The sequence below is a fragment of the Phocoena sinus genome, chromosome 16, assembly GCF_008692025.1.
Source record: "Phocoena sinus isolate mPhoSin1 chromosome 16, mPhoSin1.pri, whole genome shotgun sequence".
In the NCBI taxonomy this organism is placed as follows: domain Eukaryota; kingdom Metazoa; phylum Chordata; class Mammalia; order Artiodactyla; family Phocoenidae; genus Phocoena; species Phocoena sinus.
In genome coordinates, this window is record NC_045778.1 from 29,278,324 (window position 1) to 29,566,681 (window position 288,358).

At 48.0% G+C, this 288,358-nt stretch overlaps 3 protein-coding genes and 1 pseudogene across 13 annotated transcripts; 2 read left to right on the forward strand and 2 right to left on the reverse strand.

Annotated features, from left to right (window-relative positions):
- Positions 1-351: 351 nt before the first annotated feature.
- LOC116741280 lies at positions 352-30,954 on the forward strand (annotated as a pseudogene).
- Positions 30,955-48,789: 17,835 nt separating this feature from the next.
- Positions 48,790-169,866, reverse strand: DLG5 (discs large MAGUK scaffold protein 5). Of its 6 annotated transcripts, none has more exons than XM_032608298.1 (32): positions 169,237-169,864; positions 123,578-123,646; positions 111,120-111,282; positions 109,175-109,318; positions 108,352-108,535; positions 89,684-89,943; positions 88,146-88,458; positions 84,056-84,240; positions 82,267-82,392; positions 79,767-79,899; positions 79,413-79,540; positions 78,241-78,416; positions 77,787-77,890; positions 76,035-76,127; positions 73,651-74,670; positions 72,696-72,819; positions 72,217-72,442; positions 70,800-70,912; positions 70,059-70,148; positions 69,665-69,815; positions 66,568-66,730; positions 66,271-66,404; positions 65,430-65,576; positions 63,854-64,037; positions 63,116-63,264; positions 62,040-62,210; positions 60,934-61,130; positions 54,596-54,739; positions 54,207-54,334; positions 52,819-52,928; positions 52,013-52,118; positions 48,790-50,530 (listed from the first exon to the last, which is right to left on the reverse strand). In XM_032608298.1, exons 1-32 carry the CDS (start codon positions 169,538-169,540, stop codon positions 50,333-50,335), a joined length of 5,937 nt encoding a protein of 1,978 aa, XP_032464189.1. In that variant the 5' UTR covers positions 169,541-169,864; the 3' UTR covers positions 48,790-50,332. The 6 variants fall into 6 exon arrangements, with proteins under 6 accessions (XP_032464189.1, XP_032464190.1, XP_032464187.1 ...); XM_032608299.1 differs by having other exon boundaries at positions 72,217-72,361; positions 169,237-169,862; XM_032608302.1 differs by having other exon boundaries at positions 50,427-50,530; positions 52,009-52,118; positions 72,217-72,361.
- Positions 169,867-206,144: 36,278 nt separating this feature from the next.
- On the reverse strand, positions 206,145-253,814 carry POLR3A (RNA polymerase III subunit A). Its single transcript, XM_032608624.1, is given in 32 exon segments — positions 206,145-206,780; positions 208,657-208,789; positions 210,395-210,526; positions 210,703-210,867; positions 211,371-211,535; positions 212,181-212,273; positions 212,468-212,561; positions 213,678-213,848; positions 214,758-214,840; positions 214,927-215,013; positions 219,559-219,672; positions 220,591-220,761; positions 222,585-222,722; positions 224,268-224,386; positions 225,380-225,491; positions 233,174-233,346; positions 236,061-236,105; positions 236,108-236,224; positions 237,798-237,936; positions 238,133-238,260; positions 238,660-238,729; positions 239,567-239,707; positions 242,170-242,311; positions 243,129-243,232; positions 244,348-244,484; positions 244,661-244,823; positions 245,142-245,381; positions 249,215-249,369; positions 249,503-249,674; positions 250,212-250,349; positions 250,616-250,751; positions 253,638-253,814. Coding segments are annotated over 32 exon segments (4,170 nt in total). The 5' UTR covers positions 253,682-253,814; the 3' UTR covers positions 206,145-206,631.
- A 1,699-nt stretch (positions 253,815-255,513) lies between these two features.
- Positions 255,514-262,105, forward strand: RPS24 (ribosomal protein S24). Of its 6 annotated transcripts, XM_032608562.1 has the most exons (8): positions 255,514-255,658; positions 257,188-257,253; positions 257,343-257,552; positions 259,089-259,199; positions 259,326-259,328; positions 259,841-259,858; positions 261,632-261,654; positions 262,018-262,103. In XM_032608562.1, exons 1-6 carry the CDS (start codon positions 255,656-255,658, stop codon positions 259,844-259,846), a joined length of 399 nt encoding a protein of 132 aa, XP_032464453.1. In that variant the 5' UTR covers positions 255,514-255,655; the 3' UTR covers positions 259,847-259,858; positions 261,632-261,654; positions 262,018-262,103. The 6 variants fall into 6 exon arrangements, with proteins under 6 accessions (XP_032464453.1, XP_032464455.1, XP_032464456.1 ...); XM_032608564.1 differs by lacking the exon at positions 259,841-259,858; XM_032608565.1 differs by lacking the exon at positions 259,326-259,328.
- Positions 262,106-288,358: the final 26,253 nt, after the last annotated feature.

Below are 288,358 nucleotides of genomic sequence, written 5' to 3' on the forward strand. Positions count from 1 at the left end.
CGGGTGATGTGTCCCGTTCATCAACACTTCCTAACCTGGTGCCGTGCCTGTCACTGAGGGACACCAGCAGATAAGATATGATCTCTGCCATCAATGAATTCGCAGACTCCTGGAAGCACTGAGTGCAAACAACAGTGAAAATGTAACACAGTGAGTGGTACTGCAGAAGGGTCCAAATGCTTTGGTTATAGAAAGAAGGAGAACCTGCTCTTGCGACAGCGGCAGGAAAAGAAGCTGAGGAGACTGGGGTGTCATTGCACACAATTCAACAGTCTGGACAGTCTCAGAGGAGGTGAGCAGACACTGGAAGCCTCGAGAGGGGCGTACAGTTTAGAAAGACCACCCTTCTGGATGTGTGGAGGGGAGAAGGGCCAGGAGGAGGAAAACCAGTTAGGAGATGACTACAGCGTCCAGGTGAGAGAGGAGGGTTACACTAAGGCAGAAGCACTGAAGATGGAATAGAAACAATGGATCAAGGAAAAAAAAAATCAGAGGTGATATAAACGGGGCTTTTTTTCTTCTGTGTGGTTCACTTCAGCTTCAGGTTCATTTGCCATTAAAATAGCTTTGGATCTGACTCCAATCATGCCTGAAGAATCACAGAGACCTGGTGTTTAGGGTAGGTAATTTCAAGCTTTCAGGAAACACAGGTCAGGTCAGAGGACCAGAGTTCCATCAAATCATGCGACAGGCTCTTGAACAAGTCACTTTCGTTCTCTGAGCGTCAGCTGCATCATCTGCGAAGCGAGGATCAAGGCTTCTGCCTCTGAGCTTGTTACGGCGTCAGCTCATCTCTTTGTATCTCTCCTAACAACAATATCATCAGCCTGCACAATTTCCTGAGCACTCACGACGTGCCAGGCACTATTCTAGCATTAGTTAAATGCACTAACTCATTTAACCCTCACAGCAACCTCAGGAGACAGGTACTATTATCATCCTCGTTCTGCGGATAAAGAAACTGTGGCAGAAAGAGATGCAGTAACTGGCCAACTCCTCACAGAGGCAGAACTAGGATGTGGACCCAGTATACCACCGGCCATAACTGCCTAAGCACCCGCCTACCCTTCTCTACCGGAAGTCCAGGCTCTCCCTCTGGAGCCCTCCCTCCTCCCCTGCACTAAGAATCCTACTCCTTGGGTGCTGCTTCCTGGCACTTAGGTGGACAAGGAAAAAAGCTCAGCTCTCTGCTGTCATTGCTAGAGGCCGCCACAAGGTGTCGCTATTGAAAGTCAATCCTACAAGGTTGGGTCCGCTGGTGGCATTACTGGCTCTGAGACTTCACTTCTGTAGTTCTCAGCCACGCACTTAGCTATCATTCATCAAATCACTCTGGGGGTGGGGGCCTCTGAATCCAACAGGGCTTCCAGACTCCCCTTTCCTTTCTGGCTGGTCTCTTTTTGGATCCCTTGGGGTTCTTCCCTACCAGAATGCCGTGGGCAGGGCCGTGTCATTTGACCTCACCAGCTCCCCCTAACTTCAAGTTTCAGGGAGCCACTGAACTTAAGGTCTAAATACCCTACACACAGGAGCCCCACCACCCCCCGCCTACCCCGGGGCAGCTTGTACAATTTGGTCTACCCCCTCTGCGATTTACTACTAGAGGGAAAAGAAGCATTTTCTAAACACGCACACACACACTCAAAAACAAAGCAAAACAAACAACATGCCCTGTTGTACCCTTTTCCTGGGGTAATGGGCATCAGCTCCCCTTACCTACTCATAGCTAACGGGTTCCGGGGACTGCTGTCTGAACAAAAGCCTACTCCATAGCACATGTTCTGTTCACTGGCAGGCAGAAGTGCTAGAAGATTCTTTCTCTGTGTCTAAAGAGGGGATTGCATACCTTATGGCCATTAGGAACCCTCTCCTCCACCAAGTAAAAGCTTCCCACAACAGACATTAGGACAAGCCAAGGGGCCACCAAGACCTCATGGAGTGTGTTGAAAGTTTCTTTGTGGACTGATTTCAGAAGGCTGATGAATGTAGTTTTCTGTCCTGGGCAGAGAGAATCTGAAGCTAAAACTTATTATAAACACAAACCTCTTCAGAAAACAGAGAGTCCCAACACCAGTCCTCGGTAAGAGCAGGGGAATGCCACAGAAAATCAGGTTTTATCCTGAAGTATAACTATGATAAGTGCAGCCAGATCTAGCAAATAAAAATACAAAATATCCAGTTAAATTTGAATTTCAGATAAACAACCAATAATTTTTAGGATAAGCATGTCACCTGCAATACATGGGACTTACTTTCTCTAAAAAATTATTGGCTGTTTATTTGAAATTCAAATTGAACTGAGCATCTTATAGTTTATCCATCAACCCTAGTTTTCAAGTATAACCATGATCAGAAGTAAATCCAAGTCCTAAGAAAGCAAAGATCAAAGGTACTTAACAGGTCAACAGCTAAAATTCATTGGCTACTAGACACTGACCAAACATTTTAAAATTTTAGAACAGTGGTCCTTTAAGCCTGGCTACACATTGGAATTAGCTGAGAATTTTTTTTTTTTGCGGTATGTGGGCCTCTCACTGTTGTGGCCTCTCCCGTTGTGGAGCACAAGCTCCGGACGCGCAGGCTCTGCGGCCATGGCTCACGGACCCAGCCTCTCCGCAGTATGTGGGATCTTCCCGGACCGGGGCATGAACCCGTGTCCCCTGCATCGGCAGGTGAATTCCCAACCACTGCGCCACCAGGGAAGCCCAGCTGAGAATTTTTTAAAATATAGATATATAGATGCCCATGACTGTCCCTGAGGATTCATATTAAACTGAACTCATATTAATTCACATTAAAACATTCATGTATTAAGAATTAATCATATTCCTATGAAATAGGCAATGCTGATGTGCAAAGGGAGTCGAGGACCATTGTCTTAAAGTGTTGTCTGTACCTGCCTACTAAGTTGAAGACTTTTCTGAAGTGGTAAAGGAAATAAGACGGATACACTTTATTTGCAATTATAAGCTTCCTTAAACTTATAACGCACAGTGAGTTCAGACTGACATTAGCCCTGACTGTACTGAGGAAAAATTGGCAAAGAGATAGATCAGCTTACTAGTAGTTCCTGTTGTTGTAACATAACATTTCTAATCATATTCTTTGTCCTTAGTAATTCCACTTTAGAGTATAAATCCTAGGAAAATATCCAGCAGTCCAGACAAATAAGTATATGCAAAGATGCTAATCATACTATAATAATGAGGAAAAATTGTGCTTCCTGTAAAAATCATTTCCCTTTAGCCTGAGAACTTCATGATTTCTTGTAATAAAAGTCTACTACAGCCAAGTTCTCTCAGCTTTTTTATGTGGGAAAATGTCTTTAACTGTTTTTTCATTTTGTTTCTTTTTTTTTTTTTTTTTTTTTTTTTTTGCGGTACGTAGGCCTCTCACTGCTGTGGCCTCTCCCGTTGCGGAGCACAGGCTCTGGACGCGCAGGCTCAGTGGCCATGGCTCACGGGCCTAGCCGCTCCATGGTATGTGGGATCTTCCTGCACCGGGGCACGAACCCGTGTCCCCTGCATCAGCAGGCGGACTCTCAACCACTGCACCACCAGGGAAGCCCTGTTTTCTCATTTTTGAAGTATGCGTTTTGAATGATTTTTTTCTTTCAGCATTTTAAAAAGCCATTCCAATGTCTTCTGGATTCTACTTTTTTTTTATTAGATGTCAGCCATCATTCTTATTATTGGATTCTTAAATGTATGTGTTCTTTTTCTCTGACTGTGCTTAAGATATTCTCTTTAATTTTGGTTTTCAGCAGTTTGACTATGATGAGCCTTGGTGTGGTTTTCCTTATACTTATTTTTTTTAATTAATTAATTAATTTTATTTTTGGCTGCGTTGGGTCTTCGTTGCTGCGCGCGGGCTTTCTCTAGTTGCGGCTGAGCGGGGGTTACTCTTCGTTGCCATGCACGGGCTTCTCCTTACGGTGGCTTCTCTTGTTGTGGAGCATGGGCTCTAGGCACGTGGGCTCAGTAGTTGTGGCGTGAGGGCTCAGTAGCTGTGGCTCGTGGGTTCTAGAGCGCAGACTCAGTAGTTGTGGTGCACAGGCTGAGTTGCTCCGTGGCACATGGGATCTTCCTGGACCTGTGTCCCCTGCATTGGCAGGCAGATTCTTAACCACTGAGCCACCGGGGAAGTCCCTCCTTATATTTATTCTACTTGGGTGTTCATGGGCTTCTAAAATCTGCAAATTAATATATTAGTATTTCTCATTAATTTTTAAAAATTCTCAAGCACAATCCCTTCAGATATTCACTCTGCCCCGTTTTCTCTCTTCTCTCTTTGAAGGACTCCAAATATGTATATACTGTAGTGTTTTATGTTGTCCTATTGTTCTCTGAAACTCTGCTGTAACTTAAAATTTAATTCAATTTACTTTTTCTCTTCTTATGCATTAGTTTGGATAAATTTTATTAACCTGTCTTCAAGTTTCTGATCTTTTCTTCTGCTGTATCTAGTCTGATGGCAAGACCTTCAATTAAAATTTTCATTTCAGTTCTAGAATTTCCATTTCATTCTTTTATAGGGCTTCAGATTCTCTGTGGAAACTTCCCATTTTTTCATTCATTTTGCCCATCTTTTCCAGTAAATACTTCAACACAGTTATAATACTTAAAGATTTTGTCTGCTGATTCCAACATCTGGGTCATTCCTGGTTCTGTTGCAATTGGCTATTTTTTCCTCTTGATTATGGGTCACATCTTCCTGCTTTTTCACATGTCTTCTACCTTCGACTGTGCTCACTGGTAAAGAATTGGTGGGTATGTGTGCCTTGAGGGGTTTTCCCCCTATCTTCCTTCCTGTTCCTGCTTTTGTTTTGTACTCAGTGAAGACTTAGAAGGAAACAATAGGTGAGGGCTCCAAAAGAAATCTCTGTCCACCCTCATTTCCTGTCCCTCACCTTTACCAGGCCACGGTCATGCAGTTAGTGAAGCCCTACAGATAAGAACTGGCAGATAGATGCCATTTAGCATCTAAGTTTGGGGGTGGGATTTTAATACATCATGCCAGCTCATGGAAATTTTAGCTTGTTCAGCTAGTTTCTCAATGCACATTCAAAAATCCCCTGTCTACGGTAGGTCTGCTCTTCTATCCGTCATACTGCTTTGATGAAAGCAGCCTCATGTCTCACTCTCCCAGCAAGGGCTCTTTCCACTCTGGAATTTAGTTCATTTTAAATTCTGGTGGATTTTTAACAACTAAGACTTTGCAGTTCATCCAGATTACTTGCATTGTCACAAAGAGAGTAATGATCTCTTGCAAATTTCTATATCCTGGAAATGGAAGCCCAAACGTTTTTCAGAAAGACTTATAAACTGAAAATACAGAGAGAAAGGGTGAGAAGGAAGCCTCTGACATCTGTAGACTATAAGATTATCCATTTCCTCTCCATATTTAATTGCTAAATTGACTCAGGGGAAACACCCCCAGGTCACTTGGCGAGGTTTGTATCCCAGCTGAGCAAGTCCAGGAAGTCTAATGTATCAAATGCCCATTGCCACAAAAACATCTGTCTTTAAAAGGCCACCTGTTTTAAAATGGGATGTGGGGGAAATGGAGTAGAAACTAATTTGCCCTTATTTCACCAAATAGGATTTCTGATATCATTTAAAATGCCCTTTATCCTCATTTCAATATATGTCCACTTCTTAATCCTGCTGAATTGGAACCAAATCCAGAAGCCCACTTCTCTAACAAAACTCATGAGTATGAAGAGATAGTTTCCTTAATGCACACCAAAAAACTTGGGTACAGCTAGAGTTTATGCTATTTCACATGAAGAAAACTAGAAGAGAAAAAGGAGGCTGATATGAGAGGCCCTTTTTAGCAACAACTTTTCTGATGCAGGAGAGAGAAGACAAAATCTGAAACACAAACCTTCTTCCTCCAGAACAGTCAGTCAACTGCTCTAGGTCTTATTATGTAGAAGGATACAATTGGTAGATTCAGTAAGAAATTACCTAAAAATCCACACTCAATTGGTTTTAAATAGTCCAAAACTTTATGGTCACAAAACCCTTTTTAACATCTGATGAAGAGACACAATGGAGGGGGCTACAGCTGCTCAGGTTTTGAAATGCCTTAGTGCCCTCCCAGGAAGAGACACAAGTAGGACAGCAAAAGAAAAAGAAGTTGTAGAATAGGTGAAGCAGTGCTTAGAAGGAAGAAGGTCTAAAAGCAATCATCTACGCTTCCATAGTAAGAAAGTAGAAAGGAATGAGCAGCTTAAGCCCAAAATAAATAAAGTAGAAAACGAAGGCAAGAATAAGAATAATGAAATAGAAAATCCACAATCAGTAGCATAAACCAATTAAACCAAAAGCTGTCTTTAAAAAATGTGATAGGGTTTCCCTGGTGGCGCAGTGGTTGAGAGTCCGCCTGCCTATGCAGGGGACATGGGTTTCTGCCCCGGTCCGGGAGGATCCCACTTGCCGCAGAGCGGCTGGGCCCGTAAGCCATGGCCGCTGAGCCTGCACATCCGGAGCCTGCGCTCTGCAGTGGGAGAGACCACAACAGTGAGAGGCCCGCGTACCGCAAAAAAAAAAAAAAAAAGTGATAAAATTGATAAACCTCTAGACTTACCAAGGAAAAACCCAAAATCAGAAGTTAAAGAGGAGTCAAAACTACAGGTCCTACAAACATTAGCATGATAAAAATGAATAATATAAACAAATTTATGCCCCCCAAATTCATCAACATAATGAAATTACCTATTCCTTCAAAGGGGCAAATTATAAAAACTGACTTAAGAGAGATCATCTAAATGATACTTTGTCTACAAAAAAATTGAATTCTTTTGAAAAAGGAAAAGAAAAAAATAGCCCAGATAGCTTCCCTGGTGAAATCTATCAAACATTTAAGGAAATAACACCAATCTTACACTATCACTTTCATAAAAGAGGTGAAGGGAGTACTTCCCACATCCATTTTATGATGCCAACATTATCCTGATAAGAAAAAAAGTTATTATAAGAAAAGTAAACTCCAGGCTAATATCTCACATGACCATAAATCCTTAACAAAACATTAGCAAATTGAATCCAGCAAAATATAACAAGGATACTACATGTGACTTAGTGGGGTTTATCTCAGGAATCCAGAGTTGGCTTAACATTTGAAAAAAAAAAAATCAGTGTAATTAACAGAATAAAACAGAATAACAGAATAAAGGAGAAAAACAGAATGAAAGAGAAAAATTAACAGAATAAAAGAGAAATTAACAGAATAAAAGACAAAAATCATGATTACCAACAGAGACATGAACAAAACTTAACAAAATTAAACAACTGCTTATGATTTAAAAAATCACTCTCAGCAAAATATTGGAATAGAAGGAAACTTTCTCAATCTATTAAAAAAAAACAAAACCCTATAGCTCCTGCATGTCAACAGAAAAATAAGCTGAGGGAGGAGAAAGAGTTGCCTAAAAAAGAATAGAACATTCCCCAAAAAAGTATTTCTATTCCCACAGAAGACAAAAAAATTCATGATCACAGGCTTCCCTGGTGGCGCAGTGGTTGAGAGTCCACCTGCCGATTCAGGGGACGCGGGTTCATGCCCCAGTCCAGGAAGATCCCACATGCCGTGGAGCGGCTGGGCCCGTGAGCCATGGCCACTGAGCCTGCGCGTCCGGAGCCTGTGCTCCACAACGGGAGAGGCCACAGCAGTGAGAGGCCCGCGTACCACAAACAAAAAAAAATAAATAAAAATTTAAAAATTTATGATCACAAGCCACTTATGACACTAAACGCTCAAGTGAAGAGACAAAATCTGTAGATAAAGATCCTTGTAAGGATCATGAGAAGCACATCTTAGAAGCAAGGAACGACAAAGAATCAAGTAGCAATACATTACATAATACATATTCTTAACCCACCAGACACAGATTGAAAATGTGCAGATTAATGGGCAAATTGGCAGGAATGCTATCCAGCCTAAACCCCAGCTAAGCCACTCCTCTTGACCTTCCTCCGACTTAACTAGAGAAACTGATAAAGCTGCTATTGAACCAGACTATAAAGAAGGCGATGGCGAAAGTAACACATCTGTAAGAGAAGAGGACACTTGTCTAAGGAACCGAACAATAAAGTGATGGAGGAAGCAAAAGAGCCTGGACAAGGTGGCAGTCGGCCAGGAGCCAGAGTCAAAGCCGCCCCAGCATCAGTCCAAGTGGAAGTCATAGCCCTTCTGGAAGCCCAGCCCGAAGCCACAGTAGCATCACAAACCATACAATAATTAGGAATGAATTTAACAGAATGGGTGCACAAGACCTTGTATACCAAAAAACTGCAAAACATTGCTAAGAGAAAGTAAAGAAGATAAATAAATAGAGGGCTATGCCACATGCATGGGTTGGAAGACTCAGTATTGTTAAGATGTCGGTTCGCTCAAAATTCACCTACAGATTCAACATAATCCCATTCAAATCCCAGCAGGGTTTTTTTGGTAGAAATTGACAAGCTTATTTTAAAAGTTATAAGAAAATGCAAAGAATCTAGAATAGCCAGAAAACTATTTAAGGGAAGAACAAAGTAGGAGGACTTACACTACCTGATTTTCAAGTCTTCCTAGATTTTCAAGTCTTCCTATAAAGCTACGGTAATCAAGACGATGCGGTAGACCAGTGACTTCCATGAACGCGAGCTCAGTGCTGTACTTCATTGGCTGTAAAACGAGTTCCTCGGTCACAAGTAATGCAAGGTGGAATAACATCTTGGTGAATAAGGTATTTTGTCAGTGCATGGATACCAGTTTGGGAAAAAAATATTGCAGGCAGGAAAAGCAAATCTATATCAAAAGTAGGTGTCTGGGGCTTCCCTGGTGGTGCAGTGGTTGGGAGTCCACCTGCCGATGTGGGGGACGCCGGTTTGTGCCCCGGTCCGGGAAGATCCCACATGCCGCGGAGCGGCTGGGCCCGTGAGCCATGGCCGCTGGGCCTGCGCATTGGGAGCCTGTGCTCTGCAACGGGAGAGGCCACAACAGTGAGGGGCCCGCGTACCGTAAAAAAACAAAGAAAAAAAAAAAAGTAGGTGTCTGTGTCAGTGAGATTAAAATACCACCCCTTACATGGAGGAGGTTGCTCACTGATTGTCCCGAAGAATGGTGCTATGTTGGGGGCTCAGTGTTGGTCTTTGCTGTTGGCGGGTTGGCCTCTCAGCAGTGACTGTAGACAGAGACTCTAGGAGGTGGACAGTCCATGTTGTGGAGCCTGTGCACAGTCTCCATCACTGCTGCCTTGGCCACTTTGATCATGAGGCCTTTGTAAGGACAGAGGCTGCTGGGGAAACAGACTAACTAACATCCAGAGAACAGATGATTTTATCCACCTGATTATCAAAATATTTCTCTTGCATAATTACTCTTAGGTGACTACGGGGACACAGACCTTCACATTCTGTGGTCGTTCAAAGATATCGATTCACACACCTTTTCCCCAGAACCTCCCCACTGTGATCATTTAACTGTGTCCTTTCCAAGTCCCTGACCAGCCAGCCAAACCATTAGCCACTGCCCATGAATCAAAGTAGATCCATACCTCTGGTCACCTCTAATTTCAGGCAAATGAGTAGCCAGTTGCACTGGGTGAAGTTCTACCCAGTGGGAGTATTGTCCTCCACTGCTGCCCTGTAGGACCACATCAGAATGGCTTCTTATTCAGATCTCAGTACAAATAAACCAACTGCAAAAAGACATCCATGACAGATTGTAAATGGAATGTGCATTGATACTAGATTTTATTAAGACAATATTATTAATTCACTAGATGTGATAATGAAGTGGTAGCATGTCCTGTTTTGAAAGAATCCTTTATCTGTTGGAAATATATTCTGAAGTATTTGAAGGTAAAAAGATAAGACGTATGGGAGATTTTACTTAAGATTTTTCATGGGAAAAAAGTAGAAGGAGAGCTCAATGGAAGAAGGATAATTGTCGAAGCCAGGTGATGAGTACGTACATGGGGGTTCATTAAACTGTTTTCTCTGCTTTTATATGTGTTTAAAATGTCACATAATAAAAAGCCTAAAAAATATTCTAATGAAAAGTATAGACAACCTCCCTTTATAAATGTACCTAAGAATGTAATCTGAATGTCACCTAGCCTCACCAGCCTGTGCCCTCAAAATAAGGTTAAATTTCCACTTGGACCCAATTTATGAGGACTGAAGCCCACTCACCCATCCCTGTGCACCAGGAGCATATTCTCACCCTCTCCAGAACAACTCCACGATTCCAAGGAGTCCTCAAAAGGGTTCCACATATTAGGCCACAAACTAGGCTGAAGCTGAGAGCCATCCCTCAGGCTCTGCTATTCTAGCTCCCACTTGCCTCCATCTAGACAATGTCTCAGCATTCCTGAGAAGCTGCTTAAAGAGGCTTTAATCACTGCTGCTGTTGACAAAAAAGAATGGCATAGGAAGCCCTCCAAATTAAAGGAAACTAAAATACACGTTAAAGGACATTAAATGCAACATATACTCCTGAGTTGAGTCTTAGACTCGGGAAAAAATGGCTATTAAGTCATTATTGAGACAGCTGAAATTACCAAAATATGGACTGTGGATTGGATGATAGTATATTCATGCTAAATTTCCAGATTTTTATTGTTGCACGGTGGTTACGTAAGAGAAGGTCTCACACTTAGCAAATACACATTGAAGTATTTAGGGTGTAAAAACAAAGCAGATACTTTGAAAATTCTCCCCCTCAACCCAGCCTCTCAGCCACACAATTTCCCCCTGCCCCAACAGGCAATAAAGGTTTCCTCATTCTTGTATACATCCACCCAGAGGTATTTCATGCTTTTGCAAGCTAACACATGTTCTAACACCTCCTTTACACCAAAAATCGGAGCATTCTCTATACTCTGTTCTGTGCTTGGCTCTTTCTTAATATATCTTGGAGATCATTCCGTATCAGAACATGAACCATCCCGTCACTATTTTCTACATATATGTAGTATTCCGCTGGGAGATGTACCATAATTTATTTCGGCTCCATAAAATTGGTTTCCAACCTTTTGCTGTGCTTTATTAAGATCTGCAGAATAGCAGCCTTCAAGGGACCCAGGAAGACTTGGGAACACAAGCATATTACAAAAGTATGAAATTGATACGGTGATAACTGTGTCAGGGATTATATTTTAAATGGTTACTAATGAATGCAATGTTTTATGTTATTAACCAGGGAAATAGACCTCAGAATGAATGATTAGTGGGTACGAAAAAACAAGAACATGTGTGGGGAAGTCAATGTTAACAGCCCTCCGTCTTAGCCATTAAACCTGTCTGAAAGAGCATTTTAACACCATGGCATTTTTTTTTCAGAACTCTTAACAGACACTGAGCGCAATAAGTGATGATCAAGAATGTTAGTAGAGCCACTGCGGATGTTGTTGTTATTGTGTCATTAATGAAAGTACTGATAGAAAAAGAGTAGTACTTTGGGTTCATTAATAAAAGACCTGAAAAAATGTCATGAGTCACAACAACAAATAAAGTTGCCTTTCACTTCACTCTGCCAAATAAGGCTGTCCGGAAGGGGAGGAAGTTAACAATGAACTTAGAGAGCGGGGTGAAGTGTGTACATCCCTATCTATACATACACTGAGTTTGGGGTTGTAGGGACTTTCTGTTGTTGTTAATAAATATAATTCCTGTGCCCATTTTTATCTTCAATATTTTTCCTTAGGTTCTTAAATTACAGAAGATAGTGACTTAATTTGACACAGATTTAGACAATATCCCAGAAACCCAAGAGCACATATGTCACTCATCCTGACCTAAAAGCTTCTCTCTTTGCAGGAATCAGAGTCCAGCATCTCTCTTCTCTCACAGACTCACCACCTCCTTTTCTGTTACGGTGGCCTTTTATGAGTTCTCACTCTTCCAACTGGACAGTTAGCCCTTTGAGGGCAGGACTACCACATCATAATCATCTAGGCTGTGCAGACTCCACTACTCGAGCAGGTGGGGGGCAGCCCCCGCTCTCCAGACGCGGCCCAGCAGAGGCTCCATCCACAGTGTCCACTGGTTGGTGTCACAGTGACGGTCATGTAAGTCAGTGTATCTACGCTGGCAGCGGTAGCATCGATATCTCCACGGCAGCAGCGTTGGAATATGATTTAGGGCATTGTGTCTGAGTATGAAGGCACCAAGCCTAGTCTTCTAGCTTTATTGGTCAGAATAGGCTAGGTCATTCCAGAAAACAAACCCTGAACCTCTCAGCAGCTCACGCAATGAGTTTATTTCCCAGTCACATGCAGGTCCATGCAGGCTGTGCAGCTCGCGGGGCAGCGCTTGACCCAGCGGTGACTCAGGGCCCAGCTGCTTCTACAGTGTGGCTCCCCTGTCCCAGACTCCCTCTCACAGGAGAGATGAAAGCCAAGGATCTGGCGAGAACTTTTAGGGCCAGGCCTGGAAGTGCTGTACATTATTTCCCCCCATGTTCCACTGGCCTAACTGAAAGGTAGGCCTCCTTGCCTGAGTCCAGACAAGCTTCTCCTTTTATTTTTTTTGGCCACGCCACGCAGCTTGTGGGATCCTAGTTCCCCAACAGGGGACTGAATCCAGGGCCGTGGCAGTGAAAGTGCCGAGTCCTAACCACTGGACCATCAGGGAACTCCCCAAGCTTCTCCTTTTAAAGTCCTACCTTTGGGAGCTGGAATTACGGCCAGCAGGGCCGGTCATCTTGCCCAGGCTGTCCTCTGGCTCCGGGGTTGGGGTGGAGGTGGGCAAGCCTATGGGAGCCACGCCTGCATGGAAAGAGCAAGGCCGCTGGCCCCTCACCAGGCAGGTCCAGGCCTGGGCTTCGGGCGTCCAGAGGGAAAATGGTCATTCTGAAACCCCAGGCGCAAGCTGAAGACCTTCTTCTAAGTGTAAGGCATTTGGGCTCACTGTGGGGACAGGTACAGGGTCTTTGCTGCAGAGCAGAGGTGATCAGACCTGCCTTCACTCCCGTGTTGGCCAAATTGCTTGCTGACGCTGTGAAAACCCCATCCCTAGTTTTTCCACCAACATCTCCTCTGTTAACGCAGAGACCACACTATGAAAGAGACAGTTTCCTGTGCCACAGCCCAACAGGCCCAGCCCCCCACCCTCATGCTCCCATGGAGGACATGGTGACAGTGGGGAAGGTCTCTCCTCGGGGCAGCTGTAAAACAGCCCTGGGGCATAAGGCTTCCCCTGGAATGTGGCCTTCTTCTAGCCAAGAACAGTTCCCGGTAATGAGCACACTTCAGGCTGAATCCTCTTTCTCTGGAGAAAAATTTTCCAAATATAAAAGGATCGAGGTTCCTACTTTGAGAATCTCTTCCTAGAGGGTGACAGCCCAAATTCTCCCTAAAATAATAGCAGCAGAAAACAGAGCAGGGGAAGCGCGGAGGAAGCAGAGGCATGGATGCGGGGGACTCGACGACACCGCCAGGGAAATGGGCAAAGGCTCTCAGCATCAGGCATTCGTTCAACAGGCTGGGCCAGGGGTACTCGGGTGCCTGTCCACTGCTGGGTGTCAGGGTGCTGGCGCAGCAAGTGGCTAACACTGGACTCTACATCTGTCATTTACCAGTCATGAGCCTTGGACAATGTCAACTGTCGGAGCCTTAGTTTCTTCATTTGTCAACTCGAGATAAAATTCCTTGCCCAGACTGCTTCATAAGGTTCTCGTGATGAACTAAAAAGAAAAAGGCCACAAGAACACTTTATAAACCAGAAAGGGTTGTCTTAAAACAAAGCATTGTTATCATTGCAGTTGCTAAGACAAATCTTAGCTCTCCAGGCACCTACAATCTAGTTGCAGGAATAAATTAAGATACCTGGAACAGTAAAGTGGTAAATCATGGCAGTATGCACTGAGCATAAAATAATGTTAGCAAAATTATATGCAGTAAGTTTTCTGAAAGAGAGTCAGGTGTAGAATGAATCAGACAGAACAAATTTCATGAAAGTTGTGGTAAGAATTGAAATGAGTCCTGGAAAAAGAGAAAGTTGTAGAGAAATTGGAAGAAGTAAGGCATTAACTGTGTGTGTGTGTGTGTGTGTGTGTGTGTGTGTGTGTGTGTATGTGTGTGTGTTGTAGTAGTAGTAGTAGTAGTAGTAGTAGTAGTAGTAGTAGAAAAGCGCAGCCAGGACATGTAGCATTCTAGGCTATAGACATACTCAGGAAGTGAATGGTGGGAAAGGGGTCTAAAGCAGAGGCTGGCAAACTATAGCTCCACAAGCCAGTTTTTGTATAGTGTGCAAGCTAAGAATTGTTTTACAGTTTTAAAACGTTATACACTTATTAGAATGGCCAAAATCAAGAACACTGACAACACCAAACACTGGTGAGGATGTGGAGCAACAGGAACTCTCATTCACTGCTGCTGGGAACGTAGAATGATGAGACAGACACCTTGGAAGACAGTTTGGCAGTTCCTAACAAAACTAATTATACTTTTACCATATGATCCAGCAATTATGTTCCTACTGAAAGGAACTGAATACTTGTGTCCACACAAAAACCTGCCCACAGATGTTTATAGAAACGTTATTCATAATTGCTAAAACCTGGAAGCAACCAAGTTACCCCTGAGTACCTGGACAAATAAACTGTCTGGTATATCTGAAAACTGAATGTCACTCAGAGCCAAAAAGAAATGGACTATCAAGCTGCGAAAAGACAAAGACGTATCTTAAACATATATTACCAAGTGAAAGAAGCCAATCTGAAAAGGCTACGTACTATATGATTCTAACTATACGACATTCTGGAAGAAGCAATGCTACGGAGACAATAAAAATATTCATGGTTGCCAGGGTTGAGGGGAGGGAGCGAAGAGTAGGTAGAGCACAGGGGATTTTTAGGGCAGTGAAACTACTCTGTATAATACTATAATACACATCATTATACATTTGTCCAAGCCCATAGAATATACAAAGCCAAGACTGAACCCTCATGTAAACTATGAACTCTGGATGATAATGATGTGTCAGTGTGGGTCCACCAATCGTAGCAAATGTACCACTCTGGTCAGGGATGTTGATAATGTGGGGGCAGGAAGTATATGGGAAATCTCTGTACCCTTCTCTCAACTTTGCTGTGAGCCTAAAACTGCTCTAAAAAATAAGTTTATTTTTTTTAAATGTTATAAGGAAAAGAAAAAGACGAGTAGGAGTGACATAGATCATAGTCCCACAGACCCTAAGGTATTTACTATCTGTCCCTATACTGAGGTTTACTGACCCTTGGCCCAAAGGATGAACACTAGACTGAATGACAGTGGAAATACAATATAACCCAAATTTGTGTGACGCAGCTGAAGTAGTGCTGATAGAAACATTTATAGCACTAAATAAAATGTTTACATTTAGGAAAAGCCTCAAATCAATAGTTTAATGTCCCATAATAAGAAACTAAAAATAGAAGAGCAAACTAAACCAAACGCAAGCAGAAGGAAGAAAATAATAATAATAATAGCAGAAATAAATGAAATTGAAAACAAAAACATAGAAAATCAATGACACAAAATCTGGCTCTTTGAAAAGCTCAATAAAATCAACAAACTTCTAGCAATACTGACAAAGAAAAAAAGAGAGAAGACATATATTATCCATATCAGGAATGAAACAGACGATATCACTACAGACTCAGCAGACATCAAAAAATAATAAGGAAATACTACAAACAACTCTACACACATGAATTTGACAACTCAGATGAAATGGACCAATTCCTTGAAAAGCACAAACTACCACAAGTCACCCAATACAGTACAGATAATTTGAATAGCCCTGTAACTATTAAGGAAATTGAACTCATAATTTTAAAACTCCCAAAAACAAATTTCCAGGCACAGATGGCTTCACCACTGAATTCTGCCAAACACTTAAGAACTAACACCAGTTCTACACAATCTCTTCCAGAAAAGAGAAGATGAGGAAACTTGCCAATTCATTTTTTCCAGCTTTACTAAGGTATAATTGACAAATAAAAATTGTATATATTCAAAGTGTACAACATGATAATTTGATAAATGCATACACAGTGAAATGATTACCACAACCAATTTAATTAACACACCCATCACCTTACATAATTACCTTTGGTGTGTGTGGGGGGTAAGAACACTTAAGATCTACTCTTTTAGCATATTTCAAGTATACAATGGAGTACTGTTAACTATGGTCACCGTGCTGTACATTAGATCCTCAGAACTTATTTCATCTCATAACTGAAAGTCTGTATCCTCTGACCAACATCTCCCCATTTTCTTAAGCCCCCAGTCCCTGGCAACTATCATTCTACTTCTATTAGTTCTACTTTCTTAAAATCCACATATAAATGAGATCATGCAATATTTGTCTTTTTGTGTCTGGATGATTTCATTTAGCGTAACATCCTCCAGGCTGATCCACGTTGTTGCAAATGGCAGGATTTCTTTTTTATAGCTGAATAATATTCCATTGTATATATAAATATAATTTTTTTATCCATTCATCCAACAATGGACATTTAGTTTGTTTCCATATCTTGGCTATTGTAAATAATACTACAATGAATAGAGGGGTGCATATAGCTCTTCAAGATCCAGCTTCATTTTATCAAGTTAGTATTATTCTGATGCCAAAACAAAACAAACACATTGCCAAAAAAAAGATCAATATCCTTCAAAAATCCTTAACAAAATATGAACAAAGGGAATTCAATAATATGTTAAAAAAATTATACACCATGACCAAGTAGGGTTTATTCCAGGGATGCAAAGCTGGCTCAATATTTGAAAGTCAATGCAATCTACCATATTGACAGGCTAAAGAAGAAAAACTATATGATCAGATCTACTGATGCAGAAAAAGCATTTGACAAAATTCAATACTCATTCATGATAAAAACTCTCAGAATACTAAGAATAGAGGGGAACATTTTTTTTTTTTTTTTTTTTTTTGCAGTACATGGGCCTCTCACTGTTGTGGCCTCTCCCGTTGCAGAGCACACGCTCTGGACGCGCAGGCTCAGCGGCCATGGCTCACGGGCCTAGCCACTCCGCGGCATGAGGGATCTTCCTGGACCGGGGCACGAACCCGCACCCCCTGCATCGGCAGGCAGACTCTCAACCACTGCGCCACCAGGGAAGCCCGGAACTTCTTTTTTTAAAAAATAGTAACAGCTAACATTTATTGAGCCCTTTCTTTTCTTTCTGGCCATGCCCTGCAGCATGTAGGATCTCAGTTCCCCAACCAGGGATCGAACCCGTGCCCCCTGCACGGGAGTCTTAACCACTGGAGCGCCAGGGAAGTCCAAGGGGAACTTCTTAATAAAGAACTGGGGTGCTGCTTTTTTTTTTGGAAATGATAAAATTAACAAACCTTTAGCTAGACTAAGAAAAAAGAGAGAAAAGATGCACATAAATAAAATCAGAAATGAAACAGGAGACATTACAACTGGTACCATGGAAATACTAATGATCCTAAGACTACTATGAACAATTATCTACCAATGAATTGGAAAACCTAGAAAGGTGGAATACTTTCCAGAAATATGCAACCTTCTAAGGGTGAATAATGAAGAAACAGAATATATGAACAGACCAATAATGAGTTAGAAGATCTAATCAGTAATCACAAACCTCCCAACAAAGAAAAGCCCAGGACCAGATGGTTTCACTGGCAAATTCTACCAAACGTTTGAAGAAAAATTAATGCCAATGCTTCTCAAACTCTTCCAAGAAAACTGAATAGAAGGGAACACTCCCAAACTCATTTTATGAAGCCAGAATGAAATCTGATACCAAGCCATATAAGGATACTACAAGGAAAAAAAAAACTAGAGACCAACATCCCTGATAAATATAGGTACAAAAGTTCTCAACAAAATATTGACAAATCAAATTCAATAGCACATTAAAAGGATCATACGCCATGATCAAGCTGGATTTATCCCTGGGATGCAAGGATGGCTCAACACATGCAAATCAATAAATGTGATACACCAACTAATAAAATATGTAAAATCATATGATCATCTCAATAGATGCAGAAAAAGCATCTGACAATATTCAATATCCTTCCATTATAAAAACCCTCAACAAATTGGGTATGGAAGGAACATACCTCAACATAATAAAGGCCATATATCACAAGTCCACAGCTAACATCACATTCAATGGCGAAAAGTTGAAAGATTTTCCTCCGAGATCAGGAAAAAGACAAGGATGCCCACTATCACCACTTCACGTCAACATAGTACTGGAAGTCCTAGTCAGAACAATTAGGCAAGAAAAAGAAATAAAATGTATCCAAATCAGAAAGAAGGGGGTAAAATTGTCTCTGTTTGCAGGTGATACGATCTTATTTATAAAAAACCCTAAAGACCCCACCAAAAAAGACAAAGAATACATGAATCCAGTAAAGCTGCAGGATACAAAATCAACATACAGAAATCAGTTTCATTTCTGTACACTAACAATGAAATATCTGAGAAAGAAATAAAGAAAGCAATCCCATTCATAGTCATATCAAAAGCAATAAGATAGGAATAAATTCAATCAAGGAGGTAAAAGATCTGTACACTGAAAACAACAAGACTTTGGTGAAAGAAATTGAAGACACAAACAAATGGAAAGATATCCCATGTTCATTAATCAGAAGAATTAATATTGTTAAAATTTCCCTACTACCTAAAGCCATCTATAGATTTATGTAACCCCTAACAAAATTTCAATGCCATTTTTCACAGAAATGGAAAAAAATCCAAAAATTTGTGTGGACTCACAAAAGACCACAAATAACCAAAATATCTTGAGGAAAAAGAACAACACACTTTCTAATTTCAAACTATATTACAAAGCTATAGTAATCAAAACAGTGTGGCACCGGCATCACAACAGATACAAAGACAAATGGAACAAAGTCAAGAGCTCAGAAATAAACCCTTACATATATGGTCAACTAATATTTGACAAGAGAGACAAGAATACTCAATGGGGAAAGGAGAAGCTCTTCAATAAATGACATTGGGAAAACTGGATAACCACATGCCGAAGAATAAAATTGGACCCCTATCTTACATTACTCACAAGAATTAATTCAAAATGGATTAAAGATTTAAACATAATACTGAAACCACAAAACTCCTAGAAGAAAACATAAGGACAAAGCTCCTTGACAATGGTCTTGGCAATGATATTTTGGATGCACACCAAAAGCATGAGCAATAAATGCAAAAATAAACAAGTAGGACTACATCAAGCTAAAATGCTTCTTCACAGCAAAGGAAACCATCAATAAAATGAAAAGGCAACCTACTGAATGGGAGAAAATATTTGCAAATTATATATCTGATACGAAGCTAATATCTAAAATATATAAAGAACTCATACAATTCAGTCATAAAAAACAATCTGATTTTAAAATGGGCAGAAGATCTGAATAGACTTTCTTCCAAAAAAGACACAGATGGCCAACAAATACATGAAAAGATGCTCAACAACATTAATTATGAGGGAAATCAAAACCACAATGAGATAACACCTCACCCCTGTCAGAATGGTTATCATCAAAAAGACATGAAATAAGTGTTGGTGAGGATGTGGAGAAAAGGGAACCCTGAGTATTGTTGGTGGGAAGGTAAACTGCTGCAGCCACTATGAAACACAGTATGGAGTTTCCTCAAAAAATTTAAAATAGAATTACTACCATATAATCCAGCAATTCCACTTCTGGGTATTTATCCAAAGAGAAAAAAAACACTAACTTGAAAAGATGTACGTGCCCCATGTTCTTTGCAGCCTTATTTACAATAGCCAAGACATGCAAACAACCTAAGTGTCCATCGATGGATAAGTGAATAAAGAAATTGTGGTATAACATATACAACGGAAAATTACTCAGCCATAAAAAAGGAATGAAATATTGCCATTTGCGGCAACATGGATGAACCTCAATGGCACTATGCTAAGTGAAATAAGTAAGACAGAGAAAGACAAATACCATATGATTTCTCTTATACATGAAAACTTTAAAAAAAAGTTGCACTCATAAAAACAGAGTAGAATAGTGGTTACCAGGGGCAGATGGAAAGATGCTGGTCAAAGGATACAAGCCTGCCATTATACGATGAATAAACTCTAGGGATCTGAGCATGGTACAGCATGGTGAATACATTTAACAACACTACACTGTGTACTTAAAATCTGCTAAGAGAGTAAACTTTTAGCACTGTCACAACAGCAACAAAGGTAACCATATGAGGTAATGGTTTTGTTGACTTGATTGTGGTAACCATTTCACAAAGTATAAGTATGTCAAATCATCACATCATGCACTTTAAATATATACAATTTTAATTTGAGATTATACCATAATAAAGCTGAAAAACAGAACATCTATAAAAAATACCCTATAGCTACCATCATAATGGTGACAGATCAAACGTGCCCCCCCTAAGATCAGGAACAAGGCAAGGATTCTGCTCTGATCACTGCTAGTCAACATGGTGTTGAAAGTTCTAGCCAGTGCTTAAATAACATATGATAAGGAAATAAAAGGCATAAAGATCAGAAAGCAAAACATAAGACTGTACCATCTGCAGATGACATAATAATCTACATAGAAAACCTAGGGAATATACCAAAACAAAACCAACAAAAAGCAACACCCATCTCCTAGAGCTAATAGTAAGATTTTAAGATACAAGTTCAACTTATAAAAATCAATTGTAGGGCTTCCCTGGTGGCGCAGTGGTTGAGAGTCCGCCTGCCGATGCAGGGGACACGGGTTCGTGCCCTGGTCCGGGAATATTCCAAATGTCGCAGAGCGGCTGGGCCTGTGAGCCATGGCCACTGAGCCTGTGCGTCCGGAGCCTGTGCTCCGCAACGGGAGAGGCCACAACAGTGAGAGGCCCGCGTACCGCAAAAAAAAAAAAAAAAAATTAAATACTTGAGTGTCAATATAACAAACATACAGGACTGAATATAAAACAGAAAATGCTGATGAAAAAAATTAAGAATGTTCTAAATAAATAGACATAGCATGTTCATGGATTAGTACACTCAACACAGTGTTGAGATAGATAGATAGATAGACAGAAATTCCTATCCAGATCTCAGGAAGATTTTTTTCAGATATAGACAAGTTATTCTAAAATGTATATGGAAAGGCCAAGGAATTAGAATGGCTAAAACAGTTTTGGAAATGATGAATAAAGTGGGAGAAATAACTCTGCCCAATTTCAAGACTGATTACATAGCTCAGTAATCAAGACTGTGTGATATTGTTGGAGTAACAGACACAAAGATCAATGGAACAGAATAGAGCTCCCAGAAATAACTCCATACAAGCACAGCCACATGATTTTTTTCAATGTCAAAGCAATCTAATGCAGGAAGGATGGTCTTTTCAACAAATGGTGCTGGAGCAACTAAAAGACACCCATAGGAAAAAAAAATGAACCTTGACCTAAACCTCACATCTTACGTGCAAAGTAACTCAAAATGGGTTATAGATTTAAATGTAAGACTATAAGACTTCTAGAAGAAAACAGAAGAAAATCTTCAGCACTTGGAGCTTGGTGAAGACTTCTTAGACATAACACCAAAAAAGAGTCCTTAGACATGACAATTCACAAAAGAAAAAAATTGATAAACAAGACTTAACAAAATGAAAAACTTTTGATAAAGGGATGAAAAGACAAGCTATAGACTGGGAGAAACTTTTGTAAATCACATGTCTGACAAAGGACTCATCTCTAAATATATAAAGAATGCTCAAAGTTCAACAATAAAAAAGCCAAATAATCCCATTAGAAAATGGGCAAAAGATATGAAGAAATGTTGCAGCAAAGAACATATAAAGATGACAAATAAGCACATAAAAAGATGTTGAACATCATTAGCCATCAAAGAAATGCAAATTAAGACCATAATGAGCTTTTACTACATGGAGAGGCTGAAGCAGTTAGGATTTGCACGGCAGAGTCCTGGAGAGGAGAGAGCTTTGCAGAGAAAGAGCTCCAAAAATCTGCAGAGGAGTCTAAATCTTTGGCTGAGTATAAATCTGAGCATGCATAGGGTAAAACTCAATAAGGTTGGTAGAAAACAACTAACAAGGAAAGACAATTTTCCAGGGAGCTCTAAGCCAAACAATTCTCAGACCTCACACAAGGCTGGGAATCATTTTAACTCCTACAATAGGTGGAGGAACTTTGTTGAATACATAGGGGATTTAGTAGAAATCACATAAGTGTCATGTCCTAATAGTGTGGCTAAAATAACCTTACAGTACAGGAAAATCTAGACCTGTCCTTTAAAACTTAAAGAATAAGCTTGAAAAGGATTGATATGAACCATCTTAACTGCCTGCTACAACAAAACCAAACACTCTTTAAAGTAATGCAACAAAATAAAGCACTACTAAACACAAGATTTAAAATGTCATACACAATAAAAAATTAGGCATATGAATAAGAAAGAAAGTGCTACCCATAACCAGGGGGAAAATCAGTTAGTGAAAAGAAAAATCCAAATCACATACATTATGGGACCATGTCAACTTGTCAGGAGGCAAATTAAAGGAGCACCCAAAGGTCAGGTCAGGGATATTTTAAATAACAAAATATAATAGTAATAATGGATTATAACCCATAGAATGAAATAAATATCCATGAGTCCACACTGTTATAATGAATACATGAAGGAGAAGGGCTAGCTCTTCCTTTCAGTAAAATTCCAATTTATACATGTAGAAGAAATGAAAATAGAAAATCATTTGGGAAATACCATGGTAATAATTATTGCTGGCAAAACCTTTCAATGGATGCTAAAAGTATGATAAAAAGGAGATATTTCATTGGTCTCAAAATACCACAAAGCTACTGGAATTAATAAGGGTTTAGCAAGGTCGCAGGATACAAGGTCAATAAACAAAAATCAATAGTATTTCCATATACTACATACCAGCAACAAACAACTGGAAAATGATATAAGAACAGCCAAAACTATATACGCAAGATTTGCACATTGAAAACCTACAAAGCAATCCTAAAATTTAAAAAGACTTGAATAAATAGATATACCATATTTATGGATTAAAAGACTTGATATTACCAAATGTCAATTTTCCCCAAATTGATCTACAGATTCAATGTAATCCCTATCAACATCTCAGCAGCCTTTTTGTAGAAATTGATAAACTGACTCTAAAATTTACATGGAAATGCAAAGAACCTAAAAGGAATCTAAAATTCTTTAGATGCAAAGAATCTAAAATAGAATTTGAAGGACTCACAGTACCTGATTTTAAGTTTTATTATAAAGCTACAGTAATCAACAATGTGGGGGTGGGGGTGGACTTCCCTGGTGGCGCAGTGGTTAAGAATCCGCCTGCCAATGCAGGGGACACAGGTTCAAGCCCTGGTCCGGGAAGATCCCACATGCTGCGGAGCAACAGAGCCCACGTGCCACAACTACTGGGCCAGCGCGTGCGCCTAGAGCCCGTGCTCCGCAACAAGAGAAACCACCGTCATGAGAAGCCCGCGCACCACAACGAAGAGTTGCCCCTGCTCGCCCCAACTAGAGAAAGCATGCACGCAGCAACCAAGGCCCAACGCAGCCAAAAATGAATAAATTATTAAAAAAAACACAAAAAACAATGTGGGGGATTGGCTTAAGGGTAAGCCATGTGATTGACGGAACATAAAGTTCAGAAATGGACTCCATTCAAATATGGTCAATTGACTTTCAATGGGGGAAAGGAGAGTCTTTTCAATAAATGGTGCAGGAACAACTATACACCTTTACTAGCTGAGGGGAAAAAAAGGGAAACTCAATCCTTTCCTCATACCATACACAAAAATTAACTTTGGATGGATTGCAGAATGGTTATAACAACTTTATTCATAATAGCCAATATTTGGAAACAACCCAAACCAAATCAAGTGAATGTATAAACAGAGTCTTGTATATCCAAACAATGGACTATCACTCAGCCATAAAAAGGAACAAACTATTGACAAATTCAACAACATGAATGAATCTCAAAAACATCACGCTAAGCAAAGAAGTCAGACACGGGCTTCCCGGGTGGCACAGTGGTTGAGAGTCTGCCTGCCGATGCAGGGGACGCGGGTTCGTGCTCCGGTCCGGGAAGATCCCACGTGCCGCGGAGCGGCTGGGCACGTGAGCCGTGGCCGCTGAGCCTGCGCGTCCGGAGCCTGTGCTCCGCAACGGGAGAGGCCACAACAGTGAGAGGCCCGCGTACCGCAAAAAAAAAAAAAAAAAAAAAGAAGTCAGACACAAAAGAGGACACACTGCATAATTCTACTTATAGGAAGCTCTAGAAAGGGTAAAGCTAATTTGTTGGACCGGAGAGCAGATCAGTGGGTCTAGGGCTGGGGGTGAATGGTGGGGAATGACTGAACGAGGGAAAAGTCCTCTATCTGGATTGTGATGATGGTTACAAAAGTGTAAACGTCTGTCAAAGCCCTTCAAACTGTACATTTTAAATAGTCATATTTTACTGTATGTAAATCAGACCTCAATAAAATTGATCTTTAAAAAGTAACTGTAAATATTATAATCTTCTGCTCATCCCTGCATATCTATATATGCAGATATATCATCTCCCAAATCTGTGGTCCTCAAAACAGCAGTCACCTGGGAGGATTGTTTAAAAACTCATCTTCCCAGGCCCACCCCCAGGAGTAGATAGGGGGCCTGGGACTTGACATTTGAAACAAGCATTCTAGATAATTCTGACTCAGGCAACCTCAAGTCCACACTTTGGAAGACTTGCCCTAAGTGGACTGTGGCATTAGATTTTTCTCCTGGATCAGAATAAGGCCATGTTTGGCCATCTGGTAAGCGCAAATCTGAGATTTACTCAGGCCTGGCATTTCCAATTTACAGCAGGAGGTGATACTGGAGCTATCATGGCAGATAGTGTGATACACTCTCTATATTTTAATCCCAGCTTGAATGACTCTGATCAAGCCACGCCCCTCATCTGTGAAATGCAGTTAGAGGTGCTGCCCTGGCAACCTTTCTAACCGGTGCGGACCAACTGAAAGTTTTTGAATAACTCTCATCCATTGGTAGGCTTTAGCCCCACCCATGTTGCCAGGGCAACCAGGCCTGCTGAGACTGGCCCCGCCTCCCAGGCCCAAGTCACCGGTAGAGAGAGGAAGGCAAGGAAGAAGAGCTTACAAAGAAGCCCTCACGGTGCTGTTCTCCCCCTCAAGGCAGGAAAGAGGCTGGGAGATGGGGAGAAAGGGAAACAGGCGGTCTTTTCAAGGGTTTAGGGAGCCAGGGCCTAACATGGGTCCTACAAACGCAAAAGCCTCCTAAAGCTGTTTTACAGAAGCTGGGTCGGAAGAAGGCCTCAGAGCTGCTGTCAGGCATGGAAGGAGCCACCATGAGAAGCCACTGCTGAGGAGAAAACCCTTCTCACCTTCTCAGTCCTGAAGGGAAGAAAGCTATGCCACCATGGGTCCCCAGCTGGGGGTGGGCCCAGGTTTCTCATAAAGGGAGTAGATGAAAAGGCACGGGGAATGGTGAAATAAGGATTCAGCAAAAGCTTCAAACTGACCTATATAAACCTATTAAAATATAACAGAACCAAAGCCTGTTAACACAAAATGGGGGGGGGGGCAGTGCCGGGGGAGCCAGGTGGTAGAGAGGGAGTCGAGAAGTAAAATCCCAAAGAATTAGCCTCAGGGGACTGGAGTTAACTAACTGTGCACAAAATGCAGCTCTGAGCTTCTTGGCAGTGCAAGCAGAGAAAGGAGGTGATGGGTGACATCAGACTCTTCCACTTCCCTAGTAGAAGGCAGCATAAGTACCAATTTTTCAGGAAAGGAAACTGATTTCCTGACTCCCAAGCAAGACAGCAAGCCACAGCTTCTCCTTATATTTCTTTCCACTTGAAATGGGGATTCAGCATCTGTAGCAAAGGGAACTCTTCAAAGAGAAGATAGTGAGGGGTTTCAAATCAAGGAAAATGAGGAACAGTTTAGCTCAGGAGGAAGAACGAGGCTGACTAGAGGCTACAGCCTTGAAGCTAATGAAGCTTAACTTCAAAACCCCACACACGTAGGGCCTCTCCCCAAGTTCTCTCCCCTTTTTCTGTCTGTCCAACGAAAACTGTAGAGATTTGGTGTTTTGGTTTCACTGATTTTACAAACTCAAATCGATGCACGGGCACAGAATGGGATTGAGAAACAAAAGCAAAAGCAGTAAGTGCTCTCCTAAAAGCCTGGCACATTGGCAAGTTAGCCTGGAAAACACTTTGACCTCGACCATGAGTTGCTGGGGAAGCCAGGAAGGAGCTGGCTGGCAAGGCCAGGGACACAGGACCTCATGAGCTACTGTGGAGGGGTCCAGGGTTGGAGGGTGGTGGGCCCAGCACCAGGAAGAAGCTCAGCCTCCCCCGACTACCTTACTGTCAGTCTTGAGGCCTGGCTGCTGATCTGCCCCCACCCAGCATATCCAGGATGCCCTGCTGGGATGTGGGGATACTGCAGGTACAACACCAGGCCCAGGAGTGCGCTATGTGTAGTTCTCTTATGGTACTTACCTTCCCTCCTCCTTTCATAATCATGTGTACTTAATCTTCCCAACAATATGTCCCTTGTTGCCAAGGGCAAAATCGTCCATGTCTCTGCTCCATCCAGGAGCTCTTAAATTTTGCACAAAATACATGTCAACACACTCTTGGGGCTTTGATCCAAAGGGAAGTAGAAGAAATAGGAGACTGTGAGCTCTTAGCTTCCAGAAGTTCCAGTCCTATTGTAATAAGACACTTGTAAGCAAACTCAGCCCCACAGTTAATCATTTGCTGTGATCAGTTACACAGCAAATGAGTTTCCCATGGTCAGGAGCAGAGATGGGTGTGGGTTTGGTGGAGGCTGGAAGTTTATAAAATTGGGAGATCTTCTCTAAGAAAACGTAAGATTACAAATATAAAATAAGGCCCAGAGCTTGGGAGTGTGGGGTCCTGAAGGTTAAGCTTCAAAAACTTCAAGGGTAAATAGCCTGTGGTCTTAGCAAGTGACTGGCGCTAAAGGGGTTAAAGAGATGGGACCTGAATTTGCTGAGCCTTGACCGGGCAGCCTTTGGAAAGACCCAACAAAAAGGGCGGTGTGGCAGGATGAGATGTAAGAAAGAGATGTAAGAATGCCAGAAACCTGCTGGGGGAGCCAGTGAGCAAACCAGTGCAGCCAGACAGGAAGGAACTTCTGCGAAGTACAGGTAGAGAGAGAGACGCTAGGAACCAGCTAGTCAGACTGGGGAGGCCTTGAGTGCAGGCTAAGGCATCTGAATGGTATTTCACTGGTTATGGGAGCCGTCAATGTTTTTATTTTTTAAATGTGGTTGAGTGACTTGAATAAAGAAATGTTTTAGGAAGATTAGCCCAGTTGAATTGTACAAGGCAATGAAACCGAAACCTTTTTACAAGAGTCCAGGCTTGCATGATAAGAGCCTGAACCTAGGCTGTGGCTGTATGGAAGCAGAAGAAAATAATCAACTCGATGCGTTTTGGTGATTTAGGTACCAAGAGAGGAAGCATTCCAAAATTATTCAGGGTTCTTCTGGGAAAGGAAGGAGGGCAGATTCGAAGGAGAAAAACAGAAGAGGAGAATTTGAGACATCCTGGATTTGAGGTGATTAAAAAAAAACTATGGATGTTGAGATGGTCACCTGATGCCTGGGAATTGAGGAATATAGGTCTCCGTTGGTACTCAGAGCTCTCATTCATTCATTCATTGATTCATTCATTCAGGACGCATTTGTTGGTAACCTCTGGCACACCCAACCCTGTGTTAGGTGTCAAAGGAATGTAAAAGATGAAAGTGTTCCCTCCCTCTGAAGAATTAAATTCAGGATCTCAAGAGAGAAGAGACAGAGGTGAAACTAGTTGAGTAAGGCAGGGTCTGTTGTGTCTACAAATGAGCAACCCGGAGGTGCGGGTGGGGGGCTGGCTGTGACATTTGTCACTGTGTTGTTCTCTAGAAAGTATTCTGCTCGAGTGACTCGCTGTCATGTGGATATCCCCTTACTTCTCCTCCACTCTACTCATGTTCCTCCCCAAATGGCAGACTTGTCTGAAGAGAACACTGTTCCCAGAGGCCACAACTGTCCTCCGGTCAAGGGTCCCTTGAGTAAAATGAGTGGTGCAGACAATAAAAGCGATGCCACTTCTCAGAATGGTGAAATCCCTATGAGAGGAGGCACAGCTGGGGGCAACGCTCCTGGACCCTGGAGAAGGTGGGACTGGATCTGAGTCCTAAGTGATTTGAGGGGCTGGCTTCAGTGGAATGGAAGGAGGGGGAGGGCAGACCTGGCCCTAAGAGATAACTGCCAATTGCCATCTGCTAGAAAGCAACCTGATATTTGGGAAATCGTCTTCAACCCCAAAACCTCAGCTACCAGGAGGAGGAAACAGTCTTCCCAATGGCAGCTGTGTTAAAATACAGAAGACGTCCCCTAGGAAGGTGACGTGAGACCACAGGGAAGCTCTCCTGACTTTCCACATGAAGCTCCCTCTGTCTGGAAAGGCTTCACCGAGAAGAAAACATGGGAAACGAAGAAGGGGTAACGAGGACCAGAGGTGGGCAGACAGGAGCAACAAGGTCCCAGGAGGAATGGGCAACAATTCCAAGATATTTAAGTGAATTGAAACTCCCAAATTCAACCTTGAAGACGTTTTCTTAGCAGTGAGCTCACCAGAGCTGTTTTTGCAGTGATTTAAAATGAATAGAGATGATCTTCTACATGGTTTTTTTGTTTAACTTCTATCACTGAAGTATGTGTTTCAATTTCCTTGGTTCACGATACCCTTTCCTGAACTTTTTATGTGAATGTGTATAACACATACATTTAAAAGTAGCCACTTTAGAGGGCAATCTGAAATCAACAGGGCTTGATTTTCCTCTTAATTGCTAGTCAAGCAGTGTGTCCTCACAGTTTTAAGAAAAAAAAACGATTCACTGAAGACCTCCCAAACATACCTGAGAGATGGTAGTATTCCCAGAGATGCCACATCTCACTATCCTGACTCTGTGTCTCCTTGGATACCTTTAGTCTCTTTAGGAGTTTTATTTACCTGCCCTGAATAAAGTGAAGACAGGAGGGATCAGAAGAAGGAAGGAAGTAGCAATCAAATTAATTTTCCCACTTATTCCCACCTGGCCACCAGGGTACAATCTGATGCTGAGGCTGCGAGTAGGATGAGGCTTTGCCGTCATTTCCCCAAGTGGTCATACCCCATATTGATGGAGAGATGGCCCATATGACAAGAAGAGCTGGTTACTTCTTGGACAGTTGAATGTATACCCGGTGATGCGTGCTGAATCAGCTCCCATGCCTTCAGCCAGAGATAAGGGGCTAAGGTCCCAGCGACTTTGCCTGTAACTTCTATTGCCCTGTATCCACAAAGCCAAGCTTCTTGTCCTGAGCCTTGAAACACTGCTCACACCAAAGAATCCTACCGTTCCTGCTGCAGGGGGAAACTTGCTCACAGACTTAAAGCTCTTCCTAATTGGAAACAGAAAGGGGCCTTCGATATGAAGTAGGATCCCTTTGTTTACTAAGTAGGAAATGTTTTAACAAACTGAAAAATACTGAGTATGAATGCCCACACACCCCTACCTAACTCTAGCAGACCCAACTATTTTACTCTTATGGTTCAGATCTTTTTTTTTTTTTTTAAAGTAAGGTGCCGGTGCCCATGAGGCTTCTATTCTGACGTGAGGGCAAACACGATAACCAGAAGAGCTTTCTGTAACAAAACACCTAGAAAATGTTGGGTGTAATTTAGAAAACTTAATTTTAATGCATAGCTGAGCGTGCAAGAAGGTAAGGGAAACACCCCCAGGGGCTGGAGCACCAAGGGAACAGAATTCCAGAGCGCTGACCATAAGCAGCTGCCGTACGTAGCTGCCTAAGGTGGGAGAATGTGGTAGGAAGGGCTGTGTTTTAGGAAGCTTGACCTTCAGTGCCCATGCAGGGAGAGGAGACAGAGCCTCTGGCCTTGCCAGGGTGTGCTGGGACCAAGACCCTCCTCACACAGACACAGAAAATTGGGACTCTCGAAAAGCAATACTTACTCTCAGATAAAGGGGAAATTAGAAAAGTTCACACGGGAAGACAGTCCCCAGAGAATTCTTAACCAAGGTCTAGGACTCAGACTTTGGAGTTGAAATACACACTCCCCTCATATTTGGGGAACTCAAAAAATTGACACTGAACCGATGATGTCCCTAGGTTACCCGGCAGAAGCAAATGAAATCTCTCTGTACAGGACCCACCCACAAGCTAGGCCTCACAAGGATCCCACAGATAAAGCCCTGTTAAAGATGAGCTCATAGCCCAGGCGGTAATACACTGAAAGAAACAATCTACCCCTTGGCTTATACCTTCCCCCACTTTTTTCAGCTACAAGATGCCCCTGCTGTGGGGTACCAACTGCTCCTGTTATGCAGCAGAATTAAGAACTGTGTGCCCCTCCTCTAGTCTATTCCCTCCCTCCCTGAGAGTAACCACTAAATCCTTGCTAATTCCCATGCATCATTTTAAACTACACTGAGTGATTCCAGAAATAACATATACATTTGTCTGCAATCTCAAGCTTACAGAAGATGACAGTGATGCTCTGTAAAAGGCCTGTTGTTGCTGGGAGCTCATCTCTAAATGAAGTGCACATTCAGGTCTCGACAGAGGCTGAGCGTTCCCCATGACTCTCTGTGTGAGGGTGATGAATCCTCCTGGCATTGGGATCATCAGGGAGCTGTCAGCGACTCAAGGGCAGGCTCGTGTCTGATTCATGGGCCCTTGTATCTTCAGCTCTTAGAAAAGACCCTGGCACACTGTCAGCGCTCCATCAGAAAGCCACCTGGAGGATGTATGACCTGGGCGACAACACAGCAGGGTCCGTCCAGAGGCAATGGAGTGACAGCCGCTCCCCCGGCCCAGCATAACCTACAAATCCCCGACTCTGCAAGCCCACGTTCAAGGCAGCCAGGAGGAGAAGAGAGAGCCCTGAGATGGGGCAGGCTCTGAACCCTCTACCCACAGCCACCGAGACCCCGAAATGGGCATGGCACTGATGGCAGTACCCCTTCTCAGGGCTCACAGGTCCCCACCCCTTGGCTTATGTTTTCTCCCCACACTTGTCAGCTACAAGTTACCCTATGATACCAACTGTTTTTCCCATGCAGCCTTTTCCCACCCTGATCCACTGTGGTTTCCATGAAGGTTTTTGCCATGACTGAGCTGATGATGCTATGTGCTTGGAGAGCGAAGCCCAGAGCACAGGGCCTCTAGAAAGTGACAGCCTGAAGGAGTTGAAATGCAGTTAGGCGGTATCAGCTCAGGTTCAAGGCCTCTTCCCACTCCCAATGCTAATGGCAGAGTGCCTGCCCCGGCTGCCACCCCAACCTTGAAGGGGCACCACGGACGCCGTCTCTTCTGTTACTATCATACCTTGTCTCCTGTGGAGTCTCTGAAGTGATGTTTCTCCTGCCGCTGGACTTGACCCCTTGAGCCCAAACAGCACACTGTGTGTAGCCTTTCAAAACAATGTTTACAGATATGGAGGCCAGGAAGAGAAGGGAGGAAGCAGGGAGTTCCAGGAAGGAGCATTTTGAGTTCTGAAACAGACAAACATTAGCTCTAACTGGCATGAGCTTTTCTGAAACACAAATGTGATTGTATAAGTCCCCTCACTCATCACCGTGAAATTCTTCGACTCCTAGGGAAAACGCCACATTTCTGTCTGTCACCGTTAATTATCCCACTTTCTCCCTTCTACATGCTTTTGTCCCACCATCCTTAAAGCTGGGCTCCTTCCTGACCCCATCAACGCCCTGGCCCTCCTGGCCTTTCTACCTGCACTGCACTCCCCTCACTACCCCTCCCGCCCAGCCTCACTGTTGGTGCAGCAAACCCTTCTCACTTGTCTCATTTGTCATCCAGCTTCCCTGTGAAAACTTCTAAAACTGGCTCAGTCAGATGGAAGTAATTTTCTGTCATCACAGTCAGTGTCCCCTTTTGATGGTCCTTGTCCTTTGGGGTCCCAAAAGTGACTTTTAAAAAGAGAAGAAAAGACACAAACCAATAAGGCCGGTGAGCCCTTGGGAGACACCCCCCCCCCCCCCGCACCGACTAGGGCATCACAGCAGAATGACCTGTCTCGAAGGGGTGTCTTTGACCAAAATTCACTCAACTCACAGGAATCCCTTTCCCCAGACAAGCAATTCACCACCTTGCCCCATTTCTACCTTCTTTCAACTACCATGGCCCCCACCAGCTCAAATAATGCTGGCAAGGAGGAGCTCTCTCTGCAGAGATGGGCTACAACACTTGCCCACTGCCTATCTCCTGCTTGTCACTCATCTTGTGACAGAACCTCTGCCCAGAAGCACTCAGGGATCCTGCCTGTAGGAGCCATCGTGGCCCTAGGGCCCTTGTCCCATGTCCAGCATAAACAGGACAGCTGGAAAATCCCTGAATTGGAACAATCCTCAACAGAGCTCTACCACGGCACTCAGGCATCCATGCATAGCTGCGTGGCAGGCCTCTCTCCCCACAAGGCTGCGAGCTCCTCGGGACAGGGACCATGTCTTATTCACCTTTGTTCCCCTGTGCCCAGCACATGCAGGTGTTCAATGAAAAAGAGCACTGACTGGCACTTGGAAGGGCCAGTTAGGAACCGGGGAGGGTGGGACATGACAAGGAAGGATTCTCTAATCCAAATCTGCACCATCAACCAGAGCTGAGTGGGTCTCTGGATGGAAGAGGCAATGTGGATTTAGGCGATAAATAACAACCCGGTCCACCCAGCCCAGCGTGAAGACAGGCTGTCTAAGAGATGGAACAGTCTAGAGAGCTGGGCTTCTGACAGTCACCCCCAGACACTTCTTCTCATTTCCTATCATTTTACTAGATGCTATGCCCACAGGTCAAGGCCTATTTCAAACACACTTTAGCTGGGAAGTCTACCTGACCTCTTCCAACCACCACTTCCTATCTCCCAAGAAGGAGTTTGCCTTTGTCTGACCTCCTGGAGCCCGGGGCCCAGAGGGCCCACTCAGGTGTGAAGGCAGGATAGACATCAGGAACCGAAACAAACAAAAACACCAGTTAGGTAACCAAGGAATTCGGGCACACATCTGCATGTACTCTCTCTTGAAGAATTCCCTGGAAACATAAGCAGTTCTCATTGAGACATGGCGGCCTCTGGGGAAGGGGACAGGACTGGGGGCTGAGTCCCGAGTGAGCAAGGGAGGCATATCTGAACCGGATGTTCTTCAGAATGTTTGGGTTTTGACCATATGCACGCAATACTGTTAAAAAGGACTCAAGAACTAAATATCAGACCACAGAAAATCGCAAATTCCAAAATGCAACAATCTTTTGAGGCTATGATTACAGACCTAGTCATAAATAATTGAAGTCTCAACAACACTAAAACAAGATACATGACAAAAAAACAGAAGTCTAAAAGTCTCTCCTCAAGACTATAATGAGCAGCTACTCTGAGAGTAGAATCACTATATATTTAAATGGGTTGAAAGCAGGATTTCTCAGAGGAAAATTCTTTGGTTTTTTGGGGTTTTTTCCCCCCCTTTTTTTCTTTTTTCCTTTCCTCTGCAGGCCTCTCACCACCGTGGCCTCTCCCACCGCGGAACACAGGCTCCAGACGCGCAGGCCCAGCAGCCACGGCCCACGGGCCCAGCTGCCCCGCGGCACGCGGGATCCCCCCGGACCGGGGCACGAACCCGTGCCCCCCGCATTGGCAGGCGGACCCCCAACCACTGCGCCACCAGGGAAGCCCGAAAATCTTTGTTTTTAACGCTTATGTATCAGGAAAAACTAAGAGAAAATAAGGGAAGAAAAAAGGTCAGAAAGTTAGAACTGCCAGGAAACCACAGGGAAGGAAGAAAAAGTTTGCCAGCCACCCCGAACCCATAAGACATTGCATTTCTAAATAGATTCATCACCGAGGTGTCATCATTAGGAACACTCAATTTATTCTTGTCTTACCAGTGGCTTCCTAACTAGTTCCTCCCTCTGACCCAGCGTCACTCATCTCTAATCCATTGGGAAGACACGCCCCCCCAAAAAATCTGATCCTGCCATGCTCATTTTAAAACTGCAGTAGTTTTCCAAATGATAGCCTATGGAATGCACTTCCAAATCTTGTCCCTATGTCTATCCCTCTCTTCCCCTCTCTCCTGGGCCCTTGGTTCCAGCTCTCTAGACATAATTCTTCAAGGCACCTTGCTCCTCCATGAGAACAGATCTGTGTACCAGCCGTTCCACTGGCCCATCCCCACTCTGCCTGGCCAATTTGACTGTGTTTAAGTTTGAGCTTAAATGTGAGGCTTTGCTAGGCTTTCTCTGCAAGTTTCTCTCTCACAGGGCTCGAGTGTAGCCATTTTTCCATGTTTTGTAATGCCTGCCTCACCAATGCGCTCGGGCAGACTTCGCCTTGTTCATCTTTGTATCCTAGCTCCTTCCACCCGAGCACAAAGCCGGTTGCCTCGACTCCCCTCAGTGAAGGTTCATTGAGTGCCTCAAGTGACTTTCTTGTACAAAGCAAAAGAAAGCTAAAAGCCCCCTCTGCCCGAAGACGTCCCATCTACCCATCTTAAATTCTCCTTCCTCTCTCTATGGATTTCAGTCTCACAGACGTTGCTGTTCACAATGGTATCCAGACCTCTGCTGGCTGATGCTATTCCACTCACTCTTTAGGGTGCAGGGGCATTGCCAGGGATATCTGAACTCCACTCTCAAAAGACAACCCCCTTTCCCTTACAATTTCTCCTTCTCTTCGATGGGTCTTGCCCAGATTGGATCTCAGATCCTTTTATACAAATGTCAGTAGCTCCATATCCTGCCCCAAGACTTGGATCTGGGTTGAGGCCCTATTCAGCTCCTGATACATGTCTCAGACCTAGAGGAGAAAGGCAGATGCATTCAACTAGGCATCTGGTTGTTTTCTGCATTCCTCCTAATCTCCTGATTAGGCAAACTAAACTGAAGTTTTATCTGAAGATACTCTTCCCCAACCTCAAGAGAAAAATGCCATGGATTGGCTAAGTGTCCACCACGACTCTGTGTATGGTGATGGACCCTTTGGCATCACCAGCCTCAGACAGCTTCCAGGATCGTAAAGCCAGGGCCCTTGCCTCCTGAGTGCTCGGAAGAGAGGCTGGCATAGTTCGGTGCTCCATCAAAATGTCAGCTGGATGATGCGTTACCCAGGCAACAGAGAAAGGTCCATCCAGAAGCAATGGAGTGACACCCGCTCCCCCAGCCCAGTGTAACCTTCAGTTTCCCAGCTCTGTAGTCCACGTTGAAGGCAGGCAGGTAGGAGAAGGAGAAGAGAGAACCCTCACCGGGGTGAGGGCCACACGCTCAGTCTCTCAGAAGCCCAAGTCCAAAAGTAGCTTTCTGGTACACATTTGAATTTGCAAAAAAAGAGAAAACATTTCCAGTCTTCAAAAAAGTTTGTTTCAAAACACAAGCTTCTAGAAGGCAGATATTCCTTTCTATGTAACAGCAAGCACAGCACTTTTTATTTATAAATATTATTTGATAAGGATAATACTTTACTAGAGGAACAAATATTCCAAGTTGGTTATTTTAGGAAGTAACTCCTAGAACAAGAAGTCTCCTGCATGTCAGGTAGAGAATCCTTTATTATCTCAACAATGTGTTTGCTTCCCATGCTTAATCCTGAAAAGGAATCCTTTCTAACAGTAGGGAAATTAGAGTGTCCTCTCAAGGCTGTATATAGGATTTTAATTTTAGATCTAAGTTTGGTGGGGAAGCTCAAACTTATTAATTGCCCTACTCTTCCCATCCACTGTTTGACTACACCTAAATCCCTACAGGGATAGAAAGCTCAGTACCTCTCAAGGAATCCTGCACCATTTTCAAACATTTCTATTAGAAAACCTTTCCTTACAGCCATTCCAATTCTTTGTCCTTAGAATATCGTTTGCCAGCCTTACCTGGTGGCGCAGTGGTTAAGAACCCACCTGCCGATGCAGGGGACAAAGGTTCAAGCCCTGGTCCAGGAAGATCCCACATGCCGCAGAGCAACTAAGCCCGTGCTCCACAACTACTGAGCCTGCGCTCTAGAACCCGCAAGCCACCACTGCTGAGCCCACACGCCACAACTACTGGAGCCCGCGCGCCTAGAGCCCGTGCTCTGCAACAAGAGAAGCCACCGCAATGAGAAGCCCGTGGCATCGCAATGAAGAGTAGCCCGCGCTCGCCCCCAACTACAGAAAGCCCGCACGCAGCAACGAAGACCCAACGCAGCCAAAAAAAAAAAAAAAAAAGAATATTGTTTGCCAACCAAAAGAAACCGAAAACAAAACCCCAAGAGTCAACCCCAAATGCTGGCATCTAAACTACCTTCCTGCTTTGTAGGAGTGGTATGCGTATGGCTATGTGTTCCAAACCCCACAGCCAATCTCTGCCAAAGGGCCACGGGCACATTTTTGAGCAAGAAATTAGATCTCATCTTTCTGTAGAGAATGTCTGTTGGGGTTAAGCATGGGCCCTTGGGCTCTTCTTCTCGAGTTCTTACTATTCTTAATGGCTCATTATATTTGACCAAAACTCACCCAACTCACAGGAATCCCTTTCCCCGGACAAGCAATCCATCATCCTGCCCCATTTCTGTATTCTTTCAACTACCATGGCCCCCCAGCACCTCAAATAATGCTGGCAAGGAGGGGCTCTCTCTGCAGAGATGGGCTACAACACTTGCCCACTGCCTCACAGGCCCTTGGTTCCAGGAGCTGCCCACCCCATCTCCTGCTTATCACTCATCTTGTGACAGAACCTCTGCCCAGAAGCACTCAAGGATCCTGCCTGTAGGAGCCATCATGGCCTAGGGCCCTTGTCCCATGTCCAGCATAAACAGGACAGCTGGAAAATCCCTGAATTGGAACAATCCTCAACAGAGCTCTACCACGGCACTCAGGCATCCACGCATAGCTGCGTGGCAGGCCTCTCTCCCCACAAGGCTGCGAGCTCCTCGGGACAGGGACCATGTCTTATTCACCTTTGTTCCCCTGTGCCCAGCACATGCAGGTGTTCAATGAATAAGAGCACTGACTGGCACTTGGAAGGGCCAGTTTAGGAACCGGGGAGGGTGGGACATGACAAGGAAGGATTCTCTAATTCAAATCTGCACCATCAACCAGGGCTGAGTGGGTCTCTGGATGAAAGAGGCAATGTGGATTTAGGCGATAAATAACAACCCGGTCCACCCAGCCCAGCGTGGAAGACAGGCTGTCTAAGAGATGGAACAGTCTAGAGAGCTGGGCTTCTGACAGTCACCCCCAGACACTTCTTCTCATTTCCTGTCATTTTACTAGATGCTATTGCCCACAGGTCAAGGCCTATTTCAAACACACTTCTGCCTAGAAGGGTGTGGGATTTTTTAATGCAGTGTCATGAAGTTTAGTGCATGGGCTTTTGGCATCTGTTTTCACTGCTTTTTTCCTTTTCCTTTTTTTGACTGTTTCAGACAACTGAGGTTGCTAGGTAAAGAATCTTTATACAAATGAGGTGTTGTAAATATTCTCAACTATGATATAAACTAGGGATCCTAAGCTTTTTTTTTTTAATTAAAGTAATGGTATAAAAAAATTCAAACAGATCTGAACCGTCACTAGCCATCACAGAGATAAGGGGTGAGGTGCTCTGGAAATAGTGTGAAGGGACAGGTGTTCCAGGCGGGGTCCGGACATCAGAGAATGAGACCTGGAGGCTCTGCCACTTAACCAGCAGGGGGTACAGAGGGAGACATCAAAGAGGGATGGTAAGAGCATCACATAGCGCTTTAGGACATGGAATGGCAATGTCACAAAAACCCCATTAAATGACAATTTCTCCTTTTTTCTATATCAGAGGCACATATAATTTTTATATCGGCGTTCTGATAAAAGCTTTTTTTTTTTTTGCGGTACGCGGGCCTCTCACTGTTGCAGCCTCTCCCGTTGCGGAGCACAGGCTCCGGACGCGCAGGCTCAGCGGCCATGGCTTACGGGCCCAGCCGTCCTGGAAGGTTCTGGAAACAAAGGGAGGCTTTGCTTCTTCACACTATACTCTTTTGTGTTATTTGAATGCTCCACAGTAAGCATATATTATCTCTGTGATTTAAAAAAAAATCCAATTTCAAAAAGAATCAGAAATTGAAGCTCACTCAGGCCATATTGTTATAAGTTCAGAGGGGTAATGTTTAACTCAAAATGTATCATGGATCAGAAATAATTTTTTGCCAGTCAGTATAACTTGGGCAGGGAAGTGCTTTTATTTTCACAAAATTGTGCCTTAAGTCGTGAAAAAGTGTAGGAGTCATAATCAGACTCTCATTCAGCCCACTGGACCTTAGGAGGAAATTAGCCAGTGAAGTGGAAGACTCGCTCCTACTGCAATAAGGCCTTGGGAAGGGAGAGAGTGGAGTGCCAGCTCTGCTCTAAGGCTCTGGAGCCAAGCACAAGGGATGCAGGAGGGAGGCCCAGCCCTAGTCAGAGTGCAGCTGCTACAGGCAGACCGTATTCTGAGACCCAGCTCAACGCCGAGCGACTTTCTCCATGACCCCAACTCAACCCATCTCAGTCCAGGCCAACAGGCATCACTACCATCACACAGAGTGCCAGCCACCCTATCCGAAGGGCGAGCAGCCCCTGAGCCGGTGGGCAATCGGCATCAGTTTGGCGACGGGCTCCTCCCCAGACTCCACATCGTCAAGGACTCCTCACGAGGCTGACTGCTCACTTAGGGGGAGTCTTCCATGTTCCCTTTCCCCAAACTCTATTTTTACAGATGGGAAAACCGAGACCCAAAGAACTGGGGTGACTTTATCAAGGTCACAGTGATTCAGAGGCAGAACCCTTTTTAACACCAACTCCCTTGGCGTGAAAGAAGGAATAAGTTCTGGCATCTACAAGGGATGTCTGTTTTCAGCAATATTCCAATGCTTCATACAAAAGAGAAAATTCAAATGATTTACTCAATATACATACCTTAAGCTAGGTCAGAATTCCCACTAATTTCATACAAGTAGTTTAGTCAGGCTTATTAAGGCAGCCAAGACAGCAGGTGTCAGTCATTCTTTGAGTCTCTCTCTAGAAGGCAGCCTCAGGTGGAAACATACCAACAATCCTCTTTGCTGCTTTTCTCTTACTTCCAAGGAGTGTCATTAAGACTTCTTTAAGTCATTTTTAAGAAGTAGGCACTAACTGGTCATCCTAGGCTGTGTTCTCAGCCTCTCCCAACAGGGTTTATCTTCAGGGACCCAAACATGCATTCCCAAGAATCAATGCAGGAGAGAATTTGAAGTCTGCCTCATCTTGGGTTTCCTTTGATGGAAGCAGTCCTGCCCTGGGGACTGGGGAGCCCAGAGAGCAGACAGAAGGGTCCCATGTCATCCTGGACATGGGGTCCTTCCACCTGAAAGGAGTCATGGAGGAACATCTGGGGAATGGGGTCTGGAGCTATTGTGATTCCCCAGACTACTTTTGTGTATAGGTTGGGAGTGGCAACCTGAAAACCCAGCCAGGAATGGGCCCAGGGTGAGGCCGGCAGTATTGGGAAACACGTGGCCTAGCTGATTCACAGGCCAGCCATCACCCGGCCTGGGGTCTCAGCGCTGCGCTGCACCATGAAACAGGTGTGGTGGCCGGGAAGCTCTTCCCACACTGAGCAGAAATCTCCTCTCCTCCTCTCCCTCTGGGAACTTCTCTCCTTGGGCCCGGTTTCTAATGGTCCTTCAGATGTTTGAAGCCCAGCATCATGTCTCCCTAAAAAGTCTTAGGATTCATCATCAGGGTTTGCTGTAGGGCTGAACCGTGCAAAGTCTTCAGAGGATAGCCCAGGGACTCGGGGAACCTATCTCTTACCTCTGTGTGAGCATTTGGCTTGCTCTATGAAACCAGGGTGGCAGTACATCTTATTGTAGCATTTTTATGTAGACCTACGCCTGACCTTTTGCTTTCCAGATTGTAGGTCTGCCCAGGATCTCTTCCAACTATCACCCTAAAGTCGCCCACGAATCCCGAGGTTGCTCAGCCTGTTTTCCCCAGCTTCCTGGGGGCGAGAATCAGGAATCAGCTGCCATTTTTAGCTTCCATGACTTCTGCTGCTTCTATACACTGTTGCCTCTGACCACTGACCCCGAACAGTAAGACACTCTCTTGCCCACAAATAAGATGGTGTTCCTGACGGTTCAGATCTCCACCAAGGTCACAAGCAGATACCAAGATCCCATGTACCCTCAGCGGCTCTGTCGTGTCCTCAGCTTGTCCTTGGGGCCAGCCAGAGCCCTCACCATGACATCATCTCCCTGGAGAGCCTTTCTTCACAGTGACTTTCTGCTGCAGAGGCTTAAGGCTAAGGGCAAATCCAAGTAACTTGCCTCCCCAGAGGAATGCATATTGAACCACCTGGTCCCTGGAAGCTTGGAAGTTTTGTTCGAGACCTTTTATACACTCGGAGGCAAGGCTGCCACTGATCTCACATGGACACAGCTAAGAGGGGCTTCTTGGGAGGTTTTCCCCCAAGCAAAGATCCTAACTTGGGCTCCTACCTACACACAGCAGTAGCAGGTCACCTGAAAATTGCAGCTTTGTTGATAAAACATTTGAAAAATACATATACTCCACTAGGTAACTGACGGTATATTTCTAGCAGTCCCTTCTAGTTAAATTCTTAAAAAAAGAATTTCTTGAAAATAATTCCTTAAAAGGAATTTTAAGGAGCCTACCTTTTTCACAGTCAATGGTGTCCACTCTGGAAATGGATCACCTCTACTTCCTAATTGTCCACGGGGGGCGAGGGCCAGAGGAGTGGGAGGGAAGAGGCCATCAAGCTTGGCAAGTTTCAAAAGCTGAGGTCCTCTCGTGAGATGACATTTTAAGTACTGGTGTCACTGTCCTAACTGAACAGATACTTCTGTCCGCAGATTGGGCCACAATGACCAGGGCATGGGGTCACAGCCTCTCTGGCCCTTCCCTAATGACCAATGCCGAGCCTGCTTCCGTGTTGGAAGTGGACATTGGCAAGGCTGGCTATCTCAGGCCTCCAGCCATGGCATCAGCCAGCCAGCAGAGAACTGCCCCGGGGGATCACATGCCCCACAGTTAAGCATGACTTTGGAGCAGGACCAGCTGAGTTTGAGGACAGCCTCCCGCTCCTGCTTGGTTGCTGTTTCCTCTGGCTCCCACTTCCCTTGGCCAAGCTTTGTCCTTTGCTGGATTAGCACAACCACCGACTTCTCGGGACCTCCTCCCGGGCCTGGCCCAGGCACCCAGGTCTGGGTTGGGAATGACCACCTTCTCAATTGCCTGGCAGGTGTTCCAAAAGAGACGTTAAGAACACAGACTCTGGCACTGCCACTGGTCAGTGTATGACCTTAAGCAAGTTTCTCAGCTTCTGTGTGCCTCAGTTTCCTCATCTGTAAATGGGGATAATAGTACCTACCAAATAGGGTTGGAAATGAATACATATGAACTACTTAGGGAAGTACCTGGCACATGATAAGGCCCACATAACTGCCTTCATTGCTATTATTACTGCTTCCTCAGGACATCTTAGCTCTTCATCCATCTAGTTGCCCATGGCTGTGCCGTACAACTAGGAGAGCTTCTGACTGGATACCTAGAGATCAGAGAGACTCACTTGCCCTTACCAAGGATCTCACCTCTCCTACACTTATCTTTGTCGAGGGGTGGAAGGACTGACAAGTGATAGGGAGCCCGCACCTGGCCTCATAAGGAGCACAGGAACTTCCGGGAAGATGGCGGAAGAGTAAGACGCAGAGATTCACCTTCCTCCCCACAGATACACCAGAAATACAGCTACATGTGGAACAACTCCTACAGAACACCTACTGAACGCTGGCAGAACACCTCAGACCTCCCAAAAGGCAAGAAACTCCCCACGTACCTGGGTAGGGCAAAAAGAAAAAAGAATAAACAGAGGCAAAAGGATAGGGACGGGTCCTGCACCAGCGGGAGGGAGCTGTGAAGGAGGAAAAGTGTCCACACACTAGGAAGCCCCTTCGCAGGCGGAGACTGCGGGTGGCGGAGGTGGGAAGCTTCGCAGCCGCGGAGGAGAGCAGAGCAACAGGGCTGCGGAGGGCAAACCGGAGAGATTCCAGCACAGAGGATCAGGGCCGACCGGCACTCACCAGCCTGAGAGGCTTGTCTGCTTCCCCGCCGGGGCGGGCGGGACTGGGAGTTGAGGCTCGGGCTTCAGTCGGAGCGCAGGGAGAGGACTGGGGTTGGCGGCATGAACACAACCTGCAGCGGGTTAGTGCGCCACGGCTAGCCGGGAAGGAGTCCGGGGGAAAGTCTGGACCTGCCGAAGAGGCAAGAGACTTTTTCTTCCCTCTGTTTCCTGGTGCGCACGGAGAGGGGATTAAGAATGCTGCTTCAAAGAGCTCCAGAGACCGGCGCGAGCCGCGGCTAAAATGGGGGACCCCAGAGACGGGCATGAGACGCTAAGGCTGTCGCTCCGCCTCTTGCTGACTGGGTCGTCGGATGGTAAGCAGTAATGCCTGACCTCTTGGGGATACCAGCAGCGTCAAGAGCGTCATATAGCCCATATAACCCATAGGAGGTCAAGCCTGCTATTACAGGACTGAAGGATGAAGCACTGCTCTGGCACGGAGGCCAATAGTCTAGAGTTCCCCAATCCCTGGGCCCTCAACCTTGGACTGTAGGGGAAACGAGTGTGCAGCCTGCGAGGGACCCAGAGAAGCTCTTCTGATGGGCTTCCATCCCATGTTCTGCATTTTTAAGGGCCAATTACCTGGGCTGTGACCTGAAACAAGGACCTTCGTGTACAGACACACGCCTTTCAGATTCAACTCTGAGATTTTTGGTTTTAAACAATTGTACTTCCCATAAACGAAGATGACCTCAAGCAGCAGCATCCTAGAGAGTCACTCGCTTAGTCTAGACCCTGCAACACACAGAAACAAGAGGTGACACAGGATGTCACAAAAGCTAACTTTAAAAAATACGCTGGTCTTTAGGAACAAGGGAGTTGTTTAGAAATTATAAAATGTTATCAGAAGTATTTAACGTATTTCAAACACAAAAATGTAAAAACAACTTACTGTCCTTCGAGGAAAATGTAAACTTGTAAAATGCTCCAATTAAACATATATTAGCTTCACTCTAATTATTAGCAGATAATCTTAATAAAAATAAGCTGTGGGTCAAAAATAGCCACTGTCATTTCTAGCAAAATGTCTTGCAAGTTTAGATTTATCATTTTTATTTCCATGCAGAACCAACACCAGCACACACCGTTGCTGGGCTCGAAGCAGGTTTTGTTTGATTCTGTTCATTCTCATTGTGTGTCCTGAGATGCAGGGCAGATGCCAGCCACACCCCATGACGTGCTCGGGGGCAGCCTGGCCCCACAGAACCCTCCAGTCGAGTCTGCATGTGGGCGTCTGGGCCGGCCAGCCCCTCTTCTTAGTCCCACAGTCGCTTAGTCCTTAGGGCATCTCTGTCCATCTTTGACATAAGTAGGCATAAAGCAGCTTCTTAGATGGTTAACTTCCTCAGAGCAGGTAGCATCTGTGAGAAGCTAAGATCATCTCCAGACTAAGCACAAGTCTGCTTTTATCCCAAAGGCAACGTGGCAAAAAGAAAGGGCTGAGGCAATCTCCTGTAACTTGCCCAAAGCCCTGATGTCCTATCTGTAAGCCATAAACCCAACACAGAAGCTTCTATCAAGTTAAGTGAGTCTATATACAAACACAACAACAGTAAACTTAATCTGAATGCCCATTTGTTGGGAACTGGTTAGGTAAGTTATCGGTAAACCCACTGGGACAGTTTCTTTTGATGTGTCAGTTTGACAAGGCCACAGTCCTGTTATTCAGTTAAACACTGAGCTGTGTGTGTTACCGTGAAGGCATTTTGCAGATGTGATTAAAGCCCCGGATCAGTCAACATTAAGAGTAAGGGCTGGGCTTCCCTGGTGGCGCAGTGATTAAGAATCCGCCTGGGGGCTTCCCTGGTGGTGCAGTGGTTGAGAATCTGCCTGCCAATGCAGGGGACATGGGTTCGAGCCCTGGCCTGGGAGGATCCCACATACCGCGGAGCAACTGGGCCTGTGAGCCACAACTACTGAGCCTGCGCGTCTGGAGCCTGTGCTCCGCAGCAAGAGGGGCCGCGACAGTGAGAGGCCTGTGCACCGCGATGAAGAGTGACCCCCGCTTGCCACAACTAGACAAAGCCCTCGCACAGAAACGAAGACCCAACCCAGCAAAAATTAATTAATTAATAAACTCTACGCCAAACATCTTCTTTAAAAAAAAAAAAAAAGAGTCCGCCTGGCAATGCAAGGGACATGGGTTGCAGCCCTGGTCCGGGAAGATCCCACATGCCGCGGAGCAACTAAGCCTGTGTGCCACAACTACTGAGCTTGCGCTCTAGAGCCCACGAGCCACAACTACTGAGCCCGCATGCCACAACTACTGAAGCCCGTGTGCCTAGAGCCCGTGCTCCGCAACAAGAGAAGCCACTGCAATGAAAAGCCTGCACACCGCAACGAAGAGTAGCCCCGCTCGCCACAACTAGAGAAAGCCCGTGTGCACAGCAACGAAGACCCAACACAGCCAAAAAATAAATAAATTTAAAAAAGAGAGTAAGGGAGCCCCTGGATAATCTGGGCAGGCATGATTCAATCCAAGCTACAAGGCTACCGCATTGCCTCAACGCTGAAGAAGCCGGGAGGTTTTTTTGCCTGGAGAATGTAAGAGAGGGATTCCTGTCGGACTAGGGACACCAGGCACAGATCAGAGAACTGGTACCATACTGACGAGAAAAGGACTAAGGGACTGGATGCTGCCATACTGAATCCTGAATGCAAAGAGTCTCCCTGCCTTCCTCCCCAGTGGGCTCAGGGATGCTGCCAGGCCAACCCATCCCATCAGGAGTGGAAGGACTCCTGTGGGGAATCGGAAGACAGACCTAAGGAGACCATCACTAGGATTCCCCAGTGAGCAGCCCAACCAGGCCACTCTAGAGAAACTCAGACTACACACCTCCCCATTTGTTCTGGACCATTAAATTAAATGCCCATGATTAATCATTAGCTGACACAAAAGGATTACCTGATACCTGAGGTTAAAGCGCTAATATACAAGACAAGGTATCCCCAGTCCTGGTATCCCCCAGACCACAAAATAAATAAATAAGCCACCAGCAAATAAAAAAAAACCCTTAAACCTTGGAGGAATTAGAATTACGTGAGAAGAAAAAATATCTGTCTTCAGGTGTGAGAAGATATTATATCCAAGAAAACAAGCATAGAATGATATAAAAAAATGACATTCAGAAGAGTTCTTGGGAATTAAAAAACCGGATAGCAAAAGCTGAACAACTCACAGAAAGGCTCGAAAGATAAAGCTGAGTGAATCCCCTCCGAAAAAGAGCAAAATGACAAAAATGATGCAATAGGAGGTCAGAAAATTGAGGGACTCTGTCCAGGGTGTGCAACATATAAATAACGAAGCTCCAGAAAGGAGGGAGGACGAGGAGGAAACCCGACAGCAAGTTTATCTGTTAGTTTACTTTGACCCTCAGGCCTCCCACCCCAGATGCACCAATCAGACCATGGTGGATACAGACCTTGCCTTTTTCTTAATCCAGAACTTCTCTAGAAAACAATCCTAAGAGAAGGTAAATGGAGTCATCTTCCTCTGAAGAAAGAATTCGGATCAGGGGTTAATCCTTTCTCCTCACAAGCAGCACAAGAAACAGGAGATCCATCAAAAGAGAGGAGAGGAAAGTCAAAGAAAGAAATCAAGAAAACTCCCAGGAAATTCTCAGGAAAGTAGAGGAGGTACCAGGATGAGGGCTGGCACCAGACCAAGAGGATAAGAAGTCTGGTCTGGAGCAGGGACTCAAGACAGAAATGTCCAGAGCTGTTAGCACCAGTCTCTGCTCGTTTCATAGGGCTCAGCTAAGAACAGAACGTTAAGGTGATCCCGACCCCGGGTCTTATTTCTCCTAGGCTTTTATCGACATGAGCTGGAGACCTTCCTGCTCTCCAGATCAGCAAGAGGAACCAGCATTTCCTCCCACAGACGTGCTCAGCTTTGGCTTACTGCTGAAATCCAGAGGATGGCTGTGGTGAGCCTGAAAACTGCTGTCAGCGGTCCACGCCCTCTGACCATATTTCTGCCAGACACAGCACGGCCACACGCCCCAGGACTCATTCAAGTCCCTGCTCACTGACTTCCCCAAGGGGAAAGGGCTCTTCAAAGTTCCCAGGGAAGCGGAGGCTCGCCCTGCCCCAGAGAGCCCATTATATTGTCTGGCGAATGTCATCAAACAGTGGCAGCGCTGCCCCTGTGCCCTCACAGCTCAGTGTGTGCTTGAGGCCCAGTGTTTTCAAACCACACACGACATTGTTTCAAAACACCTCCACTGGGGGTGAAAATAGAAAAAGCAAGGAATCATAAACCACAAGTCAGTACAGTGCTCACTTTGGGGGAAAAGGTGGAGAATTCAGCTACTGTTGGGTGTTAGATGGCTTCTACAGTAGTGGTAGTGTTCCTTAACAGTGGACGTGCTGTCCATTTTATTATTCTTTAGACCGTATATTTATACGTAATATATGCTCTTTTGTATGTATGACACATTTCACGGTTGAAAAAAAGATACAAACTCATAATAGCAAGGAGAACTGAAGGGGAACACCATCAGAAGCCAGAGAACATTCTGGAAGGTATGAGCACATGAAAAAAAGAGCATGCATGATTGAAATAAGGTCCAGGAAAGCCCACAGGGAGAAGAGCAGCAGAAAGGTGCAGGGGAGAAGGCCCGGCGGTCCGGGCTCGGGCCTCAGAGCCCCATCCCCAGCAAGAAGACGATCGCCCCCATGCCGGCCACACTCCCAGCTGTGAGATCATGCTTGCTCTGCACCCCACCCAGCAATTCCTCGTTATTTCTCTCCGTCCGTCCTTGGCATCCGTGACCAGGGTGGCCCTCTGCCCTGTCAACCCCTAGAGGGGCGGCAGCTCAGCTTCCCAGCCCCAACTCCAGTTGTCCAGCCACTTTGGTCAGCCTCAGCCTTGTTCCGGCCAGAGAGGCCCAGGACTTTGGGCCAGTGCTCCCGGTCCAGACCCCTTCGGCTTCTGCTCCTACGCATTAGGTGTCAAGGACTCCTCCAGTCTCAGAAAGTCACGTGTGACGAGGCTCCCAGAGCTGGGGTTTTGCTCAGGCTCTGCAAGGCCAGGAGGGAAGTCCCACTCCGCGCCCGTAACTCAGGTGTCAGCATGGGAGGGGGCCTCAGAGGTCATCTCGTCTGCACTGTCTTGGAGGCCCAGGCGAGATCTGTCCAAGGCCTCAAGGCTGGAGTTGAAAGTCAGCTGTGCCTTTCCAGTAGGATCTGAGCCTGTGTAAGAACAGACGCCAACTGGGGCAAAGGCTGCGTGCCTTCAGCCCTGCCTGGGCTCTGCACGGTTTAGAGACACACAACTGCACACCCGCGCCAACCCAGTGCCACTCAGCGGTGTCCCAGGGGCAGCCCTGCAAGGCCTCAGCGCATCCAGAAACAGCAGTCTATGAGCTCAGCGACCTAACTGCCCTCCGTTTGAAGAGCGTAGCGGTTTTACCCTGCAATTGTAAAAGAAAACCAAGTTGCCCGTAGAAAACTTGGAAAGTACAGAAAAGTCTAAAGAAGAAAATAAAAATCACTCATAATGCAACAAGTGTGAGCTGCTATGGCTTTGGCATCGTCATGGACCTCTTTTAAAGAAAACCATTTCCTCAAACGAGCATTTGTTGGGTGGGTCACAGGATCCAGCCGCGGCACATGCCTCCTCCCCAAGGTCAGTGCTGAGTTTTGTCAAGAAGATGTAGGCGACCCTGTGGCTGGCTTCACGCAGGCCGAGGACGGTGGGCTTGGACCCGGCCGGCTGCACAGGCCTCCCCTCCTCTCCACGGCCACAGTCAACGCAGCTCGGCAACTCCTGTGGCTGCAGGCAAGGCCAGAGGGACCTGCAGGTGAGACTGCCAGGGTCCACAGTGGAGCTGCACCCGTGGGCCATGACCAGGGAGGCACTGGCGTTGAGTCGGCCCCTGCTGGCCCAGCCTCTGGCGCAGCGTGAGCTTTTCCACGAGAGTCTGCCCTCGAGCTCCTCCGAGCAAACAGAGCAGAGGAAGAGGGCTCTGCTCTGACCTGGGTCTCGGGCGCTAGAGAGGCAGCCCTGGCCTCCTGGCCAATTCTCCCAGCCTCCCTGCCACCCTGAACAGACTTTCAGGCCAAAGTGGCTACCCAGGAGAGCTGTGGGTGGTCTCGCACTACAGCCCTGGGCCAGGCTCGGCCTTCTTCACCCCGGGGGCCCGGTCTGGGCCTCACCCCCTGGCAGACAGGGACTCGACTGAGAACACGAGGGGACACTGGCATCCTTCAAACCCCCTTGCTTCTCTGGGCCCAGCCCAAACCTGCATATCTGAATGGAGCCCCCATGGCAGGATGTGAATCTTGCACAAATCAGCTGCCGGGCAGCAAGCACTACCCACAGCTCTGCTGGACAGGGGACACATGGAGAGAAGGAGGGAGTCAGAGGGGCTGAGGCCACAGGTAAGAGGGGCTCCTGACCATCGTGAGAGCTGGCGAGAACCTCACGTGGCGGCCAATTCCAGCCACCTGCCCGGGGGAGGAAGGCTGCCTCAAATTTAGCAAACAAACAGAGGGCAGGAGGCAGGGAAAGGTGGAAACTCAATGAATGCAGGTCTCCTCACCACAACAAGTTACAGAAATTGACCTTTATTTATTGTACTAAAGTCTGTTTAACTTTCGATACAAAGGAAGGTTTTAGTACGAAAATCCCAGTCTGTCCGAACAGTACCTGTGCACACTGTACCATCACCGTCCCACCCCGCCGCCCAGAGCAGCAGCCCCCGCAGGGCGCCAGTGAGACCCCTCGACAGCCTGCAGGGGTCCCAGTTGTCTGAGCCAGAAAAGCGTGTACCTGTGAAACGAAGGGCAGCACTGAGGACTGAAACGTGTCCTCTTTTCCAACAACTGTGGCAAGAAAATATATCCCTTTTTTAAAAAAATGTCACTATGGCTAAACTATAATCTAGTGTCTAGAATTACAAAGAATAAAATGAAATCAGCGATTTCTTGCTAGTAAAATGAAATGTTAGGAACAGTATTAAAATAGAGGTCCTACCCAGTGACACTTACCCGGAGCCCCGTACAGTACCATTATTAAGAGGACGCACAGTTTAAGGAGGAACCAGATCAAACCTTCAGCCAGAAACATCCAGCGTCAGAAGCGGTTAAAAAAAAAAACAAACAAAAAAAAACAAAAACACACAACCCCAACAAGCCATCCCCGTGGAGCACTGCTCATGCTGTAAGCGCTAGAGCCAAGACTAGATAGATCCCGGTTTCTCTTTTTTTGAGTTTTGACAGTGACTGCACTAATCCTTAGCTTCTGTAAGGGTTCTCTGCTCAAAGTCTGAAACATGAATGTTTTTATATCAAGTAGAGCTGATGTGCCCGCCCCACTCTAGAGCGCTTAGGAATTACCCTGCAAAATCTGCACTGGTAAAGGCTGTCACTATTCACAGAACCTAAAGAGGACCCAGTGGCATGCATCAGCCCCAGCCTAACACCCTGCCTGGAACCGGCTGCGTCACAGTGAACCCATGAAGCTCCGAGGACCAGAGAGAACGCTGGAATCATGGATGCAGGTGGACGAGAAGAGGACGCAGAGGGCAGGAGACAAAGTCTGAGGGACACGTCCGCGAGATGGGCCCAAGTCGCCCTCCTCTGTGCAGGAGGGGAATACACTGCCGCCGGAGAGTCTGCCCCACAAAGGCACTGGTTCCGCGCCCGCCGATGGTCGAACCATCAGCACTCGCAGGTCCTTCAGGAGAGGTGCCACCAAGGAGCATGAAGTCTGTCAAGCTCTGGTCCCACTGACAAGAACCTCCCAAAGCAAAGCAGCCCCCAGCGAGGTTCCAGAGTCGTCTCGCTGAAACAGGCACAAAACCAACACCAAAGCGACAGTGAGGAAAAGGGCAGGGCTGGGCAGCGACAACATGGAGCCGTTCAAGTAAACATAAACAACCAAATACTTAGAAAAGGCTTGTAAACTTGTGATCTGAAAGGTTTCTCTTTGCAGCATCTCTGATGAGCTGGCTACGAGAAAGGTTGGTGTCGAGCCCCTCTACAGAGTCTTCTGTCTTACAGCGCACGAGTGAGAGGAATAGAGTCTGCGGCCCTCTGTCTACAAAGGAGGTGCTTCTGGAGTCCTGCTTCATGGATCCTTCCCCTTCACGTTTATATACAGAGACGTCTATCTTTAGTCGCTAAAGAGAGCTGAGCCAGGCAGTCACGCCGGCGGCCAAGCTGCAGCTGTCCCCAGCACCGAGTTCTAGAGAGGGCTGGCTGGGATCCACAGGACTTTATTTTGCTCTTGATTGACCATTGCCAAGATCTGAGCGCAAATGCTCGACAGGGCTCCTCCCTGGACGACCCCTGCAAGAGAGCCCCCAACACACACGTCATTGGCCCAGAGGAAGACCCCAGGTGAAGGCAAATAAACACATCTTTTACTCTTCCTGGCGTTCTGCCTGTTTTGAGCTACCTGGCCCTCCTGCCCCACTCCCGCCTCTCACTCTCTTCCATCAGTTGAGAAATTGGAAAAGAAAAAATAAAGAGTTGAGTGCAAATCACTTCGGCTTTTTACCTATCCCTCTCAGCAACTGTTCCATAGGATGTTAAAATTTTACGCTCAAATGAAAGCTGGTGTCCCATTTTGCCAGGCTGCCCTGGTCCCTGTAACAGGGCTGACAGGATCTGACCACACACATGAATTGCCAGGCCCCACTGCAATGATGCTCTGGGCTGCTTTGCCTAGTCATGCAATGGGAGTCCCAGCACACTGGAAGGCAGTCTGGGCTGTGTTGTGATGGTCCAATCGGCAGCAGGATTCTACAGGTGACATGGTTGGGTCTCGGAAGCTGGGCATCCCATGGCCCAGAGAAGATTCCCAGCAAAGATGATGGAATGTCTCCAGCTCTGGCTCAGGCCTGCTCTGCAGGCTTTCAGCACCACAGCCCCGGCAGACACTAGACCAGGGCTCTCTGCGGGATCCACGGACAGCGCCGAGCGCTGGCTGCTTGCCACAGAAATGGACAGCGAGGGTTTAGAAACTGCTATGGAAATGTGACAGAGTAATTTTACATCTGTTGAATCTTACAAAAAGTCAAGGCTTTTATTTTGTTAGTTTTGGAGTTTTGAATGTTCTCTTCTCTAGTAACTGTTAATGTATCTGACTGAAAAACTGGCCTGTAATGGACTGGAAATTAAAACACAAACACACATGACACATACGTAGACAGAAGCACCAAGGCTGGTTTTGAGGCCAAATGTTGCATGAGAAGCACCGAACTAGATCATAACACTCGCCACAAGTTCATTAAAATCACTGTCTCCACCCCTCTGTGGCCACGGTGTTATTATGCCCCCTACAAATGACTGATTTCAAGGAAGAGGTTGAAAGTCACCAAGTGAAATGGCAGTTGGTCAGCTGGAACCCTGCTTCTTCTGGTTTGCTTTGTTTCCAAGACAGAGGAGTGAAGGTGCAGCTTATCTTCAAACTTCACTGCAAAACTGGCCTGACCTGGAAGGCACTGGGGACAGATGGTCACGGCCACCACCGCCGTGCTACCCGCCCAGGGAACGCTGGAGCTGTGCTACAGGGCGCCTGTGCAGCCGCCACACAGGGCCAGACTGTGACCCAAGGCCAGAATTAGTGGACTTTACCTTTGGACCTGCAACTTCCTGAAGCTGCCCTGGCCTGCCATCAGACCAGCTGTGACGAAAGTGCTCACTGTGACGGCATCCACCGGGCGCCCCGGAAGTGCGGGCTGTTACCACTTCTAGGAAGGACGTCCTTGGAAGCCTGCATCCGTCCCCGCCGCCTGCTCCTCCTCTGCAGGCCTGACGCACACCTACCTGGAAGAACCTGCTGTACTCCTGCTCAATCTTCTGAGCCGTCTCAAACTGCTCTTTGGAATGCCTCTGAGTCACCTTGTCCTTCAGGTAGATGGGGTCTCTCTCCCTGTTGGGACATCCAGGAACCAGGCTGAGCTTCTCACCTCCCCACCGGCCCTCCCTCCTCTTTGCTTCTCTGCCCAGAGTAACAGGGGTCTCCACCACCACAGGGTCCCCGTGGGCTCCCCTGGTAAAGCACAGCCTGCAGGCTCCACGGGAGCTCCGGGCAGAGAGGGGCAAGGTGGGACCCCAGTGTGTGCACACAGAGACCAGACACCTCAGCTGGCGCCCGAGTGCAGGTATCAGAAGCCCGGAAGCACAGAAAGGCAAAGTGGAGGAGGGCCTTGGCAAGCCGTTTAGCCCAACCCACACAGAACTCAAGCCCAGTGGGAGCAAAGGCCCATCACATCATGAGGCAGCTCCTGGCAGAGCTGGACCCAGGCCAGGCCACCCGGTTCCTGTGCTGTTGTGAGTGCCCAGCTGAGAGGCAGGAGAAGGGGAAAGGGCTGGGAGTCAGGAGGGGAGACAGAAAAGCTGGACCTACTCAGGGGCGGCGGCAGCATCCAAACAGCGCGGAGAGTGGTGTGGAGGGAGGGCTGTACTGGTTCACATGCCTGGCTCAGTGTGAGATGGGGGCTCGAGGGGAAGGCCGCTCCTACATGGGATGCCTATTTCAAGGCCAAGGGGCCCCCCGCCCCACAGCTTTGAGCCAGCAGCGCCTCCCCAGCAAGGCCCCAAGCCAAGCCCCCGAGGAGCCTGTCACCTACTTGATGTGTTTGGCGCTCTTGTAGTGGATGAAGATGACGATGGGGTAGATGTGCATGTGGTGTAGCCGCTCAATGGCGTGGGGGGCGACGTCCAGGAGACAGTGCCGGTTCTGGGGGGAGGGAGAGAGTGAACACCTGGGCAGGTGCGTGGCCGGGGCCTCGGGAGCACTGGACACTCCAGCCTTCCTCTGCTACCGATGGCCCCACCTCCCCTGACACTGCCCTGCCTTGCCCTGTAAGTGAACATACAAAGTTCTACCAACGAACGAGGCAGCAAAACCAGTCTTTCGTTAAGACCACACACGATACACAGAGGGGAAACCTCATCTGGGAAAATCTCTCCCCACAAGCCGTCAGCTGTGGTGATGGTCCAGGCTGGGAACCAGGGCCAAGCGGGGTCTGGACAACCCCACTCCAAACTCCCTTTCCTGCCTTCACCCAGATATAGGAAAGCGCTTCCTAAAGCGCTACCCGACCTGGCCTCAGAAACCTTACTTCTGCCAGTCTGGGCAAAAGAAGATGCGGAGACTCGGCGGGGGGCTGAAGCAGGGGAGGGGGGAGTGTGGGTCTTTGCATGGCTGTGATTGAAATGCATCCCATGGATCCCCTGAGCCTCCAGGCAGAGTACGAGCCAAAGGCAGGCCACGGGCACCCTGAAAGCTCCAATGAGGGGGTCCACCCTTTGGCAGGCTTCCTGACGTCCTGGGGCACCCCTGACTGGAGCTCGTCCACTTTAACTGGGCAGTCTGCACTGACAGCTGTAAGAAGTCAACTCCCTCACGTAACAGGAGGGATCCAAAGCCTGGCGGGGTAAACTGACCACCCAGGAAGGATGCAGCCCAGAAAGCGCCCACATCCTCAGACTTGTGAGCGATGCTTTTCCAAAAGATTTCCCCACTTCCCCTCATACTACCTGGCAAACAGACCCCGGCGTGTTCACAAGCCTAAAGGCCCATGGCAACGGCTCTTATCCTTGCAGGGTCGTGGCCCTGATGGAAGCCCGTGCCCCTGTCCCAAGAATAAGGCACACCAGCTCAGCACACAAGCTCAGAAGAGGCATTCTGGGACCCTGTTGTAGAAAGCCCTGCGAGGGGCCTTTCCTAGAGTTCAAAGCTGTCGTCAGAGCCCCTCAGAGAGGGAGAGGTGACACACGCACAGGGCGACTTTTGCCCAGGACTAGCTTCCTACTCACGAAAGCGGAAGCACAAGAAGCAACGGGGGCCAGCCCCCTGTAGGTTAACTCAGACTAACGGGACACAGGCGAGCTCATGAAGGTCCGAGAGACATGCAGGGCAGATGTGCAAAGGTACAGAGCCCGGACACACACTGGGGTCCAAACCCCGGACTCAGAGAGGCGCCCCCATCCCTTGGTCTGAAGCAACAGGTACCTTTTCTGTGATCTCCTTTATGGAAGCCACTGTGGTCACGTCAAAGTGGCCACTCCTCCGCTTATAGTCGACAAACAGGCAGTCTTTGACGCCCCGCTCGATGGCCTGCTGGGAGGCCTTCATCACCTCTGCAAAGCACAGACACAGGAATCAGGAATGCCCTGGCACCATGAGCCGTCACTGCACGGGCCAGGAAGAACGCTGCGCAGAAGAGACTTTAGGAACCCAGCCCTGCTGCCCTCGCTCCTGGACAAAGAACCAGAGGCTGCACACTGATCTGACCAAGTCCAGGGGACTCTGAAACATCCTGGGATCCATGCCCGGGAACAGGGGGATGAACACAAACACAGGGACAGACACAGCCCAGCAGGCACGTGGGCATCCCTTACCAAGGGGGCATCTGCAGAACTTGCCGGGCACCTCATTCACGAGCATTTCCTTCACCACATCCAGTAAAGGCCCCAGGATCAAGACGGGCCTCAGGGAAGTGCAGTCCACCTTCTGGACCCGCTGATAGGCAAGGCTCACCGAATCTGAGGGAGAGAGGGGAGCAGTGTCACGGACACCCACCTGGAGCAGAGGGAGGAAGGGAGGGGCTGGGGACCCACGGCTCCCCTGACCTTGCTTTTACCCCAGGAAGGCCCACCTCCTTCACTCCACAAATCCGGAGCCAGCTACCTGGTTTGTCTGGGACTTGCCCAGTTGTAGCACTGAGAGTCCCATACCCCGGGCACACCGGGGCCCGGCCGCTCCTGGAGTCCAGCACAGTGTCCCTGCTCCACGGACACCCAAGACACTGCAGCACTTCATCCCGCTCAAATGCTTCCGCGTGTGTCCAATGCGCCCTCCCCTCACCCCTAGTATATATTCTCTGCTCTATAGAGAGGCACCTCCCCTGAGTAGGTGTGGTCATGTGACCCAGGCCTGCCCCGTGGGGTGAGCAAACTCTCCCCCTTCCCATGAGCTGAAATGGACAGGACCGGGTGCAGTGAGCCAGCTCTGATCCTGCAGATGAGAACAACCCTCAGGAAAATGACAGAGCCACAGGACAGAAGGGACCCTGGCTCTCCTTATGATCCCCAGAACAGAGCTGCCTCCCAGGGATTCCCCCCACCAGCTCAGACTTTTATGTGGCAGAGAAATAAGCTTCTTATCACACTTCAGCCTTTGTTGTCTGGTCTCAGTTACAGCAGTCAAACCAATATCCTAGTTGATAGATGTAGTAAAACCTCCCCTTCCACCAAATGAATAAAAAAAATCCTTGCAGGAAGTGACCGCCTAAAATCAGCAAGCAAATATCTTCTTGGCACCTCCCCTGTACCAATCGCTGTGCCGGCATCTCGGAAACACTTTTAAAAAGAGTAGAAAGCACAGTCCCTGCCACTGCAGAGCTCATGCTCTAACCAGGCTCACCGACGGCAACAGGTAAGAGACAAGACAACCATACAGAGTTGCCTGCCAGCTCCAGGCATCGGAACAAGAAGCCCTCACCCTCGGGGGGGTGGGAGTGGCGATGAGGAGGGCCAGAGCTGAGGGGAGACGGGTCGCCTGAGGTGGGCTTGTGAGGAAGGGTCAACGAGAGGTCCGGCCCGGAAGGCCCGTGACTAGGAGATGAAGGAAGACGGACCAGATGGCAGAGCTTTAGAGGTGAACACACAGGGGGGTGCTCGGTGCAGCCTCAGCTCCACAAATGCCGAGCTCACAGGCAGAAGCGCACCATATTTTTTTGGTCTGATGATTATCCAGGCACGTCTATATCGCTTCCTATACAGCATTTCTCAACCTGGTGACCAGGTGATCCGTTATTAAAGCAGGGGGAGGGTTTGGTGATCACATTCACTGTCCAAGACCCCCGCATACTTGTGACTGAAGGCTCTGTGGAGTCCCAGGGCAAAGAACTTCCTCCAGGAAGAGATAAAAACACCCCCTCTTTTAAAACTTTGAACATTACAGATAAAGCCAGGCATCCTCTCCAACACCTCTTCTCCAGTCCTGGTCATCAACAGTTTCCTCATAACCACCGTCATAGTTGGTTATAAGGATATAAAGTACATCCTCTTCCAGGTGTCATTCTCACATGTTGACTTTTACAGGCTCAGAACACCTAGAAACTATGTTATGTATGTCCACGTGCTCAACAAAAATGACAAGATACATTTTGTATCATGATACATGCAAAAATACAGGACACATGCAACATTCCGCAACTCCCTCTTCTACTCAGTCTTATGCTTCCGAACCGCATCCCTGGTGATGCACATTGATCTCCCTAACTCCTTCTGAACACCCTACGGGATGGATGCCCTGCACCTATTTATCCATTTCCCTGTGTACGGACACTAAGTCACTATGTCTTCAACTTAACTTGAACAGAATCATCTTCTCCCCTAATGATTATTAACATTCCACACTGAGGGGCACCAATTTAGAAGATTCCTTTTCCTCCCCGAATAATCTGCTCTGTCGGAAGTCCTCATAGTTACAGAATCATCGGGGGCTACAGAGCATCTCGCAAGCACTAAATCCAACAAGAGTCAGAGGTCCAGAGAAAATAAAAAACTCCCTGGGAAGGGTAAATATACAGACAAATAGACAATCTGGAAGTAACCTAATGTAGTTATGAAAACTGCTTTTAAAACTGGTATAGAGGGCTTCCCTGGTGGCGCAGTGGTTGAGAGTCCGCCTGCCGATGCAGGGGACACGGGTTCGTGCCCCGGTCCGGGAAGATCCCACATGCCGCGGAGCGGCTGGGCCCGTGAGCCATGGCCGCTGAGCCTGCGCGTCCGGAGCCTGTGCTCCGCGGCGGGAGAGGCCACAACAGTGAGAGGCCCGCGTACCGCAAAAAAAAAAAAAAAAAAAAAAAAAAACTGGTATAGATATTAAAACCACAAGCATAAAGGTAATAATAAAACTACGCTAATGTTCACATAATGTAAAAAGGATGTAATTGGTATCATCCATAACATAAAGGGGGTGGGGGGGTCGGGATCCCAGAGATGTAGAGTTTTTATATAGGATTGAAATTAAGCTACCATCAGTTTACAATGAATTGTTATAACCTTAAGATGTTTTATGTAACTGCAGTGGTAACCAAAAATAAAATATCTATAAAATATACACAAAGGGAAATGAGAAGGGAATCAAAACATGTCACTATAAAAATTTTTAAAAAATCAATGAAATACAGAAGGCGGCAGCCAAGGAGGAAAAGATAGACAAAAAAGCAACAAGACATACAGAAAACAACTAACAAAATGGCAATAGTAAGTCCTTCCATATCAGTAATTACTTTAAATATAAATGGATTAAATGTCCCAATTAAATGACGTAGATTGGCTGAATGCATAAATAAAAAAGATCCAACTATATGCTGTCTACAAGAGAATCACCTAAGCTCTAAGGTCATTCATAGGCTAAAAGTGAAAGGATAGGAAAAAAAATAATTCATGCAAACGGGCACCTAAAGAGAGCAGGGGTGACCACAGCTGTATCAGACAAAATAGATTTTAAGACAAAAACTGTCACAAGAGACAAAGAAGGACATTATAGCATGATAAAAGGGTCACTTCTCCAGACAGATACAACGATCATAAACATATATGCACCCAACATCAGACTTCCCAAATAAGTGAAGTGAACACTGATGAAACTGAAGGGAGAGACAGACACCAACACAGTATTAGTAGGGGACTTCAATACCCCACTTTCAGTTATGGATAGTACAACCAGACAGAAGATCAATAAGGAAACAGCGCTTGAACAACACTACAGACCAACGGACCTAACGGATTCCCCCCTAGAGCCTCCACGGGAGTGTGGACCTGCCAGCACCTTGATCTTGGCCCAGTGGTACTGATTTTGGACTTCTGGCTTCCAGAACTGTGAGAGAATAAATGTATGCTGTGCTGACCACAAAGCTTGTGACATTTGTTACAGCAGCCCCAGGAAACAGATACACAATGAAAGCCAGAAGACAATGAATTATATCTTTAAAATGCGTAAGTAAAATATCTACCAATCTAAAATTCTATATCCAGTGAAAAATCTCCACAATGATGGGAAAATAGACCAAAAAAAACAAAAAATTAGAGAATTTGTCACCAACAAACCTGCATTACAAGAAATGCTGAAGGTCACCATAACATCAAGAAAATGGTAGTTATATGAGGTAAAGGATGTGTTAAACTAACCTTATTGTGGTAAACCGTTTTCAACATATACACCTATCAAATTATCATCCTGTACACCTTAAACTCACACAATATTATGTGCCAGTTATATCTCAATTAAGATGGAAAAAAAAGAAATGCTGAAGGGAGTGTTCAGCTGAAAGAAAAGATCAGAAGGAAAGAGAACTGCAGGAAGGAATGAAGAATAATGGAGAGGATAAATATAAGTGAATAACTGACATGCAAATCAGTAACACTGTTGGATTTAAAATATATGTAAAATGAAAATGATAATGCAAAAGGTGGGGGGGAGGTAAAGAAGTCGTCACAGTGCTCTGATGTTTTAGAATTAATAGAGAAGCGGTCAAAGCAACGATTCATGTTAGCAGTAGGTCAGAGATATATATCATGAGGGTTGCTGGAATCTACCCCCTCCCACCACCAAAGAGTAAAACAAAATGATTAACTAAAAACTAACAGATGGGGGGACAGAATAATAAAAATGCTTGATTAATCCAAAAGGAAGAAAAGGAAGTGAAGGGAACATAAAACAGGCAGGACAACAGAAAACAAACTGGAAGACGGTAAATATATCAATCATGATTTAATCAGTGATTAAACACTCTGATTAAACAAGCAAGATTGTCACAGGTGTGTTCAAATTGTGAAAACGCCTCAGGATGTACACTTTTCTGTAGATGTATGTGCGCTTTTCTATACATATATTATATCTCAATAAAATGAAAAAAGATGAAGTATCACAGTGGGTTGAAAAAACCCTACATGCTGCCTACAGAGCCACATAAATATAAAGCTACAGAAAAGTATAAAAGGATGGAAAAAGACAAACTATGCAAACACTTAACCAAAAGAAAACTGATGTGTTAATAATACTTAAACAAAATAGACTTTAAGGCCAGAAACATTTCTAGACATAAAGAAGGACATAATGATAAAAGAGTCAACTTAACAGTAAGATATAACAATTTAGAAATAACAATTTAAAGACCACTTCAAAATACATTAATGAAAGAAAAGAAAAAATAACCCACTGAAGAACTGAAAGGAAGGCTAGACATATGGCTGTTTTCCAAAGACATCCACTAGACATACACCAGATACACCAGAGATGGTATCTACAGAAGAAAAAGGAAGGGAGAATCAAGCAGCTATTACTGCCAAAAGGTGAAGAGTCTATTTTACATTTAAAAATGTAAAAACCCACTCTTAGCTCGAAGGCCATATAAAACAGCCAGACTTGACCCATAGGCTATGGCTTGCCAACCCCTGTCCTCACTGACAGTGACCTGCGGGCCATGAACAAAGGTGGGACTCACTCAACTCACTGTGACTAAGGCCCTAACTGAAACAATAAATAAGGAAGGAGAGGAGGAGGAAACCAGCTGTCCCACCTTCTGAGGCCCACTGCCACCTCCACACCCTGCTAGCAGGGAGGACACACCTTCTAGGACAGTGGACACACACGGGGGTCCTCGGAGCAGCATTCACAGGAGGCTCCTGCTTCACAGGACAAATGAACCCTTCCACCGGGCAATCTGCCGAATGATGTCTGATGCTGCCTAATACGCAACTCCAGGACTGGGTCAGCACCTGGCCCTGGGAGGATCTTGGAAGAATGGACACGGGAGGGGACTTCCCTGGTGGCGCCGTGGTTAAGTATCCGCCTGCCAATGCAGGGGACGCGGGTCAGATCCCTGGACCGGGAAGGTCCCACATGCCACGGAGCAACTAAGCCCGTGCGCCACAACTACCAAGCCTGTGCTCAAGAGCCCGTAAGCCACAACTACTGAGCCCACGCACCACAACTACTGAAGCCCGCACGCCTAGAGCCCGTGCTCCGCAACAAGAGAAGCCACCGCTGTGAGAAGCCCGCGCGCCGCAACTAGAGAAAGCTTGCGTGCAGCAACGAAGACCCAACACGGCCAAAAAAAAATAAGAAAAAAAGAATGGACACACACAGGAGTAAGGCCAAACACGGCCAAAGATCTGCACAGTGGCCCTTGGTCACCAGCAAGCAGCCAGTAATAACCTAAAAACAAACTGGAAGCAATGCACTGGGCAGAGACTGCATTTTGCACACCCAGTACCCATCTTTTCTTTATTCCTTACTAACAGAACCTGCATTACTGAAGCCAGCAGGTCACCAGTGAAAGTCCTGCCTTCTCAGCCTCCCTCGCAGACTGAGCGGCCAATGAGGAATAAGTGGGAGACCAAGGGTGGGGTTTCCAGGTAAGCTGTTTAAAGAGGCACACTTTTGCCGTGCCCCTTCCTCCTCCCTGCTGCCTGAACGTGGACGTGATGGCAGAAGCTGCAATGACCATGGGAAGACCTTGAGGATGGAAGCCACACCCTACAGGTGGTAGACACTCTGAAGACAGTAGCACCGCCATCCCAACCCAGACACACATCCCTGGATCAGTTACATGTGAAAGCAAAGCAAACTTCTATCTTGTTTAAGTCACTGTGGTGAGGCTCCTGTGGTCAACAGCACACCTCATCCTGCGAGCCTGCTGGAGAAAGCCAGCCCAGCCACTTGCCTTCAAAGAGTGGAATGGAGTCGTTGGAAAAGGTGTCCAAGGCAAGGAGGTCTCTCCCATCTTTGGACCCGCTGCGTTTATGCTTATGTTTCCTCCGAAAGAAGGACCTGCGTGCAGCCGCCGAGAGCGTCTTTGCGGTGGTGTTGTCATCCTTGACTTCAGACATGCTGAGCCTCCGGGAGAATTCTTGGTCCATCCTGTGGACAAGAGTTCAGCAGTGCTGCGGAGGGCCCAGGGACCATCACCTCCCCGCATGCCCAGCCACGAGGAGAGCCACAGCTGGGACTCCAGGCTCCTCCCACATTCTCTACAGGTTTCCTGGCCGCTTCACCACCCACGCTACTGAGGACGCCATGGTGCCACTGCTGTGAGGGTGATACACACACACCAGTGCTGGGCAAGCTCTCAGAATACAGGGCCACCTCCTAGAGTCAGACGAGGGTCAGAAGGAGCTGCTAAGACAGCCTTCACGCGTGACCACTACAAGTTATGCCTCCTGCCACCAAGAGGAACGAAGCACAGATAGACACTGTAACACAGGAAGAACCTTGAAAAACATCATGCCAAGGATAAGAAGCCAGTCAAAAAAGACCATGTGCTATATGACTCCATTCACGTGAAAGTCCAGACAGGGAAGTCTACAGAGACAGAACGATCAGTGGTCGCTCAGGGTTGACAGGAGGGGGCAGGGCAGACAGAAAGACAAGGCGGGGCAGCTAACGGGGCTTCTTCCTGAGGTGACGAAAATGTTCTCAAATTGACTACGGTGATGGTTGCACATCTGTGAAAATACTAAAAGCCAGTGAACTGTACACTTTGGGTAAATTGTATGGTATGTGAATTGTGTCTCAACAAACCTGTTAAAAACAAAAGAGTGCTGTCCCCTAAGTTGCCCCTGTGCTTCTGTACAGCACTGACTTAAGTATAGCACTGACCTACACTAGGACCAAAACTGCTTTTCGGACAAGCAATCGTGGGAAAACGTACAGACCAGAAGCTGATACGAGCATCAGTATAAACCCCCACGAGCCCCAGCCCGCATCCCACGGGGCATCCCCACAGGTGCCGCCCGCCCCAGCCCCAGGCCCAGACTCGCGAACACTCACACGTATTTGCTGGGAATCTGCCCGCGCTGGATCTTCTGGGCATTCTCATCCAGCTGCCAGGCCGTCCAGGACCCAAATGAGCCCTGGGGCAAGGTGTCATCCACGTAGAGGATGTCATCTTTCTTAAAGCTCAGCTCATGCTCCACCTCTGCCAGCCGCTCATAGAGGGCCCTGGACCGGGCAATGGAGAGGGCAGGTCAGGCCGCTGGCCGCCCTTTGCAGCCATTCTCCTAGAGCCGCTCTCCTGCTCTGAACTTCCCCCAGACCGCAGAGGCTGATCAGGACCAGCCTCTCCCCAGCCTCGCAGTGGTTCCCAAAGAGGGGAGCCCAGGCTCTACATGACAGGACAGAGACTGCCCTGTCCTCCCCCGAGACCAGGCTCCCTGGAGACAAGGGCTGCCTCATGCCCATCACATAAAAGACTTCTTGCCAAGGACCAAGGCTGTTATCTCCATTCCAGATGGGCCTTTCCCATTTGCGTCCCTCCCCTGAGTCAAGGCTGACGGTTCCTACAGACTAGAAACTTCCCAGAAGGGAAACATGCCATCCTCAACGGAGGAGGGGTTCCCTAGAGACAGGGACCCCCCCACCCCGACCTCACGGTACACGGTCGATCAGTGCTTTCCATTCTCGTGTGGCCTCAGATCTTAGGGGACATGAAGAAAGCTGAGCACCTCCCAGAAAACGCCCGATGCCTGCCTCAGACACACACTGCATATAGTACTTCGGGGTACCGTGATGCCTTGACACCCACACACGCTGCAGAAGGATCTGCAGACCTGGGTCAGAGGAGTCCGGGAGAGGAGCCTAGCCCACAGGAAAGTGAGGCTCTGTGGTCTCAAACTTCCCCACCAGGCCCTAAACCCTAAAGAGGGAGCCCATCTGGCCCTGGGAGCTTTCGAGGGTTTTTCTAAGTCATAAGCATCTCGTCGTGAGCTTCCAATTTGGGGCCCAAGTAATAATGCTCACGGCCCCACCCTCTGGGGGCAAGAAACACGGGGACATTCACAGGGAACAGCCTTCACCGAAAGCCCCTCCCCTAGGCCCAAGTCCCCGGCAACCCTGGCCACTGGTACCTGATATAGAAGCTGTCGCCAGGCAGGCCCTTGACCTTGGTGAACTCCTCAGGGCGGTACTGCACCTTCAGGCGGACGCTGTCCTTGGGCTTCAGCATCTCCACATAGACCTCCTCCACCGTCTTGTTGCGCACGTCCAGACCACCGTACTACCCAGAGACGGAGGACTGGGGTCAGAGGGCAGAAGCTGGGCATCTTGGGCACCCGCGAGAGGCCAGGTGTAGGGTAAGGGTGAGACTCAGCATCCCGTTCACTGGGCATCCATCTGCCCCACCTCCGCAGGTAAGGCTGAGTCCTCTGTCGAGTGTCTGCTCTACCCTCAACAGCTGCTCCCAGGAGAAACCCTGTTCTAGTCCCCCCGCAAGTAAGGCTTATTGGAAACACAGCCCTTCACCTCGCTTATGCTCCTTGCTATCTTTGAGTACCTACGACCCACCTCCCCCACCCAACAGGAGACCCAATGAGCGGGAGATGGCCCTCGCCATCAGACCAGTCTTGAGTCCTCCCACTGACAACAGCAGAGCATCTCCCCTCCGGACACCAGCGCCCAAGCCAGGGCCCCCCTGCCTGCTTCCCCATGATCTACCCAGCAGGGGTCTGGGCGGCATCCAACACCCACACACAGCTGTCGCCAGCAGAGGCTGTGCTCCTCCACCTCCTGTGCCAACTGAGACGGCGGCAAGCCCGACGTGTGGGCGGAGAGCAGCCCGGCTGCTGCTCAGAGGGCGCAGAACTCACCTCAAGGATGAGGTCCCCAGGCACGAGGCCGTCGGGGCCCTTGGCAGGACTGTCGTCCTCCACCTCGGCCACGAACACCCCATGCAGGTTCCCACCACATAAGTGCACGCCAAGCTCCAGCTGGGACTTCTTAATGAGAACAACTCGTGGTTCTGGGGTCTTCTTGGTGGCATCTCCCACCATCCTTATGGGGGGGAAAATGAAGCTCTTCAATTGTGCACAGGGAGGGAGGAAGACATGAGAAAGATGAAACAGTGGTGACGCCCTAACTGTTTTCTGCTGCCCGCACCCCGCCACGGTCTCACGAGCTCTCAGAACCACAGGAGCCGGGAGGCGGGCCGACACAGCCTCTAGTTCTAGTGACCCGGTTTGTAGGCAGGATGCTGAGGTTTGGTAGAGGTGAACACATGACCCCGGGTCACAAAGCCACTTGGGAACAGAGTGGAAATCAACACCCCTGCTTTCCAGCCCAGCTGTCCATCACACACCATGGGCTATGTCTTGCCCACCTGGACTGCACTTGTTTTCCTAACTCTATTCTCCTGCAGAGAACTGCAGAGCCAGGCTCACCATCCAGGGCACAACTCATCCAGCAAATGTTTACTGAGCAGCTTCTATGGCCCAGAGGGCACTAAACCAAGAAGCAGGGCCCCTTGCCATCAAGGAACTCACAGCACAGGGACACTGAAAGGCTGGCAAACAAACTGAGTGAAGGAGACGGGACAGCAACGGAACCGAATGAGCAGGACCTCAGCAGGGGAGCCAGCCGGTGACGAAAATTTTGCTGCAGGTAAGTGTAGCCATAATGGGCACAGTGAACGGTCACAAGTAGGAAAGCCCTGAAGATGTCCCAGCTTCCAGCCTCAAGCTTCTGTGAACAGTCCATTAAAGTCGTACCCAAGAAAGGGCTCTGTCCAAGACTGAAGAGTGACTGCCTCAGGACCCAGCCTGTGTGACCCTCCCCCACCTCCCCCGCCAGCTCCTGCCCACACTAATGCCGCTCCCTCCTCCGGACATCTCTTCACGCTCGCCCTTTGCACGGCTAACCCCTCCTCATCCTGTGATGAGCTGTGGCTTAGCTGTCACTGCCCTGCCATGCTCCTCATGACTGACCCATCGTGGCCCCTGGCGCCCCTCCCAGCACTCTGGCCGTGCTGCACATGCCTGGACACTGGTCTGCCACCCTCAAACCTAGAGCTCCTTGGGGGCAACACTGCTGTTGATGGCCAGAACCTGGGGCCTGGCTGGGGGATGACCGTGGGATTCTGTCTAAGGACAGAACCAGAAAACAAGTGAGTGAGAAAAGGAGGAGAGAAAGAAAAAAGGCAGAGCTAAGAATGAGTCAGTGAGAAAACGAGAGAAAAAAAGGGAGAGAGGGCAGGACGGAGGGAGGAAAAAAGAACTGGCGTGCTCCCCACCCCAAATCCTGACAAGCCGGTGTGCCGTCTGCAGCGCAGGGCGGCGCTGGGACCCACGTCCCTCAGAGGATGTGTTTGGGCCCCAACAATGACCCCCCGGACCCACCCCACTCAGCCAAGGCGCACGGATGGAAGGCTCATGGCATGCATCTGCTGACCTGGAGCTGGGGGTGCTCTGCTTGGCCGGGGGTGTGCCAGGGCCCTCGTCCTGCTCCATCAGTGGGTCAATGACAGAGGGATGCTCCGGGGTGGTGGCACCGCTGCCCTGGAGAGTGGAGTGGGGACTGACAGGGTCCAGGTGGGAGCTGGGGACAGAGGACAGGAAGAGTGAGGAGTAGCATGCAGCCGGCCGGAGCCACCCCATCTCTGGTGGTGACCGGGTCTGGGACGTGAACAAGGACCAGGTCACGCAGCTCTGTGACCCGAACCCTGAGGAGAGCAGGCGCCTCAGGAGCCTGGACTCGGTCACCCAGCTGCAGGATCTGCCTGTCCTCAACTCGGGGACCCTCTGCAAAGGGGTCAGCCTGGGGACCCATGAATTCACTGTTCTCTTTTCCTCTGCATGTGCATTTCAGCCCTTCCCTTCACAGGCGCTGCACGGCAGGGGCACGTCTCACCCTTTCCTCACCTGTCCTGCCACCCACAGCACAGAGGCAGACGGGGGCAGGTGTCCAGTGTCTGCTCGTGGAGTGGGGCCAGACCACTCTGTGGGAGCGTCCGCCCGGGGCCGCAGCTCCTGCCTGCTCCACATACCCATGCCGGGGCTCCCTGCTGCACGCGGGACCCAGCCACCTGTTTCCACACCCTATTTCAGGAGGGAAAACCATCCCTCCATACGTCCCTTCTCCAAAACCCAGGGCTGGTCGATTCCTCTCTCATGGCAGCGGAATCCCCAGAATTTGCAGCTGGCACGCAGGTCTCCCCACAGCGAGCCACGCACCCGCCGCACCCGTCTCTCTTCCTGCGGCTCCCGTGCCCCCTAGGAGGCCAGGGCCTCACCTGGACCGGGAGTGGCCGCTCAGCTGGTGCATGTGTGGGTTGTACTGGGCCAGGATGGTGATGGTGTCGCACTGCTGCCCGATGATGAGGCGGGCCTGCTGCTCCGTGGCGCTCCGCAGGTTTATGCCATTGAACTAGGAGACACCGGGAGCGGGCTCAGTGATGGGAGAGGAGGGCGTGGAGGAGGGCCTGGGCACTGGGGAGGGGAGGGGAGGGGAGGGGAGGGGAGGGGAGGGGAGGGGAGAGGAGGGGAGGGGAGGAGAGGAGAGGAGGGAGAGGACGGCAGCTCCCGCTCACCTCAAGTAACTGGTCCCCGTACTCAAGGCCGGCCTGGTGAGCAATGCTCCCCCCAGTCACCTTGGAGACGTAGACACCGCCCTTCTCCCCGCTCACGATGGAGATGCCCAGCGGCTCCGAGCCCTTCTGCAGCTTCACATGGCGTGGCTCCTCCACGTAGGGCCTTGGAAGAGAGCCAACAGTTTTGGGGACTCAGGCTCAAAGGAAAGGTCTGGGGAAGATCTGAGGTCAGGCATGCAATCACTACGCAGAAAGGGCCAGGGAGCACAGACGCTCCTATGGTGACACAGCTGGATGGGAACACGATGAAGTCCACCTTTGTACGACGGTGATACACAACCGCATGCAATACAGACACGACCCCCCACCCGCGGATGGACACAGAAGCACCCAGTCCCAAAGACACCAAGAAGGGTCTGTGTGAACTATAAACACTGATATCCGCGGGGAAAAGGCACGCAGGTTTCCCTAACAGGAGAGGAGTGGCCTCGCAATGTGCAACGTACAAACCTCCAGTGGGGTCTCAAGACGCCCTTGGGGCAAAAGGACTGCTTTCTGGGGTGATATTCACCCAAGAAGGGGCAACATTAAATACCAGTTTTTATATTTACCAGGACACAGAGGATGCAAAATGATCATGAGATTAAGCTGCTGCAAACCGGAGGCACTAAAAAGGGAGCGGGGAGGCTGGGAGCAAGGCGGCACCATGCACCCACTGGCCCCGGGGAGCCGCCCACCGCACCGCGGGGGATAAGGGGCGCAGGGGGGGCTGGGGTGGGGACCTCCTGTCGGGCCAACCTCACGCTCCTCAGGGAGGAGGACATGGGCCTGGCAGCCACAGGCAGTCTCAGGAGGGATCTGTGGTGGTGAAGGCATCTGGAAGGTGCAAGAGGTTAGAAAGCAGAGCGGGGGTGATCGGAGGAGGAAGACAACCACAGACGCCTGGAACGTGACAGACAGACAGACAGACAGTTAAGTGACCCCGAGCCGCCAGGCCCCCCGCTGCATGCTGCCCGAGCTCCTCTTCAGGACAAGACTGCAGCCAAAGGCCAGGGGAGGGGACAAGCAGAGCGCCACCCCGGAGGGCTCCCTCCTCCAGAGCACATGTAGGGGAGGGGTGGGGGGGTGCGGGGGTGGTCCACGTGCTGAAGGGCAGGCAGGCAGAGGGGGGCCCTTTGGGAGGGAACCCTTACTTTTTAATCTCCCGAATGATTTAAAATTTTTATAATATGCACAAGAGTTTTGTCAGAACAATAAGGCTGCTTTGTAAAAGAAGTTCATAAAGTATACTTAACACTACAAACAGATTAAGGAGGAAGTTTATGTATGTAAAACAACATAAATAAAGCATGTATTTAAACTGTATATATACATACACACACACCTCAGAAGGTGAAACAACAGCAACTGAACCTCGGGTTGATGAGATTATGTGACTTTTTTTCTTTCTACTTTTCTAGTTTCCCCAGTTTTCTATAATGATAGTTAACTTGAGACTGAGGAAAAGAGGGACTATTTTTAGTAAGTAACCCATTCTTCAGTCAGGTCACACATGTTAAAGTTTATGTCACCTAAGCGCTGTGAAGGCAGGAATCACCGACCCTGTCACACACACTCGCTCACACACACACACACCGGTTCTCTGTGCACCGCAGAGAAAGCTAAGGGGATGTCTGAACCGCATGTGATAAGGTCCCTTCTGCTTCTAAGGAGCCCCCTTCAGTGGGGGGAAAGTCTTGTTCTCTCAGTGACCTGAGCTGGGGGGTTCAGTAAAACCTCACACCCCCAGGGCCGGTTTGTGCTCCTGTCTGCACGATGCAGGTGAGGCCATCATGAACACGTCCACGTGAACTGTGCTGACTCCCCTGGGGGCCCAGGTGCCTTGGCGGTTATGGGTACACTCTGTTCTCCAGTATACACTTGCTAGGTGTGCTGTCTTAACAGGTTCAGATCGTAAATGAGATTTTCTTAACTATGGGCCCACCCAGCAGCGTCTCTCCCATGGCTTGCAGCTACAAGGGCCCTCAGCTTTCTGGATGTAAGTGGAGGAGAGTAGCTCTAGTCCTAGATTCTAAGTGATTAGATAAAGGTAAGTTCAAGTTTAATCCAATCTCCCACTAGGATCTAGACAGAACCCTTTAAATATATAGATACGATCTGGTAAATCCCACTCTGAAGAACACCAGCGGTGGATGAGGAACGTGCAGAGCTTGTGCAGGAAGGGACCAGCCCTGAGAGGAGGCACTGTCTGGACTGACAGCTGAGATCGGCCTGCATTTCAAAACGAACCAATAAATGGCTAAGCTGTACATGTATGCTTCACACACTCTTTTCCTATGTGTATTTTATCTCACAATAAAAAGCTTGGGGGGCAGGGGGAGGGAGCAAGCGATACAGCTGTGTTCTGGGGCCAAAAAGAAAAGGATAAGAAGGAGTCCTGGGACTTCCCTGGTGGTCCAGTGGTTAAGACTCCACTCTTCTACTGCAGGGGGCAGGGGTTTGATTCCTGGTTGGGGAACTAAGATCCTGTATGTCACGTGGCGCAGCCAAAAATTTAAAAAAAAAAAAAAAAAGAGTCCTGATTCTCATTAGTATAGGCCAGTCACTAACCATGTGACCACAGACAGACCACTCCAACTTTCTGGCCTCGGTTTCCTCATCTTTAAAATGGGGCCGATGATGATGCCGCTGATCACAGGGTTATGTGAGGATTTCACGACTTATTACGTGGAACGTGCTTAAGCAAGGGCCTGGGAAGCAGTGAGCGGCATCACTCCATCACGGTCACTGTCAGGTCGTCCCCAGCATCACGAGCTGGAGCCCCCCTCCTCCCGTGGGCACTCAGTGGAAGGAGCTCACCCTGCTCCTCCAACTGGCCATCCACGTGCGCCCCTCCTCCTGCATCACGTGTCCACAGGACTTCCTCATGACGTCCTGGAGCGAGACACCAGGGGATGCTAGGCGACCCAAACGCCTGCAGCCTCGCCGGAGGTCAACTCTGTCGGAACTCCCCAAACCGCACCACGCCCGGGGCCGAGGGCGCGGCCGAGCGCTGGCCCGCTACAGCAGCGCGCCATCCTCCCCCGTGCCCACTCACCTGTCCTTTCTGCGCTCCCCGAGGGCCGCGGGGTTGACGGCAATCCTGGGCAATGTGGCGGCTGAGGTCTGGGATGGGCTACAGGAGGACAGGCCTTCGACATTCAGAGGAGACTGCGGGGGAGTGCTGCACTCCGAGTGGGACAGCGAGCCTGCCGAGAGGGGTGGGTGAGGGCCGGGCCTGCACCTCCGCTCCTGCAGCCCGGACGCACGGCCATGCGTGCAGGTGCCTCGTGCCTCGCACTCCCCCCTGCATCTCCCGCCAGGGCCCGGGTCCTGGCCCCGCCAGCATGACTGATGGCTGAGACAGGGAGCGAACTGTGAGCGGTGCCCAGACACCCCACCCTGAGGACGGAGGGGGTCAGCAGGGGGAAGGGTCACTGAGAAGTTCTCACCTCTGTCAGAGCCCACGACAGACCGCGGATATCTTGGCGTTGATGGGATTTTAATGCGTTCTGCCTTAAACTGCAAGTTGCTCGAAGACCCTGTGGTTCCACAAGGGGACAAAACTTTAGGCCTGCAATTCAACAGCGCCCCTCACTCCCTCACCACCATCCTAGTAGTCAGGAAACATACACGGTTATGACAGAATGAAAGTGGGCCCTGCCATTTATCCGCGAGGGGGTCTCAACGTGGAACAGTCAGGGAAAGCAGAGGCCTAGCCCCAGTACGTGAATAAACCGTGCAGGGCTAGGCTGCTTCAGAACAGCATCCCACAAGTCTCGCTTCCAGCCCCGAACAGAGACAGCACCCCACGCGACAGGCGCGACTGCCGGCCTTGTGTCCACAACGCCGGAAGCAGCTCCACCAGAGTCTCTTTGAGACAACTGCTAGCCTCGACTCTGGGGTGCGTTTTCCGTAAGTGATCGGCAACACGACATCCCCCAGAATGACCTCAGGGTCAGGGAGCAAGGCTCCTGGGCCAGGGGTCACCAGAACAACTACACGGCCACTGTGGGAAGCGGCAGGAAGGCCACAGGAAAGGGCTCTGGGTGCAGCGTGGAGCCAGCCTCGGCCCCCAGACGGGAGAGGGGCTGTGTGTGTGGGCCGCCAGGAGGTCTGGGCATGAGGATGCGGGTGGAGATGAAGAAAGGCTGGTGCCTGCTCTGGCGAGAAGGCCCCAGTGGCTCAGTTACCGAGGCGGGCGCTGGAGGGCAGGGAGTTGCACCCGTGGGAGGCTCTCATCTCAGAGCAGTCGCTGCAGGCCCTGGGGCTCAGATCCAGGCTCAGGCGGCCCTGGTGCTGGACACTGTCGAAAAGCAGACAAGTGAGGGGCTCGGGAGAAGGACCAGGTCAGGGTAACAAGTGGCTGGCCACCCTGAGGCCCTCTGCCAGCTCAGGGAGGCTCAGAAGCGGCTCCCAGTCAGCCGAGGACGGTGACTGCCCGCAGCCACGCTCAGAGGGCCCTGCAAGCGCCAGGCCAGGACCAAGCTCACTGGGACAGAGGGTTTTCTGCAGGGACGAACAGAGGCTCTGCATCCTGGGCGGGCAGGGAGGGGCAGGACGGCACTGAGGCTCTCCCTAGAAGAGCCCGTCCCTGGAAACGGGAGAGCTGAGGGCAGGGAGCCCGCGTTGCCCACGTCAGGCTGGCCCGCATTCAGGCCCAATGATGACCTCTTCTAGCTGTGAGACCACATCTCTTGCCTGCTTAGAGCCTTCCAGTGGTCTTCACTGTAGTCAAAATAAAACCCAAACTCGGGGTTTGTGCCCTATGGCGCGGGCCTTCCTCCTGACTCACCGTCTCTCTGCCAAGCTCCCCTACTCTGTCCCTGGAGCCCACTGCACCATTCTCAGAGGCCCGGGCTGTAGCACCTACAGCCCTCCTTCCTGGAGGCTCCTCCCCCAAGTCGTGTACAGCTGGCCTCTCCTCAGCCTTCTGGTCACGGCAGCATCCCCCTGCACGGGGCCCTCTCCACCGCCCAATATAACTTGCCACCCTCTTCCGAGTCACAGCCTAGCCTGTCAACACTTTAGGGTCTTTAGGACCATTCAGCACCATCTGGTATCACTCTGTTCTCTTTTTTGGTCGTTCCCCACTCCCCGCCTCGGCCCCAGCCCCTTGAACACAAATGCCACAGGAGATGAAGTTTGTCTACCTAATTTTTCACTGTAGCCCTCTAGAACTGTAGCAGTCCACGGCATGTAGTCTGTGCTCTATTAAAACCTGTCAAGTCATCGAATGAATGAGTGACCTTGAGCCAATCCATTCATTTTCTTAAGGCTCAGTTCCTCATCTATCAACCAGAGACAGTAATAGTAGGGTGGCTCTGGTGACCAAGTGAGATGATGCTTATAAAGGTCTGAGGACAGTACCTGGCATGTGAGCACTCAGCTATCAGCTGCCTTCTCTACCATCGTCGTACAAATACCTTTTCAAGCTCCACGCTGGTAAATAAAGAGAGCGACCTTAAAGTTTCCTTTCCCCGGGGCCCCAGCGCTGCTCTACCCGGCCTCTTCCCAGCTAGGCAAGGGAACCCCTCTATACACAGTGGCCTTATGCCCAGGTGGGCTTGGATGGCTGGGGTACAGGGAAGCACAGGTGGCTTCACATACCTGGGATGCAAACCCTGGGGGCCAGCCTCTCTGGGGACAGGCGGAGAGCTGCAAGGGCCGACCCTGTGGCTGCGCACGGTGTAGATGGGGTTCCTCAGGACGGAGCTCACAGTGGTGCTCGGGGTCATACTGCGGGGAACAGTGCCTGCAAATGGGCAGGGTGAGACAGTGGCCCCAAAGCATCCAGCCAGCCCCAGATCTATGCAAGCTTCTGGCCCTGCTCCACCTGTAAGGCAGGAGAACCCTCTTCAGTGCTTCCCATTTCCCAGGCTGCTATGGGGAGAAAGCACTCTGAAAAGCTAAAAGATGTCACTGATAGAAGACTGAACACTCCAGACAGGTCAGCAGTGGCTAGATCTTTGAGGACACACAGCAGCTCCCTGAAATGACAGTCTCCACTCTCCCTGGGACTGGGCGGCCCTGGGAGCCCGCATCGACCCTCCTCCCCGGCCCGGCCCGGCCCTGCCCTGCCAGCTCACCCACAGACGCCCTGCTGGGGTAGAAGGGGGGGTTGCTGTGCCGGCTGGAATGCCCTGGCGAGTAAGGGGACCACTCCTGGAGATCTGGGGAGAGCTCTCCACTGGCCGGGACACTCTTCTGCTCCTGCAGAACCAAAGGCAAGAGGCAGTGGCTGGAAACAGGGAACACACAGGCATTTGCAAGCGATTTCTATCCCTCACGACCTAGCTTCTCCCACTCAGACACATGACGTGACATTTGGGAGAGGTCGTTAACTCGTTTATTCATTCATGTTGCCTTACACATCTGGAAGAGAAGAACTTCCTTCAAAAATACTTCGGAAGAAAACCACACAGAAAGAATCTGTTCTTTCGAATAAACAGCTCTTGTGTGTAGAGAGGGTGGAACACATGGGTGCATCGGGCACACGTATGTAGCAACTCCACACCACCTGCCCAGCCGTGTGAAGCTCCGTGTCTGCTGAAAGTAACACGGATTTGTTCTCCTGCTCACAGCAATCTCTCCCTTCTGGAAATGACCACAGCACCCACAAAAACAAGCCGGCCTGTCCTGCTGCCGGCTAACAGATTCACACGTGCTATCTTGACTCCCTAAACCCTTTGAGGTGGGTCCTTGCCACTTGGGTTTATTGCAATACAAGTTCAAAAGCTTCTTGCTCAATAAGCAAATCAAACCCCACACCCAAGAAAGCATTGCCCTCTTGGTGTCATATTACCGCTATCATGCACACCCCAGGCTACTTTCTAATCTCCTAAAGGGAGACTGCTTCCTGCCCGCACTCACCTGCCATTTCCCCCCCCCACCCCCGCGCCCGCGCGTGCAGGTGCTGAGAGCAGAGGCAAAGGAGCCAGGGCTAAGCCTGAGCTGGGGGATGCCAGTGCGGGCGGGCACAGATCCCTGTGTGGCCCGCCCCACCTCCACCTCACCCTGACCCACTCCAGGGCTGAGCTCTACCTCCAGGAACTGAGCAGAGATCACTACTGGAGCGAGCTTGGGCCGAAAGCTGGGAGCGGACTTTGGCCGGCGGCGTTTCTGCCCCAGCTCATCCATCTTCTGGGAGGTGAGGTCCTCGTCACAGGACTTCTTGGCCGGCAGGTAGGAGGAGTCCCCATCCCCTTCAGGGTAGTAGCTGGAAGCAATGCGGACCCTGGCCTTGCGAGGGGGCGAGGCGTGCATGGGCTCCCCGGGGTCCATGTCGGGGGGCAGGGCACTCGGGGGGCTGGTGGATGGGGAGCTGCCCACTAGAGTGGCCTCTGACTCAGAACTGGTTTCCAGTTTGTGCTGGAACTTAATGGAGTCACCCCTCCTGGGAGGTTTTGGGGGCGTCAGAGGTCCCACCCTCTTGGAGGGCAGGGGGGAGTAAGCAGGCCCAGGGCCTGGGAGCAGGTAGTCTATTTTGGGGGGCGTCTGGGGGCGTTTGAAAGTGTTTGGGTCAAAGATAGACTTTCTTTGCTTTGGCTTCTTGTAAACGGAGAGCTTCTCGGGTCCTGCCGTGGAGCTGAGCACAGCCTTGGGCCAGGTCCCGCCGCTGTTGGCATTCTCGGGCTCTGCCTTGTCCAGGCGGGCCTCTGCCTCCCCACAGGGGCCCACCTCAGTCTCGAAGGGCAGCAGTGGCCGCCGGCTACGCACGTCCACCGGCCCAGAGCCACGCTCCCCCGAGGCGTCCGAGCGGAAGGGGCTCAGGCTACGCTCGGAGGCGCTGGGACAGGCCTGGGGGGAGAGGGGGAAGGTTCCTCCGGGGAACGGCTTGTGCAGGAAGGAGCTGCTGCCTCCTGGGGGCCCAGACTCCCTCCTGTCGTCCCGCCTGTCGGCGCAGAAGATGTCCGTCTGCGTGGAGCTGTTGTGTTGCATCAAATTCCGTTTATTCTGAGCCTGGACCTCCGGGCCATGGGCTCGGAAGCTCAGCATCTTATCAGAGTCCTTGATGTTTTCAAAGATGTTCTGGCCGCTCCACGACGCGCTCTGAGGGAACACCTAAGTAGGGGTTGCAGAGGAGTGAGGAAGAGAGCCGGTGAGACCGCACGACCTGGAGCTGCCACCGAAAAATATCCCTGAAGGTAGAGCGATGGTCAGGAATGGGCCATACACACCCCAAAGTTGGACAGATGGACAGACGTGCAGGCATGTACACCTCGCCAACAGGTGAGGCTTGCTCACAGCCAGGCCACTGGGAACCCACAGGAAAGACACAAAGTTCCCTTGACTTTGAGCACTTTCTGAAATCACCTGCACTGTGTCCTGCCTATTTTTAGAAATTATTAAATGTAAATATAAAAAATTCACTGTTAAAGGCATCTTACGGTACACCTAGACAATGGAATACTGTTCAGTGATAAAAAGAGACAACGTATCAAGCCATGAAAAGACATGCAGGAACCTTAAATGCACAGTACTAAGTGAAAGAAGCCAATCTGAAAAGGCTGCATACTATGCGAGTCCAGCTATATGACATTCTGGAAAAGGCAAAACTACAGAGATAGTCAAAAGATCAGTGGTTGCCGGGGGTTGAAGGGGAGGGAGGGATGAACAGGTGAAGCCCAGAGGATCTTCAGGGCACTGAAATCACTCTGCAGGATACTGTAATGGCGGATACACGTCATTATACATTTGTCTAAACCCGTAGAATGTACAACCCCAAGAGTGAATCCTCACGTTAACTACAGACTTTAGTTAATACTAATGTATTAATATTGGCTCATCAATATTACAGAGCAGAAGATATGAGAACTCTCTGTACTAACTCAACTTTTCTGTAAACTTAAATCTGTTCCCCAAAAAGTCTATTAATTTTAAAATAATTTTTAAAAACATCTCTTAATGAAGTAGATGAGCCTTTTTCCAACCTTCTTAGAAAAGCTGATAAGAAGTACAATAAACGCCCTTAAACCCATTTAGATTCAACAATATTCTGCCCAATTGTATCTATTTATACTGCAGAACATTCGAAAATAAGTTACAAATATTATGACGTTTCACCCGAACAGCTTTAGCACGCATTTCTCCCAAATAAGGCCATTCTCCTGTATAACCCCAATACCATCATTATACCCAGGAAAAGTAACAATTCCCTAAGATCATCTAATTATCCAGTCCAGATCCAAATGTACCCCCCACCTCCAAAGTGTCCTTCATAGCTAGGTTTTTTTGCTTCTGGGTTTTGGGTTTTGGTTTTGAAACCAGGATCCAGTCAGGGTTCATGCATACCTTGCACTTATAAATCAAGACCTTTTTTCCAAGGATCCCAATGATGTGGAGAAGTGGCTTGGGCACAAGGAGCTGGGGCTCTGCCTGCCCCAAAGAGGGCGAGAGCAGAGCCAGTGCAGGGCGGGGGCCCTTACCTTCAGGAGGGAGAGGGTCAGGGAGTCCTGGCAGCTCCGCAGCAGAGATTCACACTCATTCAGAGACTTGTTGTCCAGTGCAATGCCATTGATCTAGGGCCAACAGAGAGCCTGTCAGGCCCACCACCAGGATAGGCGTTCTGCCTAGCTGCTGACGCACGCTGGACAGTGGGCCTTGTTCTGTAAGATGCCCCCGTCTGGAGCTGGCAAAGGAGAGAAAGCCCCTCCCCAGTTAAGGCCCTCAAGGTCCAGTTATGGGGCTTCTGAGGCAAATGAAACACACAGCCTTAAAAGCACTCTGGGGAAGTGACTTTGACTGACTGGGACCAGAACACCACGGGTCCCAGAGGGACATCCCGGACCCGCCGCTTCCTGCTGCGTGATGCTGGACCACGGCTCAGAATTCTTTCAAGAGCAAAAAGGAAAACAAACACGGACGCCCCCCCAGGGGCGCGAGGAGACTGAAAACGAGATCATGATGTGGGAGGCTGGACCCACGTGACATGAAGTATCATCGCAAAGACTCCTACAGCCCCTCACGCCTGAGTCTCTGTCCGCACCCCTCTCAGACACGTTCCAGTCCTCTTTAAAAGTGTATGTGCAATAGGTGAACGGTGAGACCGGGGTGCACCCATACCATGGAGTCCTACCCGGCTTCGAGAAGGACCACAGCATCAGCACATCCAACCACGTGACGGAGCTCACAGCACGAAGCCAAGTGGAAAAGGCCATCTCAAACGGGCAAGTACTGTAGACTCTACTTATACAATATCCTCCAAATGACAGACTTATAGAGCTGGAGAACAAATTAGTTGCCAGGGCTTATGATGGCGGGGAGAGGGCATGCTTAGGACTGCGGGGGTTAACAGAAAAGGGTGACATGAGGGAGATCTTTGTGGTGGTGGACAGCTCTGTATCTTGATTATTTTTATCCTAAAATGTGATAACAGATTTCATAGTTACGTAAGACGTAACCATTAGATGGTAACCGGATGATGGGTACGTAGGACCTTTCTGTATTATCTTTGCCACTTCATTTTTTAATATTGTTTAACATTATAACTGAATTATAATTATTTCTGTAATTATTTCAAAATTGAAAGTTAAAAAATATATATATTCAGAGTGATTATCTTGGGGTGGTAGATTAATTTGGTTGGTTTTGTTTTTCTTTATAACTTCCCCACATCTTAAGAGTTTTTTGTAATGGCCATATTGCTTTCAAACTCTAGCTCGCCCCCAAATCTGAAAAACACTGGCAAAGATGTGAAGTAATGAGCTCCCCCAAACACGGCAGGTGGGACTTCTCGGAAGCACAAGGAGGGAATCACATCACGTGTTGAATGCTTATGCCCTCTGATCCAGCGATTCCCCCAGCCGGGACTCTATCCCATGGCGGGACACAGCAGTGGCCATGAAGCACAGTTACAATGGCAAAAAATGTCCTGACTGTCCATCAGGAGACCGGCCCAAAGGCCACTAAGGAACATGCAGTTACTGAAATGACTCAGACAGATCTAAAGATGTGAATCTGGAAGAACCTCAAGGCACGCTGTTAAAAACAAAAAGCAAGGTTAGCAGCAGCACAGTATATACTATGATCACATCTAAGTTAAAAAAAAAAAAAGTGGGAGATATAAGTTTTGAACGTTTGGGGGAGAAAACACAATGAATTGTTAAAAGTAGTTGCCCTCAGGATGGGAACTGGGAGATGGGGAGTCCAGAACCAGAGGAAGGTTCCCTGACACTTACAGCCACGATCCTGTCTCCCACGGCGAGGGACCCCTCTCTGGCAGCCGGGCTTCCGGGCACCACGGCGGCAGCGTACACTCCATTCTCCAGGCTGATGCCGCTGTCTGCAAACCAGAGGTCCCCGGTTAACCCCCGCCCGGGTTGCACGGCCCTCTGGTTGTCTCATCTTGTCTTTACGAGATAAACTTTTAAAAAGGATGTTGGCAGACTGCGACTTGTCCATCCCAGCACCCCGCCCAGGTCACACCACCCAGGGACCCGGTCAGGTCTGGTCTGGCGAATCAAACAATCAGAGACAAGCAAGACCCAGGACCCAGACGTCCCCCTAGCGGGAAGCACATGGGCTGCACTGAAACCACATCAACGCCTAGTTCTGGGAATGAGGGGTGCCCGAAAACACATGCGATCTCTCTGTACGAGAAAAGGGTGCCCTGCCCACCTCCCCAGCCCCTACCTTTATGCCCGCTCAGGTTGATGTGCAGTGGTGTGACCACCTTCCCGCCCAGGGACTTCCTCCGACGCACGACCATGTTGATGGCCCCCTCCCCGTTGAGGAGCGCCTTCATGGCCTGCTTCTTGTCCTTATTGATGAGGTCCACGTCGTTGATTCTCAACAGCCAGTCATTGACCCTGAGGAGGGGGACAGCCAGGTCACTGCCAGCGGAGGCCTTGGGACCAGGGGGCCGGCCCCTGTTGCTCCCATTCGGGGAGCAGAACACCAGAAAGCAGGTACCCCACAAACACATTCAGAAAGGTTTCCTCGGGGCTTCCCTGGTACACGGTGGTTACGAATCCGCCTGTCAATGCAGGGGACACGGGTTCGAGCCCTGGTCCGGGAAGATCCCACATGCCGCGGAGCAACTAAGCCCGTGCGCCACGACTACTGAGCCCACGTGCCACAACTGCTGAAGCCCGCGCGCCTAGAGCCCGTGCTCCGCAACGAAGAGTAGCCCCCGCTCACGGCAACTAGAGAAAGCCCGCGCGCAGCAACGAAGACCCAGCACAGCCAAAAATAAAAACAAACAAATAAATAAATTTATTTAAAAAAAAAAAGAAAGAAAGAAAAAAAGAGAAAGCTTTCCTCTTCTAGGAAGGTGGAGTGGTTAAGCTGGCAAGGGTTGGAGCCTGGTTTCAAACCCTAGCTCTACCACTTACTAGCGGCACGGCGTAGTCCCTCTGGGCCTCAGTGCCCTCATTTGTAAAATGGGGGCAACAGAAGCACCTACCTCATGGGATTGTAAAGACTAATGAATTATATGAAGTACTTAAACTTAGCAAATACCAAGCACTATGTAGGTGCTAATTATTATCATCACTATTTCATGGGATGAGCAGGCAATGCACATTCCAGACTCTCACACACTTCACCTGAGCCCCTTACTACACAGAGAAGCAAAAGGCAGCACCTGGTGATGGGAGAAAGGCCAGATTCAGAGGCGATTCGGAGTCCGAGCAGCCTTTAAGAACAATGTTAGCAGTTAAGCCTGAAAGCCTCAACAGCCTCTGTGAGGCCCCCAGGTCCTGGGATGCGTTCATTTAAATGCCACCTGGCTCTCCAGGTCCTCTGCATTAGGTCAGAGGGGAACTGTCACCTTCCCTCCAGAGCCCGGAGCCCTCTACACTCACCGTAAGCGGCCATCAGCAATGCTTCCTTTGTCCACTTTAGTGACAAATATGCCACAGTCCCCCGGCAAACAAGGCTCATTCACACCCTCTGCCATATCGAAACCAAGTGCCTTCAAGTCAATATCCTCCTGGCAAAAGAAAAGTGGCCGGGTAACACAGGAGACCAAGCTGCTACTGCATGGGGCTTGGACAAGTGCAGGGAAAGGATGCATCCACACCCTGGGAGAAAAAGCTGACCTCCCAACTGGCAGCCATGAAGCTGGGGGGCCCTGCAAGAGGGCCATCCTTTCCCTCCCCCATCCAAAGCCGTCACGTTGAGGAGAGCTGGGGAGAGAAGACACAAGGGCGGTTTACCGTCTCCCTTTCAAACTCCACGACTTCTGTTTCCCACTCCATGGAGTCTGTGTCAATGGCTGAGTCGTGGGAGCTGTGGGCCATCAGCTGCCGGAACCGGGCCTCCTTTTCCAACTGGGATTCCATCTGTTCCCTGTGAACAAAGAGAGAGCCATGGCAACGGCCCTCTGGGAGGCAAAGCATCCCACCAAAGTCCACTCGGAAATGAGGTGGACCATTCCCCTCCTCCCTCATACTTCACACCAGCTGCCTCATAAACCCAAGGCTTCTTGGGTACCAGTGAGTTTTCATAGTTTTTTTGTTTTTGTTTTTTTTAAGTCTCAGAAAATTGCCCCTAATTTATCTAGGGGTTTAATGCAATTCTTACAGAAATGCCAGCAAGACTTTCTGTAGGCAGGGATAAGACTATTCTAAAATATACACAGAAAGGCAAAGGAATTAGAACAGCTAAACCCATTTTGAAAATGAAGAATAAAATGGGAGAAATCACTCTACTTGATCTCAAGACTTATTATACGGCTACAGAAATCAGGACCGTGTGGAACTGCCAGGAAGACAGACACATGGATCAACGGAACAGAACAGAGGACCCAGAAACAGCCCCACAGAGTACAAAAGGTGCAGAAGTAGTTCAGTAGAGGAAGGATGGCCTTCAACGAATGATGCTGGAGCAAGCGGACATCCTGGCAACAGACTCTCAACCTAAACCCCATACCTTATATAAAAATTAACGCAAGACCTATCACAGATTTAAATATAAAACTAAAAAACTTCTAGAAGGCAAGTATAGGAGAAAAATCTTTGAGATCTAGGACTGGATTAAGGGTTCTTAGACATAACACAATCCGTTAAAAGTAAAAAAAATAAAAATCAGCAAATCAGATTCGATCAAAATAAAAAGCTTTAGTTCTCAGAAAGATCCAGTGAGGAGGACGAAAAAAGACTCAGAAACCTGTTAACATGCCCCAGTAACATCCTTCTTCCTAGAACCTGGGCCCAGATGACCTCTCCATTTCCTCAGCACTGCCCGGTGGGTTCCTGCCACACCCCTCACTACTGCCGTTTCCAGCTCGACTGGACACGCTCCCATGTCCACACCTTTGCCTGAACCGTGCTCAAGAATGTGTGGCCGGCTCTAGGAGGCCACGCAGCCCACGGGTAGTCCTTCTCCAAGCTTTCTTCCCCGACAGAGAAGCAGCTCTGTACTTCATGCTCACCACACACGGCTCACCTCTCACCCACTAGGCACATACATCTGTTGCTTCTACAGACGGGGGTTTCCTGGGCAGCGGCAAGGACTCCCTCACCTGCATCCCACTGGTTAGAGAACTTAGCTCAGAGAAGGTGCAAATACAAATGCGCTGAATGAACAAACAAACGGAACTTGACATTTCTTAGAAGTTCCAGGCAACTCCAGCTCAATTAACGTGCAAAACCTCCTCCCGTGCTCAAGCCCCCGAGGCTCCAGGCTTTGCCTTAATTTCATTCCACCACCTGCTAGACCCTAACTGGGTGCCTGGAGAGAATCTGTCCCTTTGCCGCTTGACCCCCGGGATTTTCTTAGAGTGCTCAAGCCCCAGGGCTTCTGGGTTTTCCCGGAGTAAATGAAGCTGTTTGCCTTACGTTAGGAGGTTCTGTTGAACGGGGAAGAAGGGGAAGCTGTCACCCACTTCCGGAAGGCGTCCCTCGGCTGTGCGAGGCTTGCACGCTCACCAGCTTCCAACCACCCTATCGGTTCAGGAAGCCTCACGAGCAGGCGGACAGCCACTGCTTCTCAACTACCCGGTCTGGCTCTGGACTGCACTGACGATTGGCATCTGCCGATTTCTCTTCTTCAGCTTGGATCCCTGTATTTTCAGTACACTGCTAGGGGCCACCAAGTCTGAAGTAACACCCCTGGGAGCAGCGCTGTAACTGAGGGGATGCTGTCTGACACCCCAAACAGCACAGACTGCTGAGCGGTAGTCACAACCGCCTTCAAAAACGCTGCATCAGAATCTGTCATCATTCTGTTTGACTGCATGCTGGTCTCTCGGATGGCCCTGCCTTTGGTCTGTCTCCGTGTATTGTGAGCCCCACAGGGCAGGGACCCGGCGGCTTGTGCCTCCCCCGGGGCCTGGCCCCCACGCAGCAGGCACCTGGCAAGTCCTTGCTGAGTTGCCGAATGAATGAGGGAGGGAGGGAGGGAATGAATGGACAACACATGCCTGCCTGTCCCCCAGGGGCAGGGACCTTCCTTCCGATGAGCCTTGGCACACAGTGCCTGCCGACCCCGACTCACGCACCAAAGGGCCGCTGCCACGCTCTGTGCTGATCTAAGGATTTCTAATTAACTCTCAACAGAGAGGCAACACTCGGACACATTTTACGGACTGACCGAGTAAGGCAGAGTGAAGGGACAGACTGCCGGGCCTGCTCACGGGGCTGCCTTGTCCTGACGGAAGCGGACACCGTGCTCCCGGGCGCCAGCGCACCCCAGCAGGCGCCCACCCCAGCGTACTTGAGCTCCTTCAGCTCCCGGCTGACGTCGTTCTTCTGTTTGCGAGTGTCATCCAGGCTGCGCAGGGCCTCAGCCAGTTCGCTCACCGCCCGGTCCCGCTCCCGCCTCAGGTTGTCACAGAGCGTCCTGGCAGAGGGGGCAGAGGGCTAGGTCACTGTGAGGGGCAGGGGACAGAGGACTCACGGCTTGCAGTGAGGCCGGCAGCCTGTGCTCCCGAACACCCCAGATGCACAGATGGAGCGCTTGAGAGTCTGGAGGCAAGGCCACCCAGGCCAATCCCACACAGAGACAGAGGGACACTGGGGACCTGGCAGAGGAGACACCCCCACGGTTACCAGGCAACGAGCATCCGCTTCTGAACGTCCAGTGTCCGTCCCACAGGTTCAGCCTCAGTGTGCCTGGGGTTAACGACCACGCTCCCACCCGCGCAGCCCACCTGGCAAGCCCCTGTGCTCCAGCACCGGCCAGACACTGCACCACTACCCACGTGCAGGCTTTTCTAGAGATGCCCTCCACCCTACAACTAGACTGAGCCCCCCACTTGGACAGAAATCATGTCTTAGGCATCTCTGCAGCCCGGAGCCCTGTGCAGGTGGGAAGTGCAGGCTTAACAGCTCTCTACTAACAGACGTGTGGCCTCTGGGCTCCCAGGATCAGCTCAGTCACTCAGAGAGGTAGTGGGGACAGGTGACCAGGAAGCAGGAGAGTCTGTGCTGTGCTCTGTGCCACCTCCAGAACGGCATCCTGCCACTCGATGGACCCTGAGGGCTGGTCCCCACTTCTCCTTGGCCCCAAATCTCCTCCAATCCGGAACCTTCATCTCCTGACCAGCCCAGGTGGACATCAGTCTCTCCAAACGGCCGCAAGGGATCTTGCAGAAACCCTCAATGACCAAGTCCTCACTTATCGCCATCATCATCACCATCACCACCACCACCAGCAGCAGCAGGGCCTCTCCTGGCTTTATTCCAGGCCAAGGGCCAAGTCTACACTCCTGGGCTCCCCTTCACAGGCCCTCACCACCTGCCCTCAGGAGCCCTGCCAGCCGCTTCTCCTGTGACTCACCAAGTGCGCACCCCACTCATGCCACAACCAGTCCCAGCTCTGCCCTGAGCTCACCATACACCTTTGTTCACGATGGGCCCTCAGGTTGCAACACCCATCCCCCCTTCTCCACCTGGAAAAATGCCACTCGAGCTTTAGTTCCAGCACGAACACCATGCTTTCTGCGGAGACCTCCCTACCCGCCCCCCAGTTCCCTGCATGCCCCCACGAACTCACTGTTCACGCACCTCCCTCCCCCCGACCACCCTGTCCCACGAAGCTGCCTGTAGCCCCCGCGGTGCCGGCCCCTCATGGGCATCACACGTGCCCAGGAGCCTCGAAGGCTGTTTCTCTCCCAGGGTCTCCTTGCTCAAGGGACCTAAGATCCTGGCACACAGTAGGCGCCCAATGAATACTGGCTGAAAGAACACATTTTTGAAATGTCAGTTGCAACAGAAACCCCCTATGAAAAAAGCCTGGCCTTATACCACTTTACGGGGGTCCATGCTGTGGACACAGCATGTCCTCGGACCTCTAGGGTGAAGGGAAATGGGAAGTCGAGACATGATGGAAAATGCTAAAATTCTCACTATGAGGCAAAGCTGGGGCATCACCTAGGGTGAGGAGGGACGACCCAGGTCACACCCACCTTACCTGGAAGGAAGTGGTTATGACTCCGACCCTCCCACAGACCCAGGGCACCACGGGGAGACCCGAGCCCATGCGGCCCCGGGGAGCCCCATACCGGATGCTGTCCCGCTCCGCCACAATCTTGTCCCGCTCCTGGAAGGCCCAGTCCCGCCGGCACTTGGCCACATCCGCCTCCTGGAGGGCTTCCTTCAGCTCCTGGCACAGAGCCTTGCACTGCTTTCGAAGGATTTCAGCCTCCTTGTTGGCTCTCCCCGCGTCCATTGTCACCGTGTCTTTGATCTGGCGGGGGTGAGGGGCAGGCAGAGGGGAAGGTTACCAGGCCTTCTGGCCCAGAAGTGCCCTCCGACTGGTATAGGAGCTGGGGCTGGACTCTCGGGAGCTGGACGGAGGGAAACACTGGGGTCTCGGCCAGAGCCCGTCCCGACACCGCCCCCCACCCCCCATGACTACGTGTTTCACAGCCACGTTCAGACCCCTAGCGATGCTATATTAGGGTCCGCCCAAACTCTCATAGCGCCACACAGAGCCAGGACCAGGGGCCCAGGTGGAATGCCCCCTGGAGGGCTCCTGCCAGACCCTGCCCTGCCACTCACGTGGTATACGTTTTGCCAAGAGCCCACTACATGTCCCTAAAGAGCTCTCGTGACGAACGTGACACGAGGCCCCACTGCAGTGAAGGGTGCAGCACTGGTCACCATGCTCCCCACCTGCTGCGTCTCCAATACAGTTTTTACACTCCAGCATATGGAGTTATTCCTCAATCTGAAAACACACTACTACGTTTGCTGGTGAAGTCCTATGTGTTTCAGTTCCTTTAAAAAGCTGAGATCTAAAGGATTTGCACCTGGACCCCCCCCAAAGCATTACATGCTCCATTAAAATTGCAAATCAAACTCTTTGAAGTGCCCATACAGAAAGCTCCCTCTGTGCCTCTATAATCCTCAGAAAAATGAAGAATGTAACAAATGACAAAGTGAGCATCTACTGCAAGAGTAACTCCTGGTCCGGCTCAAAGGCTTTCTGAAGAAGCAAAATACACGCAACACGAGAACGCGCCTCTGCTCATCCTCCACCTCTCGCAGTACTTCCTCCCTCGCACAGAGCTCCCCCACTTTCTAGCAAATTCAGCTCCCCAAGCAGGACTGGGCATAGGAGATGCAAGTGCATTCGGGGGCAGCAGAAAGACCGGCCCGTCCAAGCGACCAAGCTGGGCTTTCTAGGGGACAACGGCTCTGTCAGAGGGCCTGTCTTGGGAAGCGACCTAGTATCTGGAAGGACCTCCGTGACACGCAGCAGCGCCCCACAGCTTCCCTGTGGGGGACCAGCCGCCCCGGACGGTAACCATGTCCTCCTGACGCCGGCGAACCTTCAGTGGACTTGGCCTGCCCATGGTCAGAGTCTGGACACCGGCCCTTGTGAAGGAAGCCCCTAGATGTGCCCACTCGGAAAGGTGGGAAGCAGGGGAGAGAGGGGTCACAGCTGACCTGGTATCCAGAGTGAGGCAAAGACCCTGACAGGCCCCCCCCCGACGACTGCCCTCTCTTTGCACAACCCACTCTGGAGAAGACAGCAGGGAGAGGGAGGGCAGTGGCAGAGAAAAGAGGGTAAATAAAGAGCGAGGTACAGAGAGAAGGGAGGACAGTGTAGGAAGCCATCAGGGGTCAGAGGGAAAAAGAACCACCGCCCCGGCTGAGCGGAACGAGGACAGTTCTGAGACCAGGAAGCTAGCCTGGCTGAAGGCCCACCTCAGCCAAACCCACCACCACCACCACCGCCACCAAGAAGTGGCTGCTGGAGAGGGGCGGGATCAATCCCCAGGGGTCTCGCAGGCCACGGGGAGATAAGACCCTCCTGCCCACACCTCAGAGTCAGGATGGCCCAGGTCACAGACCTGGCCTACTCTGGCCAGGCGGGGAGTGGTCGTGGCCCAGAAGCCAGATAAACTCAAGAAGGAGCCGAGGAAAAAAAAAAAAAAAGGAAAAAGAGCGACCACATGGAATGTACCAGTCAGGTAGAAGGTATCAACCAGTTTCAGAAATGTTGAAATGTGTGTGCATTGGCGGAGAAAGTACATCTTGGAATTCAGGAATTATATTAGTGCGATTTGCTGATGATATCAGCAGATGATATTGGCCAGAGGTGCTTTGATGTTGGTAGAGTTTCCTCTAGAAATAAAAAATAGGGGGGGAAAAAAAAAAAATAAGAAGCCGAGGGTTTCAGTTCTGGAAGCTGCAGGGGTGGGGGCCTGGGGCTGTCCTCTCTTGCCTGCTGACTGGGATGGGTGCCCAGAGAAGACTCCTGCCTCAGCTGACAGGCAGACTTCACACGCTGCCAGGGCCCCCCTGCCAAGGCCCGGGAACCGGGCTCCAGGCGGGAGGCACACATGAGCCAATGGGGGGGGGGTGACACAGGCCACCAGATCTAGCACCACGGGGCAGTCGGGGGTCTTCCTCCTCCTCTGTGCTTCCACATTCCTACAAAGAGCACGATTGCTCTTTGCCCCCCTTGCTCCCTGGGGGGCATCCATCATCTCACCCCCCTCCAGGGGGCTGCTGGCCTATCACAGGCTCACCACCTTCTACGGGTTTAACACACTGTCCTCGACTTTTTAGCTTACTGACCGACTCAGGCATTTTTAATGTTTTATTCTTCATCATTTTGTTTTCCTTATTTGGTATCAACATTTTCCCCAACAATTAAGCTCTCAAACCAGAATGTGAAAGTGAGGTGACATTTTCTCCAGGGCAATTACCAAGTCCTAACGCATTATATTTGCTCATTAAGAATTTCTTCATTCCAGTCTTGTAAAAATTGCATCAAAGGAAATACTCCTTTTCACAATGGCTTTCGCCTTGATGGTCTGGAGAAGTCTCACTCCCTTTGTAGGAAATTATTGCTGTTTGGCCCATTTTTGCCTATGAAAACAACCTTATAGGATGCACCCTGATCCTAATGGGGTAGTAAGGCTCAGATGGGCATACAAATAGTCCTGATAATAAAGACACAAATCATTCCTACTTTATGCAGATATTATCCTAAGTGTGTTTTCAAGGTTAAACCACCTGATCAGCATGACCACACGGTGAAGCGGATGCTGTCAGCGTCTCCAGTTTGTAGGTAAGGAGACTGAGGCCCAGAGAGCTAGGAGCGGTAAGAGGTCACATGGCTGAGGAGGTCCACTCTCCAAACACAGTCCCCAGCACGGCCTGGGCATCAGGCAGCATCACAGTCCGCAGAGAGGCCCACGAGGCCCTGGCCGCCCCTCGGGCATCAGCTCTGCCTCATGCTCGGTCCAGAGGGCCCTAGCTTCAACAATCCACACACACACACCGTCCCTTACTAAGCTGCCTGACCTTTAACACCTTGCTTTTCACTTCTCACAGGTCAGTGATAAGGCCTTCATTCTAACTGACCTGCACCAAGTAGAACGGAGAGGTATGAACAGAGAACTATCCCGATGGGAAGAAAGTCTGCTCTGATCAAGTTCAGCAGCTCGAAACAAAGCCACACACAAACTAACCGAATGGGAAGGCGGTCTCAAAGAGGGGAGTCCACAGGCCTGTCCAAGCCCCAGCAGGGCACACCTGCTCTTGTGGGTAAGCAGCGTCACTGATGAGGCCTGGCTGCTCAGGTTGGAAAGATGCAGAGAATCCCTACTGATCACTCGGGAGTCAAGCTCAGTGCCTCGATTCCGATGCTGCTGAGCGCCACTCCCCTGATCCTGGAGGCATGCCCCCCCCCAGGGAGCAAGGCTTGAGAAGAGTACTGGGCTCAACCTAGTAGAACAGCTTCCCAGGAGCCCAGACCACCCCTCTAAAGAGCAGACTCCTCAGATGTTGGGGTGAAGGAACACTGAGTGTGCCCTTCTGGACTCACAAGGCCAAAGGTACCCATGGCTTTGGGAACGTGGCCCTGGGATCTCGCTTCTTAAGGAGCAAGCCCTTGAGCTGACTTCCAGCAAGAGACTGATCTACCATCACATCAGCTGTCAGCTCCGGACACCCAGGCCCTCAGCTGAACCTCACCTGTGTCCCCTGCAGCCCGAACAGAGCTGGGCACCGAGTGTGAGCTCAGCAGTTACCCAGGAAGCATCCAATAGCCCAGGCAGCAGCAGGCTGAAGGCTGCTCCCTGCTCCTCTGGACACCTGGGCGTCACAGCCCTCTTTCCCTCGCCACCTTCCTACCTGTCGCAGCACCTCCATCTCCTCGCTGGCCGCCTGCTTCTCAGACGTGCTGCTCTTGAGCTTGGACTCGGCCAGCTCCACCTCGGTCTGCAGCTTGTCCAGCTCGGAGATGACCTGGTCGCGCTCGCTCATGATGAGCTTGTACTCGCTGTACACCGCATCCCGCTCCTCCTTGTACTTCTCTGACTCCTTGGCGGTTTTCGCCTGTGTGGTCCTCAACTCCGTCAGCTCCGACTGCAGCAGCTCCATCTCCCACTGCAGGTCCTTGTTCTGGGCCGTGGCCTTGTTCAGCTCGTGGTGGATGGCCTCGAACCTGGCGGAGAGAGGCAGCCAGGACGAGGGCGTGGGGACCTGCCCAGCCAGCTCTGCCGCGCCGGACAGTCGAGCGTGAAGTTTTGAACGCGGTCATTCTCCACACCCCCAAGAGAGAAAAGTGATGAAGGACCAGGACCCCTGGACCGGGAATTTTTCTCAGCCTTTTACAAATACTGGAAGATGGACTGAGAATTTCATGCCCTCTGCTCTACTGGAAATAACAGTGTTATTTCTTCCACAGTCAGGCTACGTTACCTTTAAAAATAAGAACAAAACAAAGCTAGAATCACAGCCTATGAAAGACAAAAGTGGCCTGAACAATCGTTGAGTCTGAGCACCTCATTTTACAGATACAGGGGATAAGGCCTCAAGACACAGGTGCCTGGCCCAACGCCTCCAGGTTAGCGTGAGAGCACCGCTCGGTCCTTCCAGGCCAGGAAGCACCTGCCATGCAGGCGGCCCTGCAAATTTGCAGCTCTAGAGCAGCATTTCTGAGTGTGGGTTCCTTAGAAACCAATCCTGCACAGAGCTCCATTTAAAAAAAGTGTGCTCTCTGATGACTGACGTTTGGGAAAAACACTGCATTCTGTTCCCTCTTGGGAGATTCTAGCGCACAGTATCGGAGTAAAGGTTCTGAGAAGTTCTGCAGCACAGACACCTGTTTGTGTGCAACCCGGCAATTCCCAAACCCTTTTAAAGCCAGAGAATGCTTTTCATATAAACCTGATAAGCACCCCAGAGAACAGGTATTCTGCAGGAACGTACCTTAAGAAACACTGTTGCAGGGCAGGGGTCACATCCCTACAGATTATCTACCTTAATAGAAAGTGCAACTTTAGAAGAACAATGCCTAGGACAATTAACTTTCCTATCTGCCAGGTGGGTGACTGACACAGAGGGGAGAGGCTTGTGGGGTGACCTGAGAAACAGGACGGTCAGAACACGCCCGAGTCGCTCAGATGGAAGAAAGGAAGGAGCACAAGTGCCAAGACAGTGTCAGGAAAATGTTTCCTGGATGTAAGTAATTTTTGATTGAAAAAGTTCAATTGCTTTTTTTTTTTTACCCCCCAGAAAGTGGCAGAGAGCCTTGCAGATAGGTAACCACAAGCCCACAGAGGAGAGTGGCCCCTGGCAGAGAGGATGCTTTGGCCCTCTGGCCATTCTCTGAGTGCAAGAGACAGGCCAGCTCGCTCGCTCCCCTCCTTGACGGCCTAGGCTCCTACCTCCTCAGGGAGAGGGCGCACTGGTGCTGCAGCTGGATGGCCGTGTCCCTCTGCTGGGTCAGCATCTCTGTCTGCTTCAGAAGGCGCTGGTTCTCCTCCTCTAGCTGCTCCAGGCGGCTCAGGTCCGAGCTGTGGACGGCGACTTTCTCGCTATATCTCTTCCGCAGGGCGTCATAGTCCTTCTTAACCACCTCCAGCTTGTCCATGGCCGTGTCATACAGCTTGTTGAGAATTTCTGATGACCCGTTGTGCTTCAACACCTGGGGACCACAGAGTCACGATTACCAAAGGTCTGAGGGCAGGAGGAAGGACAAACTCGCCTCCGTCTGTCTGGGGGAAAGACTGTTGACAAGGGAGGGGAGGTCACACCCTCTGGCCTTCAGGGGTCTTGAGGTCTGATTCCACAGGCCCCGCTGAGTTGATTCATTCGTTCACAAACGTTTCTTAAGTAGTGTACAGGAAAGAGTCACCATAGCAGGCCTGAGACTTCCATCCTTAGAAAGGCCTGCTTGCAGGTTGACCCTTAGCTGGCGTCCGGGAACGTGAACAGTAAGCAGCTCCCTGGATGATATAAAACTTTCCCGAGTGACAGGAAGGGCTCCCCATGCCTGGACTGGATGAACAGCGTGTTTTCGGCTCAGCACCTGCTTTCTTCTGGGAATCTGAAATTTCAGAGCACACTAAGCAGGGGGTTCCTACGTGGCCAGCTCCCAGTAAAAACCCCGGGCAGAGAGCATCTCATGGGCTTCCCTGGCTACATTTCACACGTGTTGTCACGATTCGGTACTGGGGGAACTAAGTCTGTCCTGTGAGACTCCACAGCGGGAGGACTCTTGGAACCTAGCACCTGATTTCCTCTGGACTTCACACCATGCACCTCTTCCCTTTGCTGATTTTGCTTTGTGTCCTTTTGCTGAAATAAATTTTAGCTGTGAGTAGGATTATACGCTAAGTCCTGTGAGTCCTTCTAGCAAATCACCAAACCTGAGGGTGATGCTGAGGATCCCTGACACAAGTACCTAATATATTCTAGCCCTGTTCTAAATGCTGGTGATGCTGAACAGACACAATGACTGTGGCCTGTGGACCTCTTATCCTGATGGGCCGATACAAACACACAGAGACAGAGGTCGGTAGATAGAGATCAGTTCTCAAATAAAATAACTGGAGAGCATACGGGCTGTCAAGGAAATAAAAAATAAAACAGGATAACGAGCTGGAGAGAGACTTCTGGGCAGCAGAGTAGCTTGTGAGAGAGTCCATAGCCTGAGGAGGTCTTTCTAAGAAGGTGACTTCTGAGCCTGGGTGCAAATGAAGACCAGCAGCCAAGAGCACATGAGGCAGAGGAGTGAGCAAGTGCGAAGGTCTTGAGGCAGGAATCACCAGCCATGTCCTAGGCACAAACAGGAGGGCAGGGAGGAGTGACTGGAACCCAGTGAACAAGGAGAAGTGGATTCAAAAAAATGGCCAGAAAGCAGTGGTTAAGTCTCCGCGCTCCCAATGCAGGCAGCCCGGGTTCAATCGCTGGTCAGGGAATTAGATCCCACACGCATGCCGCAACTAAGGAGCCCGCCTGCCGCAACTAAGGCCTGGCACAACCAAATTAATAAATAAATAGATACTTTTTAAAAAGTATAAGGTTAAGGCTTCCCTGGTGGCGCAGTGGTTGAGAGTCCGCCTGCCGATGCATGGGACACGGGTTCGTGCCCCGGTCCGGGAAGATCCCACGTGCCGCGGAGCGGCTGGGCCCGTGAGCCATGGCCGCTGAGCCTGTGCGTCCGGAGCCTGTGCTCCGCAACGGGAGAGGCCACAACAGTGAGAGGCCCGCATACCGAAAAAAAAAAAAAAAAGTATAAGGTTAAGAGTGCAGATTTTAAAAATAAAAAGGCCAGAGAAGTCGGCACAGTTTCAAGGCTCACAGCAAAGACTGTATCCTGAGTGAGATGGGAACCATGGGAGGGTTTAAGCAAGAGAGCTTTCTACTCTGAATTACAGGGGGTACTAACGCTCACTCAGGGTGCTGCTCTACAGAACAAAATATAAGATGTGTTAAGAGGTGGTCAGGGCCGGCTGACTTCTGCTAAGCACCTCAGGGGATCTGAGCCCTTGGGCTGAGGGCTCATATCTCCTGAGCACCCCCGCAGCCCTCCCACCCCATGACACGACTGAGCCAGAAAGGCTTGCTTAACCGTTCCAGGTCCAACAGTCCAGGAATCACCTGGCTCATCCAACATGGACCCTGAGTTATCAGAAGATCTTTGCAGCCCAGAGAACCAGAACCTGGAACTACTGAATATTCCCTGTGGAGGGAGGGTGAGCCCTCAATAAATACGATTAACAGGAAAGAGCTAATTCAAATGTCAGAATCTTTTAGAGGCAAGGAAAGTGAGTTCATTCCTCTGAGACATTAGCTCCTAGGACTATAGATTAATGGGGAAAAAGGGAATCTCAGAAATCAGCTCATTCAGGGCTTTTAGTCTTTTTCCTTTTCTTTCTTTCTTTTTTTTAAAGCAAAAGTCCTTCCTTCAAAGGAAATCTTACAAGGACACCAAACTACAAAACTCACTTTAAAAAGTGGTGCACAGCTTCCTCGGGCGGTTAAAATCTTCACCATTTTATAAAAATGCGTCACTGTTGCAGATCAGGACTGCATGCTGAGAAATAGTCAGAAAACCACTGACTTAGCCTCACTCGATCATTTAAAGTCTTCTTAAAGACACAATGCAGTATCTTCCAAACATACAGCAAAGCACAGCAAATAAGGTAACAGAATTTTAAGTACCCACCACTTAGCTCTCATCTTAAGGACTGGCTCCAGGACTCCCCACAGATACCAAAATCCATGAATGCTCACATCCCTCATATAACATGGTGTAGTATTTACATACGAACTACGCACATCCTCCCTATACTTTAAATCATCTCTAGATTACTTATAATACCCAACACAACAAAAATGCTATGTAAATATAGCTGTCAGCAAGGCAAATTCAAGGTTTGCTCTTTCAAACTTTCTGGAATTTTTTTTTCCCCCCAATCCCTGGTTGGTTGAATCCTCAGATGTGGAACCCACGGATATAGAGGGCCGACTCTACCTTGTCGCACGTCTCAAATTGCTTTCCAAAGATATAAAATAGTACAGGTGCTTAGCCAAAGCCCCCAGTACCCCCTTCTCTTATCTAGTACCCCTCTCCTCCCCTCCACAATTGCTCTCCTAAATTTGCTGTCAACCATCACCATGCACAATATTTTACCTATACTACTGCTGTGCTCATGAAAGTTCCTAATGGTGTTCCCTGTGCTTCCTTCTAGTCAACGCTGCTTTTGAGGTGTGGTCAGTGGTGCAGGGAGTGCTTCACTGTAGGAGTACATCACACGGGTTTTTTTTTTTAGATTTAAAAAAAAATCTTATTGACATATATTTGATTTACAATGTTGAGTTAGTTTCAGGTGTACAGCAAAGTGATTCAGTTTTACACACGTATATATATATATATATATATATATATATATATATATATATCTTTTTTAGATTATTTCCCATTATAGCTTATTTATTATAAGATATTGAGTATAGTTCTCTGTGCTATACAGTAGATCCTTGTTGGTTATCTATTTTGTATTGTAGATAGATCTTTTCAAATTGAAGTCTAGTTGATTTACAACATTCTGTTAATTTCTGCTATACAACAGAGTGATTCAGCCATACACATATATTCTTTTTCATACTGTTTTCCTTTATGGTTTATCACAGGATATTGAATATAGTTCCCTGTGCTATACAGTAGGACCTTGTTGTTTATCCATTCTATATATAATAGTTTGCATCTGCTAGTCCCAAACTCCCAATCCACCCCTCCCCCTTAGCAACCACAAGTCTGTTGTCTATGCCTGCATCACACATTCTCAGTCTGATGGATAGATGTTTACATCATCTCCATTTTTTTTGCTGTTATAAATGACACTCTTGTGAACCCTGTACACGTCTCCTCTCCCACACCGGTGAGATCCTCCTCTAGGGTGGACACCTTGAAGTAGAGCTAAGGATCAGAATACGGACTTTTCCCCGCTGATCAGACGATAGCAAATTGCTCTCCAGGGTGGCTATCCCAATTTATATCCCACCACCTGTGGGCAGGAGTTCTGAAAGTTACTGTCGTCAACGCATCCTCACCAAGGTTTCATACGGTCAGGTTCTTCTTTTAGTTTTTACTTGTGATAAAATACACATATCACAAAACCATCTTAGCCTCCTTCAACCTCTGAAGTATACATTTCTGTAGCGTTTTGTATACTCACATTGTTGTGCAACCAACTTCCAGAACTTTTTCATCTTGCAAAACTGAAACTCTGTCCCCACTAAACAATTAGCTGTTCCCCCTCCCCCAGCCCCTGGCAGCCAGCCTCCTTTGTTTCCTCCTACGTTGAATCCAACTACTCTAGAGGTATATACAGTACTTATAAATAGAATCATATAAAAGGAATCCTACAGTATGTATCTTTTTGTGACTGACTTGACTTCATTTAGCATAATGTCCTCAAGGTTCATCCAGGCTGCAGTATGCGACAGAATTTCCTTCCTTCTTGAAGATGAAAAATATTCCATCGTATATATGTACTGCATTTTGCTTATCCATTCATTCATCAAAGGATACTTGGGATGTTTCCACCTCTTGGCTATCGTGAAACAATCAGATTTCTTTTTTCAGTACTGCCAGTCTCATGGACAAAAAATAAGATCTCTTTTTTTAAAAACTTGCTTTCCTGATTACTAGAAAGACAGAGCCACTCTCCTTATGTTTATTGACTACACACACTTTCTCTTCTATGAATTGCCTGTCCATATCCTTCATTTTCCTTTCCTCCTTCCTCCCCCCACTCCCCCTTCCTTTCTTTCTGCAGAACTTATTTCTAAATTCCAGGTACTGATCCTTTTCCAGTTATATTCATTACAAATATCTTTTCCCAGTATGTGGCTTTTAAATCTTCTTGAGTGCCCTTTGTTACTAAAATTTCACGTTTTAATGTGGTAAAATCTATCAATCATTTCCTTTATGGTTTGTGGTTTGGTTGTTTTACTTAAGAAATTCTTTCCTTCCTACCTTGAGATCATGAGGATACTCTCTCTCATTAGTTTTTCTAAAAAGTGTTAGTTTTACTTTTCACACTTAAATCTTTAAACTATTTATTTAAACTACTGGAATATATTTTTGTATATGTTGCAAGATAGAGATACAACATTATTCTTTTCCATAAATTACTAGACAAAGGAGAACTGGGTCCCCAAGTGCAGTACAAACTGAGGACCCCTGAATTTGTCCAGGTGCAGACAATGAGGGTTGGAGGACAGCAAGGACATCAGCTGACACAGTGCCCACCACTGAAAGATGAGAAGGGCATCCCACAAGGATGTGCCCACACATGCCCAGGACACACAGCGCCAGTGGAGAGCTCTCCTGCCTTCAGGGTCACATCTGGAAAAGAACCAGCTTCTAGACCAGACTGCCCTGTCTTGTGGGCAGTACCTCAAACATTCCAATTAAAAATCACTCCAAATGTTTTATTCTCTAAACATCTCCAAGCCAGGTGAGAAGCCCAAGGCTCCAAAAGAGGGGCTCTTTTGTTCTGTGGTTTACTACAGAACAAAAGCACTGCTGCCATTCCCAGAGTTTCCCACAAGGTGGCAGGCCTGAGTAGACAGCCAAATGCACTCCCACAGTTGTCCAGCCTTCCAAGCTTCATTCAAGGAACAAACTAGCTCTGGGACTTCCCTGGTGGTCCAGGGGTTAAGACTCCATGCTCCCAGTTCAGGGGGGCCTGGGTTTGATCCCGCATGGCGCAACTAAAACCCGGCCCGGCGCAGCCAAATAAATAAATAAATATTTAAAAAAAGAAGAAGAAGAAAAAAGAAGAACAAGAAACAAATTAGTTCTCATCACAAGAAAAAAAATGTGTAACTATATAAGTTGATGTATATTAACTGGACTTACTGTGGTGATCATTTCACAATGTATACAAATATCAAATCGTAATATAGTACACCTGAAACTAATACAATGTTACATGTCAGTTATACTTCAATTTTTAAAAAAATTTAATAAAATATAAATTAAATATCACCCCACATATTAATAAAATAAAACCTAATTTTAAAGACTGCCTTGAAACAATGCAAAGAAAAACCCTGTTCTGGGCACTGGCCCAGTTGTGGACCAGTGACCACGTGCACTGGTCCACAACAGTCAACACTGCAGTTTGGCCTCTCTTCACTGGGAAGTAGCCCCCAAATGCCCCAACCGTGAGGTGCCTGGATGGGGTCTGTATGACAATCCAGAGGCACCTGAGGGCAGAGTGAATCTGCTGCCAGGATGGTTCACAATTTTCCAGTGAGACAGGGTCAATCAGAGGAAATCCCAGAACAAACCCAGAAACAAAATCAGAAAGGTTGGGATCCTTTCTGATGCCCAACCCAGCCCTGCTAACGCAGTAGGATCCGGGATCAGAAGAGACGACCCTAGGGAGATCAGACTGATACCCTGTGCTGTCTCGGCGGCCCATGCCACAGGTGAAAGCTCTGCATGAGAAGGCCTTGCTTTTTATGAGCTACCCATTTTCCTCAACTCCTAACCTCTCGTTGTAGCCCTGGAGTCACAAGAACAGTCTCTTTCCCATACGACAGCACCCGGATATTCAGAGGCTCATGGGGCCCCTAACACTTCTCAACTTTTCTCTACAAGCAGGGCTGAGAATCATGCCTGTGCTAATGCAATCAAAATCCTCTGAAGAAATCTGGGAAAACCGCAGTCACAGTTAACTCCAGAGGATTTGAAAAACTACCCTATCAGTCTACAATTTTTCCTTTTTACTATTACACGATTATGTTCTTGGTAGACAGGTGCACACACACTAACAGTCAAACGTTTAGCTTCCCAGCTAAGGCTAACAGTACTGAGAGACAGAATAGTTAAATCTGGCTCAGAATTCTAAAATGAAGAAGGTGATAAACTTCTCAGCTCACGCAGGCAGCAGCCTTTAGAGATGACTCTCCTCCGGCCTGCGAGGAGGGGGTGAAAGTGACCCAGGGGAGGCACAAACCCAGGGTTTGGTCCCATCCACACACCAAGACAGCCACAGCCTGAGCTGCTCCCCTCAGGGAGGCCAAGAACACAGCTGTCCTTATATCCTGTTCCACACTGGTCAGAAACACTCTGGGCTTCTCTGACAGCCAAGCTCTTTGAAGACTAAGAAACCCCTTTCTTGGGTTATCTGAGAAAAGAAGTTAACTTTCATGAATCACCAAAGAAAAGAGTATATTTAAAGACAGGTGACAAGGCCAGAAGGAGGAGAGGGAACTTTCCTGGAGCCTTAAGTTTCCCCAATAAATTGGCAGAACCTATTTTTTTAAAAAAAGAAAAGCACTGCTCTGAACCTGGCAATTGTACCTTTTAAGAAACAAACTTCAGAAAAACATGCACAAAGGAACATAAGGACATATGTAAGGGTGCCCATCAAAAAGTAATTTGTAACGGGAAAAAGTGCAGACACTACCGAGATTCCCAACACACACAGAATGGGGTTAATAAATTACTGACAGCTAAACTATGAAATATCTTGTTGTATGCTCCAAATTTACAGAAAATACAAGGAGACCCATGATATACTGCACAGTTAAAAAAAAAAAGGCAGGTGGCAGAAAATAAAAACAAAACTTTGTGTGTTAAGTATGACATAGCAAATGTCCACAAGGAAATATCCCAAGCGGTTCAGAGAGGTCAGTCACCTCCAGGGAGTGACACCAGGGCTGAGGTGGGGGTGGGTGACTTCACTGTTGTTGAAGTTTTTTGTTTTTTAACCAAAGAATATGCATTATTGTAAAGTAAGGAGATGCAAAACTACCCTCTACGTTGCTGCCCCACCAAGGCTTGGCCATCTCCGCCCTGGAACACTTGGGCATCCAGATGGTGCATTCTGACTGCGGTCCCCTGGAGATGGAATTGCCATACCATGCTCCCCCTGGCCACACGCACACACACACACACACACACATACACGCACGCACGCATGCTCGCACGCATGCAAACACATGAGAAAAACCACCTGTCTGCTGCTCTCGAGAGGGAGAGGTCCCAGGCCCCAGGCCCACAGTGCCCTCCCACACAGCTGCCTCATTTCCTCCGAGATAAATCATGTAGAAGGCTGGGAGCCCACAAATCCCTCAAGCAAACATGCAAGTCAAACAGCACCATTTACCCCCGCAAGGGCCTCTTCAAGTTAACAAGGCGTGGGAGGAACCAGGCAACAAAACCGGCCTTGTCCAGTGAGGTCAACCTTTGGCCCCAGGGCCTGCAGGGAGGAGACCTGTGGCCACCCCCATGTGCCCTGCTTTCTCGGCTGTTGGCCTATCCAAGACCTGAGCTTTTCACAGCCCAGCACCCGTCCCAGACCTGGTGAAAATGCTAAGGCACTGGCTGGGGAGAGCAGGTGGCCTGGCAGCTCAGACACACCCCTCACCCCTCACCTCCACCCGAGACACTGGGCCCTCCTCTCCTGGTGGGGGGGGCCCTGAGGTGGCCCCCAGGCCACTTGCTAAGGGGCACTGGTCCAGCTGAAGAGAACCGGGGAAAGTCACTGACCACTGTAATCAACTACCCACCCAAGGGTCAGCGCTATAGGAAAAGGAGAAGAGGAGTGATGTGAGATGGAAGCATCTGGGAGAAAGCCTTCCCAGGTCACTTGTGGGGGGGACGGGAAGCGGGGGACAGGAGGCCATCATCTTGGCCTGGATGCGCATACAAGCTGTTTGGGTCCTGAGGGAAGTCAGAGAATGGGAGGCAATAAAACATCATGCCTCAAGAGGGCATGTTTTTGGTTTTTTATGACCAAGTGGTAACTGGAGCCTTTTATTTTGAGATATAAATCACATACCATATAATTCACCCTTTAAAGTGCACAATTCTATGGGTTTTGGAATATTCACAAGGTCGTGAATCCACAAAGCTGTGCGGCAACTGCCACTGTCTAACCGCAGACCATTCCCACCGCCCCCAGAAGAAATGCGGGTCCAGCACTTTCTCCTTGGGGCCTCACTTCATCCTTCAAGCAATGCTCCCAGAGCACCACCCCGCCCCGCCCCGCCCCCTCCAGGGCCGGAAGGTTAAAGGGCGGAGGACAGGAAGGTGGAGGGTGAGAGTTGCTTCTCTGAGATGGTGCAGCAAGGTAGGCTGCGGACACGCCTGCTGTGCGGCGGGGCTTTCTGTCCCAGCTGGACTCCTGCTGCCCTGGCCTGCACTCACCTCCCCTTCCAGGAACCTTCCCGTTACCACCGCTGGGCCAGGCCTACCCACACCCACCACCAGACTTCCCCCACACAACCAAGCCCCCTCATCAGAGGGCTCGTGGACAAGACGCCAGGTATCTCCAAGTATATCCAGCTTAGCGGCCTGCACGGAGCCTGGACTGTGTACTCCACATAAGACTTCAAGAAATATCAGAGAAACAAAATAAGGCACAGAAACACATTTTTCAACAGAACATAGTTTATAATGGGAAAATACTGAAACTAGTCCAAGGGTCAGTCAATAGGAGACCGGTTAAATCAACGATGATGCTCCTATGTAACTCAATACTCTGCAGCCGTTAAAAACACGGAAGGAGGATCTGTATTGAAATAGAAGGATGCACGTGACATATTCAGCAGAAAATGTTAGCAACAAAAGGAACGGCGCGATTCCATTTTCTCAAATACGTTAACAAGATATAAAGGGTTCTATGTGTACAGATATAAATCTCAAGCTTTTCAAAGTAACATAGCTATGGTTAGTCATTTCCGTGGAGTGAGACTACACGAAGAATTCTTTTATTTTTTAAATGTCTCTATTGCTTGATTCTTTTATTGTGTTACAAAATGCAAAATTTTATTGAATTTTTGAATTTTCTTTCTTTATACAGCACGTTCTTATTAGTCAGCCATTTTATACACATCAGTGTATACATATCGATCCCAATCGCCCAATTCATCACACCACCACCCCCACCTGCTGCCGCTTTCCCCCCTTGGTGTCCATACGTTTGTTCTCTACATCTGTGTCTCAATTTCTGCCAAACATTGTGATGAACCGGTTCAACTGTACCATTTTTCTAGGTTCCACATATATGCGTTAATATACGACATTTGTTTTGCTCTTTCTGACTTACTTCACTCTGTATGACAGTCTCTAGATCCACCCACATCTCTACAAATGACCCAATTCCGTTCCTTTTTCTGGCTGAATAATATTCCATTGTATATATGTACCACATCTTCTTTATCCATTGGTCTGTTGATGGGCATTTAGGTTGCTTCCATGACCTGGCTATTGTAAACAGTACTGCAATGAACATTGGGGTGCGTGTGTCTCTTTGAATTATGGTTTTCTCCAGATATATGCCCAGTAGTGGGATTGCTGGGTCATATGGAAATTCTACTTTTAGTTCTTTAAGGAACCTCCATACTGTTCTCCATAGGGGCTGTATCAATTTACATTCCCACCAACAGTACAAGAGGGTTGCCTTTTCTCCACACCCTCTCCAGCATTTGTTGTTTGTAGATTTTTTGATGATGGCCATTCTGACCGGTGTGAGGTGATACCTCATTGTAGTTTCGATTTGCATTTCTCTAATAATTAGTGATGTTGAGGAGCTTTTCATGTGTTTCTTGGCCATGTGTATGTCTTCTTTGGAGAAATGTCTATTTAGGTCTTCTGCCCATTTTTGGATTGGGTTGTTTGTTTTTTTTAAAATTGAGCTGCAAGAGCTTTTTATATATATTTTGGAGATTAATCCCTTGTCCATTGATTCATTTGCAAATAGTTTCCCCCATTCTGAGGGGTGTCTTTTCGTCTTGTTTATGGTTTCCTTTGCTGTGCAAAAGTTTTTAAGTTTCATTTGGTCCCATTTGTTTATTTTTGTTATTATTTCCATTACTCTAGGAGGTGGATCAAAAAAGATATTGCTGTGATTTGTGTCAAAGGGTGTTCTTCCTATGTTTTCCTCTAAGAGTTTTTTTTTATAGTGTCCGGTCTTACATTTAGGTCTCTAATCCATTTTGCATTTATTTCTGTGTATGGTGTTAGGGAGTATTCTAATTCCATTCTTTTACATGTAGCTGTCCAGTTTTCCCAGCATCACTTACTGAAGAGGCTGCCTTTTCTCCATTGTATATCTTTGCCTCCTTTGTCAATAGATTAGTTGACCATAGGTGCCTGGGTTTACCTCTGGGGCTTTCTATCCTGTTCCATTGATCTGTATTTCTGTTTTTGTGCCAGTACCACATCGTCTTGATTACTGTAGCTTTGTAGTATAGTCTGAAGTCAGGGAGTCTGATTCCTCCCGCTCTGCTTTTTTCCCTCAAGACTGCTTTGGCTATTCGGGGTCTTTTGTGTCTCCATACAAATTTTAAGATTTTTTGTTCTAGTTCTGTCAAAAATGTCATTGGTAATTTGATAGAGGTTGCACTGAATCTGTAAGATTGCTTTGGGTAGGATAGTCATTTGCACAATATTGATTCTTCCAATCCAAGAACACAGTGTATCTCTCCATCTGTTGGTATCATCTTTAATTTCTTCCATCAGTGTCTCAGAGTTTTCTGCATAAAGGTCTTTTGCCTGCCTAAGTAGGTTTATTCCTAGGTATTTTATTCTTTTTGTTGCAATGGTAAATGGGAGTGTTTCATTAATTTCGCTTACAGATTTTTCATCATTTTGTATACAGGAATGCAAGAGATTTCTGTGCATTAATTTTGTATCCTGCAACTTTACCAAATTCATTGATTAGCTCTAGTAGTTTTCTGGTAGCATCTTTAGGATTCTGTATGTATAGTATCATGTCATCTGCAAACAGTTTTACTTCTTCTTTTCCCACTTGTATCACTTTTATTTCTTTTTCTTCTTCTCTGAGTGCCATGGCTAGGACTTCCAAAACTATGTTGAATAACAGTGGCGAGAGTGGACGTCCTTCTCTTGTTCCTGATCTTAGAGGAAATGGTTTCAGTTTTTCACCACTGACGACGACGTTGGCTGTGGGTTTGTCATATATGGCCTTTATTATGTTGAGGTAGGTTCCCTCTGTGCCCCCTTTCTGGAGAGTTTTTATCATAAAATGGGTGTTGAATTTTGTCAAAAGCTTTTTCTGCATCTATTGAGATGATCATATGGTTCTTATCCTTCAGTTTGTTAATATGGTGTATCACATTGATTGATTTGCATATACTGAAGAATCCTTGCATCCCTGGGGTAAATCCCACTTCATCATGGTGTATGATCCTTTTAATGTACTGTAGGATTCTGTTTGCTAATAGTTTGTTGAGGATTTTTTTATCTATATTCATCAGTGATATTGGTCTGTAATTTTCTTTTTTTGTAGTATCTTTGTCTGGTTTGGGTATCAGGGTGATGGTGGCCTCACAGAATGAGTTTGGGAGTGCTCCTTCCTCTGCAATTCTTTGGAAGAGTTTGAGAAGGATGGGTGTTAGCTCTTCTCTAAATGTTTGATAGAATTCACCTGTGAAGCCACCTGGTCCTGGACTTTTGTTTCTTGGAAGATTTTTAATCAGTTTCAATTTCATTACTTGTGATTGGTCTGTTCATATTTTCTATTTCTTCCTGGTTCAGTCTTGGAAAGTTATACCTTCCTAAGAATTTGTCCATTTCTTCCAGATTGTCCATTTTATTGGCATAGAGTTGCCTGTAGTAGTCTCTTAGGATGCTCTGTATTTCTGCAATGTCTGTTATAACTTTTTTTTCATTTCTAATTTTATTGATTTGAGTCCTCTCCCTCTGTTTCTTGATGAGTCTGGCTAAAGGTTTATCAATTTTGTTTACCTTCTCACAGAACGAGCTTTTAGTTTTATTGATCTTTGCTACTGTTTTCTTTCTTTCTGTTTCATTTATTTCTGCTCTGATCTTTATGATTTCTTTCCTTCTGCTAACTTTGGGTTTTGTTTGTTCTTCTTTCTCTAGTTCCTTTAGGTGTAAGGTTAGATTGAGATTTTTCTTGTTTCTTGAGGTAGGCTTGTATAGCTATAAACTTCCCTCTTAGAACTGCTTTTGCTGCATCCCGTAAGTTTTGGATTGTCATGTTTTGTCATTTGTCTCTATGTATTTTTTGATTTCCTCTTTGATTTCTTCAGTGATCTACTGTTTATTTAGTAATGTATTGTTTCGCCTCCATGTGTTTGTGTTTCTTTACGGTTTTTTTCCCCTGTAATTCATTTCTAATCCCATAGCATTGTGGTCAGAAAAGATGCTTGATATGATTTTCTTAAATTTACTTAAATTTACTCAGGCTTGATTTGTGACCCAAGATGTGATCTATCCTGGAGAATGTTCCCTGGGCACTTGAGAAGAAAGTGTAATCTGCTGTTTTTGGATGGAATATCCTATAAATATCAATTAAATCTATCTGGTCTATTGTGTCATTTAAAGCTTGTGTTTCCTTATTAATTTTCTGTTTGGATGATCTGTCCATTGATGTAAGTGAGGTGTTAAAGTCCCCCACTAGTACTGTGTTACTGTCGATTTCCTCTTTTATAGCTGTTAGCTCTTGCCTTATGTATTGAGGTGCTCCTATGTTGGGTGCATATATACTTCTAATTGTTACATCTTCTTCTTGGATTGATCCCTTGATCATTATTGTAGTGTCCTTCCTTGTCTCTTGTAACAGTCTTTATTTTAAAGTCTATTTTATCTGATATGAGTATTGCTACTTCAGCTTTCTTCTGGTTTCCATTTGCATGGAATATCTTTTTCCAGCCCCTCACTTTCAGTCTGTATGTGTCCCTAGGTCTGAAGTGGGTCTCTTGTAGACAGCATATATATGGGTCTTGTTTTTGTATCCATTCTGTGAGCCTATGTCTTTTGGTGGGAGCATTTAATCCATTCACGTTTAAGGTAATTATTGACATGTTATGTTCCTATGACCATTTTCTTAATTGTTTTGGGTTTGTTTTTGTAGGTCCTTTTCTTCTCTTGTGTTTCCCACTTAGAGAAGTTCCTTCAGCATTTGTTGTAGAACTGGTCTGGTGGTGCTGAATTCTCTTAGCTTTTGCTTGTCTGTAAAGCTTTTGATTTCTCCATCGAATCTGAATGAGATCCTTGCCAGGTAGAGTAATCTTGGTTGTAGGTTCTTCCCTTTCATCACTTTAAGTATATGGTGCCACTCCCTTCTGGCTTGTACAGTTTCTGCTGAGAAATCAGCTGTTAACCTTATAGGAGTTCCCTTGTATGTTGTTTACCGTTTCTCCCTTGCTGCTTTCAATAATTTTTGTCTTTAACTTTTGCCAATTTGATTACTATGTGTCTCGGCGTGTTTCTCCTTGGGTTTATCCTGTATGGGACTCTCTGTGCTTCCTAGACTTGGGTGGCAATTTCCTTTCCCATGTTAGGGAAGTTTTCGACTATAATCTCTTCAAATATTTTCTCGGGTCCTTTCTCTCTCTCTTCTCCTGCTGGGACCCCTATAATGCGAATGTTGGTGCAATTAATGTTGTCCCAGACGTCTCTTAGGCTGTCTTCATTTCTCTTCATTCTTTTTTCTTTATTCTGTTTCGCAACAGTGAATTCCACCATTCTGTCTTCCAGGTCACTTATATGTTCTTCTGCCTCAGTTATTCTGCTATTGATTCCTCCTAGTGTAGTTTTCATTTCAGTTATTGTACTGTTCATCTCTGTTTGTTTGTTCTTTAATTCTTCTAGGTCTTTGTTAAACATTTCTTTTTTCTTTTTTCTTTTTTTTTTTTTTTTTGCGGTACACGGGCCTCTCACCTCTGTGGCCTGTCCCGTTGCGGAGCACAGGCTCCGGACGCGCAGGCTCAGCGGCCATGGCTCATGGGCCCAGCCGCTCCGTGGCACGTGGGATCTTCCCGGACCGGGGCACGAACCCGTGTCCCCTGCATCAGCAGGTGGACTCTCAACCACTGCACCACCAGGGAAGCCCTGCTAAACATTTCTTGCATCTTCTTGATCTTTGCCTCCATTCTTTTTCCGAGGTCCTGGATCATCTTCACTAGCATTATTCTGAATTGTTTTTCTGGAAGGTTGCCTATCTCCACTTCATTTGTTGTTTTTCTGGGGTTTTATCTTGTTCCTTCATCTGGTACATAGCCCTCTGCCTTTTCATCTTGTCTGTCTTTCTGTGAATGTGATTTGTGTTCCACGGGCTGCAGGATTGTAGCTCCTCTTGGCTTCTGCTGTCTTCCCTCTGGTGGATGAGGCTTTCTAAGAGGCTTGATGGGAGGGACTGGTGGTGGGTAGAGCTGGGTGTGGCTCTAGTGGACAGAGCTCAGTAAAACTTTAATCTCCTTGACTGCTGATGGGTGGGGCTGGGTTCCCTCCCTGTTGGTTGTTTGGCCTGAGGCGACCCAACACTGGCGCCTACCTGGGCTCTCTGGTGGGGTTAATGGCGGACTCTGGGAGGGCTCAGGCCAAGGAAAACTTCCCAGAAGTTCTGCTGCCAGTGTCCTTGTCCTCATGGTGAGACAGAGCCATCCCCCACCCCCACCGCCTCTGCAGGAGACCCTCCAACACTAGCAGGTAGGTCTGGTTCAGTCTCCCCTGGGGTCACTGCTCCTTCCCCTGGGTCCCGATGCACACACTACTTTGTGTGTGACCTCCGAGAGCAGAGTCTCTGTTTTCCCCAGTCCTATCTAACTCCTGCAATCAAATCCCGCTAGCCTTCAAAGTCTGATTCTCTAGGAATTCCTCCTCCCATTGCCATACCCCCAGGTTCGGAAGCCTGATGTGGGGCTCAGAACCTTCACTCCAGTGGGTGGACTTCTGTGCTATAAGTGTTCTCCAGTTTGTGAGTCACCCACCCAGCAGTTACAGGATTTGATTTTATTGTGACTGCACCCCTCCTACGGTCTCATTGTGGCTTCTCCTTTGTCTTTGGATGTGGGCTATCTTTTTTGGTGATTTCCAGTGTCTTCCTGTCGATGACTGTTCAGCAGTGAGTTGTGATTCTGGTGTTCTCGCAAGACGGAGTGAGAGCATGTCCTATTCTACTCCCATCTTCACAAAACGCATATTAATTTTGCAATTTCAAAAGTAGTATAAAAACATGAAGAAAGGGCTGCCCTTCCCCGTTTTGAACTATTTAACCTTACAGCCATTTGGTAAGGCAGAGTAGGGCAGGAGGCTCCATTGGGCAAGGGGTGCCCCAGAGTGGCCACTGGAGCCTGCATGGGATGAGGAGGGGCCCTGCATAGGCGCATGGGGATCCCACAACGGGTCAGAAGTGGGGATGGCGTGGGAGGGAGGCGGCAGAGGGAAAGTCAGGCAGGTACTCCCGGGAGACCGACCAAGTAAAGAGATTAAGAATAATCAGAACCAGGTTTCTCACTACTAGGAAATGCAGTTACAAAAATGGAAAGGAAGAAAACAAGAATGAACCCTGTTATATTGTAGTACTGGACTGGAACTGGAAATGTCAGTGTGAACTCATGGCTTCCAATACACAGATTACATATTGAAGGTATAAATATATTAGGAAGAGGGAGAGAGACACATGGAAACAGGTATGAGTGAGTGTGTGTGGTGGCGGGGGGCTGGGGAGCGGTGGCAGTGTACTCAGATATTCCTTATTCTGTCCACTGAGAGGGCCTGGAGCGATTACACCCAGGAGCAATGAGCACATCAACTAGACCCAGGACTCAGATCATGCTTCTAAATACCATTTTCCACTAAAAGGAATGAGGACTCCTAGGAGAAATGTTTGATTTCCAGGACTAGGGCAGGGAAGTTAGAAAATGAACCTGGAACATCTTCTTATGCCAGAAATCAAGAAAGTGCTCAAAAAATGAGGGGACATGTCAAAAAGACAGACAAGCAAGCTTGAAGGGGCTCCCCATGGCCACAGTGTAAAACAGGAAACCATGAGTGTGTGTGTATGTATGGGGGTGTATAAAGGGAAAACAAGTATCACTACACTGGAGAAGGCGGCTAGAGACACCACCTTAGTCAAATGATCAACATCATTAGTAATAAGTCGTATCCAGCCAAGTCTCAATCAACGGGATGCAATGAGAAAAAGGCAGCATCACTTCTGTGACATTCCTGCCTAAGATGCAAAAACTCACCCAACCATGGGGATCCAACAAATCCAGGTTGAGGGACAACCTAGAAAATAACTAGCCTGTAATCTTCCAAAACATCAAGGTCATGCAGGTCACAGCCTGAGGAACTTTCCAGACTGAAGGAGACCAAAGAGACTGGACAACTAAATGCAGTGCGTTATTCTGAATGGGATCCTTTTCCTATTAAAGACATTATTGAGACAACTGGCAAAACTTGACCCGGGTCTGACGATTAGACAGTAGTACATATCAACGTTAATTCCTGATGTGTCACTGTCACTGTTATACAGGAGAATATCCCTGTTTGCAAGAAGTACACAATGTTCAGGGGTGATGGGGCACCAGGTTGGCAACTTATTCTTGAGTGATACAGGAGAAAAATTCTTTGTACTGTATTTGCAACTCTTCTGTAAGTTTGCAATAATCTCACAATTTAAAAAATGTTAACTGTAAATGAAAACAAAAGCAACAAAGGCAACGTCACGCTAAATTACCAGATGAGTTCAGATTGTTATATACTGGCTTTGTGTCAATCAAGCCCCAATGGTCCTGCTTTAACTGGGGAACCGTAAATGTTTCTGATGGGGAAGGGGCTCTGCTTAATCGGACCCATGCTGCAATGCTAGCAGGACACTCTGCCTCTGCCTGGGACTGTCTTCCAACCCCAAACGTCCAACCATCTATGGACACAGAGCATCATCAGTCCCTGCCACGTCCCTGGGCAGCCCAGGCAGTTCCAGACCATAAGCTACGAGAAGAGGCACTGGCCTACATCATTCGCAGGAAGCGGTGTTCTGACTGGCCTGCTCCTCATGCACTGCTGTCAACGTGAAACAAGAGCTGAGCAAAGTGAAGAAACTAACTTCGAACGCAGAGAGCAGCAAGGGCAGCAGGACATACTCTCACCCCAGAATAACGATGGTAACTGTTACCATCTTGTACTTGCACAGAATTTTAACATTTGCAAGTTTCTTTCCATCTGTAATCTCACACAATCCATACAAAGGAAAGAAGCTACAGATGCCCAAAGCTCCCAGACTAAGTCGAATTCCTGTGACACAGCATACATACCACATAGAACCTCCTCCTTGGTAGCCCTTGCGATATTCATAACAATACAAAATGTGTGTGGTTATTTGATTAACATCTGTATCCCCCCTTGGATTGCAGAGTCCAGGAAAACAAGGGTTGAGTGTTTGCTCACAGATGGCCCGATGCCTCACAAGAGGCTGACACCAAAAATACTTGCTAAGTAATCACATGGACACACAGTGGTGGATAAGATGGGTGTGCGTGGGTCAGCAGGTAGATGGACAGTGGGTGGGGGAATGGATGGGTGGCAGATGAGTAGGTGGATAAGGGGAGAGATACATGGATGGATGGCGGGTGGTAGGCAGGTAGACGGTAGGTAGGTAAGTAGGTGCGTGGGTAGGTGGGTGGGCGGGTGGGTAGATGAGATGGTAGGTGTGTGTGTTGGGGGGGGGGTTGGTAAATGAATGATGAGTGGGTGAATGCCTGACCTGGGTCTGGTCCACCCCCCCACCGCCCAGCCCGGTTCTACCTGCTGCTGCTGGGCCCGGAGGTCACCGATCTCCTTCTGGTCCTCCTCGTGGAGCCGCTTCATGTCCTCCCATGACTGCTGGAGCAGGTTACGTTCCCGTAGCAGCTGTCCGTTCTCCCGCCTCAGCATGTCCACATCATCCTTCAGCTGGGTCTGGTCGCTCAGGAGCCGGCTGTGGAGCGTGCTGAAATCCCACACGGCACAGTGAGCCCAGCCAGCCTCCAACTCCCACCCGAGGCACCAGCACCCCCTCCAGGTCCTAGTACCCCCAACACACCAGACAGGTCAGCAGCGTGCAGAGGCAGGCCAAAGCCTGCTGTCAGCCACATGCCAGAAAGACCCAAACTAATTTTTTAAGAGCCTGACACCACAGTGGCACACATGTGAAGGCCAAGGAAAGGAGATAAGCCCCTACCTGGCATTGACCTGGCACCTCCAAGTGCTGAGGCCTGGCAAATGTCAGCAGGTGGCCAGGCAAATGCCCTCAGAGGGGCACCAGGAGACCAAAGGGGAACATGCCCCATCTGCCTCTCCTGTGGCAGTAGAGCCCCAGCAGGGACCCAGAGGTCCACAGTGATCTGCCTGGCCTACTGTCTCGCACATTCGACCACTTTCCTACCAACCGTGCTTCTGAAGCTGGCAATGGATGGTATGGAAAACTGAGGCCCAAAGCCACAAACGCACGTGCTTAAGGCCCACCGCTTGCTATGTGGCAGAGGCAGGATGGGACCATAACCCCAGGCTCCAGGTCCAGAACTGAAGACTGGCAAGAGGCAGCGGTTCCCTGCACGCTGGGAACCCTGGCCAGGCAGGCCCCACTCACTGGTAGAAGTCGGTCTCCTTGGCCACCTCCTCACACCTCTTCAGGGCGTTGGTGTGCTGGTTCTGCAGGCTCTGCAGGTCTGACATGGCCCGCACACACTGGATCTTCAGCCTCTCGTAGTCCGGATTCAGCCTGTGGTAGGGCCTGGCCCAGATGGCAAACAGCCCAGTGAACACTGGCCCCGGGATCACAATGACAAGAATGTCTTTCCCTGGGAAGCCACGTCCTAGGTCACTCCAGCCCAGCAGTTCCCGAACACTGGTCTCCTGCATACCACCAACACCAATGCCCCCTCTGCCGCCCCCCAAGTGCCTGCTAAGCCCAGGTGTCCTGGCCGCAGCCAGACCAACAGAATCCGAATCCCCAGGACGGAGGGCCTTGATTGCTGAACTCCCTGCATGGGCCGGGAGAGCTGGCAAGGTGCTCCTGTGCTCTGGGAGCCCCCCGGAGGCCACACGCCAGGCCTGCACGCACAGGGGGCTCAGCAGTCCCTGGGATGAAGCTCCTCCTCTCCTTAGAGCGATGATTCTCAATCTTGGGTACATAACGAATAGACAAGGCCCAGACCAATTACGTCAGCATCCCTGAGGGTAGGACTCAGACATGGGGATTTTTCAGCTCCCCAAGGGATTCCGACGTGCAGCCAAGATTGAGAAAAGTGGCCAGGACCAGGAGTCCCCAGACCTGCAAGCACTGTAGTCACATGGAAACTTGTTAGAAATGCAAATTCTCAGGCCAGCCCCCAACCTCCGAAATCGGACGCTCAGGAGGGAGGGCGGAATGGCCAGCCATCTGTGCTCTAACAAGCCCTGCAGGTGACCCTGGTGCGAGCTCAAGCCTGGGAACCCCTGCCCTAGAGCAGGCATCAGAAACCTTTCCCTGTAAAGGGCCAATCTCTGTGCAGCCACTACTCTGCCTCGGTGGCATGAAAGCAGATGTGGACGACACACACTTGCACACCGTCTTCACTTGCCCTGCCCTCGAGCTGTCTGAGAGACACATCCTCATAAAAGCGACCTCTAGGAGCAGGCTTTGAGCCCCGACATCACCCCAGAAAAATCCTCCCCAGGATGAGGCGCACACCCCCGATGCTCCTGAAGGAAAGCTTAAACCAGCCCTGCTGCTGCTCCCCTCGGAACCCCTGCCAGCACCTCCACAACCCTTCCCTGGTATCTACCTCTCAATCCCAACAAAAGAAGTGGTCAAAGGTTTTCTTCAAAATAACAAAAAAGCCAGGTGGGACCAACCCTTTCTAAAACACACACGTGGCAGGAAACAACTAACATGTTTACAAACCACATAAAGATCCACTCAACAATGAAGTAGGCCGGGGTATCCAGGAGACAGCAGTGCCCTTGCCCATGGACAGAGCAGTCAAAGGCTCAGCAACAGGGTGACTGACTATCTCTATTAGGGCAGGGGCTGCACACAGCAGCAAACAGGGGACAGAGAGAGAAGCATATTGTCTCCAGGGCTGGAAGGCAGAGAGGCCTGGGAAAGGGATGGTGACAAGGTCAGGGCCATCCAACCAACCAGGGAGGAGGCACCAAAGTGGGACCAGGAGCCTCCAGCTGCTACCCAGACCACCCACCAAATGACCATCGGCAAGGCCAGTAGAAAGGCGGTGAGGCCGGTACACACACACGCGCGCGCGCACACACATGCAAACAAGAGCACACCAGTGCCGGGAGCCAAGTGTAGGATGGACACACCCACGCACACTTCTCAATCCCCAAGCTGTGTGATTCAGGCCATAGACTCCGATTTTGAACTGGAGGAAGCATAACAAGCCTCCGCCCCGCTCCCCACATCCAGGCCTACACGGGTGGGTGGCGGGAAGGACACTCGGGCAGGCAGCAGGGCTCTCAGGAGCTAAGGGTATGCCTTGGGGCAGGGGGTGGTGACCCTGTCCATCGGGCCGGCGGGGGAGGGGCACGGTCGCCACCTCTTGTCGAAGGTGGTCCCATGGGTGGCGAAGGCCAGGCGCTTCCGCAGCTCATTCCTCTCCCGGGTCATCAGCCGCAGCTGAATGGAGAGGTTCTCCACCTTCTCATTCACTTGCCGGTCAGTGAGCAGCGGCGGTGGGGACGGCGCCTTCCCGGTGGTGCCTGCAGGAGGAAGGTGACAAAGAGAACTCGTGTTCACACGGCTCCCACCAGCAGCCAGGCGCTGTTCTGGGCTCTCAGCTTGCATTCGCTCCTCACGACCACCCTACCAGGTGGGTCCTGTTACATCCCCCTTTCCCAGAGGACACCGCCAAGTCAGAGTGTAAGAGGCACAGCTGGGACCAGAGCCCAGGCGGTCTGGCTCCAGCATCCACTACCTGGGCCCTGGCTGAGGACCCTGAGTGAGGTCCCGCTCTCTCCCTCCAACCTAGCTTTGGCACCTCCAGGATGGAACTGTTTTGGCCCTGATCTTTGCATCCTTGCCTGCTCTGCTAACACCAGCTGTCACCCACCCCTGGGCACAGAGAGGCCAGCCTGAGCAAGGTGGAAGGCACGGCCTGAAGAGGAAGACACAGTTATAGCTTCCCAGAGAAGCTGGCAGAGGACAGAGGGAGCCAGCTCCAAAGCTGGGCCCAAGGGCTGTGTCCCGTCTTCCCCTGATCAGGGCTGGACACTCCACACAGTTCCCTCTTCCAAGCCGCCCGACTGCCTAAAGCACCTGCTCAACCAGCCCAGGTGTGCAGCTTGGAGGAGCTACAGGGAGAGCCGCCCACGGCCAAGGTAAGTGGGATGGGGTGCAGGTAAGTCCCAGGACCTCTGACTGCCCAGCCCACACCAGGCCCTTGTCATTTGTCCCTAGGACTAGACATGTCCTGAAGGGAATCGCATGCCTTATGCTATTACCAAGGAACAGTGGCCACCACCAGCACCTCTGACGAGATCCCAATCTGCTTCTAGGAAGTATGCACCTCACTCAAATGTCCCAGAAAAAGAGACAAATCCATGGTGCTTTTATTGTTAACTCCGTCCATGTGTTCCCCTGAGCCCTCTAACCCTCAGAGATCCTCAGTGGGGTCAGAGTAACCCACAGAAGTCATCCCAGTTTATGGATGTGATCCAGAGGCGGACTCACCCCAGGGACACAGTATCTGTCTCCCCAGTAGCCCTGTAACGTGTAAAAGGCAAGACGAATGTCTTCTGACTCTGTGTCATCCTGACCGCTGCCCCCCAGCAGACCGCTGTTGGCTGATTTTCTTGTGCAAACCGAGTGTCCCCCAAGACAGGCACTCAGATGTGGCCTTGCATCTTCCAGGAGTGGCAGGGAGGATGGAGATTTCGACACTGTGGGTGACAAGCTAGACCATGGTCTGAGGCAGGAGACTCGAGCTCCCAGCTCAGTGTTATCCAATGTCGGTATGCCGACCACTGAATCCAGTACCCCTCGAAACACGTTATTTTAAAGCCAGCACCTCCGTAACAACCAGGATTCTTGTGCTCAGGCCAGACCTCTGCGGCCAAAATGTTCTTTAAGCTGAGGCCCAGGATCACCATTTCCCCCGAGCATCTCCCTCCCTCCATGGGTTCTAGTCCACAGCCTGAGAAGCCTTCCCTCGCCTTTCCCCAAAGACCCTGGATCCTTACCCCTGCCCCCCCCAGGAGTTTTGGAAAACAGGCTGGTTACAGCTCTGTGCGGCTGTGTAACGTCTTCCTCTTTGGCAAATGAAGGCACTTCTATGCGCTCTAGTTCTACGAAGGCCATCTGATTTGCACTAACTTACCCGGCTGTCTGACATGTGGGGCTTCCTCTGGACACGTGCCTGACACCCCCTTCTGGAGAGGCCTACAACTAAAACTCGGCATCTAACCAGCCCCTGGGGGGGCCGGGCGGGGGGGACGTGATCTCTGGAGGACTGACAAACCCAAGACAGTGGCATGAACAGACCCAACAAGCACCCGGAAAAGAAGGATTTCAATGTAAACAGTCATAACCAACCACACAACAGCACACAACACAGATGCCCCAGGCATTAATTTAACCTTCCCAACGATCCCAGAGGTGGTAAGAATATTATCATCTCCATTTTACAGGTGAGAATACTGAGGCGCAGCAAGCTTAAGGAATCAACTTAAACTTCCGCAGACAGCAAGTGGTGCCCTGGACGAGAGCCCAGGCACCCGGATTCGGAGCACGTGCTCTCTGCTGCTGTGCCTTGCGGCCTCCCAAAGACAACCATGAGTGGCACTCACTCCATGCCTGGCGGTTTATGAGATGCTTTTCATACATTATCCCATTCCATCCCCTTAAGGAAGATACTGCTGCTATTCCCATTTTACAGATCAGCAAAGAAAACCTTATCAAGCTTAAATAATGGGTCCAGGTCACCAAGCCAGTAAATGACAGCATGGCGTATGGAGTGCCTTCTGCCTGACCCCAGTGCCCGAGGCCTCAACCTAAAAGTTCTCAAATGGTTTGATTTTAGGGCCTCTATACACTCTTAAAAATGACTGAGGACTCCAAAGAGCTTTTGCTTATAGGGGTTATATCTAACAATATCTAGCAGATTAGAAATTAAAACTAAAAAGGTATTTTAAAATATTTACTAATTTTAAAATAACCAAACCCGTTACATATTCACATTAAGGCTTTTCATGAAAAATTAACTGCACTCTCTACCGCAAAACAAAAAACACAGCGAAAAGAATGGCATGGCTTTGCATCTGCGTAATGCTGTTTGACATCGGGCCTAATAAAGACAGCCAGAGTCTCACATCCGTCCAACATCACACACCGTGGATGGAACCTGTAAGAAACTCCACTCTACAGCGGAGTCTGTGTGAGGACGAGAGTGCAAAAAGCAAGTGTCATCTCAGGATCGTTATGAAAACAGTTCTGACCTCACTGGCTCCATGAAAGGACCTCAGGGACACCAGACCATGCTTTGAGAATGACTTGACCTGTGGTCAAGTTCAGTAAGTATCAGAGAAACATCAGATCTCAATTTCAGAACTGAAAAGCACCACCAGGCCCAGCAATCTGCCTCCAGGGAGATAAAGAATTTCCACCCCATTTTAAAAATGAAGCAACAGAAAGATGTAGCCCTTGGCTTTTGCGGAGGCTGGAGAGAGAAGCAGCAGCAGGACAGAAGTAGGGGTCATCAGACCTGTCACGACATACAGCCACCGCCTCCTGTCTGTCTCCAGCAGGACGAGGCCACTGGCTCTGCAGCTGGTTGGACCTGGGGGCAGCCGATCACACACACAGGGACGTGAGCGCTGTCATTTGCTGAGCACAGCCTACGCGCTGGGTTCTGTGCTAAACGCACCTGGGTTCTCACTTCATTAAGACCCACAGTACCCTCCCAGATACGTGCTGTGATCACCGAGTGAGAAACTGACGTCTAGCAAAACTGCACAGCTGGGAAACCGGAGGATACCCACGCAAATCCAGCTTCACCTCCAGACCCAGGGCCTCGTCCACTACCCTGCACGGCCTCCCGACAGGAGTGGCCTCCTGTTTCCCTTCCCCTGCCCCAAAGGCTTGAGCATACATGAAACACACAAAAAGTGAGGCCGTCCAGGCCTGTGAATCCATCACAGAGCAGGTTGACTTAGGGAAACTGCTGCCTGGATACCCCTGTCCTTTCACAATAAGGAGGGTGGAGGGCGGAGGGCAGAGGAGGGCCGCAGGTGGCCCTCAAGAAAAATCCCAAGATGTGCTAAGCCAGGAAGTTCCAAAACAACAGCAAGTGTTGCAGAAAACCCTCTCCATATCCATTCAATTAAACATAAAGTTTCACTTGCCTCGCAGGGTTGAAAAACATTTTGAAGATGATGCAGTCCTTTTAAGAAAATGGTTGCCAGAATCCCCTAAATAGCTACGAAGATCGTCTGAACTCCTGCACAGGGAGGGAGCTCACTACTTCACAGCAAAGCCCATCTAATCTCTCCCCAGATAATTATTCTACGTACTGAGTTAAAATCTGTATTTCTCCCACTGACCCTAGATCTACCTACCCACCCAAGACCATGAGGTAGGGACTTGCCTGGTGGTGCAGCGGTTGAGAATCCGCCTGCCGAAGCAGGGGACACAGGTTCAATCCCTGATCCCAGAACATCCCACAGGCCGCAAAGCAACTAAGCCCGTGCACCACAACTACTGAACCTGCGAGCCACAACTACTGAGCCCATGTGCTGCAACTAGTGAAGCCCACGTGCCTAGAGCCCGTGCTCCACAATGAGAAGCCACCGCAATGAGAAGCCCACACACTGCAACGAAGAGTAGCCCCCGCTCACTGCAACTAGAGAAAGCCTGCAACTAGAGAAAGCCCGAGCGCAGCAACGAAGACCCGACGCAGCCCAAAAAAAAAACCAAAAAAAAAAAAACAAAGGCCACAAGGTACAACTGTAATTCTTCTTCTAAACAACAGACATGCAAGTATTTGAAGACAACTGCCAAGTCCCTTTATCACTACCAGAAGACCTAAAGTAAAAAAAAAGTGACAACACCAAATGCCGGCAAGGATGCAGAGAAACTGGAATTCTCAAACACTGCTGGTGGGAATGTGAAATCATATAGCCACTGCAGAAAACACTTTGACAGTCTTTTATAAAGTTAAACATGCACTTACCATACTACCCAGTAATCCCACTCCTGGATATTTACACAAAAGAAATGAAAATTTACATTCACACAAAAGCTAGCACACAACTGTTTATAGCAGCTGTCGAATGGATAAACGACAGTGTTATATTCATATAACGGAATACTTCTCAGCAACAAAAAAGCACTATCATACAAACTACTGGTACACACGAGGGCAAGGGGAACAGGGACTCGCGAATGCACTGTGCTGAGTGCAAGAAACCAGACTCAAAAGGCCACACGCCATATGTTTCCATTTACACGACATTTGGGAAAAGGCAAAACTACAGACGCAGAAGAGAGATCCATGGTTGCCAGGGCCTGGGGGTAGAGGGAAGAAAGGCTGACTACAAAGTCACAGAAGGGAATTCTTCAGGGTGGAGGATTTGTTCTATACCTTAATTGTGGAAGTGGTTAAATAACCAATGTGCTCATCAAAACTCATCAAACTATACACCAAAAAGGATAAATGTTACTGTACGTAAATCGTACCTCACGGAACATGACTTTTAAAAAAATCTGAAGTTAAAAAAAATAAAAAACAACAACACTGTGGTGCCCTAAACTGAAGTGACCCAGGACAGGCGCAACCAACGAAGAGGTGTGGCTTGTCACCCCCGACCAGCCACTGTGTTTACAGTAAACCTTTTCAAGAACAAGCAAAATCAAAACTAACGTCAAGTGAGCTGTCCACAGAAGCCTCAAATTCTATCTCTGTGCAGTTGTTCTTTGGGACTCAAATGCAAAACTGTCCACTCTCCCCCCACTTCACTCCTTCCCCTTCCCAAATCTGGAACCCACTTGAAAAGAAGGCAGGGGAGTTCCCTGGCGGTCTAGTGGTTAGGATTCAGCACTTTCACTGCTGTGGCCTGGGTTCAATCCCTGGTCGGGGAACTGAAATCCCACAAGCCATGCAGCACAGCCATAAATAAATAAACTAATTAATTAATTAGTTAATAAAAAGGAAAACTTAAGAAAAGAAAGAGTTTCTTTTATTCATTTTTATATTCAGGATGGGATTCCGGGGTTAAGGGATTTGGACTGGACTAAAATGGCCCCAAAACGAGTGCTGGAAGATGCCAGGAGAGCCGGCACAGGCCCTGGAGTTTGGACAGAGCTCTCACTCCTCCGGGCCTTGGTGTAAGAACACTGCAGCCAAGGGGAGCAGAGCCCCTTCGCCATCACGAGTCCTGGCTCCTCCTCCCGGACACCCTGGCCGATGCAAGTGCAGCCTTCTCTGTAGACCACTGAGGCTCAGCCAGAGCCCGGCAGCTCGGTAGTCTTGGCTGTAAGGCCCTTTGTCCTTAGCCCCCTTGTCACACCACACTCCAGCTGACCCTGAAGGCCACTCCCCCACCAAGTCTTATTTACAGCTAGAGAGGTCACAGCTCTGCTTCAGAGCCCTGTGGGCCCGTGGTACCAGAGGCCAAGGAGAAAATGGGCACTGGCCCAAAGTGGTCAGGTGGGTGGAGCAGGGACGCCCAGGTAAACTTCCTGGCCTCCTCCAGGCCCTGGCTGTCAGGAGAGAAGCAAAACAGCAGACCATGGTCATCACAGGCCACAGCAAGCAAAACCAAGCCATCCTCACCTCCAGCCCAGAAGAGCCAGAGCCGTCGGGGAGAGACACAATCCCACGTCCTGAAGCAGTGCTTCCAAAAGCACCTTAGCTTCACTGGAGACCTTGTTAGAAATGCACAGGTGAGGCCCCACCCAGACCTACCGGATCAGGAACCCTGGGGGAGAAGCCAGCGCTCCCCTCCAGGTGAGTCTGATGCCTGATAAAGTTTGAGAACCTCTGGTCTGGACCAAAGTCGCACTGTCTGGCCAGAGTGGCTTACCAATCCCTTGTTTTCTCGGCTGTCCAATACCCACTACATTTGAAAGCATCGCCCATTGATGCCCAGGGGATGCCCTACTTGGTCAGCACAGGACTGCAGCGGGGCTCCTCCTGGACTTGGACTGGAAGGAGGTTAGACTCCAGCGCAGCAGCTGCAGCCTTGCCCAGCTCCCAGATCTCCTTCCAGATAAGCTACTTGCTCTCGAATCCTTGACTCAGGGTCAGTTTGCCGAAACCCAAACCAAGACAGGTGACGATGGCCTGTTGCTTCCAGGCTGCTCCTACATCCAGAGCGCCATTCCTGGAAGACCCCACTCGAGGGCCACCTCCTCCCTGAAGCTTCCTGTGACGCCCCTCGTTAGAAAGAGCTGCTCCTTCCCCTCTGTCTCCTTGTTTTACAAAAGGCAAAACGGCCAGTCGCTTCTCTCTCTGGTGCTCTGGTCTGAATGTTGGTGTACCCCACCAAATTCCTATGTTGAGGTCCTACCCCCCCACCCCGTGTGGAATTAGGAGGTGGGGCCTCTGGGAGGTGATCAGGTCATGAAGGTGGAGCCCACGTGAATGGGATCAGTGGCCTTCTAACAGGGACCCTAGAGAGCTCTTCCCCCTCCTGCCATGTGACGTTACAACGGGAAGGCACCATCTATGAACCAGGAAGCGGGCCCCCCAAGACACCGACGCTGCCTTGATCTTGGAATTCCAAGCTTCCAGAACTGTGAGAAATCAATGTGTGTTGTTTCTGAACTGCCAAATCTGTGGTGTTCTGTGATAGCAGCCTGGACAGACTAAGACACCTGGTTAGCCTGTAAGGCCTGGAGCCAGGCCCCCCTGTGATCTCTATGAGTGCCGAGCACGGGCTCCAAGATGACAAGGTGCTCCCGTCCATCTGATGCACTGAGAGAAAACAGGCCCCGGATCCAAAAGGATCAGAGAAGGAAGGGTCAGAGGACAAGGGGTCAGGGTGCAGCCTTGCCTCCATGCTCATTCACCCCACCATCCTCTATCAACTAGAAGCTGTACTTTCAAGGAATCTTTGCTGGGATAGGAAGGAAGCCCTCCAGATCCTTCTGCTAACAAAACCAGATCTCTCTCCTTAATGAGAAAGCTCTCCTGTTACTTCAATCTGCATGAAATTTAAGGCTCATTTTATAAATGCTGCCCAAGAATGTCTCCTCTTCTTAAAACTTCCCCAGTTATCCAAGTTGAGAAAAAAAAAAAAGGTACCTGAGCAATTAGATCAGGATGAACGGGGGAAGAAAAAAACATCGACTGCCTGAATGAGTGTGCATCCCCTGGGCAGATCCATGGGGCCTACCCACAGGCAGGTTACTCAAATAACAGGCCACACGGGGTGGGGGGAAGCCTCAAAGCCGCCACAAGTGCTTGGCTGATGAAAATTGCCTGGAAAGACACAGCAAGCTTTAAGGCTGTTGGTCTGTTGTTAGGAGGGTCAGGCTGAAGAGGTGAAATGGGCGGACCACCTGAGGACCTAATGCCAGCTGGGAAGAGGGGAGGGGCAACCAGGTACCAGCTGTTGCAGAGAAAATACCATACCCAAGGCTCCACCTACCAATTTTCTCTTATGCTAAATATAACTTGCTGTTCTTTGCCCAAACGTTCTTGGTCAGGGAGACGTAAGTGGGAAAGTGGAGGTGATGTTTTTATTATAAGACCTTGCCTTTCCTTAGGTTCATGGAGAAAGACCTAACAAACAGAAACAGCCGGTCTCCATCTGACTCACCAGCCCCTCGGTCGGGGGGTGTGCCCGAGATGGCCAGGAAAAGAAGTGTTCTGCCCGTGACTAGGTGAGGCTGAGCCAGGAGGGATTCCTCCAGGAGGTGCTGCAGTGGGCCATGGATGACCCTCCATTCATTCCACTCCAAGGGGCTGGACCAAGCCAGCCACAGACATTCCCGTGCTTTTGCCGGGGACTAGGTTAGGTCAACTCATCTCCCACCAGGAAGGCTGTTAAAATGGATGCTGAGCCCCATCCTCAGAGCTTCTGGAGCCTGGAATCCTACATTTCTATCAAGTACCTGGGTGCTGCTGGTCCAGGGACCGCACTGCATGAGCCATGGTTTGGGCACAGACAAGTGACAGGGACTGTGCTGAGGACCTGCTGGGGAAGGCTTCTTTGCTCATCAGGAGACACGAGAGGAGACAGCCTCCTTCATCCTCTGGATCATTTGTGATGATGGAGATGTTCTTTTATCTGATCGGTCCAATATGGTAGCCACTAGCCACAGGTGCTACAGAACCGTGGTCCCCAACCTTTTTGGCACCAGGGACCGGCCTAGGGGAGGACAATTTTTCCACGGACCGGCGGCGGCAGGGGGCGGGAGATGGTTTCGGGGATGATTCAAGCTCATTACATTTATTGTGTACTTTATTTCTATTATTATTACACTGTAATACATAATGAAGTAATTACACAACTCACCATAATGCAGAATTAGTGGGAGCCCTGAACCTGTTTTCACTTGCCACTCACTGAGAGGTTTTTTGGTTTTGTTTTGTTTTATTTATTTATGGCTGTGTTGGGTGTTTGTTGCTGTGCGTGGGCTTTCTCTAGTTGCGGCGAGCGGGGGCTACTCTTCGTTGTGGTGTGCGGGCTTCTCACTGCAGTGGCTTCTCTTGTTGCGGAGCATGGGTTCTAGGTGCGCAGGTTTCAGTAGTTGTGTTGCACAGACTAGGTAGTTGTGGCACACGGACTTAGTTGCTCCGTGGCATATGGGATCTTCCCGGACCAGGGCTCGAACCCCTGTACCCTGCACTGGCAGGCGGATTCTTAACCACTGCGCCACCAGGGAAGACCCACTGATAGGGTTTTATTTTTTTATTTTTATTTATTTATTTTTTTTGCGATACGCGGGCCTCTCACCGTTGTGGCCTCTCCCGCTACAGAGCACAGGCTCCGGACGCGCAGGCTCAGCTGTCATGGCTCACGGGTCCAGCCGCTCCACGGCATGTGGGATCTTCCCGGACCGGGGCACGAACCCGCGTCCCCTGCATCGGCAGGCGGCCTCTCAACCACTGCGCCACCAGGGAAGCCCTAGGGTTTTGATATGAGTCTGCAAGCAATTGATTTATTATGGCCTCTGTGCAGTCAAACCTCTCTGCTAACGATAATCTGTATTTGCAGCCGCTCCCCAGCACTAGCATCACCGCCTCAGCTCCATCTCAGATCATCAGGCATTAGATTCTCATAAGGAGCGCACAACCTAGATCCCGCAGGTGCGCAGTTCACAGTAGGGTTCGCGCTCCTATGAGAATCTAATGCCACCGCTGATCTGACAGAAGACGCAGCTCAGGCGGTAATGCAAGCAATGGGGAGTAGCTGTAAATACAGATGAAGCTTCACTTGCCCACTGTTCACTTCCTGCTGTGTGGCCCGGTTCCTAACAGGCCGCGGACTGGTACGGGTCCGTGGCCTGAGTGTTGGGGACCCCTGCTACAGAACACTTGAAATGTGGCTAGTGTAACTACTGAAACTAGTGATTTAAATTTTATTTCACGTTAATTCACTGGAATTTAAATAGCCACGTGTGGCTAGAGGCTCCCACCACGAACACTGTAGCCCTGGACACTGTCAGGTCTAGATGTGATGGCTGACCCCTGCCATCAGCCCAAGGGAAGACACCACACAGAGGCCCGCAAAGCCACACCCGATGTACTCAGCCCACCCTCAGCACAGTTACCATGTGAGATCACACATTCCTCTGCTGTCTAAGGCAGTATGAGTAGGTATTCCCTACTGCTGCAGCCAAAGGCCTTCTGGCCAATACAGCCACGGGGACAGTCAAGTCAGCCTGCAGAAAAATGGGGCTACTCATCCCAAGGTCAACGTCAACTCTACACAGAAAAGCAAGAGAAGGAAAACTTGGCTACCGGTGAACTAGAGAGGTTTTGACCTGAAGGGATGCAACCAGGTCTTTGAGCATCCAAGATAGGGGCCCAGACAGTGAAGTACAGTAGAGCTCTGCTCGCAGCCTGCCTGCCAACAAGTATCCGGGGACACTGGTGACCCCTCCATCCCAAGGGCCAAAGGGTGGGTCACTGACACGATGCTCTTCCAAAGTATATGAAGGTCCAGCTGCACAAAAAAATACCTTCTTACTCAGGCCTGAAGTTCCACCATTACCAATACTTGCTGTGGTTTAAACAATTATCTTTCTCTAGAATCTCCTTTTAAAATGCAAATGCTCCTAGGAAAGGTAACACTTTAAGCCTTGAAGGGTCAATGTGAATGAGTTGTCAGATATCAGATCATTGTACCTCGCTCCCAAGCGGAATATGGAGCTGGAAAAGGGTGAGGCCAAGACAGGTAGGTGCCCTCAGAGCTCAACCAGCTCCATTTCACAAAACCCCACATTACCATTCCACACATCCTGACTGCCTGCCCGGCCCATGCACTTCCTGAAAGCCAGCCCCGTGTTCAAAATCCCAGCAGCCCCATCATTCAATCCCTGTGTCTCACCAACCCAAGCAGGCAGGACAAAGTGAACTGTGGTCCCAAGCAGAGTCCTCCCTGAACCCTAGACGGGACGAGGGGACCTGTGAGGGGCTGAATTGTGCCCCACAAAACAGACGATGAAGTCCTAATCCCCAGTAAATGTGAATGTGACCTTATTTGGAAATTCGGTCTTTAGAGATGATCAAGTTAAGATGAGGTCATACTGGAGTAGGGCGGGCCCCTAAACCAATGTGAATGGTGTCCTGTTTAAAAAAGGAAATTTGGAGACACACACAGAGAGAACACCATGTGAAAATGAAGGCAGAGACTGGGGTGATGCATCTACAAGCCAAGGAACATCAGAGATTGCCGGCACACAACCAGAAGAAGAGGCCTGGAAAAGACCCATTCCTGGTTGCCTTCAGGGCACAATGATCTTAGACTCTGGCCTCCAGAATTGTGAGAGAATAAATCTCTATTGCGTAAGTCACTCAGTTTATGGCACTTTGCTAGGGCAGCCCTAGAAAACAAATACAGTGCCCCCTACTGATACCCCTCTCACCACTCTGACCTCACTTACTGTATCTACTCATCTGACTGTCTCCCCAGGAGACCCTAAGATCCATGAGCACAGGGACCAGGTCTGCCTATTCACCGCTATATCGCAAGCCCACTTCTGGCCCCCTGGAGGTGTTCCGTATGAGTCAACTTAACACATAAGAGGCCTGCCCTGGGCAGGTTCTAGAAGCTCAGGCACGAGACTTACCTTCTCTGAGTGTCCATTTCCCCATCTGTCTACTGGAGGAAACAGAAAGAATTGGACCAGATGACCTCTGTGAGCCCTTCCAACTCAAAAACTCCAGGACTCACCACACCACTGAAGGTGTACCCATCCATCAAGGTCAAACCAGGACACAGAGCTACACTAGGGCATTAAATAGAGGGCATGTGACACAGAAGATGGGCCACAGAGGCGCGGGAAGACTGGGAGACTATGACAACCTTCCTCTGGGACGTCTTCAGTGAAGTGACAGCAGGGCCAGCCTCCCTCTATGGGCTCCTGGGACCCACATCCAGAGACACACCGAATTCGGCATGGACTGGCCACTCCTGTGCCCAAGACAACACTCCCAGTGGGTCAGTCCTGCTCACAAACAACAGCCCCCAAAGGGGCCAGTCTCTTGGATAGTGGTCACTGTGTACTACGAGGCCTGGGGGTCGGAGGCAAAGGGCTCTCTGAGAAGCGCTGTGCCCTGACAAAGTGAAAACATGGTGACACAGGTGCCTCTGTGTCATGCACCTCCCTCCTAACACCAGGAACAGCGTTCTGCCCTCCTCCATTAAGAGGACGTGCTGATGAGAGGAAATGTGAATGGAACCAACAGAAGATGACTCCATGAATGATCTGACAGGTGTGGGCCAACTTTCCCACCCCATGCACCCAGTGCCACCCCAGCTCATAACCAGACCCCCGACCGGCCGGTGTCCTCCAGGAAGGAGGGGTGCCCAGGAAGGTGGTACTCACCCACGCTGCTGAGGGAGCTGCTGCTCTCCGAGTCTGAGGGCATGATGGACAAGACACTGTAGGTGGAGCCTGGAGACAGAAAGAGAGGCCATTTGTTACCAACCCCAAAGGGATTTCTCATCTTATGCCCCAAACCACTGTCAGACCACATGACTTCAGTCGGCGCCAGGCTGAGAAGCAGCACCACCTGGGGTACCAGACATCAGAACCACAGGCTGGGCAGGGGAGGTGCTGTCAGCAGGGCCTAGTCTTTGGTGCTTCCGCCTCACCTTCGGGCCCCCCCTCCGACTGATCTACGCACGGGCAGAGGGGAGCTTGGAGTCAGCCAGCTGGCTTCTTATTGGGACATCTGGGGAAGGGCTCAGCAAGGGAGCAACATGCCCCAGGGCAACAAGGGGGCTGGGGATTTCCTACAGATTTGTATCAGTGTGATTCTGGCTTCCATATAGAGGGTAACAGAGCCTAAGTTAAACATCTGTGAACTCTTCGTTCCTTGTGCCTAGCTGTTCTGCTCTTAGGTTCTAACTGTATTCAAGCTCAGTCCTTAATAATTTAGTCAGTGGCTGCTCCCTTATTAAAAGTTACTGATAGAATTATAAGCAATCACACTGTCACCAAAGCTAGGGAGTAACATGTTTTGTTTTTTGTTTTTACATATTTATTTATTTATTTTTGGCTGTGTTGGGTCTTCACTGCTGTGTGCAGGCTTTCTCTAGTTGCAGCGAGTGGGGGCTACTCTTCGTTATGGTGTGTGGGCTTCTCATTGCGGTGGCTTCTCTTGTTGCAGAGCACGGGCTCTAGGCACGCGGGCTCCAGTAGTAATGGCGCGCGGGCTTTGTTGCTCCGTGGCATGTGGGATCTTCCCGGACCAGGGATCAAACCCGTGTTCCCTGCATTGGCAGGAGGATTCTTAACCACTGCGCCACCAGGGAAGCCCCATGTTTCATTTTGTTTTGTTTTGGGGGGGGAGGTGTTGACACTTGTTATTAACTCCTGGTGGCAGCCACACAACCACCAGTTTGGTTTGCATTCAAATAGCTTCAAAGCCAGGATGTTTCCTGCCCGGCATCAGGAAAAACCTCTGGGTCAAGAAACCCAGCTCTGAGTGCAGTTCTCGTCCACGTGCGAGTAGCTGGCCAGTGGCCTCAGTTTTCTGGATCTCTGTTTCTCAGTCTGTAACATGAAGGGGTTCAACCAGATGGCTCACAAGGTCCTTTCCCCTGTCCCATTTCAGAGATTACATTTTCCATGATTAATGGAAACAAAGCTGTGCTTTGCTTATCAAGACTACAGATGACACAAAAGTTAAGAGGGCAGGCGAACCCCAACCCAGAGGCTGAATGGGAGTCAGAAAAAGCACAACATGCAGAGATGGTGGGTCAAATAAAACAAGACAATGGGAAGAAGGCAATGTTTTGCTCTTAGAACCGAAAGAACTGTACAATGAAGGTGTGTGTGTACTGGGCAGAGTGAGTGAGCCAGAGATGAGATTTTTGCAATAAAGCCTTTGAATGAGACTTAGGGCTTTGGTGTCAGAAAGCAGCCGAGAACTAATGAGACCTTGGGCTCCAGGACCAGAAATGCGGGGTCAAATTTAAGGGGTTCTCTCCGATGTCAACTCTTGACTAGCTACCCTACACCTGCACACCCTCAGAAGGAAAAAAAGAAAGAAAAGAGATAAAGAGATGGGGTAAGCAGGGGAGAGGGAGAGGAGGAGGGAAACTCATGGACGGGGGGAGGGAGCAGTGCACCAGGGGACAGGGGAGACCCCGAAGGGAAGGGGAAGGTGTCGGGGGAAAGATGAAGACCACACAGAGGTGAGGGAAACACACAGCCCTGGCATAAGAGTCGGCATGCAGAGGAGCTAGCTGGTGTACCCACCAGACAGGCAGAGAGATGAAAGGTGAGAGGAGAAAAAAGAAAACCAGAAAAAGGGACTTCGGTAATGGCAAGAAGTGGGACAGTGGCCAGGAATGGCCAGTGGCCTCATTATCACATTTTCCAAGAACCTCTGGGTGTCTGGCGTGGATGGAAGAGGAAGGCTCGGGGAGTGGGCAGGACCGTCCAAAGGGATGCAACTTGTTCGACTGGCCTACGGCAGCAGCCCTGACACAGCTGGTGGGTGCAGGTCAGGAAGGGGGCCTAACGGTCAGTGCTGCCTTGGTCTGAGAAGACCTGGGTGGCGGGGGGCTCCCACGACATATGCATTCACTCCACGCACACCTGACAGAGATATCAGAGGTGGCACCTGCACGTCACCTGAAAGGAGACGGAACCAGAAAACCCCGTGCAGCCCTGAAGGTCCTTGATCCTACTAAAAACTAAGTAAGCAGTGTTCAGTGAGATATCGCCTGTATTTAAGTTCAATCCACTCATCTTGCTGCCCCTTCCACATCTCTGCGTTTTTGTCTCAACCATGAGCATCACAGACTTCTCAAAGCATCTCTCTTCCCGTACCATGAACATTAAGCACTGCATAAAGATCCATGAAGTAAAGTCAGGTGCAATTCAGCCAATCCATCGGTGTCTCCAGAACACAAGAATGTAACACAATGCCTATGTTCTAAACTCAACAGCCGTTTTCTTAATAATTTTTCATTGTTGTTATGTGAGGGCAAGGAAGGCTAGCCGGCTGGTGTGTCGGTGGATTGTTTTTGAAAGCGGGCACAAATACACTGTCCTACTCACACCTCTGAGATGTGAGCTCAGCCAAGCCCTGCTGGCGACACCACAGCCAGCACTCTGGCGGATGCTCCCTGCACAACGCCTCGCCTCTTTCTCGCTACTGGCATCAGCAGCGCCCCATCTTCCAGTAAACCGCCCCTCCCCTTCAAATCATCTCTCTCCTCCCCCGTTGGCAAGTTTCCACTGTTAATTAAACTTGGCAGACACCCTTCTCTCTCTCCTCCCACCTCCCCCCTGGCTGGGAGGAGTCAACTGGCCAACTGACACGCGCTGGTCCCCTTCCCTGTCCCCCACATCCTGACAGGGCTCTGGGCCTGACCCGGGGGCGGTGTGACATCTCTATCGGCATCTCTGGGCATCACCTCCCCCGAGTCAGCTGGCAGGGCTCCTGGGAGCCAGAGGGGGGAAGCGGTGCCAGGGAACGGTTAAAATTGGACAAGGCCCAGTTTCTACGATGTTCCCAGGGCCTTAGACGTCATTCGGGGGGGAAAAAGCCCCGAAGACGACGCTGTCTTGGTTATGCTTTGTCTCTGCAGCTATTGTTGTCTTAAAAAGCCTGTGTGGTCAGGACTGTCGGGAAAAAGCAAAAGGAGTCGCTTTCCTCCGAAGTCACGCAGTATCCTTTCAAAGCGATGGCTTCTGAGAGGTGGGACGGTCGTCATCTACCCCTGGGATTTCACAATCCAATCTGGAGCCTGACAGAGGTCCCATCTCACTGCGCACGCTCTCCTGCCCCGCACAGCCCCTCACCCTTGACCATGTGGGAGCTCCCCTGAAGGCACCTGCACCCCGACCCGGGCCCTAATGCGCACCCCGCACATCACACACACAGAGGTCTGGGTGAACGAGGGCCGACCTCCTCTGCTCCCACTGCCTCCCCCCGAGCCCCACAGGGCAGCAGGGCACTGCCACTCAGGACCGTCACCACAAACTCAGACAAGCCTGTGCAGAGGTCCAGAGAGGACCCGGAGAAAGTCATATGATTGGGAAACGTTTCCAGAAAATGAGGGCAGAGGGACTTCCCTGGTGGTCCAGTGGTTAAGACTCCACACTCCTGATGCAAGGGGCCCGGGTTCGATCCCTGTCAGGGAACTAGGTCCCGCATGCCTCAACAAAAAGATCCCGCACACTGCAACTAAGACCCAGCACAGCCAAATAAATAAATATTTAAAAAAAAAAAAAAAGAAAAAGAAAAAGAGAGCAGAGCAGGAGCCCAGGTTTTCATGGCCATGTGAAGCAGAGTGATGATACAGGGGGTTCTCTACCATAGCAATAACCTGAGGCCCCGGTCAAGGGGCAGGTTCTGACTAGGCAGATTAGGGTGGGGCCTGAGACTCTGCATTTCCAACAAGCCCACAGCAGGGACTGAAAGCAAGATACCAAGGCTGACCCGAGCCAGCAGGTGGCATGTGCATGGAAGTCGTGGCAGAAGCCCTGGGAGAGAGCTGGCAGACTCTCTGGGACTGGCCTGGGCCACAAGCATTGTCTGTGTTGTTCCCAAAAGGCCACCCCCTGCTAATTGTGTTTACTCGGTGACTCAGCCCCACTGGGTCATGGAGACCACTTCAAAGAACTTCCAGTAAAATCACCCAAGCGATAACAGAACGCCCAGCCCTCCAAGGCCGCATCCCGTGGCTGCGGGGCCCCTAACACACTCCTCCATTCACCTGGGGCTTGTAAAGGCCCCAGTGACTCACACTTCCTCCCCATGAAACCGCGACGCTTAAGGGGCTTGTTCCAGCCTCCAGCCAGCACGCAGAGTCCTCTCTGTGCTCCAGCCCGTGGCGCTGCCCTGAGACAGCTCTGGACGCTGGGAGGACATGCACCTCCCGCGAGCACCGGGGAAGGAGGGAGAAGCAAGCCGCTCTTCCCTGGGGACTGTGAGAGACTGAGCAGGGAGGTGCTGCCTGGGCAGTGGGGGAGGGGGGGCGAGCAGTCACCACCAGGCCACCTGTCCCACCCTGGAACCATCCTCCAGCTCAGAGCTGACCACCCTCGGACGGCTGAGGGTGCCCAGTCACTCTAGTACCCACACGTGTCCATCGGGGTCCTGGCACGTGGCTGAGCCCTGCGAGCCGTATAAAGAAGACAAGCCAGCGGCTCAGGAGGCTACTGACCTGCTGTGAGACTCTGTGGAAGTCCCTTCCCCTCTCTGAGCCCACGGCCCTCGCCTGCAAATCGAGGCAGCAGTGACTAGAATACTAACAGGTTGCCAGCCTGCCTGGGTTCAACTCTCAACTCTGCCACTTAGCAGCTGTGTACCCTCGGGTAAGTCACTCAGCCTCTCCCTGCCTCCACATGCTTATCTGCAAAATGGGACAATAGGAGTACTAACCCCACGGAGGATCAACCGAGTTAATACGAAAAGGGCTTGCCACAGCACCTGACACGGCCAGTGCTCAAAGTGTTAGCTGCTGCTCCTACAGTCAAACCAGACCTTCCAACACTGCCGTCCTCAATCCTTTGGTTACCCAAATTGAAAGCTGTCTTTCAGAAAGCTGTCCACCAGAGTGACGAGGCTGCATAGTCCACGATGACAAACTGCTAGACCGTGTGGCACTAACAACAACAATACCAGAAATAATAATAGCAGCAGCTAATAGGCACTGAGCCCTACTAAGTGTCAGGATGTACTAGACTCTGCATATGTTGTCTCAGTTAATTCCCACACCAACCCTGAGGTTGTCATTACGCCGGTTGTGCAGAGGAGGAAACTAAGGGTTAGAAAAATTAAGTAACTTGCTTAAGGTCATGGTAGAGCCACTAAGGGGGCGAACAGGATACAAACCCAGGCAGTCTAGCCCAAAGCCTGTGCTCCTGAACCCTATACACAACACTGCTGCCCAGCTCTAAAGGTCTAGCAGTCCGGGGGGACTTCACGGAGGAAGGGGCCTGGAGCTGGCCCTGGAGGATGGTGGACTTGGACAAGCACCAAGAAGCCAGATCAGCCTGGAGGAGACGTAGGCAGAACCCATCCACCTGTGCAAGTGAGAAGTATTAGAGCAGGGCCACCCCTGCCCAGAGCCTCCCAACCTGGAGCCCCCAGCATAGGCTTTCCCCCTCCCCGTGCTCCTCCCCACACCGAGACGCTCAACAGACACTGTGAGCTGAGTGGGGCTTGGGGACTAAAAGTGGGAAGAAAGAAAGAGGGGTGAGCCATGGCGTTATGGCCCTGACACATGCTGCTACCTCCTGCCCACCCCAACGCCCATGACCGTGCTGGGTACAGAGGCACTCGACTCCGTGAGCCACAGACACGAGAAGGAGGCAAGAGGGTGAAAAGTGCTATTTGCTGAGCTCACCTCCCCGGCTTCTGAGGATCTCGGGAGGTGCTGGGAGGGTGGCTCCTTTGGCTGCTGGGAAGCCCTCTTACAGAATCACGGTTCAGTGCAGCCATGCCCCTCCCTAGGGCCTCAGCTTCCTCCCCTTTAACAACATGGCCCCAGACTGTGGACACTGAGACCCACAGCTGGAAGCTGACAAGCCCCCCATACTTCAGGAAGCAGGGGGTGAAATTCCATGGCCCTGGAATGGAGCAGCCACGAAGCCTGCCGCATCAATCAAGGAAGTCCTGCTTCAAGCAGCTGACACGCCCGCCTCGGGGTGGGAAAGCATCCTCCCCCTGACATGCACAGGGAGGCTGATGCCTCCTGGCCAGGCTGGGGGACAGTTGTCACCTGCCCTAGAAGGCCCAGGAGGTGGCCCGAAGCAGGGTCTGTAGGGATCCACGTGAGGGAGGCTGGGCGGCCGTCATTTATGCCCTAGAAGCGGGGGAGGAGACTGGGACAGACTTCAAGAGTCTCCTACTAATATGCAATGATGTAGGGGGACATGTTCATCGTCAATGAACACAGCCACACCTGACAGGCACCCCCAAAACAGATGGCAGTGCAGGAGGGACCGACCGCAGTGTCACTGCCCTGCTACCCTCATGAGAGCTCATGACGCAAGCACAGCAGCAAAGAGGACACACCGAGATGGGACAGGAAACAGAGCAGCACAGGCAGCCAAGCTTCCATTAATCCTGCAGCCAGACATCCCCCGGTGGGCACATGTGCCCTGGAGTAAACTTCTGACCAGCACCAGGAGTCACGACAGACTGGCTCCCTCCTGCTCTCCATCTGGACTCCCTCTCCATGACTCAGTAAAGGGAGAAAAGGCTACCTCCTCCTGCACGGACTGTGAGCAAGCAGCGTGTGCGGCCCTCCACCATCACAGGTGTTGGTACCAGTGCAGGCTCTGGGCCACACCACCTGGGCTCAGGCCTGCCACCAACAGCTGCGTGACCTTAAGCAAGTTGCTTCCACTTTCTGCGCCTCATTTCCTGGTTTATGAAATAGGAAGGATGGGCTTTGAGGACTGAATGAGGACCGAGCCAGGCACATGGACAAGTGCTCCATAAACGCTAGCTCTTGTTCTTGTTATCTGACCCTCAACCGTGAGCGTCCCTGCCCAATACCTGAATCCAGCCTTGCTATGCCTTTGTTTTCTTCCACTCAGGATAGGGAGGCCTCCCCTCCCCTTCCACCATTCTGCCTGGCCACGGCCAATTCCAAGCCAGCCCACCTCTCTTCCGGGTCTCTTGTTCTCTGATTCAAACAGAACAAGCCAGAGTGCTCACTGTGTGCTGGGATAACACCAGGCCACGCCCCAACCCTCTCACGACCCTCATCGCCACCTGCACATAACATGGGCATGGGTCAGCCCTTCAAGAAAGATGAAGTTGACAGCGCTCTGCACAAGACACCACTCCTTGGTAGGCATGTCTGCCCTGGGAACACAAAGCCCATTCCGCCACCAAGTGCTTAGTGAACAAACTAGGGATGCAGCAGAGAACAAGACAGAGTCCCTGCCCTCACGGAGCTCAGAGGAGTGCAGGTGGGAGAGAAATAAACCAATACACAAATGCAAAATGCATCAGGTAGTTAAGTGCTGTGAAGAACACTAGAGCCGAGTAAAATGCAGGGTGAGTGGGGCGGGGTGGAGAGGTGGCTACTGTGCTACAAGGGCCAGGGGAGGTCTCTCTGGTAGGCCACATGTGAAGAGAGACCTGAAGGAGTGTGGAGGAAGCAAAGTGCTGGAGGAGGACTGTTCCAGGTAGAAAAACAGCAAGTGCAAAGGCCCCGGGGTCAGACCGGAAAGTAGGCGAGGACGTGACACCCCAGGCTGGACAGGACGGGGACATTCAGTCCACAAAGGCCAAAGAGGGCCACTGCAAAGGAGAGGTCTTGTCTTCATCAGCAATGAGCTGCTGTTCTGCGCCCTCTTCCCTCAACAGCAGCAGCACCGCCCCCTTACATGGTCTGTGTGGTGTCTTGACTATTACTCACCACCAAGGCAACTCAGTCTGTGTCCCCAGGACTCTGAGGTCACAAAGAACCGCTTACCTCCCCCGCCCCAATATCCGTGCCGAGTTTAAACCTACTAAGACCCCTGCCAAGGGGTGGGAGGTACAAAGTGACTGTACAGTGAAAGGGCATGGGATCAGAAACTGGATGGGCCTGGGCTCTCCCTCGTCTGGCCACATACTAAGGAACTCCAAATAGCCAAAACCATCTTGGAAAAGAATAAAGCTGGAGGACTCATACTTCCTGATTGGTGACAAAGCTGCACTAATCAAAATAGTGTGGTACTGGCTTAAAGGCAGACATAAGACCAAAGGAACAGAACAGAGAGCCCAGAAACAAACCTTTGCATAATGGCCAAATAATTTTTGACAGGTGCTAAGACTATCCAATGAGGAAAGAACAGTCTTTTCAAGAAATTATGCTGGGAAAACCAGATATCCACATGCAAAAGGATGAATTTGGACACTTATCTAACACCACATACAAAAATTAACTCAAAAGGAATCAAAGTCTTAAAGATAAAAGCTATAACTACAGAACTGGACTTCCCTGGTGGCACAGTGGTTAAGAATCCGCCTGCCAATGCAGGGGACACGGGTTCGATCCCTGGTCCGGGAAGATTCCGCAGAGCAACTAAGCCCGTGCACCACAGCTACTGAGCCTGCTCTCTAGAGCCTGCGAGCCACAACAACTGAAGCCTGCGTGCCTAGAGCTTGTGCTCCGCAACAAGAGAAGCCACCGCAATGAGAAGCCCGCGTGCCGCAACCAGAGAAAGCCGGCGCGCAGCAACAGAGACCCAACGCAGCCCAAAATGAATGAATGAATTAATTAAAAAAATAAAACTATAGAACTCTTAGAAGAAAATACAGGGCAAAGCTTCGACATTGAATTTGGCAATGATTTCTTGGATATGACACCAGAGACACAGCAACCAAAGAAAAAACAGACATACTGGACTTCATGAAAATTGTTAAATTTGTGCATGGAAAGACACTGTCAACAGAGTAAAAAGGCAACCCACAGAATCAGAGAAAATATTTGCAAATCGCATATCTGATAAGAAATTAACATCAGTATAGAGAACTCCTAAAACTCAACAAGGAAAAAAAACTGATTCACAAATAGGCATGACTTGAGAGGCTTCTCCAGAGAAGATATACAAAGAGCCAATAAGCAACTGAAAAGATGCTCAGTATCACTAGTCATTAGGGAAATACAAATCAAAACCACAATAAGGGGCTTCCCTGGTGGCGCAGTGGTTAAGAATCCGCCTGCCAATGCAGGGGACATGGGTTCGAGCCCTGGTCCGGGAAGACCCCACATGCCGCAGAGCAACTAAGCCCTTGTGCCACAACTACTGAGCCCATGTGCCACAACTACTGAGCCCGTGCTCCACAACGAGAAGCCCGTGCACCACAACAAAAAGTAGCCCTCTGCTCTCCACAACTAGAGAAAGCCCACGCACAGCAATGAAGACCCAATGCAGCCAAAAATAAAATAAATAAATTTTAAAAAAAAACAAAACACAAGATGCTACCTCATACCACTCAGGATGGCTACTGTCAAAAAGCCAGAAAATAGTTAAGTGTTGGTGAGGACGTGGAAAAATTGGCACCCTTGGGCACTACTGGTGGGAATGTAAAATGGTACAGCCACTGTGGAAACTAGCATGGCAGTTTCTCAAAAAATCAAAAACAGTATTACTATATGATCCAATACATCCACTTCGGGGCATATACCCCAAGAAACTGAAAGGAGGGTCTCCAAGAGATAATCCTATACCCATGTTCTTAGCAGCATCATTCACAATATCTAAAATGTGTAAGTAACACAGCTGTCCATTGATAGATGAAAAGATAAGCAAAATGTGATATCTACATACAATATTATTCAGCCTTAAAACGGTAGGAAATTTGGACGTGTATCTATAACGTGGATGAATTCTGAAGACATTATGTTAAGTGAAATAAGCCAGTCACAGAGACACAAAAACTGTTCGATTCCATTGACATGACGTACTTAGAGCAGACAAAATCCTAGAGAGAGAAAGTAGAAGAGTGGTTGCCAGAAGCTGGGGTGGGGAGGGGACATGGGGAGTTACCATTTAATGGGTATAGTTTCAGTTTTGCAAGATGAAAAGAGTTCTGGAGATGGATGGTGGTGATGGTAGCACACTGTGAATGTTTTTAAAACCACTGAACTGTATACTCAAAATGGTTAAGATTGGGACTTCCCTGGCGGTCCAGTGGTTAGGACTCAGTTTTTTCACTGCCGATCCCGGGTTCAATCCCTGGTCCCTAAGATCCCACAAACCATGTGGCAGGACTAAAAAAAAAAAGTTAAGATGGTAAATTTTATGTTTATTTTACCACAAAAAACAATTGGGAGGGAAAAAAAAAACCAACAGTGGGGCAGTGCGGGGAGAGGCAAGGGCTTTATCTCCCTCCCTCTCGCCATTAAAGTAATCCAAAATCTTTGGGCCTTCAGAGTGATCCAAACCTCACCGAGCTTCACACAATCCTACAACGACTTTGATCAAGTAAAGCCCCAGCTCCTCAGCCCTGGGACTCAGAAATGCCTGGGATTTTTGAGCACAGGAGTAAGAGAGCAGGCATGAGCTTCAGGAAACTGTCTCCAGCATGTGAACAGGAAAGGTGGAAAGAGGGAAGACGTGGAAGTAAAGAAAACAGTTGGGATGCTCCCACAAGGGCTCCCCTGAACCAGTGGTCAGGGGTGCAAGCTGAGCGGTGACACAAGAGACAGCAGGGGTGGGGAGGACAGGAGGAGGATGCTGGGTTGGGGTGTCCGGGAGGTACTGCAGTTAAGGAGGTGCAGAACTGAAGAAGGCTGGTGAAGAGAAATTAGAAGACACTGCTGAGGCTCAGGCTGAAGGTGCTAAAGGGTATCTCTGGGCAGGTGGCCTGCTGACGGTCGGAAACTGGAGTCTGGAGCTAGGGAGCAAGGTTCAGGCTAACCCAGTCCACTTGGGACTTCACCCCACAGAGCCTGGAGGATGTGAGTGACAAGCCCAGAGCGGCTCACTGGCAATGTGAAGCCCAGGGGTAAGAAAAAGGTGAGGGGAAGGGGAGGGCCAGATCTAGGACTTCCTGAACAGCACCCACGCAGTAAGTATTGCTCTAAGCATATACAGGACAAAATCCTAGGACGTGCGACCTGTGAGGACAGGAGAAGGAATACGAATTTCAGCAAGAGACACACAAAGCCCACTCAGGGAAACAGGAGGAATAAGAGAATTAAGTCTTCTAGAAGGCAATGGGGTAGAGAGTGGTCAGAGGGGCTGTTCTGCCACACCAGATGCTGCAACAGGACACAGAAGGCAAAAGTCAGTGATGCTCTGCTAATTAAGTAAGGCCATTGATTGGCTGTGGTTTCTCCACCAGAATTGCAGGGCTTGGATTAGACCAGGAAAGGAGAGAGGTTCAGCATGAATGGACTGCTATGTCTAGTGACAACTGCCGGCTGTGTTTAAGGAGTGTGAGGCCACACCTGTGCTCACTAGGAAGGGAGCCCAGGATGGACCAGCGATGTGTGCTGAGGGCAAGACGAGGAGGCATGCATCACTCCTGGTCTGGGTGGCTCCTGAGGGCCAGCCCACCGACAGAAGCACTATTTCACAGCGCCCAGCCCTTGGCAAGCTTACTGTAACTGATTACCGATCAGAACTAACTCTAAAACCCAAACCGGTTTCTCTAACATTCTTTAAACAGGCAGGACCGGAAGGGCCCTCACGAAAAATAAAAGGACAATGATCTCTTCCCATCTATTCTTCTGAGGCCCTGAGAAAGACAGTGTAAAGAAGAGTTTGGCCCTTCGGGGAGGCTCTCAGAGGCCCAGCCCCATGCAGATAATTTTCCCAACCAAGAAGAGCCCTGGGACACTTTTATGCACCCTTCCTCTTAGATAAGGTGACATCACCAGAAGGTTCAACCTTATTTACACAATGCTTTTGTGGATTTTGAAAAGGTGACCTTCAGAAGCCGGTGAAAAAGAGTCCATTCCTGGAACCACAGGCGCCTTTTACAGTGTTTTACAGAAAGGACAGCTGCACGCACTCACCTGCAGAAATCCTCTCAGGTATCAAATGCTGTCACACCCAGAGCAGGGGGGAGGGCCTTGGGCAACAGACCCACTGCACCAACACACTCAAGCAGTGAGTGTTCCTTTTGCCAGCCACCCTACCCCACCAAATAAAGACGAAACATCGCCAGCATCCTTCTCACTAAACCCCCCACAACAAAGCCGTCCACCATGTTCCAGTTTCACACCTATTCTTTCAGCAAATCCAGTGCTCACACTTACCTTAAGCTTGAGTGCATAACCAGTCGTCTACTCCACCGCTCAGAAAACGGGCCCACGGCCACTCTTTCCTCAAATGCAGAAACAAGAGCTCTCCCTCACACCCCATCTCAGGCAAAATCTGGTCACACATTGTCTTCAAATTGTCCCCAGTCAGCCCCGGGAAATGCGGGAGACGATCAGAGAAGAATTTCAAATGCACAAATGTGGGTTATCTTTCACACACAGGCATTCCTCAGAAGAGAAAGTTGATCTTCATAACAAGAGAAGATATTTCACTATTTTGTGCAAGGAGAAAAAAGAAAATCCACATCCCTAACCACAGAGTGTAGCAAACGAAAGCAAAGCGCACCAGCTCCTGGAGCACTGGCCATCTGCAGGTAGCCCTGACAGCGCACACGCCCAGTGTCCTCCCGTCCACAGGAAACCCCGGCACCGGCATCACTGTACCTGCCGTGCACAAGGCCCATGCTTAGTTAAAGCTTGAAGAGTAAGTACTGGATCCCCGTTTTCAGTTACACTCCAGACTCCTCAGAGCTTACGGGGCCCCTATACCGCCCAGCCTTGATGTTCTGCAGATGTCCAGAGGAGACACGCCGAGCCAGGTCACGTGGCAAGCTGAAGACAGTGCCAAGGCCAGCTTCAGGGCCCCTCATCACTACAGAACCGTGCATAATAGAGATAATTGCTGTGAAGGACTGAACTGTGTCCTCTCCAAAATTCACATGTCGAAGTCCCAACCCCCCAGAATCTCAGCATGTGACTGTATTTGGAGAAAGGGTCTTCAAAGAGGTAATTAATAAATTAATATGAGGTCAGTAGGGTGGGCCCTAATCCTTCTAAGAAGAGCAAATTTGGACACAGACAGGCACACACACACACAGAGACCCTGTGAGGATACAGAGAGAAGACAGCCATCTACAAACCAAGGAGAGAGACAGGTCTCAGGAGAAACCAACCCTGCCGACACCTTGATCAGGGACTTCTAGCCTCCAGGACTGTGAGACAATAGATGGCTGTCAGTTGAGCCCCCCAGTCTGTGGTACTTTGTTACGGCAGCCCTACCACACTAATCCAGTTGCTACCGTGCCAGGCTCTGTACAGCCCTTTCCAATACAGACATCATCCACAGTGAGAGCCGTGGAAAACCGTCAAATGAATATGCTATCCTACTTAAAATTCACAGCACTCCAGGAAAGAGGTACTGCTATCAGTCTCAATTTACAGACAAGGACCCTGAAGCTCAGAAAGATGAAGGAACTAGCCCTAGATTATTCAGCTAGACTTGAAACCAGATGTACCGACCTCTGAGCCCTCTGAGACCTTTAAGTACCCCTGAGCTGCCTTTAAGCCAAACCCTGTTCCCTCTGCCTGTCCCCCACCCATTCAGCAGCCCCAGTATGATCCGAGTGTCCCTGCCCCTCCGGAGGACCACTGTATGAGACCATCGCCTTCCTCCCCACCCTCAGGCCTCCAGCAGATACTTAAGGGAACTCCACTTTCTACCATGAATACTTTTGGAATCTTTTCTTTCTTTTTCTTTTTTAAACGAGTACTGCTTTGATACTCAGGAAAAAAATTCTTAAAAAGTTAACAGTTAATGAATTCTATAGAATTCATTCGCCTGTGCACAAATAAATAAATGATCAAAAGGGATATCTTTGGAAACACAATTAAGAATAAAAAGAAAAAAAAAAATGCAAGCAGCCCGTGCCAGCATCCCATCAGCCAAGATGAGATAAGGGACTCATGGGGCAGAAATAAGACCGCCACGGCCAATAATCCCAGTCAGACCATCTCCAGAAAATATCTATTTTTAAAGGCATGTTCCGTTTCATCACATTTCAGAAAAACAAAGAGGAGACCTTGAAGGGCAGACAAGCAGGCTCCGAAGCGACACGCAGCACGCACGCTTACAGCAGCGGCGAGGTCGCCTGTGGCCAGCCAGCGATTTTCATCTGAAAAATGCGAATCTCCAGTGACAGATGGAGCTCAGATACAGAGCTACCATCAGCGTGCAGCCCAACAAAGTGCCAATTTTCATATTTCCAAGGACCTGCTGGGCCCCCAACTTCTTAGTTTAAATGGAAACTGTCAGACAGGATTTTGTGCAAACATGCGCTTTCCTTGGGGGCAAACATTCTGGGTCTACAACCTGTTCTTTCATTTTCCAAGCTTTTTGTCCATGGCAACAACATCAAAGATGAGAGAGGCGGGTGGGGAGGGCTGTCGGGGGCACCAGAGAACAGAGCAAATACAAAGTGCAGGAAGAGCCAACTGAATTACCAGGAGGTGCAATGCAGCAAGAGCCTCTTTGCTCTGCCCCTGGCTGTCAAGCACAGACAAATGACAGGGCTGGGTCCACGTGGGAAGAGAGCTCCCCCCTTCTGCAGCTCCTGCGTGGATGCCCCAGTCAGTGTTAGCAGTTTCCCTCCAGATGATCTACAAGGTCGTGGAGAGGGAAATGACATGACAGAATATGCAAAAGAAAAAAGAAATTGCAGTGGAGGGCCCCTATGCCAAGAGTGAAAGCACAATTCCCATACTCCCGTATGAATAGGATCAGATGAGTGGGTTAAAAGTATTACTAATACTCATGGGCCAAGCTGTTGGACACAGTCTTAGTTAACGATTCTGATTCTTCTGGAACGACTTTAAAGAGCCAGTGGCTTTTTCATTCTAAGGTCATTCACTAGAGCCTCCTTAAATACTCTCAAACGACAGGCTTGTGCCCAAATCCACCTTTACACCATCGGTGCGCTTCAAGCAGATGAAATTCTGAGGCGAGGACATCTGTAAGAACCATTCCAGCCCCTGTTACTAAATCATCCTCCTCTCAAGTTTGATGCACTAAACCTCATTAAACCAAGTCACCTAATACTGACCAAGTTCCTCTGAGATGTGTGTTTGGGGTTTGTGTTTGGTGGGGAGTGATGGAGAGATTCCCTCAAGATAACTGAGGAAGAATTGCCAAAATTGAAATATTTCAATCTTCCAAAGTCTCGTTTCCCCTCTGTGTTTGCATCTCAAGGAGACAGGATGAAAACCTAGCCAAGAAGAAGGATCACAACCCCTCAAGGATCATGACCTCCTGGGCCTGGGCCTAGGCCAGGCAGAAGAATCAGTGAAGGCTCTTGATACAGGCACGATAAAAACACCAGGAAACACTGCCTTTAACAGCAACCAGAAAGGGAGAGAAGCAGTCCCTGCAACTCCGCTCCCTGCACCATCAAGAAAACTGGAGCCGGGCTTCCCTGGTGGCGCAGTGGTTGAGAGTCCGCCTGCTGATGCAGGGGACACGGGTTCGTGCCCCGGTCCGGGAAGATCCCACACGCCGCGGAGCGGCTGGGCCCGAGAGCCATGGCCGCTGAGCCTGTGCTCCGCAATGGGAGAGGCCACAACAGTGAGAGGCCCGCGTACTGCAAAAAGAAAAAGAAAAAAGAAAACTGGAGCCTGTTGTAGGCCTCCCAGCTCAGGGCCCCGCCCAGCCCTGTAGCCTGCGTGTGCAGCCACCTCCCCCATGCTGATGGCCACTCTGTCCACTGGCTCACCACAAAGGCCACTTGTTTCCCATGAGTGCCCAGAACAGTGGCTCAACCAGTTGGCCCAGTCGCGGACTGTGGTTCTGGTGGATGGGTGATGACAAGGGCTGCTCTGACCTCAGCAGACAATTAGCAAGGTAGTGTTGAGTTACCAAGTTCTGGCAGGTCACCTACCAGGCTGGGAGACTGTGTAGGATTCGGCTTGCAGACCCAGGAAGGGGTCAGGCAGGGTCAGCTGCAGGCTAATTCATCTCCGTTTCTGTCCCTCTAGAAAAATGGAGGGACAGAAACTAAGCATTGTTTCCTCTGACCCTGGGGGGTGGGGGGCGGGAGAAGAAAGGTGGTCACAAGGCATTTAGAACTTGTCACATGAGGTCTTAGAGCACAGGATACAGGAAGACAGCCCTCTAAGGAGGTGTTTGTAAATCTGGGAACATGGTTCAGTGGACATACGATGGGGAGGGGCACTACTGACCGCCAGTGGGTGGGGGCCAAAGATAATGAACATCTTAAAAGTGCAGGAAAATCCAAAACCCAATAGCATCCACTAGACACGCTGAAAGTCGGTTCCATCTATCTTGGCTGTTCTAACCATACCTGAACCACGGTATTTGGCAGAAAACCACAACAAATGGGGGAGGTGGGAAAGAACCAAGAGTTGCATGAAGGAAACAGTACAAGGTCTGGAGGAACAGACTACCATCTTTACATGGCCAAACAGTGATGATGAGAAAAAGGGAAAACTCAGAGACCGTTTACGGCCAAAACACCAAAAGGTACAAAGTGGCTGGATTTACCCATAGAAAAGGCAAGCAGCTTCTTAGAGTGGGGTGCTCCCATCACTGCTGACACTGAGCTGCAGCAGGATGGCCACCCACCGGGACTACAGATGTCTTCGGCTGGTGGACACTCTTGACTATGAGACCCACTCAGGTGCCCATGTCCACCTGACCTACCTCCACAACCCCTCACCAGTCACTTCTTGCTACTGCCACCATCCTGGGGACACCTCTCCCAGCTCAACTGCTTCTTCCACCTCCCAATTCACCTCGAGTCTCCAGGGTCCCAGCTCTGCCACCTGCCACTATGGAGGAGGTACCTAATACCTCTCTGTACCTCGCTTCCTCACCCACAATGGTTCGGGAGGATTAAGTGAATAACAAATGTCAAGTGTCTTAACATCAGAGTCATTCCGAGCTACTGGAAAACCAGTGAGCACCACCTCCCGAGAGCATTTCCCAGGGCCCAGCTCTGCACCATCTCCAAGCTCCCAGGAATCCCTGGCTACAGAAGAAAGCCTGCCTTGAGGCTGGCATTCAAGGGTCTTCCTCAAGGGCAAGGCCCAGCCTGTCTGCACCCCCCTCCCATTGCTCTCTCCACCATGCAGGCCTCCGGCCAGGCTAATGGGCCATGTGCTCATCACTCCCTGCCTATGCCCACACGTTCCCACTTCCACCATCACCACCACCTCTACCAAGGTCCTAGCCATCTCTCCAGGCCCAGCTTTAAGTGGGACCTCTCCAAGGAGCCTTCCCAGATCCCTCCACCTGGAAACTACCTGTTCTGCTATCAGCCTGCTTATACCTCCTTATGGTTCTAACCAACATCTAGCAGGCCTGGCTGTACCTGTGAGACTGGGGCCCAGGGCTGGCCATCACAGGTGCATGGCTTGCGCAGTCACGAGGCCCTGAGTGTGGCTTCATGCTCTGCTGTTGTCATCTTAAATCTGTTAATGATTTACGAGCCAGGGGTCCTGCATTTTCACTGTGCACTGGGCTGCACATGAAGTATCCAGTCCTGCTGAGAACTCCCCAAGGAAGAGGCTTTTATTTATCTCTGCATTCCCTGCAGCAGTGCGCAGTGGGGCCTGTTACACAGCAGGGACTCACAGGAGGAGGAAAGGAGGTGAGGGTCTAGGGGTGTCTGCCACCTCGGGCGATTCGTCCATATGTGAGGGGCTCACCTTTCTCCCTTCCTTCCTTCCCCACCACCACCACGCTCACACACAGGACAGAGCACGGAGCTGCAATCCACCTCAGATCATGCCCGACACCCACACTCCCCTCCCGTCCCCACTACACAGCACTCCACAGGACACCATGAAAAAAGTCCTTAAAATGCAGCATCTTAATGACACACGGGTTTGCTGAACAGCTCACTCCCTGCAGAGCTTTAAGATGCAGGACACTGATTCACGAGTCATCCCGGCTCTGCCACTCACTGCCTGTACAACCTTGCCCATGAGGCCCGGAAAGGGGGACTTGTGGACAGGCCCTCTCCAGCCTTCCCCACCTGCTCCCTGCCCCTCCTTCAGACCTGGCTCCAGCCCCGCCCCTTTCTGCAGCCTGGCTGGGTGGCTAGGGCCCGCGGTGACCACTTTACCCGGCTCTCACAGTCCGTATTTGTGATGCCCACAAGCACCGGACTCAGGAAGACACCAGACACACCCGCAGGCCAGACGTGGCCTTAGGGAACAGGGATGGCAGCCACTTCCTCAGGGAAGCGACACACCCCACCCCACCCCCGCCAAGCTAATGGACTCACACTCAGTACTGGCTCAGATCTGCAGGAGCACATCTGACACGTGCCCTCAATCCACCCCCTACCCCGTGACCCATAAGAAGCCTGCTGGCACTGGCACACAGCCATAAGCCAAGCCAACTTGTGAGAAAAGCACTCCCAGGCCATACAAGCGTATCTGACACATCAGAGAATGAATAATCATTTGTGAAAAGACAGATATAGAACACAACAGACTCCTCCCTCTCCGTCTGACCGGGGACCACTTTAAACATAAAATTTCGGTTGACGCTAGGGGTGTTTTAGCCCTCAAGATAACACTGTTTTCATGAAGAATCACAGAATGTAAAAGACAGAAGGCAGATAAACAATAAGGTGCTACTATATAACACAGGGAACTATATTCAGTATCTTGTATTAACCTATAATGAAAAAGAACATGAAAAATATATATATGTATAACCGAATCACTGCTGTACACCAGAAACTAACAACACTGTAAATCAACTATACTTCAATTAAAAAAAAAAAAAAGACACAAGGGAAGCCCAAAGATCAAGTAATCAATCCAACACACCCATTTGACAGATGAGGAGACCGAGGCTCCAGCAGGGTCAGGACTGCCTAGCTCTGAGCTCGTAGAGCCCCACCATGCTCCACTTGGACACTGCACCTGTGCACTGCATTAGCACTAGCTGTTTACAAGCCACCTCCCACACCCCACTGTGAGCTCCCTGAGACCACGGTGTTACCTCTCTCACCTCTGTAATTCCAGCACCTCTCACAGGGCCTGGCAACCATACGTACTCAATAAACAACTGCTGAACAAACAAACGACCCACAGAGACATCCTGAAGCCACACAGTCAGGGCAAACAAAGCTGAGTCTAGAGCCCTAGCTTCCTGTGTCGCCGCCACCTTCCTGCTCCTTTCTCAGAGTGAATGCAGTAGATGCTGCATAACTGCGTGAAGGAACACGAGAATGGCAAGACCCATATGCCGTACGCTGCCAGGTTAGGATACTGGCCTCGGGGTCAGACCTGTTTTCAGCCCTGCCTCTGACACAGGCGTGCAGGCCACGTGACCACGTGAGCTGCCCTCTCTGAACCTCGGTTTCTGCCCTTAACAGCTGGAGAATAAAGAAACCTCACCTTGCCTACCTGCCAGTATCTGAGCAAGAAGAGACTGAATACAACACACGAGTGGAACAGAGATCCCCAATAACCCACATCTCCCTCAGCCACCAGCCCACTTATTCTCCCCAGCGAGAACAGACACCATCAGCCCCGCTGTACAGATGGGAAAACAAGGTCCCGAGAGGCCGTGCCAGCTCTTGCAGTGCCCCCTGAAAACCCAGGTGCTCGCTAGGGCTCTGATAACTACCCCGGGCCAGGGCGGGGGCAAGAAGGGGTTCCAGGAGTGCCTACCCCTCAGACAGCAACACCCGCCAATCCCATATCTAGCTGGGCAGCAACTCCTGTCTGTGACCTGCTAAGTCCACAGCCAATCCCTGAATGCCACAGGGAAGCATCAGCTGTAGACTGTTCCATGCCTTGGACAGAAGTCCCAGGGCAGCCCAGATGACCAAGTAAGAAATAATCAAAAAATACCCATAGCCTATGGCCTAGAAGTCACTACAGACACCATTACCTAGTTTTCCGATTCTCCCTGGAGGAAACATGGTTAACGGCAGATGGAGGGAGTGGGAGGGCAGTTTCAGGCCCCACCTGCCCCCCTGGACCTGAGCTGGGACATCCCGTCCTCCACTCCCCACTGTCTCCTCTTCCCAACATGGCTATCTTGGGTCCCTCCCACAGATGGGCTGACCTCTCTATCCCGCAGGTAACCAGAGCAAGTAGACAAAACCTGTTTCTAAACCCCAGGCCACTGACTGCGGCTTTCATACAGGGAGCTGTGGGGAAGAAGATGTGCAGGACCGCCATGTCTATCCGTACCAACTGCACAGCGGCTGGGGTCTCTATCACCCACTCAGAGGCTGAATGCTAGCCTCTGTGTGCATACAGACGCGTCAGATATCTGCGAGGGCGATCAGTATCCCAGAGGCGTTACCCGTATGAGCTCTGGAGCCCGCCTGCCTGCTGGGAATCCGAGCTCATGCACATTCTGTGTGACTCAGGGCACCTTCCTTAACCTCTCTGTGCCTTGCTTGCCTCACCCATAAAAGAACGATAATAAAAGTACCCACCTCCCAGGGTTTTTGTGAGGATGAAATGAGATAACATCTGGCACAATACTTGGCATACAAGAAAAGCTCCATCTTCCCCCAGCACAATGTTAATAGGGTTGCCTCTGGGATTTTTTGTGTGCTTTTCTTTTTTCTTCTTCATTAACTGAATATTCCACATGAATGTACATGCTTTACTGTCAGCAAAGAATAAAGTTTTTGTTTTTGTTTTTTTGAGATAGGGTAGGAAGAACAACTCAGTATTCTAAGTCACACTTTCCTCCAAACACGCAGAACTGAAGCAGCCCTCTCACTGCCGGTCTGTTATGGGAGATCCCCTTTGGGGCAGGGAACCCCTACTGGCCAGAGCGGCCCCAGACTCTTCTGCTCCCTGACCTGTGCTGTGCCTGTTCTCCGCCCTGCCCATCCAGTAGGACTCAAGCCTGACCTCATCCAAGAAGCCCTCCCTGTGGGCCCACACTGCAACCTTCCTCCTTGGGAACATCACCTTTCCTTTCACCCTCCCCATCCGGAGCTTGCCCACCCCAGAGCCAGCCTGCCTCGTGCCAATCTGACAGTCCCAGTGGTGAGAAGCCTGCCAACCCCCCAGACGGACGACCTTGAGGGCTGGGCCACCTGCTTGCTCTACAATTTCAAAGCACTCGCCAGACCTCTCTTCTTGGTTCCTCACTCCAACCCCACGAGTGGGCGAGGGGTTCAGGGACGGGAAGTAATGAGCCAGTCCTGCAGCTGGATGAAAGCCAGTCTGACCAGCTCCATTCCAGGGCTCATTCCCAATACAGAGCTGCTTCCCACGGGAGGTACAGGCAGGCCCTCAGCCAACAGACCCCAGGGCCAGCTGAGCGGCCTGGCTCCACGGGGCAGAACTGCACTGGCCCCTGCGGCACCTCCCCCTGCCCTTCGCCTCCCACTGCTCACACCTCTCCTCCTTCCTCTCCGCTGGCTGGGCTTTGGTCCTCAGCAGCCCCACTGCAGCAGTCAGCCCTTCTGAGGGTGCCCAGAGCTAAGGACGCCAGTGACCCCACGGGGGGTTTTGAGCTCTGTACAAGATGCCTCTGGTTTTTCTGTTTTATGTCGAATTACCTACAACACCCCAGGCAACGGTACATTTGAGCCCTGGGTACTTGGAAGAATTTAGCAGGACAGTTTAAAATGTCCAGACTTGGACGTGTCAGATTTCATAAACCAAAGAACTTCAGAACACATATGCAGACCTCCACACTGGGACACCGGAAAGGTCTCTCAACTGTTCAGACCAGATTCTGTAAAGAGAAAAGAACAGATCTCCCAAGCCCCTCCCAAGATAAAAGAACTCCAAGATTGCCTAAGAGATATCAATCATAGCGTGTGTACACTCGTCTATATTATAACAATGTGTTCTAACAAAGGTTTGACAGTCGCTGATAATCAAGCTTATAATCCAAGGTTTTTTTTTTAAAGAGCATTAGCATAACAACCAAACACATGTCTATTAGAATTTAAAAATCTATAAAAAGTATATGTAGGGGGGCCTTCCCTGGTGGCGCAGTGGTTAAGAATCCGCCTGCCAATGCAGGGGACATGGGTTCAAGCCTCGGTCCAGGAAGATCCCACATGCGGCGGAGCAGCTAAGCTCACGAGCCACAACTACTGAAGCCCGCATGCCTAGAGCCTGTGCTCTGCAACGAGAGAAGCCACTGAAATGAGAAGCCCAGGTACCACAACAAAGTGTAGCCCCCACTTGCCACAACTAGAGAAAGCCCATGTGCAGCAACAAAGACCCAACTCAGTCTAAAATAAATAAACTAATAATTTAAAAAAAAAAAAAAAAAAAAAAGTATATGTAGGGGCTTCCCTGGTGGCGCAGTGGTTGAGAGTCCGCCTGCCGATGCAGGGGATGCGGGTTCGTGCCCCGGTCCGGGAAGATCCCACGTGCTGCAGAGCAGCTAGGCCCGTGAGCCACGGCCGCTGAGCCTGCGCGTCCGGAGCCTGTGCTCCGCAACGGGAGAGGCCACAACAGTGAGAGGCCCGCGTACCGTTAAAAAAAAAAAAAAAAAAAAAAAAAAAGTATATGTAGGACAATCAGGGAGACTGAAATGCACTGCCTCTTAGATAATGTTCCTGTATCAGCAGTGAATTCTTGGGTGTGATAATGGTGGTGAGTTATGTAGGGGCATGTTCTGGTTCACAGGTGATGAACGCTTCAGTGTTGAGGGGGGAAGTATTCCAATATCCACCACTTTTTCCAAATGAATCAGGAAAAATATTTTGTGAATTAAATATGGAGTGACAATGAAAAGAAAACAAATATGCCAGGCTGTTACTCAGTGGTGAAACTAGGTGAAGACCACACAAATGTTTACCGTACTAACCTTTCAACTTTTTTGTACACCTGAACATTTACAAAACAGAATATCAGAAAAAAAAATAGTCCCATTTGAAATTTGTTTAAAACAGAAAAGCTTGAAGAAAAATAAAATGGCTCATAATCCCACTGCCTAAATAATTTTTCTGAATGATTGCTATTTAGCTGCTGATTTAAAAATAGGTGAGTAATGCTGTATGTGGGCATATATAATGCTGTAATTCTACCCAAGGGGGAAAATACTCTAAAAGGATTTTTTGTCTCTTAATAAACTAATACTTTAGGCAAATAAAGAATAATAAAGGAGAAAGTCTACTGTACCATTTCTTAACAGTAGAAGGAACTTTTTTTTTTTTTAAGTATGTGATTCCCAAAACGAGGGCCTGTCCAAAGATAGGGAGACATGGGGACGAAGTCTGAGAAATATTCTACCAAAATATTCTGAACCCCTTGCCTCTGGGTCAGCTGATGGTGGTAGAACTTTCAGGCAGGGCTCTCCCCCCATCTCCATTACCCACAGATAGTACAGCCCTCTGGGGTTCCCCAGAGGTCCTCGAAAGTCCTGTGATTGCCTACGCAGGTCCAGGAGTGTGGGACCGCCACCCCCAACCCCCAAAACACCCATGACCCCGCCAGCTTCAAAACAGCACCTTCTTCCCGGGACTCGCGTCTCCTCGAGGCACCAGAACGGCCCCTCCATCAGTTCTAAAAGACACACGGCTCACAGCCGGCCCCCACGCTTCGGCCAAGGTGGCCCTGCACTCCCCACATCCACTTGACCTCCCCAAAGGCCTGGGCTCGGTCTCCTGATCTCCCCCTGCCCCACCACACTTCCACGCCGGGGAGTGACCTGTTGTCAGAGACGGGGAAGAAAAGGCAAAGCAAACTCTGCTGAATTGCTCGTTAAGATCCTGAAACCTGTCCAGAGAGGGGAGGCTGGCGACAAAGTGAGGGAGAAGGAGGTGCAGGCGCATCTGAGGAGGGCTGTCCCGGCAGGGGGAGAAAGAGGACCGGAGGGGAGCGAGAGGAGAGGCAGAGGCACCCAGGAGCGGGGGCTAGGAGACCTGCGCAGAGCCCACCACCGGCCTGCTTACTAAAGCCAGGAAAGGGCCGCTCTTCCTGCCAACAGAGTTACCTTTTAATCCAACCCCCGGATGACACCATCTGGCACCAGCAAAGGAGCAGCTTCTGAGGGCACACGAGTCATGAGGCTGGCCTCGGTCTGTCCCTTCAGGCTGGGACTTGCCCTGTGATCCCCAGGAAGCGCAGGCCCCTGCCCCACCGAGGCCTGGCTCCCGACAGGCCAGTGCACGCCTAGGAGGGCGAGGCAGCAGCTGAGGACGTGGAGAAAGCTGCCGTGCCGGGCAGAATCACCAAACGCAAAGACCTGAGAAGGGAAGTCACTGGCCCCAAGTCACCGGGCAGGCTGGCATCATGCCAGGAATAGGCAGCAACCCTAGGATCTTCCTTCTACCCAGATGTGGCAAAGAGATTTGTAGCTCAGGAACAGCTCAACTGGCTGTGGCAGGCTGCCTGGAATTCTGGGCGAGAGGAATTCTGTGGCCCTGGGCAAGCACAGCATGCCAGGCAGATGAGCGAGGCAAGTGAGCGCCGGCCTGCTCCACGCCGCGCACTCTGACGACGCGTGGGCCAGACGGCAGTTACGTGCCCACCTCCAGGGCTGATGTCCGAGGCCCCTGCAGTCACCCAGGATACAGAAGCAACGTTCTCTGAGACGCAGTGGGCTTGTCCCCGCCTCCACGCCAGGGGCTGTCTCGGCGCCTGCCTCTGCGAACATCCAAATCCCACCCGCACCTCCAGCCCCAGTTCAAAACCGCAGCTCCCGGGGGTGTGACGGAAGAAGATGTGGGGCGCTGGGCACCAGCCAAGTCTCAAGGCCGGCCGGGCCGGGTGGCACATAGCGCGTCTCCTCCAGCTCCGGCAGCACCTGACAGGTAGCCCTGCAGGCCCTCCCAGCCTCGGGCGCACCACCTCCTAAGGCAGCCGTCCCATCGCGGACCGGCTCTCCGTGCGCAGTGCTCTTCCTTGTGGGCAACTGAAATCTGCCACCAGGAACTGTCAGCCAAAACACCACACAAATCTAGCGGCCCCAAAGGCTGCTCCCATTTCCCACCGCAGCTCAGTGGGTGTGCCCTCTGGATCCCAATCACCAGAAGTGAAATCCTGACTCATCAGCTGGGACTCTGGGCAAGTAGCTTGCCCTCTCTGGGCCTCAGTCCCCTCATCTGTAAAATGGGGGAAATAAAAACCCCTCACCTTCGGGTTGCTGGGATGACCCATGAGACACCCATGTAAGCTCCCTGGCACACACTGTAAGCGGCCAATAAACATCAGCAATCCCTACCATCTACCACACTGCTGTAGCAGGCCTGTTTCCACGAGCTCTGTCCTGGCCCAGGCTCCGTCCCTCTCCTGACACTCAGCCCACTTTCTCAAGACCAGACTTGCGCTTGGCAAGTGTCCAGTTCTACAGCCTCCCTTAGGGGTAGCTGTCTCAGGGGACACATTTCAAACCCTAGCCCCTCCCCCAAAACCTCTGCCCAGAGCTCAGGCAGGCCATCCTAGCAGCCCAGTGGAGCCAGCACACAAGAAATGCAGCAGGAAACAGACCATGACAGGGAGGATTCTTCTCACCCCTCCTAGTCTTGGCCCAAGTCTCTAGCCTCACCACCACAGACCCCCAAAAGTATCCCCACCAGATCACCAAAGTTGCCTTAAAAACACACAGACACCTGAGCAAACAGATATAATCTTGTCAATTCCATGCTCTACAACCTTCCATAGCTCCCTTCGGCCTATTAGGATCAAGTCAAAAAGCCTCACCCCAGCATTGAAAAGAAGGAAATCAGGTACTCAGCGCTTGTTGAGTACCCGATTCTGTGCCAAGGTCTCGGCTACATACTTTATATGTATTACACCTCTTAAAAACTCCCTCTAAGGCTGGTCGTATTACTGCATCTCACAGGGGAGGAAGGCGAGGTTCCAAAACATTAAGCCTCGCCTAGGCCACGTGGCTCAGAAGCATCAAAAGCAGACCTGGAGGCCAGGTCCATGGCCCAGCTCCTGCTTCATTCTCCTGCTCTTCTGCTCCAGTCCCTCCCTGACCACACCATCATCCAGCCACCACAGGGCCCACAGTCACCCAGCACGCTCGCCTCCTGCCTCGCTGCTCTTCCTCAGGCTTCTCTCCCCCTGCCTGGAACTTACCTACCCATCACCTGACGACTTCTACTCAACCCACAAAGCCCTCAAGTTTCCTCCTCCGTGAGACCAACCCTCAGCCCAGCTCCCCCTTCCATGAGACAAAACCAATCCCTTCCTTGGACGTGCTTCCCAGGCACTTTGTCTCTACCCACATTAGAGCATGACTTACCAGTCCCCAAGCCAGCAGCGCTGCTGTCTGCTCGCTAACGTACATCACTCATCTTGATACCACCACAGCTCAGTGTGTTTGCTTGAATACGTGAACGAATGATGTCCCTTCTAGACTTACAGACCAGGAAACAGAGGACAGTCAGAGCCCTGACCTTTGCAGGGACAACTGGTAAACAGCCCACCTAGAGTAGCCTCCTGGAGGTTACACCTGGCAAAGAGCTCATCCTCGGGTGGGTACACCCGAGCAAGTTCATCGGGACTACCAACTCCACCGTTAGGAAGTAGCGCATCCAAACGGTGAAGTTGTGGCAAAAGGCAGCATCGGTGACTTCTGGGAGCCACAGTGCTGAGGAGGGACATCTGGGCCTTCTCCACGCCCCCACACTGGCAGGGAGCCCCACACAGGGCTCACTCCTACACACAGGAAGCAGCAATCCGGGGGCAGAAGCAGCGCCTCTTGCTGACCTGGACAGAAAGACGCCTGGGCCTGGAGGGGGCCTCGGCCAACAGCACCCCGCTCCAACAGTTTATCAGCCCTGGGTCGCCGTGGGGAAGAGAAGGAAAGATGAGCTCTCCGTCCTGACCCACTTTTCCCAGAGCTCCCTTCCCAGACCCGGCCCGGCCCTGCGAGTTCCTTCTCACCTTGTGACGTCAGCGAGAGAAACACTCACATACGTAGTCATAGACAGAAGACTTTCAGCTCATCAAAACCACTGAGTCGGGACTTCCCTGGTGGCGCAGTGGTTAAGGATCCGCCTGCCGATGCAGAGGACACGGGTTCAATCCCTGGTCCGGGAAGATCCCACACGCCGCGGAGCAACTAAGCCCATGTGCCACAACTACTGAGGCTGCGCTCTACAGCCCGCGAGCCACAACTGCTGAAGCCCACGTGCTGCAACTACTGAAGCCTGCGTGCCTAGAAGCCCGTGCTCCGCAACGGGGGAAGCCACCGCAATGGGGGGCCCGCACACCACAATGAAGAGTAGCCCCCGCTCACCACAACTAGAGAAAGCCCAGGCGCAGCAACGAAGACCCAACACCGCCAAAAAATAAATTAAAAAAAAAAACAACCACTGAGACTCCCACTTCACAGACAAGGAAAACGGCACCTAGAGGTAGGTCCCTACACAGCTCTCTCCCCACTCTGCTGCCCCCCTGACCCGCAAGTACATCACAGCTCTCCCTCAAGTGAGGCAGAACAGACAAGCTCCTCTGCTTCCCTTCCCCGGGCAGGCTCGGACCCTGAGGAAGCACCAGGCACCGAGCTGAAGGCTCTTCCGGCTGCTGCTGGTAAAACTGCGGAGAAGACCAGCCCACACCCAGGTTCTGTTTCAGGAGACCTAGGGAGGGGGTGGGGAGTCTTCACTTCTCAGAAGCTTCCCAGGGGATTCTGAAGACAAGGATCCAAAAACTACACCTGGAGAGACCTAGGAGTGACTCAGAATCAAAGCCATCTGCCTGCCCATTTGTAACACCAGCCTTAAAATCGTCCATACCCTTTGACCCAGTAGCCCCACTTCCAGGTATTTATCCCGAGGAGATGAAGAAGTACACAGATCCTCACAGCGACATGACTTATACTGAAAAGTGGGACATTTCTAAATCTCCAATCGAGGGGAACTGGTGACACACATCTTGATATGGCAATACTGTACACCCATCAAAAGTGATTCCTTTGTTCACTCTTTAAAAAAAAGCTTTATGGTAGTAACCTCCCGTTAGTAAAAGCACCTGCAACTTATTCTTTTGATTGCCTGCATTTTTAAAATTCTCTACCATAAGCATGGCGAATCACATGTTAAAACCAAGCAATCATTTTGTTTTAATTACTGGCATCAGACCTAAAGCACGAAGCCCAGTTCAACTGGAGGAGGAAGGATTGCAGGTGGCATCTAGTTCAACCATGAACGTGACAAAAGGAACACCTTCCCTGCCACGCCCGAGGTTCTGCTTGAATACTTCCAGCCGTCAGGAGCTCATTTCCTGTCCTAAAGCAGTGGTTGCTGGCAATTAAAAAGTTGCTCCTTAGTCTGAGCACGACTCTACCTTCCTGAAGCTAAAATCCCCATCTCTCTTGCAGCACAAGACATCAAAAGTTCAATAAATACACACAACAGAGCTATTTTTCTAATCAACTGACTTAAAGGGTGACTACCCGTATCTTCCCACTACAGCCAAGATGTCAATGTGGGTTTTGGCAAGCACTGCTGACGCGTATTCCCAATGCCATGTTTAAACAGAGTGCTGGTCACCCCCCGACAATCACCTAGATGAGTATTACAAACATCCCTACTGAGTCAGCTGTTCCACGCACTACAGCGGGCCCTCCCCCGCTGGTGACTGCGACAGCCCCGCGATGGCATGGGCAACTCTTCACCAAGAGCATTTTTGGCAGGTGAGCAATCTACCTGAGGTTGTTAGCTCAGCCAAGACACACAGACGCCACACCACCAGAAGCCGGCCATCGGGAGCAGGCAAAAGCCCCTTCCCTCGAGGACAGCAGCCCACAGAAAAGTGATGCTTCTTTCCTCCCTCTCTTACTTATTTCCTTTTATTCCCATTTCCCTTCCAATTCTACTCCCCCAGGCACTTAGGCGACCATTGTTTTGTCTATCTTTTCTTGTGTGTTCTTGAAAAATGGGCACTGTTTTGTATTGTTAATTTACATAATAGCGCCGCAGTATCCATCTCACTCTACTTCTTACTTTTTCAAGGAGCACCATGCTTTAAGCTCCAACCCATTGCCATGTGTGTGTCTCATCAGTCACTTGGAACCACTGCACTGTCAGCTCTCCCAGGGATGGATGCCACCCACGGAGCACTGCAGTGAACCTTCACCTCCCTCCGGGAACTTGCGAGGGAGCCTGGGGCATTCACACTCAGGAGAGGGGCTGCAGGGTCAGGGCTTGGCGGCTGCCCTGCCAGAGGCTCCAGGACGGCTGCACCAGCAGGGGTGAGTTCCCACATCCCCACACCCCGCTGTCCACGGACATCATCTAGCTTTCTAGTTTCTGCCAGCCTAGGAGGTGGGAAAGGAGAGGGTTCACTGTGGATTCTTACCAAACCTGCCAGAACCATGCCTCCTAGGAGAGCAGCGAGAAAGGCATTTGCCACGGTAAGCGTCAGTAGCGCTGATGGAAACAACTGCTCATTAATAAAAATCTCCACTGGGAAACCTCACTCCCTGGAGCTGTCACAGACTGCTAGAGCACAAACACCACGCACCACCTTGCAAAATGCCCTGGATCCCACCTGCTGTGGTCAGTGGAGGAGCCTCCCAAGGAAGCCGACTGCTCAGGAATGGGCAGCGATGGGCTCTCAGCCGACTTCACTTCTTTATGTGCAATCACACAGTGCCACCACCAAGGACTATTATGCACAGCTCATACCACATGTGACACCCCATGTGATCTGACAGCACCTGAAGCAGTCTTTACCTGTTCAATGCGTCCCAGCAAGGTCAAATTGCTCTAAAGATTGCTAAACGCTGATTCCAATCTCTGTGCTAACTTCATCACGGATCAGGAGCCAAGAGTCTGCAGACCAGCACTGGTTTGTAGACCACACCGAGTGTGGGACAGAGCGGGGAACAAACCAACCAACCTGCCCTGGAAGGCACAGCGTAAGGTGGCGCTTCATTGTAATAACAATACAAATATCAGCCGACGCTCCCACAGTGCTCACTGGGTGCCAGGGACTGCTCTCAGCACTGCAAAACTAGCAACTCCTTTAACCCTTACAAGACAAGGTCTTACTATTATTCTCATTTCACAGATGAGGAAACCAAGGCACAGAGACGGAGAGTGACTTGCCCACGGTCACAGTAAGTAGCAGATCCAAGATTTGAACCCAGTTCTTGACTCGGACACAGGCTCTTAACCACTCGACTAAGCGGATTCCTGAGTGACCTGACCCCTCCCCACCTGCTCCCTCACTGTAAGGTGGAGTAAGGACCCCCAAAGGGTTGCTGAGGTCAAATGCGGAAATACAAAAATAACAGACCAGGTATCCTGTGCGATAAAAACACCTACCATCTGCGCAGTGCACAGCGATCTACGTGCATGGGACCATCCACCTACTTTCACACCAGCTCGGAAGGCAGTGGCGTCACAGGTCCCATCAGAGAGCGAAGGATAAGGCTTGGTGACGCTATGTGAGGTGGCCACGGGGACACAGCTAGAGGGCAATGGTCACTTATTTCTCCTCAGCCACCTCACTCCTCAACCGCTCCCTTCTCCTCCCCAAAGAGAAGGCCAGCAGGTGGGAACGGGTTTCAAGTTCCCTGGAGGACTCAGGGACTCTGATTTCTAAACACCCCAGCTGTAATTCTCAGACTTGAAACTTAGGAGAAAAAAGAAGGCCTTTCAATCCATCTAAGGGCTCACAGAAAGCCAGCGAGGCACCTCTAGGGATTCCAAGAAGGCTAGTCGGTCTACACCCCCTTACCCCACCCTCCTCTGGCCACAGTGCCCTCTCCCACATTCTACCGACCACCCTCCAGCCCATGCCAACCCCGCCTATTCCTCTAGGCAGGCTCGGGCTCAAGCAACCTCACAGAGAACCGATGCAGGGAGAATGACTGGACGCAACAGCCAGGCTTGCCCTGTGCCTACTCAGGGCCTGCTGAGTACACGCCCTAAACAGAAGCCCCAAATTCCTGTGAAGACCCACTATTCACAGAATGGATTTTCTCCCAAGCCTCCTGCCCCTGCTCTGCACGCTGTCTCATCAGGCCGGCCTTCCTCCTTGTCCCTGTCCAGCGCCCACCCTCACCCAGCTCACAGCGCACTGATCTTTAGGCGGCCCCCTCTGTGCTGCATGACCTGTTCTGCTGGACACCTGCTCCCTCGGGCTCGGGCTTTCCAATGAGACAATAAACTCCTGGTGGGCAGGAGCCATCTTCTTTGTCACTGTTTTGAGAATCTTACAGGTTTCTGCAAATACACTTGTCGTCTGCTATAAACCACAAAATGGAAGGTGAGGAGAAGCAGGTCAATAAGCTAAGCTGATGACTTTCCAGCATTTCTAAAAGCTCCGGAATAGGCAGCACAACCAAAAACGAAAACCTCTGAGGAAGAATAGGATATACCTTCCATCGAAAAGAGCAAATCCAAGTCGGGGCGTCCAGCACGGGACTGTGGCGTCGCTCGTGAGCGAGGCTAATGTCTTTCTCACCTCTGCGTGCTCAGCACTCAGCAGCGCCTGGTCGGAGCCCTGACCAGTTCACACTGGATGGATGATGGATGGGCAGACGGACAGGCAGTTGGACAGATAAAACTTGGACCCGACTCAGCCCGGTCTCCACCCTAAAGGCTGGGTGATCTCATGCAAGAAGACAGTGACCACCTCTGCTGAATTTTCACATGGGAAGTCCTAATGTCGGATTGGCCAAAAAGCTCATTCGGGTTTTTCCCTAACATCTTACGGAGGAGACGGTCGTATATAATAAACTCTCACACACGGGCCCGAAATTCTAAGCTGCTTCAGGTTCAGCTATATTTTTTCCAGGAGAAGGACCCAGAGCCAGCACATTTTCGGTTTGTTATTCTCTTGCTTTTTCCTGGATCCAGTTCCCACCGAGGCTGGCCATGGGGGTGGCCGGCTCAGTGTCCACAGGGCCTTTACCCTCTTATCTTTATTAAAGGTTTTTTCCTCTGGGGCAAGAGGCTCAGTGGCGTCATTTTGCTTTTTGAACTCTGTCCCGTGACTAAGCAGTAAGAAACCACACAGTCAGCCCTAGAAGTTTTTGCTGTGTCATAAAAAGAATGAGACAAGGAGGTACCTCCTGCCAACATCACACCCATTCTCTGACTCAGCACTAAATTTAGATGTCACGTCCTATGTTTGCATTCAGAGAGTACCCCCTGTGTGACAGGTGCTCAGAACATGTCTGCTCAATGAATGAACCCTGTCACAAAGAAGAGGAGGGGTGTCCAAGGCTCAGGACACAGAAATATCACTGGGGACCTTCACAGGATGGCCCAGGATACAGAACAAATGCAGATTCTATAAAGAAACTGACCAAGACTCCAAAGCCTGCCCAGCCTCTCAGCAGCTGGAGGCCCTGAGCAAGGGGACAAACCTCTCTTGGCCTAGTCTGCCCATTTGTGGAACATAAATAACAACTGCATGGTCTGATAAAAGATTTTTTCTCAATGGTCAGGAAGGAGAGCTGCAGCACAACTCCATGAACTGCGACGCCCTGTTACATGCTGGAAAGGCTGGTGCCTGCAAAGCCAGGCCTGGATCAGAAAAAACCAGTCAAGGCTCCTGAGACTCCCTGCCCAGCCTGTGGCTGGTGGAGATGCCTTGGAAGGAGCCCCGGCCTGGGAAGAGACCTGGATCCTGCGTCCAGCTGCACCGAGGCATGCTATGAGAGCCCGGTGGAGTCCCTTTGTGTCTTTGGACTCTGCTATTTCTCATTTATAAAATCAGCAGTCTGGGCAAAGTGGTCTCTCAGATCCCTTGCAGCCGCGATACTCGACAATCTTAAGCTGCTTAAGAAACATAAACAGGAAACGAAAATTCTGGCCAGATGAGAAGAAAGTGAGGTTACCCTGAGCAAGACGAATGGAGGTTATCCTGAGTATTGAAAAGGTCATTATACTTCTCTAAAGTATGACTTCTTACATCAGAATATAAAGATAATTAAGTTTCTTCCCATGTGTTTGTTATCCCATCACTCACTATTGGCTGGACAGATTTTTCACCACATTTGGACAGCAGATTTGCAGTGGTCAAAATGATATACAAGAATATTCGTTTGGGAGTCCCAGGCCATCTTAAGGAGTCTGACGGTTACCATCCAGACAAGTAACCTGAAGCTGACTCAGAGAGAGGCCTGAGAGCCACCTGGGAGAGACAGGCCATACCTAGAAAAACACTGTGGGTAGAAAAAACACACCCTGGCTTGAGACGGCCACCAAGGCTGCAGCTCAGAGTCACAAGCGATCATCTCTGCTGGCTTCCCACACAGGCAGCTCCACAAATCCCACCTGCAGGCTGCATATCAGAAGGGGCTTATTTATGCAACAACAACTAACAATTCTCTTACGGAATGTAGGGGTAGGGCCAGTCAGTGATAGTATTAAAAAAAAAAAAAAAAAAATAGAAGAAGTTTTCAGAAAAGGTAACCACTTCCCACCTGACCCCATCTGATGGGATTTCACTCTGCTCCTTCCCAATCACTTGTCTTGCGTAGCAGAGAGCGGTTTTTTTTTATTAGCTGCACTGTGGTCACTTGTCATTTTTGACAGCATGGTTCATCCTGAAAGGAAACCTACAAAGGTAAACAGAGGAAGCAGACAAAGACAAGAGTATCTGGTGGAAGCACAGCTGCCACTGGCAGCAGCCTCTGGGTCCAGCTGTGACTCACCAACCCAGCTCAGCTCAGGCAAAGGAAGGTGAGGCTTTGGGTAGCTCTTCACCTCCCTCTTCATGGAGAGCATCTTAAAACAAAAGCATCCAAGCACACTGGTTTTCAAACCCTGTTCCACAGAACTCTGGAGAACCCGAGGGAACTGTGCGGAGGCACCTCAGGGAGTCCATGGGGAAAAGGGCAAGCTCCAGGCCTCCATACCTGTTCACCACAGCACCTGTCTATCTTATATATCTGGCTTTCATGTAAGAGTCCAGTTAATGAAAAGCATCCTACAGCTTAAAAAAAAAAAAAAAAAAAAAGGCAAAAATTAAAAAATTTAACTCATAAAGAACAGTTACATTTCACATGTTACTTCATTTAATTGTTCCCAACAGCCCTGTGAGAAAACTGAGGCTAAAGGGGTTTACGATCAGACTCCACAACCCATTCTCTAACGTAACCATCCCATGCTCACCCACCATCTATGTGGGCTCTCGGGGAAGGGACGTCACCACCTACAACAGTCCACTCCATAGCTGGATGGCACAGACCATTAAAACAAGTTCTACCTTAAACAAAAGGCCCAGGGAAGGGGGGGCTGCTGGGGATTCTAAAAGAGACTCAGAAAGGAGCATCAACTAAAGGCAACGTGTGGACCTTATGAAAATCCTGATTTGAACAAACCATCTATAAAGAGGCAGTTCTGCAACAAGGAAAACTGAGTATCAACTGGATATGAGATGACATTAAGAAATTATTAATATTGTTGGTTGTTGGGATAGGAAGGGTGGGAGGGAGAGGCAAGAGGCAGGGGATATGGGGATATATGTATAGCTGATTCACTTTGTTATACAGCAGAAACTAACACAACATTGTAAAGCAATTATATTCCAATAAAGATGTTAAAAAAAAAAGATTGTTGGGTGTAAAACTGGTCTTCTGGTTATATTTTTTTTCTAAAGGCCTTATCTCTTAGAGATACCTCCTCAAGTATTTATGGAGGAAGTGATAGGCTGTCTGGGATTTGTTTCAAAATATTACAGAAAATGGGACTTTCCTGGTGGTGCAGTGGTTAAGAATCTGCCTGCTAATGCAGGGGACATGGGTTCGAGCTGTGGTCCAGGAAAATCCCACATGCCACAGAGCAACTAAGCCCGTGCGCCACAACTACTGAGCCTGCGCTCTACAGCCCGCGAGCCACAACTCCTGAGCCTGCGTGTCACAACTGCTGAAGCCTGTGTGCCTAGAGCCCGTGCTCCGCAACAAGAGAAGCCACGGCAATGAGAAGCCCGTGCACCGCAATGAAGACTAGGTCCCGCTTGCCACGACTAGAGAAAGCTCGTGCAGCAACGAAGACCCAACGCAGCCAAAAATAAACAAATAACTAAAAAAAAAAAATTACAGAAAACAGAAGTTATTAGGAGAGCTGGGTATTCATTATATTATCCTCTCCATCTCTGCATATGTTTAAATTTTTTATAATATATAGTATAAAATTAAGGCAGGGAGGAAGGAAGAAAGGTTCTTCCTTATCTTTTTTTAAATATATATATTTATTTATTTATTATTTATTTTTGGCTGCGTAGGGTCTTTGTTGCTGCGCGCGGCTTTCTCTAGTTGCAGCGAGCGGGGGCTACTCTCGTGGTGCGTGGGCTTCTCACTGCGGTGGCCTCTCCTGTTGCGGAGCACAGGCTCTAGGCGCGCGGGCTTCGGTAGTTGTGGCTCGCGGGCTCTAGAGCGCAGGCTCGGTAGTGGTGGTGCATGGGCTTAGCTGCTCCGCGGCAGGTGGGAATTTCCCAGACTAGGGCTCGAACCCGTGTCCCCTGCAGTGGCAGGCGGATTCTTAACCACTGCGCCACCAGGGAAGGCCTCTTCCTTATCTTGAGCTCAATTCTACCTCCCAGTATCTTCTACCAGTCGTCTCTCTGGGGTCAGAAAGAATCAGGTCTCATCACCTGCCCACGTCCATCAGAAAACAAGCATCCAAGCCCCTCTAAAGTCTCCTTTCCTTTAAAATAACTCTTCCCGAGGTCCTTTTGGAGCGGAACTCCTCGTAGCTCATGGCAGTGCCCTCCTTAATGGCAGGCTCCAGGACCAGAAAACTGTGAAAGTGTGTTCTGAGCAGCCTCAGGAATGTGGGCTTCCTGGTCCATGCCCACTCTCGACTCCCCCTTGAGCATCTCTCTGTACCCTGTGACACCTCCTGATCCCAAGGGCAAGGAGATTGGCTCTCTACTCAAGGGCAGGCTACCCCCAAGAGCAGAAGCAGCAGCAACAGCTTGCCCTCGCCTCACATAAATCACCTCGATCCTCACCAAAGCCCTAGGAGGAGAATATTAGCCCTTTTATAGATAACGAAAAAGAAAACCCAGAGAGGTTAAGTGCCTTGTTACAGTCACATAGACTAAGATTAAAGAGCCAAGATTTAAACTTGTGGGGGTCCCCAAGTCTGGGTTCATGACACTCAGCTCTCTGTGTCCTTACTCCTGGGCTCCAAACACACCAGTGATGCTCAGGCCACCCAGGTCATTCATCTGTATCACCTATCTTCCCAGAAATAACTTATCACTCTCCAGGCCATCTTCTAGCTCTCCAGCCCAACAACTCCCCAGGGCTCAGAAAAGGTCTGCCCAAGAGCTAACCTGTCCTGGACACGCAGTCACCAAACCCCTGAACAGGTCTCTATACATCCTTCCAAGGTGCCCCTGGAAACCCCAACTATGGACCAAAGCCCAGCTCTAGAGAAGACCACAAGAGGTTTAACCATCTCAAAGAATAACCATCACGAACAAGACTTCATTCTTGTTAAGCCACACTGGGGAAACTGAGGCCCAGAGAGGCCAAACATCTTGTGCAAGATCACGCACCGAAAAAATCTACTGGTCCCAGAATCCACTACACATCTGAATTGTCAACATATCCAAAAAAATCTACTAGCCCCAGAATCACATATGCCCATTTCAGCTGGTATCAGAATTCAAAAGAATGGGAACGTTTAACGTTTTGGTTCCTTGAATGAAAGAGCTGGGGGAAAATTCGAAAAAGGATGGTATACATTGATGTTCCAGTTCCCTGCACTAATGCTGAAGTTTTCCAAGAGTGCACCTCTCAGAACACTAATGTTGCAAGATGCTCAGTGAAAAAGGGTTTTGTGGTCAAATCAGTTTGGGAAACGCTGCATAGTGAACCCCTCCAGTAAAGTCCCAAAGCACACTGGCTTACTGGTGCTTGAGAGGCTCCCAGTAAAGGAGCCTGTGTGACCTGCTCAAACCAACACTGCTCAAATGTACTTGACCAGAGAACCTTTTTACAAATAACACCATTGACATCCCACCAAACTACTGTTTAGAAGATATTTCCTTGGGAAATGCTGATCTAGGTTTTGCTAAAGAAAATCTTGATAGCCAGTTAACCCTGGATTCAAGTCTATGTAACCAAACCAACCCTGAATGGGGTAAGGAGCAAGTGTCTACAAAGCGGAAATAACTAACATACTTGGAGGCCTTTGGGGATGGAGATACTAGTACTACTGCAAACATGAAGAAAATGTGTGAACACCCCCTGGCTGCCAGATATGAATGCTGCTGGGATTCTATGGTCAACAACTTCTGCCCTCAAAAGAGTCACAGATGACTACTGAAACTAAAATCTTTATTTCTGGTCCAAAGGAATTGTGCTAAGGCTTTCCAAAATGAGTCTGGGGGAAAAATATACAACTTTTAGAAGAAAACAATAAAATGTTGAACTAGGACTCCAGCCAGGCCACTCACCCCTGAGTCAAGGTGCTGTGGACAGTAGGGATTCCCTTAATTAAAACTCAAAGCAAACAGTATGGAAATTCCTCAAAAAATAAACACAGAATTACCACATGATCCATAATTCTACTCCTGGATATATAATCAAAAGAACTGAAAGTAGGGCCTCAAAGAGATATTTCTGCACCAATGTTCATAGCAGTTTTATTCACAATAGCCAGGAGATGAAAGGAACCCAAAAGTACACCGGTGGATGAGTGGATAAACAAAATGTGGTACATACATACACTGGAATATTATTCAGCCTTAAAAAGGAAAGAAATCCTGTCACATGCCGCAACACGGATAAACCTTGAGGACATTACCCTAAGTGAAATAAGTCAGTCACAAGAAGACAACTACTCTGTGATTGCACTTATACGGGACATCTAAAGTAAACAAATTCATAGAAACAGAAAGGAGAATGGTGGTTCCCAGAGGTGGGGGAGGGAGGAATGAGGAGTTATTGTTTAATGGAGACAGAGTTTTGGTTTTGCAAGATGAAAAAGCTCTGGAGACCTCTTACACAACAATGTGAATATACTTAGCACTACTAAACTGTACAGTTAAAATGGTTAAGATGGTGAATTTTATATTTTGTGTTCTTTACTACAATTAAAAATTTTTAAATAAAGGAAGGAAATTTTGACACATGTTATATAACATGGATGAACCATAAAGACATTATGCCGAGTGAAGACAAGCCAGTCACAAAATAACAAATACTATATGACTCCATTTTTATATGCGATACCTAGAGCAGTCAAATTCACAGAGACAGAAAGTAGAATGGTGGTTGCTAGGGGCTAGGGGGAGGGGAGAATGGAGAGTTATTGTTTAATTGGTAGAGTTTCAGGTTTGAAAGATGAAAAAGTTCTAGAGGGACTTCCCTGGTGGTCCAGTGGTTAAGAATCCGCCTGCCAGTGCAGGGGACACGGGTTCGATCCCTGGTCCGGGAAGATCCCACATGCCACAGAACAACTAAGCCCATGTGCGCCACAACTACCGAGCCTGAGCTCTAGAGCCTGCGAGCCACAACTACTGAAGCCCGTGCGCTCTGGGCTCTGTGCTCCCCAACAGTAGAGGCCACCGCAATGAGAAGCCCGCGCACTGCAACGAAGAGCAGCCCCTGCTCACCGCAACTAGAGAAAGCCCGAGGGCAGCAACGAAGACCCAGCGTAGCCAAAAAAAAAAGAAAAAGTTCTAGAGATGGATAGTAGGGACGGTTGCACAACAATGTGAATGTACTTAATACCACTGAACTGTCCACTTAAAAATAAATACAACAGTAATTTTATGTTATGCATATTTTACCACAACTAAAAAAATAGAAAAATATGGTTCAAATGGTAAATGTTATGCTATGTATATTTTACCACGGTATTAAAAAAACCAGCATCAAGGTCAACAGTCACCTCACAATTACCCACCAAGGGTTTAGAACTGGACGGCCAACATGGAACACTCCAAACATCTGTTTAATTTAAAATATTTCTGTAGCACTTTCGTGGAACTCTGTCTCAAAAAGATCAACAGACACACAATTCAGAGATATGCAATCTGCCCCAGGGAAAAGGTGAAAAAAAATGCAATATCTCCCCAACTCAATCCAATTTAAAATTCTTCTCTGCTGAACATGTTCGGCATCCCTACTGCACAGACTGATAGGGAGTTCAGTCCTCTTGCTTTATGCCCACTATTTCCGTGGCTCACATCTTCCCAAGGTTACAGGAAATTAATAAAGAACCCCCTTGAAATGGCCTGCAGAATGTACAGGTGGTTGGAATGAGGTGGAACAAAAAATTAAGACAACTCCTACGTTGCTCTCTTTTTCAGGAAATAGAAAGCCAGAGTACGAAAATCACTTAACACTAACACTAAATCAAAAATTAGTAATCATGACTTCCCTGGTGGCGCAGTGGTTAAGAATCCGCCTACCAATGCAGGGGACACGGGTTCGAGCCCTGCTCTGGGAAGATCCCACAGGCCGCAGAGCAACTAAACCCGTGTGCCACAACTACTGAGCCTGCACTCTAGAGCCCACGAACCACAACTACTGAGCCCGTGCGCCTAGAGCCCATGCTCCGCAACAAGAGAAGCCACCGCAATGAGAAGCCCGTGCACCGCAACAAAGAGTAGCCCCCGCTCGCCGCAACTAGAGAAAGCCCACACGTAGCAACGAAGACCCAACGCAGCCCAAAATAAATTAGTTAATTCTTTTTAAAAAATAGTAATCATGGTAGAGACCTGGAAGAAACGTCTTAGAAATCTACTCCAACCCCATCACCAAGCTTCCTTGGACCTAAGGCCACCCTGCAAGTACTGAGAACCCTACAGGACTGAGGAAGTCCTCAGTCAACACTGAACTTCTTCCAGCTTTACTTCTTCCAGCCTTCTACGTGGAAAAAAACAAGCCCCAGGTAGTTAAGAGGCTCATCCAAGGTCAAGATGTTGTACAGTTAGGAGCAGATCCCCATCCAAAACTCTTTCGAGGACACCAAGCTGACTTTCAAATTCTAAGTGCAAAAAGCGAAGGGCTCTCCAATCCTACACAGGCAGTGTGGTCGCTCCGCATGGCTCCTGGCAGCCAGTCCCACAATGCTGGTACCTGAGGGGTGACCATGGAGACTTCAGACACCAATGTCACACCACCTGCTTCCATCACAGACATGCTGTGGGTGGGGACATCCGTGAGTGCCGCTGGAACTCACCCTAGCCTTCCTGCACTCCCACAGCCTTCTGTCACTGTGAAGTCACCACTTAAGAATCTGCACTTATTTCTGAAGAGAATCTGGACTTATGCAGGGACACATCACTCATTCGCCACACAGCTGACTACTCATCCATCCAACAGAAATTTACTGAACGCCCATGTTGGGGCAGGCTCTATTCTAGGCATCGGGAATACAACAGCGAATTTGGCTCATGGAGACTACATTCTACTCTTGATGACCCACAGCCACAGTAAAAGCAACCCTGACATCTGTTCAGCACAGTTTACCAGGAGCTCTCCCGTAACCCTCAGATCAGGAGGATCCCAGGCTTCTGGTCCTAAGGCTGGCTCCAGGCTGCATTACCCACCACACTAATAAATGCTCCTTTTCTCCCACCATGCATTGTCAAATAGCACAGTGAAGTAGTTACTGTTTTCATTATTTTGTAGAGAGGGAGATAAGTTCAGAAAGGTTAAATGCCTTGCTCAAGGTCTAAAACCTAGTGAAATCTGACAACCTCCAACCACCCCCCTCCAGCAATGACCTCATCTGCTAATTGCATCATCACACAAAGATGAGACCACATCCTGGACATTCACCTGCTGCTTTACCTGCACGACATCCTTTCTGCTCTTCTTTTTTTGGAGAACTGCTTCTCCCCATTCTAAAGAACCACATGGTACTGGTACGAGCTGCCAATCACCCGACCCTATTGGTTGGGTCCACTGCTGGGCCAATCTTAGTCCTTTAGCCCCAGCCACGGTGACTGGGTCTCACACGGACATGTGACCCTAGTCAGGCCAATCAGAATCCTCCCGTGAGATTCTTCTGCCTGGTTTACTGGATACGGCTCCCTTTATTCTCTGGTCAGGGGCTGTGGAGATGAAGCCAAGAGGGGCCTGAGGTCATGTTCCAGGCCCACGGGAAAAGCCCGCGGCATTCAGGATCAATCATCCCAAGGCCAGTTACTCCAATTCATCCCAAGGTTTTGGAATATTATACAATAAATTTCTCTTTTCTGACTAATACAGTTTGAGCTAAGTATCTGTCACCTGCAATACGGGTGCCTGAACAAATACACAGAGGGATAAACAAAATCTGCCTTTCTCTCAGAAACCTCTTTTCAACCATCACTTTCAAGTTCCTCCACTACTTCCTTCTCAACACAATTAACAGAACCAAAAGAAAAACCACAATGGCTGGAGCTTTTACTTATGACCATCAAGGACAGAGTGGATGAAGAAAAGGTGGCTGGTACCTGAGGAGAGTGGGGAGAGAACAAAAGGCCCAGGTAACCTCTAATGAATAATAGATAATCCACACCTGACAATCAGCAGCCAACTGCACTCATCCCACTGGAAACGCCTGGGGTTATTCTTTTTTAAAAATTCCTCCAGCTTTAACTTCTGACAAGTTCAGCCCCAGGTGGTGTATAAACCCCTTGCTCCGCCTAGCCATCATGGTCCTTCAGATTACCTCTGCATCTCCACCCACCCAGAGCCAATGCCCTGCTCACTCAGGCTGGTCTAATTTCTGCAACCTGAAAACACACTGCTCCTCTCATAGCTAGGAGTTTGTTCTTGCGTCTCCCACCCAGAACATCCTCCTTTTCCTCTGCACACGCAGAGTACCCCTTCAACACCCAGCTCAAGCCCCAGTCCCTCCTCGAAGCCTTCCTTGGCTTCTCCAGCAAACACTACTGTCTCCATCCTCTTAACTGTAGCGAAGCCAAGTCAGCCAGCTCTCCAGGAAACTAAAGAGGAGGCACGGAGGGGACGAGGAGGAGAAATTCAGCTCTGAGCACACAGTAGAGAGTGCCACCAGCAGTCACCATGTTCTGCCACTTCTGCTCCACGAGAGAGGCCTGTTGTGAAAACAGTTTGGGGAGCCCTCCACACTTAGATGGTAATTAGAGCCACTAGGGGTGGATGAGAGTATTTGCGGAAAGCATGTAGTAGAGCTTCAAAAGGAGGAAAAAGCCTGTTTGTATTTGTATCACTCAATTGATCTGTCTCATAATGTCACTCTCCTGAGTGTCCCATTCCCCCAACTAGGCAGCAAGCTGCAGGCTGGAATTACATCCTATGCACCCCGGCCCCACGTGCACCAAGAACAGGACCAGGCACCTCAGTCCTCCCCAATCTCATTTTGCCTCCCAGTGGCTGAGACAGGCCATGCAGCACCCCCAGCCCCATCTCACAGATGAGGACGCTGAGGCTCAGCGCCAGGAAGGGGCCCCTCACTCCAGGGACAGGCGGTTGAGGAGCTGCAAGTGAGAAAACCCAGATGTCAGCAACTGAATCAAAGAGAAAAAACAAAGGACCTCGTGGGTTCCGAGTGAACAAACAAGATCCTGGTACTACCATGGAAGAAACTCGAGAGACCTGAGCCAGTCAGAGGAGAACAGTTCTCTCCTCTCTCTACCACCAGTGGGGACAAAGCGGCTCACTCCTTCCCTACAGATGCTTGTATTGGGACAAGGAAAGGCTACAAAATTCCAGAGTTCCCCAATGCAGGAAACGGCCTAAAACTGTAATGGGAGGGCCAAACCAGGTAAGAGGAAAAACCACCCCCAACATGGAATCAGGAGCACTGCAATTCACCTGACTCCAGCTCCTTTCTGCCCTGCAGCTCCTGGCCTGTCCTCAGACCTCACAGATGGCGGGAATGGAACCCAGCGTCACGCAGAAAAGGCACGAGGTGCCACAGAACTAAGTGAGATATTCAAGTATGCAATAAGATAGAAAGGCTCAATAGCAATGTACTATCAATTCTGGTAGAGAAGTCCCCCTGCCCCCAGAATAAAACAACTGTGTCTTCTTACTCACCTTCATACCCCAGGCCTGAGCACGGTGAGTTGTAAACGTCCGGGGCTCTAACTGAGCCTGAGCAGAACAGATGAGCTTGGTTTGCTTACTGCCCCGTACCACCTAGGCCAGTTTCCTCCCCATTCCAGGCCCCATGTGGGGAGCGGCCAGACATCATCTGCGTGCAGCACAAACTCCCACAGCACACAAGTGCCAGCCATGGGACGGGCATTCTAGACCAGGGGCCCACACGGGATGTGGGATCCATCAAAGAAGCCCCTAACTGGGTGATGGCAGCACCTCCGATGTAGAAACAGTGACAAAGGGGCCTCCCCTTGAGACTACGGATCCTTAGGAAGCCAACCGGTTCCTCTCTGGGGCTCCCACAAGATGCTTGCACTAAGGCTGACTTACAGGCAGAGGTGTGCACCTGTGTGCGGAGTGGAACCTGCTGGGAGAGCAAAGACCAGGACACAGGGCTGAGTTTCCCTGACTTCGGCTCCTCGGGGATGAAACGGGTGCTTCCATTCCTTCAACCTGAGCAGTCCTTTTAGTCACTGAGCTTTGTGCCATAAAAGGGGCTCCCTGGCTAACAGAAAAAAAGCTGGCAACCACTGCACAGTAATTCATCCTTTAAAAGATCCCAACGCTCTGTGGTTCCCTTGCACACCGTGTCACCCCCTCATCCCCAGAAGCTGTACATGGCATCTTGCCAGACCAAATGCTATCCTACTTTTTTCCTAAAGTATTAACTAAAATGAACTTAACTTCCCTTGGAAACCTACACAGCTCTGCATTGTGGTAAAACTAGGGTTTGAAATCCTGCCCTTGAGGATAAAATCCAAACCCTATTTCATCTTTTCCTTAGATGTCAGGACCAGCTTCCAGAACTTCAGCTCTGTGAGGCCCCACCTTCTCTACCAAGCATGGAAAAGGGAGGGACCTAATTAATGGCAATTCATCTATCTATTCCAGAGATTAAAGCTAGCGCTGATTCAAACACATCCCATTGAAGACTTAAGTTTGCACTCAACTTCTGCGCTTCCTTGATCAACCTCCTCCTTCAAGCACAGAGAGCTAGGTAGACAAAAAGGCAACTAAGAAGAAAAAAAAGTTACCCCGAAGAGATTTCCCTCTGACCTTATCCTCAAGGCCACATCTGACAGCTCTTAGCATCATCCCAGGAGAGGACTGGGCTGCCCAGCAACTCAGACACGATCATAACTGGGGGACAGCGTAGGTCTGAGGAACAGAAATGCTGAAGAGTCAGAAACCCAAAGTGGAGACAGAAGGCCCATCAATGAAATGATATGCTGTGTGGCCAGCAGCTTAGTCTCTCTGTATGCCAGTTGCCTTCACTACCAAAAAAAGGTGGCCAATATCCAATGGAGCTGTTACCAGGAAGAGCTTATAAAATCATCTCCTTAATAAGTGAGGCTTTTAACGGCCCAATAAACACGTTTCATCAGCCTGTAGCCTACAAGTTGTTAAAGGCAGTTCATCAGCCCTCTCTGTTCACTTTTAAAACACGGACAAGACATAGAAAAGCAGCACTTGTTGCTTCCTGGTTCCAAATGGGTTAAATAAAACAATGGGTCATAATTGAAAACTCCTGGTGCCCAATACTTTGAGCAATTTAACCACTCCAAGCTGGAGTTTTCTCTCTGGCAAAGTAGGAATAATAGCGCAGAGAGTGGTAAACGAACGTGATACAGCAGAGTGCCTGCCACGACAGTAGGTGCCCAATAAATGCTGGCTCTTCCTTCCTCAGTCCTATGCCTTCTTCTTCAGCTTCCTTGTCTAAAAGCCTGGCTTTCCACACTCCCCAACCAGGCCACACCAAGCCTACCACTTGCCACAAACTCCCAGCAGTAACCCCCCCCACACACACACACACGAATACTCACAAATCCATCACCAACACCCAAGGGAACCCGTCACCAGCCTTCCCTCCTCAGGCAGCTCGGCACCCTTAGGGAGGGAACTGAGCCCCAGCAGCTACTACCAGGATTTTCCCATGGTGCAATGCAACTTCCCCAACTTTTCCCGGCCCACAGTTTCCAAAGAAACCTAGCAGGCATTGTGCATAATCAACCACAAGCCTGGGCGAACAAACAGACTGAGCTTTGGGCAGAGGGAGCTGAGAAAATCAAAAAGTGAAAAGGCACCAGTGGTCCTGAAACGGGGTGCCAGGGACCAAAATTCAGAAGTACCGGCCCTGAGCCCAGGTTCTGTTCTTCTAGACCTTATCACTGATTGAAGGCTAGCAGAGGCTCTCAAAGGACTGGTGGATGGTTAAGAGTCTTAGAAAAGGGACTGACGAACATCCCTCCGAGATCGCCCCGCGGCTAGACCTGGCGGTCTCGGGAGGGCCCCGCTGCCGCGGTACCTGGAGGATCAAGGCCTGCAGTGCGGGGCATTGTTCACAGCAAGGGTGGGATTGGGGGAGGAGGTGTGAAGTGGGGGTCCGCGCATCGGGCCCTCCCCAGGCAGGCTGAAGGAAGGAAAGTTCTCCTCGCGGCAGGCGCCAGGTAGATGAATGGCCCTCGCGACTTCCCCCTCGGAGAACCGGAGAGAGAAGTCGTGGAAGGCGGATCCGAGAGGCCGGGTGGGGGTCTCACACTCACCGGCGCCCTCGGCGGGCTGCGGCGGCCCGACGACGCCGTTCAGGTAGAGAATGGGCAGCAGGTGAGGCTGCGTCTTCTCCAGCGCCGCCCGCAGGTCCTGGAAGTGGTCCCGCTCCTTGGCCAGGAGCAGCTTGAGCAGCAGCTCCGCCTTAGCGCCTCCCGCCTCCTCGTCCAGCTGCCGCCGCTCGCCGGGGCTCAGCGCTCCTGCGGCCTCGAGCAGCCCGAGCACCGCCTCCACCTCTGTCATGGCCTGGGCCAGGCTCTGCTGACACTGGGCGAGCAGCTCCCGGCGCTGGGGCTCCATGGTGGCGGCCGCCCCGCCCCGCCGGACGGCTACCGGACTCCCGGAGGCCGGCGGGCGCGCAGGCGGGCGGGCAGGCAGGCGGGTGGCGACGGGCCCCGGGCGCCTCGGGGCGGAGAGCGGTGGCGGCAGCCCTAGAGCGCCGGGGGCCGCGAGGCCGCGGGGGCCATGGGCCGGGGCCTGGGCGGGCTGGGGGCCCGGGCGGCGAGCGGCGCTCAGCAGCGGCCGCCTCCCGGGCTCAGTAGCGCAGCCATGTTGGCTGCGGCGGCGGCGGGACTGGAAGAAGAGGAGGAGGAGGAGACGGAGGAGGAGAAGGAGGAGGCGGAGGTGGGGACGGCGGCCGGGGCGCGCCCCGAGGCCCGGCTCCAGCCGGGCATGCTCCCCCTCCCCTCCCCCTCGGCGCGCGCCGCTCCCCCGCCCGCCCCGCGAGAAAACTCTCCCCGAAACGCCGGCCCCGGCGCCGCCCCCCGAACACGATTACAACTCGGAAAGGAAAGTGGCCCGGCCGTCTTCGCCAGGCCCCCCGACGGCTCGGGAGCCGCCTCGCCCCGGCTCGGCTCACTGGGGCCCCGCGGCCGCCGCCAGCTCCGCCTTGCCCGCGCCCCGGTGTCGCCGCCGCCGGTCTGTCCCTCCGCCCTCCTCTCTCTCCCCTCCCTTCCCCCCGGCCGGCCTTTCAAGCGCCCGGGCGGCCGGCCCCGAGGGGATGGGCGAAGGGGAGGGGTCCCCACCTCCCCGCCCCGGGCCCGCCTCGGAGGCGGGGACATCGCGCGCGCTGGCTCTCCGGGTCTCCGAGGCCCAGGCGGAACCGGCGGTGGGGGATTCGGAGTCAGGGGCCTCGCGGGAAGCAGCCCACACCCCAGCACCCTCGGCCAGGCACACGGCCAGACCCCGAGCTATTGGAGACCCTCTCAAACAAAACCCTGCCCCGCCCCCATCCAGGGTCTTCTAATCTGAGAACTCCAAAATCAGGCCTGGAGACAATAGAGAGGACGTCCCCTAAACTTGGCCATCTCCAAATTTAGACCTCCCCCAAATCTGAGATTTCCCCACTCCAAGGAGCTATTATATAGAAAATGTCCCAGTATAATCCCGAGACTCGATTAATCAGGATCTTTCCCCTCACCCCCATTTTAGATGGGTTGGTTCCCAGTGTCTAAAGAGGCTTGGATGTTGGGGAGAGGGGGAGGGGATGTGTTACTGGCGGAGGAAGAGAGCCAGTGGGGTCTGCAGTGGAGCCAGTTCATCTTTTTGGCAAGAGAAATGCTCTCCTCCCTAGATGTCATCCCAGATTCTAGTCTCAGGAGAAGGTAAATCAATGGGCTTGCTCCCCTGATACCCTCAGTGAGGATCTACAGTTGGGCTCCAAGTCCAAGAATGCCTCCTGCCTTCCATTGTAGCCCTTTGTGGACACATAACCACTTACCTCCTGACTGCAGGAGGAGGTCCTTAAAAGCTGGAATCCCAGCTGATGACTCCCAATAACCCCACCTCGCCAGTGTGGAGTGGAAATCCCAAGGCCATTGCAAATGTCTGTGTCCCATTGAATGATGCTCAGTTACAAACACTGGGGACCACAGGTGCTTTTTCTGCTGTCACTCCCACCCCACAACTTCCAGTCCTCCCCCCAAAGCAGTTTTCTTGGAGTCTGCTTCTGTAAGGGGAGGAGTCTTTTTTTTATTTAGTGGAAACAAACTCTATATATAGTGGTTAGAACAAAAGTAGCAGTTTGCACTTCAGTTTGGATTTCCCTTTAAATAGCTACACAATGTGGGAACAAATCAATTACCCTGGCTGTTCTCAGTTTTCTCCTCAGGAAAATAGGGTGGGGAGAGTGTATTCCACCAGGGGTTATGAATAAGCTCGAGGGTGTCAGTGAAGCTTTTGAAATTATCTGCACTTTTCTGTAGACATGTATGTATTTTTCTGGGATGGAAGTCCATAGCTTTAGTCAAATTCTTTAAGGCCTCCATGACCCAAAATGGACTCCAAAATGGTGGAACTCAACTTTTTTCAGAGATCTCCCTGCTTAGGTAGTCTGGGCTTCTATGGCTGAGTGAGGTTCTAGGGGAGGGGAAGGCTGGCTATTGCACAGGGCCAGGGGTCTAGATAGGCTCCCTTGCTGTCCCTCCCAGTCCTGCCCCTGAGAGATGGTTCCCCCTTCTGGCCACCTGTTCCCCTACATCCTAAATCACCTACAAAAGCATCCACTCTTCAGTACGCACTTGGACCTCTGTTCTTAACTGGATTCACTAGAAATCTAGGGGTGGGAGGAAGGTGGAACGGAAGAGAAGTTGGAGACTAATTTGGTTTGTAGTTAGAACAAATTGTGACTAACTCCTAGGTCCAAATGGTGCCTGAGATAGGAGAGGGCAGGAGGAACGCGGCATCTCCCAGTGACCCCTAAAAGAGTGTTGGGGAGCATGGATGTTTTGCCCAGGGAAGCCTTCCTGGGAAGCAGTGAGGAAGTCCATTTGCTAAGAGTGCTTTCTCTCAGGGGCTGCACATTGATAGATGACTACTTTCAGCAAACCCTTTATTGGAAACTCTGGGGTTTTATGCAAAACATAAATTCTGGAGGAAATTGTTTACTTTATAAACATATTCGACCTTAAGTGCCCTTTAGCCAGTGACCTTGATATGACCTTGTGTTTCTGTACCATTTTATATCCTTCAGGGCACCTTTTCTCATACTATCTCCTTTGTGCCCTGTTCTACGTTGAATTGTGTCCCTGCCAAAAGATACGTTCAAGCCCTGACTCCCAGCACCTGTGAACGTGACCTGATTTGGAAATAAGTTCTTTGCAGATGCAATCAAATTAAAACAAGGTCATATTGGATTAGGTGGGCCCTAATCCAACATCTGGTGTTCTTACAAAAGAGGGGAATTTGGACACAGACACACACACAGGGGAGACTACCATGTGAAGACAGGCACAGAAGTTGGAATGATGCATCTACAAGCCAGGAAACGCCAAGGACTGCCAGCAACCTCCAGAAGCTGGGGAAAGAGGCCTGGAAGAGACTCTCCCTCAGAGCCTCCCAGAAGGAACCAATTCTGCCAACACCCTAATTTCTGACTTCCAGCCTCCAGAACTGTGAGCTAGTAGGTTTCTGTCATTTTAAGCTGCCCCAGTTTGTGGTAATTTGTTATGGCAGCCCCAGGAAACTAATACAGTCTCATCACAATGGACAAAGACGGGTGTCCCCATTTTACAAATCACCCTGTCACCTCACTCTTCTACTGCCTAAGAATTTCTCTGTAGATTTATATACCCTTCCTCCTTCTGATCTTAGAGAAAGAGCACCTCTCCACCTTCAGAACAGCCCTCCGTCCTATGGATAGAATCTTTGCACACATGGCCTCCTTCCCCTTTGCCAAAAAACAGGCCTGCATCTCCCCATTCTCAAAGGCCCCCTTTCCCTCTCTCATGTCCTCAGGAAAGAACCAGTGCCTGGCACCAGAACCTCCAGATGCGCATGGACCTCATAGCCCGTGGTTGGTGCTTTGCAATCTGCCTTCTGAAAACAACTCCCCCTAGAAAACTGCTTTCCCCTCCCTTAAACCTCCTGTTGCCAGCCCAAGGCCTTTCCCTCACACCTCCTCCAGCGTCTTCCACCCTGCTCTGCTTCACCCCACCCTGAGAACATCTTCTCTCTCCCCCACCGGCTCCTTCCTCTCCACAGTGGCTCTTCACCCCTCTTCTCCACCCACACTCCCTCCCTTTTAAAGGGTAATCACTTTGGAGCAGGACAGACATGAGCTCAGATCCCAATGCTGACACTCACTCCCTAGGTATCCCTGGGCTAGTTACTTAACTATTCTGAGCCTCCATTTCTGCATCTCAACACTGGGAATAAACATCACCCTTTGGTGGGGTTACTAGGAGGATTCAGTGACAGGATTTATACAAAGCCCTCGCTCAATGCCCAGTATGTGGCAGGCATATAAACCTCGTAATGTAGTGCTTGAGCAACTGCTGCAGTCAGAATGCCTCATTTAAATAACAGCTTTGCCCCTTATCAGCTGGGTAACGTTGGGTAAACCTTTCTGTGTCTGTTTCCTTGTCTGTAAAATAGGGATATTATCATCAAGAATAATATCAGAGGAGTTAGTGCTCTATCAATGGCAGGTGTCACTGTTCTTTTGGCTTCCACTGTCTCATCCATCTGAGAGGAAAGACTCCCCGTAGCATGTAGCAACTGGTTTTCGACAGATGTTTCTAGGCTCCTGAAAGAATGGTGCGGGCTCCAGCTGAAAGACTTCTATTTCACTTGTATTCAGACGACAGGTAAGGGCAGGGGCCCCTTCTATGTTGTTCTCTGCTGTATTCCCTTCCCACAACGCCTGGCATGTGGTAGGTGCTCAACAGATACTGTTTAATTAAGAAGCAAACATAATGAATGAATGAATGAACAAAAGAGTTTTGCACTGAAGCCCTACTTCACAAAAATATCTGCTAAAAATGGAAAGATGGGGAACGAGAGCATCTGAAAAAGGACCAGCATCAGAAGCAACGTGAGAGAGGTTCACACCTGCACGTGGGGGACAGGCTGGGAGCTCCAGGCAAAGCCTCTACCCCTGGGGGGCTAAGCAGCAGGACCCCCACCCTTTCCTGCCTTGCCCTGCCCTGCTACAAGCTTGGCCCACCAGACCCAACTGAAGATGCCTCTGCTCAGAAATACTTTCCCCAGCTTAGTGTAGCCTTGAGGGAGGTCATGGCCCCCTCCCAGTTTCTGCAAGCACAATCCTGCCGGAAGCCTTAACCCTTTGATACAGAGCCCATTCTTCACATTTCAACTTCACATTTCAACTACCTGCTTTAGGAAGCCAGACATGCCTTCCTGACCTCCTCTCAAAAGGGCTAGATACCTCTGCTCCTAGCTATCACTGCAACGTTTTACCTCCCCTTTATTAACATTTATCAGTGTGTATTCCTACAGTTGCCAGTTTACTTCTCTCTATCCCTTTGGTACACAGAATGCACCCTCGCAAGGATGTCCATGCCCTAGTCCCCAGAAGCTCTGAATATGAAATGTGTTATGTTACACGGCTAAAGGGACTGCGCAGATGTGATTAGAGTTACAGACTTTGAAATGGGGATCGCCGCCTAGATTATCCAGGTGGGCCCAATCTAATCACACAAACGGTTCAAAGCAGAGGATTTTCTCAGCCTGGAGGCAATAGAAGGGGAAGTTGGAGAGATATCCAAGCACAAGAAGGATTTGACATGCCACTGCCAGCTGAGATGTAGGAGTCCACATGCAAAGGGGGCAGAGAGAAGGTCTAAGGAGCAAAATGCAGTCCCCAGCCAACAGCTAGCAAAGTAAAAGGGACTGCAGTCCTGCAACAGCAAGGAACTGGATTCTGCCAACAATCTGAACCAGCCTGGATTCTTCCACAGCCTCCCGATTAGAGCCCAGATGGCCGACACCTTGATTTTACCCTGGCAAGACCCTGAGTGGGGAAAACCAGTCCAGCCATCTGGACCTCAGACCTACAGAGCTGTGAGATCTTAAATGCAGGTTGTTTTAAAGCTCTAAGTTTGTGGAAATGTTATTATGGCAGCAGTAGAAGACTAAAGATCCCCAAAGACTATGAGCTCTTCAGGGACAGAAACAATATCAACTGTTCATTGTTGAACCCCCAGTTCCTGCCAGAGTGCCTGCCACGTGATAGGCACCCAAAAAACCCTGTTGTATGAACCGATGGAAACCTACTCCTCCGCCAGGACTTGCTTTGGGAGTAATCATTTATGGTATCTTTGGAAAACAGAACCCAGTTCTCCATCAGCAATTGGAGGGAAAGCTTTCAAAGGAAAATACCTAGAAACTGGGCCTCCTCTGCAGGCTGAGTGAGCTGGGGCCCCAGGGGCCTCTTGACCCTGGGCTTTACGTCTTGACCCTGGGCTTTAAGCAGCAGCTGCTCCCTGGAGAAGAAACAGATCCCGGTGTCTGCTCCCCGTGTGTGGCTCCTTTGGCGGCAAACAAGATTGCCTTCAAGAGTGAGTGTGTGCACACGAGAGCTTGCGTGTGCACACATGCACAAGGGTGAGGGTGTTGTGGGCAGGAGTAGGGCTGTTTCAGCACGAGTGTGGGTGTCTGTGAGGACAAACTGCGCTAGTACCAACACTTGGATGTGTGTGAGTGGAGAAGCAAGCCTTCCTAGGATCCTTTCCCTGTTGCACCCTGGAAATTGCAAGTGGCCCAACATCCGAGATGTGACATTTAAAAGGATTTCCTTAGAGAGTTCCTTAAAAGAATGAACTGCCCCAGGATGCTGAAAATGGAAATGTTTGTGAAAATGCCACTTTTCACACAACTGTTGTGGCCTCTCCGGCTGCAGAGCACAGGCTCTGGACGCACAGGCTCAGCGGCCATGGCTCACGGGCCCAGCCGCTCCGCGGGCATGTGGGATCCTCCTGGACCGGGGCACAAACCCGCGTCGCCTGCATCGGAAGGCGGACTCTCAACCACTGCGCCACCAGGGAAGCCCATCACACAACTCTTTAGGACGCTATGACAATGAAATGAACTACACCTGTTTAGAAAAAATCGGCTTAAGCTTGGCTCTTGGTAGCTTCTCAAATAATGAAGACATTTTTCATCCAGACTGTTTTTGTTCTTAGTTCAGGAATAGCTCAGAGGCAAGTGCCCTAAGATTTTTTTTTTTTTTTTACTAAATGTATTTATTTATTTTTATTTTTGGCTGTGTTGGGTCTTCGTTGCTATATGCAGGCTTTCTCTAGTTTCCGTGAGCGGGGGCTACTCTTCGTTGCGATGCGTGGGATTCTCATTGTGGTGGCTTCTCTTGTTGCAGAGCATGGGCTCTAGGCGTGTGGGCTTTAGTAGTTGTGGCACGCGGGCTCAGTAGTTGTGACATGCGGGCTCTAGAGCACAGGCTCAGTAGTTGTGGCGCACTGGCTTAGTTGTTCCGCGGCATGTGGGGTCTTCCTGGACCAGGGATCGAACCCGTGTCCCCTGCATTGGCAGGCGGATTCTTAACCACTGTGCCACCAGGGAAGTCCCATGCCCTAAGATTTTAAAATAAGACATCTGAGAGAGGCTCATACTTAGTGATAAAGCTTGCCCAGAGTACCAGAAGAGGGCAAAATTCTGAGTGAGATCAGAGATTCAAAACATTTAAGAACCTTAGAAAGGAGCCCATCTGCTCCTGGTGCCCAGCGTTACACTCAGAACTCCCTAATGGAGCACCTCCATCTTTCTGGTCTAGACCAGAGACTGTAGTCTGAGAGGCCCAGTGTCTCTGGGGTTACTACAACCCCAGTCAAAGAGAAAACTATGACTGTTCCCCTTTTCTGAGTGCTAAGTACACACCAGGCACTATACTGAAGGCTTCTCCTGCAGTCCCCAATTCCTCTACATTACACCTATGGGCAGTGAGTACTACGATCAGCTCTGTGTTACAGACGAGGGACCTAAGGCCCCTCCTAGCCCTCCTAGCTGTGTGTGTCTGCCATCTTGCAGGAGAGAGAACCTCTAGGGTCAGAGAGTGGCTGAGAAGCCTCAGAAGAGCTTTTGACAGTGCATCAAAACCACCCCTGCCAGCATGTAAATTGGTATAACCACTATGAAAAACAGTATAGAGGGTCCTCAAAAAACTGAAAATAGAGTTTCCATATGATCCTGCAATCCCACTCCTGGGCATATACCCAGACAAAAGTATAATTCAAAAAAATACATGCACCCCTATGTTCATAGCAGCACTGTTTACAATAGCCAACACAGTAGCCTACACTGTTGGTGGGAATGTAAGTTGGTGCAGCCACTATGGAAAACAGTATGGAGGTTCCTCAGAAAAATAAAAATAGAGTTGCCATATGATCCATCAATCCTACTCCTGGGCATATACTCAGACAAAACTATAATTCAAAAAGATACATGCACCCCTATATTCATAGCAGCACTATTTACAATAGCCAAGACATGGAAACAACCTAAATGTCCATTGACAGATGAATGGATAAAGAAGATGTGGTACATATATACAATGGAATATTACTCAGCCATAAAAAAGAATGAAGTGATGCCATTTGCAGCAACATGGGTAGACCTAGCGATTATCATACTAAGTGAAGTAAGTCATAAAGAGAAAGACAAATACCATCACTCATGTATGGAACCTAAAATACAATACAGATGAACATATCTACGAAACAGAAAGAGACTCACAGACATAGAAAACAGACTTGTGGTTGCCAAGGGGAGGGAAGTTGGGAGTTTGGGATTAGCAGATGCAAACTATTATATATAGGATGGATAAACAACAAGGTCCTACTGTATAGAACAGGAAACTATATTCAATATCCTGTGATAGGGACTTCCCTAGTGGTGCAGTGGTTAGGAATCCGCCTGCCAATGCAGGGGACACGGGTTCGAGCCCTGGTCCAGGAAGATCCCACATGCTGTGGAGCGACTAAGCCCGTGCACCACAAATACTGAGCCTGCGTGTGCTCTGGAGCCCGTGAGCCACAACTACTGAGCCCATGTGCCACAATTACTGAAGCCCGCACACCTAGAGCCCATGCTCCGCAACGAGAAGCCACCGCAATGAGAAGCCTGCGCACCGCAAAGAAGAGTAGCCACTGTTCGCCACAACTAGGGAAAGCCCACGCCCAGCAACAAAGACCCAATGCAGCCAAAAATAAATAATAAATAAATAATTAAAAAAAAAAGAATCCGCGTGCCAATGCAGGGGACACGGGTTCGAACCCTGCTCCAGGAAGATTCCACATGCCGCAGAGCAACTAAGCCCATGCACCACAACTACTGAGCCTGCGCTCGAGCCCGTGAGCCACAACTACTGAAGCCACAACTACTGAAGCCAGTTCACCCAGAGCCCATGCTTCGCAACAAGAGAAGCCACCGTAATGAGAGGCCCGCTCAATGCAACGAAGAGTAGCCCCCGCTCGCTGCAACTACAGAAAGCCGGCGCGCAGCAACAAAGACCCAATACAGCCAAAAATAATTTATTTAAAAAAAAAAAAAAAGAAAACAAAACAAAAATCCTGTGATAAACCATAATGGAAAAGAACATGAAAAAGAATATATGTAACTGAATCACTTTGCTGTACAGAGGAAATTAAACACAACATAATCAACTATACTTCAATAAAATTATTTTTAAAAAAACTACCTTGCCTTCAGAGGAATGAAATCCAGCTGCTGCAGAATAAGCTAGAAATCAACAGCTGTCCTGTCTGCAGACACATGTAAATCAGATGCAAATGGACCCATGGCCCGGTAAGACTCCTGGAGGTGGTGAGAATGAACCCATGCCAGAAACAGCATGTTAGAAGGGATGGAACACTGGCCTTCAGTTTCCAGCTGGGAACCACCAGCTCTGTGCAGTTTTATGAGTTGTTCCTTGGTGGGAAAGCCCTCCATAGGCGGCCTTGTTTAGGCAGGCATAGTCACACAACGTGTTCCTGCACTGGTGGCAACAGGTCACGGCACAGGTAGCTGCTTAAGTGCAAGGCCATGGAGACCTCTGAGAGACCGAATATACAAATGGACAATGGCCAAACCATATATAAAAATAGAACTCTGACCCACAATCTGAAGCAACCAGTTTAGAAAACCAGCCAATCCGTCTGCAGAAACTAAACAACAACCCCTGTAGCAATGGGCCTCAAACAGCCAGGACTTAATAACTGACAGCTTCCCTAATTCTGCATCTAGTTACAACTTAGGACCAACTGGAGCAAGCCAAATATGCCCCCCTAACCAATCATGTAGGATGTCTACTTCTAGTTAATCCACCCCATGCCAACAGCCTCCAATCAGAGCATACCTGAAGTCTTCCCCTTTTTCCACTATAAAATTTTACCCCTTCTCTACACACCAAAAGCAAGCAATGGTGGCCGACTCACTTGTTACATCAAACTCAGAGTAGATAGCATTTGCTTATTCTCATTTGAGTTATCTTCATGTGTTTCCACAACTCCTAATTATTGAATTGCTTTGTGACTCTGTTTTCTTACTTGTAAAAATAGGATACTAATTTGGGGCATGAATCTTTTGGGAGGAAACTGCCTTAGATAGTGGGGAAGCCTCCTGATAAGGCCCCCACTCCCTGGGTCACCTCTCATCTCAATTCAGCAGCCACATAACCCACTCACCTCTTGTTCTGTGCATATGTGTGTGCATCAACACGTCCAGTTCCTTCACTGTTCTCAAGGGAAGAACCCGAAGCCCAGGTGGGAAAAGTGCCTGCTTACCCAAAGCCCTCTCCTCTGGAGGTCTCTGAGAAACCAGTCTCGGTCTTCAGTTTCTCCCCTCTGACTTCCAGACTCCAACAGCAAGCACGTGAGCCCGTTCAGGAACCCCACAGGTGTCAGCTTATACCTATGGTGAAACTGAAGCTGCCTAAAGAGGGCAAAAAGCCACCCAGTAGTGAGTTACCAGGAGCCACAGAAGCTTCCCAACTAGGGAAGGCCAGTCGTGGCCTGTACACACAGCTCTGCCCTCTGCAGGGAGTTTTTCCTCCTAGGTTTCAGGGTGCCCCACCCAGCCTCTCCAAGAGCCTGTTTTATTCCGGGAGGCCAGCTGGCTCCAGATGAATTCCTTCTTTCCTGAGGTTGGCTCCACCCGAGGCTAGCCCCACCTTCTCACCGCAAGACAAAAGCCAGAAAAACACAATAGTAATAATAGTTACCATTCTGTATGGACTGTATTAATCCTCAGAACAACCCTCTGAAGTATGTACCACAAATGGGGAAACTGAGTCACGGAGCAGTCAAATGATGTGCCCAAGGTCGCACAAGTACCAAGTACGAGAGCAGCAATGAGGGCCCAGGTCTGGAGGTAAACTCTGCACCACCTTGCTGTACTGCCTCTGAATGTTTTCAGATGGACACAGATGCTCACAGAAGAATCTTTGGGGTGTTCCAAAGTTGGGAGCAAGATTCATTTACATTTCAGAGAAATGCTGGGTTCTCTCTCATTTATTAATTTTGGCTCCATAAACATTTGTTAACCCAAGAGAAATACCAGGAGGACAGAAATGAAGACCCTGTCCACCTCAGGTCTAGCGCTTTTCTGGGAATGACGAGGCTGCCCTGCTAATCACCCCACCAATCACTTCAGGGCCTCCCAAATGAGGAAACACGTCTTACATTCAAAAGAGAGAAGAATGTACATTTCACTACGCAGTACATGTGACACCAGAGAAGTGAGTTTGATATCCAGTTTCCTGGGACCCCACCCAGAACCTGCAAGGCCAGGCCCTCCAGGGCAGAAGTGCTGAATTTTTAACCCCACCCCAGGTGAATCTCATCTGTAGTCTGAGAAACAGTGAACCCAGACCCAGGACTCTCTGAAGTCCCTTCCTAGGGGTAGTCGTCGCCACTTGTGTTGCCCGCTGACTAGCATGCCGGCCCCAGCCGACACTCCCTGAGCACCTCGCTGCTGTGCTGGGCGGGCAGAGAGCCTGCAGAGCTGCAGGCAGGCCCCTCTGGCCCTCAGATAGTCACCCCCCTCAGCTCCAGTGCTGCCACTTCTATCAGAACCCAGACCCCGAAGGCACGGGACCAAATGAGGCCACGCTGTTGGAGATTTGTCTGTCTCCCTGAAAAGTCTCCAAGCTGCGGGGAGGAAAGAAGCCGGGTTTGCTCATTTTTATTGGTTAACTCCCTCCTGTCACCCCTCCCTCCTGCTGACACTTTGGAGACTTTCAGTAATTGTCAACTGAATGAATAAATTAATGACAGAGGGAGACAGACGTGTTAACAGCTAACAGTAATTCAAGCAGAATGGAATAAGTGCTAAATGGTGGTGGAATGAGTCATTACTGCTGACGGGGAAGGAAGAGGGGGAAAGGCATTCATCCTCTCTCCCCTGCACTGTCAAAACAGAGCCTTAACTCTTCCTCCCTTCCTGTCTCTCCCGCATTCAGAAGACAGCAGAACACGCATTGTGTACAGTTTTAATAATTCCAAAGCAAACACCCGCATCGTCACCCACTCTCCAGCTCCCCAGGGTAATTATGAAATAGAACCTTGCCAGAACCCCAGGAGCCTCCTGTGTTCCCCACCATCACCCCCCGTACCGCCTCTTCCCCTCCTCCAACCTCTGTCCTGAATCTGGTGTGAACCAGTTTCTTGCTTTTCTTTATAGCTGAGCCACGAATGCATATACCACTGGACAACACATAGTCTAGAGTTACCTGGTTTTGAGTTTTCTACACCTGCGCATTTTCTTCTGTGGCGTGCTCCTTTTGTGCAACATGATTTTTTGGAGTTTTGCCTGTGCTGTTGCTTGCGGTGGTAGTTCATTCCTCCTCACTGCTATGTAGTCCATTCTATTGTATAAACACCCCCCCCCCCAGGGGCTTCCCTGGTGGCGCAGTGGTTGAGAGTCCGCCTGCCGATTCAGGGGACACGGGTTCGTGCCCCGGTACGGGAAGATCCCACACGCCGTGGAGCGGCTGGGCCCGTGAGCCATGGCCGCTGAGCCTGCGCGTCCGGAGCCTGTGCTCTGCAACGGGAGAGGACACACAGTGAGAGGCCCACGTACTGGAAAAAAAAAAAAAAAAAAAAGTAGAAACACCCCCCCTCCCCATTTACTTGGCTATTCTTGTGTTGATGGTCAGTAGGATTGTGTCCAGTCTTTGGTGATACTAACAACGCTGCTGTATGTAACTCCTACAGTACTATGGCATGCATGCGCAAATCTCTTTAATATATTTAAGAGGAATTGCTGAGTCACGGTGTATGTGATTTTTGACGTTACCAGGTGATGCCTGTTTTCTGAAATGGTTGCACCTAAGTGTAGGCATTCCCATCTGGAGCTCATTCCACTCAGTGGGCCAGGGTAGTCTCTTTAAAACAGACCTGTAACACCAGTTGAACTTCCCTGGCTTCATCAGGCTGAGAGTTTGGGGGACGCTGAAGGCAAAAAATGGTTCAGAGGCCACTGAAGGGAATAAACCCAAGGTTTATTGGCTACTATGACACTTACGATTATGCTTTGCTGTGAGTGACAGAAACCCCAAAATAACAGTGGGTTAAACAGGATAGAAGTGCATTCCTCTCCCACATAAATGAAGACCCCTAGTCAGCTAACCAGGCTGGTGTAGTGCTCCACGGTGTAGGTTCCTTCCATCGTCTTTCACTCTCCTCTGCACAGGGCTTGAGCTGCTTAAACTCCCAGACGGCTGCTTGAGTTCCAGCCATTACATCTAGATTCTAGCCAACAAAAAGGAGGAAAGGAAAAGAAAGTTTCACCCCTTTTCTTTGAACACACTTTCAGAAATTCACACAAGCCACTTCCTCTTATTTCCCAATGGCCAGACTTAATCTCATGGACACAATTAACTGCAAGTGATACTAGGAAATATATAGTCTTTATTCTTGGTGCCCATATGCCCAGCTGAAAGCTGTGGGTTCCATCATTAAGGACGAAGAGAGAATGGATTTGTAGGACAATCTCTGCCATAGACTGGCCTTGCTCAGAAGAGCACTTCTAAGCAGATCTGCCTAATTCCCTCACCACACAAACATACACACACGGACATAACCCCCAACACAAAATATTGGAGAGTAAAATACATATTTAACAAGGCCACTTTCTTAGACATTGCAAGTTATACTATCTGTTCATTTAGGAAACTGTAATGCCCACATGGTCAGTTTCAAAGTACGTTTTTTTCTCTAGTTAGAATTTTGCCATTCTCCTCTCTGGGTCCTCTCCTCCTGATTTTTTAAGGCTAGAGCTTTTCTCCCAGACGTCTCCTAATTAACTGGTACTTAAAGCCCCTTGACAAGTAAACAGTGCGTTGAAACCCAGATGGGGTGGCCTAGAAGCCCACACATCCAACCTAGGTAAGTAAGGTAAATATGTAAACTTAACTGCAAGCAAATCCATTTTTAACATCCCAGAAAATCTCTGCCTCGAAAGTCTTCCAAGGCTTCTAATGGATAGAAAAATATGACCGAACTTTTGGCTCATCCCAAATAATCGTCAGATTATTTGGCTCTTCATAATCTGACCCTGACCTACCTTTTTAGCGTTAACTTACAACCATTGTCCAACATGGCCAAAATATAATAATGGCAATAATGATGATAAGAACAATAAAAACAGTGATACTAAAGGTTACCATTAAATGAGTGTGCGTTATGTGCCAGTTACCGTTAGTCTATTGACATACATTCTCTCATTTAATCCTCACTGCACCCTTACAGTGTTGGTATTTTTGCCTTTTTACACATGAGGAAACTGAGGCTCAAAGGGAATTTCCCCGAAGTCCTAAAACTGATGTGATAACCAGAATTCTCTGGTCTGGTCAAACCCAGTATTTGAGAATACAGCTCAAATGTCCTTTCCTCCGTAACCCACCCCTCCCCACCCCAAGCAAAATGAAATGCTCCTTCCTGTGTGCTTCCCTATAATACGTTCATTCTTGTTTACAGCACTTTCTACCAAGTATTCAACAAATTGTCTCTGGGCGCCTGTTACGTGCCAGCTGTTATGTTGTGTGGCTGTGCTCCTGTCCCTCTAGCCAGCTAGATCTGAGTATGTTAGTGGAGGAATTGTGTCTCTTTTCTAAAATTAAAAAATAAAATTATTATTTTAATTGTGCTTAAAACGTTCATAACAAAAATTATCATCTTAATCATTATTAAGTATACAGTTCCGTAGTGTTAAGTATATTCACATTGGTGTGCAATCAATCTCCAGAACTCTTTTCATCTTGCAAAACTGAAACCGCACCCATTAAGGAACAGCTTCCCAATCCCCTCTTCCCTCAGCCCCTGGCAACCACCATTCTACATTCTGTCTCTGTGAATTTGACTACTCCAGGTACACTACATCATGTAAGTGGAATCATACCATATTTGTCCCTTTGTAATTGGCTTATTTCACTCAGTGTAATGTCCTCATGGTTCATCCATGGTGTAGCATGTGACAGGATTGCCTTCTTTATACAGCTGGATAATATTCTGCTGTATGTATTTACCACTTTTGTTTATCCAGTCATCTGTTGATGGACACTTGGGTTGTTTCCACCTCTTGGTTATTGTGAATAATGTTGCTTTGAACATGGGGGTACAAATATCTCTTTGAGATCCTGCTTTCAATTCTTTGGGGCATATACCCAGAAGCAGAATTGCTGGATCATAGGGTAATTCTCTGTGTAATATTTTGAGGAACGCTGATACTGTTTTCCACAGTGGCTGCATCATTTTCCATCCCCACCAACAGTGAACGAGGGTTCCCACATTTCCACATCCTTGCCAACACGTGTTATTTTCTGGGTTTTTCTTTTCATAATTTTTAATTGAAGTAGAATGACTCTTGAATAACACAGGGTTAATCCTTGTGTAATTTATAGTCAGCCCTCCATACCCCGGGTTCCTCTGCATCCTTGGATTCAACCAACCATGGACCGTGTAGTAACTGTAGTATTTACCATTGAAAATTTTTGCATATAAGTGGACCCGCACGGTTCAAACCCACGTTGTTCAAGGGTCAATTGACATTTCTTTTAAACGGGAGCCATTCTAATGGGTGTGAGGTGGTTTATTTTTTAAATTCTTGCTAAATGAGCACAGATTCTGGCATATCAGAGTGTTTGTGGAGTGAATGAATGAGTGACTTCACCACAAACTAATGGGGTCGTCTTGGCTACCAGGGTTTGTTTGATGAGGAAACAGTCTCTAGTATACCAGTGTCTTGACGAAGGTCAAGAACCTGAATTTGAATTGACTTCAAGACACGTGCACTCTCTACAGAACACTCCCTGGGGCTCTCCTCTGAGCCACAAGGAGATGGTTCCTGCCTACCAAGCCCCAAAGGCCCACCCTTGGTCCCCTTGGTGGGCAGCTCCTTGAGGGCGGGGGAGGTGCAGCCCCTCCATAGGGTCACCTCTCCAACCTGGCTCCACTCTGCATAAAGCAAACAGATCCAGGAGAAAGAAACTCGCGGGCATGCAGCATGCAAAATCCAAGGACCCCCAAACCCATCCCCACCCCACCCCCTCCCCTGCTCTGGGGGTGGAGGAAGGGAACAGGAGCGCAGCCAACTTTCCCCTCCCACCCTCAGTGCTCAGTGGGGCAGGGAGAGTCACATTTCAGCAACACTCCCAGGCCGACTTGAAGGCTGAAGCAAGCGGCCACAGTGCCTTGAGAGAGCTCTCCGGATGCCTGCAGGCTTATGCTGGACTGAGTCACTTCCTCACCTTAATTCTCCCCTAATACCTTCCCTTTCTCTGCAGGTTCACTCCTGGCACCACTGTCTGGGTGAGGAATGTCTGGGGAAGCTGCACAGGTGGGTCAGCTGAGCTGTCTGCCTAGATACTGCAAACATGACCATGACTGGGGACAGAGGATGTGGGGGGCGGGAGTGGGACGCAAAAGCAAAGCCAGGTTTGTCTGCTGGCTCTGAGGAGCACCCTAATCCCTTCAGCCAGTTTGATCTCTGCAAGTCTGAGCACAAAGTTGTTACCTCCAGGCAGGATTCCTGAGGGGCCTGAGCAGGGGCTGGTGGAGGAAGGAGGAGAGGATGAAGAGGAGCAGAGGGAAGGGTGGGGACATGGCTGCTTTGCGTTCCAGGGACCTCCATCCCGTGCTACCTGCCCTGGAGAACAAGGCTGCCTCCTGGAAGGTCAAGTTCAAAGGTCACCTTCTGTGTGCCAGTTTGCTGGATGAGTCTGCAGAGGTCACAATATTAGCCAGAGCCTGCTTGTTTCTGGAAGTACTGCTGTTCCTTTTACCTGTATGTACTCTTTCCTTCCCTGTCTACAGCTAAAGTTTTCTTTTAGGATCCCGGATTCTTCGTCTGTATCTCTTTACCATTGCTTCCTGTGTCTGCCTGCCTCAGCTTGTACATCCTAAGATAGAAATCAGGGCACAGTTTTAAGTTTTATTAAAGTTATTCATTCACATAGCTCAAAGAGTCAAATAGTGGTGCAAAATTTATGAAAATCTCTCCCTCATCAGAGCTCTCCCCTTTCAATTTTATTTTATTTTTTTTTCACGGTACGCGGGCCTCTCACTGTTGTGGCCTCTCCCGTTGTGGAGCACAGCCTCCGGACGCACAGGCTCAGCGGCCATGGCTCACGGGCCCAGCTGCTCCGCGGCATGTGGGATCTTCCCGTACCGGGGCACGAACCCGTGTCCCCTGCATCGGCAGGCGGACTCTCAACCACTGCGCCACCAGGGAAGCCCTCCCCCTTCAATTTTTATGGCTCATTCTTTGAGCATCTGCCATAATTTCCTAGATAATATTGTTTTATTACTACTTCACGATTTTTCAGTTTCAGGGACTATTTATTATCGTCTTCCCCACTCCAACAACCCACTCACCCTCCTGGCCCCCATCCTCCCAATATAACGATATAATAATTTGGTTAGAGCAGCAGTCAGTGTTTACATTATTACCTCCAGGTAAACACTATTCCCATGTGTTTACACTATAAGCTACGGGATGTACTATGATTTCTTCTTTTCATGCATAAGTTTTTATTTTCCCTGGAGTTAATAACCATGCCCCCTCACCCCAATTCACTTAGTATTCTTCGTACTCAATGCCAAACTCTTCCAGTTGTTGAAATCTCCCCTCAATACCTTTAGATGATGTTCTTCCAATTTCATTTTCTTGAAGCAATCTCTCCTGGAGCTTCCTGACCTAATTGGATTTAGGCTGGGTGCCCTCTAGGCCTGTTGTATTGTTTTTAATCTGGCAATCTCCCTTCACCAACATCCTGGGGGATTCTCTACACTGCTCTCCTGAGTCAGATTCCTCTTTCCTGTTTTCAGCCTTTTGCTTGGTTTACAAACTTATTTTGGTGAAACACATCCTCCAGTAGCCTCTAAAGTACATGAAAAAATTTTTTTTGATCAAAGATCATTTAAGTGACATAAACTTTTTTTTTTTAACTTTCAAACTTACTTGATAGTTTTGTTGGATATAAAATTTTAAGTTGTGGGTAATTTTCTTTCTTTTTTTTTTTCTTTTGGCCTTGCCACTCAGCATGTGGGATCCTAGTTCCCCGACCAGGGATCAAACCTGTGCCCCCTGCAGTAGAAGCACAGAGTTTCAACCAATGGATCGCCAGGGAAGTCCCAAGTTGTGGGTAATATTCCTGCAGAATTTTAAAAGCATTGCTTAAGTGTCTTACTTCCACTGCTTCTGTTGAGACATTCAAGCCATTTTAATTCCTGACCTAATCCCTCTCCCTTTGGTGAGATCTCTTTGTCTTCCATGTTCTGAATTATAATGATTTGTCTTAATATGGGTCGTTTATTTTCATCCATTATGTCAGGTGCTCAATGGGCCCTTTTAATTTGGAAGTGCATGTCCCTCAGTTTTGGAAAGGTTTCTTCAAGTATTTATTTGATCATTTCCTCCACTCCATTTTCTCTTTTTTCTGTTTTTTCCTAGAACTTGGTTTTTTTCATTTATGAAACAGCGAGAGTGATACCAACCTCAGACGACCATTGTAAGAGTTAACAGACATAGCATTTAACAGGTTCAGCAGGGTGCTCCCTACATAGCAAAGCTCAAGAAAATGGTGACCACTGACCATTATTTTTATGGACATGAAGATGCTTTGTACCCTGTTAAGTACTTGGTGGGCATCACCTTTTGGACAGCCCAGCATCTAAATCCCCCCTTCCTCCATTGAGTGAAGGCTTCTCCTTGCCTCCCATTCCTGAGGACAGGACTTACAGACCCTCACTATCCCTGTCCCCTGGTCCCTGGTGGCTGTCATGACCAACTGCATGCTCCTGCATGCCCTCCTTATTTTGGCAGCAGGGACTAAGGAAGCACCAGACCCACTGGCACAGCGCCTCGGATCCTAATCAGACCCAACTGGCTCTCTGCTGCCATTCGCCCTTGGGCTTTGCCACAATTTTCTCATTGTGGGTTTCCAGCCTTCGTGATGATTCTGTGAGCTGCCTGATGTTTCCAAAAACAAAACAAAACAAAACTTTTCCACATCATTAGCAGGATTTGGTTTCTATTTCTTGTTACCAGGAACTCTGATGAATAAACCTGATTTATTCAGGTTTAAGGCAAAGCAAGTTATCAAAACAAGGGCAATGAAGTTTGAAACGCCAATGGGACTAGGAAACAAAGTGGTCCCACCTGCTCTCCTGGTTAATCTCATGTGTTAAGAACAGGCAACTTGTGAAAAGTGAAAACAAATGGTCAACAAAACGTTGAGCCTCAGGAGAAGACAAAGAACTCCGAATTAAAATAGATATTTTCTCCTGTCCTATTAGCAAATGCACCTACATACAAGGGTGTGTGTGTGTGTGGGTGGGGGGGGGGTAATTAAAGTGTAATAGGGACTTCCCTGGTGGTGCAGTGGATAAGAATCCACCTGCCAATGCAGGGGACATGGGTTTGATCCCTGGTCCGGCAAGATCCCACATGCCGCGGAGCAACTAAGCCAGGTGCCACAACTACTGAAGCCCGCGCACCTAGAGCCTGTGCTCCGAGACAAGAGAAGCCACCGCAATGGGAAGACCGTGCACTGCAATGTGGAGTAGCCCCTGCTCACTGCAACTAGAGAAAGCCCACGTGCAGCAACGAAGACCCAATACAGCCAAAAATAAACAAAATTAAATCTTAAAAAAAAAACCCAAAACAAAACAGAAAAACAAAAATAAAAGTGTTATAGTGGCTGTGGGCAGGGGAGCAAAGTGTCCCACCCACGTCACAGACAGTGCTAGCCCACCAGTCCCAAGGGAGTCTAAACAAGGGTCGTGACCTCACCAGTGGAGAAACACTTTAAAGATCACTTCCCACTGCCTTGAGCAGTTTTGCTATAGGACAAGATGGGGAACAGTAAACACTACCATGTGCATGGATTTGTTGGGAAGTACAACTTGGCTGTGCCTTTAAAAAAATTGTGAAAAAATATACATAACATAAATTTACCATTTTAGCCACCTTTAAGGGTACAGTTCAGTGGCATTCCATACATTGGCGTTGTTGTGCAGTCGATCTCCAGAACTCTTTCATCTTGCAAAACTGAAACTCTGCATCCATTAGACAATAATTCCTCATTTCCCCCTCCCCTCAAGCCCTGACTACCGTAATTGTACTTTCTGTCTCTATGAATTTGACTGCTCTAGGTACATCCTATAAGCAGAAATCATACAGTATTTGTCTTATTGCAACTGGCTTATTTCACTTAGCATAATGTTCTCAATGTTCATCCCTGTTGAGGCGTATGTCAGAATTTCCTTTCTCTCTCTTTTTTTCTCCAGTTTTATTGATTTAATGGACACACAACACTGTATAAGTTTAAGGTGTACAGAATAATGATTTGACTTGATGAAATGGTTCACACATGATGAAATGATTTCCTCCGTAAGTTTAGTAAACGTCCATCATCTCATATAGACACAAAATTAAAGAAATAGAAATTATTTTCCTTGTAATGAGAACTCAGGATTTACTCTTAACAACTTTCATACATAACATACAGCAGTGTTAATTATCTTTATCATGTTGTACATGACATCCCTAGTACTTATTTATCTTATAACTGGAAGTTTGTAACTTTTGACCACCTTCATCCAATTCTCTTTCCCCCACCCTCTGCCTCTGATAACCACAAGTCTTATCTCTTTCTCTATGAGTTTGTTGTTTGTTTGTTTTTTGCGGTACGCGGGCCTCTCACTGTTGTGGTCTCTCCCGTTGTGGAGCACAGGCTCCGGACGCGCAGGCTCAGCGGCCATGGCTCACGGGCCCAGCCGCTCCGCGGCAGGTGGGATCTTCCCGTACCGGGGCACGAACCCGCGTCCCCTGCATCAGCAGGCGGACTCTCAACCACTGCGCCACCAGGGAAGCCCTGTTTGTTTGTTTTTGAAGCATAATTGACCTACAACACTATGTTAGTTCTTGGTATACAACATAGCGATTCCATATTTCCATGCATTTCAAAATGATCACCATGATGTCTAGTTGTCCTCTGTCACTATACAAAGTTATAACATTGTTATCGACTGTATTCCCTACACTGTACACTTCATACCCATGACTCATTTATTGTGTAACTGGAAATTTGTCCCTCTTCATTTCCCTCACCTTTTTCTCTCCTCCCCCAACCCCCCTCTCCTCTGGCAACCACCTATTTGTTTTCTGTATCTATGACTCCATTTCTGTTTTGTTACATTTGTTTCTGTTTTTATTTTTTTAATATTTATTTATTTATTTTGCTGCACCTGGTCTTAGTTGCAGCACATGGGATCTTCATTGCAGCATGCCGGATCTTTAGTTGTGGCATTCGGGAACTAGTTCCCTGACCAGGGATCAAACTTGGGCCCCCTGCATTGGGAGCACCGAGTCTTAACCACTGGACCACCAAGGAAGTCCCTGTTTTTAGATTCCACGTGTAAGTGAAATCATACAGTATTTGTCTTTCTTTGAATTATTTCACTTAGCATAATACCCTCTGGGTCCATCTATGTTGCTGCAAATGGCAAGATTTCATTCTTTTTATGGATGAGCAGTATTCCACTGTATAGATACACCACATCTTTATCCATTCATCCATCAGTGGGCACTTGGGTTCCTTCCACCTTTTGGCTATTGTGAATAAAGCTGCTATGAATGTGCTCATACAAATATCCGTTAATTCATAGCCTGGGTGTCAACTCAGGTCATCTTCCTTTGAGACTTAAATAAAGTCAACTTGAGGTACACCTACAGCCCTCAACCCCTAAAAGAAAAAAGAATGGACGCCTTCCTTGATGTTGTCACAGTACCTAGGAGCCCCCTCCTGCCTTCCAGAGACCACAGTGACACTATTTTTGGAGTGCTAGGTGCTGTACTAGGTGCTAGGTGCTTCACAGCTCTTACCTCTTTTAGTACTGACGGCAGTCCTGCAAGGTGGAGAAGGACCACTGCTGACCCATTTGGGCCTTTTTACAAATTAGGTCTAGATGCTCATTCTTCCTGGCAGATCCACAGCTCGGCAAGCAGAGCAGGGTCTAGATGCAAGTGTCCACTTGGGTCTTCGGCATGGCCCCCTTGTGCGAACCACAGCCAATTATATATACAACACAATTATATATGGGGGCCCTGAGGCAGGTACAGTGGGTAACTGGGTAAGCTGGGTTTATGGATGAGGAAAGTGAGGCATGGAGGTGAAGGAGTTTGCCTGAGGTCATAGGGAGCCAAGGCAAGCTTAGAGCAGAATGAGGCTGGCTTTAAAATGTAGACTTTATTTAGGTATGATGAGGCCAGCAGATCAGGAGACGACTGTCATTGAAAAGATAGTACATGTACAGCATGGTGACTATTCTTCATAATACTGCATTGCATACTTAAAAGTTGCTAAGAGGGAATTCCCCGGCGGTCCAGTGGTTAGGACTCCACGATTCCATTGCCGGGGGTTCGGGTTTGATCCCTGGTCAGGGAATTAAGATCTCACAAGCTGCGCAGCGTGGCCAAAAAAAAAAAAAGTTGCTAAGGGAGTAGACCTTAATAGTCCTCATCACGAGAAAAACATTTTTTTTTGGTAACTATGTATGGTGACAGATGTTAACCAGACTTATTGTGGTGATCATTTTGCATACACAGTCATCCCTCAATATTTCCTGGGGATTGGTTCCAGGACCCCTGAGGAAACCTAAATCCACGGATGCTCAAGTCCCTTATATAAAATGGCATAGCATTTGCATATAACCTACCCATATCCTCCTGTATACTTTATTATTTGTTTATTTATTTAAAAATTTTATTTATTTATTTATTTTTTTGGCTGCGTTGCGTTTTCGTTGCTGTGCACGGGCTTTCTCTAGCTGTGGTGAGTGGGGGCTGCTCTCCGTTGCCATGCACAGACTTCTCATTGCGGTGGCTTCTCTTGTTGCCGAGCGTGGGCTCTAGGCAGGCAGGCTTCAGTAGTTGTGGCACGTGGCTCAGTAGTTGTGGCTCGCGGGCTCTAGAGCACAGGCTCAGGAGTTGTGGTGCACGGGCTTAGTTGCTCCTCGGCATGTGGGATCTTCCAGGACGGAGGCTCGAACCTGTGTCCCCTGCATTGGCAGGCGGATTCTTAACCACTGGACCACCAGGGAAGCCCCTCCCGTATACTTTAAATCATCTGTAGATTACTTATAATACCTAATACAATGTAAATGTCATGTAAATAGTCGTAAATACAATGTAAATGCAATGTAAATAATTGCTGGTGCAGCAAATTCAAGTCCTGTTCTTTGGACCTTTCTGGAATTTTTTTGTGTGTGAATATTTTTGATCCATGGTTGGTTGAATCCATGGTTGCTGAACCCTTGGATACAGAGGGCAGACTGTATACAAGTATTGAATCATTATGTTGTACACCTGAAACTAATATAATGTTATATGTCAGTTAAACCTCAATTAAAAAAAAAAAGAAAGAAAAGATAGTATGTTACTCACAGTTCCCAAGAGGAGGGGCCACACCATGCAGGGTCACGCCAGGCAGCACCAGGGTCAGTCAGTCAGGAGGCAGGATGGGGGAGGGAACATGGGCAAGAGCCTTTATTGTGGTTTCTGCAGGAAACACAGGTGAGACAAATATACAGGCATAGGACTGACTAGTTTGAATAATTTCAGTGGGCTCTGGGGCATAGGGCCACCCCTAGTTGTCTGATACCTGGCTCTGGGATGATTAGGACAGGGAAATAATCAGCTAGAGTGTGAGAGTTTGTAAGGTCTTGATAAAGAGGATGGTTGGTGTATGGGCTCTGGATTGACTAGTTTGCACATAGAAGGTGTACTCACTGGAGAGCCCTTTACTATCTGTCGGAATTGGCTGCTCCTGAGAAGCACAGCCTCTTCAGGGTCAGCATAGGCCCCAAGATGTCAAAGCATCAGAATAAGAAGAGATGGTTCCTACAAGGCTGATGCCCAGGGTCTTAATCACTTTGCCTTCCCTCCTTAATACCTTCTCTCATTGATGGTTGTGAAATTTTACTTTTTTTCCTTTTGGCTGTGGAACTCTTTCTCCAAATGAAATCTTGAGGCTGTCCAATTTATTAAAGACTGCTACTCTGATGCTGACAGATGGTAATTAGACTTATTGTGATCATTTCATAATGTATAAAAATATAGAATCATTAGGTTGTACACCTGAAACGAATACATTGTAAGTCAATTATATTTTAATAAAAAAAAAAGAATGCTGCTGTGGCTGGCGGGCAAGGGTAGGAGGGCACAGTATGAAGCCCCCAGTACTCTGCACCTGCTCATTTCAGAAGCAGCCCTGCTGGCCCCTCTTATACAGAGCAGAAGGGGTGAGAGGACGCTGGCCAGGAGGCAGATCCTAGAGTGGCCACTAAGGCTGTGTGACCTTGGGGTAGTAATTTCCTTCTCACTCTCTTTTATTTAATTAATTTATTATTTAGCTGTGCCACGCAGCTTGCCGGATCTTAGCTCCCCGACCAGGGATTGAACCCGGGGCCATAGCAGTGAAAGCGCCGAGTCCTAACCACTGGACTGCCAGGGAAGTCCATCTCACTCCCTTCTTTAAAACAGCTTTATTGAGATATTATTCACACACCTTACAATTTACTCATTTAAAGTATACAATGAAGTGACTTTTAGAATACTCAGACTTGTGCATCTATAACCACAATCGATTTTAGAATATTTTCATCACCCCAAAAAGAAACCTCATACCCATTAGCAGTCACCATCCAACCTTCCTATCCCCTCAGCCCTAGGCAACCACTGATTTACTTTCCGTCTTTATAGATTTCCCTATTCTGGACATTTCATATAAATAGAATCATTTAATATGCGGTCACGTGTGATCCTTTGTGAGAGGCTTCTTTCACGTAGTGTAATGTTTTTGAGGATCATCCACATTGTACCATGTGTCAGTACTTCATTCTTTTTTGTGGCAGAATAATACTCCACTATGAGTATGTCACATTTTGTTTATCTGTTCATCCACTGATGGACATCTGGGTTCTTTCCACTTTTTGTCTATTACAGATAATGCTGCCATGAACATTCATGTACAAGTTTTTATGTTAAAATATTTTTGAATTCTCTTGGGGATATACCTAGGTGTGGAATTGCTGGGTCATGTGGTAAACCTATGTTTAACCTTTTGAGCAACTACCAGACTTGTTTTCCAAAGTGGCTTGTTATGGACTGAATGTTTGCCTGCCCCCCACAATTCATATGTCGAAGCCTTAACATATTAGAAGGTGGGGCCTTTGGGACATAATTAGGTTTAGATGAGATCATGAGGGTGGTGCCCCCATGATGGGATTAGTGTCCTTTTAAGAAGAGGAATAGACACCAGAGCTTCCTCTCTCCACCATGTGAGGACTCGGCAAGAAGGTGGTTGGTTGTCTGCAAATCAGCATGACGACCCTTATGAGGAACTGAATATGCTAGCACCTTGATCTAGGACTTCTCAGTGTCCAGAACTGTGAGAAATGAATGTCTGTTGCCTAAGCCATACAGCCTGTGGGTTTTTCTTGTAGCAGCTCAAGCTAAGACACAGCTGTGTATGAAGTTTCCAATTTCCCCACCAGCAGTGTATGAAGGTTCCAATTTCTCAGCTTCACAAACACTTGTTACCCTTCGTCTTTTTGACTGTAGTCATCTTAATGGCTGTGCGGAGGGATTTCACAGTTTGGGTTTGCATTTTCCTGGTGGCTCGCCTTCCTTCTCTTGAGTCACACCCTCCTCCTTTGCTAAGACAGGATCTAGAGGTTCTTCAAAAGTCCTTCTGGGACACCAATGTAAAGCAATTATACTCCAATAAAGATGTAAAAAAAAAAAAAAAAGTCCTTCTGGTGATTTCCCTGGTGGTCCAGTGGTTAAGACACCGCACTTCCACTGTAGCGGGTGTGGGTTCAGTCCCTGGTCGGGGAACTAAGATCCCCCACACTGTGTAGCACGGCCAAAAAAAGTAAATACATTTTAAAAAATAAAAAAAAAACCCAAGTACTTCTGGCTTGACATTCTGAGTTCTTTATGTGTTTCCTTCAAAACCCTGAAGATCCACTGTTGTGGGTGGGATTAGAGAGTGGGGTGAGGGAGAGGAAAAGGAAGAGACAGGCTGTGATAAGAGCACTTAGAAATCCTTCTAAAGAGCTATGGTCACAGGATACCAGAGGTAGCAGCACGTTTGCCTTCATCCAGTCCAAAGTGCCAAGCTATTTTATAGGTGAGGAAAGTGAGGTCCAGAGGGGTGACAGTTACCTAAAGGTGCTCAGCCTGTCAGTGGCAGATCAGAGAATCCAGACTTGCTTAGGGGTGCTGGAGAGCCCTGGGTTTGATTCCCACTGATCTGTGTGACTGTGGGCCACTTTCCGAACCACAGTTTCCCCATCTATGTAATGGGGATAGTACCTACTTTATGGAGTTGTTTTGAGGATATAAAATATTTAACATAGTAAATGCTCTGTAAATAACTTATTTAATTTTGGAATTTTTTTTTAAAGTAAGTTTCGATAACATCCATCACCTTACATCATTACAATTTTTTTTCTTGTGATGAGAACTTTTATTTTTTTTGAGATTAACTTTATTATACATCATTACCAAACTTTTATCATTATTTTTTGTTAATTAATTAATTTATTTTTGGCTGTGTTGGGTCTTTGTTGCTGCGTGCAGGCTTTCTCTCTAGTTGCGGCGAGCGGGGGCTACTCTTCATTGTGAAGCACGGGCTTCTCACTGCGGTGGCTTCTTTTTGTTGTGGAGCATGGGCTCTAGGCGCACGGGCTCAGTAATTGTGGCTCGTGGGCTCTAGAGTGCAGGCTCAGTAGTTGTGGTGCACGGGCTTAATTCCTCTGCGGCATGTGGGATTTTCCAGGACGAGGGCTTGAACCCATGTCTCCTGCATTGGCAGGCGGATTCTTAACCAGTGCGCCACCAGGGAAGTCCCTAATTTTGGAATATTTAATATCTACATACCTATAATAAAAGAAATTCAAATAATATACAAAAGAGCATACAGTGAAAAATCTCTCTCCTCCACCCCCTTCTCGGGAGCCACCACTTTTACTAGTTTCCTGTCTTTTCTTTCAGATATATTCTGCACATACAATAGAAGTTATTTACCACACGGGTCCCTTAGAGTCGGTGGAGATCATTAACTTGCCTTTTTAAGCTGGTCTTTCCCACCCTGGCCCTTCACCGCCCCCCCTTCTCCTGCCAGCACACAGAACTGTGGGGCTCCCTTATTTGTCCAGCTCCCCTTTCCCAAGCCCCATCCACCTGGTAATGATTTCCTAGAGAGTCTCCCAGGGGTCTCCATGGGGACGTTTCCTGCTCCAATCTCCATGGCAACTCTTCTGGTTGCCATGGTGACACTTAAGTGATTATTTGGAGACCCTTAAATAAATCACCCACGGTGGTATATGCTAGAAGCATTTGGCTCCGGCTCTTATGTTTGGGGCCAGGCTTGGGGCCCAGGCCTGCAGGCAGAAATGGGAGGAGGGGAGGAGGCGGTGGTCCGGGCCCCTCGCCCTTGGTTCTAGCGCTACGAGGGGGCCTCCCTCGGCAAAGGTGGACTTGAGCCTTTGGGAAGTGGTGCAAGGACAAGCAGCAGTCAGGCTCCTGCAGTCCCTGAATAGATCCTGCAGCAAGCAGGAGATGCTTAACGGGACTGGGGGCTCAGGACGAGGAGCAGCTGCGAGGAAGCTGGAAAGTGACAGAGCAGGGATACAAGTCCACGCCTGCTGGGCTCCAAGGCCCTCACTCCCTGACTCTACTGAAAGGGAATTTCAGATTGAATCCACCCCATTTATTCAAAGAATATTTTTAGGGAATTCCCTGGTGGTCCAGTGGTTAGGACTCTGCAGTTCCACTACTGGGGGCACAGGTTCTAGCCCTGGTTGGGGAACTAAGATCCCACATGCTGAGCGGCACGGAAAAAACAACAAAAAACCACAGTATTTTTAAAGCACCTACTACATGCCAGGTACTGTGCTAAGCATTGGGGTTACAGCAGCGAATAAAACAAACAAAAATACCTGTCCTTCTGGAGCTTACATTCTACTGGGGGAGATATAATTAGCAAAATAATTAACTCTGTAGGCTAAACGGTGGTTTAAGCGCAGGGTTAGGGAAAGGGGCTAGGGAGTGCCAGGATAAGCGGTGGCAGCACCGCCACAAGGGATGGGGCTCCTGGGGTCCAGCTCTTGGGACAGCGGTCTTGGGACAATTCTCCCAAGGGACTAAGAATGAGGTTTGAGAAGAAGTGGTGAAGACTGGAGGCTCCATCAGTTGTGACCGGCTCCTTCCATGTGTTCTGGCAGCACAGCTAACAGTTTAGTCTTCCAGTTTCCTGGATGCCTCAGAAGATGCATTAAAGCAGACAGGCATGGCTGAGGGTTTAATGTCCATTTTACAGACTGGGAAACTGAGACCAAAAGGAGGAAGCAGCGTGCCTAAGGCAGTGCTGCTAATGGCAGGCAGAGTGAGGACTACAGCTTGAGTCTTGGAGAGTCCAGGAGTATTTCTGCTGGACCAATGGATTTATCGGCAAACCTGCAAATTCATACCTACCCTGAGTACTGTTTTACAGAAAGATGAAAAAACCACTTGTCTTGAGCACCTGGGAGACTGGTGGAGTCTATCTGGGGAGTCCAGTTTATTTTATTTCCAATGTCAACCTCAAGTGGTATGTGACGGCTCGTTCTTCAGCGGTGGTGCAGACGGAAGGGCGCAGTGGCGTGATTCTTCTCACTCCTGGCTTCCCCTCCTCAAGGAAATGGAGGAGTTTGGAAGCACAGGTCCAAGGCACACAGTGTACAGAGTGCATACCAAGTGTTACTCTGTGCCAACAAGCTTCCTAAGGAGGCGGTGAGATGAGTCTTTCTACACTAGCCTCTCTCTGACTTCTCTGAGTGTAGATTATCCACCTTTAAATAGGCCTTGGGAACAATTCCCTGGCGGTCCAGTCAATAGGACTCTGCTTTCACTGCTGAGGGCACGGGTTCAATTCCTGGTCGGGGAACTAAGATCCCATAAGCTGTGTGGTGAGGCAAAAAAAAAAAAAAAAAAAATAGGCCTTGGGTTTGGGGCCAGGTTCAGAGGCAACAGAAGATGATTTCAGGCCAGTTTAAGCCTCAAGAAGTATTCACTGCAAGTTCTTCGGACAGTGAGTAGAGGAGCTGAGTGGGCAGCTTCAGGAGGGACAGGAGGCCGTGGGCACTCTCTGGGGCCTGGCCTCGGCTCAGACCCCAGGTCAGAGCTCCTGGAGATGAAGTGGCTGGTCTCCCACTGGCGGCCCTTGGGGGGCCAGGCTCCCTCCTTCCATAGGCCTTCCTGCGCACTGGCCCCTCTGCATGGAAACGCTCATAGCCTTGCTCTGCTCATCCTTCAGGAATCCGCTTTGTCACTGCTCACAGAGGCCTCCTCTTCCTTCGCCATCACTGCAGCTGTCTCGATTCTTAGCGCGGTTTGTAATTGTCCATTTGTTTACTGTCTCACCCAGACTGCTTTCAATCTGAATACAGTATCCCCTAACCACATATGGGCTCTGAGAACTTGAAACTTGAGATGTGCTGTTAAGAGTAAAACAGGGGCTTCCCTGGTGGCACAGTGGTTGAGAGTCCGCCTGCCGATGCAGGGGACACGGGTTAGTGCCCCGATCCGGGAGGATCCCACATGCCGCGGAGCGGCTGGGCCCGTGAGCCATGGCCGCTGAGCCTGCGCGTCTGGAGCCTGTGCTCCGCAACGGGAGAGGCCACAACAGTGAGAGGCCCGCGTACCGCCAAAAAAAAAAAAGAGTAAAACATACACTGGATTTTGAAAACTTAGTATGAAGAGTGTAAAATACCTCATTCATTTTTTTGCGGTACGCAGGCCTCTCACTGCTGTGGCCTCTCCCGCTGCGGAGCACAGGTTCCGGACGCACAGGCTCAGCGGCCATGGCTCACGGGCCCAGCTGCTCCGCGGCATGTGGGATCCTCCCGGACCGGGGCCCGAACCCACGTTCCCTGCATCGGCAGGCGGACTCTCAACCACTGTGCCAGGGAAGCCCCATTCATAATTTGTATATCGATTGCATGTTGAAATATTGTGGATATGTTGAATTATGTAGATTATTAAAATTAAGTTCACAATTAAAAAAATGTGCATACTAGAAAATTTTAACTTACATATGTGGTTTCTATTATATTTCTGCTGGATAGTGATGTGACTACATTAATTCCGTAAGGAAAGGAGTCATGGAAGTGTTTACCACTCAATACCCTGCACCTGGTACTGGAGCCAGGGCATAGTAGGTGAGCAATAAACAGTGTTATTTATTGAATGAACGCTTGACCGTTACATTTTCCATCAGTCTAGAGACATTTTGAACAGTCTGCTAAGGAATGTGATCTAATTTAAATGTCAGATTTTTTTTTTTTAATATTTATTTATTTGGTTGCCCCAGTTAGTTGCAGCACATGGGATTTTTGTTGCCACGTGCAGGATCTTTAGTTGCGGCATGTGAACTCTTAGTTGCGGCACGTGGGACTAGTTCCCTGACCAAGAATCGAACCTAGGCCCCCTGCATTGGGAGTGCAGTCTTAGCTACGGGACCACCAGGGAAGTCCCTTAAATGTCAGATTATTAAACAACAAAAACTCAGGCATAAAATTTGCAAGAAAGGGAAAAGAAAGGGGAGAGTGAAGGGTCGGCGCAGGGGGGGTGGGGGTGGGGTGTCTCAGTCCCTTTTGAAGAGGAAGAGGTTCCATGGTTGCACCCCCCAGCAACATTCCAGTTCTGAGGGGTTTAGGGAAATTTCCCAACTTTTGTCAAGTAAAAAACAAAAACAAAAACAAAAAAGTCCTGATACTCCACAGGCAGACACAATTGTTGCCCACTTCTGCTCCTCTCCATGCTTTTTGCTAACAGAAGCCCCTACATGGCCACCCAGAACCCAAAGACCATCTTCCAGCCTCCTTGGGAACTCGGTTTGTCTAGTTCCAGCTGAGGGGATGTAAACAGAAATGCCAAGTTAACTTCTGGGAACTTTCCTTCAAGGGAAGTGCTACGCTTCTTTCCCCTTTTCTTCTGGCTCTAACGCCTGGTGCTCAAGCAGCCACCTTGGACCATGAGGAATGAGGGCTGGGCCGTATCCTAGGGCTTGGGAAGGGGAGGTTGGGAGGGGCCTGGGTCCCCCACAGCTTTGTGAAACTGCTTTATCAATCCTGGAACGCCCTCTCTGGTCTTTTTATGTCAGAAAAGAAAATCCTAGGTATTTAAGGCAGTGTTAACTTTTTTTTGTTTTTTGGCCGCACCTCACAGCATGTGGGATCTCAGTTCCCTGACTAGGGATGGAACCCGACCCCCTGCAGTGGAAATGCAGAGTCTTAACCACCAGACCGCCAGAGAAGTCCCAAGGCTGTGTTAACTTAGACTTTTTCTGTCAACTTATCCTGATAACAATGTCCTCCTCCCTGAATATCTGGTGCCTACTTGATTTATGTTTATATAACTGGAAGGGATCACTCAGCTATTTTCAGGACAGGACACTCATCACTTTCCAGAACAAAGTCTGCTCTGAGATGACTTGATTCCTTTACCATCAGATATTGATTAAAAAAAATAATAAAAAAGGCAATACCTAAGTACCTAAGTACAACATTAGAAAGGAGCGGAAAGTAAGTCCCTCATGCCTCTACCCTTCAGTCTTCCGGTTTCTATCCCCAGAGGTGGCCATTATTACCGATTTCTTAATATATTCCTTGCTGATGATTTTTCAATGGCAACCTCTCTTTTAAAGAGAGGGACACCCTGTTATACAATACACCTATGTAAATAAATATGTCAATATCCACATCTCTGTATAAAAAGTCTGAGTTATTCTGGTCTTACTACCCACGACCCTTCAAATGAGATCACATTTACTTCATGGCCTAAATGCAAATGTTCAAGCCCTCAGCCACATGACGGCCAAACGTCTGTCCCCTTCCCTTGCCTTCTCTGTCCCTCGTGTGAAATACTTCCTGGGGTCTGACTGAGCAGAGAGTGAGGCAGGAGTTATGTCTAGGGAGACCCTATTTCCCAGGCCGCAAAAGACAGCTCCGTCTGAGTGAATTAAAAAGGGTCAGAGGACTGGGTTTTACTTGTGAATTCGCAAATCATATTTTTCAGTAAAAATAGTGATAGTCACCATAATTGCAAACGTACTTAATGAGCATGTATTCTGTGCCAGGTACTGTACTAAGACCTTATATGCATAATCATGTTGAAACTCACAGTGACCCTATCAGTTAGGTACCAATAAATGGCATTTCTATCTTATAAATGAATGAGGCAAAGAGGTTAAGTCATTAGCCCAAGGCCACCAGATAAAAAGGGGAAATTTTGATTTGAATTCCGACAGTCTGAACCCAGGCTCTTAACCACAAGACGACCCTGACAACCTGATCAGATGGTAAAACCCATGCATGCAGGGGCCTTCTCTGAGGGCTCAGGACACCACCTGGCACAGAACAAAAGCATAATATCCACTTATTAACTCTATGTTGGGGGTGGGATAAGGATAGCTGCATCCTTTCCCAGTAACTACAGGCTCACATCCTCTGCTCAGGGCACACCCTCCAAAAACCAGGCCCAAGGGAAGGCCAGATGGGGCATGGAGGGCCTATATGAAAGGGTTGGAACCTGAGGGCTGAGCTGGCTCAGAGGGACCATTCTCCGCCCTGGTGAGGCCTGATGTACTGAGCCTGCCCAAAGGAGCCAGGCCCTCAATTCTGCATTAAAAAAAAATTTTTTTTTTTAAATTGGAGTATAGTCACTTTACACTGCTGTGTCAGTTTCTGCTGTACAGCAAAGTGAATCAGCCATATATCTATATCTGTATCTATATCTATATCTATATCCTCTTTTTTGGATTTCCTTCCCATTTAGGTCACCACAGAGCATCGAGTAGAGTTCCCTGTGTTATACAGTAGATTCTCATTAGTTATCTATTTTATACGTAGTTATCAAGTGTATATATGTCAATCCCAATCTCCCAATTCATCCCACACCCCCTTCTCTACATCTGTTTCTGCTTTGCAAATAAGATCTTTACCATTTTTCTAGATTTCGCATATATATGCATTAATATACGAGATTTTTCTTACTTCACTCTGTGTGACAGTCTCTAGGTCCATCCACGTCTCTGCAAATTGCACAATTGCGTTCATTTTTATGGCTGAGCAATATTCCATTGTGTATAGGCACCCCATTTTCTTTATCCATTCATCTCTTGATGGACATTTAGGTTGTTTCCATGTCCTGGCTATTGTAAATAGTGCTGCAATGGACATTGGGGAGCATGTATCATTTTGAACTACGGTTTTCCCTAGATATATGCCCAGTAGTGGGGTTGCTAGGTCATATGGAATTTTGCAGCTTTAACCCTACCCTGTGCTGGACACATTTTTATCAAGTTTGCTCCACCCCCTTCTGCTGAATTCTTTTTAGACGCATTAGTATCAGATTTACCTGTTTTGTCTACTGCTGTACCTATGACAAGACTCTGGACATAGCAGGCCTTTACTAGTCGAATGAATGAAAGAACAGTTAAGCTAGACACCTGATCCTGGCCAGGTGGCATCTTCAGGCCACGGGTGTGGGGGACACTTTGCTGCGTCCCACTGGGTTTGAATTAGCTACACTGCGGGCGGGGGGCGCTGGGTGCTCACTGCTTACCTCTAGAGGCTGGCTTGTGGCGGGAACATTAATTATCTTGGGAGTTACAGCTCACATGTATCCCAGTCACCCTGTTTCACAACCCACAGGGATGAACTGCTAACACTTTTTTGTATAACAAGTTTTCTCCTTTTGAGTTTTGGTAGAAAAAGAGAGTTCTGCCAAGAGACAACAAAAATTCAAGAAAAATAATCATTCCATAGTGTCAGATTCAATCAGACATGAATCAATGTGAATACAAATGGATAAACCCTGAAATAGAAACACAGCACTGTAATTTATTTAACTCTGACACAGACTCTGAGACTCCAGAATGTCTCTTCCGCCCCCAAAGGCCTGAACAAAGCAGGGAGAATGGGGGGGGGGGGTAGGGGGTGGGGACTGTAACTGAGTCAATCGCTATTTCGATCCCCCGTTACGTAGGATGGAAAAAGGGTCAAGAACTGGACAGATCACCAGTCAGAAACATGTGTCTGTTAATGGATGAGATGGAATTTAAATGTGTTTTTCTTATTTCTTCCAAACAGGCCAGAATAAAACCCTAACCTTCTACTGAGCTCACTCTCAAGAACACACTGCTATCTGGTGTTTGAGTTCGGTGCCTGCACAAAGCCCGAGGCCAGGGCAGGGCAGATGGTCACATTAGGGACAATTTTAACTCCCACCCCTGGGATGCATGGTGGGGAACCTGGAGTAGGGTTTACTGGTCAGCGTTGTCTATGGGCCCAGCAGGGCTGGCAGCACCACAAGGGTATCTCACTCCTCACTGGGGGTGTGCCCCTTCCCAGAACCCCGTGCTGGCCTGAACCTGACCCCGGGCCTGCAGCCACTGCAATTACAGGTCTCATGCAGGGAGTCAGGGAGTGCTCGCCAAGGCAGGAGGCGGCTCCTGGTGGTGCTGCCTTTATTTTTTTATTAAAAAATTTTTTTTTGGCCACCCACAACGGGTGGCATGCGGGATCTTAGTTCCCCGACCAGGGATGGAACCCGTGCCCCCTGCAACGGAAAGCGCAGTCCTAACCACTGGACGGCCAGGGAAGTCCCAGTACCGCCTTTATTACTCACAGCAGCACATGGATGCCATGGTCCCTCCCCCCCCACTTCACGTACGTGTCAAACAGAGCAAGGTGGGCATCGGTGTTCCCTCCCGCCACCCAATTCTACCCTCCCTGGCCCTTGCGTGGATTCCAGCAGTCCTGGATCTGATCAGGCCTGTGGCTTACTTCCCAGGTGAGTTTTCAGGAAGCCAGCCATGTGGCTCTGTGGCTCTTGGCAGGTTGGGTGAGAGAAGCAGAGTCCGTGGTGAGGCTTCATGGCGCAACCCTGAGTGTGTTAATAAACTCAACACTTCGTCTTCAACCAGGCCACCTTAGTTCAGAGATGTGTGTGTGGGGGGCTGAATATGAAAAATGGCCTTTTTTCACATCACTGGCACCCTAAGAGAAGTCTGTAGGTTAAGCTCATGGGCGTGGGGGTCAAACTAATTTTAACAGAATTTAAGCCTGAGCATTGCCGAAAAGTCACTCAGGTCAGAAATTCCTAACTCAAAATCACGTCAGTATGGGAGGGAAAGCACTCATCCCACACACAGACCCAAGAACCAAGGGTTACGCCAAGTGCCTTAGTGGCGTTAACTCAGAACCCGGGGAGTCGACTAGGGAACGACCAAAGAAGGTAGGTACATTATACTGCTTGAATTCTTTGACTCTCCCCTACTTTTTCTTTTACCACATCCATCTCTTTAATCATCCAAACCATCTTCTTGCTCAACAGATGCCCATCTCTTTGGTTTGTGCTGCTGTTTCTTCCAGTGGCTTGATACACGGAGATGAACAGGCTGTCATTTCAGAAGCAGACCTTCCTTCTCAAGTGCACGGAGCCAGAAAGCTGGGTCAAAGCCCCACTTTTCACTATCGTCTCACTTCCAACCAAGCAGCCTTGGTTTTCCAAGGCCTCATGGGAGGGAAGGAAGAGCCAGAGCGATAAAACTTGGCTCTGGGCAGGGAAGGAAGGAGGACAGGATCCATGCAGCGTTCTCCAGAGGGAGGAGATCTGCAGCTGCCGCAGTTCCTTCTCCGTGGCCCTGGGCCAATCCCCAGGAGCAAATTCAGCACAAAGAACCACCGTCTCCAGAAGAAGCAAAACCCTGTGCTCTCTGAAGACAAGCTACACACATTTCTTTCCTATGTTGCACAAAACCCCCTCATAAGCCTCGTAAAACCCACCAGTGATGGTGCAGTCACTGGCAGAAGCCCAAGCAGGCAGTTAAACATAGGTTTTCCCAGGATGCCCTGTTGGTTCTCTCCTCATAGCCCGACGTGTGCTTTCTATTGTCACAGATCTCCTCTTTGAGGAGCCTGCTGTGCCACCTGGGCTGCGTCCCCAACCCTAGCTTGCACCCACCCCTGTGCAGGCCTTCGCCCTTCCCGTCTGGGTGACCATTTCAGCCCCGAGAGCTGGTGTCTGCTTGCACCCTCTGGGAGGACCCTCTCCCGCCACTCCCCTGGGACACTTTCTAGGCACCCAGCTCTGCAACTGAGCTGCGTGCTCTTCGGCCGCAGGTGGGAGGGCACACATGCAGATTCCGCAAGAGGGTGTGGATGCTGCCCAGGTGGTGTGTGGGTCTGGACCAGCCTCACTCTTCATCTCTGTGTACACGACAGCACCCACCTCAGCAGGCCCCGCACTCCAGCGAGGCGTCTCCAGGCCATGAAGGATGGGTTTGCCTCTTGTCATGAGGTTGAGCCCCAACTGTGGGGGTCGGAAGTAGACAAAAAGAGGGTAGCTGGGAGGTCTGCAAAAGATGTTTCAGAGCAGCGTGGCCTCATGACAGTTTCAGCTCAGTTACAAATCCTACACGGTCCCATTTGCTTAACCAGTTTTTCCAGTGACGCTTCAAAGCTGGCTTTCTTGGTTTCTATAGCTTCTTGGTTTCAAAAGGAAAACCAAAATAACAATAAAAACTCCAAATTCTTCAAAGTGGACAAATAAATAATAGTAACAATATTTACATTAGTATGTCACACTTGGAGATTGCAGCATGACTGGGGAACGGAAGAACTGAGAATGTGTCCTGGCCCTGGGGCTTAGACCTGGCTCCCGGTCGGGGTGGGACACCTCTCTGAGTGGACAGAGGGACAGGTGAGGTGGGAACGAGCAAAGATTCTGGACTGGGGGATCCTCAAGTCCAGGGAGGTGGAGTGGGCAGGAGGTGCTGAGCTGTCCCTAGATCAATTAGGTTTCAAACAAACAGACAAATCCCGGTTCTCCCCAGCAAGCACTGTGCTGTGGTCTGGGTCACTGGGTGAGTTGCTCCTAGGATGCCGGGGCTTCTCTGACTGCCAGCACGGTGGGGATGGCAGGGCCTCGGTCCTGGGGAGCACAAAGCTCACGAGTCAGCTGCTGGCCTCCAGCCCCTTCCCAGACGACAAGGAGCCGAGGTCAGGAACGATCCCCTCTTCCCTGGACTATGTGACAAGGGGGATGTGGAATTCGTTTGTGTCGAAGATCAGGGGCCTCCTGGGAGGGCTTGGGTCCCTGTCAGCCTTGTGGAGCAGCTTGAAGAGCCCGGTGCCAATGTTCATGGGGATCCCCATGATGATGCATTCAGACACCCCTGAAACCAACCAGAAAGGATGTTAGAGGGCTTCTCGACACACGGGTAGGTTTTCAGGACAGAGAGACTACTGACTTGGGAGTCAGAAACTGGGCTTGGAGTCCCAGCCCCACTACACATCGACGGATTGAATCCAGGCTGCTCGCTTCACGCCTCATCTATAGACGCTGAAGGCATGGCATGGCGCTCCTGGACGCTTGGTTGGGGCAATTCCAGCGAAGGGCAGTGCCCGCTCACAGCCCCACTGCTGGCTCAGAGGTCTCTCCATCTGAGCCAAAGGCACCGTGTGGGCCTCACCTTCATGAGCGCTACACTCAGACAGCAAGGATATACTGAATGACACTCAGGAAAGCCCAAGTTTGCCACCCAGCACTTCCTTAACTTAGGGCCCAGGAGACAAGCAAATGGGATCATAGTAAGCAGATGCCAATCCCTCTGGAGACAGCAGCAGAGACTTGTTCCCTGTGCCCAGGGGTCAGGGCGGCTTAACAGAACCCCAACCTCGGGGGCCACAGCCTGAATAAGAGACACTCAGAAGGCAGGGCCCTCGCAGAGTGACAGGAGTTAGGTGACAGTGCAGGCTCTCCATGCTCCTTTTCAGATTTTTAAGATCTAAATGTTGGGCTCTGCGTCAGGCTTCTGGTTTTACAATAAGCAAGTGTGTACCCGGTATGTTCTGGGCTTTGTGCCATCAGGGCACCAGAGAGGTAAACAACCAAACTAAAAACCAACACGTAGTAAGGGCTGACACTGAGTTACAACATTTAAAGGACCAGGAGATTTCAAAGTTGGGGTAGGGTGACCACACTAGGTGCCCAGAGGGGTCAGTGGTGGAGAAGGGGCGGTGGGCGGGGCCACAGCAGGGCAGCAGCAAAGACCAGGCCCAGCGTCCTGGTGGTAGAGCTGGGGAGCTGGGTCTTAGCCCTGCTGTCAAGCAGACTCGCTCTTATTTTTACCTTGGCCTTGCCCTTCTCCGGCCCCAATCTCTGCTCCCTTTTCTTTCTTTTTACCTTTCATTATCTTAAAGAATTATGTAATTTCTCTTTCTCTCTATTTGCAACCTATGACCCTTGGGAAAGAAAGAGTTAATCTCAGGAGCAAACAATAGGCATATACCGACTGGGGCCCCACCTGACCATCCTCTTGGGTGGCCAATCCCCACAAGGAGGTGAGAGGGGAAATGGCCACTAGGAAGCAGAGCTCTGGCGGCGGGGACGAAGGCCAGGCCTGGCGTCACTGTTGGAGCCCCAGGCCCTCACAAACTCCCACCTCAGGCCACAGGGTCTTGCTGCGGCACGAGAAAGGCTAGAGCAAAGTGGGCACTGTGGGTGGGCAGGGGTCTGTTGTGACAGCCGCCCCTCGGGCTCTCTCTCCCCCAGGCCCGTCAGAGAGGCGCTGTGTGGTGGGAGAGGAGGCTAGCGCAGGGCAAGACGCTCACCACAAGCGAGTCAGTTCTCTCGGTCTTCTCACCGAGAAAGGGTTCGATACCTGCGCCTCAATGATGTGCCGAGACGCCATACAAGGTACCCGGCACAGGCGTGCTGGCTGCCTCGCTCAGGAAGTCAGGACAGCGGGTGCCTGGCGCAGGATCGGAGTGGCCGACTGTAATTCTGAGGACTAGAAAATCCCTACATGCCCAGCGGCGACCTTTTCCCTGTACTGACAGAGAAGCCTTCTAAAAATGTGAGGGATGCAGGCTGCCACAGTCAGGCTTTGGAGATAAAAGATAGGTCAGTTCCAACTCCATGATCTGTGACTTTATTCTTAAGTAAAAGCTCTGCCTGCTCAGTTTCTCCACCTCCTGAGAAGCCCCGGCCACGGTCTAAGCTGCATCAACAAAGGCCTCTGGGGAGGCTGCTACGAACACCAAACCTACCACACACGGAGTCCTTCTGCCCGAAGTAGGCGGCGTCAAAGAGGTGGTCGGCTGTCTTCTCAAAGGAGGCCAGCATCAGCACGCTCTCCTTCATCTTGGCCAGGCCAAACCTAGTAATGCCTAGGACTTCACCCTGCACCGCGGGAGAGAGAGCCAGAGTGGTACTCGTGCCACTCACAAAACGCACGCCCCGCCTTCCCTCAACAGAAGCAGCAAAAATCAGCAGAGCCGCAAGTCACAATCTCAGGTTTAAACAGGATCCTAACAGCTGTGTGTCCCACCTGTGTCCCTCTGAGGCCATCAGCCACTGACAACACAGATCCCTACACTCACAGCCGGGTGCCACTGGAGCAAAGAATTAAGAACTGAGAAGTAAAGAGTGGATATATGTGTGTGTATAACTGACTCACTTTGCTGTACAGCAGAAACTAACACAACACTGTAAATCAACTATACTCCAATAAAAATTAATTAATAAAAGAACTGAAAAGTAGGGAATTCCCTGGCGGTCCAGTGGTTAGGACTCTGCGCTTTCACTGCTGAGGGTCTGGGTTCAATCCCTGGTTGGCGAACTAAGATCCTGCAAGCTGCATGGCATGGTCAAAAAAAAAAAAAATCCCTGAAAAGTAAAATTAAGAATCTAACTTTTAAAAGTTAGAGTACTTCTGCGCTTCCCTGGTGGCGCAGTGGTTGAGAGTTCGCCTGCCGATGCAGGGGACACGGGTTAGTGCCCTGGTCCGGGAAGATCCCACATGCCACGGAGCGGCTAGGCCCGTGAGCCATGGTCGCTGAGCCTGCACGTCCAGAGCCTGTGCTCCGCAACAGGAGAGGCCACAACAGTGTACCGCAAAAAAAAAAAAAAAAAAAAAAGTTGTACTTCTGAAGATGTTTCTTATGGTTCAAAGAACTCAAAACTCAAATAATTTAAAAGCCTCAAGGTAGAAAAAGAGTTATGTAAATTTAGGTGCTTTCATTTAAAGGTATGTTATGCCATCATTAAAAAAGTGTATTTATAAAACTATGTAACAACATGGAAAACATTTATAATGTTAGAAAAAAGTCAGAATAGAAATGACATGCTCGGGACCTCCCTGGTGGTGCAGTGGTTAAGAATCCGCTTGCCAATGTAGGGGACATGGGTTCAAGCCCTGGTCCGGGAAGATCCCACATGCCGCGGAGCAACTAAGCCCGTGAGCCACAACTACTGAGCCCACGTGCCACAACTACTAAAGCCTGCACGCCTAGAGCCCGTGCTCCCCAACAAGAGAAGCCACTGCAATGAGAAGCCCGCACACCACAATGAAGAGTAGCCCACACTCACCGCAACTAGAGAAAGCTGCGCGCAGCAACGAAGACCCAGCATGGCCAAAAATACCAACCTTAGTTCCCCCCTCAGGTTATGTTAACTTGTTCTTTAACCTGGAAATGGCTACAGAAGAAGTGTGATGAATGGGTTTAACAGGGAATAAACCTCAGTTTGCCATGGAATCCTTGGGCTTTTGGCAATGGCTAGTTTTCTTTTAGGATAAAATTTCTAAAAAGGACAAAAACCATGCTCTGCCTCTTGCCATGAGGTTGAAATTTTCACGCTGGAATTTTACCAGTACACCCAGACCTGACCACTGTACTTCGGTCTTGGGGTAACGGTGGTCATCACAGTTGGGCACGCTATGTGTCCTACAAGCTTTGTGATCCCGAAACTGGGTTTGCGACGCCTGGCTGCCAGGCCCCCACGAACCTTGTAGGTCATAAGGTCGGAGAGCAGCATTACATGCCGCCGGTCGATGCTCATGCCATGGTTGACCATCGTGTACTGGATTTCGTTGATGATAGTCGTCCGGGCAGCTTCGATGCCCAGGGTTTTCTCCACCTGCGGAGGGCTAGGATGAGCAGAGGCAGCCATGCCCTCCTCTACCCTGCAGCTCCCGGCACCCCGTGCCCTTCCCCAGAGATGGGAGTGCAGACCAAGAGCAAACGGCAGGGTCGGAGGAGCGTGCCAGGAGGGAGACGGGACGACTGCAAGGTGCCCCTGGCCGTAAGCAGTACCTCATATGTGTTGTTAGAGGTAGTTCGGGTGCCCTTCACACCGTGGGTGGCCATGACTGCCCGCAGGTTATCACCCTCCACCAGGAGCTTGTACTTCTCCTTTCCGCTCTGCTCGTCGATGTGGATGACAGCTCGGGACACCTCCGGGATGCCCTGCACCACCACCTGGACGCACAGACAGATAAGGCTCCAGACCCCGCAGTGCCTGCGGCCCCCACCCACCCAGGAGCCTGGGAAACCACAGTGGCTGTGAGAACTGGGAACGTCATGGCCTGGGTTTGTGACCTTGATCACCTCATTTTCAGTGGTGATTGTCAGCAACATGCCAAACTTGGGAGTGCCTGAGTGCTGCTCTAGTGGTTGGGGGGAAGCAGAAGCTCAGGGGACCATGCCCCCTTCCACCACCAGTTTTATGAAAGAACAAAGAGAAACCGAACAGGCAGAGCTGATGAGGCAGTGCTAAGAAGGAAACCGGAACCTGCCTGACTCCTTAGGGGTGTAGCAAAGAAACGAAGAAACAGGGCGCCACCCTCAGTCTCAGCAGTGACAACGCCCTTGTGGCTTCCTGACACCTGACTCTTCAGGTTAGAGGTAAGCACGGTTCCTCCCTTTATGCATCTCCAGGTATTAGGCCAGATGCGGTCCTAGAGAGGTGACCTGTGTCTCACCTTGGGGAGATCCTCTTTCAGAAACTGCAGCACGTAATACATGGAGCTCTTGCTGTTCTCTCGGGGGGTGACACACACCACAGCCTCACCATGCACGGCCACGTCGCCAGGCTTCACGCGGAGCTTGGACATGCAGATGGAATACCTCACCGTCTCAGCGTTCACCTGCGAGGGACCGCACGCCCAGGACATTACTAGCAGGGTTTGGAGGCTGCGGTTCCAGTGCTTCTTGGTCTTTTTACATCGTTGCCCCTCTAAGCCTTTTCAGTCATTTTTACCCCATCTCTCTCCACACCATGATATTTTAATACTGGAGATATACTGTGTATTTATGTACCGTAATGTATACCTCTGCCTTATTCATTAAAGAGTAGATCCCCACCCCCCCAACCCTTTTTTTGCCATTGCTACCTGTACATAAACACCAACGATAATTAAGCCAGGTCAATCCACTCATCCAAAAACATCTCCTGAGCCAGCAAGGTACTGTGCTGGGAGCCCACAGGTGAGTAAGACACAGCTGGCACTACAGTCCTTCCAGATGCTGTAATGCTGTTATCACAGCAAATGGGTATTACGGCCTGCACAAAACCTCCACTAATTTCCTGTGTGTCCCTGGGTGGCAATGTCTGTGCTGGGGTCAGGCGTAGAGAGAAAACATGAAGGTACAACAGACTCACAGAACAGACACTGAGTGAAAGCCTCTGCAGGGTTTCCTGTGCCTTGCATAGCTCTTGACCTAGTTTATCAGCGCCTATCTTGGGGCTAAAAGAGGATGACTTCCTCCACGCATTTAATTACGTGACTCACTTCCAGCCTCAGAAGTCTGATCCGTTCCAGGGAGAGCTTGACGAGAATAAAGCAATCGTCAGGAAGAAACACTTCTTCAATATACTCTGAAATCTGTGGTGTCAAAAGATGAGAATGTCCATCAGTCACTTCCCCTTCCCTCAGAGCATACAAGGCTCACTCTATGTTTTTAAGGATACAGAGCAGTGTGGACACACTGACTAGTAAATCCACTACAAGTGGTTCTTACGCTTACTGGCGACGCTGCTGGTTTAGTTTTCTTATTATTAAGAGGGATTTCTTCTTACCTCTCCCAAGAGGGTTTTCTCAATTCTCCCTTTCACGAGGCGAGCGTAATCTGCATCGTCGTCCTTGTCCAGCTGTGCTGTGATGATTGGAGTGCTATGGGAAGTAAGGGCAAATGATGACAGCACAAGGAATGAGGCTGTTTGAAGAATACCGCTCTGTTAAGCCCGGGTACCACTTGCGGTTGTAATGTTAACAGCAACCGCAATTTACTGAGCGTTTACTGGAGTCAGGCACGCCACTGAGGGCTCCACATACACGTGCTCATGAGGCAGCCCAATCGATCAGTCACTGAGTGACTTTCAGAACATTCTTCCTGGCCAAGCGAACCTACCTTTTCCTCTTTGGTCCTAATGAGTAGTTATTTCAGTTCTGTTCCCTGAGTAAACTGACCCTTCGTGTACTGCAGCTTCCTCCACTTCCACTGCCACCCCTACGATCTCCTCTTCAGGACACCTCCACCTCCTCCAACCACCAGCTAGGAGCTTCCATCCTCGCTGTCCTGGACGGCATCCCCCGAACGCACATTCCTGGGAGATCTGACCGACCTAGAGGAGGCAGGCAGAACTCCTACCACCCTGGACGTCTACAGGTGCTGTTCTAGAACCTAGTACAGCTTTCTTTCATTTAATGTTATATTGTCATTTCGTTAGACTTGGATCAGAGGTGAAAGGTGATTTTGTCACTGAACGCACTATAAGGTATTTCTATCCTTCCTAGTCTCACATCACCCACAAATCCTATCATGAAATCACCAGGGCGGGGGTGTGGGCGGACAGGGAGTGTGTCACAGAATATGACCATAGCTCAAGTGGTAGACACGTTAGTCAGGCCTAGTGAGGCTGGGAATAATGACATCAAAAGGATGAAATCTACACTGACACATCGTTCCAAGTTTTCCAGGCATTTTTTTTTTAGGTTTCTCTCTTTCATGTGACTTGTGGCCATAAAGAACCATTGCATCAATTCTGACTCTATCCAGTTTGGACTTATTTTTTTCCAGTTTGGGTTTTTTAAAAGGCAAGATATGATTAACACAAGCACGCCTCACTCCGGAGTTTGAGAAACTGCCTGCTAGCATCTCTCTTTCTCTCTCTCTCTCACTCTCACACACACACACACACACACACACACACACCCCCAAGAGAAACACTGTTTCTCAAGGATCACGACAGGTGAGTGTGAGAACAAGAGGGACACGGATGCGGGCACCTGATGGCCTTGGAAGCATTGATGATCTCTTTGATGCGGGGCACACCCAGGGTGATGTTCATGGAGGCCACGCCTGCGAAGTGGAAAGTCTTCAGGGTCATCTGGGTGCCCGGCTCGCCAATGCTCTGGGCACAGAGTGCGCCCACGGCAGAACCTGGCTCCATCTGTGCCCTGAAAGGACAAGGTAGGGATGAAGAGTCCAGTAAAATTGCTAAGGAGACGGGCATGAAATGTACAGCGTGGGAAATACAGACAATAATGATGTAACATCTCTGTATGGTGGCAGATGGTAACTAGGCTTATCGTGGTGATCCTTTTGCAAAATATAGAAATATCGAATCGCTGTGTTGTGCACCTGGAACTTGCACAGTGCTGTAGATCAACTACACTTCAATTAAAAAGACAAAACCAGGGAATTCCCTGGCAGTCCAGTGGTTAGGACTCCAAACTTTCACTGCCAGGTCCCGGGTGGGCCCAGGTTCAATCCCTGGTTGGGGAACTGGAAGTAAGATCCTGCAAGCCTCACGATGCGAGGGGGGTAAAAAAAAAGGGGCTAAAAAAGACAAAACCAAAAACTGCTGGGGAGGCTTCCGATTATCTCCTTTCAACAGAAAAAATACAGATGCCATCAGGGATAGGAAGGAATTGGCAAGGACCCAGGCTAGGCTTGTGATAGAGGAAGAACCTGGCACAAATCAGTTACAGGTGCAGATGAGGGGATGTGATGCTCAGAGGGGTCCGATGATGACAGTGAATACTGTGTGGCTACCGGTGGTCAGCGCGGGATGACTGGAGAAGATCTAAGAGCTCTGCTGACAAATGGTACTGAAGGTGGACAGAGCAGCGGGCAATTGCCAAGCATATCGGTAGTTTCTCTGTGGGGAGAGGGCAGTCGTTTCTCTGTGGGGAGAGGGCAGTTGGAAATTTCTTTGCCGTTATTTCCACATCTTGGAGCACCCAGCCTGTCTACCCACTGACTAGTAAGCGGTGTGGGTGCAAGATTTTGTTTCCTGGGGAAACAGGAAGCATACAAGAGACCCACGTGACCGCCTGGCAGTCTAAGACAGTTAGCATCCTTACCTCATGTACTTGTCCCTACACGTCTCCAGAAACTTTTCTATTTGGGTGGGGGTGATCCGGTCCAACTGGTACAGCACCCGGGGCTGGAAGGAAAAAAGCCAAGTATGAGTCAGGGCTGGCAGCAATGGAAAATACCTCCATGTCCTGACAGATCTGGGAGGGCCGTTACCTCTGTTGTGCCGTTATCGTTGATGCCATATTTATCTCGGGTTTTCTTGATCTTCTCAGAAACCTCCTTAACGAATTTTTTTATCTCCTGAAAGATTACACAACAAACATCAGATACATATTTCTCAGCAATTTGGATTACATGATTCGTTTTGTAAACTTCAGTAACGTGACGAGTCCGTCCTATTTTAGTGGCAGCTAAACGTGACACTGTAAAGGGTACGAAATGGACACAGGTTCTATTACAAAATGTTTTTCCAAGGAACACGACACACCATCCACGCCCCGGACACATCGTTCATTGGTTTAGTGTTTCTAAGGCCTTTTTACTCAGATGATGCTTCACATGTATAGAGTGAAGGCAGGAGAGCCCTTCCCGCTTGCCGCCTTCTCTTCTCTCCCCTGGCACACCCTGCTGCCCACATTCACACAGCCCAGAGTGAATACAATTGAACCACTTGCACTTTTAGTCTCTAGACTGATAACTTTTTGAGGTTTCTTCTGCAGTTGTTCTGGTCAATTTAAACGTACGAAGTATGGTTTTGTAGACACTATGTACATTTCAAACACTTGCCTTCATTTCAAAGGAAACACTCCCAAGTCCCAGCTTTGTCTCTGACCCCCAGCTCTGCACTGGTCCCCCATCACGCTCCCTTCCCCCACACAGTCAGAACTTTGTAAGTCTCCAGGAAACCACTCTCAAAGCTGGAAATGAAACATCGGCATATCTGCTGTTCCCATTGTATTTAAGAACAGCACTCTACACCCCCGGACGATGACAAAATGGAGCAAGAAAAAGGTGAAAAGTACATCATGTGGACGATCCATAGGGCACGGCTAGAGACGACAGGCCTAAGTTTTCTGGAAACTGCTCTAAGGGGAAAACCCATCTGCTTTACAATTTATAGTGTGTCTGTGACATAAACCCAGCCTCAAGGTCACTCCTAGAACCAGGATCAGCTAGCATCTCCTCTCGGGGAGTTCTCACGGAGGGTGTGGTACGCTTTAATGGACCACACCCATCCATGTCCTGCTGCCAGGGGGTCAGCACCGTGGGACTGACTCTTAGAGCACTTCTCAGGTGAGCTAATGGCACACCCCGTGCAGTAGCAGTGTCCTTCTGAGGCTGCTCACCAGCCGCTCTGCTTTGATCCAGGGGCATTTTTGAGAATATGGGAAAGGGTGGACACACTGCACTTCCCCTCAGCAGCCCTCCAGGGAATATAATTCCCCTCAATGGTTTTGGACAAATTGTGAGGGCACTCTGGCCAACTACAGGCATCCAGCTGCTCCGCGCGGCAGGCTGAGGGCGGATCCACACACCCAGAGGGACCAGTAGGCGGGCCTGAGGACTGGATGCATGCTGTAGTGGCTGCAAAGCCTCATGAGGTCTTGATTCTTGATTCCGAGGCCGGCTGAGGGGCCCCAGGAAGACCAGCACGCCTGCCCAGAGTCTGCTCAATCTATATCACATAGTTGAAAACATCACAAGTTTTGTCTGAAACAAATGTTTCAAAAAGCAGACTGAACAGAAGCCCACTTTTGCAAAAACAAAATCCTCTAATGCAGGGGTCCCCAACCCTTGGGCCACGTACCGCTACCAGTCCCCGGCCTGTTAGGAACCGGGCCGCACAGCAGGAGGTGAGCGGCGGGCGGGCAGGCGAGCGAAGCTTCATCTGCCGCTCCCCATGGCTCGCATTACTGCCTGAACCTCCCCACCCCTGTCCATGGAAAAACTGTCTTCCACGAAACTGCTCCCTGGTGCTGAAAAGGTTGGGGACTGCTGCCATAAGGCACCTACACAGAGCTTAACACTTAACTAGCCAGGTTTTATCCTAACACTGCAAAAATAAATCTCTTTAGCCTTCCCTAGACCAACGAGCAATTTCTAGTTACTATCTTTTCTGAAAGCAAACCACTAAAACTTCTGAGGTCCACATGGTCCATGTCCACAAGCTCTTCTTAGTCAGCTGCTGCCCAGCCTGGCAAGCTCTCCCTGTGGGGCGGCAGGGCACTGGCCGCATTGCTCTAGAGCAGAGGCCACTCGGGCTGAATAAGGTCAGGGGCTTGGTCAAGACAAGAGGCCCCGCAAAGTCAAATGCCTTCTCCACAGTCTGCTCTCAGGGCAGGGGTTTTCTGCAATGTCATCTTTGCCCACTGGGCATTTCAGTCTGTCTGCTAGGAGCCCAGGTGATCAGGGGGCTACGTGGGTGGAATCCACCACATCTTGGCTGCCCCTTGCTCATGAACACAGGTTTCCCATGACTGTCCTTGTTGGTCAACTCTCCTCATTGACAAAGCGTGGAAATACGTGGAGGGTTACCATGCCGCTCAGCCATCATTCTAGGCAGAAAAGACTTTTATTTAAGAAAGGACTTTTACTAATTTACAAGAACTTGAAAATTCTCAAGAGACTCTTTAAAGAGAAACTCTCCAGGCTTACTTATTAATTACAGGTTTGAGGCCACGTTTTCAGATACAGTTAGTTATTACAAACCACAGGTGGAAATTAGAGCTGGAGAGAGCAGTGGGACAATCTCTCCTGGTGTGGCTCTGCCTAAAACTGTGAATCTTCAAAAGCGATAATACCCACTTCCACTTAATTTTTCCCCTGTATTATTCAGTATTAAGAACCTCCTTTAAATGCGTGATGTCCTCCCTGAGCCTATGTTGTGTCCTTTAGGGCGAACTTCTGAAAGCCCTCTTGAACCAGATGTTGCCATTCGATTGCCAGGTGTTCAAGGCACAGGCTAACCAGATGTTGCCGTTCGAATGCCAGAGCCCAGGGCCAAGCAGACAAGGGGGTTTTCATCTGAGAAACTCCGCACACGTGAGCAGTCAAGAGCACACACCTCAAACCATTCCCCAGCTCAGGTGCTGGAAAGGACAGTTTTCAGCTGCCACCCACGTGGACATGCTTCTGGTGGCTTTGCTGAAAGGAATGACTTCCCTTACACAAGAGTTAGGGCAGATATTCTGTAGGTTAAAAGGAAAAAAGCTCACTTTTTGGAAATGAAAACTGAAATAAGCTACTAAGAATTCAGCTGGACCAACCCATGCATACTAAGGGAACTCAGAAGACGGCAGCTGGCAGGCAGTTAATCACACAACTGACCAGCAGCTACCTCTCACACTCAGTCCACAGTGTGGCTGTGAGCACAGCTGTCGGCCTCTGGCAGGGCCAGGGCTCAGCACCACCCAGGAGCTGCCTCTGTCTCCTCGGCTCTGACACGGGCCATGGCCAGACAACATTTCAGCAGCTCAGAAAAATCTGCTCTGGCCAGTGGATTTCGGACCCTCTTGGCAAATCTGAGCCCGGATTGTGAGCCACCGGAGGGCGAGGACATGTTCAATCACCTCTGTGTCCCTGTGATCTGTGGGGCGTACAGCACAAGGGGACGGCTGAACAAGTGCTCACTGAACCCACAAGTGCTGCTGGTCAGGGGGTTACCGTCAAACCACATCTAAGACAAGAAAGGACCAGTCCAAGGCGATGAACAGGGAAGCCCTGTTTGCCAGAACCGGGACAGAAATCTGTGGTCCCCGGGCCTGGCAGACAGCTGGGGTGCAGCAGAACTACTCCTCCACGCTCGGCAGCCACAGCACGTAAGCACGTTACCTCGTTATATTTCTCATAGCCTGTCTCAGTTAAGGTCTTCAAGGAGAAACAGAAACATAAAAAAGTAAATATAATTGTGAAGAAAAATCAAATCACACTTCTCATTTGTTACTTAAGAAAAAAAAAAAAAAAAGCTGTGAAGAAACAAAACCAAAACAAAGGCACTCAGCCTAGCCAGACTCTTAATTTTAAATATATTAAGATTTGGAAGAGTCTCTTTTTCACCTTTTCACATCTTGTCCTGTTAAAGAACGGAGTGAAGCGCTTTTAACTAAAACATTCTTATTTACGTTTTTTACTATTTTTATTTTTGATATACTTCAAGGGATACATTTGTGCTATATTTGAATCACCAATCAGTACACAAAGGGAACCAGGTATTGATTCCTGTATCCTTTTGCTTTTTGTTTTGGCCATGCTGCTTTTGATCATAACCATGATTATAAACAGGAAGGCGCAGGTCAGTGAAATAAAAATGAACCGAAAAAACCTTAAGAGGATGTCAAGGTAACAGGTCCCTGGAAGAAAATGGAAGAGGCTGACTCTGCATTTCTAACCCATTACAGTAAGAAAAAAAAAAACAATTTAAACTGATAATGGTATTAAGTAAATGCTATGACATCATTTATTGTATGAGACACAATAAATGGTATTGAAACAACGCTACTATTATTGCAAATGGCTGAGATTCAGAACAGCCGAGGAAGGAGGCGGCCACAGGATGAAAAAGCGGGTTGCAGGGGGCTGACAGGGACAGGGTCAAAAAAAAATCAGTTCTCTAACTAAAGCGTTTTTCTTCTACCATGGAAACACTTGCGCAAAAGACAAACTTAGAAAGACATGAGATAAATTCTTTATGTTGACTGCTGAGACTCTGCCTGGGCCAGTCTTAAATTTTTTAACAAGAAACACTCTTACATAAACACGCTCCCAGCTTATAAACTGCACTGCTGGCACTTGGCGAACAATTCCTTGGTGACAGCAGAGCCGGGAGCATGGCCCCACGGAGCTCACCTGCAGGAAGCTGTCCTGGCAGCAGAGAAACTCATTCTTCTTCGTGATGGACTCAGCGGTCAGAAGCAGCTCATTCTTACTGAGAGCAGGCTCGCTCTGGCACGGGAAGACGGCCTTGGGTATCAAAAGGAAATAAGAGTGACGTGGGGGTCAGTAGTGGAGGAAGGGATTTACAAGAGACAAAACAACCTCACTCAGAGTGAGCTTTTAGCAACCTGTGATGTTTTTTTTCTTTCAAAATAAATTGTAGACTCTACCTTTAATATGAAGGTGAAAACGGGATAAACTGATACTCCATCTTATACAAAGGCTTGTGGGCTATTCAGTGGGTTTCATGCCATTTCTCCCCAACCTTCACCCCACCCCAGATTTGCATTAAAATCACAAATTGTTGTTTTTTAAAAAGAGCCCAAAATTTCAAGAGTGAAAATATTCCCCCACCTCCAAGCTCATGGGGTTTCCCCTAAAATTTTAATGGTTGCACATCACCCTAATGGACGGAGCAGTCTGTATTATTTTTTGACCTGTCCTCCACTGATGGTCTGTGTCTGCTATAAACAATTCTGGAAGAACATTCTTGGCACATTTAGATCATTTTTGTAGGGCAAATTCCTATAAGTGGAATTTAAATGTTGGTCAAAGGCACCCACATTTAAATTCAGATCAGTGTTGTCCAGCTATCTCTCAAAAAGATTGTTCTAAATTATACCCCCAGTTAAAGTGTGTGAAATGTGCCTGCTTCTCCACACCCATGGCTTTAACACCGTCTCTATTACACTTTACTAGATATAGACAAGAAGACAAAGCCCTCTTCTATTGGCATTTGATTACTACCAATAACTAGACTTTGAAATTGAGAAACTATTTTTCCTTTAATACTTGGGGGAAATTATGCAAAGGAACACAAAAAGAAAAATATTAACTCAGTGGTTGGGTAGATATGACAGCATTAACTGTGTGCTATGCCAAAGGGCACCTCCATTCTAAAGAACTGGCCTTGAAAACACTGACAGATATGATGTTAAATCTTACTTTGATGTTGTCCAGAACTCTTTTAAACTCCAAGGGTTCATCTTTTCCCTCCATGGCTGCAGGATCTAAGCCATCTCCCCCGTAAATGAACTGGATGATATCGCCCGTAGAGCTTCGGACTGTCAAATCATACTGTGAGCAAAGATCTTCAAGGGACTTTACGAGCCTCCTCTAAAGTAAAAGGAGGAGAGGAGACAAAAGCTCAGCTGCTTTGAGAAGACTAGTCACGCATAGAGAGGTTGAGATTTGCAACTCTGAGTTTCAAGGTTACCAGCGCTTTAATCACATAAAAACATTTTATTAGAAATCCCTTAAGAAGAGTCCCCTGACTGCAAGAACAGGCCCACAAGGGCCTCATTAGCCTGTGCAGTGGGATTTAGAATATGCTCCAGCCTCCAGGACTTCAGTGTTTTAGAATACATGCAATTTAAACCCCATCACTCCCGAAGGACTCTGCAAACACTGTTTTCCTAGGTTGCTTCGCCTTCCCTCTCCGTCTCCCTAAGGTATAAATTAATGCAATTGCTTTGCATTTCTAAACACAACTTAATCCAGGACCCCTGTAGACTTCAATATGAATTACAGAGGATCAGGTGCAGGCCACCTTCTGGGACAGAGGGGGAAGAAGAGAGAACAGGAATGGCATTGCTTTTGAACCAGCAGGCAGCAGTGATTTCTCAAGTCTGCTTAGGGAGAAGAACCTCCCACCAGCAGAACACTCCAGCCAGCAATGTGATGGAGGCTCAGGGAGCTAAAAAGAAAGAGATCTCGCTCCAGGCAACTTCAAAACAAAAATCCCTCATGCCACAACTAATTTGTTCTAGGCTAACACATTGCTCTGGGAAAGCCATACTCTCCACTTCAAAAAAGGTAAAGACACAAAAAATAAAGTCAACAGACATTCGGGCAAGAGTGGTAAAAGCATTTCACAAGCTGTTAGGTTTCTGACAAAAGCAGCACACTCCAAAGCTAAAGGGCAATTTCCCATCAAAAGATGATTAAAAGGGAAGCAGTTATCAGTGATGCTACAGGAGGTCCAGACGAGGTTATGGAAATAGGTGTGTACCGACTCGGGTCCATTTCGCCCTCATCAGCCTTGTGTGCTCTGGCTCACTCATTCGCATCTCTGGTTTATCAGTCCTGGTTTCCCAGTATGCAAAGGGCCGTGCTTCTCAATCCACGGTAGGGAGAAAAGGGACACAAAGCCACAGCAGTTCATGGCCTGGCAACTTGGATTGTTAACCTCATCATGTGTTGTAAGTAGATAAATACATCAAAAAATTAAAAACAAACAAACATAGGTTATGGAGTACAGAGTAGAAATGAGAATTAGACACTGGAGAGAAATCCTTTCCTTGTGGTCTTATGGAAGAACAAGGTAGGATGTGTTTTCACTCCTCTGCCATCAGGGGTACTTCTGCGGCAGTCTGAGAAGCACAGGCATAGAGGAGTGTCTAGCTCAGCCCTGTCCCCGGAGACTACTATCTTCCACCTGTACATACAATGGAGAAAAAGCCAGCCCTCCAAGTGTGTCCAAGCCCTCCTGCGGGCACTGGAATAGGTTCTTGGAGTCCCTTGGAGTGATATTAATAATGGGTTATATAAATAGTTGCACAGTGAGAAGGAGAGCCCTCTCAATTTGTAATCACGAGGTAGGTACTGTCACCCCACCTCCGTGTATTAGGAATCAGAGGCTCAGTGAGGTTCGATGACGTGCCCTGGGATGCACTTGGGTCCAAGCTCTCCTCCAGCAATGCTTTGGTACATGTGGTTCTGGCCTGGCCTTCATCATTCGAAGGACATTGTGTGATCTGGAACATACTACCTTTGTATGTTGTTTATTTCTAGGGTACCATACATCTCTCAATTTTTCCTTTTAAATACCAAGACTGGATAAATTAGAGCTCAGGTACAGAATAAGCAAGCACTCGGCAGTCAAGATCTGCAGACCCCATCCTGATTCACTGCTAATGGCCTACATTTCTTCAGGTTACCTGCATGTATCCTGTTTCAGCTGTCTTCACGGCTGTGTCAACCAGACCTTCCCGGCCAGCCATCGTGTGGAAGAAAAACTCGGTTGGTGTCAAACCTGAATAAAAGCTGTTAGCCACAAAGCCTTTGGCAGCTGGGAGCTAAAGAGACGAAGGAAAAAAAGAAAAATCGAACAAAAAAGTTCAAGGTCCACAATTCCAAAGCCCATTCAAATCAGAAAATGCCTCAACTTCAGGTTACAGATACGCAGCCAATGCACTCTCATGTTTTACGTCCTTTCCTAAAGGAGAAACAATTTAGCCCAGACCATCCTTACCAGAGACAAGGAGGGTGAGGCCCCAGCCAGGGTTGGTGCTGGTGCCACTGGCAGCCAGGTGGCTCGTGAGAGAGAAACCAAAGCTTGGGCTGCTACCCCTAGACCAGGGAGGCAGTTACCAACCTCGGCTCAGAGGGCAACCTGCTGACTGTGACAGCTTGCGCCTCCCCTGGAAAACAACTCCTCCCAAGACACCCTTCCTGTGGGCCAGACCTGTCCACCTCCAAAACATAACCGTGTGCTGCTAATGTTTACGGGGATTCATTTTGGGGCTGCTGAAAATATTCTAAAGTTAGACTGTGATGATCATCATACAACTCTGTGAACATACTAAGCTGCTGAACTCTACACTTTAAATGGGTGAATATTACGACAAATGAAATGTATCTCAAAAAAAAACCTGTAAAAGAAACACACACATATAAAACACCATATGAAATACCAAATGGCCTTTGATCTGGATAGGTCTGTGTTCCTTGGAGGACAACTCAGATGAACAGGCTAACCTCCTGCTTCCCTATTTCATTTAAGGGGCAGCTGGCATTTCTAGGCAGGTACCATCTACTCCCAAGGCTAGCACTGGATATCCCTGGTATTTCTTCCTAATTGGTCAGGCTTTGACTATGAGCCAGATGAGCATAGTCAGGTACCACTCCAGTGACCAGCTGGTTGCCTGACCCCTAGTGACTTCTGATCTTGGGCAGAGAACCTGAGTTGTTCCTGAGGCCGCCTGATACAGAGAGTATCTGTCCATTCTCAGTACAGTAGTCCTATCTCCCCAGGAGGGGCTGGACAGAAATCCTACAGTTCCACTGGGGAAGGTACAGCTGGGGCATCTCTGCTTCAGTGCGAATAACAGCTGACTCCATCCAGAATTTACTAAGTGACCAAATCTGCTCTAAGTTGTGCTCTGCTGACGCTAGTGTCTAGACCACGAGGGCCAATGGAACCCAGAAGTCATTTACAAGCAGAGTTTAAGAATTCCAGAGAGGAAAACCTGGAATTTCCTGGTCGTTTTACGTGTTCACTGTTTAAAAATCCTTATACTTTTATGTAAGTGCCCCCCAAGTGAGCATACAGATTGAATGCACATGTATGATAACTACACATTTTGAACACTTAAGGTAAGTTGGATGGGAATCTGAAATCCACCCTCTTGGTCCAAACTCAAGTTATACAGCTCTGAGCTTAACAAGGCTCCTTCTACAGGACTCAAGTTTGGGTTGCAGAGGGAATAACCCCGAGGGGCCGCAACCCTTATACACCAGCTCCAGGGGCCCCTTGGTTGGCAGCTCCAGAGCTTCTGTGACTCTCTTCTGCACTGCTGAAGGTTGTCCTTCAAAGTTCTGCCTCATCCGCTACTGCTTACCTTTGAGTGTTTTTCAAAGTGAGGCAAGGACCTGTTTTCAAAGCCATCTGGCACTCGAGAGCCACTGATGGCTTGCTGTCCCACACAGGCAATCATCTGTGATATGTTAATGAAGGAACCTGGGGAAGCAGGTCAGGAATGTAACATTCATTTACCAAAATGACATTAAATGAAGCGCAAGCAGATCTGTGGGATAAAACAGGAATACGTGGCACAGCCCCCTATCCTCAACAAGTTCATAGTCTAGGGACAGTAAAAGTCAGAACTAGAGCAACACAGGGTAGAGCTATCAGTAACACAAGAAAAGCCGAGCAGGGCTAGAGCTGCTCAGGGGCAAATGAGCACTTTGGGGCTGGAGGAAAGACTTCCAGGGGAGTCTTCCAGAAGGCAGCGGCAACCAGCTGGACATCTGGAGGACATTATGACTTAGACATAGAAGACGTGGGGGAGGAATTCCAAAGTGGGTGGGAGAGTGGGAAGCAAAGACACAGGATAGGAGTGTGGGGTATGTACCAGGAGCAGGGAGTAGGAGAATATGGGGTTAAAGGCAGCAAGGTGAAAGAGACTGGACTTTATTCTGTCAAAAATTTACAGAAACAGGAAAAGCAGGAGGTTCTGAATTTGAGTGCAGTATCATGAAACCTAAAGCTTTCAGGTTATGGCTAACTATGACACTTAAGTGTTTTTAATTGTCATCAAACATATTATTTTAAAAATCCGCAGCTTTTCTTTCTTTTTTTAAAAAAATAACGTCAAGTTTACTCAAAGCACCCTCAAACTCAGAAACCCACACACATGACCAATGTTTCTCCAAAGGAGTTGGACTTCTAAAAATGCAAATAATTAAGTCTCTTTCTCTATGTATTATTTAAAAAACTTCAGGCCTTTATAAACAAAAGGCCTGAAGTTTGTTTTTTTTGAAGCGCAGCTTGTGGGATCTTAGTTCCCTGACCAGGGATTGAACCCGGGCCCTGGCAGTGAAAGCCTAGAGTCCTAACCACTGGACCGTCAGGGAATTGCCAGGCCTGAAGTTCTGACTTGCATTTCCTAGAACACAACCAGCCAGCCCACATGCAGCGCAGTGACAGCAGCGGCCGGAGGGGGGCACTCACCTTTAGAGCCACACAGAGCCATGGTGAGGGGGCTGTTGCTCTTATCCAGCTCCCGGAGGCAGGCGCTGCCCGCGTGGTCGCGGATCACGGACAGCTCCTTCAGGATCAAAGCCTGGCAGGAGAAAGGGAGATGCGTGGTGGCTCTGTGATTACCGAAGTTCAATGAGACGTTTAAGGAAATGTGAAGAATTTCAGCAAGATGTCAGATTTCCAGCAGATAAAAGGTTTCAGAGCCTTAGAAGACCAAGATGCCCTGTCTCTACAGACTGACATCTTCCACAGGCTGCCATAATCGGTGTGTAAGGAAAAAACAATCCTTGGGAAATTCTTTAAACGTCCAATAAAGTACAATGTGCTTGCTTGGCTTTGGGTACAGTACCCTATACGGCAATGTATCCATATATAAGTTACTGTACATACTCATGCATGTGTATACTGTGTCTAAACAAGTATAGTATCTTATACTTTATAACAAATTATGTAATATGTAGTAAAAGAGAATTGCTTGTGCTATTTGTAAAATTTGTCTCTGCTAAGAACACACCTGAATTACCACCAGTTAAGTATGTTGTGGGGTGACTCTATAGGAATATTCTACTCCATGAGCTCACCCAGATTGTCATCTCTCAACTCACAACTTACAATGCTGAAGCAGTTAGGAGTCATGCTTCCATTAAAAATGAGTACAGCTGAGGCCTCAAGTAATTTTCTATGTGAGAAACACCCATTTCTCTCTCTCTCTGTTTTTCTTTAAGAGTTAGTGAGATTAAGAATGAGCTAAATGCCATCCACCAGAGGGCAGACAGCAGAAGCAAGAACTACAATCCTGCAGCCTGTGGAACAAAAATGACTTTCACAGAAAGACAGACAAAATGAAAAGGCAGAGGACTATGTACCAAATGAAGGAACAAGATAAAAGCCCAGAAAAACAACTAAATGAAGTGGAGATAGACAACCTATCAGAAAAAGAATTCAGAATGATAGTGAAGATGATCCAGGACCTCGGAAAAAGAATGGAGGCAAAGATCGAAAAGATGCAAGAAATGTTTAACAAAGACCTAGAAGAATTAAAGAACAAACAAACAGAGATAAACAATACAATAACTGAAATGAAAAATAAACTAGAAGGAATCAATAGCAGAATAACTGAGGCAGAAGAATGAATAAATGAAATGAAAGACAAAATGGTAGAAATAATTGCCGAGGAGCAGAGTAAAGAATGAAAAGAAATGAAGACAGCCTAAGAGACCTCTGGGACAACATTAAATGCACCAACATTCACATTATAGGGGTCCCATAAGGAGAAGAGAGAAAGAAAGGACCCAAGAAAATATTTGAAGAGATTACAGTTGAAAAATTCCCTAACATGGGAAAGGAAATAGCCATCCAAGTCCAGGAAGTGCAGCGAGTCCTAGGCAGGATAAACCCAAGCAGAAACATGCTGAGACACATAGGAATCAAACTGACAAAAATTAAAGACAAAGAAAAATTATTGAAAGCAACAAGGGAAAAATGACAAATATACAAGGGAACTCCCATAAGGTTAACAGCTGATTTCTCAGCAGAAACTCTACAAGCCGGAAGGGAGCGGCACGATATACTTAAAGTGATGAAAGGGAAGAACCTACAACCAAGATTATTCTACCCGGCAAAGATCTCATTCAGATTTAACTGAGAAATCAAAAGCTTTACAGACAAGCAAAAGCTAAGAGAATTCAGCACCACCAACCAGCTCTACAACAAATGCTAAAGGAACTTCTCTAAGTGGGAAACACAAGAGAAGAAAAGGACCTACAAAAACAAACCCAAAACAATTAAGAAAACAGTAACAGGAACATACATATTGATAATTACCTTAAATGTGAATGGATTAAATGCTCCAACCAAAAGACACAGGCTCACTGAATGGACACAAAAACTCGCTGAAAGTGAGGGGATGGAAAAAGATATTCCATGCAAATGGAAATCAAAAGAAAGCTGGAGTAGCAATACTCATATCAGATAAAATAGACTTTAAAATGAAGAATGTTACAAGAGAAAAGGAAGGACACTACATAATGATCAAGGGATCAATCAAAAAAGAAGACATAACAATTATAAATATATACGCACCCAACAGAGGAGCACCTCAATACATAAGGCAAATGCTAACAGCTATAAAAGAGGAAATTGACAGTAACACCGTAATAGTGGGGGACTTTAACACCTCACTTGCACCAATGGACAGAAAACTAAGGAAACACAAGCTTTAAATGATACAAGAAACCAGACAGATTTAATTGATATTTATAGGACATTCCCTCTGAAAACAGCAGAATACACTTTCTTCTCAAGTGCACACAGAACATTCTCCAGGATAGATCACATCATGGGTCACAAATCAAGCCTCGGCAAGTTTAAGAAAATTGAAATCATATCAAGCATCTTTTCTGACCACAACGCTATGAGATTAGAAATAAATTACAGGGACAAAAACATAAAAAACACAAACACATGAGGCTAAACAATACGCTACTAAATGACCAAGAGATCACTGAAAAAATCAAAGAGGAATTAAAAAAACACTCAGAGACAAATGACAAGGAAAACATGACAACCCAAAACCTATGGGATGCAGCAAAAGCGGTTCTAAGAGGGAAGTTTATAGCAATACAAGCCTACCTCAAGAAACAAGAATCTCAAAAAAACAATCTAACCTTACACCTGAAGGAAATAGAGAAAGAAGAACAAACAAAACCCAAAGTTAGCAGAAGGAAAAGAATCATAAAGATCGGAGCAGAAATAAAAGACATAGAAACAAAGAAAACAATAGCAAGATCAGTAAAACTAAAAGCTGGTTCTTTGAGAAGATAAACAAAATTGATAAACCTTTAGCCAGACTCATCAAGAAAAAGAGGGAGAGGACTCAAATCAATAAAATTAGAAATGAAAAAGGAGAAGTTACAACAGACACCGCTGAAATACAAAGCATCCTAAGAGACTACTATAAGCAACTCTATGCCAATAAAATGGACAACCTGGAAGAAACGGACAAATTCTTAGAAAGGTATAACCTTCCAAGACTGAACCAGGAAGAAATCGAAAATATGAACAGACCAATCACAAGTAATGAAATTGAAACTGTGATTAAAAATCTTCCAACAAGCAAAAGTCCAGGACCAGACGGCTTCACAGGTGAATTCTATCAAACATTTAGAGAAGAGCTAACACCCATCCTTCTCAAACTCTTCCAAAGAATTGCAGAGGAAGGAACACTCCCAAACTCATTCTATGAGGCCACCATCACCCTGATACCAAAACCAGACAAAGATACTACAAAAAAAGAAAATTACAGACCAATATCACTGATGAATATAGATGCAAAAATCCTCAACAAAATACTAGCAAACAGTATCCAAAAACATATTAAAAGGATCATACACCACGATCAGGTGGGATTTACCCCAGGGATGCAAGGATTCTTCAATATACGCAAAACAATCAATGTGATACACCATATTAGCAAATTGAAGGATAAAAACCATATGATCATATCAATAGATGCAGAAAAAGCTTTTGACAAAATTCAACACCCATTTATGATAAAAACTCTCCAGGGCATAGAGGGAACCTACCTTAACATAATAAAGGCCATGTGTGACAAACCCACAGCAGACATCATTCTCAATGGCGAAAAACTGAAAGCATTTCCTCTAAGATCAGGAACAAGAGAAGGATGTCCACTTTCGCCACTATTTTTCAACATAGTTTTGGAAGTCCTAGCCACGGTAATCAGAGTAGAAAAAGAAATAAAAGGAATACAAATTGGAAAAGAAGAAATAAAACTGTCACTGGTTGCAGATGACATGATACTATACATACAGAATCCTAAAGATGTCACGGGAAAATGGCTAGAGCTAATCAATGAATTTGGTAAAGTAGGATACAAAATTAATGCACAGAAATCCCTTGCATTCCTATACACTAACAACAAAAGATCAAAAAGGGAAATTAAGGAAACAATCACATTCACCATTGCAACAAAAAGAATAAAATACCTAGGAATAAACCTACCTAAGGAGGTAAAAGACCTGTACTCAGAAAACTATAAGACACTGATGAAAGAAATCAAAGATGACACAAAAAGATGGAAAGATATACCATGTTCTTCGATTGGAAGAATCAATATTGTGAAAATCACTGTACTACCCAAAGCAATCCACAGAGTCAGTGCAATCCCTATCAAATTACCAATGGCATTTTACAGAACTAGAACAAAAAATCTTAAAATTTGTATGGAGACACAAAAGACCCCGAATAGCCAAAGCAGTCTTGAGGGAAAAAAAACAGAGCTGGAAGAATCCGACTCTCTGACTTCAGACTATACTACAAAGTTACAGTAATCAAGACGATATGGTACTGGCAAAAAAACAGAAATACAGATCAATGAAACAGGATAGAAAGCCTAGAGATAAACCCATGCACCTATGGTCAACCAATCTATGACAAAGGAGGCAAGGATATACAATAGAGAAAAGACAGCCTCTTCAATAAGTGGTGCTGGGAAAACTGGACAGCTACATGTAAAAGAATGAAATTAGAACACTCCCTAGGACTTCTCTGGTGGCACAGTGGTTAAGAATCTGCCTGCCAGGGGCTCCCCTGGTGGCACAGTGGTTGAGAGTCCGCCTGCCGATGTAGGGCACGCGGGTTTGTGCCCCGGTCCGGGAGGATCCCACATGCCGCGGAGCGGCTGGGCCCGTGAGCCATGGCCGCTGAGCCTGCGTGTCCGGAGCCTGTGCTCCGCAACGGGAGAGGCCACAACAGTGAGAGGCCCGCATACCACAAAAAAACCAACAAACAAACAAACAAAGAATCTGCCTGCCAATGCAGGGGACATGGGGTTAATATATGGTCTGGGAAGATCCCACATGCCGCAGAGCAACTAAGCCCGTGCGCCACAACTACCGAGCCTGTGCTCTAGAGCCCGCGAGCCACAACTACTTTGCTGCAACTACTGAAGCCCGTGTGCCTAGAGACCGTGCTCCACAACAAGAGAAGCCACTGCAATGAGAAGCCCATGCACCACAACGAAGAGTAGCCCCTGCTCGATGCAACTCAAGAAAGCGTGCGCACAGCAACAAGGACCCAATGCAGCCAAAAATAAATAAATTAAATAAATAAATTTTTTTAAAAAAAGGAACACTCTCTAACACCATACACAAAAATAAACTCAGAATGGATTAAAGACCTAAATGTAAGAGCAGACACTATAAAACTCTTAGAGGAACACGTAAGAAGAACACTCTATGACATAAATCACAGCAAGATCTTTTTTGACCCACCCCCTAGAGTAATGGAAATAAAAACAAAAACAAACAAATGGGACCTAATGAAACTTAAAAGCTTCTGTACAGCGAAGGAAACCATAAACAAGACTAAAAGACAACCCTCAGAATGGGAGAAAGTATTTGCAAACAAAGCAGCTGACAAAGGATTAATCTCCAAAATATATGAGCAGCTCATGCAGCTCAATATTAAGAAAACAAACAACCCAGTCAAAAAATGGGCAGAAGACCTAAATAGACATTTCTCCGAAGAAGACATACAGATGGCCAAGAGGCACATGAAAAGCTGCTCAACATCACTAATTATTAGAGGAATGCAAATCAAAACTACAATGAGGTATCACCTCACACTAGTCAGAATGGCCATCATCAAAAAATCTACAAACAACAAATGCTGGAGAGGGTGTAGAGAAAAGGGAACCCTCTTGCACTGTTGATGGGATTGTAAATTGATACAGCCACTATGGAGAACAGTATGGAGGTTCCTCAAAAAACTAAAAATAGAATTACCATATGACCCAGCAATCCCACTACTGGGCATATACCCTGAGAAAACGATAATTCAAAAAGACACATGCACCCCAATGTTCACTGCAGCACTACTTAGCCAGGTCATGGAAGCAACCTAAATGTCCACTGACAGATGAATGGATAAAGAAGATGTGGTACATATATACAATGGAATATTACTCAGCCATAAAAAGGAAAGAAATTTGGTCATTTGTAGAGATGTGGCTGGACCTAGAGACTGTCATACAGAGTGAAGTAAGTCAGAAAGAGAAAAACAAATATCGTATGCTAACACATATATATGGAATCTAAAAAAAAAAATGGTCATGAAAAACCTAGGGGCAGGACGGGAATAAAGATGCAGACCTAGTCGAGAATGGACTTGAAGACATGGGGAGGGGGAAGGGTGAGCTAGGACAAAGTGAGAGAGTGGCATGTATATATATACACTACCAAATGTAAAACCAATAGCTAGTGGGAAGCAGCCGCATAGCACAGGGAGATCAGCTTGGGGCTTTGTGACCACCTAGAGGGGTGGGTTAGGGAGGGTGGGAGAGAGATGAAACAGGGAGGGGATATGGGGATATATGTATACATACAGCTGATTCAATTTGTTATAAAGCAGAAACTAACACACCATTGTAAAGCAATTATACTCTAATAAAGATGTTAAAAAAAATGTGGTACATATATATAATGGAATATTACTCAGCCATTAAAAGGAATGAAATTGGGTCTTTTGTAGAGACATGGATGGACCCAGAGACTGTAATACAGTGTGAAGTAAGTCAGAAAGAGAAAAATATCGTATGTTAATGCATATATGTGGAATTTAGAAAGATGGTACAGATGAACCAGTTTGCAAGACAGAAATAAGAGACACAGATGCAGAGAACAAACGTATGGACACCAAGGGGGAAAGCAGTGTGGGGGGCGGTTGAGGTGGGATGAATTGGGAGATTGGGATTGACATGTATACACTAATTTTTATAAAACAGATAACTAATAAAATGAATTTAAAAGAAAAAAAAAGAATGAGCTAAATGTATGTATAAAATAGATAACTAATAAGGATCAACTGTATAGCACAGGGAACTACTCAATACTCTGTAGTGGCCTACATGGGAGAATAATCTGAAGAAGAGTGGAGATATTTATATATATATAACTGATTCACTTTGCTGTACACCTGAAACTGACACAACACTGTTAATCAACTATACTCTAATAAAAATTTAAAAAAAAAACAAAAAGAATGAGTTAACTGTGAACACCTCACACAACGCTGCTTTCTGTCTGCTTTAAAAAGTTCATTTCATCAGAAAATTTCTTACTGTTCAAAAAACCTTTCTTCTCTGCTTAGATGAGTTAAAGCTCTGAGCCCCAGGCTACTGGGGAGGCAGAAGAGAGCCAGGCAAAACCCTGGTGCAGGCAGACTGCTGAGCCAGGCTGCTTCAGAGAATATGCAGGACTCTCAGGCAACTGTGACTGTAACATGTGCTGGTCCAGTTCTCAGCTAACCTCGCTCCAAATGTGAGAGGGCAGCACACTGGTATGTGACCCTCAGACAGGAATTATCCATGTCTCTTTCAAAGACCATCCATTCAAGGAGCTGTGGTGTCAGTCTCTAGCCACAGGATGCTAGAAACAGGAAGGGCAGAAGCACTGAAGTATCAGGTACAGAAGGGGCCCAAGTGCGATGCTGGAGCAAGAGCAGCACCATGTGGCCAAATGAACAGGCGGCCGTGTTTCCACCACCTAGAATATGAAAGCTGGAAGAGATGCGACGGATCTAACGGGAGGCCCTCCCCGCTTTAGAACACACACAAGCTGCACAGCACGGAGATGGGCTAAAGCCACTGCCTTTCCTTCCCACTCACCTCTGCTCCTTCTCTTCAGGGCCTACAGCGCCACCCAGTGATGAAGTGGCTAAACTGACCAGAAGAGCCAGACTCACCTCCAGGGTCTCCTCAGCAGTGCAGCCAGGCTGCTGCTGCAGCTTGCCTGTGTTCAGGGCTTCAATGTACTCATCACATTTTTTGTAGCCAGCATTCAGCAACTCATATTTGGCCTTCAGCAGGCCTTGGCCAGGTGTGACGTCACCAATCCCAATTGAGAATCCACGGTTAGCTTGCAGAATAGTTGCCCCGGGAGAGCGGGAAGAGAGAGCCACGGATGTTAGTCAACCTGCTGCACAGAAACAAGTTTATACCTTCAGAGAACTTGTTACAACCCAATTAAACAAAATGTTCCTGCATCCGTCTCTAGGGAGTTAAGCAACAATGACTAAGACTCACTAACTCCTCTGAGACCTCACAACCTACAGGGATGTCCCAACGAACTACACGGTAAAGCAGACAGCCCCTAAATAGTAAAGAGCGCCTGAGAGAGCCAGCTATGGAAAGCGGGCCACCTGACTGCTGGTTCTCAGCGTCGCGGAGACCTTTCTGCCCCGATTCTCTCTTTCAGAAATTATTATTCCGAAATACAGAGACTGAGAAACAAATGTAAACTCCACCTTTGATGGAACTGTACAGTAATCCTAATCCTAATATCTGCCTAGGAGAGGTTACTGGCTTAGTAGGGTGGGGAAGGGGATGCGTAGAAGTGGCTGCAGAAAGGAGGGCCACGAGTCTGGAAAGTCTCAGAAACAAAATCCTCAGGCTCTGTGGGAGGTAACATAGGTGCTGCAAACAGGGAAACCCAGTGGAAAGTCTGCACAGGCATACCTTGCTTTATCGTGCTTCACAGGTATTGTGGTTTTTAAAAAATTGAAGGTTTGTGGCGACCTTGTGCTGAACAAGTCTAAAAGCACAATTTTTCCAACAGCATCTGCTTACTTTGTGTCTCTGTGTCAAATTTCGGTAGTGCTCATAATATTTCAAACTTTTCATTATTATTACATTTTTTATGGTGATCTGTACGATGACTACTATGACTGACTGAAGGCTCAAATGATTAGCATTTTTAGCAATAAAGCATCTGTAATTAAGGTAGGTACATTGTTTTTTAAGATACAATACTATTGTACACTTAACAGACTATAGTATAGCGTAAACAACTTTTGTAACCACTGGGAAACCAAACAGTTCATGTGACTTGCTTCATTGTGGTATTTGCTTTATCGTGGTGGTCTGGAAACTGAACCTGCAATGTCTCTGAGGTCTGCCTACAAGAAACAGGCCCCAGATCCTTACGCCTGTGGGAGATGGAGTGATAGAGAAGGTGTATTTGGGGATCAAGAATAGGAAGTCTTAAAAAAAAAAAAAAAAAAATTAAAAGAAGGAAAGAAAAAAGAAAAGAACTACCAGCACGGGACTTCCCTGGTGGCGCAGTGGTTAAGAATCCACCTGCCAATGCAGGGGACACAGGTTCAAGCCCTGGTCCGGGAAGATCCCACACGCTGCAGAGCAACTAAGCCTGTGCGCCACAACTACTGAGCCTGTGCTCTAGAGCCTGTGAGTCACAACTACTAAGCCCCCGTGCCACAACTACTGAAGCCCATGAGCCTAGAGCCCGTGCTCCACTACAAGAGAAGCCACTGCAATGAGAAGCCCGTTCACCGCAACGAAGAGTAGCCCCTGCTCGCCACAACTAGAGAAAGTCCATGGGCAGCAATGAAGACCCAATGCAGCCAAAAAAAAAAAAAAAAAAGAACTACTGGCAAATAAGAACAACGGTTGGGTTGGAAATTAAATATATGATAGTGAAAAAACTTTTAAAAATCAATACAGTTGTTAAAATAAAATTGAATCCAGAAACAAAGAAATGGACAACAGGGAAAATCAGAGAATCAGTCCAAAAACTCTAGTAGACAATGAACAGAAATTCAAAAAAGAAAGAACAGAGAAAGTAAAAGGGAGAAAATGATCAGAAAAAAGTACAAGAAAATATCCAGAACTGAAGGACACAAGTTGCAGATTAAGAGAGCTTATACAGTGCTCAGCGCAATGAGTGATAACAGACCCATCGCAAGGTTGTGTCATTGTGAACTTTCAGAATGTCAGAAAACAAAGAGTCCTCAAAGCTTCCAGAATAAAAAGACAATTCAGGATAAACAACAAGGTCCTAATGTGTCTAGCACAGGGAACTATATTTAATATCCTGTGATAAAGCATAATGAAAAAGAATGTTAAAAAAATAGATGTATGTGTAGAACTGAGTCACTGTGCTGTACAGCAGAGACTGGCACAACGTTGTAAATCCACTATTGCTTCAGTTTAAAAAAAAAAGACAATTCAAATACAAAAATTTGGGAATAAGAACGGAAATACACTTCACAGCAACCCTTAAAGCTAGAACAGAGTAGAGCAATACCTTCAAAATTCTCAGGGAAAATAATCTTCAGTCTAGAATTCTATACCCAGCCAAAGAGTCAAGTATAAGAGTAGACTAAAAGATGTTTTGGGGCATGCAAAAAATCTCCTGGCCTGTGGTATGTTCAAAGCATAAGCAAGCAAAGGTAATAGGATAGTGCAAGGATCGTAGAGAAATACTGAGTAACCCTGTAGGGCTGAACCGTGGAAGACCCAGAGGGTGATAGTCTTGCACAGGTACCTTGGAAGCAGCCCACGAAGGGCCCTTTATGTAACAATCCTATCTGATGGGCGTTAGGGAGCTACTGTAGCTTTTGAGAAGAGAACTGAAAAGCAAATTCAAATCTGCAACCAACTAGTCAGTATCAAGTTAATTTCATTAAGCAAAGCATAAATAGTTTAGCCTGGAATAAGTATCCTTTTCTTTGTGTGTGTGTATGTGTGTGGGCAGGGGGATGAAACAGTAAAGAAACCCCCGAAACACCAATAACGTCTAGCAATAAAACACGAGGATGCTGAGATACTCACACAGGTAGACAGGGGCCAGCCTGGCAAGCCGTGACATCGCATCGCAGCTTCATTCTGCCCCCAGTCTCGCAGCAAAATGTAAAAAATATTGTTCTTGGATCCTGATCCCAGCGTTCCTTTGTCCATGCTGCCAGTCATCAGTTCGCTGTTCTGGATAGTGACGTCTGTAAGGAAACAACGATCATGGACTGACACGATTATTACTTTGCCTCATTCCAAAAGGAATTTGAGGCAGTTGAGAAAATGTGTCCTCGCATTAAAAGTTAAAGCAGAACAAATAGATAGGCTCTTAAAGAAATTTTTTTTGAGGGAAAAAAAAGAGAAATCTGGGAACTTCTGAAAAGCATGAAAGGTCTAGTTAGTTACCCTATAGTCCTAACTCTGAAAGGTACGCGTTGACCACTCATTGTCCCTTATCTGTGAACTGTGGATGACAGTATCAAGCTCTTGCCATCTTGATGTCATCGGATGTTTTGAGCATCAACTCAATCATGTACAAGCGAAGTGCTGTTTATAAAGCACTTGGTATTTACCTAAGACACTGAAGACTAACAGTGGCACCATCATGAAAAAGCCTAAACAACAAAATGAAAATTTGTATCTAGAAACAGACAAAACATAATCTTAAAACAAGAAGCCAAAAATACGTTAAAGACCAGAGAGTATATTTTCAGAAGAATGGTTATAAACCTGGGGAAAAAAATCAGTGCCCTTCAAAACATTTATTCCTTCATCGTGAGACAGCAGAAAAACCCTTGACCTTCAGAGACTCTGCGGTTCAGTTCTTAGCACAGAGCTCTGCAGATCCACTTCTCGTCACTAGGCCTTGCTAGCAAAACCCATTCTAAATCAGTGCTACCACAAAGCAGCCTGCTGGGGAACTGCCTGTTAGCAGCCTGGGACCCAGAAAGTAAATGCTGCCTGAATGGCATTGGGTGGTGGTGGACCACACTTTGGGCTGAATCAGTCCTAGGGGACTCAGATGGCTCGCATTTAAATCCTCTCACTGTGAGAGTAGCATGGACATATATACACTACCCAACGTGAAATGGATAGCTAATGGGAAGCAGCCGCATAGCACAGGGAGGTCAGCTCAGTGCTTTGTGACCACCTAGAGGGATGGGAATAGGGGAGGCGGGAGGGAGGCTCAAGAGGGAGGGAGCTATGGGGATACATGTATACATTCAGCTGATTCACTTTGTTGTACAGTAGAACTAACACATTGTAAAGCAATTATACTCCAATAAAGATATTAAAAAATAAATAAGTAAGTAAATAAATAAATCCTCTCACTGTTACACCTGATCTTCAATGTTATCAAAACATCCATTGACCAGGTGAGGCAGGTTAAAAAAATTAGCCTCTTCAGTTTATACTTTTTAGTCCACACTTTAGGCAATGAACATGATTTTGGATATAAATAGTAAATTAAATGCTTAAATACTGAGATCTTTGTACGGCAAAAAAAAAACACAACAAAAAAAGGAAGAGAAAAGAATTTGCATTAATTGGTAGAAAGAGTCTCAACTGAGACAAAACACGAGAAGAACATTCTAATCCTGGGTTGGTCATGTGTCTACACGATCTCTACCTTTTAGAGAAACACCACCTGCATTTCCCTGAAGAACAAAGTTCCTGCCTAAGGCTATAGAGAAACTTGGGATTGCAGGCTAGCGAAGTAAACTGTTGGCCACTTGCTTTCTTGACCCCCGGCCCCACCCCATTGCTTTAACTCACAGGAATCATTGACGCAAAGGTCTTCTCCTTTGCCACAGTACTGCTTGCCCTTGGTTCGGAGGTTGGCCCTCACTGGATTGTCATCGCTGGGTCTGAGGATGACGCTGAAGATCTGCTTTCCCGTCCACAGGGTGACAGGCTGAAGGAGGAAAGAAGCCAGAGCATCGAGGGCTGAGCCTGGTCTCAACCACCCTTCATGCAAAATGAGGGCAAGATGGTACAGTGGTCCACACACCAACTGGGCAGCAGCATGCGTACACTAAGGCCACTGGTGCATCATACAGCCACACACACACACACCCCTGTGTGCGTACACACACAGCTCCTGCACAAACCTTTAATATTGTAGGGGGTGGGAGGCGAACTTTATTTTCCTCATCCTTGCCCACCAGTATTGAAGCAATGATCTGGCAAGCCTTGGCTCGGTCAAAGAAAGTGTCCTTAAGAGTGAGGAGATAGGCACCTGAGGAAAGAAAAGCAATGAAATTGTGAGAAAAACCATAAGGTTTCAATTTTAAAATAAACGTGGACTATTACTAAAAGAGTGAGGTAAAAGTAAAACACAGCTGCTTCTTGGCTTTCTCCTCCAACTAGAATCCAACCTCCACAGGGAAAGCGACTTTGTTTTACTGGCCGCCACGGCCCCAGCACTTAGAAAATAAAAATGTCCTGTGTATGGCAGGAGTTCACTAAATAACCAACTAATGCAAAACATCTCAAGTAGGTTCACAATCACACTTAGTAAACAAACAACAGAATTAAACACAGGCAATTAAACAGCTTTTCAAGTGGACACGTGAACACGGTGAATGAGAATCCTCGTGTTCCAAAGTCTCCTTTCAAGTGAACTCCACAAACCCACCTGTCAGAAAATCCTGAATAGCAGCAATTAGTGGTTCTCCATTCCTTGGGGTTACAAGATTTGCTTTAGTCTGAAGGAAAAAGGAACCCAGTAAGTTAGCCATCCTTGGATGCATGATGCAGCCCCAAAGACCTGCACCACAAAGACTCTGAACTGTTATGAAAAAATGAAGAGTAGCAGGAAGAAGAGGCTGAGCACTGGAAGCTAGGGTCCTTAACCGCAGCTTTGTCACTAACTTCCATCCCTTAATCTGTCAAGGGGAGAGAAAAATTACCAGCGAGACTGACCTCAGAGGTTCCCGCACTCAAATACTGCATGAAGTAGTTTTGAGTTTCTATAAAGAACACTTCGGGTATAAGATGTTATTGTAATTAACAAATGCTCTCCTCCAAAGAAAATTTACTTGTGTGAATGAATGATGAGTAGCACTGTGTTATGTCTGAAGTCAGTCAATTCCACACTCTACAAAGATGGCAGAACTGTCGAATTTCTCTTGCGTCAGACATTAAGTCTGAACAACTGGATTTTAATTAAAATGTAATGAGTGCCCACAGTGGCAAAAATGGGTGCTACTTGTTCAGTGCATTATTAACCAATTTAGAGAAGGTTCTGTGCATCAAAGTGCGTTTGCTCAAATCTTTTAACTGAGGTGTAACTGACCATGAGAGCCAACAGTCAAGTTTCTGCTATACCCTTGTCTTACCCTTTCATAACTGGCGCTCATGTGTATCTACTCTCCTAGGAACCCACATTACAGGTCAGAAGACACCCACTCTGCTCAACTCCCCACCTATCAGAGAAACTAACTCCCTTATATACTGCGGGGTGTTTGCAAACAGGACAGGTTCCCCTTTCCTTCCTTTTAAGGCGCTTTTCCTCAGAAGCTGGGCTGCACCACCGTACATACCCCCATGAGAACAAGGGCTTCTGCTTTAGCTTCTTCTGTTTGAGGAAGATGAAGGTTCATTTCATCACCAACAAAATCTGCGTTGTAGGGTGTACAGACACACTCATTAAATCTGAAGGTGCGGTGGGGTTTGACCCTGGCCTGTGGAATACAAAAAACAAACCAGGAGAAGGACTTAAGTCATTTATCTAAAACCTTCTTGGTGCCCATACATTTGTTCTCTACATCTGTGTCTCTATTTCTGCCCTGCAAACCGGTTCATCTGTACCATTTTTCTAGGTTCCACATAGATGCGTTAATATACGATATTTGTTTTTCTCTTTCTGACTTATGGACACTGTATGGACACCAAGGGGGGAAAGTGGCGGGGGTGGGTGGTGGTTGTGTGATGAACTGGGAGATTGGGATTGACATGTATACACTAATATGTATAAAATGGATAACTAATAAGAACCTACTGTATAAAAAAATAAATAAAATAAAATTCAAATAAAATTAAAAAATAAAATAAAATCTTCTTAGTTTCAACATAAAAAAATGGTTTCCTGCAGAACTGGACATTTTACATTAAGGAAGTAAATTTCTAGTATGTTCTGGCAAGTAACATGTCACTTGTGGTCTCATTCAAGCAGCTTTATTAGATCAAAACAACAATGAATTTGCTTTAATACTATGAGGCAAACATAAACACAGAAGCCATGACAAAGGGGTTCCCACTGGCCAATGATGTCACAATTTGCTATTAAAAGGTTAATGGCAGAAATTGAACAAAACACACTGACTAAATAATAACTCATGATGACACTGAAAAAAAAGAAAGCCAAAACAAACAAAACCCCCAAACCAACCTAGTTGGAACTGAGCACCGAAGTTTTATGCCCTAAACTGACGAAAAAGGAAAAAGAATTAGACGCTTATTCTGCCTTTCCTTTATGAATTCTATTTTTTGGGTAAGTAAATAGCCCTAATTAACAAGGAAAAATTATTAATTACAAGAGTGGTAGGTATTAAATGTGAAAGGAATGTTAAATTAGAAAATCACCATTTTGTGACCCAATGAAATAATGTAGGCAATGACCATAAATGGAAGAGATCATTAGAGAAAAGGCTAATAAGGGACATTTCAAGAGAAGCACCAGGCTGAAGCATCTGAATCCCTAACCTCAGCATAACTAAAGTGGGCCAGCCAGATAACATGTGCCTCCTGAAATATGGCAAGAGGAAGTAGCCAGCACCATCTGTAAGTTATTTTGGCCAAAAAGTTGAACCTGAATCTGATCATCCTTTGAGAGCTAATTTCCAGTTTACAGAAATAAAATGAAGCATGAAGGAACCCTTACACCACACAAAGGCAGACAAACAGAGAACACACGACATTCTTCAGGACAAATGACCTGTTTTTTTTCAACAATGACACTGAAATTAAAAGAAGGAGGTGGGACATTACCAGATCAATAGAGGCTTCAGACATGTATCAACTAAACGTAATGTATAGACTTTGCATCTTGATTTGAACAAACTAGTTGCACAAAGATTTTGAGACACTTGGGGAAATCTGAATATGGACAGGGTACTAGACAACACCAAGGAATGACTTCATTTTGTGAGGTGTCACACTGGCACTATAAATACATGTGTCTTGCAGAAGTAAACTGAATACACATGGAAAAAAGACATGGCATCTGGGTTCACAAAGAAAAAAGAGAGAGAAAACTAGTGTGGCGAAATCTTGAAAATTACTGACTATAGAGGATGGGACTGTGAGTTCATCACAGTACTCTTTCTATTTTTGTATATATTTGAAAATTTTCAAACAAAAATATTTCTATGTTAAAATGCCCCAAAGCCAAGCAAAAGTTTCCAGAAATGGAAGGCTTCTGTTTGCCTCCTAGATCTCAATAATCATAATTCCATAATCATAAACTGCATCTTTGGTATTTCCACCACTGAGCAAAAAGATTGATGTAATGTTTTCACAAACTACTAAAAAAAGGAATCTAGAAAAACACTACCTTAGGAGCCTGTTTAAACACTGTTTGCAAATGCTCAGGGATTTAATGGCTTTGCAGACAGGAGAATTTATGAATATTTAACAAATTAAAGTTGCATCTTGTTTCCATTTTAAATCTCCAAAAAAGGAACTGCTGCTGTTGCAAAAAGTAAACCACCCCAAAAAATATGGTCCAAGGTCTTAGTTGGAGGACTACTGCAAAGAGAAATCCTGTAAGCATTTTAGTTCCTTAGTTAATACGCTATTTTAAATCAAGTCAATTTTCTGCCATATCTATTTTACATAACTTTGTGCACACACATATATGTATATATGTTGTTTGCAAGTGAAATCACAGTAGTCACTTTCACACTAATTTTCAATTAGTTCCTGTTTTACTGTTGTATGAACAGTATGTTACAACTATTAAAAACATTGAAGGGAAGTTTGAAATTTAAGAGTTTCACTCAAACTAAAAAACGAGAGAAGAGGAAAACCAAAAGTTATGAAAATTTGAGATTACTGGCAATTTAAATTTTAGAAGTCTGGAATTTAGCATGGCACACACAGCAAAGTTCCACCCAACAGAAATAAAAACCAGTCTCATGCTCACCAGATGTGCCATAATGCTCAATTTGTGCAGTGAAGGCTGCCGATTGAACAGAACCACGTCTCCATCTATGAGGTGTCTCTCCACAATGTCCCCATACTTGAGCTCCTGAGCCATCTTTTCTCTGTTTCCATATTTCAAAAACCTTAACATACAATAATAGACATAATCTGTGAGAACAAAGTTTCCTCAGCAAGTTTCTCCCTCTTCATATCAGGATTCAGTCTCTAAAATGATCACATTTCATTGTATTTAAGGTGCCTCCATATGCCATTAATTAAACTACAACAACAACAATAAAATTTTATTTTATTTTATTTTTTGGCTGAGCCGCATGGCTCGTGGGATCTTAGTTCCCTGACCAGGGATCAAACCCTGGCCCCCAGTAGTGAAAGCGCTGAGCCCTAATCACTGGACCCGCAGGGAATTCCCTAAACTACAACAAACTGCTTGTAAGATCTATCTTAATTTTAGAAACGTTAAGATATGATAAAAGCATGTCTTGGAATCACAGAAATAGAGTAATAAACCAGCTTCTCCTACACGGCCCTGGTTATATGTTTGAACTCATGAGATAAAAAGGCACTGGTGATCAGCTCATCTCGCTGTGAAAAGCCAGAACGGGCAAAATGCATGTCTCCTGGGTCATGAGCGCACTGAGGTAACCCCAGGGCGCCCAGGTGACATAGACAATGATCTGCTTTCATATCCCAATGCATTCTGTCTTTCTAGATCCAATAACATTAAATGCTATGGAATAAATGAACACTGTACGTACACTCAACAAGCCAAGCAGAGCAAACGAGCAATGTACCTAGGCTCACTGCAGTTTAAATAGATATTTTCCACGTACTACAATATCACAACAATTGCACTTTGGAGTGCATTCTGTGCTAAGTATGGTGACAGTAAGCTTGGTCATGAGAAGACAGTTACACCCAACCAGATCGGGAAAGCATTACCTTTTCATTTGCATGTGTCTCTGCTGAATGAAATTGGCTCCTGGGTGAACTTCAGGGCCATTTCGAACCAGCTTCCTCAAAAAGTTGATGTTTGCCTTGTTCACCTGGTGGACCACAATATAAAGCAGAATGAGACACTGTAAATTCTAGAAGCTAGCACACTATACTGAACTGGATCTCAGTCTTTACTTTCCTTATCTTGTCCTAGGAGAAAGAGAGGCACCTGCAGGCACCCTGCTGCCAGGGTCTTGAGTGTAAGGACAACAACGGGATGGCACCAGGTTCAAGTCTGAACTCGGTCACTCACTTGCTGGGTGAAAGGGCCAAGGCCTTTACTGGCCTTTGGTTTCCCTAGTGGTTCAAAGAGTGGACTGGAATGATCTATAGGGACCTTCCAGCATTCTGTAATCCTAAAAACAGGTGGCAGCTTCATCTGCAATGATTTTCCATGGGCTTCTAAGGTTTAAAAGTTGTGACACCAGCACCATAGGCCCTGGTCTGTACGGCCATGTCCTGTAGCCTCTTGGACAACAGTCTCATGGGACACCACTTCAGAGAAGGAAACTCTGGATCATTAGTAACTCTACTGAGGACACTTTCTACACAAGCTTAACCAGAAGCCTCTGTGGTTTGGGCTAATTATGACTCTCAAGGGCAAAGCCAAGGGCAATCAATATCCTCCTGTTACCAGGCCTTTCGATTATCTACACCTCGGTTAAAAAATAAATACTGTAAATACCAGTTTACACTCATGATGAATATGAACTGAGTGTAAAGCAGTACAGCCTTTCTGGTTATGCATCAATAGCCTTAAAATATTCAAAGTCTTTGATTCACTGATTCTAATGTTCTAAAAATAATAACTATCCCAAGAAAATTAACTGGTGTTGTGTTTATCATAAGTTACTTTAACACCTGAGGTATGAACTAAGACGGATGTTAAAGATGATATTATTTGGAAAAAAAAAAGTTGCAGACTTGTCTGTTCAATGTATATCTGAGTATATATACATAAAGGCAGACACAACTGTGGCTGTACGTGTTGTAGATATTACACATGGTGACATATGTATGAAGCAAACTGGAAAGATAAACACACATGCCAAACTGTGGGCCGGGTGGGTTACTGGGGATTTTCCACTGTCTGTTGTTTGGAATCTCAGAACATGACACAAAAGACTGGATTCAGACAAAATATTGAGCAACTCAATGTACTTACCTTCTCAGGAAAAGTTAGAATTTTGGCCACGTGAACTGGCACAGCTACCTCATCAATTCGGAGGTTGGGGTCAGGTGAGATGACTGTTCTGCCAGAAAAATCCACTCTTTTTCCTGAGAGATTGCCTCTAAATCGACCTAAATAAATAAAAATATATCACAGGCCTCCAAGGTACAACGTGTGCTGTTGGGGGCAATGTGACCAGAAAGCCCAAGGAGAGTCCGTGACCTCCAACTAGATAAGCGGGACATACGTTCCCCAAAATGAAACAAAGGCAGTAGACCGTCTCCCGCACACATCTTTGGACACGTACCCTGTTTTCCCTTCAGGCGCTGGACGAACCCTCTGGTCCATTTCTTGGGCGCCATGTTGAGGGGAATGCCTGAGAGCTCACTGTTAATGTAGAGGGCGCACTGCAGCTGCAGGAAATCCCAGTCTTCCATGATCATCTGGGTCTTAGCTCCTGATATCCGATGCTAAGAATAAGCAGAGGATAAACAGAAACAAGCCTGGTCCATTTGACTTTCTCCATCAGACAATTCTGTTTTCATGCTAATGGGAAGCACTGACCTTTTTTTTTTTTTTTTTTTTTTTGGCGGTACGCGGGCCTCTCACTGTTGCGGCCTCTGCCATTGCGGAGCACAGGCTCCGGACGTGCAGGCCCAGCGGCCATGGCCCACGGGCCCCAGCCGCTCCCGGCATGTGGGATCCTCCCGGACCGGGGCACAAACCTGCGTCCCCTGCATCGGCAGGCGGACTCTCAACCACTGCGCCACCAGGGAAGCCCCACTGACCTTTTTAATGACATCATTTAGGAAAATGATTTCTGTCAATTTCATCGTCAGATCATCTTCATTGGTGCCAGACTTCAAATCACTCACGACAGAGGGTCTAATACACAGAGGAGGCACTAAAAGTCGTGTGAGAATCAAATCGGAGGGCTTTCCAGCTTCTGGATTCATCAGAAGTAGAGGGACATCTTCAGCTGGGATTCGTTTAAATAAATTCAGAACTACTAAGGGATTCAAGTTTTCCTATGGAAAGGAGGGAAGGAAGGAATGGAGATACATGTTAGTTTTCCACAGCTTAGGCAAAGGTTTACGTCTGCATGTCCTCTAACCTATCTGCCACTTAAATGATAATATGCACAAGTGATGACAGAGACTTCTGATAACATGCTACGTTGCAAGGGCCCTAAAAATGTTCATGCCTTTTATTCCAATAATTTAAGCCAAAAATTCCACTCCTCGTAATTATTCCAAAGGGTATGATTTTAGAAATTAACAGAAAGATTCAGCTACAAGGATGTTCACTAAAGCTGTTCTTAATGGTGAAAAGCTGGAAACAGCCTGACAGGTGACTGAGTCAATAAAATCATGGTACATCCATACATGGAAAACTATGAAGCTATTAAAAACAAAAAAGAAGCTACGGAAATGTGGCTACTGCCATGAAAGGTGTTCACAAAATATTGGTAAATGAGATAAGTATGTCTATGATGTGGTCTAATCTGGGGGAAAATGTACATCTATACAGAAAAGAGGAAATGGAAGAATTTACCAAGGTGTGAACAGGGCTGTCTTTAGATGAGTGGAATTATCATCTTTTTGCTTTTTTTACATTTAAACTTTCTGTAGTGAACTTATATTGTCTTTGTATTAACTTCACTTAATAGAAGTGCTAGGCTCTAACAACTTACTCATAAGAACTATGTAAATTATCAGATATTCAAACATCACAGCTGAGAATGGTCAGATTGTGTTGTTGCTGGTTATTAAATTTTCTTGGGATCAAAGGTTTTGACTGAGACTGTATGTTATAAGCAGCATTTGCTATGCGATAACTTAATGAGAAGGGGAACAAAGTTAAGAAAGAAACGTTTGAACGGCCAGCCACTGCTCTTAGAACACTGCCAATGAAAAGTTTCTGTGGTCCCGCCCTGGAGGAGATGGCAGTGCAGCTGGGTTCTTCTAGGAATCCCTCCAGAGGTTTTCCAGTCTGGGTCCCTGTCCAGAGAAGAATGGCCCTCCTCAGCACCCCTGTCTCCCAGTGATGGGCACCTCGCTGCCACCAGAAGAAATCAGGGAGGAAGTATAAAACTAATAGAATTCTAGAACGGCATGAAGGCCAGATGTCACCTGCAGTACCACAGTCAGTCCTAGATGAGAATGTCATGGAGCTGGAGGCTGTCCAGGAGGGCAAGGAAGGCAGGAGCCTGGAAACCAGTTCTCAGCAAGAGCAGCTACCTGAGAGTGACAGAACAACTGCATCCCAAGAGGCACGTGGAAGAGGCGGCTGACTTATCGTTACATGCCAGGAAGCAGAAGTCAGGGACTGATGGACGGTAGAGCAGGGCTCAGCTTTGAATACCCTAACAGCTGGAGTTCTCTAGCAATGCAGCGTGGCTGCCTTGGGTGGTGGTGAGATGACACGGCTAGAAGGACATCAGCCAGGGCAGCCTAACACTCAGTCTGCAGGGATGATGCCATCTAGGGAGAGACTCTTATCTGCAGGTCCACCACCCCCTGGATTTGTATTAAAATTGGGAATGGATATATGTTAGTCTTCTGGGGATGGAGTCCGGAGTTTTTGTCAAGTCCAGGTTGGGTCGCATGTCTAAGGTCACAGAATAAATAAGCGGCAGAGCTGGGCTCTAATCTCAGGTCTGTCTGACCCCAAAGCCAAAGCTCTTAACCACCACCCTAAACCGTGTCTAAGGTGTCGCCTGGGTCAGGTGAGCTGGGGCGGACAGGGAGATGGTGGCAGTGGGGGACACCCTGAGAGGCAATCTAGACGTGTGAGACAAGTGACTCCTAAGTGGGAGGGGGTCACCTCCTGGGCCCAGCCATTTAGGCCTAGTCACTTGGAGACTTTTCCAAACAAGATGCCTCCCAGGCCCCAGTGGAGAATTCTATTGCAGAATGTGTGGAGCAGAGAAGCAGTCCCCAGCAAGTAAGGACAGTGGCCACAGGGGTCCAGGCAGAGAGCTGGCAGGGGAAAGTGGTAGTGGATGTCAGGCAGGTTGATCTCGGAGCAGCAGGGGAGGCTGCAAGTAAGGCCACACCCCAGAGAGCTGGGGCACCCCTCAGGCTCACTGACAAGGCTGCCAGCCAGGCTTCTGACTGCTTTCTACACAGCCATCAGCCTGGAAGGTAGAATTCATCTACAATCATGACAGTAGAAGGACAAGATCCACTTTCTCAGCCTGCACCTTCACTTCCTCTGCAGGAGCTTAGTTCTAACTGCCTTGAAGACATCTCCACTGGAATGCACTGCTGATGCCCTCCCCCATTTCCAGAAGAACTACCATGTTTCCAGATGCTTGCGCTTGGGCACCCGCTCGCCTCTGACCACTCTCTCACACCCAGCGCTACAGTGGCTGTTCATCAATTCCTGTCCATTCTGACTGCATACGATGACTCTGCCCCTGGCTCCACTATCACTACCCAGGTTCAGGATCTGTTTTCTTTTTGCATCCCCACCCCCCAAATCAAGGCATAATTTAAATACAGAAAATTGCACAAATCTTAAAGAGATTGATAAATCTTTACATGTATACACTGGTACACATATACCACCATTCAAATCAAATAAAGAATATGTCCCTCCCTCCAGAAAATACCCTCATATCCCCTTTCCCAGTCAGTACTAAGCCCTTACCCCAGATCAGTCTTGCCTATTCTTAGACTTGATCTAAATGGAATCATACGCTTTGTACGCTCTTGTATAAAGCTGCCTCCTCTCAGCAGGATCCTGAGACTCAGCCAGGCTGTGTGTGTCAGCTCATTTCTTTCATTTCGGGATATTATCCCATTGTGTAGATCTGGGACAATTTCTACATTCTCCTGTTGACAGGCATCCGGGCTGTTTCGAATTCTGGCTTTTATTAACAAAGCTGTAATGAACATACTTGTACAAATATTTCTGTGGACATATGTACTCATGTCTCTTGGGTATACACCTAAGAGTAAAGCTGCTGGATCACAGGGTGAGTGTGGGTCTTATTTTATAAGGAGTTGCCAAACTGTTGTTTGGAGTGGTGGAAACGTTTCACACGGCCACCATCAACGTAGGAGAGCCAGCTGCTTCAGATCCTCGCCAGCACTTGGTTTTCAGTTGTTTTACATTTTAATTTTGCTGAGAGGGTATGTGTGTGTGTGTAGTTTTAATTAGTATTTCCCTGATGAGTGACAACATTGAACTTTTCATCTACTGATTGGCCATTTGAATATAACCTCTTGTGAAGTGCCAATTCAAGTCTTGCTTCTGCTTTCAAAAATCGGGGTTTTCTGGGACTTCCCTGGCGGTCCAGTGGTTAAGACTCCGCCCTTCCACTGCAGGAGGAACGGGTTCAATCCCTGGTCAGGGAACTAAGATCCTGTAGGCTGTGTGGTGCAGCCAAAAATAAATAAATAAAATTAAATTAAAAAAAAAAATTCGGGTTCCCCCCCTTACTGATTTATAAGAACTGTGTCCTATATTCTGCAGTACGCGGGCCTCTCACTGTTGTGGCCTCTCTCACTGTGGAGCACAGGCTCCGGATGTGTCCTATATTCTGGACATGAGAGTCCTTTAACAGACAAATGAAGTGTGACTATTTGCTCCCACTGTGTGACCTGCTTTTTCATTTTTGTAATGGTGTCTTTTGATGAGCAGTCAGGCTCGTCTAAAATTTCGTTATTAATTCACGTCCCTTCTCTGCTCAAATCTCAATGGCTCCACATTCCCCAAGAGTGGGATGCCCTCTGGAAGGCAGACTCAGCTGTTCGTCCTTCCTACAGCACAGGCTATGCTCCGATGGCCTTGGCTAGGATTCTCCCTCCACCGCTCACTGTTATCTTGGGCGATGCTGCCGCCCAAGGCTCACCTGTGCCCTCCCCAGTAGAGGCTCTACTTCTTTGTTATGCTCGATGGCGGTTTCGAAGGACTGAAGGAAATTTGACACGATAGGATCCACCACTTTCTTGTTGGTCTTGTATTTCTCATGGATTATCTTCAGTAACCCACATTTCTTTACAGTACCTGTAAGAGTTAATTTATTTTACCACGGTTGGAAAAATCAGGTTCTTGGTTAGGCTGGTCTGAGGCTGCGGTCTAGGAAATGCAGTTACAGAAACTGCCACCACAATGAAAGATGAGAGGTGCATCCACTCACCATTAAAGGCGCCACAATGATGGCACGTGTTCTTCTTCCGGCATTTATCAGAGATTTTCTTCTTCAGCCCTCGCTTCTGGAGGTAAGTCAGGCCGGGCCTCTTCAGATAATCCAGAAACTGCTTCTTCTCCTCCTGGGACAGCATGATGTGGCAGCAGGTTTTACAGATCATCTTTTTAAAATTAAACAAAACAGGTAAAAGGATAAGAGAGGATGACAAAGTCTTTTCTTTCAATTCCTTTAAAACAAACTTTTTTGATATGATCTCCTGAGCTTTGGCCAGTAATAGATTTTTTTCTAAGTCTCTTCTTTTTTAAAAAAGCCACCACCCCCCCTTGCCCAGGACACTTAGCTACAATGTACAGATCTACATGAAGACACGCAAAGGCAGCCCATGTTCACCAGAATGCTGGCCATAGTCAGAGCCAGCTGGTGGCGTTTTTGTTAACTATTTTTTCTTTTTTGTGCTGTTCTGTACTGCTTGAATTACTAATATTTTTTACAATGCCTATCTACCATCTACTCAAGGAAAACCAAGGAAAAAGAATTTTTAAGCAATTTAACTTATTACAAGACGAAATATTGTTTTTAGTATAAAAATGTTCTCTACATGTATCTCCCACCACTCATCATTCCCAAGCTCACTCTAATGTCCCTAGATCAATAACTCCCAGGTTTATACCTTGGAGATGAACACATACATGCTTACCTGTAAGATGCCTATGACTGCTCGGAAGTACCCCACATGAAAACATGGCAATTCCAAGTCAATGTACCCATAGTGGCCCAGACAGTCAGCCAAGTTCTTCCCACAGGTTTCACAAGGACGGTCCTTCTCACTCGTACCCTGTGGATAAAAGCACACCATAATCAATGGAGACCAGTGGACAGGAAAGTGGGACCAGTCCTCACAGGTGACCAGGGGACTCAGAGTCAGAATCACCTGGGAAACTGCAGGGTATTCACATCCGCCTGACCAAAGGAGGCTGGAGTCCCTGAGAGGCGCAGGGGAATGGGGGAGGTGGAAGGAAGCCCTTGCTTCTTCCTCTTTGGTAAGTCACCAGTTTCATCAGCAAGTCAAAACACATGGAACCAGGAAGGGCAGGGTCTTACCATCCTGTGATCAAGCACCCCATATAGCAGTGGGGCATGGTTGTTGTCCTGGCTATACAGGTTCTTACTCACAACCTGGATGTGAGCCTGCTGGCGCATCTCCTCAGCTGACTTCATTCCAAAACAGATGTGGCTTCTGGAATGGAAAGGGATAGGGGAACAGTTACATCAAAACCACTTACCAAAAATAGCATTTATGCATATGACCCACCATAAGCAACCTTACCCTTCCAAATCCCTATAGGCTCTGCTCTCTCATTATTAAATGTCACTTCATCCTGCTGACTCGTTCCCTCTTAAGTTTGTTTTGTGGTCTCTTTTACTGCCTTCTGTTGAATATTGGCATCTCTCCCTACCTAGGGTTACAACCCTCAAACTTTTTTCATTCTACACATTCTTTTTGAGTAGAGTCTGTCTAATCTCTATCTGCAGGCCAGCTATTTCCGCTCAGCTGGAGACCATACAGATACTTCTTCTGGACAGTTAACAGGCACCTCAAACTCAGCACATCTAAAACAAAGCCTGGAACTTTCTCTCCCAAATCTGTTCCTTGTTCATTTTCCAAAAAAATCTGGGGGTTTACGTATGATGTGCCAGGCACCATCCTCAGGGGCTGAGGATACAGATTAGATAAGACAGGGAATTCCCTGCCAACATGGGGCTCAATTTCAGGGAGGGCAAGACAGAGAATAAACAAATAGATACACAAAACTGAATAGATGCAGGGAAGGAAAATGACGTGAAGTGGTAGAGGAGAGTCTGAGGAGACCATGTCGTGTGGCCAGAAAGTCTGGAAAATTGACATTTCCGCTGAATTCTGAATAAGAGGGAGCCAGCTGTAAGATTGCCCAACCAAGAAATTCTGTGTGTCAATCGCATTTCTCCCTTACCCATCCCTACCAATCCTGTCAATTTCACACCCCTCAAACTGAGAGAATGGCCATCATCAAAAAGTCTACAAATAATAAATGCCGGAGAGGGTGTGGAGAAAAAGGAACCCTCCTACACTGTTGGTGGGAATGTAAATTGGTACAGCCACTATAGAGAACAGTATGGAAGTTCCTTTAAAAAGTAAAAATAGAGCTACATATGATCCTGCCATCCCACTCCTGGGCATATATCCGGAGAAAACTATAATTTGAAAAGCTACATGCACCCCAATGTTCATTGCAGCACTATTTACAATAGCCAAGACATAGAAGCAACCTAAATGTCCATCAACAGATGAAACAGATGAAAGATAAAGATGTGCTGTAGATATATACAGATATATACATATATATATATATATACACACACAAACACACCCACAGTGAAATACTAGCCATAAAAAAGAAAGAAATAATACCATTTGCAGCAACACGGATGGATCTAGAGATTATCCTAAGTGAAGTAAGCCAGACAGAGAAAGACAAATATCACATGATACTGCTTATATGTGGGGGAAGAAAAAGATACAAATAAACTTATTTACCAAATAGAAATAGGACTTTCCTGGTGGGGATTGGTTAAGAATCCGCCTGCCAATGCAGGGGACACAGGTTTGAGCCCTGGCCCGGGAAGATCCCACATGCCGCGGAGCAACTAAGCCCGTGCGCCACAACTACTGAGCCTGTGCTCCAGAGCCCGCGAGCCACAACTACTGAAGCCCGCGCGCCTAGAGCCCGTGAGCCACAACTACTGAGCCCGCGTGCTAAAACTACTGAAGCTTGTGCACCTTGAGCCCATGCTCCGCAACATGAGAAGCCCGTGTACCGCAACAGAGTAGCCCCTGCTGGACGCAACTAGAGAAAGTCCTCGTGCAGCAACAAAGACCCAATGCAGCCAAAAATAAATAAATAAATAAATATATTTAAAAAACAAAACAGAAATAGACCCACAGACATGGAAAACAAACTTATGGTTCCCAAAGGGAAAGGGGGGAGGGAAGGGATAAATTAGGAGTTTGAGATTAAAGTATACACATTCTATATATAAAATAGATAACCAACAAGAACCTACTGTATAGCACAGGGAACTATACTCAACATTTTGTAATAGCCAATAAGAGAAAAGAATCTAAAAGAGAATATATATATATAATTGAATCATTGTGCTGTACACCTGAAACTAACACAACATTGTAAATCAACTATACTTCAATTAAAGAAAAAAAAAAAGACTCCTCACTGCCTGCAAGATGGCTCTGAAACAAAGCTTCAAATCTGCTTCCTTCTCATCACTATACTTTCTCCCTCCTGTAAGCTCCTGGAAGAAGGCTGTTCTGCCTGAACCCCTTGCCCACCTGTGCTGTCAGAACCCCCTATGCCTACCCTTGTCCTCGCACTTGTCCTATCCAACGCTGACTTGTCTACCTTCTCCAGCTAGACGAGGCAGTAAGGTCTTACTCATGTCATATCTTCATGTCTATCATCGGGGCCAGAACACAGTACCTTCCTCACTAAGCATCTGCAAGAATGATTGATTTGTTTCTCTACTGGAAGGTCTAAGGAGAGGTTGTGGCCTACTAAATTAGCTCTGAAGAAGGTCCAGAATAACCTCATTTCTGAGACTGCTATCCATCTGCCTGTGATACAGCTTTCTAGCTGCCAACTCCATTCTTTCGGTCAGCAAATACTACCTCCGTGTCATGTGCTCTGCAGCAAAATGAGTCCCCGCCCCAGGTTGCTCCCATTCAATGACCAAAGATTCGCTGAAAGGGATCATCGTCTCACCTCAGGAGAACTCGACCTTCGGCCCATGGTGCACGGATCGCCAAAGTTCCCACCACATCCCCCAGGTTCCCACCACATTCCCCCTTCTCCGCCCAAGGAACCACCCCTGGCCTGGGTTCCCCAGGTCGTGAAAACCCTCTGCCCGATCAATATCCATTAATCTAACCTGATACTCCTGAGCTGTGCCCACACCTCCCACTGATTCCTGGCCCTTCCCTTCCAACCGACCTCACCTCTGACCCTTCCCTGACCTCGGACCCCTCTGCCCCTAATTTCTCTGCTCTTCGGGGAGTTTTGCTCCATCTTACATTTTCTTGGCCACATCCGTCTCCCGGAACTGCTCCTTCACCATGGTGACGGCTGCCGGGGCTCCCTCCTCGAGACTCTTTGAGCTAGATTAGAAATACGATGCTCACAGCACCCGCCCGGGACTAATTCTTGACTGGTGGCTAACACCTCCCCGGCATTTTTTCGGCCACCGTAGCTCGCCCCACGTGCCCGCCTCCGCTTCCGCTACTCGCCGGCGCTTCTGTCTGTTAAGAGAGGCTCCGAACACGCCGCTTTTCGCCTTCTCTCTACACTGCCATCTGGCGGCACCTCCTTGAAACTGTACCGAAACCTTCATGGTATTTTCAAAGTCCCGTTTCCGGTCCATTTCTTCTTGTCACCTGACACCTGCAAAGAAACTACAACCCCCTGCCTCAAAACTTTTAGAAAACCAGAGAGCCAAAAATTGCATACAATGGAAAATCGTCTTACCAACATCAATACCATCTTAATTAAGAGCCTCTAATTATTTAAGGAAAGGTGGAGGCTAAAATGAACCTGCCCAAGGAACAGAGGACTTCATCTAGATTATCTAGAAAGGAAGTAAACAGGGCAGAAAACACGGCCATGCATGCACCTCCAGTTCACAAAGTTATTTTGAAAAAGAAGAATTAAACTTATATTATTGATTACAAAAACAGAAGATGAAAATCTGTGAGTTTAGTGTGAAAAGTGAGCCATGCTGAGCTAGGGAAACAAGATGAAGGGAGAATAGGAAGCGATTATTCATGTACTGAGGAAATAAATTTCTTATCTCACACCTCACACCCTGTGGGAGGTGATCCTAGTGTGACATCTTAGCGCATGATACTAGAGAGAAAACCATTCCACCATAGGACTCAGGGCTACAGAACCTGAAACTTACTTCTTTACTATTTGTGAGAAACTCTAAACAGAAACCAATAAAGTGGTTCAACACTTTTGAATTTTAAGGGATGCTGTCTTCAGACTTTATGGATCCCCACTAGTAAAACATATGTCACAGACAGAAAGCAAAGCAAACCAGATTTTTCTATTTCAGCAGTTAATATATCTTTGAAGATTTGGTGAGTGATTTTCATTATCTAGAAGTTAAAAACAAAGATTCTGGAACCACAGTATCCATGGGTGTTTAGGCACTACTGCTTAAAGTTGAGCGACCTTGGGAAAGTTCCTTAACCTCGTGCTGTCATAGTTTCCCCATCTATAAAAGGGATAAGTAATATGTACCCTAATTCTTAGAGTTGGTGGGAAGGTTAAATGGCAAAATAAGGGTAAAAGTACTCAGAAAGTAACAGACACATAGCAGCGCTCTCAAAAGCCTGCAACCTGATTTGTCGGTCTCTGAACCTGCATGCTTATGTTCTTTATTGTTACACGTATGTCTCACTGTAAACTAACAAATTTCTCCATCAAGCAGATACTTATTAAAAGCTCACTTTTGTGGGGATTAAGATTTTTCAGAAAAAGACAAATTAAAGACTGTTTTATTTTTAATTAGAAAATCAGATTCTCTAAGCTCAGAAAAAATCAATTAATTAAATAGCAATAAATTAAAATGGTCAGTTTTGCGTACTTGAAATAAAAGTTTGAGTCCGGGTTTCTGTAGTTTCCCTAGCAGTAAAATGAGGAGGCTGGTCGAGAGGACCTCCAAGGACGCCTTCGAGCTTCACCAACCTCTAACGCGGTTGGAGGGGAATTAACTTTAAACCGGTTTACCGGAATTTTAAGTAGAGACGGTTCAAGATAATGAATTGAAGTGGAACACGTGCTTGCGTAAACCTGGTCGGCCCAAACTGTTCCCCCCCCCGGATTGGCCGTTCACGTTCCGGGGTGTGGCGAAAGAGCGAAGAAACCAGGTCTTATACACTTTCAATCAGGCATTAGCGCGGTCGGCCTCGCGGTCTGGCCACGCCCCCACGCCGGCGTCTCCCGGGGTCCTTCCGTGAGCGTTGATATGATTGGCCGGCGGAAGATAGTTCTCTTTTCCTTCCTGGCTGCTTGAAGATCAGCCGCCATTATGGTGAGTCTTTGCGGATCCAGGGATTATCCAATGTGTATCTGGGCAATCGTCCGTCCCCTGGTCCCGCCGTTAGCACTACGGCCGCCCGAAGCCCGATTGCTCTTCCCTGGCCGTGTCTGACGGAGGCCGGTTGCCGAGGGAGCCGGGCGGGCGGGAGTCCGGGCTGCGCTGTCGACCCAGAAATGCCGGGCTTCGGAGTCCTCGGAATGGGGACTGCGGGAGCGGCTGCTGCGTTTGTCGGCTTCGTGGAGTCTAAAGGGTGGGGTGGGGTAGGGTGAGGAGAGACACATCGCACTTGAACGCTTAATTTGGGGTAGGCGGTTCGCCGGTGAAGGCAGCCCAGGAGGAGAAGAGGGTGTCGGCAGTGCCCGGGCGTGTTGCGACGACTGAAACCGTTCCCACGTGTAAGCTAGAATATTGTCAGCTGAATGGATCCTCTTGTTTCACAGGGGGGAAACAGGCCCCGGGAAGAGGAGCCACTTTAAGGCTTGCCATGTCATGATTAGCTCATTAGAAGGTTCACCTGTTTTTAACCCCATTCTATCTGCGAGCTGTTTTTCCCTTGACCCTTACTTTCAAGAATTGAATATTGTTGAAGTGAACTTAGTGTGGTGTGGTTTTTCAGACTGCAGTCGAAAATTAGTCAATCTACTATGAGAGCTCTTTTTTTTGGTGAATTATTATAGTCAGTGTAAGCACGTTGAATGCCCACATTCCTTGGTAGTCACTCATAGTGTAAAAGAGCAACGGGGCCATTCAGAAGGGGGTACAGTTTTTTTTGTGAGGTGTAGCGTTGGTCATTCAAGAAGGGTAGTTTACAAGGAGGTGGTGCAATGCTTGTCACATCTGTGCAGGATGCAATAAACAGGGTGCCGTGACCATAACATTTATAGAGTCACAGCTTTACTCCAGAGAAGTAGGCTTTAACTGGGGGTGATTTTTTGCCTGTGAGGGGACAGTTGACAAAATCTGGATACATTCTTGGTCACAACTGGGAAGCGCAGGTGCTACCGGCATCAAGTGGTTAGAGGTTAAAGATGCTGCTCCACGGTCTGAAATGCACTGGACAGTCCCCACAGCACAGAAGTAGCTGAACCAAAATACCAGAGGTTTGAGAAACCTTGCTGCAGAGTGATTTCTGTAATGAAGTGAAGTAAGGTGTTTCCAGACTTAAAATCCTGACAGATTCAGAATGTGGCTGTTGAGTGTTTTCTTGATGCTGTTTTTGTGATGGGGTGACCTGTGAGTTAGGCACTGTGCTAAGTGGCTTAGGAGGAGACGGGAATTTGTGCATTTTTTTTTCTTTTATTGAAGCTTTTTTGCCACTAACCCATGTGACTCCTGAATATTTGAAATGTGGTTCCTGCAGCTGAGGAATTGCGTTTTAAATGTTGTTTACTTTTAATTATCCACAGATGGATAGCCACAGGGTCTACTGATTTGGACATTGCAATTCTAGCTCTTGGAAAATCACAGCGGGTCAAGAAAAGGTTGAATAGTTTTGTTAATGAGTGTTGTTATGTTTTCAGAACGACACAGTAACTATCCGCACAAGGAAGTTCATGACCAACCGACTACTTCAACGGAAACAAATGGTAAGGAAGGGTACGTCAAAGGTTGGTTGTTATTCAGTTTCGAAGATGTATTTCATTATAATAAACACTAAACTTGGTAATCTTTTTAGGTCATCGATGTCCTTCATCCTGGGAAGGCAACAGTACCTAAGACAGAAATTCGGGAAAAACTAGCCAAAATGTACAAGACCACACCAGATGTCATCTTTGTGTTCGGATTCCGAACCCATTTTGGTGGTGGCAAGACAACTGGCTTTGGCATGATTTACGATTCCTTGGATTACGCAAAGAAGAATGAGCCCAAACACAGGCTTGCAAGAGTAGGTGTCCTATCTGTTCAACAGCTGCTAAAGACATTTTTTCAGTAACGTTGTGTTGTGCGTGCAGTGGAGTGAGCAAAAGCAAGCAGTCTGCAGGGGGACAACATACTAAAGAACTCTTAAGGGGTTGAGAGAAAAGGTCCTTTGATAAATGCACAGGTAGTTCTGAACAGGAGTTCAGAATGGGGTCTGCAGGATTTGAGGAGGTGACTTTTGAGCTGGGTCTAGAAGAGCAGGTAAAGCAGTGCTCCTAGAGGTAGGAACTGGAAGTAGGTAGGGGGATGAGTTTAGAAAGGTAGGTTGGCCCCAAATTAAGTGAAATCTTTATTCCCAAACATCTGAGTTTGGGCTTAACTTCATAGGTTGCCAGGAGCCATGAAAGCTTTCGGATCACTTCCTGAGTACCAAGCACTACACAATGACCTACAGTTGACCGTTGAACAACACGGGTTAGAATTATGAAGGTCCACTTACGCGCAGATTTTTTTCAGTAGTAAAATCTGTATTACAGTGATCCGAGGTTGGTTGACTGCACAGATGCGAAGGGAAGTGTGGATGTGGAGGGCCAGCTATAAGGTATAATGAGATATTCAGCTGTGTTGAGGGTTGGCACCCATATTTGTGCAGTTGTTCAGGGCTCAACTGTACAGCAGTAGACTGGGCAAACTCCCTAGCTTATATACTAAATTGTGAATGAGCCTACTTTGAAATAGTTCTTGTGTCTGCCCCCTTTTAACTTTTTTTCCTCCTTGCTATTAGGTAAAATCTTTCCACTGAATAGGTATGTGGTAGATAGATGCTGCCCTCTTTTTTTTTTTTTTTTTTGCGGTACACGGGCCTCTCACTGTTGTGGCCTCTCCTGTTGTGGAGCACAGGCTCCGGACGTGCAGGCTCAGCGGCCATGGCTCACGGGCCCAGCCGCTCCGCGGCATGTGGGAGCTTCCTGGACCGGGGCATGAGCCTGTGTCCCCTGCATCGGCAGGCGGACTCTCAAACACTGCGCCACCAGGGAAGCCCTGCACTCTTAATTGGGTGGTCTGGGAGACCTGGCTGAGGTGAAGTGAAGCCGAGTTCCTTGTAAAGATAGGGGAGCATTTCTGTAGGCAGTAGGAAGAGCAAATGCAGAAGTGGGCAGAGTGAAGATGAGTAGCTGGATGCTGTCTCCGTGGGGGGGTGTAGAGTTCTTGGGAAAGATTCTTCTGTCAGCTATGAGTAGGAAACAGGGAGTTGAAATGGAAGAGACCCTGAAAATGTGGAGACCTAGCGAACTGTAGGCTCCGAACCATAACACCATGCACGGAGCGTTGAGTGCACACTTTTCCTGTGTTGTTTTCTGTTCATGCTATCTCAGTTTAGTGACTGTTTCTGTTCTAGCACAAACAAGTATTGTTAAATGTACTTGAAGAGTTTTGATTTCTGAAGCTGTATTTCTTGAGCTCCAGCCTGGTCAACTTTCCCTACCGGATTAGTATGTAACGATGTTGATGTTTGCAAGTCACCTACGTGTATACGTATATATATTCCTTTCTTTTTCAGCATGGCCTGTATGAGAAGAAAAAGACCTCGAGAAAACAGCGAAAGGAACGCAAGAACAGAATGAAGAAAGTCAGGGGGACTGCAAAGGCCAATGTTGGTGCTGGCAAAAAGGTATAGTTTACCAAGGGAAATACAGAAATGTCAATTCCAGGTTTTTAGTTTGTAGAAAGGTGGGGTATTGTTTTCTTAATAACCTTTCTTAATGTTTCTTCTTTTCTGACTTCTTCTGGATTACAGAAGGTAACCTGTTTTGAGAAGCCACGTAATGTAGTATCTTAACACCTCAGTAGAGTAGCTTTGCCCACCCCTTGTTAGCTCACAGATTAGCACAACATGGGGCCACATCGGTTCAGTGATCGGTAGAGTGATCCTGGTGGGTGCCTTGCAAGTCCTATCAGGAAAGTTTGCATTTTACTGCTAATTACAAAGATTGTTAAAGGGGGAGCGGATCTAGTTTCCCAAGACTTATTTTCTTAAAATTGACAACTGATTGAAGAAGCAGCTCAATCAATGTGGCCCATGTTTTCCTGGCATGCTGGAGAGGTAGCACAGTTCTCCATTGCTTTCCTCTCCAGTTAGTCAGGACTTAAGTGATTTTAATGATGAGCTTTTTACCAGCTTTGCTAGCTAATTGTAAGTAATTGAATGGAATTAAGGTGTTGGGTTGTTAAATTAAATAATCAAGTGTTCTGTGAACTTTTTTTTTTTTTTTTGCCTTTTTCCTCTACTTTCTTGGAATTCTTGTTCATCAGAAATGAAGTGTCTAGCAGGTACTGAGATTGTGAGCACGGTGTGGGGATGCATCACCTTCACTAAGTTTGCTTTGATGCTTTGCATGTTGGCTTTCGGAAGAGAGTTTCGTAGTATAGTCTATTATAACACCACTGCTACGGTTTAAAATAGTATATTATGGGCAAAGGAGAAAAACTTCAAATGATGTTTATTTTGGAAACTCAAAAATGCATGTTAAGTTGTGAAGTGCCCCAGTGGAGGAAGGTAGCCGCTTTTAACTGGCACTTGGGAAATGCTGTGTTCCAGAGTACCACATACCCAGGAAATGGCTTTACTTAACACAGGGCTTGGGAAGGATTCACTCATCCAGTCATGAGCAGTCTTTCCCTTGGGGACTCTGGAGATTGGTCGATTCTCTGGCAGCTTTGGTGATAAACTGGTCCGGAAAATCTGGCAAAGCCTCTGTCCCGGGAGCACACACCGAAAGCTGCCTTTTACTGTCTCCTTTACTGTCCCATTGCTTTTTATTAGTTGATCTCCAGCTTTCCACCTGATGCCCTTTTTTTTAATTGGAAAATTTCCAAGATAATTGAATATTCACATCAAAGCCTTTGATAAATACGCTTTTCCCACAGGTACTTAAATACTTTTGCTCATCTGAGCAGCCTAAACCGGTAACATGTAAAGTGGGCTGAGAGTGGGTTGGGACTAGTAAGTTTTTGAAACAGTGGTGGTCACCGCTTGACATGCTTCCTCTCACCGACATGCTTCCTCTCACCGTGACTCCCCGCCAGACCAGGCAGTAAACGTGGTGTGCCTGCTCTGGGCTGTAATCCCATTGACTTCCGGGTGCCATGGAGTTGTAATGGACTGCCAGAGGAACTGCTTGCTGCTTAGTTAGAATAACTGCTCCCTCTTTGTGAGGCTTAGTATACTTGTTGACAGAAGTTCCAGAAGTTGAAAAACAGTCAATATTTGTGTTCTGATCTAGATCTGAAGAATTTTTTACACACTGTTTTCTTCATTCAGCCTTTGAGTCACGTGTGTTAGTGCTCAGCGGTGACGTGCAGAGTTTAGCCCTGTGGGGACCTGAGCTATCACTATTCCTGCTTCAGGTTGCACTAGTGCAATTTCACTAGCACTGCTCTGAAAAGCGGCTGGAAAAGGAATGCATAAATGAGCACGTGTATTCTTTGGCTCAAATAAAAAAAAGGCATAGTAATGTCCTTTGAACTTAAATGTTGGAATCCAGACGTTGGAGTTGCACCTTTCGGGTATAATAGAGTTGTTTTAAATTACGGAATAGTCCTCATGTTTGAAGAGCAATTGAATTTTTTTTACATCAGCTGAGTTCTGCCTTTTTAAATACTAATTCGCACTACTTGTGTTGATTGTGAATGGTGGCTTTTAAAGTACTGAACTGAGACAGGGTTTTAAAAAGACTTGCTTGATCATTTAGAGCTCTCCCCTTGTGGTTAAATTAGACTTCAGTCTGCGATGATTCTCAGGTCTGTTGTTGGTGCTAGCGTGCCCAGCACGGTGTTGCTGAGCAAAGCAGGGGGCGCCTTCATGTGTAAGTAGGCAGTGGCAGCCTACGAACCATAGTAATCAGGCAGGCTGTTCTCAATATTGGGTTGGAATAAAAATCAGTGAGTGTGTCTAGGGAGTGCTCTTTATACAACTGCAAAGAACAAAATAGTCATTAAGGTATCTGATTGCATGCAGATTATTTAGGAGTTTGAAAAGGGACTATTAATGAAATGTTTCTTTTCCCTCTTCCCTCCTTTCCCCCTTCCCTGCCACTGATTCAGTGAGCTTGGAGATTGGACAACAGGTATAATTCAAGCTTTTCGTTTAGATTGCTAGACTCCTTGGTTGACAGTCATTAAAAATAGAGCATGTGAAATGATTTAGGAAGTATATTTACAATGCTCTCAAGAGTTGTGCCCCTTAAAAAACTAGCAGTGACATGGTTTTGTTGTCAAAACTTGTTTTTTTGTCTCATCCCTAACTTGAATGTTTGTGAGTTTTATATCTTGATGCTTACATTGTTTTAAGATCACACAAACTTAATATGGTCTAGGTTACTAATGTTCGTTCTGCATGAGTGTCATTAATTTTGGGGTTGTTGAAGACTTTGAACTTTAATTTTTTAAAGGCAGTTGCTAACTAAATTTTTCCTTTTCTTAATTCACAGAAGGAATAAAGACTCTGCAGTGACTGTGTCTGTGGTGATTGTGCAGATTTTTTCATGAGAGAGTTAATAAACTAAGACTTTTTACATATCTGGTCGTTTGTGAATATATTTGAAGTTTACTGGGAGTGCTGTAAAATTGGTTTGCTGTTTAACAGATTTAGAGTGCTGCCCAAGTTCACATGTTCCATTAAGACATTCAGTTGAAAACTTGCTCTGTTGGGGTGGTGCTTGTCCTTCCCTTTAATGGCACAGAGATGTCAGGGCGTAGAGAACTGGCGGCGTGGGAGCATGTGGGGCCAGTCTGGTGTGCTCATGTTAATACTTGGTATTAGATGTCAGGGCGTAGAGTACTGGCGGCGTGGGAGCATGTGGGGCCAGTCTGGTGCCCATATTAATACTTGGTATTATAGTTGGTCAGTCCCTGAAAGAGACTCTTGAAACCTGAAATTCCTTTTTGGTTTTACTAGAACCCCACTTAGTCTTTGTTACGGAAAAAAATTTGCTGGCCTTGATAGAAGTTAAGTTACTACATTACATTCTCATCATTTATCCTGAAGTAAACAGGGGTCTGTCAAAATTGCTATTTGTGGGTTGCGGGCTTGTGCTTAGGTGATAAATGAGTGGTTTGTTGTGGGTGGGAATTTGAAACAGGCTCTGGAGTGGTGAGTGTGTGTGTAGTGTGTGATTGCTTGGTGAGTCTGACTGCGTGGGTTTACGAGGCATGGAGGGGTATCTAGTGCTGCTGCTGCTTTGCCAGGTGCTTATTCTCACACTGGCTTTTTTAGGCGTCAAGGTTGAGAACCTGAAATGTGGGTTATTGGTCAGTTGTGTGGGGTTGGGGGATTTGAGGAGGGGGTTGTTTGAAGGTTGCTGGGGGGTTGGGGTGCCATTTGAGAGGATAAGAAACATGAGTAGGAGAACTTGGGTGTTAGGGGACAGAAGAGGCATTAATGGCTCGTGGGTTTTGGATGTCATTCTTCCCTGAGGTTGGTGTGTGATTGGTTTCTACCTTAAGTGGGTCCATGTAGGAGTCAGGCTTATAAATGCTATTGAGAACTGTGTCAGTGGATGGAAAGCTTCAGAGAAAACTCAGGAAGCAGTAGAGGACTGCTTGGCTGGTTGGGTTGAAAGGGGAACCAGGAAAAAGCAAGAATCATGATAGCAGAAGGCATGTGAGGGTTGCAGAAAGGAGTGGTTGGATATCTTGCAGAGAGCATGGTGAGAGGCCTTGACTTGAAGAAGGAGCTATAGCCTGGGAGGGCAGGGATGTGACCAGGTAAGTGAGGGGCCTGAACCTGCTGGCCCAGGGTGCAGAGGGTGGGGTGGGTGTAGTTCCGTTTGTGGCTCTGCTGAGGCTGCATACTTGGGTTTGTGGAAACCTTGGCCTTGTGGGTTCCCTTGCTAGGGAATCTGCTTTGTGTTCCCTTAATAGGACCAAGAAATAAGATTAGATGGTCTACTTGTATAGGAAGAGTTTGGAGGAGTGGGGGATTTAGGTCTGCACACTTCTGTTTCCACCAAAATGGCTAATGGGTGGTGTGGAATCCCTAAGGGATTTGAGGTGAGTGGCATTTTTTTTTTTTTTTACCAGTACGCGGGCCTCTCACTGTTGTGGCCTCTCCCCGTTGCGGAGCACTGGCTCCGGACGCGCAGGCTCAGCGGCCATGGCTCACAGGCCCAGCCGCTCCGCGGCATGTGGAATCTTCCCGGACCAGGGCACGAACCTGTGTCCCCTGCATCGGCAGGCGGACTCTCAACCACTGCGCCACCAGGGAAGCCCTATGAGTGGCATTTTTAAATGAGCAGTGTGTGGAGGCCAGAGATCATCCATGCCTGGTGGAGATGCAGTTCCCCAGGACTGATCTATAGGGTGTGTAGGTGCAGAGATGGGCTGGTGAGCAGCAGGTAGGGGCAAGAAGCAGAAGATGCTGGGAGAGGTTATATTTGGGATGGCTCAGAACAGGACAGGAGATGAAGCCGAGCAATGGTGGGCGGGGGTGGGGGGGTGACCCCAGGGGCCTGTGGTCACAAAGTTCAGGAGCAGGGCTAAAAGAAGCAATGGAGCAAGAACCGAAGGGTAGGAGGTGGTTTTCAGAGTGAGGTACTAGGTGTTGGTGTGAAGACAGGGCACAGCTGCAGGGAGCCCTGATGAGGTGAAGTTTGGCAACCAAGTCACAAGATCCGTAGGCTTTTCCATTGGGATATGCTCGGGGAGGGCAAAGTTTGCAGTCATTCAGCCAGTAGTCCTCTTTGAAGGGAATCGTGATTAACTCTGGTTGAAGCCTGTTTTTCTAGGGGAACTGCCTGGGCTAGGATATTACAGACGTCACGAACTGGCAGTCTTGTCAGTAAGCTTTGTTGGACAAAGCAAAGCATTTCAAAATAGGACAAACCGTACGTGAAGATCCAGATTCCTAGCCTCTTGAGTTATCAGAAGAATCAACAGAAGGCCCACCTTCCTGCATGGTGACAGTTGGCAAGGTTAGAGGGTGGGCTGTGTGCCTCAGGGTAGGTGTTTGTTCGTCATCCTCCGTGGCCTCTGCTTCTGCAAGCTAGCCTGCACCCTTTGTCCACCTGCCCTCTGGTCTTGTGTCCCTCTGCATGCCGCTTAACTTCCCATCTAGTACAGCTGGGTGTCTGGGCAAGTTGCGTGGTCCCCTGATTTGGGTTAACTTCTCTTTAAATTGGGGGCCCCCAAGGGTACTTTCTCTGCTGACCTGATGCAAGGCTATTTTGAGTCTCACATGATAAAGCATCTGTGAGAATAGTTTGGGAAACTGAAGTGTGAGCAGCTGTGTGACGGGAAGCAAGGACTAGCGTTCAGTTGTGCACAGTTGTGCTGTGGAACTCTAGGATTGGAGATTCAGCACTTTTGTTCGGCCCTGGCATTAACCAGATCATACTGCCTGTCAACAGGCTTTGGAAGAGCCTCCGTGAAAATGCAAAGTTGACTTTACTCATCAACAGTCAGGGAGGGCACATCCCTTCCCTCAACTTGCCACTTGTGAGAGGCGGTTGCTTCATGAGGGTAGCAAGGAAGAGTCTGGCGAGAAGTTTAGAACTGCACCCCTTTGTTCCACTTGTAGCTGCATGTGCCCAGGTAGCCAGCGTTTAACTGTTCTCTTTCCCTCCAAAGAAGAGGTTGAATGGCAATTTGATTATTCTGGGCTCTCCTTAAAGGTAGCATCTTGACAATACACCATACTCTTATAGCTGAGGCCAGTTTACTGTATAAACAATTACTTCCTTTAATCTGTACAAATAATCCTAAGAGGCAGGTCTCATTGGACCCATGTTGGAGAGGGTTTAGAGCAGTTAAGCAACTAGTAGTGGGGTGGGATTAGAATGCAGTTGTCTGGACTGCGGTCCTTTGTTGTGCATTTACCCATTGCTAAATGTTAATTGAGCAGCTTTCTTCCACAGGGTGTATAATGGTGTGCAAGACTATACCTACTATGTACTGTATTTGTCTAACTACTTGGAGTTAGGGTGCCTGTTGCCAGTAGTGTTACTGAACCAAGTCATAGATGACCATCTGAATTCCGCATTTACTGAACCTGCTGTGCGCACTAGTCCCTGTTCTGGTAGCTCGGGAGATGGGTGAAGAAGCTGTCCCTGCCCCCAATGCTCAGAGGGGCTTAAGCACCTTGTCCGGGGTCTCATGGCCTGGTTTCTGCTCCTTACCATGAAGCAGCAGACTGTAATTATGTTAAGTTAGGTGGTGGGAATCCAGAGGTGAGAAACTGTTAGAGTAACACTAACTGGGGTAAAATGTGATCTGATCTGGGCACACGGGAGCAGGTGTCTCACTGGGGCTATGAAAGTAGAGAAGGATCACATGGAGATGCACCAGTCATCCTGCAGGGGAAGAGTGGAGATGAGGTGGGGAGAGTGTGGGAGCAGAGTGCAGGTAGGCTTTGTCATCCTCAGTGAGGTGCAAGGCGCTGTGGTGACTGGTGGCTTCCAGCAGAGTGTTGCCCAAAGCATTTCTGGTAAGAGAAATTCTATTTCCAAAAATAGACTTCAGGTTGGCTGCAAGAGCACAGAGGTGTGACGATTGATTGATTGATTTTTAACATCATTGTTGGAGTATAATTGCTTTACAATGGTGTGTTAGTTTCTGCTGTATAACAAAGTGAATCAGCTATTTGTATACATATATCCCCATATCCCCTCCCTCTCGCGTCTCCCTTCCACCCTCCCTATCCTCCCCAGGTGGTCACAAAGCACCGAGCTGATCTCCCTGTGCGATACAGCTGCTTCTCACTAGCTATCGATTTTACATTTGGTAGTGTATATATGTCCATGCCACTCTCTCACTTCGTCCCAGCTTACCCTTCCCCCTCCCTGTGTCCTCAAGTCCATTCTCTGTCTGTGTCTTTATTCCTTTCCTGCCCCTAGGTTCTTCAGAACCTTTTTTTCTTTTCTTTAAGATTCCATATACATGTGTTAGCATACGGTGTTTGTTTTTCTCTTTCTGACTTACTTCACTCTGTATGACAGACTATAGGTCCATCCACCTCACTACAAATAACTCAATTTTGTTTCTTTTTATGGCTGAGTAATATTCCATTGTATGTATGTGCCACATCTTCTTTATCCATTCATCTGTCGATGGACACTTAGGTTGCTTCCATGTCCTGGCTACTGTAAACAGAGCTGCAATGAACATTGTGGTACCTGACTTTTTTTTTTTTTTTTTTTTTTTTTGCAGTACATGGGCCTCTCACTGTTGTGGCCTCTCCCGTTGTGGAGTACAGGCTCCGGACTCGCAGGCTCAGCGGCCATGGCTCACGGGCCTAGCCGCTCCGCGGCATGTGGGATCTTCCCGGACCGGGGCACGAACCCGTGTCCCCTGCATCGGCAGGCTTACCCTCAACCACTGCGCCACCAGGGGAGCCCCTATGACTCGTTACGGTTTTCTCAGGGTGTATGCCCAGGAGTGGGATTTCTGGGTCATATGGTAGTTCTGTTTTCAGTTTTATAACGAACCTCCGTACTGTTCTCCACAGTGGCTGTATCAATTTACATTTCCACCAACAGTGCAAGAGGGTTCCCTTTTCTCCACATCTTCTCCAGCACTTATTGTTTGTAGATTTTTTGTTTTTAAATAATATTATTTGGGATCTCAGAATTCTTACTGAAATACAGAACTGTACTTCTTTTTAACAGGACACAGAAAGAATGAGGGATAATCTGTAACTCTGAGGACTAAATTGTTTCAAATTTTCCTAAAGATTATAAGAAAAAGTATTAATCATATCATTGGTTCCAACCGATGTGAGGTGATCCTCATTGTAGTTTTCTTAATTATTTATTTTTGGCTGCATTGGTTCTTCATTACTGCATGTGGGCTTTCTCTAGTTGAAGTGAGTGGGGGCTACTCTTGTGGTGTATGGTCTTCCCATTGCGGTGGCTTCTCTTGTTATGGAGCACAGGCTCTAGGTGCGTGGGCTTTGGTAGTTGTGGCGTGTGGGCTCAGTAGTTGTGGCTTGCAGGCTCTAGAGCACAGGCTCGGTAGTGGTAGTGCTCAGGCTTAGCTGCTCCGCGGCATGTGGGATCTTCTTGGACCAGGGCTTGAACCTGTGTTGCCTGCATTGGCAGGCGGGATTCTTAACCACTGCGCCCCCAGGGAAGCCCCTCATTGTAGGTTTGATTTACATTTCTCTAATGATTAGTGATGTTGAGCATCCTTTCGTGTTTGTTGGCACTCTGTATATCTTCTTTGGAGAAATGTATGTTTAGGTCTTCTGCCCATTTTTGAATTTGGTTGGTTGTCTTGATATTGAGCTGCATGAGCTGTTTATATATTTTGGAGATTAATCCTTTGTTGCTTTGTTTGCAAATATTTTCTTCCATTCTAAGGGTTGTCTTTTCATCTTGTTTATGGTTTCCTTTGCTGTGCAAAAGCTTTTAAGTTTCATTAGTTCCCATTTGTTTATTTCCATTTCTCTAGGAGGTGGGTTAAAAAGGATCTTGCTGTGATTTATGTCATAGAGAGTTGTGCCTGTGTTTTCCTCTAAGAGTTTTATAGTGTCTGGCCTTACATTTAGGCCTTTAATCCATTTTGAGTGTATTTTTGTGTATGGTGTTAGGGAGTGTTCTAATTTCATTCTTTCACATGTAGCTGTTCAGTTTTCCCAGCACCACTTATTGAAGAGGCTGCCTTTCTCCATTGTATATTCTTGCCTCCTTTATCAAAGATAAGCTGACCATATGTGCGTGGGTTTATCTCTGGGCTTTGTATCCTGTTCTGTTGATCTGTATTTCTGTTTTTGTGCCTGTATCATACTGCCTTGATTACTGTAGCTTTGTAGTATAGTTTGAAGTCAGGGAGTTTGATTCCTCCAGGTCTGTTTTTCTTCAGCTTGCTTTGGCTGTTCAGAGTCTTTTGTGTTTCTATATAAATTGTGAAGTTTTTTGTTCTAGTTCTGTGAAAAATGCCATTGGTAGTTTGATAGGGATTGCTGTGGGTAGTATAGTCATTTTCACAATGTTGATTCTTCCAGTCCAAGAACATGGTATATCTCTCCATCTGTTTGTATCATCTTTAATTTCTTTCATCAGTGACCCCTGATTTATTTATGCTGGCAAAGCAGAGGCTTTCCTGAGTTTGGAGCCCTATAGTGTGAGCCTAGGGAGTAAAGACACCTCAATTTCATTTGTCCTTCCCCTTCCACTCACCCTTGAACTTCCTTTCCTGTATGCTAGACACTGTGGAAGTGAGACCCCCCAGAACAACTGTGTCCACGGTCTGGTTGGGAGTTAGGGACAAGTGAGGTTCTGGTGGGAAATGAGGCTGGAGGGGTCAGCAGGGAACAGGTCAGGGAGGAACCTTGTATGCTGGGCTAAGGATGTATTTTGTTCAGTATTTTGGTTGAATAAAAGAAAACTTTAGAAATAAGATATTCAGCAGTGGATTGACTTGTCTTTGTCATGGTGAATTCCTTTGCATGGAGGGTACTTAAGCCCTTGGACTGCTCGTGTATGTTGGAGAGGGGATTTGTGCAGGAGGTTAGGGGTTGTTGAGATGGCATCCAAGCAGTCTAGCTTAGTGGGAAAAGGACTAGACTGGGAATCGGGAGACCTGGTTTCTGATCCCTAGTCAGCTGACAGCTGGCTGGGGTCCTGGATGGGCAAGGGGGCTTCCCTTTCCTGGGCCTCCATTTCCCTGTGTTTAGGTGAGATACAAGGGCTGGATGCATGGGTCCCAAGCGTGGTACCTGGGGGCTTGTTAAAAATGCAAATGCCCATGTCTCTTGTCCCAGTTTCCAGAGTTACTAGTTCTGGGTGGCACCGAAGCATCTGACGTTTTAACAGCTTCCAGGTGATGCTGCTGATGAGCTAGGTTAGGGAAACTGGACTAAAAAGTCTAATGTCCCTTCTGCCTCTGAGAATTCTGTGTCTCTGAGGGAGATGTGGTCTCTGTCCTTAAGAAGCTGGCAAGTAAATAGTAATACTGCTGTTACTACTGCTAATAAAAGTAATACAGAATAGTGAGTGTTTTCTATGTGCCAGGTATTGAACTCATTTCTCTCATTTACCTTTTATAACCACTATGAAGGAGGTATTCTTATCCCTGTTTTACAGATGAAGAGATTGAGGCTCAAAGAGATTAGTGCATTTGGTCAAAGTTATGCAGGTTTGACTGCCTGTGGTACACCTGGGGACATTTGTGGAACTTCCCAGTAAGGAGCTAAAATTTGCACTGAGTCTTGATGGGTGCAGAGAGATTAGCTAAGGCAGTAGTTGTCCAAATGTGGTCTGACACTGGCAGCATCCGCACCCCCCTGGAACTTGTTAGAAATGCAATTTCTCAGGCCCTACCCCAGGCCCACCGAATCTGAAACTGTGGGGCCAGCAACCTGTGTTTTAACATGTCCTCTAGGAGGTACTGATGCAGGTTGAAGTTTGAGAACCACTGAGTTGGGGGTAGAGAAGGACATTACAGGGGGCACAGTCGTGGAGACCAGGAAGGGCAGTGTTGCAGACTGGCCCATCACTGGCCTTCCCTTTGGTGGAATCAAGAGGTCACATGAGCCATGCAGACTCCCACAAGGGGGCACTGTGGGCACAGGCTTGGATGCTGCCTGTTATGCTGTCATGGCTGCTACCCTGGTGGAAGCGTGAAAAAAGCCTGGTGCCACATCAACTGGAGAGGTCATTCTTTCTTCTCAGAAAAGGTCTAATGGGGGTGGTAATCTTGTTTATAGGATTCGTCCCTTGTAGGGAAGCTGAACCTACAGGGCTTTCTGCTGTTCACACGTGCATGGCAATGTCTACCCGTCTGTGCTGCAGTGTCTCTGCAGATCCTGTGCAAATAGCATTCCTCTTGTAGCTCCCCAGCCAAGGGGCTTGCAGTTTCTTTGGAAGAAAGAACGCTTGAACCCCAGCGGCCCGATTCTAGTTCATTGTGCTACCTCTAGGTGACACCTCTGTCTGGTTCTTTCAGAGTTTGGGAGTAGGGTGGAGTGCTGGGTCACAAAACCTGTCTTCAAGCCTTAGCTCTGCCCCAGCCATGCTTTGTGATCTCAGGCAAGTCCCTTTTCTTTGGGCCTCATTTTTCTTTCTTTTTTTTTTTTCCTCATTTTTCTTTTGTGTTAGATAAGGGAGTGGTGCGGAGAAGGTGGCTTTCAGCATCTTTCCACATATAAAATGCTTCTGTGGGGAGTTGAGATAGGCTTGTCCTACTCAAGGAGCTGGGATTGCAGGGCAGCTGTAAGCCCTGCTGCATGACATCCATCTCCTGTATCCATTTAAGTAAGCCTTGTCAGGTCCTTGGTACAAGGCAGAAGGTGGAACCTATCAAGTTGGATTTTTTTTAAAAAGTCCAGATCTTTAGGCAAGGATTTGCCTCTATAGATTTCTGTTCTGCATATGCTTAGAAGAATGGGAGATATACACCTTATTCTCCTCTCAGCTGCAGCGTGTATTTCTTCTGAAAATACATTGCCTCTGAAGGAGGGGCTGTGACAGTGTTGGGGGCTCTGGCATTCACCTCATTAATCAAGGGATTGGTGTCCAGCACCCAGCTGAGCTACTCTGCCTGGGCACTTAGTTTCTGGAATTGTGTTTTCAGAGAGCTGTAGATGTGCTCATCTCAGAGCCAGAGGGAATTAAAGAGAGGGTCTGGTTCAGCTCTCTTGCTGGCTCCCTCTTTATACGACGATGTTCAGAGAGCTTGGTTAGAAATTGCCCAGCCCAATAGGCAAACACTGTCAAGTTGCAGTTCTCCTTGGTGGAGGAAGCTTGTTAAACAAGATGCCTCTTTCCATCAGGCCCCCTTGGAGAAGGAAAGAAAGCTCTTCAGTTGATCTGGCACCTCTGTTTTGCATGCACATAACGCTCCATTTTCTTGTTTTTGGATGAGGCCACTGAGGCATAGGTCAGGTGGCTTTTCCCAAGTCCCGCAGCTCATCAGTGTCGGGGAGGACTGAGTTTGAGGCCTCTTCACCTTGAGCTGGCTCCCCTCCTGACTGCAGGTGAGCTATTTGCTACTCAGGTGCCATATTCTCCTCTTTTTTAAAGAAAATATTCCACCCTTAGGTGTTTGGGTTTTTTTCCATTTTATTGAGATGTAATTGACATATAGCACAGTATTACTGTCACGTATAGAGCATAATGGTTTGATATGTCTATATATTTGTGAAATCACCATAATAAGTCTATTTAACATCCATCATCTCACATAGTTAACAAATTTTTTTTCTTGTGATGAGAACTTTTAAGATTTACTCTCTTAGCAACTTTTAAATATATAATACAGTATCATTAGCTGTAGTTACCGTGCTGTACATTACATTCCCAGAACTTATAGCTGGAAGTTTGTACCTTTTGACCACCTTCACCCATTTTCACCCACCCCCTGCTTCTGGCAACCACCAACCTGTTCTGTTCCTGTGAGTTTGGTTTGTTTTAGATGCCACATATAAGTGAGATCATACAGTGTTTGTCTTTCTCTCTGACCTGTTTCACTTAGCATATTACCCCCAAGTCCATCTGTATTGTCACAAATGGCAGGATTTCCGTTTTTATGGCTGAATAATATTCCGTGTGTATGTGTGTGTGTGTGTGTGTGTGTGTGTGTGTGTGTGTGTGTCACATTTTTAATCAGTCATGGACACTTAAGTTGTTTCTATGTCTTGACTGTTGTAAATAATGCTGCAGTGAACATGGGAGGGCAGTTACCTCTTTGAGATAGTGATTTCATTTCCTTTGGATATATACCCATGTTTGGAATTGCTGGATCATATGGTAGTTACATTTTTAATTTTTTGAGGAACCTCCATGCTAATTTTCTGTAGCGGTTGCACCAATTTACATTCCCACCAACAATGCACAAGGGTTCCTGTTTCTCCACGTTTTTGCCAACACTTGTTATCTCCTGTCATTTTGATGACAGCCATTCTAACAGGTGTGAGGTGATACCTCATTGTGGTTTTTGATTTACATTTTCATGATGAGTAGTGATGTTGAGCACCTTTTCATGTACCTTTTGGTTATTTGTGTGTCTTTTTTCAGAAAAATGTTCAGTTCCTCTGCCCATTTTTTAATTGGATTGCCTTTTTTTTTTTTTTTGGCTATTACATGAGTTTTTTTTATATACTTTGGATATTAACCCCTTAAATGATATTTGGTTTGCAAATACTTTCTCCTTTTCGGTAGGTTGCCTTTTCATTTTGTTGATGGTTTCCTTTGCTGTGGAGAAGCTTTTTAATTTGATATAGTCCCACTTGTTCATTTTTGCTTTTGTTGCCTTTGCTTTTGGTGTCAAATCCAAAAAAATCATTGCCAAGACTGATGTCAAGGAGCTTACAGCCTGTATTTTCTTCTAGGAGCTTTATGGTTTTAGGTCTTCTGTTCAAGTGTTTAATCCATTTTGAGTTGATTTTTGGGTAGGGTGTACGAGGTCCACATTCTTTTGCATGTGGCTGTCCAGTTTTCCCAGTACCATTCTCCTTCTGTTTTTAAGGTTACAGAGCATTGTAGTGTTGTCTGGGGTGCTTCTCCACGCTGTCCAGCTCATTACCCTTTTCTGTCTCACAGAGTGTCGCTGGTACAGAAGTGTTCCCTCAGAGGCTGAGAATTTAATTTTTTAAAATTTATTTATTTATTTTTGGCTGCATTGGGTCTTCATTGCTGTGCGTGGGCTTTCTCTAGTTGCGGCGGGCTGGGGCTACTCTTCGTTGCGGTGCGCGGGCTTCTCATTGCAGTGGCTTCTCGTGTTGCAGAGCGCGGGCTCTGGGCGTGCGGGCTTCAGGAGTTGTGGCTCACGTGCTCTAGAGCGCAAGCTCAGTAGTTGTGGCGCATGGGCTTAGTTGCTCCGCGGCATTTGGGATTTTCCCGGACCAGGACTCAAACCCGTGTCCCCTGTATTGGCAGGCAGATTCTTAACCACTGTGCCACCAGGGAAGTCCCGAGGCCAAGAATTTAAATGTCTCCTACTGGTTCTCCCTGAGCCAGCTTTGTCTTTGGTTTAGATGGTGTATTAGGTAGGTGGCCTTCAGCTGCAGGTAACTGAGAACTCAAACTGCCTTGAACAGTTAAGACATTTATTTGCTTACATAAGCCATCTAGATGCAACAGGGCCTTCAAGGTTGCAGGCCCCTTTGCATCTAGATGGCTTCTTATGTAGATGCAGCAGTTCAACAGTGTCATCAGGACCTAAACATTTCTCTCTTTGCTTTACTCCTCACTGTGTTGGCTCCATTATGCAAGATGGTTGCCAAGTACCACTGGGGCTAACAGGGCTGGGACTAGGGTGGTGTGGTGAGACACTTGGGATGTGAAACCTAAGGAGGTGTTCACTCGGGGTGGGCGTAATGCAGGGTTAACGCTTTTATGACTCCAGGAGTACTTCACCCTGGTTCTGGCCCTTTGGCTAACCCTGCCCTCCTTCATGTTGGTGGAAGAGAGACTGCCACCGCCCCCTGCCAACCCCCACCACCTCATTTCACTTAGCGTAGGCTAAACTGCTGCAACAAATAGGCCCGCAGAATGTGATTGGCATAAACACAATACAGACGTGTTCCTAATTCTCCTAGAAGTCCAAAGCAGGGTATTCCTGGTCAGCAGGAAGCTTTCCTTTGCATGTGGTAATTCAAGAACACAGCTTCCTTCTCTCCTGTGCCTTTGCCATCTTTAGGGCCTCACGGTCACTTGCATCTGCCTAGCAGAGTGGGAAAAAGAGGTAGAGGAGAGGCAACCGTTCTCCACAAAGGCCTGACTAGAAGTCACCCACATCATTCTATTCCTACTCTATTGGCTGCGACTTAGTCTCCTGACACACTGCTGCAAGGGGGCTGGGGAATGTAGCCTAGCTCTAGCCCAGGGAGAGGCGAGAAGAGTGGTTTGGGGGGACATCTTCTAGTCTTTGCCGTGGACGGAAGAAGAAAATGGATGCTTTATGGGGACCCTTTGAACAGAAGCCTCTCAAGGAAATGGGGGAATTTATTGGAAAGCTGGAGGTGTCTAACAACCAGAATTTCGGTGGTCCTGGTGGCCCCCTTGGGAGTGGGACTGGAAAGTGTTCCAGTACAAATCAGCTCTTCCTCCCTTCCCCCTCTGTGAGTCTACTCCACTCCTTTGCAGGCCTGCTTCTTTTGCTCTTCTTTCTTTCCCATGGCTACCATTCTAGCTTCCCATTCCCTCCCATTCCAAGCATCCAACAACATTAATTTGACTCTGCATCCCACTTGTCACTTCCCAAGAATGAGACTGGCCTCGCCTGGGAGAAGGGTCCCTTCCTGGTCCTGCTAGCTCATGGAGCCCGCTTTCCACTTAACCAGGGCCAAGGGAGCACTTGCTGAGAAGGAATGAAGACAGGGGGCTGCTGATGTGTCCACAGCAGCCGCCCCTCGTGTTGCTAAGACTTGCTTTCCTTGTCACTCCCAGACCACCATGTTACCATTTAAAAAAAAAACAACCAAACCTTTATTTTTAAAAACTTTACTAAAGAAAATAGCTGTATTGAGATATAATTCACTACCAAAATATTTATCCTTTTTTTAAAAATTTTATTTTATTTTTGGCTGCTTCGGGTCTTTGTTGCTTCACGTGGGCTTTCTCTAGTTGTGGCGAGAAACTGCTCTTCGTTGTGGTGCACGGACTTCTCATTGTGGTGGCTTCTCTTGTTGTGGAGCGCGGGCTCTAGGTGCGCGGGCTTTAGTAGTTGTGTGGCTTGCGGGCTCTAGAGCGCAGGCTCCGTAGTTGTGGTGCACGGGCTTAGTTGCTCCGCGGCATGTGGGATCTTCCCGGACCAGGGCTCAAACCCTTGTCCCCTGCGTTGGCAGGCGGATTCTTAACCACTGTGCCACCAGGGAAGCCCTGTTTATCCTTTTAAAGTGTACAATTCAGTGGGCTTCAGGATTTTTGCAGAGGTGTGCAACTGTCATCACCACCTAACTTTTAAACATTCTCATCATGCTAGAGAGAAACCCTGTGCCTATTAGCCGTCACTCCCCATTTACTCCAGCCTCTACCCCTAACCCTGGGCAACCCCTAAGCTATTTCCTGTCTCTATAGATTTGCTGATTTGGGACATACTCATTTCATATAAATGGAATTATACAGAATGTGGTCTTTTTGTGATTGTATTCTTTCACTTAATGTTTTTAAGCTTCATCCATATTTCAGCATGTATCGTTACTTCATTCCTTTAAAAAATAGAGCTTTATTGAGTTATAATTCACAGACCATGAAATTCACCGTTTAAAGTATGCAACTCAGTTGTTTTTTGTATATTCACAGAGTTGTGCAACACTCACCACTATCTAATTTTAGAACATTTTCATCACTTCAGAAAAGAAACCTCTTAACCATTAGCAGTCTCTCCTATTCCTCCCCTCCCGGCCTCTGAAAACCACTAATCTGCTTTTAAATCTCTGTGGATTAGCCTATTCTGGACATTTTATGTAAATGAAATCATACCATTTATATGATTTGTGTCTGGCTTCTTTTACTTAGTATAATGTTTTTGAGGTTCATCCGTGTAGTGACACACAGCAGTACAGTTAATACCTTTTAATTGTCAAGTAATATTCAGTTGTATGGGTATACCATATATTGTTTATCCATTCATCAGTTGATGGACATTTGAATTGTTTCTATTTTTCTGCTTTATGAGTAATTCTGCTATGACCATTCATGTGCAAGTTTCTGTGTGGACATATCCTTTTCTTTCTCTTGGATTATGTATAATACCTAGGAGTAGAATCCTAGGTCATATGGCAACTCTGTGTTTTAACATTTCCAGGTGCTGCCAAACCATCTTCCACAGAGGCAGCACCATTTTATGTTCCCACCAGCAGTGTATGAGGGTCCTCATTTCTTCACATCCTTGTCAGCACTTGTTATTATCTGTACTTTTGACTTTAGCCATCAAGTGGGTATGAAGTAGTTTCTCATTAAGGTTTTGATTTGCATCTGATAATAATCAGTGGTGGGACTTCCCTGGTGGTCCATTGGTTGAGACTTCACCTTCCAGTGCAGGGGGTGAGGGTTTGATCCCTGGTCAGGGAGCTGAGATCCCATGTGCATCTGGCCGGAAAGCCAAGACATAGAACAGAAGCTGTATTGTAACAAATTCAATAAACACTTTAAAAGTGGTCCGCATTAAAAAAAAAAAAAAAAAAAAAAAAGTGGTCCGCATTAAAAAAAAAAAAATTAATGGCACTGAGCATCTTTTCATGTGCTTGTTGGCTGTTTGTATGTCTTATTTAGAAAAGTGTTTAGTGTTGCTCATTTTAGAATTGGGTTATTTGTCCTTTTTTTTAAATTGAAATATTGATTTACAGTACTGTGTTAGGTGTACAGCAGAGTGATTCGGTTATATATATTATCTTTCAGACTATTTTCCATTATAGGTTATTATAAAATATTGAATATAGTTCCCTGTGCTGTACAGTAAATCCTTGTTACTTATCTGTTTTATGCATAGTTCATTTTTTTAATAAATTTATTAATTTAGGCTGCATTGGGTCTTCGTTGCTGCACGTGGGCTTTCTCTAGTTGCGGCGAGCAGGGGCTACTCTTCGTTGCAGTGCGCGGGCTTTTCGTTGTCGTGGCTTCTCTTGTTGCAGAGCACAGGTTGTAGGCACGCAGGCTTCAGTAGTTGTGGCACATGGGCTCTGGACCTAGAGCGCAGGCTCAGTAGCTGTGGTGCACGGGCTTAGTTGCTCCGCGGCATGTGGGATCTTCCCGGACCAGGGCTCGAACCCGTGTCCCCTGCGTTGGCAGGCGGATTCTTAACCACTGCGCCACCAGGGAAGTCCTGTGTAGTTTATTGTATCTGTTAATCCCATAGTCCTAATTTGTCACTGCACATCCCCCCCACCACAAGCTTTGGTAACCATAAGTTTTTTTTTCTGTCTCTTTGAGTCTGTTTTGTATATGGATTCATTTGAATTATGTTTTAGATTACATATACAAGTCATACTGTATAATATTTGTCTTTCTCTAACTTCATGTAGTATGATATTCTCTAGATCCATCCATTTTGCTGCAATTTGTTGAGTTACAAGTATTCTTCATATATTCTAGATATGTCTCATTAGATATATGTTTTGCGTGTATTCCATTCTTTGGGTTGTCTTTTCACTTTCTTGATTGTTGATTGTTCTTTAAAAGGCAAAAGTTTTACATTCTGATGAACTATATGAATTGGAATTCATATAGCTAAGAAATCATTGCCTAACCCAAAGTCACAAAGGTGGATATGTTTTCTTTTATAAGTTTTATAGTTTTAGCTGTAACATGTAGTTTTATGATCCATTTTGAGTTAATTTTTGTAGCTGGTGTTAGGATGGGTCTGACTTCATTCTTTTGGCATGTGGCTTCTCAGTTGTCCTAGCACTGCTTGTTGAAGAGACTGTGCTTTCCCACTGAACTGTATTGGCACCTTTGTGGAAAATCAATGTTCTGTGTAGCCACTTCCTGGATTTTCTGTCCTTTGAAACAGCTGTCAGGGCTCCCATGAGACTGTGAATATAAACAATAATGCCTTTCTCATATTGAACACCTACTATTTGCGGTGCTAGGCACATTATATATATTCTCTCTTGTCCTCACGATAATTCCTCAAGGTGAGTAGTAGTATCCTCATCTCAGAGATAAGCAAATTGGAATTAAGCATTTCAGCCATTTGCTGAGGGTGTCCTTTAGTAATGTGGTGGAGCTGGGCCTTGAACTTAGATCAGTGTGGCTCCAAGGGCTGAGCCCAGCCGTGTGCTGTGGTTCTCTGTTCCCAGGAGGTCCCTTCCAGCTTGGGTGTCATTTCTGGAGTTCTTTGGGGCCATGACTAGCCAGATACATGTATGGCAAGGAATGTCCTGAAACCTGAGTAAGATTATATGATTTCACAGTGTGCTTTGGCTGTTAAAAAAAAAAAAAAAAAAAGCAAATTGTTGTCTCCAGCTGCCTCTGTAAGAAGTGGGCACCTAGACTGAAGGAATGGTGCGTGGGTCCTGTTCTGCCCTGTCCTGTTGGACCACTCCTGGGAGTTATGTTATTTTTGGAAGCCATGAAGTAGAGCCCATTGAGAAAAGAGTATCAGGATGGTGGCCTGCCTTCAGATAATGGCCTGTGAGGCCTAATTGAAAGGTCTGGAGGTATTTAAATTGGAAATGAGCCAAGAGAGGTGCTGTTGGTGAAAGGCTATCACGCGGAGAAAGGGTGAGATTTGTGCCAGAGTGTGGAAAATGCGGCAGAATGGTTTGGCTGGTCAGGAGGAAGTTTTTAAAACTCAGAGCTAATGGGAGGTGGCAGGGGCTGCCTTGGGGAGTCGTGAGCTTCTTGTCACTGGTTTTATACAAGCAGAGTCTAGCTGCTTACTTTGTGGAATGTCCTAGAGGCTCTTTGGGTGAAGGCCTGTGGGATTTTTTTAAGTTTTACTTTGACCCCCAAAGCTTATATGTCATGGCTTCTGGTTTTACAGGACTTCCTGTCCATGCAGCTGAGATTGCTCCCAGCTCAGATCTGTCATGCCTCACTCATCCCGAGGGCTAAATTTGGAATTTAATAACAACACTTTGGCCTGTTTCCTTGGAGGCACTTCATCTGTTATCCCATTAATCCTCATAACATCCCTGGGCAGAAAGTGAGGGAGGGCCAGAGAGGAGAAGGAATCTGTCTCTGACTTCTTCACATCCTGAAGGTGAGAGGAGATGGCTGGTTTAGGAGCCAGCCTGGGGCTGGGGGCGTGGCCTGGATCACAGATCCTCAGGCTCCCCACCCCCCCAACTCCCACATACAACGTACTGGGTAAAGAGTGTGTCTCCCCAGCAGGAAGCTCTTGGGAATAGTATATTGGTGATCTGATTCCATAAAAAGTTTAAGACACACCCATGGTGCATATGACTCCAGGTCAACTCAGTCAGGAGTGGGAATGGGTGGGCATGGAGGTGAGTGGATGAAGTTTGAGCCCCAAGGTGAGGGGGGAAGACCAATGTGTCCACCACTAACTTCTAGCAGAGGGGAGGGGCCTGAGGCAGCAGGAGGGCTTCCTCAGGGAGGGGATTTGAGCAAAGTTTGGAGAGTCTTGGCAAGGACCCTGGATTTACATTCTGGAGCTCAGAGTTTGAGTGGTTTTCCTACCAACTAGCCATGTGACGTGGGTCAAGTTCTTGCCCGTGCTCCCCCCCCCCACCCCCAGGGCTCACTCTCCCTAGGAGAGGGCTTGCCTAGCGTGCTCTTTGAGATTCTGAGCCTGTGAGCTGAGTGCTGTTGCATGGATGGCTAAAGAGCCTGGGCATGCAGAGGAGGGACTGTGGACTAGCTCAGGGAAGAGGTTTGCTGGAACCGCTGTGAAGGATGAGCAGGGATGAAGGGAAGAGGACCCCAGGTGAAGGGCTCTGCTTGGGCAAAGGCATATTGGCTTTGGGGTTCTTGTCTACTCCAGACCATGCTGTTTGTCACTCCTACCTCTGTTCAGAGTCTCACAGGCATCTGGCTTCTCCATCCCTCCCAAGCTCTTTCTCTTTAGGCCTTAGCATTTTGTTTCAGGCTGGCCCTCGGCGAGTGACCCAGTCTGCAGTGGGGGCACTCTTGTCTGGACTATGAGTGCTGCTAAGTCTTCCCTGGCACCAGGCAAGGAGGGCACAGAAACCCAAGGCCACACACTGGAGACCACTGCAGCTGGAAGGTCCCTTGAAAATCATCTGATGCTATACTCCCTGTCACCTTTTTGCAGATGAGGGAATTGGGGCTTGGAGTTGCAAGCCTGGTGAGAGAAGAGCAGGTGCCAAGACCTGGAGGCAAGAGAAAGCAGATGGGTTTGTGAAAGGTAGAAGAGCCAGGATTGGGAAGTGTGTGGAAATGAGGCCGGAGGGGTGGGCAGGACCGGGTAGTGACGGAGCTCTAGTAAGCCACGGGAAGATGTTAAGCAGAGGAATGGTTTCTTTTACAAAGGACATTGGCTAGAAACCGAGCCCCCGGTTTTCCCAGCTTTCCCTGTGCCTTGCTGGCCTTCCCCACCTGTGGATGGCACCTTCGTCCTCTGCTTGCTATGGCTGAAAACCTGGTAAAAGGCCTCGACTCATTCTCTCACCCTCCACATCTCCAGTCCCTCCACAAGTCTTTTGGCTCTTCCTTCAGAATATATCCAGGATCTGACTGCTTTTCACCACCTCCACGGCTCCTCTGGTTCAAGCTCCCACATTTCTTACCTTTTTACTGCCTTGATCCCCTTATTGCACTCCGATTACACCTTGGCCCCTTCGATTTATTCTTCACGCAGCAGCTGGAGTACAGGGTGAAAGTCAGAGTCAGATGAGGTCACCCTTCTGTTCAGAACCCTCTAGGGGCTGCACATGTCACTCAGGGAGATGCCAAAAGGCTCTCCATGATCCACATGGCCCAAAACCTGGTCTATCATTCCCCTCGCAGCTGCTGGTTCTGCTCTTCCAGCTCGTCAGCCTTGCTCCTGCCCCGGGACCTTTGCATGTGTTCCCTCTGCCTGGCCCACTCTTCCCCAGCAAACCTCGTAGGTCATGCTCTCCCTTCCTTTTGGTCTTTGTTCAAGACTACTCTGGCCTCCTTATCAAAGATTGTAACCTTCCACAAATTTCCTTCCTGGCTTTAATATTTTCTTCTCAGCATTTACCACTTTTTTTTTTTAATACAGATTTTTATTTATTTTTGGCTGCATTGGCTCTTTGTTGCTGCGCGCGGGCCTTCTTTAGTTATGGCGAGTGGAGGATACTCTTCGTCGCAGTGTGTAGGCTTCTCATTGCGGTGGCTTCTTTTGTTGCGGAGCAAGGGCTCTAGGCATGCGGGCTTCAGTAGTTGTGGCTCGCGGGCTCTAGAGCACAGGCTCAATAGTTGCGGCACACCGGCTTAGTTGCTCGGCGGCATATGGGATCTTCCTGGACCAGGGCTTGAACCCGTGTCCCCTGCGTTGGCAGGCGGATTCTTAACCACTGCGCCACCAGGGAAGCCCTCAGAATTTACTTCTAATTTTTTTTTGTTTGTTTATTGATTGCCTACTAGAAAGGAAGCTTCATGAAGGCAGGGATCTTTTTTTAAATATGTGTGTCTAATTTGTTCATTGCTGTTTTATCCTGGCACCTAGAGCAGTACCTGGAGCTCATCAGGGTAAATAAATACTTTCAGAATGATTGACCGACCTAATGGTGGCTGTGTGGGAGTGCATTGGGCTGGGGAGCAGGAATGGGGTGGAGTGGGGAGACCAGCCGGGAGGCTGTGACAGAATCTCAGACAGGAGATGGTCAGGGTTCTTGGTTCTACCAAATGGCAAGGTTTAGCAGCTCTCCCCTTGCTGTGAGGCATGAACTGTCCACTGAGAAGAACTTTTAGGTTTAGTTTGTCTAATCCCCTCTTTGATCATTTGGGGAAATTGAGGCCCACAAAAGAATTCCCCGCTAAGTTAGGGACAGAATGCAGCCTTCCTGTTCCCCAACGGCATCTTATTAAAGGACTTTGGTCTCTGGTGGGGAGAGGAGAAGCCTCAGGGGCTGTGTGGCAGTGACTTGAGAGCAGCTGCTGTTGTACTTGATCGCAGGTTGGGGGCCTGCCATGGTGACTGAGTTCATGTACAAAATGCTTTTCTTAGTGGTCACCTTGGGGTTGATGAATAGAAGGGCATAAGATGGCTCCTGCCCCAGGCACTACCAGTTAGGTTGAAAGTTGAGATGCCTGCTTAGCAGTTCATGAAAAGACAGATCTTGGAGGGTCTTCCAGTTGCCTCTCCAGGCATCCTATCCCCCTACCACTCTCCCCACTTGTTTTCCTTGGTTGGGGGGGGGGTGGGGTCTTGACTGGCTTAAGCCAATAAAAGTATGGCATCTACTTCTGCCATAGTGATAGCTTGGTGATGGGCAGTGACCCAGACCTAAGCCAATCAGTGTATGGAATCACCCCTGGCCAAAGTGACTGATTGAGTTTGGGCCACTCGGAGTTGGCTGGAAAGCTTCTGTTTGATGGCTGGAAGGAGGTCTCTCCTGCTCCATGTGGTGTGATATGCAAATATGAGGCTTGAAACTGCTGCAGACATTCTGCTGTCATGAGGGAAGCCAGCCTGAGGACAGAATTGAGATTTACAGCAGGGCGAGCCAGGAGCCTAGCAGGGAAACAGCCAGAGCCCTGCTCAAACCTACCTGGAGCACCTGTTGTCCCAGTTATGGGGGCTAGCACATGCTGTCTACAGTTTAGGGTAGTTTGAGTTGACTTTTCTGTCCTGGTCGTTGAAGAAAGCCTAACTGTTAATTAGGTGCTAGACAGTGATGAGGAGGCATGAGTGAACATGATGAGAGCCAGGTGTGGCTTTTGCTGGACGCATGCTCCACAGCCCTGCCTGAGTCCCTCTGAGAAGCCTTCTATCCCACAAGGCCTTGAGGAAAAGTGCCCAGGAGACACTCTGAGCTCTTTCTTCCTGAAAGTGGGCAAGCTGGGGCTATCTGTATGGTTTCTAGCAGTATTGGGACCATGGAGAGAAATCTGTCTTTTTAGAGTCACTGGCTTTTTAACCCCCTTCCCCTGTGGATACGTGCCCTCTTGGTGGGGGTCTGTTGCTCAGAGGGGAAGGCCCCAGTCCCGCCTCTGCTAGTGAGCCATGCACACGTCCATGTGGGTTGCTGGGAGTGCTTGCTTGCTGGACCACAGGTGACTCCATGCCATCCCCGCATTCGGGGCCTTTACCTTTTCTTCGCTCCTGGGTAGGCTGGTGACCAACGGCTCCTTCCTAGAATACTTATAAATGCATAAAAAACATGAACTTACAAAGAAAACCAATTCTGTTCAAATACATATAGCAAAATATTTAAAAATTGTGATGAAGTGCCATATATGCTGCTGCTTCTTTTTTTTTTCCTTAATTTATTTGGCTGCGCCATGCAGTATGTGGAATCTTAGTTCCCTGGCCAGGGATCGAATCCGCAACCCCTGCAGTGGAAGTGCGGAGTCTTAACCACTGGACCACCAGGGAAGTCCCATATATGCTTCTTTGTTAATGCAGTAATAAGAGTATTTTGTGGCAGGTCCAGTAACTACTGTATAATTCAGAGTTGTCATGGTGAGCATAAAGGACATAACAGGATACCTGTAATAGCCATAATGTTCTTTGAAAATATTTGTGCTTTCTGTTGGTAGCAAAGTCACTGGATCTGATCAGACTACTGGGGGGTGTTGTCTCCATTCATAATTTAAAAAAGAGATAGTGAAAGATGTAATTTTTTCTCATTCAAGTTTACAGTCCCCTGCGTTCTATCCATGGACCCCATGGGGGATGTCTGTGGGCCCCAAGTTAAGAACCCTTGAGTAAAACCAAACCAAACCAAAATCCTTACACACACACACACACACACGCATATACATTATGAGAATGTGTGCATGTAGGTGCATACGAAGATGTAGACACCTGGGATCCTCATACCTGCACAAAGAGCTATGGAGGACACCTCCTACCTCCCAGGTGAACCTGTTGTTCATGCACACACATACCCAGCTGCCGACACACCCAGAGAGACAATGTATATATGTGCTCGTGGACACGTGCAGGTCAGACACTTGGGGCCATGTGTACACATCCCCCCACAGAAGTGCACACACATGCCCACACTTACACATGCTCACATGCACAAGCGTGTGGACACACACGTCTAGCTTTGTGCCCAGAGCCTTCTGTATAAACGTGCACAATCCGAAGCCTCAGGGCCTAGCATGGTCGCTGCAAGGGCAGAAGAGGCCAGGTTCATGCCATCTGGATCCTGCCACCCAGCCCCCAGGAGGACCAGAACTCTGTCTAACCCACTTTCCCAAGGCGTAAACCAAGGGGCCAGGAGGCCTCCAGAACCTTCCTTTGCTTGATGAAGTTCTGATCTGTCCCCTAATGGGTTGGGTGATGGGTGTTTGGTTGCTGTTGCTGTACCACCACTAGTGGGCTGCCAGGGAGCCCTCAGCTTTGGCTCTCAGAGCCCGCGGGGCCAGTGGGGTGCGGGGCCAGCACAGTACAGGGACGTCCCCAAAGGAAAGAATTCTTCACTGGTGATGAACATTGTGTCTGCAGAAGCTAATGGCCCAACCTCCTATTCAGTTTATGTAAAATAAAACAGGCCATATGCTGCTGCTTTCAGAGTTTGGGTGTTTAAATTAAATGTTGTTTAATGAATATTCAAACCCATTTGTTCTAAAGTTGTGCTCAGTGTGGTGGCGGCTTTCATCCGCCCTCCTTCCTTGCAGCCCCCTCCGTGCTCCCGTACCCAGGGTATTAAACCATTAGAACGGGGTGTGAACATCTAGGCAGCTGTCTTCCAACGGAAATTTGGATATTAAAATGCCGGAGCAGATGACAGTGTAAATAAAGACATACAGCGAGAGGCTTGTCTGGTTATTTTTTTGTTTGGTAATTAAGACGGAGGAGGTTTTGACTTAAGTTCTGTCTTAACTGAGAAACAGAGGTGGCAGCCGAGAACTCTCCACCTCTTCCCTCTTTCCTTTGCCCGTCAGCCCAGAGAGGGGCTTTCACACTGACCTCCGTGTAACTGGTTTATTGACAAGTGTCAACTTGGTGGCATAGAGAAATGAAATGAGTTTATTTTTCTCCAGGCACTGCTTTCTGCTGAACTATGTCAAATTACCCTTAACATCAGCTCGAGTGGAGTCCATAGCTTTATGGTCATTTATGGTCCAGGCTGGTCCAAAACTACTGGCTCATCTCTGAATTGAACCCCTCCCCTTGGCCTGCAGTAGGCCAGACACTTCTCAGATGATTGAAGTGGGGAGGGGGTGGTGTTGGCTCTCTCATTCCTCCTCCAGCTCCAGAGCCTTGGGTCTCACTCCTTCAAATTCACAGGCAGGGACCATGGGCTGCGGAGGCAGGCTGTCCTAGGGAAGCAGTCCCTAGGGTTGTGGGAGGCATCTCTTATTTTGGCTTGCTGCCATGGCTGACCTGGTGGTCTGTGTATAGATGGGGGCTGGCGTCCTTGGGGCAGAGTCCATCTCATGCCAGCACCATCCATCACTGAAGATTCCCCCAGAGAGAGGCAGCAGGCCTCCCTTCAGCCCCATGAATGGTGTATGCCACATCTCCTTTCCAGGTGTGACACTGCTTCTTGGGATGTCCTTGGGCTCCAGCTCATCTCTCCTTTGCATCTCCACATGACTTTACAGGAGCAGCTGAGGCCCTGACATCCTGTTGCACACATTTAGAGTGAGGGTTTATGTATGACTGGAACCATCTTAGGAACATCATGAGGGTTCCCATCCTTCTCTCCTACCCTGCAAGACACCTCCCAACCCAAAGAGCTCATATGCTTCAATGCCTCTGATTATCACTTCCACGTGGGAGACCTCCAAGCTTCTGTCAGCAGCCCTAAGCTCTCTGTGGCTCTGTCTCCACTTGGACATCCCACCAGATTTCATTATGCTCATATTTAACTTCCTCATCTCTCCTTCCCTTCTCACCTCCACAGTCCAAACCAGTGTTTTCTCTGTTATGAGGACTTGCTCAACAAGCACTTAATCAAGCAGCTACTATACATCAAGTCCTGTGATAGGTACTGAGGATCCAAGGGTGACTAAAAATGGTGCCTGCCCTCAAGGAGCTCTTGGTCCAGTGGGGGCCATAGACCTAAGGGAGAGAATCTCGGTATGAAAAGGTAAGATCTAAGGGATGTGGCTGGAGAGGTCTTAGAGGTTAGTTCACTAACCTCTAAGCACTTGGGCACTCAGGAAAGGCTTCCTGGAGGGAATGATCTTTGAGCTCAGTCTTGAATTGTAATAACTAGCAGGGTAAGAAATATAAGAAGGGCATCCTGGGGAAAGGGAATAGCAAGAACAAAGGCATGGAGGCACGGAATAGCATGGAATATGCTGAGAACTTGGAACAGTTCTGTGTTCCTGGGGTCTAATATGCAGGGTAGGGCGTGGTAAGAGACGGGCTGGTTCCTGTCTCTGTCCTGGCCTCTTCCTCCTCCCGGTCCTCCTGCAAAGAGTTGTGGCTGACACCTCTTCAACAAGCCTTCACCCACTGCCATCCATCCCACCATAGGATGAATGATGGAGTGGGGTGGCTGATCACATGGTCTCTTCCTACTTTGACATTATGCCACCAATAGGTAAGTATGGTTATGTCTTCTCCTGGGAGAGGTGGCCTGGAGGAACCATTTGAGGATGGGAAGCTATTTGGGATAAGGCAGCTATCCCAAGGCCCTCACCCCGACCTTCCTTTCGGCTCAGTTCTTGGTCTGAATTCCGAATCTCCTTGATTCGTGACTTCCCTTTGCTTTCTTTGTGGCCTCTGAGTTTGTTTCAGAATCTGGTTTCCAGATTCCATCTGATCCCTTGAGTAGGCAGCCTAGGTAGATCCATCTCTGCTGGCATTGACATTTTGCACATGGCCGGACACACCCTCAGAGAAAAGGAGCCGCCTATGGGCCCCAAGTTATCCTTATAGATCCATGCCTGACCCAACTCCCACAACTCCCGGCCTCTACCCAACTGTCCAGGAGGATTGGGGTCTTCTAGGTGAGGTCAGCTTGGAGACTTTCTTCCCTGGCCTGATTGTGTATGCGCGTGCATATGAATACGTGTTTGTGTCTGTCTGTGTTGAGAGAGATTGGCAGGAAGCCAGTGTCCCAGCTGAGAATCTGTTCTGAGGCTCAGAGGAAGCTGGGTGTCCCTGCCCACTTGCCCTGGCTCCAGTCTTCTACATGTGCATTATCTGCGATGGGAGTATTACATTTTGGTTGGATAGAAGTCCTAGTCCCAAGGCCATGCATAGGCCTGTGACTTTCCCAGGTGACAGGCGTGGACTCACAGAATGCATTTTCATGATAACCAGAGACAAACAATTTGAGAGCTGAAGGTGCTATAAGGAACCTATATTCATTTGTTGCTTCTTTCTTACAATTTGTGTCAGAGCTTGTGCAGGGAATTGGGGGATAGCAGGACAAATAAGATTCAGCTCCTGCTCCCAAGGGGTTCATAGTCTGGTGCAGGCTGGGAGAGTGGGTTATGTGATGCGCATGTTTAATGGCACTTGGTGTCACAGATAGCCACCTCTATAGGATGAGGGGGTCCGATGTTTGTCAGGGCCTTACCATGCACCTGCCTCGGGGCTGAACTTTCTTGAATAATTATTTCACTTCATTCTCACAACTGCCTCATCAGATGAGTACTATTCCAGCGGAGGAAATATGCTTAGGGAGCGTAAGCAAAGTGTCTAAGGGGCAGGCTTTGAATTTGGACAGCCAATTTCTAGAGATCCCACTCTTTAAAAAAAATTTTTTTTTAATTTCTACTTTTTTTTAACAGCTTTATTGGAGTATAATTGCTTTACAATGGTGTGTTAGTTTCTGCTTTATTACAGAGTGAATCGGCTATACATATACATACATCCCCATATCTCCTCCCTCTTGTATCTCCCTCCCACCCTCCCTGTCCCACCCCTCTAGGTGGTCACAAAGCACCAAGCTGATCGATCTCCCTGTGCTATGTGGCTGCTTCCCACTAGCTATCTGTTTTACATTTGGTAGTGTATATATGTCCATACCACTCTCTCTCTTCGTCCCAGCTTACACCTCCCCCTCCCCGTGTCCTCAAGTCCATTCTTTACGTCTGTGTCTTTATTCCTTTCCTGCCCCTAGGTTCTTCAGAACCATTTTTTTTCTTTTAGATTTCGTATGTATGTGTTATCATATGGTATTTGTTTTTCTCTTTCTGACTGACTTCACTCTGTATGACAGACTCTGGGTCCATCCACCTCACTACAAATAACTCAATTTTGTTTCTTTTTATGGCTGAGTAATATTCCATTATATATATGTGCCACATCTTCTTTATCCATTCATCTGTCGATGGACACTTAGGTTGCTTCCATGTCCTGGCT

What these genes read in the sequence shown, in the direction of transcription:
- DLG5 (XM_032608296.1), bottom strand. Translation starts at nt 169,540, where the DNA reads ATGGAGCCCCAGCGCCGGGAGCTGCTCGCCCAGTGTCAGCAGAGCCTG. An exon ending in GGGACCACCTTCGACAAGAG is followed by an intron (nt 109,319 to 111,119) that starts GTGGCGACCGTG and finishes CATCTGGGCCAG; the next exon opens with GCCCTACCACAGGCTGAATC. An exon ending in TCCGGGCCCAGCAGCAGCAG is followed by an intron (nt 89,944 to 108,351) that starts GTAGAACCGGGC and finishes TGTGGTCCCCAG; the next exon opens with GTGTTGAAGCACAACGGGTC.
- RPS24 (XM_032608561.1), top strand. An exon ending in TACTTCAACGGAAACAAATG is followed by an intron (nt 257,254 to 257,342) that starts GTAAGGAAGGGT and finishes TAATCTTTTTAG; the next exon opens with GTCATCGATGTCCTTCATCC. An exon ending in CCAAACACAGGCTTGCAAGA is followed by an intron (nt 257,553 to 259,088) that starts GTAGGTGTCCTA and finishes TTTCTTTTTCAG; the next exon opens with CATGGCCTGTATGAGAAGAA.